The sequence below is a fragment of the Panthera onca genome, chromosome C1 (assembly GCF_046562875.1).
Source record: "Panthera onca isolate mPanOnc1 chromosome C1, mPanOnc1 haplotype 2, whole genome shotgun sequence".
Lineage (NCBI taxonomy): Eukaryota > Metazoa > Chordata > Mammalia > Carnivora > Felidae > Panthera > Panthera onca.
This window is the reverse complement of record NC_138346.1, coordinates 178,725,988-178,962,797: the sequence shown is the minus strand read 5'-3', so window position 1 is coordinate 178,962,797 and position 236,810 is coordinate 178,725,988. Positions and strand designations below refer to the sequence as shown.

The 236,810-nt window shown below is 43.5% G+C and overlaps 3 protein-coding genes, 2 long non-coding RNA genes and 2 pseudogenes across 13 annotated transcripts; 3 read left to right on the top strand and 4 right to left on the bottom strand.

The window, feature by feature from the left end:
• The first annotated feature begins 2,292 nt into the window (after positions 1-2,292).
• Positions 2,293-128,285, top strand: SCP2 (sterol carrier protein 2). Its single transcript, XM_060626276.3, has 15 exons — positions 2,293-2,423; positions 9,931-9,988; positions 10,612-10,683; positions 17,034-17,098; positions 30,782-30,908; positions 42,579-42,642; positions 47,816-47,902; positions 49,531-49,681; positions 51,292-51,439; positions 61,315-61,422; positions 89,826-89,979; positions 107,058-107,151; positions 112,409-112,538; positions 123,986-124,065; positions 127,264-128,285. Exons 1-15 carry the CDS (start codon positions 2,355-2,357, stop codon positions 127,357-127,359), a joined length of 1,503 nt encoding a protein of 500 aa, XP_060482259.1. The 5' UTR covers positions 2,293-2,354; the 3' UTR covers positions 127,360-128,285.
• Positions 37,333-38,650, bottom strand: LOC132673565 (heterogeneous nuclear ribonucleoprotein A1-like; annotated as a pseudogene).
• On the bottom strand, positions 94,444-94,593 carry LOC132673911 (U2 spliceosomal RNA; annotated as a pseudogene).
• On the bottom strand, positions 122,697-143,694 carry LOC132673567 (uncharacterized). The gene is made up of 3 exons (XR_009608104.3): positions 139,541-143,694; positions 137,525-137,617; positions 122,697-122,993 (listed from the first exon to the last, which is right to left on the bottom strand). It is a non-coding gene; the product is annotated as an uncharacterized LOC132673567 (long non-coding RNA).
• Positions 138,428-163,875, top strand: PODN (podocan). 4 transcript variants are annotated; one of them, XM_060626270.3, is made up of 11 exons: positions 138,428-138,737; positions 145,708-146,049; positions 147,159-147,252; positions 148,835-148,899; positions 150,478-150,587; positions 151,713-151,869; positions 152,170-152,285; positions 152,827-153,484; positions 156,704-156,852; positions 157,988-158,198; positions 162,325-163,875. In XM_060626270.3, exons 1-10 carry the CDS (start codon positions 138,648-138,650, stop codon positions 158,169-158,171), a joined length of 1,965 nt encoding a protein of 654 aa, XP_060482253.1. In that variant the 5' UTR covers positions 138,428-138,647; the 3' UTR covers positions 158,172-158,198; positions 162,325-163,875. The 4 variants fall into 4 exon arrangements, with proteins under 4 accessions (XP_060482253.1, XP_060482252.1, XP_060482254.1 ...); XM_060626269.3 differs by lacking the exon at positions 162,325-163,875 and adding an exon at positions 160,564-161,583 and having other exon boundaries at positions 138,430-138,737; XM_060626271.3 differs by lacking the exon at positions 162,325-163,875 and adding an exon at positions 160,564-161,583 and having other exon boundaries at positions 138,605-138,737; positions 145,736-146,049.
• A 5-nt stretch (positions 163,876-163,880) lies between these two features.
• SLC1A7 (solute carrier family 1 member 7) lies at positions 163,881-208,267 on the bottom strand. Of its 6 annotated transcripts, XM_060626273.3 has the most exons (12): positions 207,857-208,255; positions 203,037-203,141; positions 202,206-202,285; positions 183,546-183,761; positions 175,780-175,822; positions 173,337-173,559; positions 169,590-169,689; positions 168,649-168,882; positions 166,496-166,690; positions 165,554-165,688; positions 165,006-165,108; positions 163,881-164,441 (listed from the first exon to the last, which is right to left on the bottom strand). In XM_060626273.3, the coding sequence occupies exons 1-12, from the start codon at positions 208,031-208,033 to the stop codon at positions 164,223-164,225; spliced, it is 1,830 nt and encodes a 609-aa protein (XP_060482256.1). In that variant the 5' UTR covers positions 208,034-208,255; the 3' UTR covers positions 163,881-164,222. The 6 variants fall into 6 exon arrangements, with proteins under 6 accessions (XP_060482256.1, XP_060482257.1, XP_078308025.1 ...); XM_060626274.2 differs by lacking the exon at positions 203,037-203,141 and having other exon boundaries at positions 163,883-164,441; positions 207,857-208,249; XM_078451899.1 differs by lacking the exon at positions 165,006-165,108 and having other exon boundaries at positions 164,311-164,441; positions 207,857-208,262.
• On the top strand, positions 173,569-179,665 carry LOC144617251 (uncharacterized). The gene is made up of 2 exons (XR_013557603.2): positions 173,569-174,137; positions 177,913-179,665. It is a non-coding gene; the product is annotated as an uncharacterized LOC144617251 (long non-coding RNA).
• Positions 208,268-236,810: the final 28,543 nt, after the last annotated feature.

The window sequence follows — 236,810 nt, the reverse complement described above, 5'->3', positions numbered from 1 at the left end:
CAAAAATGTGCTCTCATCTCCTTCCTGGGTCTAATGGGAAACCCTAAGTTCCTCTGTGTGACCTAAAAGATTAATTGGGGTTTGTATTAGTCCTAGTCATTTTTGATCCCTTGCCTTTGCTTCCAATGAGTTAATTCAGGTTATGGATCATCTGGCCATCCCTCTGTGTCCCTTTTCTATATATTAGTGGACACAACTCCAACTCCTTCATTCCTTAAAGAATAGTAGACACAAGAATGCATGAGAAAGAAAGGTTGGGGATCAACTGTGGGACCCCACTTCTCATACTTAATGAGGTTAATGCTAACTGTTGTGGACTGAATTATGTCCCCCTAAATTCGTATGCTGAAGTCCTATTCCCTAGTACACCAAAATATGATTGTATTTGCAGATAGGGTCTTCAAAAAAGTAATTAAGTTCAAAATGAGGTCATTAGGCTAGACATTAATCCAATATGACTGATGTCCTTATAAGAAGAGGAAATTTGGACACAGATAGGTATAGAGGACAGACCTGTGAAGACAAAGGGAGAAGATGGCCATCTGTAAGCCAAGGAGAGAGACCTCAGACAAAATCAACCTACTGACACCTTTATCTCAGCCTTTCAGCTTCCAGAACTGTGGAGAAATAAATTTCTGTTGTTTAAGCCATCCAACCCGTGGTCCTTTGTTATAGCAGCACTTGCAAACTAATATACCAATAAAAGAATTCCTTTTGTTAAGAGGTAATCTGGTGCCTGGTTTTTAAAATAACAAAGTGCCCCCTTCCTCTACATTATTATTATTCCTAGGTCTCCAAGAAAGATCAGCAAAGCAGCAATGGGCATAGGACAAAGTGGTAATAACAGTATGGCCATAGGTGTCACAGACTTTGAGTCTGGAATTCTCTCTTGTCCAGCAAGGGAGCAGACGCAGAATTGAATATGAGAGAGGTTAATGTCCAGGAGGAGACAGGAGTCCTGAGTAAGGGTCCTTGCTGTGTATTTATTAGGATCATCTTCACAAAACACCTTATGAGAATGTGTTGGTTTGTGAAGATTTCAAATCCACTTATGACTTACGTGCAGTTGTTCTGATCTGAGGGTGAACTTGGGAGGCCATGTGAAGATGATAGCAGAATTGTGCTGCTGAGTGCTTATAGACAGGAACATATGGAGGAGCAACTATGATATAATGGACATTTAAACTTTAAATACCAATAATTTATGAGGACTTATTGAGAATGTCCTATTTGGGCAAGGCTATTCTTTGCTGATCAAAACAGATCTCTGAAGGTCTTGAGACACTTGCTCATGTGGGGTGGCCACCCTACCCTTGGTCCTGAGTGGTATTCAAGGCACAGTGGTCTCAGGAAGACAAAGACTTCTGTTCTGCCTTGGCAAGCCTACTCTTCCTAGGTAGTGGTCAACTCGGTGCCAGCTAGCTGTGTGCCCCAGCAGTAAGGAACCTAAGCTGGCAGCTGATTCCCAGCTTAGTTGGAAGGACTGATTTACAGAGGACCAACTAACTCATAGAAAGTACATCACAACTAAACTTGGACTTTATTTCATCTCCCTTTTGCCTGGAACTATAATGTAGTTAACCTATCTTTGGTTTGGAGTATGTTATTTCTTTATGAGCTTATTAAGAGACGTTAACCGTATGCTACTGGCTTGTGAAATATTACTATTATAAATTAGAATCCCTACAGCAAATCTGTGCTAAATAAACCATCGGCAAAGACAAAGCTCAGTTTCTGAGCATAATTTGCGGGAGCAAAACAAGAGTGAGATTCAGAGATTAACAGGAAAGGTCACATAGCTAGTGAAATGAAATCTGGTTGTTTTAGACATCCAGTAAAACACTCCCCATGGTCTTGTTGGTGTACAGCCTTATGACTTTTTGCACTTGCACTGACTCTTCTGAGTACCAACATTAACAGGATACAGAACAATTAGAACACTCCCAAAACCTTTCCTCAGTCTACGCTTTTCTGAGTCCGGTTTCAGGCCACCCTCTGCTCTCAGCCTCAGGCGCGACTCCTCTTAACATAGAGAACGTAAACCCGAATGGCTGTACTAGGTTATGAAACTTTTTCCTGATGTGTGATGTAGACTGAGACTCCCACCCGCTTGTAAGCCGGGTCCAGAGCTTCGCAGACGAAGAACTGCTGAACGCCCCCGTCCCGGAAAAGAACGCGACCACTGGACGCCTCTGCGCACGCGCAGGCGCCCTACTCTCGCTCCACCTCCCGCCGGCGGAGCGTGCCCCCCGCCCCCTCACCGCCTCCGGCCCCGCCCCTAGCTCTTGGGTGAGCGCCCGCGTCGGCTGCCTCAGGCCTTGCTCTGTCGGCCTCCGCCGCGCACAGTCTGAGCCATGTTCCTTACGGCCGTAAAGCCTCGGCCCCGGCACCGGGTGTTCGTGGTGGGGGTTGGGATGACCAAGGTAAACAGAGCCGCGGACCTCTTCGCTCTGTGCCGGAGAGGCCGAGGAGTCGGGGAGCCCCGAGGTGACAGGGGCACGGCGGGAAGGTCAGGGGCCTGGCGCTGGCCGGCGGTTTGTCCTTCCTACCGGGAGGGTGCCCCGGGCACCCCACTGGTCCGTTCCGGCTTCTTGGCATGAGAGTGGCGACTCGGATGGGTTGAGGTGTAGGGTTGTCTCTGAGGTATGGCGCTGTCTGGGGGTGGTTCCTGTGGCCATTTCTTTCCCCTTCCGCCTTTTCCGTTCTCCCTGGATCAGGTTTTGTGACGGACACCCCAACATAACCGAAAACCCACACCTCCTTTGATTCTGAGTGGAATCCCAAGGTATGTGGCTCTTTGACGAGGCAAGATCCTCCTTACACTGGAAAGGGAAGCAGGTACGGAAAGGGGAATGTCCCCAGCTCTCCACACCCAGGAGTACTCCCTGTAGGATTCCTTTACAGGCACAGTTAGAAGTGTGGATGAGGAGAAACAGTGATGTGCAGTGTCTTGGCACAAGGGGCAGGTTTCCTGGATCCTCCGACCCCCTTTCTGTCCCTGTAGTCTGTCCCTGCAGTGGTACTCTGCTTGGTTCTCAGGAATCCAGAGGCTCCAGGCCTCATTTCTTGACGCCCTCCCCGCTCCTAAGTGCGAGTAATGCCAAACTGCTTATTACTTTCACCCGCACTCTGTTCTATGCTTCTCTTGCTTTCCTTCTCTTGTTCTTACTCCTTGTGCTTGGTTGACTTTGGGCTTTTATTTTATTTTTTTTAAATTTTTTTTAACGTTTATTTTTGGGACAGAGAGAGACACAGCATGAACGGGGGAGGGGCAGAGAGAGAGAGAGGGAGACACAGAATCGGAAGCAAGCTCCAGGCTCTGAGCCATCAGCCCAGAGCCCGACGTGGGGCTCGAACTCGCGGACCGCGAGATCGTGACCTGAGCTGAAGTCGGACGCTTAACCGACTGAGCCACCCAGGCGCCCCGACTTTGGGCTTTTAAAAGACTGGTTCAGATCTTAGCTTCTCCAAGAAGCTTCTGATCCTCCCGACTTTCCCGCAGAGTCCCGTACTTACCTTTGCTTCGGTGCGGCTGAACTTGTGGCAAGTACAGGTTGTGCCACTTCGTTTTCACCTGTATTTCAGAGACCTGTGTTAGTGCCTATTTTCATTAGCTGAAATTCGAAGAGGATTTTCGCTTTTAGAAAAGGCAAAAAGTGAAAGTAGCATTCAGCATTTTTTTTTTTTTTTTTTTTTTTTCAGGGAGTTGTTAGGCATTGAGCACCTGAAGCATCAGCCAGAGTGGGACTGCCAGGCTTCTTTCCTGGAATTACTCTCAGCATGAAGCCAGCATAGTTTTGTTTGTTGGTTTGTTTGTTTAATTTTTAAAAATGTTTATTTTTGAGAGAGACGGAGTGTGAGCAGGGGAGGGGCAGAGAGAGAGGGAGACACAGAATCCAAAGCAGGCTCCGGGCTGTCAGCACGAGTCCTGACATGGGGCTTGAACTCAGGGACTATGAGATCATGATCTGAGCTGAAGTCGGACGCTTAATGGACTGAGCCATCTAGGCACCCCTGTGTGATGGTTCTTAATTTGAATAGCTGAGTTCCCCATACAACTTGAAGTTCTCATAATGAGATTTTATTATCAGTATAGGAAATAAGTTAGAATTTCTATGGTGGATGTCAACAGATTTTAATACAACTAAATCACAACCACCACCTGGCGGATAGCAGCCCAAGTCCCTTTGCTTATGCTGCTTACCTTCTGATATGCCCTTTTTTCATAGATTTACCTTCTACCTATTTCAAGAAGTGGTCTGACTTCATCTGTTTGGACTGCTGTAACAGCAATACTGTAGCATGGGTGGCTTAAGCAACAAATACTCATTTCTCACAGTTCTGGAGGCCGGGAAGTCCAAGATCAAGGCACTGGCAGATTCAGTATCTTGTGCGGTCTTGCTTTCTGGTTCATAGACAGCTATCTTCTTGCTGTGTCCTCACATGGCAGAAGGGGTGAGGGAGCTCTCTGGGGTCTCTTTTATAAGCGTATTAATCCCATTTGTAAGGGCTCCATCCTCATGACCTCCTAAAGGCCCCTCCTCCAAATTCAACCATATTGGGGATTAGATTTCAATATATGACTTTTGGGAGGATACAGACATTCAGTCTATAGCAAAGTACCCAAGTACTATATTTTCTCCTATTTCTTCAACTCGCTCTAAGTTATTCTGGTCACTTTTTTTTTTTTTTTTTTTAAATTCTGGTGTCCTTATAGTTAGGACCAAATAATAAGCACTTGATTTTCCTAATACTTTAATGTATGATAATTTCATGACTTACAGAAGAAATACATTTTACATTCTCCCCCCCCCCCCCCCCCCCCAGCCCAACACACAACTGAAACAAGTTTGCTAAAGCAACACTTATCTGGGCAGCTCTAGGTCAAATGTTCTAGGTTCTTAAACAGATACATTGAGAGGGAAAGAAAGTGGAGGAGGACCTGTAGATTAAAAGAGAATTAAAAGACCCATGGAATTTTGATAAAAGGCAAGACTAAACTGTAGTGTCTACAGATACATACTTGGATGATAAAGTAATGAAATATTACAAAGAAGTGATTGCTGTAAGAGAATGATAGTAAGAGGAGATTGAGATTGGGATGGAGTGCTTAGAGGAGTTTCTGGAGTAAAAATGGAAGCAAAGTTCAATTTATCGGTCTGGGTGGTGGTGTGAAAGATAAGGAAAGGCAGACACTAGGTAAAGCATCAGGACATATTTCAGTCAGTAACATATGACTGTGAAAGGGAAAGTCCAGTGTGAAGTGCACTCAGTTTTGATGTATACAGAGGTGACTGGGTGTTTTAAAGGGAAATGAGGGAATAGGGAGGGTGTTAAGTTGGGGCCCAGTAGTGTAGTGCTAGGGAAATGAAAACTTACAAAAAGGAGGAAGGGGGGGTCTTGGTCCATGTGAAATCCACTTGGGTTTGCTAACTGGTGCTCATCCAAACTTGGGCTCCCACTCTCCCACAGAGACTTGGAGACAGGGGTCCTATCTTCTTGTGTTTGTGGGAACAAACAGTAACTTCTTTTTGGTAGCCTTGAGGCACTTTAAGTAGGGCTAGAGTCATCCTAGGGATGTGGACTTGAGCTGTTAGAAACTGTGCTAATGTTTGGTTTTTATAAGCCAAGGTGGCAGCTTAGAGAAGAGGGCTCAGAGGAGCCTGGCTAGAGTTTGGTGAATCTTTGTCAGTGGTTGCAAGAGTGTTTGCCTTAGAGTAATTCATGTTTTGTGTGTGGTATTCTGTATCTCTGCTATTTACAATTAATCTTTAAAAAGGCTAAAACTTTTATTTATTATCATTTATTTATTGAACATTTATTTATTTGAAAGAGAATGAGAGAGGGAATGAGCAGGGGAGGGGCAGAGAGAGACACACACACAGAATCCAAAGCTGGCTCTAGGCTCTGAGCTGTCAGCAGAGAGCCCGACATGGGCCTCGAACTCACAAACCGCGAGATCATGACCCAAGCAGAAGTCGGATGCTCAACTGACTGAGCCACCCAGGCGCCACTTTTTTATTATTAAAAAAAAAGTTTATTTATTTGTTTTTAAATAATCTCTACGCCTAGCCTGTGGCTCAAACTCACAACTTCGAGATTCAGAGTCACATGCTCTATTGACTGAGCCAACCAGGTGCCCCCAAAAGGTTAAAACTTTTAAAAATAACTCTAGAAAAAAAATTGTACCATAGGAAATGTAATTATAGCACACAACTTGGCCCAGTAATAAAAAATATTTACTTAATGAAGTAAACAATGAGTACTGATTTAATAAAAAATTATTCAATTGTATAAGTGGGATGGAGTAAGTGTAAATGTATATGTGAGGGGGCCTAAAGAGACCTAATCCTCACTGGCCCTTTTTGGAGATTGTGATATAATTTCTGAAATTGATAAAGAAATGATAGTATAAGAACATTTAGAAATATGGCAGTTTATAAAAAAAAAAAAAGAAATGTCTAAAAGAATTATAAGTGGATGTTTTGGGAACAAGTAAGACTAGTGTGTGGAGAGTAGTGAAACTGAATTGCCGTTTTTATTAATGCCTTATGGTGCTTTTTGTTTGTTTTGCATTTCTTTGATGAAACAAATAAAAACTAAAAAAAATAGAACTTTACCAGCACCTCAGAATCTCCTTTGTGCTCTTTTTCAGTCACCGACTCCTCACCTGCAAGGATTGCCATCATCCTGACTTTAGACCTTTAATGCTATAGATTAGTCCTGGCTTTTTTATTCAGCATTATATTTGTGAGATTCATCCATAATTTTATGTGTATAGATTTTTCATTCTACTTGATGTCATGTAGTCCACTGTGTGAACATACCACAGTTGATCCAGTCTGCTGTTAATGGACATTAGGTAGTTTCCACCTAACTATGCTTTTTATTTTGAAGAAGTAGTGTTGTATGTGTTTATTTGCTTGGCTAGTCATTTAAAAATTAACTTGATTTCAGTAAGCACTGGGAAAGTGCAGTTGTTTCACTACATGGGTTATAATTTAATCATGAATTGGTATAACCAGTTAGAACCTAGCATACTGTTCTCTGTATATGAGTGCTCTCTGTAAATGATCTGATTGTGGATAGTGAATTGAAGAATAAGTAGGGGTGGAATAGGCAATTTTTAGGTACTGAATTAGGGAATTATGAAGGATTCCCTAATGCAGGAATTATGAAGAAATTGGATGAGACAGAATGGGAAGAAATGTTTAATGTTTTCTTTTGGTTCAAGTTCAACAGATGTATTTCAGCACTGTGCCATGAAATGTGGCATTTAAGTCAAGTCTCTATATAATACTTAAGACTGGTTTTGTGACTCACTGGGAGGTTGAAAAGTAAATTTGGTAGGTTGCTTCTAGCATTAAAAACTTGAAATCGAATAGAAAATATTTTATCAGTATAACAAGGATAAGTATTTCATGAAAATTTAGCTTCAATTATGTATGTATATGTGTCTACTGGGTTTGTTGTAATATGTATTTTTTGTGGCTTGCAGTCAAAATGTTTTGAAAGCCAGTTTTTTGTTAGCACCTCCACTGACCAGCAAACCACTCCACTTTATTTAGTTGGCCACCTAGTTTGGTAGATTTTCTTCTTTTATGTTTCTTAAATCTGTCTACTTTTTTCATCTTTTCTGCTGTTATCTTAATCAACTCTTACTTGGACTGTTTCAGGATCATTTGTCCTCACTGCCTCCTGCCTATTCCCTTCATTCATTTCTCCACATTACATCTATAATAATCTAAAATGCAGCTCTTCTCACCCCAGTCTCTCTCTTTTTTAAAAGATAAGGCTTTATTTTTCAAAGCAGTTTTAGGTTTACAGCAAAATTGAGCAGAAAGTATAGGGCTCCCATATGTTCCCTGCCCCCACACGTGCACAGCCTCACTCGCTATCAGTAATCTGCACCAGAATGGGGCATTTGTTATAATCAGTAAACCTAAACCGACACATCATTGTCACTCAGAGTCTATAGCTTACATTAGGGTTCCGTTGTGGTGTTGTATATTCTAGGTTTGCACAAATGTATAATGACATGTATCCATTGTAATATCATACAGAATATGGGGTGCCTGGGTGGCTCAGTTGGTTAAACATCTGACTTTGGCTCAGGTCATGATCTCATGGTCTGTGGGTTCGAGCCCTGTGTCTATGCTGTCAGCACAGAGCCTGGAGTCTGCTTCAGATTCTGTGTCTCCCTCTTTTTCTGCCCCTCCCTCGCTGTTACTCTCTCTCTCTCAAAAACTAAACAAACATTAAAAAAAAAATCATACAGAATAGTTTTATTGCCTTGAAAATCCTCTGTGCTCTGCCTGTTCATCCCTCTTTTCCCTCAACCTCTGACAACCACTAATCTCTACTATCTCCATAGTTTTGCCTTTTCCAGGATGTCATATAGTTGGAATCATACAGTCTGTAGGCTTTGCAGATTGACTTCTTCACTTAGTAACATGCATTTAAAATTCCTCCATGTCTTTTCTTTGTTTTTTTAAAGTTTATTCATTTATTTTGAGAGAGAGAGAGAAAGAGAGAAAATGTATGCATGAGAGAGCACAAATGGGAGGGGAAGAGAGAGTGGGGAGAGAAAATCCCAAGCAGGCTCTGAACTATCAGGGCAGAGTCCAACAAGGAATTCTTCTCTGTGCCATGAACCGTGAGATCATGACCTGAGCCAAAGCCAGTATTTAGATGCTAACTGACTGAACCACCCAGGCACCACCCTCTGTGTCTTTTCATGACTTGATAGTCCATATCTTTTTAGTACTGAGTAGTGTTCCATGTGCCACAGTTTATGTATCTATTCACCTACTAAAGACATTTTGGTTACTTAACAAGTCTTGGCAGTTATTTAAAATTGCTATAAATGTGCCTGTGTGGGCTTTTGTTGTGGACATAAGCTTTCAACTCATTTGCATAAATACCAAGGATTGCTGGATTAATGTTAAGAGAAGGTTTAGTTTTATAAGAGACCACCAAGCTGTCTTCCAAAGTGGACATACCATTTTGCATTCCCACAAGCAATGAGACTTCCTATTGCTCTACATCCTTGTCAGCATTTGGTATTGTCAGTGTTTGGATTTTGGCCATTCTAATAGGTGTGTAGCAGTATCTCGTTGTTTTTTTTCCAGTTTCTTAAAAAAAAAAATCCATTGTCTTCAGGATAAAGCTCAGATGTCAAAGGAATGCATATAACGTTCCCTGAGTTGGCTCCAGAGCCAGACTGTCTGAAGTTTCAGCTTCATTGCTTATTAGCTATGTGACCTTGGGCAAATTACTTAATCTCTCTATATACCCTAGTTTTCTTACTGTAAAGTGATGATAATAATAGTGACTACCTCTTAGGATTATTGTGAAGATTAAATGAGTTAATATATGTGAAGTGCTTAGCATAATGCATAACACAGTAAGTGCCCAATTAATGTTAGTGGTTACCATCATTTGGACCTAAGTTACTCTTCTGTACCTGTCACTTGCTGTAACTTATCTTGCACTTCAACTGCTGCAATATAAACTTGTTTATAGTACCTGGATTGAGCCAAATTCTCTCACTTCTAGACCTTTGCCCTAGAAGTTTTGTTTTCTTTGACTTGGCAAACTCCATCCTAAAAGACTTAATTTAAATGTCAGTTCCTCTGGGAAGCCTTTCTAATCCTCCCTCTGAACCTATGTAGTTTTCCCTCCCAAATTATTCTGTACTTATGGACACTGTAGTATAATTTTCTGTTTTCTGTTGGACTAGAAACTCCCCGAGTGCAAGGACTGTATATTATTTATTGTCAGAGTCCAGGAACATGATAGGTGCTCAGTATGTTAGGTGCTCAGTGTGTTTTTGTGTAAGCTAATAGATGAATGAATTTCTGCAGTGCTCTGTTGTGAGAAAAATCTAACTATATTTGCTTCTGTTATTATCTCCTTCTATATTTCTAGTTCCTAAAGCCTGGACTTGAGAATTCAAGAGACTATCCTGACTTGGCAAAAGAAGCAGGTAAAATAGAAAATTTAGGTATTTGAACATTGATGTTACTGTGTAGTCTATCTTGATTGTGGAACAACCTTGCAACCGTAAAAAGAATCCTGGGTCAAGGAGAAGAACCTATACAGATAATTGCTTACTGATTCCTTAGGAAGGACAAAGGGCAAAGAGCTTGGGCTAATTTTTAGCTAGATAGCCAGGGCAAACAGTGGCCTTTGATTTTATGTACTATCCAACTGTTTAGTGTGACAGCAAAGGGCTCTGTGGGAGTCCCCCCTGCCCCCCAATAATGATATTCTTTCCAATTTTGCCCTTTAGAGGTACAGTGGAGCCACAGAGATGAGTAAGACAAGGACCTTGCCACTAAGGGGGTTTAAGATTTTGGGGTTTAATATATTTATAGTTAGTATATAAGTATCATAAAGGAGGTATGAAAAAGTGATGTAGTAGCTTAGAGGAAGAAATGGTTATTTCTCAATGGAGAGGTCTGAGAGGATTTGATGAAGGTTTGTCATTTGAATTGAACATAGACTATTTGGAGGTAGATCTACTCTGGGAAAACTCTAAACTTAATTTTTACTCACCTAAAGCAAATACTCAAAGCACTATTTGATTAAACATTTTTGTTTTTATAGGCCAGAAGGCTTTATCTGATGCACAGATCCCTTATTCAGTAGTGGAACAGGCATGTGTTGGCTACGTTTATGGTATGTGCTAAACTATACATTCTAAAAGTGTTTCACCTAATATAGCAGCGACTTCATAAACAGTGCAGAGGCATTTGTAAATTTTAACCCTCAAAAATCAGAATTCAGAGTCTTATTCCTATCATTCCTAGATTTCCCTTATGTGTTAGCCTAGTTTAATATATGTCTTTGCCATTGTTTATTGCCAAAACAGGAGATAAATTAAAAAAAAATTGTTTATCTTTAAAAAACAAAAAATTGCCCATAGTTCTACCATATAAAGATACTGTTCAGAAGATAAATTTTGTTCTTTGTTATTTTAAAATTTGTAAACATTTACTTTTTTGTATCCAATAAAATTTTTTATTAAACTTTTTTCTTTTCTTTTTATTTTTTTAATTTACATCCAAATTAGTTAGCATATAGTGCAACAATGATTTCAGGAGTAGATTTCTTAATGCCCCTTACCCATTTAGCCCATCCCCCCTCCCACACCCCCTTCAGTAACCCTCTGTTTGTTCTCCATATTTATGAGTCTCTTATGCTTTTGTTCCCCCTCCCTGTTTTTATATTATTTTTGCTTCCCTTCCTTTATGTTCATCTGTTTTGTCTCTTAAAGTCCTCATATGAATGAAGTCATATGGTATTTGTCTTTCTCTGACTGACTAATTTCACTTAGCATAATACCTTCTATTTCTATCCACGTAGTTGCAAATGGCAAGATTTCATTCTTTTTGATTGCCAAGTAATACTCCATTGTGTATATATACCACATCTTCTTTATCCATTCCTCCATCGATGGACGTTTGGGCTCTTTCCATACTTTGGCTATGGTTGATAGTGCTGCTATAAACATTGGGGTGCATGTGTCCCTTTGAAACAGCATACCTACATCCCTTGGATAAATACCTAGTAGTGCAATTGCTGGGTCGTAGAGTAGTGCTCTTTTTAAATTTTTGAGGAACCTCCATACTGTGTTCCAGAGTGGCTGCGCCAGCTTGCATTCCCATATCAAACTTTTTCTAACTAGGAAAAGAATATACACTAATTATAACAAAAAAAGGAAACAGAAAAAGACAAGAAAAAATAAATCACCTGTAATCCCATTGTCCAGTTCAGAAATTATCACCATTAATTTTTGGTGTTATCTTTCAGTGAATATGAATGCATGTGAGTATGCATGCATATACAACTTTCTCTTTAAGAAAATTAGGTCCTGGGGCACCTGGCTGGCTTAGTCAGAAGTATGTGCAACTCTTGATCTCTGGATCGTGAGTTTGAGTCCAATATTAGGTGTAGAGGTTATTTAAATAAATAAAACTTAAAAAAGAAAAAAAATAATGAGGTCCTAGTATACATACTTTTTGGTAACCTACTTTTCTCATTTTAGTATTGCCTGTATTCTCCATTAAGTCTTCCTTTATGTTGTCATTAACATTAAAAAAAAATTTTTTTTTTTTTACATTTATTTATTTTTGAGAGACAGAGTGAGACAAAGTGAGGGTGGGGGAGGGGCAGAGAGAGAGGGAGACATAGAATCTGAAACAGGCTCCAGGATCTGAGCTGTCAGCACAGAGCCCGACACGGGGCTCAAACTCACAGACCGCGAGATCATGACCTGAGCCGAAGTCAGACACTCAACCCACTGGGCCACCCAGGTGCCCCAGCATTTTTTCAATTAAGTTTTTTTTTTTTTTTTTCTGGACTTGATGAAGTATTTACATGGTACAAAAATACCAAAGGTGGATGGTTATATAGTGGAAAATCTCACCCTTATTCCTGTCTCCCTGTCTCATGGTTACCTTCACTTAGACATCCAGTTTCACTAATTTCTGGTGTATCTTTTCAGAAGTGATTTGTACATATACAAGTATGTGTGAGTGTGTAAGTTCCCCTTTCCCCTTTTGTTACATACATGGTAGCATAATATACACACTATTTTGTATCTTAAATTTTTTTTCTTTTTTACTTAGTAGTTCTTGGCTACTGTTCCAAATTGTATCATAAAGAGCTTCCTTGGTCTATTTTTTATGATAGCATAAAATTCCATTGAATAGATATATCATAATTTATTGAATCCATTGTCTTTCAATGGACATTTAGAATGTACCCAGTCTTTTTACAGCCTTTTTAATGATTGTATGATTTTCTAGTCTTTGGGATTTACTACAGTTTATTTAGTAGTAGTAATGATAGCCTGTTCTTGGACATTTTCTTTCTTTATTCATTCATTCATTCATGGGACATTTTAAATTTTTTCTGATTTCTAGTTATCATAAAAGGCTTTGGGGTGCCTGGGTGGCTCAGTCGGTTAAGTATTTGACTTCAGCTCAGGTCATGATCTCGCAGTTCAGGGGTTTGAGCCCCACATTGGGCTCTGTGCTGACAGCTCAGAGCCTGAAGCCTGCTTGGAGCCTGAAGCCTGCTTCCCAAACTTGTGTCTCCCTCTCTCTCTCTGCCCCTCCCCCGCTCACGCTCTGTCTCTCTCAGTCTCTCAATAATAAATGAACGTTAAAAAAAGTTTTTGAAAAAAGGCTATAGTAAGCATAACTGTAGGTGAGTCTGTGTGCATATCTGTGGTTATTTTTTTGAGATTTCAAGATACCAAGAGAATCCTCAAAGGGAAATTTACTAGATCAGAGAGATACACAGTGTATTTATTGAAAAGGAGGTCCTGAACTTTGCTGTTTTCCCTGAAGACTTCTGAAGAGTCTGTACCTTCAGATGTTCCCATTACATTGCTCTAGCATGTCTGCCTTGGTGGCTGTGTTACTTGGCAAAGGGAGTCAAATGTGTATTCAGCTTGGATCACTATTTTTTTGTAATGACCTGCCTCGTAGGATCTTTTAAACTTTTTGAAGTTGTGGAACCTTTATATGAAGAGAAAAATCATAGCCTTTTAAAATTTTATTTTATTTTTTATTTCTATTTTTAAATTACTATTATTTTTTAATGTTTGTTTATTTTGAGAGAGAAAGATAGAGAACAAGCAGGGAAGGGGCAGAGAGAGGGAGACACAGAATCCCAAGCAGGCTACGCACTGTCAGCGCAGAGCCCGATGCCGGGCTTGAACTCACAAACTGAGATCATGACCCGAACTGAAATTAAGAGTCAGATGCTTAACCATCTGAGCCACCCAGGCTCCCTGAGAAAGTCATAGCCTTTTAATCAGATGGTATAGTTTTAAAGATTTGTAAAGAAGTATAAATGAAACATTGCTTCCTTTATCATGTAGCACTAGCCAGACTGAATTGTTCGCTATTACTTGGTCATTTCTCTACTTTCCTATTGTAACATGTAGAGAAAGTACATATCATACTGTGTTTTGAGGATTTTTCATATTTGGAGTGTAAATGATGCTTAATGCAAACCTTTTTCTGAGTAAGATGTTGGTTTATTTATTGTTCTGCCTGTGTTGTATGCTAGGCAAAGGCATAATACTGGAAAAAAAAAAAAAACCATACTGTGGTATTATGTTGCATTGCAGCTTCATAAATTCCCATGTTGTAGATATTATAGTTTTTGTTTCTTTTTCTGTACAGGTGAGTCTACCTGTGGGCAGAGGTCTATCTATCACAGTTTGGGACTGACTGGAATTCCTATAATTAACGTCAACAATAACTGTGCTACTGGTTCTACTGCTTTGTTTATGGCCCGGCAGCTGATACAGGGTGGTGAGGATTGTTTATTTGTCTACTGTACTTAAATAGACATGGGGCAATATCTATTGCCCTTTCATCATTTCTTTCTATGACCATCAGAGGGATTGATTGATTGATTGATTGATTTTTAAAGTTTGTTTATTTATTTTGAGAGAGAGAAAGCACAAGTAAGGGAGGGGCAGAGAGAGGGAAAGAGAGAGAGAATCCCAAACAGGCTCTGGGCCATCAGCACAGAGCCAGAGGTGGGGCTTAAACCCACAAACCATGAGATCATGATCTGAGCCAAAATCAAGAGTCATATGCTTAACGAGTTGAGCCACCCACGTGCCCCAGAGGGATTGCTTTTATAATGTGTATCTTTTTTTTTAATTATTTTTTTAAGTTTATTTATTTATTTTGAGAAAGAGAGAGAGTGTGCTTGTGCACATGCATGCCAGGGGTGGGGCAGAAAGAGAGAGAATCTCAAGTAGGCTCTGCGCTGTCAGCATGGAGCCCAACTCAGGGCACGATCTTGTGAACTGTGAGGTCATGACCTGAGCTGAAATCAAGGGTTGGATGCTTAACCAACTGAGCCACCCAGGCACCCCTATAATGTAGATCTTTTTAAAAAATAACAGCTGTAAGGGCATCTGGGTGGCTCAGTCGGTTGAGTGTCCAACGTTGTCTCAGGTCATGATTTCACGGTTTGTGAGTCTGAGCCTCTCATTGGGCTCGCTGCTATCAGCGCAGAGCCCACTTTGGATCCTCTGTCCCCCTCTGTCTCTGCCCCTCCCCTGCTCACGCTCTCTCTCTCAAAAATAAAAATAAAAATAAAAATAAAACATTAAAAAAATAAAAAATAATAATTTTATTGAGATCTAATTTATGTACCATAAGTTCACCTTTTGAAACTATACAATTAAGTGTGTTTTAGTATAATCACAGATTTCATGTAACCATCACCACTATCTAGCGTTTTAGAACATTTTTATCACCCCAAAAAGAAACCCTGAACCTATCAGCAGTCACTCTTCATTATCCCCTCTCCTAAACACCTGGTAACTACTAAGCTACTTTCTGTCTCTGGATTTACCTATTCTGAACATTAAATGAATGGAAGCATATAATACATAGCCTTTTGTGCCTTCTTTCATTTAGCATAATGTTTTCACAGTTCATCTGTGTTGTGGCATATATCCCTACTTCATTATATTTCATGACCAAATAATGTTCCATTGTATGGATAGACCACATTTTGTTTATCCAATTATCAATTAATGGCCATTGGATTGTTTCTATTTTTTGCCTATTATGAATAATGCTTCTATAAATATTTATGTACATTTTTTAGTGGCCATGTGTTTTTAGTTCTCTTGAGTATATATCATATTCTATATTTCCACATATTCCAATGTATTTTATTAGGCCCTCTATTCTGTTCTGTTGGTTGATTGTTGATTATTGCTCTACTACTCCACTATTGTTTTTGTTTGTTTGTTTTGTTTTATATTTTTTTATTTTGAGTTTATTTATTTATTTTGAGAGAGTGAGAGAGCAAGAGCAGGGGAGGGGCAGAAAGAGAGGGAGAGAGAGAGAATCCCAAGGACTAACAGTGTTAGTGCAGAGCCCAGTGTGGGGCTTGAACCCATGAATGTGAGATCATGACCTGAGCTGAAGTCAAGAGTTAGATGCTTAACCAGCTGAGCCACCCAGGCACACCCCTGTTTGGTTTTGTTTTTTAGAGAGAAACAGAGAGAGTGCTCGAGTGGGAGAGAGGGGCAGAGGGAGAGAGTCTTAAGCAGGCTCCGCACTCAGGGCACTCAATGCAGAGCCTTACCTGGGGCTTGATTGCACAACCCTGGGATCATGACCTGAGCCCAAATCAAGAGTTGGATGCCCCACCAACTGAGCCACCCGAGTGCCCGTCCACTGTTATTTTAATTGTTGGAGCTTTAATGTCTTATTGTTTGATAATGCTTGAGTCCTCTGTGCCCCTCACTTTGTTAGGTTTCTTCTTTTTTTTTTTTTTAAAGAAAAATTTTTGTAATTCTTATTTTGCTGTTCATTTGAACTTTAACATCATTTTTAAGGCATCCCCTCCCTCCAAAAATAATTCTGTTAAGATTTTAATCAGGATCCTTTAAAAAATTTTTAAATTTTATTTGTTTTAAAATTCAAAATTAGTTGTTTATGGGCGCCTGGGTGGCTCAGTTGGTTAAGTGTACGACTTTGGCTCAGGTCATGATCTGGCAGTTCGTGAGTTCAAGTGCTGCATAAGGCTCTGTGGTGACAGCTCAGAGCCTGGAGCCTGCTTTGGATTCTGTGTCTCCCTCTCTGCCATGCCCCCATTCATGCAGCGCTCTCTCTCTCTCTCTGTCTCGTGTGCGTGCACACGCTCTCTCTGTCTCAAAAAATGAATAAACATTAAAAAATAATTAATAAAAACCCAAAATTGGTTGTTTATATTTGTTTTCACTGAACCATATTTCCATATTAATAAAAAGTTTTATTAGCATACAAATTATTTAGAATAAAAGGAAGAATTAAATACGTAATTTTTCCTCTTATCTGGAATCATATAAGAATTTACTCTAATTTTTCACTTATTAAACATTTCGTCAGATTATAGCATCTTTTTCAATTTTATATAAATTACTTAAAGTATTTAATGGTATTTGGTTAGGTGTCTTGAAATTTAATTTTTCCTAATGATTACATTTTTCTTTCAAGGTATGGCAGATTGTGTCTTGGCTCTTGGGTTTGAGAAGATGGAGAAGGGACCCCTTTTATCAAATGTGAGTCTTACTGTTACTCTGGAGTTGTTAATAGTACTGTGAGAAAACTTTGCTCATCTGACTACTATAAATAGAACCTGTTAATAAGCAACAGAAAGCATAATTTGGCATAGTTATTAAATGAGCTGATATATTCACAATCTGAAATGTGACATTGTATATGTATGCATAAATTCTGGTATTTTAGAACAGTAAAGAATCGGAGATAATTTGGCTCAACCTCTTTACTTTGTCAGTGATAAACCTGATGTTCAGAAATGTCAAATGATTGAATTTGAGGTGACTTACCTATTTAATTTGAAAGTCATTAATTCAAAAACTTAACAAATTGAAGAGGATTAATAAAGTGTGGGATTTCTGATTCTGGAAATGGGAAGCCAAATTATTTAAACCAGTTCTAGAGATGACAGTTAAAGTATTGGAATATAAAGAAAAAATCCTAAAGGCAAGGAAATGCTAAAGAGAGAGGAATTGCAGATGAATGCCAGAGAGTTTGAAGTATTTGAAGCACTTTCGCCTTGAATGCCTTTGATCAGGAAGCTGTGAGCTTTAATTTTTATGGTCCCCTGGAATGAAGAGGCAAGTAGTCCTCCCAAGATCAGAAGTTTAATACTCACTCTGCACATTAAACTGGGGCCCTGCGGGGATAAACCCTTTGGGTAAGGGCAAATCTAAAGAAAAACTGTCTTTTTTTCCTGTGAGAGTTGTCTTGGTACCGAGCGGAATAGGGGAGAAAAAAGAGAAGGAAAAAAACAAAAACAAAACACCAGAAAAACCTTTCACTGAAAAATCTTTCTTTGATATTCCTCATATGAGATTGCTACCAAAATTCTCATTATAGGACAGTTAGAGAAACCTCAAACCTTGAATTCAGTCTAAATTGGTTCCAGAATGGTAATTACCTAGGTACTTAACAGACACAAGTGTGAATTTTCTTTTGGAGGAAAGCATCTTCTTTTGGAGGCTTTGAGAACTCTTCAAATAATTATCTAAGACATGCAGTAATAACCAGGCATTAAAGAAACAGGGCACCATAATTGGAAATATTGTAAGAATATTGGAAACTGCAAAAAGGGACATGATAGGCATGAAAAAAAAGTAGAGTTTATAGAAAAGAAAAATAAAATGATTAAAAGTAAGAAATCAGAAGATAGGTTTGATAGCAGATTACACATGACTAAAAAGAGAATTAGTGAAACTGGACTAGGTTAGAAATAATTATTTAGTATACACTCTAAAGAGAAAAAAGATAAAAAGAGTTTAGATGATAGTGTGATAAGATATAATTATGTTTAATTGGAATTAATGGAGAAGAAGTGGTGAGAGAAGATAAGGCTTGGGCATTTTGTTTATCTTCTCCAAAAACCAGTGTTTAGTTTTGTAATACCCCGATTTCGAATCCGAGAGACCACCAAGGAGCCGATACCGATGCAAACGCACGAGGGTTGATTTGCAAGCTCGAGCTTGGGACCAAGTATACCTGACACAGCGGAGCAGGGACTTGGACCCCTAGGTTAAGAGGCGTAGCAGTTTTATAGGGGCCAATGGCCAATGAGATTGTAACACACAGAAAGTTGCATAGTGATGTTAGTCCACACGCAGGTGGCCAATTGAATTACAATTTACCCTATAGTAAACTGTTTGAACTAGCCTATCACTCTGGTCAGAATTGGCACGCAAGTTTGGCGGGCAAAAGGCGGGGTTTACATTCTTTGGCGGTTAGGGGTTCCATATTCCTATATGAGCTGGTTTCCAGTAAGGGTGTGCTCTGCGGCTTGACTAGGGTGGGGGAGTGTCTTAAGCAATAAGTAGGTCATGTGGGGGTTATACATGAGATGGTGGGTGTAGCATAAAATGGAGTTAGTCTTGCTCTGCTTGTCCAGGGATAGGGGAGTTTTGTTAAATTCCTTGGGTCCCACAGTTACATCGATGTTTTCTATTTGATATTTTGTCTCATTTATTTCCACTCTGATCTTTGTTATGTTCTTCTTCTACTAACTTTGGGCTTAGTTCTTCTTTTTATTGTTCTTTGAGGTGTAAAGTTAGGGTTTTGTCATGTGGGTTTTTTTTTTTTTGTTTTTGTTTTTGGTTGTTTTGGAGATCTTTCTCATTTCTCTGTATAGGAGTTTATTACTATGAACTTCCCCCTCTTAGAACTGCTTTTGCTGCATCCCATAAGTTTTGGTTGTTTTATTTCCATTTTAATTCATCTTAAAAAAGATATTTTTTAATTTCTTTGTCCCATTGGTTGTTCAGTAGCATGTTGTTTAATCTCCACATATTTGTGCATTTTCTAGTTTTCTTCTAGTTTCATGCCATTATGGTTGGAAAAGATGCTTGATGATTTCAGTCTTGTTAAATTTATTAAGGGCCTACCACACGATTTATTCTGGAAAATGTTCCATGTACACCACAGAAGAATGTGTATTCTTTTGCTTTTGGATGGAATGTTCTGTATATGTCAGTTACGTCCATCTGGTCCAATGTTTCCTTATTGATTTTCTGTCTGACTAATCTATCTATTGATGAAAGTAGGGTATTAAAGTTCTATGTACAATTATTGAATGCTGTCTATCCCTCCCTTTAGGTCTGTTGACATTTGGTTTATATATTTAGGTGCTACTGTGTTGGGTGCATGAAAAATTACAAATGTTATGTCATCTTGTTAGATTGACCCCTTTATCATTAGATAGATGGTTTTGAGGTTTTAAACCTGACTTAAAATAATAAGACCAGACATAATTATACTTTAATAAGTATATCAACATGTGAATGTAGAGGAGAGCCAAAATGATTAAGCATTTTTCTTTAGATTGAATATTTGAATCTTATGTGTAATTAATAGAAGTGGATTTTAGTTTAATGGCCTTCTTTGTCTCTTATTATAGCCTTTGTCTTAAAGTTTATTTTATCTGATATAAGTATAGTGACCTCAGCTTTCTTTTAGTTTTCATTTGAATAAAATATCTTTTCCATCCCTTTACTTTTTTAAAAAATATTTATTTATTTTGAGAGAGAATGAGTGAGCGTGTTCAAACATGCATATGTGACTGGGGGAGAGGCTGAGAAAGAGGGAGAGAGAGACTCCTAAGCAGGCTTCGGGATGTCAGCATGGAGTCCAATGTGGGGCCTGATCTCAGGAACCATGAGATCAAAATCAAATGTCAGATGCTTAAGTGACTGAGCCCACCCAGGTGCCTCATGTATATAATTTAAGAAGCAATTACCCTTGAAAAAAAATATATATATTAGAAATTGCCAGTGCCTGGATGGCTTGTGCTGTTAGCACAGAGCCTGCTTGGGATTCTCTCCTCTCTCTGCCTCTTTTAACCCCCTTCAAAATAAATAAACTTAAAAAAAACAAACAAACAAAAACTAGAGTCATTGCTTTATTATTATTTTTTTTTAGTTTTATTTAAGTAGTTTCTACACCCAACATCTAACTCATGACCTTGAGATCAAGAGTTGCATTCTCTGCCGACTGTACCAGCCAGGCGCCCCTAAAACTAGAATCATTGTTAGAAAATGAGTTGAAGATAACTTTTAGCCTATTCATCTAAGACTTATGAGGTCAATCTGATTCAATTCTTTCTGTTCAAACATTAAAGGACCTCTACCTCAAATTAAGTTAAATATATGTGACAGTATCTCTTAGTAACCACAGGCATTGAAATCAACAAGAGCTATTTCCCATTTTCATTAGAGAACATTTTAAGAAAGTAGGAGATGTTAGGTTGGGTCTTAAAGACAATAAGAGATAATAATTATATGAAATTTGTATATAATAAATATGGATAATTATAATGATATAATAAAGATAATTAAAGATAGGGAAGCATGAGATCTTTCTGGGTATGGGAGAAAACATCATGAGCTAAGTCATGGATGGTGGAATAAACATAATATAATATGTTCAGAGGCACTTGGCTGGCTTAGTCGGTAGAGCATGTGACTCTACAAGCCCAACATTGGCATGGAGCCTACAAAAAAAAGTAATTAATATAATATGTTTAGGGGATAGTTTGAAAAACTGGATTGGAGGGTGGCAACTGGAGAAGAGTATGAAATAAGATTAGGTGATGCCTAATGAGAGTACCTGATATTTATGACACATGAAAAATTGACTTTTTTTCTTAAGTAGTGAATGATAAGTATCTTGGTAACTTGTATTTGAAAATTACTAAAAACCACATCTAGATCTGGAGTTTTCTTTATGGGAAAGTTTTTAACCTTTTAAGTTTAGTAATTCAGTTTCTTTTTTTTTTTTTTAATTTTGTTTTTACATTTATTTATTTTTGAGAAACAGTGTGAGACAAAGCGTAAGCGGGGGAGGGGCAGAGAAGGAGACACAGAATCCGCAGCAAGCTCCAGGCTCTGAGCAAGTGGTCAGCACAGAGCCTGATGCGGGGCTCAAACCCACGAACTGTGAGATCATGACCTGAGCTGAAGTTGGATGCTCAACCAACTGAGCCACCCAGGCACCCCAGTAATTCAGTTTCTTTAGTAAATATATTACTATTTATGTCATTATTTTTTTTTTTTTTGAGTGAGCTTTGATAATGCCTTTTAAGGAATTTGTCCATTTCATCTACATTGTTGAATTTATTGACAAAAAGTTGATCATGTTATTCCCATAGTATCTCTTTAAAGTAAGATCTTTATTTATTTATTTTTTTAAATGTTTATTTATTTTTGAGAGAGAGAGAGATTGAGAGAGCTGGGGAAGGGCAGAAAGAGAGGGAGACACAGAATCCACAGCAAGCTCCAGGCTCTGAGTTGTCAGCATAGAGCCTGATGTGGGGCTCAAACCCATGAACCGCAGATCATGACCTGAGATGAAGCCATACGCTTAACCAACTGAGCCACCCAGGCATCTAAAATAGGATTTTTATTTATTTATTTATTTTTAAATGTTTATTTATTTTTTTGAGACAGAGAGAGGCAGAGCATGAATGGGGGAGGGTCACAGAGAGAGGGAGACACAGAATCCAAAGCAGGCTCCAGGCTCTGAACTGTTAGCACAGAGCCCGACGTGGGGCTTGAACTCATGGACCATGAGATCCTGACCTGAGCTGAAGTTGGACGCTTAACCGACTGAGCCACCCAGGTGCCCCTAAAATAGGATTTTTAGACGTGTCCTTGTTCTTCCTCTGATGTTGTTAGTCTTTGTCTTCTCTCTTTTTCCCATGATGAATAAAATAAAAGGTGTTTACCAATTTTATTGATCTTGTCAGAGTGCCAGCTTTTATTTTCATTGGTTTTTCTCTATTTTTTCTGTTTTCTGTTCCATTCTGTTAATTTCTATTTATTTCATTCTGCTCACTTTCTAGTTACATCTGCTATGATCCTTAATATTTCCTTTTTTTTACATTGGGTTTAACTTGCTCTTTATTTTTATAGTCTATAAAGTTGGAGGCTTAGGTCATTGCTTTTAAATCTGGCCTTTTTTCAAATGTAGGTATTTGATACTATACATTCTTTTAAAACACTGCTTAAGCAGCATACCGTAAATTAAAAAATTTTTTCTTAATGTTTATTTTTGAGAGAGAGAGAGAGTGGGAAAAAGGTAGAGAGAGAGGGAGACACAGAATCTGAAGCAGGCTCCAGGCTCCAAGCTGTCAGCACAGAGCCCAATGCAGGACTTGAACTCATGAAACACAAGATCATCACTTGAGCTGAAGTCGGATGCTTAACCGACTGAGCCACCCAGGAGCCCCCATACCATAAGTTTTTTTATATCATGCTTTTATTTTCATTTATTTCAAATTATTTTTAAATTTCAAAAAAAAAAAAGGGGGGGGGGGTAAACCAGGAAACACTCTTAACTGTAGAGAACAAACTGATGGTTACCAGAGGGGAGGCGGGTGGGGAGGGGGGATGTTATGATGAGCATAACAAATGTTGTATGTAAGTGATGAATCACTAAATTCTGCAGCTGTAACTAATATTACACTGTATGTTAACTAACTGGAATCTAAATAAAAACTTGAAAAAAAATTTTCCATTGTGATTTCTTCTCTCACCCATGTGTTAGAAGCATGTTGTTTAATTTTTAAATATTTAGGCATTTTTCAGATATCTTTCTGTTCTCTGTTTCTATTAAAAATTTTTTTTTAATGTTTATTAACTTTTGAAGGAGGGTGAGAGCACAAGCAGGGGAGGGGAAGAGAGAGATGGAGACTGAGGATCAGAAGCAGGTTTTACGCTGAGAGCAGGAGCCTGATGCGGGGCTGGAACCATGATCCAACCGTGAGATCATGACCTGAGCCAAAATTTGATGCTTAACCATCCAGCCACCCAGGCACCAGGCCACCCACACACCCCTATTTGTTTCTATTTTAAATCTCTGTGGTCAGAGAATATACTTTGTATGATATGAATACTTTTTAATTACTGAGACTTACTTTTTGGCTCGGGATATGGTCTATTTTGATAAATAGTCTGTGCACTTTCATATGTATTCTGATGTTATTGGGTGGAGTGTTCTGTAAATGCTAAGTCATATTGGTTGTTAATATTGATCAAATCTTCATATCCTTACTGATTTTCCTGTCTACTTGTTCTATCAGTTATTCAGAGGGGAAGTATTGAGATCTTCTGCTAAATCTGTGGATTTGTCTATTCCTTTCAGTTCTATCAGTTTTTGTTTCATGTATTCAAGCTCTGATATTAGGTATACTAACATTTAGGATTGTTAGGTACTTGATAATTGACCCCTTCATCATTGTGAGATAATCCTCTTTATTGTAGTGTTCCTTGATCTTAGATCTATTTTGTCTGATATAAACATAGGCATTTCAGCTTTCTGTTGATTAGAATTAGAATAGTATATCTTTTCCCATCCTTTTTCCTATTTCTGTCTTTGTTTGAATTAGGCTTTTTAAAATTGAGGTGTAATTGAGATGCACAATTTTATTACTTTCAGGTGTACAACATAATGGTCCGATATTTGCATATATTGTGAAATGATCACCACAATAAGTCTGGTTAGCGTTTGTCACCAAACTTAGTTACAAGACTTTTTTCTTATGATGAGAACTTTTAAGGACTTTTAAGATTTACAGTCTTAGCAACTTTTGAATATGCAGTAAAGTCTTATTGACTATAGTCACCATGATGTACATTATATCTCCATGACTTTTTAATAGATTTTATTTTTAAGTAAGCCCTACACCCAGCATGGGGTCTGAACTGACAACCCTGAGATCAAGAGTTGTATGCTCTACTGACTGAGCCAGCCAGGTTCCCCGCCACTGCCTCGGCCATGACTTTTTAATTTTATAACTGGAAGTTTGTACCTTTTGCCTACCCTCTGACAACTACCAATCTGTTCTCTGTATCTGTGAGCCGGTTGTTGTTGTTTTTTGAGAATCCACATGTAAGTGAGATCATATGGTATTTGTCATTCTCTGACTTATTGCACTTAGTTTTTCATAATGCATCAAGGTCCATCCATGTTGTCATAGATGGCAAGATTTCATTCTTCTTCTTCCTCCTCCTCCTCCTCCTCTTCCTCTTTCTCCTCCTCTTTCTCCTTTTCCTTCTCCTTCAAGTAATCTCTATACCCAACTTGGGGCTCAAAATCACAAGCCTGAGATCAAGAGTTTTATGCTCCACCAACTGAGCTAGCCAGGTACCCCATGATTTCATTCTTTTTTATGGATGAATAATATTCTATTATATGTATGTGCATGTATGTATATGTGTGTGTGTGTGTGTGTGTGTGTGTGTGTGTGTGTGTGTATATATATATATATATATATATATATATGTATGTATATACGTGTGTGTGTATCTATATGTCTATATAGCCCTCATTGTCTTTATGCATTCATCTGTTGATGGGCACTTAGCACTTAGGTTGTTTCCATATCTTGGCTGTTGTAAATAATGCTGCAGTAAGCATGGGGGTGCATATATTTTTTGGAGTTAGTGTTTTTGTTTTCTTTTGATAAATACCCAGAAGTGGAACTGCTGAATCATATGGTATTTCTCTTTTTAATTTTTTGAGGAGCTGCTATACTGTTTTTCATAGTGGCTGAAATTTACATTTGCACCTGTAGTGCACAAAGGTTCCCTTTTTCTCCACATCCTTGCCAATACTTATTATTTCTTGTCTTTTTGATAATTGCCATTTTAACAGGTATGAGGTGATATATCAGTGTGGTTTTTGAATTAGATTTTTGTAGGCAACATATAGTTGGGTCTTGCTTTTTAACAATTTATCAGTCTCTTCTTTTTAACTGGGCTTTTTGTATCCTTTTTATTTAATGTGGCTATTGATATATAGGGTTTAAATTAATAGCTGAAACTAATACCTACTGGCTTCTACCAGCTTGCGAGACTCTTGCGTGATTGTGCACAACTCTTCTCATCTTTGCTTTCAGTGATTTAAATTGGCTGTAGTGGAAGTATTTACATCACAAAAATTGGCAAATACATCAGTTATGCCTCCCCGACCCTCATGAGCCTGTTAGTAAATGTTTACTTGGACAACATTAGTTTAAAAATTTTTTAATGTTTATTTATTTTTGAGAGAGAGTACAAGCAGAGGAGATGCAGAAACAGAGAGGCACAGACAGAATCCGAAGCAGGCTCCAGGTTCTGAGCTGTCAGCACAGGGCCCAACGTGGGGCTCAAACTCATGAACTGTGAGATCACGACCTGAGCCAAAGTCAGGCACTTACCTGACTAAGCCACCCAGAAGCCCCAAGGACAGCACTAGTTTAAATCTACTATCTTACTATCTTGCTATTTGTTTTTTTTTTTTTTTTTTTTTTTTGTTCAATGTCTTCTTTTTCCCTTTTTCTCTTTGTTTTCTGCTAATTGAGTTTTTTTTTGTGTGTAATTTCACTTTAGTTTTTTTTTAGTTGGATTTTTTTTTTATTCTATAAAACTCTTGGAATACACTTTTTTAATTTATTTTTTAAATTTACATACAAGTTAGTTAGCTATAGTGCAACAATGATTTCAGGAGTAGATTCCTTAATGCCCCTTACCCATTTAGCCCATCCCCCACTCCCACAACCCCTCCAGCAACCCTCTGTTTGTTCTCCATATTTAAGAGTCTCTTATGTTTTTGTCCCCCTCCTTGTTTTTATATTGTTTTTGTGTCCCTTCCCGTATGTTCATATGTTGTGTCTAAAAGTCCTCATATGAGTGAAGTCATATGATATTTGTCTGTCTCTGACTGACTCATTTCGCTTAGCATAATACCCTCTAGTTCCATCTACGTGGTTGCAAATGGCAAGATTTCTTTCTTTTTGATTGCTGAGTAATACTCCATTGTGTGTGTGTGTGTGTGTGTGTGTGTGTGTGTGTGTGTTTGTGTATGTATATACCACATCTTCTGTATCCATTCATCCATCGATGGACATTTGGGCTCTTTCCATACTTTGGCTGTTGTTGATAGTGCTGCTATAAACATCGGGGTTCATGTGTCCCTTTGAAACAGCATACCTGTATCTCTTGGATAAATACCTAGTAGTGCAATTGCTGGGTCATAGGGTAGTTCTATTTTTAATTTTTTGAGGAACCTTCATACTGTGTTCCAGAGTGGCCGTACCAGTTTGCTTTCCCACCAGTAGTGCAAAAGAGATCCTCTTTCTCTGTATCCTCGTCAACATCTGTTGTTGCCTGAGTTGTTAATTTTTGTCATTCTGACAGGCGTGGGGTGGTATCTCATTGTGGTTTTGATTTGTATTTCCCTGGTGATGAGTGATGTTGAGCATTTTTTAATGTGTCAGTTGGCCATCCGGATGTCTTCTTTGGAAAAGTGTCTATTCATGTCTTTTGCCCATTTCTTCACTGGATTACTTTTTGGGTTTTTTGGGTGTGGAGTTTGATAAGTTCTTTATAGATTTTGGATACTAACCCTTTATCTGATATGTCATTTGCAAATATCTTTTCCCATTCTGTTGGTTGCCTTTGAGTTTTGTTGATTGTTTCCTTCGCTGTGCAGAAGCTTTTTATCCTGATGAGGCCCCAATAGTTCATTTTTGCTTTTGTTTCCCTTGCCTCCGGAGATGTGTTGAGTAAGAAGTTGTTGCAGCCAATATCATAGAGGTTTTTGCCTGCTTTCTCCTCGAGGATTTTGATGGCTTCCTGTCTTACATTTAGGTCTTTCATCCATTTTGAGTTTATTTTTGTGTATGGTGTAAGAAAGTGGTCCAGGTTCATTTTTCTGCATGTTGCTATCCATTTCAGAGCATGTGCACATATGTGTTCTCTGTCTCTTTTTGTCTCCAGTTCTCTTCTCTGTGAATTCTAGATGGCTTGGTCTCTTTGAGTTCTGAACTCTGTTTCTTCAACTTAGGAAGATTGCTGGACTTCATGTTACTCCTCCCTGTTCTTTCCAAGTAGCAATCTGGGGAAAATCATAATGCTCATCTTATTTGTTTTCCTTCTCTTAGCGATCTCTATGCTGTGCTTTATACTTGTACATTGAAAATTGTTGCTTTATATATTTTGTCCAAGCTTTTAGATGGTTAAGCTAGAAGGATAAATATGTTTTCTGTAATCCATCTTGTCTAGAAGCAGAAGTTATATATCATTGTTTTAATTAGCACCCCTTTTTTACTTAGCAGTGAACATTTTCTCTTTAAAAAAATTTTTTTTTAATTTTATTTTTTATTTTTAAAAATTTACATCCAAATTATTTAGCACATAGTGCAACCAATAATTTCAGGAGTAGATTCCTTAGTGCCCCTTACCCATTTAGCCCATCCCCCCTCCCACAACCCCTCCAGCAACCCTCTCTTTGTTCTCCATATTTAAGAGTCTCTTATGTTTTTAAAAAAAAAAAATTTTTTTTAATGTTTATTTTTGAGACAGAGAGAGACAGAGCATGAATGGGGGAGGGGCAGAGAGAGAGGGAGACACAGAATCGGAAGCAGGCTCCAGGCTCTGAGCCATCAGCCCAGAGCCTGACGCGGGGCTCGAACTCACGAACCGTGAGATCGTGACCTGAGCTGAAGTTGGACGCTCAACCGACTGAGCCACCCAGGCGCCCCAAGAGTCTCTTATGTTTTATCTCCCTCCCTGTTTTTATATTATTTTGCTTCCCTTCCCTTATATTCATCTGTTCTGTGTCTTAAAGTCCTCATATGAGTGAAGTCATATGATACTTGTCTTTCTCTGACTAATTTCACTTAGCATAATACCCTCCAGTTCCATCCCCGTAGTTGCAAATGGCAAGATTTCCTTCTTTTTGATAGCCGAGTAATACTCCACTGTATATGTGTATACCACATTTTCTTTATCCATTCATCCATCGATGGACATTTGGGCTCTTTCCATACTTTGGCTGTTGTTGATAGTGCTGCTATAAACATTGGGGTGCATGTGCCCCTTTGAAACAGCACACCTGTATTCCTTGCATAAATGCCTAGTAGTGCAATTGCTGAGTCGTAGGGTAGTTCTATTTTTAATTTTTTGAGGAACTTTCATACTGTTTTCCAGAGAGGCTGCACCAGCTTGCATTCCCAAAAAACTTTTTTTTCTTAATGTTTATTTTTGAGAGGGAGAGAGAGAGAGGGTGCAGGGGAGGAGCAGAGAGGGAGAAAGAGAATCCAAAGTGGACTCTGTGCTGACAGCAGAGAACCTGATGTGGGGCTTGAACTCATGAACCATGAGATCATGACCTGAGCTGAAGTCAGATGCTTAACTGACTGAGCCATCCAGGGACCCCTTCTCTTTGTTTTTAAAAATTTCTTTAGAACTCTTATTTTTAAGATTTCTGTGTTCAGAGATTCACAAGACCCATTTCTATCAAAATATCATTTGGATTGTCAAGTGTTTATCATATCTAACTAAATAATTTTCTTTCTTTAGGCCTATATTTTTTCTTTTTTTTCTCAATGTTTATTTTTGAAAGAGAGCGAGACAGAGCATGAGCAGGGAGGGGCAGAGAGAGAGGGAGAGGGAGACACAGACTCCGAAGCAGGCTTCAGGCTCTGAGATGTCAGCATGGAGCCTGATGTGGGGCTCAAACTCACAGACCGCGAGATCATGACCTGAGCCGAAGTCAGATGCTTAACCCACTGAGCCACCCAGGCACCCCTATATTTTCTTTTTTTTTTTTTTTTTTTTTTTTTTTTTCAACGTTTTTTTATTTATTTTTGGGACAGAGAGAGACAGAGCATGAACGGGGGAGGGGCAGAGAGAGGGAGACACAGAATCGGAAACAGGCTCCAGGCTCCGAGCCATCAGCCCAGATGCCTGACGCGGGGCTCGAACTCACAGACCGCGAGATCGTGACCTGGCTGAAGTCGGACGCTTAACCGACTGCGCCACCCAGGCGCCCCACCCCTATATTTTCTTAATCAAAGAGAAGGGCTTAACAGTATTCCCTCTGGAACTCCTTGTGGACCAAAAAATAATCCTCATTTATTCATTCAACAATTATAGAATGTTTGCTGTGTGGCAGGCCATATGCTAGTCATTGGGTGTATGTGCAAAGGTGTATGAAAAAAGATTCCTGCCTTCAGGGAGTTCATGAACCGTGAGATCGTGACCTGAGCGTCTAGCAGGGAAACTGAGAAGAAAATCTTTCCCTTTGTGAAATATTTGTGGTAGTAACTATGTTCTTATACTGTAGAACTAGGAAACAAAAGTGATTACACTCTCTGAGGTGATTACACTCTTTATCTTAGTCCTAATTCACTTCTTTTCTCAAAAACCCAAGCATGCTTCTGCCGTAAGATCTTTTTGGTTGCTGTTCTCTCTGCCTAGAATGCTCCTTTCCCAAGGTTACCCAAATAACTTAGTCCTTACTGCTTCACATTCTTGCTCAAATACTGTTTTGTCAATGAGACCTTCCTTGTCTATTGTGTATAAAATAGCACTTCCGGGGCGCCTGGGTGGCGCAGTCGGTTAAGCGTCCGACTTCAGCCAGGTCGCGATCTCGCGGTCCGTGAGTTCGAGCCCCGCGTCGGGCTCTGGGCTGATGGCTCGGAGCCTGTTTCCGATTCTGTGTCTCCCTCTCTCTCTGACCCTCCCCCGTTCATGCTCTGTCTCTCTCTGTCCCAAAAATAAATTAAAAAATAAAATAAAATAAAATAAAATAGCACTTCCTAGGGGTGCCTTGTGGCTCAGATGGTTGAGTGTCTGGCTTCGGCTCAGGTGACAATCTCACTGTTTGTGAGTTTGAGCCCCGCATTGGGGTCTATGCTGACAGCTCAGAGCCTGGAGCCTGCTTCGGATTCTGTGTCTCCCTCTCTCTCTGCTCCTCCCCTGCTCACCCCGCTCACACTCTGTCTCTCTCAAAAATAAATAAAACAAACAAAAAATTAAAGTAACACTTCCTATGTTCAGTTTTATCCCCTTACTTGAATTTGTTCTTCTTTATAGCATTATTATTTATATTTTAGTTTAGTTTTATCTTCATCACCTTTTGTCCCCTCCCTGCCTCAGTTGTAAATGCCAGATGAGCAGAGCATACTACCTTGAGTAGTATGGGTGCATATTGGATTCTTTATAAATACTTCATGAAAAAATTAACACCTCACTTGATTATTTTTCCTTTCCATGTTTCCCTGCAAAGTATTTCCTGACTGACTTTATTCACATTGCTTATTTTTGGTTTACTATGGCTTAAAATAAGCAGATGTCTTAATTAACACTGTAATAGTTGAAAGAGACACTTAGCATGTCAAGTACTTATTTCTTTCTCCCCTCTCTTAGACTTCACAAAGGACCAATCCAATTGATAAGCATCTTGAGGTCCTGATAAAAAAATATGGATTGTGTGCCAAACCAGTTGCTCCTCAGATGTTTGGGTTTGCTGGAAAAGAGCACATGGAAAAGTATGGTATGTTAAAAATATTTTAAGGCCTATTGATAGTTATATGCATGTGAAGAGAAACAATAGGAATTTATTTAGGAACTGTGGAAAATATCAGGATCTATAAAATATAAAGTGGTTTTTGAATTAAATTGAATAATTCATGTAGGATTTAATTGTAGAGAAGGTATTTATGTATAGGATATCATATGGGAGGTACCTAGAATGTTCCATACCAAGAAATTGAAATAGGAAAAGTAACATAAATCTTGTCCCCTATAATCATGAATTATAAATTGAGGTGTATCCATTCTGAATATGACGAGACTTAAAGCTTGCTCTTGGTAATAGGTTTATATAGCCAAATTTTATTCTTAGTGCTTGAATTCATCAAGAGTCCATCATTGGTCATTTGTAATGTTTTATGAGGTTTAAATTTCATAGTTGATTTGCATTTTGTAGGTAAACATCCTAATTTTTTGACTGATAATCAGTGATTGGCTTGCCTTAACCAGTTAGTTAAAGCATGGGATAGTACAGATAGGATTTTTTTTTTTTAATTTTTTAACGTTTTATTTTTTATTTTTGAGACAGAGAGAGACAGAGCATGAATGGGGGAGGGGCAGAGAGAGAGGGAGACACAGAATCTGAAGCAGGCTCCAGGCTCTGAGCCATCAGCCCAGAGCCCTACACGGGGCTCGAACTCACAGACTGCGAGATCGTGACCTGAGCTGAAGTCGGACACTTAACCGACTGAGCCACCCAGGCGCCCCTAGGATTTTTTTTTTTTTTAATTGTATGACCCTGAACCGGTGCCTTGCTATGTACTATGAGATAAGAAAGTAAGTAATCCTACATGAAGTTCAGCTTTCTTATTCTTTGCAGGAAAAATATCCCAGGTTGTTTGATAGCCAAAATCAAATAATTAGAAAGGAAAAAAATTTTCAAGGAAGAATGGTGGGAAGAACATTGCCAGTTTTTGGCCATGAGAAGTTTGTTTGTTTGTTTGTTTGTTTGTTTATTTATTTATTTATTTTTATTAAAAAAATTTTTTTTAATGTTGACTCATTTCTGAGACACAGACAGAGCATGAGCAGGGGAGGGGTAGAGAGAAAGAGAGACACAGAATCCAAAGCAGGCTCCAGGCTCTGAGCTGTCAGCACAGAGCCCAACATGGGGCTCGAACTCACAAACTCCAAGATCATGACCTGAGCCGAAGGCAGACGCTCAACCTAGTGAGCCACCCAGGCACCCTGAGAATTTTCTTTCTTAATGCTATTTCCTGCATTTTAAAACTCAGTCTGTTCCATTCTGGCTTCCCTCCTTTCGCAAGGCTACTATTGAGCACCATGTTGCCATATCTAGTAAATATTTTTTAATCCTAATTTAAAGACCTTAACACCATTAATCCCTTTTGACTACTTCCTTCTTGAAACATACTCTTCTCTAGGCTTTTGTGACACCCCATTCTCCTGGTTTTCCTTACCTCTTTGGCTATTCCTTATCTATTTCTTTTTCAATTAAATAATTCATTTAAAATATTATTTGGGCTGTCATTATATTCTAGGCACTGCTCTAGGCATTGGATACATCGGTATATCAGTTTGCTATTGCTTTGTAATAAACCATGCCAAAACTCAGTGATTTTAAACAATGATTATTTTTTACAAGTTAGTAGATTGACTAGGAATCCGTTCATCTAAGCTGAACTCAGCTTTTCTTGTTTGGGTTAATCATATGACTGTAGGATGACTGGAGGCTCTGTTCTACTCTTGTTTGACTGGGTCATATATCTTTCTTCCTCCTGGGACCAGAGAGCCAGCCCTGGCATGTCCTTTTCATGGTGACAGCAGGAGGACAAGAGAGTAATCTGCAGCATGTAAAGCCTTGTGAGACTTCAGCTGTTGACCAAAGCAAGTTATATTGCAAACTTGGAATCAAGGGATAGGGAAATACATTCCACTTCTTTTGTTGTAGGAAACTGCAAAGTCAGACCTCAAAGGACATTTAAGAGGGAAAAAGAATTAAGTATATTAGTGTATTCATTCATAAGCTATAAATAAACAGATGAAATATGAAGTCTTTGCTTAAATTTCTAGTATGGGAGAGATATTAACACATGAAAAAAATGAAGATAATTTCAGGTAATTATTAGTCTTGTGAAGAAAAAAAACAAGGGTGGGATGAGGAAGGCAAACTTAGGGCAGTCAGTGATGGCTTCTATACTTACATAACCAGGTGGCATCTTGGATATCTGCTTGTATATTTAATAGACATCTCAATTTAACATGTTCAAATGCAAACTCTTCTCTTCTCCCATAATTTTAAACTTGTTCCTCCTCTAGTTTTCCTCATCTCAGTAAGTGGCACTTCCATTTATTCAGATGTTCAAGGCAGAAACATGAGTCATCTTTGACACTTCTCCCTTCTTATTCTTCTTATTCCAGTCCCTCCAGTCCCATTATGTCCTATCATTTCTACCTGCAGACTCTAAAACAAAGACTCCAGACTCCTTCCAGTTCCTTTTATTACCACAGCTCTTAACCCTAGACCAGAGTTTTTCAAACTGTGGGTTGTGACCTGCTAGGAAATGATGGGATCAGCTTAGCGGGTTGAACCCAGCATTTTTTAAAAATCAAAAATTTGTCATTGATGGGTATTATAACTCAATACAGAGAAGTACACAAAACATAAATATACAGGTGGTGCATGGGTGGCTCAGTTGCTTAAGCAACTTGATTTTGGCTCAGGTCCTAATCTCACAGTTGTGAAATCAGACCCCAAGTTGGGCTCTGTGTTGAGTGTGCAGCCTGCTTGGGATTCTCTCTTTTTCCTCTCTCTGTCCCTCCCCTGCTCATTCTCTCCCCCCACTCTCAAAAATAAATAAATAAACTTAAAATTCAGTTGGTTGAATGTCTGACTCTTGATTTTGGCTCAGGTCTTGATCCTAGGGTTGTGGAATCAAGTCCTTCAGACTCTGTGATCCTGCTTGAGATTCTCTCTCTCCCTCTCCCTCTCCCTCTCCCCCTCCCTCTCCCCCTCCCCTGTCTGCACACACACATACTCTCTCTCTCAAAATAAATAAACATTTAAAAAAAGATAAAGATAAGTTTTCTTCTACCTTGGGTCCCTTCTGAAACAGCTGAGGGACAACATTCTTAAGCTTCTTGATTCTTTGAGAGGATTTGTGAGGCACAACCTTTTTTTCTTTAGAGGGCTTTTTGTCTGTTTGAACTATATTCTGAGGCGTCACTTTTGATATTTCTGAGATCATAGCAAAAGATTTGTCATAGCTTGGGCTTCATCCTTGTACCATTTTTTATAAGCAGTGCCCTGGATTTGATCTTTGCTCAAAGACTGTTACTTAATTTTAGCATCTTTTCCCTCTTTGAGAGGCTTGAACTTTCAATGTCATCAGGTCCTGAATTCTTTTTAACAGCCCTTTCTTCAGTATAGCAGTATAGATTTTTACTATAAATAGCAAGAAGAAATCATGTGGCACCTTCAATATTTTGTTATTATCTGATTTTCACATAACTGCAGATAATAGTGTTACTATAGTGTCAGCAAGCATTGCAGCAAGGATCTCCTTTCCTCTGTTCCTCAGTAAGGTTTTTATCATTTTGTAAACCCTCACCAACAGCATCCTCACAGGATCTGGAGGCTTCTACTAATAGTTTCTTTAAGGCACTTTATTTAGGCTTTCACTAGCAGTTTCCTTAAAACCCACTTCCTTGTTTCAAAGCCATTCATGTATTTTACATTTTTGTTTAGTGTAACCTCAGTTCCAGTATATTAGTCTGCTTGGGTGCCGTAACAAAATACCGTAGATTGGGTGGCTCAAACAACAAAAATTAATTTCTCACAGTTCTGGAGGCTGGGAAGTCCGAGATCAAGGTACAAGATAGATTTTATTCTGAGGCCTCTTGGTTTGTAGGTGGCTGCCCTTCCATGTGTACTCACCTGACCTCTTCTTTTGTGCAGGTGCAAAGAGAGAGAATGAGAATGAGAATGAGAGAGAGAGAGAGAGAATGAGACAGAGAGAGAAGGAAACATCTTTCTCTTCTTCTTGAGTATTGTTTTTCTTTTTTCTTTTTCTTTTTTACATTTATTTATTTTTGAGAGACAGAGAGACAGAGCACAAGTGGGGATGGGCAGAGAGAGAAAGAGACAGAATCCGAAGCAGGCTTCAGGCTCTGAGCTGTCAGCACAGAGCCTGACGCGGGGCTCAAACTCACAAACCATGAGATCGTGACCTGAGCCGAAGTTGGACGCTCAACCAACTGAGCCACCCAGGAGCCCCTTAAGAGTATTGTAAGGGCACTAATCTGTCATGGGGACCTCACTCTCATGACCTCACTACCCCAATTACCTCCCAGTAGTCCTGTTTCCAAATACTATCACATTGGGGTTTAGGGCTTCAACATATGATTTTTGTCAGGGACACAGTCTGTAGCATTTAGGTACTAAAATATGTATTCATTATTTGTTATTGTAAAACAATGAGACTCTGTATTTTAAAAAATAATTTCTTGTTGTTTTCATTCCCATTGTCCTGGCCTTCTTTCATTGTCTTCAGTAAACCAAACTGTTTTCTGCCTCAGAGTCTCATATTCCCTTTGGCTACAGTGCTATTTACTCCATTCTTTCAAGATTGGCTGTCCTCATCCATTAGGTCTTAAAAAAATCCTGTCTCATATCTCCAACACTTTCCAAAGGTATCTCCACTTGGATGTCTATAATAGGCATTTCAACTTTAATAGGTCTAAAACTGAAGTCCTAATTCTTTCTCTGAACTCCCCCCTTTTCCTCTGTTCCTCCTGAAGATTTCCCCTTTCAATACATGCTAACTCCATCTTTCTAGGACATTTGGCCAAAAACCATGGGGCTGTTCTTGAGTCTGCTTGAACTTGACAGTATGAGTATATTGGCAAACCTTTTCACTCATTTCTCAGTAAACATCTCTCACCCTTTCTACCACTTCTACTGTAGTGCAGGTCACCCTAATTTCTCATCTGGATTATAGGAGTCCTGTTTTGGTTTTGGTTTTTTGCCTCTTCTTGTGTATCTCTGCAGTCAGTTCTTTACATTATAGCCAGAGCAGTGTTGTTGTGTTGTTGTTGTTGTTTTTGTGGTTTGTTTGTTTTTTGTTTTTTAATTCAAGAATCGCCATTCAAATCAGTATTTAATTTTATTGACGTGTATGAGACCAAGTGTCCCTTGCTGTCACATGAGTATAGCAAACAGGTATAGTTAAGAAACAACTTTATTTTGAGCAGGGCGAGTGACAACACGGCACTTAACAGCTGTATCCTATATCAGCTATATCAGCACTTAACAGTCTAAACCCTGCTTCAGTGCAGTGTGTTTAAAATATAAGCCAGATGAGTTCACTCCTCTGCTCAAACTCTCCATATGTTCTCATCATACTCAGATTGAAGCTTAGACGTCTTATTGTGGCCTACAAACTTCTGCACCATCTGATCCCCCACCCTCATTAGTGTTCTGACCTCATCTGTTACCATTTTTTCTTTCACCACTCTACTCCAGCCACATTATCCTTTCTGTTTTTGAAAACAGTGAACACATTCCTGCTTGAGGCAGGGCCTTGCTGTTTCCACTTCTGGAATGCTTTACCCTAAGATATCATTGGTGCTAGCTCCTTTATTTCCATCAGGTCTTTGCTTAAAAGTTGTCATCTGCTTCTTTGATCACCCTCTTTCCTGGAACTCCCTATCCTCTGTGTCTCCTCTTGAATTATTTTATATAACACTTATAAAACCTGGCATATATATTTTTTCTTACTGATTGTCTCCTCCAACTAGCATCTAAGTTCCATAAGGCCATCACTTTTGTTTTATTCCCTGTTCATTTCTTGTTACCTAGAACAGTGCCTGGCACAAAGCAGGTATTCTATAATTAATTATTCTCCAAAGAAAGACTGTCCTTGGCCATTCAAATTGAAGCAGGTCCCTCCTATTATTCTCATTCATAGATAGCCCCCAATTGCTTTCCTTCATAGCATCTAGCACTATTTATATTCATATATATATAAACGTGTGTGTGTTTGTGTGTGTGTAGTTTTACTTGTTTAATTTTTGTCTTCCTCATTATTTTGTAAACTCCATGAAAGCAGGATCCGTGTCTGTTTTGTTTACTTTCAATATATCCAGCCTAGCACAGTGCTTGGCATGTAATCTAGATAGAAGAACGTTGTTGTTTTTTTCCCCTTTCTCTTCTACAGTCCCTACCATATGTAAATAATAAATATTTGTGTGTTTTTTCTTTTAAAGGACATGTTTATTCAGTGTCATGATTAAAAAACCCTTTGTTGGAATGCTTTACACTTTCCACAGAACAGAAACTAAAATAATCTGTTGTACAGGTCACAAATACAGTCCTCGAGTTTTTTGACCATACACATGAGTATTGTCTAAAACATGTCTTCTTTGTAGCAGCTAAGTCCTGCCACCACTATGCGTGGCTGAGTTCACAAATCTATTGTAACCTGTAGGTTCCCTGTCACTTCTCTGGCTCTCCTCTCCTGCTAAGCTTTGTTTCCTTGCAGTAATTAAAACCTTCTGCCACTGCCATAGCTACTGCTGCTGCTGGAACCGCCATAGCCACCTTGGTTTTGTGGTTTGGCAAAGTGGCCTCCACCACCATATGGGCCAGAGCTTCTGGCTCCAAAATTTCCTCCTTTCATGGGTCCAAAATTTGAAGATTGCTTGTTGTAATTGCCAAAATCATTATAGCTTCCACCACCTCCAGAGTTGCTTCCATCGTTACCAAATCTATTATAGCCATACCCACTGACACCATATCTACCACCACCTTGACTGCCACCGAAGCCACCTCACCCACTGAAGTTTCCTCCGCAGCCAAGTTTGTCATTCCCATCAAAACCACCTCTATGACCACCACTGAAGTTTCCAGAACCACTTCGACCTCTTTGGCTGGAGGAAGCACTAGCCATCTCTTGCTTAGATAAAGCTTTCCTTACTTTACAGTTGTGCCCTTTCACAGTATGGTATTTTTGAATGACAGTCTCTCTTTTTTTTTTTTTTTTTAATTTTTAACGTTTATTTATTTTTTAGACAGAGAGAGACAGAGCATGAACGGGGGAGGGTCACAGAGAGAAGGAGACACAGAATCTGAAACAGGCTCCAGGCTCTGCGCTGTCAGCACAGAGCCTGACGCGGGGCTGGAACTCACAGACCGCGATATCATGACCTGAGCCAAAGTCAGACGCCTAACCGACTGAGCCACCCAAGCGCCCCTGAATGACAGTCTTGTCTACAGAGTCATGACAGTCAAATGTTACAAAAGAAAAGCCTCTCTTTTTGCCATTGCCTCGGTCAGTCGTGATTTCAATCCCTCCAATTTTCTCATACTATTCAATCTCTTAGATGATGTTCTTCAGTATTTTCTTTAATGCCATTGACAAAAATCTTTTTCACAGTTAAGTGGGCACCAGGTCTTTGAGAATTGTCTCTCGACACAGCCCTCTTTGGTTCTACAACTCTTCCATTCACTTTGTGTGGCCTTGCATTCATGGCTGCATCCACCTTTTCCACAGTGGCATAGGTGACAAACCCAAAGCCTCTGGAGCACTTGGTGTTTGGATCTCTCGTTACCACACAGTCTGTAAGCATTCCACATTGCTCAGAATGGCTCCTCAGACTCTCATTGGTTATTTCAAAGCTCAGACCTCCGATGAAAAGCTTCCGCAGCTGTTCAGGCTCTTTGGGAGACTCTGACTTAGACATGATGGCAGTGCGAGGGGAGACTTTAATGATGCTTACTCAGCAGCATCTGTGTGCAGAAAGGACTCAATAAATACTTGTTGAATGAGTAAATGAATGAATGAATGAATGACTTTCCATACTTATATTATCTTATTCAATTCTCACAACAATCCATTACGGCAGATGTTATTATCCCATTAAGTAAGATGCTGGCTGATGGCCTCAGGATCTTTTATATATATAAAAGATATGTAATATAAAATTTTTTATAATTATATATATATAGTATAATATATATAATTTTGTTGTGTTCATAAAGCATCCATCAGTTGTTTTCTTGAGGTTTTTTTTTTTTCTTTCAGGAATGGGTATTGAATTTTGTTAAAGGCTTTTTCTAGCCTCTGTTAATTGCACTTAGGTCTATTGTTAGAATATTTTATTACTGGATTCCTGGTATTGAACCAACTTTGCGTATCTCGAATGAATGCCAGTTGGTTGTGAGGTATTGACTTTTTTTTAATGTGGGGTTAGATTCTGTCACTATTTTATTTTATATAGTACTTTCAAATCAACATTTGTAAGTGATTTTATGTTAATTTCATACTTGCTTTATAAAAAGAAATAGGAAGCCTCTCCTTACTTTTAATGCTTTGATACACTTTATGGAGCATGGAGATTACCTAATCTTTGTAGGTTTGATAGAATTCCCTGTGAACTCATCTTGGCCTGTTTTTTTTTTGTTTTGTTTTTTGTTTTTTTTTCCTTTTTGGTAGTTGCTTGGTTTCCTTATGTTTAAATATTCTATCTTCACTGAGGTTATTTTGGGTAGTTTATGTATCTCTAGGAAATTATTCATTTCATTTAGATTTCCAAATCTTTGTATTGAAGTCTGAAAAGTAGTCTTTTGCAATTTTACAATTTTTTCTATTTCAATGATATTTCCCTCTTGTTATTTTTTATGTTTGTATATTCATGCTTTGCCCTTTTTTTTAAAAATGTTTATTTATTTTTGAGAGACAGAGTGTGAGCAGGGGAGGGGCAGAGAGAAAGAGAGAGACACAGAATCCGAAGCAGGCTCCAGGCTCTGAGCTACCAGCACAGAGCCCAATGTGGGGCTCGAGCTCACAAACCACGAGATCATGACCTGAGCTGAAGTCAGATGCTTAACTAACTGAGCCATCCAGGCACCCCGTTGCTTTCTCCTTTTTAAAATTAAATTAGGTAGTTGTCTATTTTGTTAATTTTTTTTTTAATTTGAGAGAGAGAGAGAGAGATTGAGAGAGCCTGCATATGAGCAGGGGAGAGGGGCATAGGGAGAGAGAGAGAGATTCTTAGCAGGCTCTATGCTCATGGCGCCCAATATAGGGCTCCATCCTGCAACCCTGGAATCATGACCTGCGCTGAAATCAAGAGTCAGACGTTCAACTTACTGAGCCACCCAGGTGCCCTTATTTTGTTAAATTTTTCAAAATAACAGGATCTTGATTGATTATGTCTACTCTTTTTATTTTTTCCGCAATTAATTTCTGCTTTTATCTTCTTTGTGCTTTCTTTTGGTTTACTTTGGTTGTTGTTTTTCTAGTTTTTGAGTTGGGAATTTAATTCATTTTCTTTTTTTAATGACAGCTTTATTGAGATATAATTCACATACCATAAAATTCACCCTTTTAAAGTATACAATTCAGTGATTTTTAATATATTCAGAGTTTTGCAACTATTACCACTTTCTAGTTTCAGAACATTTTCATCACTCCAGTCCCACCGAACATTTTCATGACTCTAGTCCCACCAATGGTCACTCCTTCCATTTTTTGGGTGATTCCAGTTGTTACAGTGGTCTTTGCCATGTTGAACTCAAATCTCTCTCCCTATAGTTTCCATCCATGGTCTTGTTTCTGTCTTCTGAGGCTCACAGGAGGTGAACCTCTTTCTATAGCTCTTCAAATATCTGAAACCTGCCAGACCTTGTGCTTAACTTCCTTTTAACTGTTTCTCACTTAACTGTGTAACTGTTCTCATTTGACTTGTTTCATAATTCATCATCACAAGTCTAATTGCGGATACTGGGATCACATGTAAGCATTTATGGTAGTTGCGTCACACTATTAAATCATATTGAACTTGTAGTCAAACAGAACCTCAGGGCATTTCTCATAGTTGCTGCTCCTTTTCCCAGATTGTTTTGGGGATCCAGGAATAGAATTGGTCATTTAATTTGAATATATTCTGATCCATCCCATTAATAAGCTTTGTTGAATCTATTTGGATTCAATATTATAGCAGTCCTTCCCACATTCAGGCTTGGTGAACATGCCTTTAATTTTCTAATCCAATTTTTGGTAGACATATTAGCCAGAGCATGGCTGAGGTTAGAGGTTAGCACTAGAGACTTTTCTGCAGGTTAACCTATATTAGCCAATGTTGGTGGTTTCCCAATATGTGTTCTGTGGGACAGTAACCTGATAAGATTCTCTATTTCATGGGTCAGATAAGTTGGGAGATGCTTCAGATTCTTTAACCCCCTTTTGGACAGTCATGATACACATATAATAATAGTAAAGGCTCTGAATGTCTTGCCATAAAGAAACCTGTTTCACTTTGTTTAACCCAGTATTATCTAAACCTATTTGACAGAATCCTCATTTTTTAAAGTAACATCATTGTGCTCCCCCCAAACAAAAACCAAAACCCACAGTATAGTATTTCCTTACCTTGTCCCAAAAGATGTCCTAAAAAATTTAATTGTCTTGCTGATAATCAGATACTATGTTTCATTTGATCTACCAGTCAAACCAATGAAAACAGGTATTAATCTTCTATGGCTTGTTCCTACTGAACCCATATTGGCTGCCACCTGATTATCACTCTTCTTTGTATGAGATCACTAGTGTGGATTCTGCCTTCTTCCTTTTTTATTAGAATTGAGACAAGATTTGCTCAATTATATGTATGTCATTTCTGCTCTGAAGATCATCCTCCTGACAGAGATGATAGAGATGAAACAGAAATGGGGGCTCTTCATTTTCCTGTGCCATCATCTATTAACATAACATTATCAGATGCTGTCAGTGTTCCTTTTCCTTCCTTGGCCTTTCTGGCTCTCAAGCAGGATTCAAAACCTATCTTATGCTGCTTTGTCTTTTTTAAAGTAGTAAAAATTTTTTGCGTATTTAACTTCCTTAATACTTGCTTTCGTTTTTCTGACACTAATCTTTAAATTTTCTGTTAAAGAATTTAAAAACATACATATTTCTTGTTAGGCTATAACTTTTCTTTTTTTTAAAACTTTAAAACATATTTATTTATTTATTTTTGAGTGAGAGAGAGCATGAGCGGGGAAGGAACAGAGAGAGGGAGACAGAGAATCCCAAGCAGGCTCCGAACTGTCAGCACAGAGCCTGATGTGGGGCTCAAGCTCACAAACTATGAGATCAAAACCAAGAGTCATATGCTTAACCAACTGAGCCACCCAGGTACCCCTAGGTTATAACTTTTCTAAAGACTCTTCTGCCTATTCATAAGGAAGGAGAAGGATCAGGTCCTGGAGGGTGTGGGTTGTAAAATTCACTTAGCCCAGGGGCATTGGGATACTTTGGCAAACTCCTTAAAAAATTGCTGGCAGTGCTTTCCTGCCCTATATCCACTGTGAATCCCAGGCTGTATATTCTGGTTTTTGAAACTGGACTCTTATTTATACTAGATAGAATTAGCCAGTTTGAACTATTTTCATATTCAGTGCTTTTCATATTCATATTCATGTGCTTATTAGTGGATTCAATTCATTAAATATACACAAGTTTAATTAAATATTTATGTGAGGGATCAGTTGTTGACATGATCAATATTGACAATCTGTGCAAGGGAAAATGCAGAAATATTTGGCAGGACACTGTGTACCATTGCAACATTTAATAAGCAATATGAAAGCACTTACTTGTTTTCTCTACAGGAACAAAGGTTGAACATTTTGCAAAAATTGGATGGAAAAATCATAAACATTCAGTTAATAACCCGTAAGTATTTCAGAAATATGAAATTGTAAAAATCTGAGTTATCCTGCTATGTAATATACAACTTTATACTTAAAAAGTAAAGGGGAAGACCTCAAAGATATTAACTAGAATGTTTTATTATTTTTCTTATAAAAGGCCTGTACCCAGGTAAACTTTTAACTACAGTTTTAGCTTTGGGTTTGTTTATATTTAGAATGTCATTTATTTAAGCTTAAGAAAGAATGTGAATGATTGCTGATAAAGTTTTAGTGAATTTTCATTGCTTATATGATATAATAGAAACTCCTTCATATGAGATAATAAGCTTGTTATAATTTGGCCCACTCTACCTTGCCAGTCTTATTTCCTACTACTTTCTGGTTATTTACAGTCTCTAGCTTCACCAGATCACTTGTTTTTTCCCAAGTGTAGTATACAGTACTCACTTCTGTGTTTTTACTTAGGCTGTTAACTCTCCCTGGAATATCCTTTTGTCTTTCTTTTGTTTGGTGAATATCTATTTACCCATCAAGCCCCAACCCAAATGTCATTCCTTCTCTAAACACCTTCTTAAAGCTTCCTGGGCATAATTTTTTTTTTCTCATGAGTTTCATTGCACTGTCTGTATACCTCTATTATAACACATCACCCTATCCCACTTAGTTATTTATAAGTCTTTTCTTTGATCATGATGGTCCTTGAGCAGAGATTCTGTCTTATCTTGTATCGTCAGCATCTAGCAGGGTACTGGAACATAGTATATGTTCAATAAAACTTTGCTGTTACTGAATAGTAGAGTTGGTATATGTGCTGCCGAAGCAAGCACCTGTATAGTAGAGTTTGAATAAGTAGTCTTAAGCCCATGAAGATGATCTAGAGCAAATTCTTTGTCCTTAGAACTTGGAGAACCATGCAAATATCCTTTTTATTTCCTAAGTAGTAAGGAACTATACCAATACATTGAGGAATTGACAACACTGCAGTTTCTTGGCTTTGAGGCTTCAAGGAGTAGCTCTTAACTTTCTCTAGAGAATCAAAGTCTTTCTCTTACTTAACACCCTGCCTAACCAGGCATCAATTATCCACTCATTATGGCATTCTTCTAAAGGGAATTCATTCACTCAACAAATATGTATTCAGCGGCCTACTGTGTGCAACACACCTTTAGCTGCTAGTGATACAGCAGTGAACAAGATAGATAAGTTCCTTGTCCCCAGTGGCCTTCCATTTCATATTGTAAGTTCTCAATTATGTTGAATAGGCAAATGTTATTTCTGGATGTCAGTTTCATCATGTAAAACTCTTTGAAACAGCCAAGAATAGCCTTCTAGGTTTTGCTCAGAAATTTCAGATGCCAACTTCTTGCACTAGGTTTTCCTTGGCTAGGAAAGAAAGAGAATCCTGTGTTTGCTCACTAGTTGTTATAGATACCCGCTTACATATTTCTAAGAAGGTTGAATTATAAAACTCTTCTCAAGTGTTTCCTCACAAATTATAAGAATACTTAAAGGCAGTGAGAATCTGTGATAAGTAGTGTCGAATTAGGGATAGTTCATGCCACTTGAGCCCTCAGACCTGTGTCTATAACTTACTCCTAGTTGTCTCTACTTAGATGCTTCATAAGTGCCTCAGAGTCAACATGGCCATACAGAATTGATCATTTTTTCTCAACCCTATTTTTACTTTAGTATTCTTCATGAATGACATCAATATATACCTAATAATAGAAAACCAGAAGTCATTCTTAACTCTGCTTTCTTCCTCAGTGTCCCATATGAATTGCAGATGAGTTGAGGATGAACGGAATGCTGCGTCCTTACTGTCTCTTGAACTCATCCCTTCTTTCTGTCTTTAACTTCCAATTCCCTACTCTAGGCCCTTAGCATTTCTTGCCTTAATTATTGCTCTCATCTCTTAGTTTAGTTGCTTTTGATAATGCCCTTTACCATCCCTTTTGTGTACCATAGCCTTCTTGTTTAAATACAAGTCTGATTGTTACACTCCAGCTTAATATCCTTTAATAGTTCCTCAATGTTTTTAGTGTAAAATGTAAATACCATACACTGGCCTTTCATGAGCTGATCTTTGTTTATTTCTCTTGCTCCATCTTTGTCACCTTGTGACTACATTTCCTCCCAAACTTCATGCCCTAGCTTCAGTGAGCTACTTTAACTCAAGAGGCTTTGTGTATCCTGATTCTTTTGCCAGTATAATTCTCTGTCTCCTCCTTCCTCTTATTTGCTAACCCCAGAGGGAAAGCTCCCTCTGGTATCTGGGTCTGATGCTCATCCTGTGTGCTTTCGTGGCACTCTGTATAACGTTTCTGTCGTGGTATTTATCATATTGTATTTGTTTGCCAGAGATTCATACTGAGTTCCTTGAGGGTAAGGACTATGCCCATGTCCCACATGCCTACCACAGGATCTGGCACAAATTAGGTGTTTTATGGAAGTTGGTGATGATCAAAGTTAACTTTAGAAGAAAAGGTACAGATACTAGTATGCAGATCTAAGTTACATGGGCTTTATTTCTAAACATTTGAATTGCTGTTCATTTCCATACCAGTTGAAGTTTGCTTATAGACTTTTGTTTTAATTCCTGGGGTCTGCATCAACTCGGGTGGTTAGTGCCAGAATTGATTGCAGTATACCCAGTTGGTGCCAGATCAGTTGGGGGTTAAAATGTAATACCACCACCACCACCACCACCACCTAGAGAATTATTAAATACTAGTTCCTTAAGAGCAAAACTGGTAGGGTCTCCAGGCCACCTGTACTTCTGACCAACTGACTATAAATACAGGGGTTTCCATGACCTCTCAGGTTTGATAATTCATTAGAGTTCCTCACAGAATTCAGGAAAGTGCTATACTTATGATTACAGTATTATTATAAAGTATACAGCTCAGGAACAGCCAAATAAAGAGGCACATAAGGCAAAGTCTGAGAGGGTTCCTAAAGCAGAGCTTCTGTACCTTCTCCCCATGGAGTCAGGACACATTACCCTCCTAGTATATGAAGGTACTCACCACCAGGAAGCTTCAGCAAGCTTCAGTGTCCAGAGTGTTTACTGGGGCTTTATGCAGATGTACTTGATTAAATCATTGACACAAGATTGAACTCAATCTCCTGCCCCTCCCTTCTCCTTAGGGGTCAAACTGGCTCAAAAGTCCTAACCCCTATATTCACACAGTTGGTGTTTCTGGTGACCAGCCCCCTCTCCCCATACAGTTAACAGGGAGCCCACTGTAAGTCACCATATTAGCATAACAAAGACACTCCTGTCACTCAGGAAATTGCACAGGTTTTAGAAGCTCCATGCTAGGAAGCCAGGATGAAGATTAAACACATTTTTATTTTACAACATATTGTATTTTGGAGTTCAGATTTTTAAAAAATTCAGTTCAAACAACTTACTTATTAAAGGTTGAAACTTCAAGCTGTATTACAAAGCTGTAGTCATCAACACAGTATGGTACTGGCACAAGAACAGACACATAGATCAGTGGAACAGAATAGAGAACCCAGAAATGGACCCACAAACTTATGGCCAACTATCTTTGACAAAGCAGGAAAGAATACCCAATGGAAAAAAGACAGTATCTTCAGCAAATGGTGTTGGGAAAAGTGGACAGCGACATGCAGAATGAACCTGGACCACTTTCTTATACCATACACAAAAATAAACTCAAAATGGATGAAAGACCTAAACGTAAGACAGGAAGTCATCAAAATCTTAGAGGGGAAAATAGGTAACAACCTCTTTGACCTCAGCCACAGCAACTTCTTACTTGACATGTCTCCAGAGGCAAGAGAAATAAAAGCAAAAATGAACTATTGGGACCTCATCAGGATAAAAAGCTTCTGCACAGCGAAGGAAACAATCAACAAAACTCAAAGGCAACCAACAGAATGGGAAAAGATATTTGCAAATGACATATCAGATAAAGGGTTAGTATCCAAAATCTATAAAGAACTTATCAAACTCCACACCGAAAAAACAAATAATCCAGAAAAGGAATGGGCAAAAGACATGAATAGACACTTTTCCAAAGAAGACGTCCAGATGGCTAAGAGACACATGCAAACATGCTCAACATCACTCATCATCAGGGAAATACAAATCAAAACCACAATGAGATACCACCTCACACCTGTCAGAATGACAAAAATTAACAACTCAGGCAACAACAGATGTTGACGAAGATGCAGAGAAAGAGGATCTCTTTTGCACTGCTGGTGGGAAAGCAAACTGGTGCGGCCACTCTGGAACACAGTATGAAGGTTCCTCAAAAAATTAAAAATAGAACTACCCTATGACCCAGCAATTGCACTAAGTATTTATCCGAAGGAAAGACGAGTGCTGGTCCAAAGGGGCACATGCACCCCAATGTGTATAGCAGCACTATCAACAATAGCCAAAGTATGGAAAGAGCCCAAATGTCCATCAATGGATGAATGGATAAAGATGTGGTATATATATACAATGGATTTGGCGATCAAAAAGAATGAAATCTTGCCATTTGTAACAATGTGGATGGAACTAGAGTGTATTATGCTAAGCGAAATAAGTCAGTCAGAGAAAGACAAATATCCTATGATTTCACTCATGTGTGGAATTTAAGATACAAAACAGATGAACATAAGGGAAGGGAAGCAAAAATGTTATAAAAACAGAGAAGGGAGACAAGCCATAAGAGACTCTTAAATACAGAGAACAAACTGAGGGTTGCTGGCAGGGGGTTGGGTCGGGGGAAGGGCTAAAGGGGTGAGGGGCATTAAGGAGGACACTTGTTGGGATGAGCACTGGGTGTTACATGTAAATGATGAATCATTAAATTCTATTCCTGAATGTATTATTACACTATATGTTAACTAACTTGGATTTAAGTTAAAAATAAATAAAAATTAAAATATAAAAGAAAATCTTATATTAATAGAACAGTCAAAATATATTAAATGAAGATGCCTATAGTATTAGCAGTTTTAGTGTAGCGCTTATTATATTACTCATAATAACCATAATAAAAAGTTAATATTTATTGAAAAAAAAAGGTTGAAACTCTTCATAAAAGCCTATCTTTTGTTTGTAAAAATAATATTTACATATTATTCTTTGACTTCTGGATCAGAACATTTTCAACAAAAATTAAAACTGCTACTTCGTATTCTGTAACTACTTATTTTGTATTTAGGAATTCCCAGTTCCAAAAGGAATACAGTTTAGACGAAGTGATGAAATCTCGAGAAATTTTTGATTATTTGACTGTCTTACAATGTTGGTAAGAAAACCACATTTTAATATTTAATAGAAGTAACTGCTCCATCTGGGTATATCTGTAACTGTATCTGCTTGCATAGAGCTCCTACTAATGGAGTCCTCACTCTGGCGTGCCCTTACTTCCTATTCCTTTTTTTTTTTTTTTTTTTTTTTTTTGAGAGCGAGAGAGAGAGAGAGAGTGAGAACGTGCACATGTAGGAGCAGAGGGAGAGAGAAAGAGAGAATCTTTTTTTTTTTTTTTAAATTTTTTTTTTCAGCGTTTTTTATTTATTTTTGGGACAGAGAGAGACAGAGCATGAACGGGGGAGGGGCAGAGAGAGAGGGAGACACAGAATCGGAAACAGGCTCCAGGCTCTGAGCCATCAGCCCAGAGCCTGACGCGGGGCTCGAACTCACGGACTGCGAGATCGTGACCTGGCTGAAGTCGGACGCTTAACCGACTGCGCCACCCAGGCGCCCCGAGAAAGAGAGAATCTTAAGCAGGTTCCACGTTCAGCACTGAGCCTGAGCTCAGCATAGAGCCTGAAGTGGGGCTTGAAGTGGGGCTCAGTCCCACGATCGTGAGATCATGACTTGAGCTGAAATCAAGAGTCAGATGCTTAACTGACTGAGCCACCCAGGGGCCCCTTTACTTCCTATTCCTATCTGGAAACAGACTGTCTTTTCTCTTGGAAAATTATGTACTTCATTTCCTTCATTCTTGAGCTCTACCTACTTTTTAAAAATTGTATTTTATTCATTTAAATGTGGCTTAGGAGGCCAGTAGAGTCCAGAGTTTCTCCCTTGAGCATTTTGTTTTCTCTACTGTATGCTTCTATCTTAGGAAATGTTTCTCAGTTATAGTAGCTAAGAGTAAACATAAAATAGGAAAAATGAAAACAAGAAAAAAATAGCTCTAATAATAATAATAGTTGCATCTTGAAAATTGCTTGACAATATCTGTTTCCCAGAAGGTTGAATTGGTACTGTATAGCTCCTGCTTATCACCTGGAAGACCCTGGTAGTATGCAATTGAACAAATGGGGTCAGCTTTTATCTGTTGCAATATGAAGGTCTGCCCATTTATAAAGTCCAGCTGAACTCAGAGAAGTCTTCTTGTGTTTGCCACTTTCCTTCACAGCTTTGCTATAAGGAAAAAATCTATTTTGAGGAGATCTCTTAACTAAACCCCACCTTCTGGTTTGGACTTTCTGGTATTTCCTATTCTCTCCTTTCCAAGTTTCAAAAGGATTCCAAGACTGATTATTTGGAGATAACAATGTTAGAGCTAGTTAGGCCCATGGTAGATTTTTATTGTACTATAATAGGAAAAACCTTGTTGACTCCTCAGAAGTCACCAGAAGATGCCTTATGCATCTGCAAAGGTAAATTCAGGATTCTTTGCATTAAGAATGTTTTGGGAGAGACCCTTACAGACCAAGCAGTGGCTGATAGTGTTTAAATTCTTGATAGAGATTCAGTTCTCAGGTGGGAAGCATGTATAATTTTTAACTGTAGATTTCACAAAGAAGACAGTGCAATGACCAGCAAGCATAATCAGCTTTTCTTTCCACATAGAAAGAACTGTTGGTCTGAAATCCTAAGGTAGAGGTGCACTGGGTGTAAATGATTATTTTTACCTCCTCTTAGTCCCACTTCAGATGGTGCTGCAGCGGCAGTTTTGGCTAGTGAAACATTTGTCCAGAAATATGGCCTAGAATCCAAAGCTGTGGAAATTGTGGCACAAGAGATGGTAACTGATTTTCCAAGCTCATTTGAAGAAAAAAGCATTATTAAAATGGTATGTCTGAGATTCTATTTTATTTATCAATCGAGGGCTTTCTGTTTTAAAATTTCAAGGTGACCTCGTGTTGTCATTAGCTCTGGAAGTTATTTACTTGAAAAAAATCAGTCCAGAATATTTAATATTATAATCCATCCTTAAGAATCTGTTAAGGGAAAATAACTGATGAGAACATATGCTTCTTGTGATAGAGCCATAAATGCACTTTTAATTAACTAGATATACTATTTTGGTGGGGTTGTTTTTTTTTTTTTTTTTTTGAGTTGACTGGATATGCCCAGAACTCCTTTCTTACAGAGTTAAGGGGAAGACAAGGATATTTTCAGGGAACTTTCTTGACCTTAGCACTTTAAAAATCTTGATTAAAGATTGAGTAAATGTGGAAGAAGTTAAAAAATGACAATTCAGACCTAGAGTTAGTTGAATATTTGAAGATATACACATACATATTTAAAAATGTACCCGTGCACGTATACACAAATGTATAACAATGATAAGGTAATTAGAGTTTACAAAATGATTTTACAGCAATGCTTTGAATTTGAAAATGTCTCAATAACTTGCCCAAGATCACGAAGCTGGGATGTGGTTGAGGTGGAACTTCTCAGGTTTTCTGTGTAATACATTTACACCACAATTTTATGACTTGGAGAGTTTGCTTGTTATTGTCTGAGACCAAAGGGGTGTTAAGAGCATGGGTTTGGAAAAATGTTATCCTATATGATTTTTTAGAAGAAGATTGTTTGTTTTCACATAGAAATTCCTTATATTTTTAGTGTATCTGAATCATAATGATCTATTGCTCAATCTCTTCAAACTATTTACCACAACAACACATTGTGGTTTGACTGAGTTTTTATAACTGTGCAAGATATGGCCTAAGGAATTTTAAGTCCTTTTTATATATTTATTTAAAATTCTGTTTGTTTGTTTTTTTCGGGCACCTGGGTGGCACAGCATCCAACTTTGGCTCAGGTCATGATCTCACAGTTCATGAGTTTGAGTCCTGCGTCAGGCTCTGTGCTGACAGCTTAGAGCCTGGAGCCTGCTTTGGATTCTGTGTCTCCCTTTCTCTCTGCCCCTCCCCTGCTTGCACTCTGTTTCTCTTTCTCTCAAACATAAATAAACGTTTTTTTAAATTCTGTTTTTTTTCTTATATTTTTTTAAGTTTATTTATTTATTTTGAGAGAGAGAGTGAGAGAGAGCAGGGGAGGGGCAGAGAGGGAGAGACAGAATCCCAAACAGGCTCCATGCTCTTGGTGAGGAGCCCTGATGTGGGGCTCGAACTCACAAATCATGAGATCATGTCCTGAGCCAAGATCAAGAGTTGGATGCTTAACTGACTGAGCCACCCAGGTGCCCCTAAAATTCTGTTTTTTATACTATACAATTTAATATGTACATTCTCCATCCTGAATATTCTTTTATTTAGACTTTCTATGTAATAGAGAATCATTCTAAGATTTGATTATTAATCTCAACTGAGATTTTAATTTGTATAGTCAATTTTCAACTGTAAAGGTTATACATGTTAATCTCTCAGAAATCTTATATAAAAGTCCCAGTTTTGATGCCCTTAACTTACTTATATGTGGTTTTGGTTTTAGGTTGGCTTTGATATGAGCAAAGAAGCTGCTAGAAAGTGCTATGAGAAATCTGGCCTGAGACCAAGTGATATTGATGTCATAGAACTTCATGATTGCTTTTCTGTCAATGAACTCCTTACTTATGAAGCACTGGGACTCTGTCCAGAAGGTAATATCTTTGGTGAGATGCAGATTAACTTAGTAAAGTCACTGAGGACATTTCAGTTTTGCCATTAAAAAAAGGAATTCACTAATTGCCTTTCCTTTCATGTTGACTCTGCCATACTGTGCAAAGTAAATGTAAGCTATCCCAATACTGGACTTTTTAGAGCATGTAGTCTTGGATATTACCACCACTGAGGTAATAGGTTATACAAATAATTTGTATTATGTGTATCAGAGGAACTTAGAATGAACTGTTAAGTAAAAAAAAAAAAAAAAAAAAAAAAAAAGGATAAACATTACATACGTACTTCCAAATATTTCATATTGTATTTTTTTTTTTTCCCAGAGAGGGAGCATGAGCTGGGGGAGAGGGGTAGAGGGAGAGAGAGAGAGTATCTTAAGCAGGCAACACGGTCAGTGTAGAGCTGGACATGGGGCTGGAGCCCATTACCCTGGGATCATAACCTCAGCCGAAATCAAGAGTTGGGCACCTCAACTGACTGACCCACCCAGGTGCCCCTTGGTTTTTTTTTTTTAAGTTTATTTATTTATTTTGAGCGAGAGCGTGCCCATGCATGAGAGCTGGGAAGGGGCAGAGAGGGAGGGAGAGAGAGAATCGCAAGCAGGCTCTATGCTAATGTGGAGACCAGTGCAGGGCTTGATCCCACGAACTCTGAGATTCTGACTCGAGCCGAGATCAAGAGTTGGATGCTTAACTGACTAAGCCACCCACGTGCCCCCATATTGTGTTTGAATAAAGACTTGCAGAAAGGAAAATGCGAAAACTAGTTGGTGAGATCTGGAGGATTTTTTTTCTTTTCTTTTATAAAAAGGTTGTATTATTTTTCATTACCATAAGCAGTGTATGAGAGTTTGAGTTGCTTCACATCCTCACCAATATTGATATGGTCAGTTTTAAATGTTTTAGCCACTGAAAAGAGTATGTGATGTCCTGCAGCATTCAGATAAGAAAAAGAAATAAACGGCATCCAGATTGGTAAGGAAGAAGTAAAACTGTCACTATTTGCAAATGACATGATGCTATATATAGAAGACTCTAAAGACTCCACTAAAAAAACTATTAGAACTAATAAGTAAACTCAAGAAAGTTGCATGATAGAAAATGAGCATACAGAGATCTCTTGCATTTCTATACACTAATAATGAAGTAGCAGAAAGAGAAATTAGGGAAACAATTCCATTTACAATTATACCAAAAAGAATAAAGCACCTAGGAATAAATTTAACCAAGGAGGTGAAAGTGTTTTATACTCTGAAAATTATAAGACATAGAGGAAAGAAACTGAAGATGACACAAACAAATAAAGAGATATACCATGCTTATGGATTGGAAGAATGAATATTGTGAAAATATCCATAAGAATATTCCCAGAGGAATCTATAGATTCAATGTAATCCCTATTAAGATACCAATAGTATCTTTCATAGAACTAGAACAGATACTTCATTTTTTTTAATGTTTATTTTTATTTTTGAGAGAGAGAGAGAGAGCACAAGGTGGGAAGGGACAGAGAAAGAGGGACAGAGGGTCCAAAGCAGGCTTCTTGCTGACAGTGTCAAGCCCAATGTGGGGCCTGAACTCACGAACCTCGAGATCATGACCTGAGCTGAAGTCAGACGCTCAACCAACTGAGCCACCAAGGTGTACCTAGAACAGATCATTCTAAAATTTGTATAGAACTATAAAGGGCCTCAAATAGCCAAAGCAATCTTGAGAAAGAAGAATAATAGCTGGAGGTATCCCAATCTCTGATTTCAAGATATACTACAAAACTGTAGTAATCAAAATGGCATGACACTGGCATAAAAATAGGCACATAGATCACTGGAAGAGGAGAGCCCAGAAATAAACCCACTTCTTGTATGGTCAATTAATCTACAACTAAGGAGGCAAGAATATACAATGGGAAAAGACAGTCTCTTCAGTAAATAGTGCTAGGAAAACTGGACAGCTACATTAGACCACTTTCTTACACCATACACAAAAATAAACTCAAAATGGATTAAAGACCTAAAGTTCAGACCTGAAACCATAAAACTTTTAAAAGAAAACATAGGTGGTAATCTCTTGGACACATTAACCTTAGCAACATTTTATTTTTTTTTATAAATTTTTTTTTTAACGTTTATTTATTTTTGAGACAGAGCATGAACGGGGGAGGGGCAGAGAGAGAGGGAGACATAGAATCTGAAGCAGGCTCCAGGCTCTGAGCCATCAGCCCAGAGCCTGACGCGGGGCTCAAACTCACGGACCACGATCGTGTCCTGAGTTGAAGTCGGACGCTTAACCGCTTAACCGACTGAGCCACCCAGGCGCCCAAACCTTAGCAACATTTTAATGGATATGTCTCCTCAGGCAAGGGAAACAAAAGCCACAATAAACTTTTGGGACTACACCAAAATAAAAAGCTTTTACACAGCAAAGGAAGCTATCAACAAAACAAAAAGGCAACTTCCTGAATGGGAGAAGATATTTGCAAATGATGTATCTGATAATGAGTTAATGTCCAACATATATAAAGAATTTATACAAGTCAACATGAAAAAACCCAAATAATCTGATTAAAAAGTGGGTAGAGGACCTGAATAGGCATTTTTCCAGAGAAGACATACAGATGGCCAACAGACACATGAAAAAGATTGTGAACATCACTCGTCATCAGAGAAATGCATATCAAAGCCGCAATGAGATACCACTTCACATCAGTCACAATACCGAATATCAAAAAGACAAGAAATAAGTGTTGGCAAGGATGTAGAGAAAAGAGAACACTTATGCGCAGTTGATGGGAATATAAATTGTTATAATCACTGTGGAGAACAGTATGGAAGTTCCTCGGAAAATTTAAAAAAATGCACCTGGGTGCTTCAGTTGTTAAGCATCTGACTTCAGCTCAGGTCATGATCTCACAGTTTATGAGTTTGAGTCCCACATTGGGTGAGCTTGAGCCCCGCATTGGGTGAGCACTAGCCATGCTTTGGGTGAACAGGAGCCCTGCTTTGAGTGAGCCCCGCTTCTCTCTCTCTCTCTCTCTCTTTCTTCCCTTTCTCCCTCTCTCTGCCCCTCCTGGGATTCTCTCTCGCGCTCTCTCTCTCTCTGCCTCTTGTTCACTTGTGCCCTCTCTCTCTCTCTCTCTCTCTCAAAAATAAATAAATAAAAAATAGAAACATCATGCAATCCAGTAACCCACTACTAGGTATTTACCCAAAGAAAGCAAAAACACTAATTTGAAAAGATATATGCACCCCTATGTTTATTGCAGCATTATTTACCACAGCCACAATATTGGAGCAACCCAAGTGTCCATCAGTAGATGACTGGATAAAGATGGGGTGTGTGTGTGTGTGTGTGTATGTGTGTGTGTGTGTATATATACACACACACACATATATATATATATACACACACACACACACATATACGTACATATGTATACATGTATACATATATATACATATACACACACACACACATATATATACATATATATATGTATCTATATATACATATATATTTACAATGGAATATTACTTGGCCATAAAAAAGAATGAGATCTTGCCATTTGTGACAACATGGATAGATGTAGAGGGTATTATGCTAAGTAAAATAAGTCAGACAGAGAAAGTCTAGTTTTCTTCTCGTCTTGGTTTTGGCATTAGAGTTACGTTGGCCTCATAAAACAAATTGACCATTCTATATTTTCTGTAACCATTCTATATTTTCTGACAAAGTTTGTGTAACCTAAAGAATTTACCAGTGTAATCAAGTAGTTTTAAGTTTTCTTTTTGGGAAAGTTGTTGATAAAAAAATTTAATAGATATGGGGCTCTTCAGATTTTCTGTGTCTTCCAGTGTCTATCAATTTTTGTAAGTTGTATTTTTAAAGAAATTTACCCATTTCATTTAAGTTGTCAAATTTATTGTCTGAACTTGTGTGAAGTATTCTCATATTATTCTTTTTTTTTTGTTTATTTATTTAGAGAGAGAAAGTGTGAGAGAAAGCAACCATGAGTGGGGAGGGGCAGAGAGAGAGAGAGAGAGAGAGAGAGAGAGAGAGAGAGAATCCCAAGCAGCTCCATGCTGTCAGCACAGAGCCTGACTTGGGGCTCTATCCCACAAACTGTGAGATCATGACCTAAGCTGAACTCAAGAGTCAGATGCTTAATCATTTTAAACATTTAAAAAAATTTTGAACTGAATAATTATGAAATATATCAAATTTTGTAGAAGGTAGCTAAAATACTGCTTAGAGGAAAATGTGCAACTTTAAATACTTACATTTGAAAAGGAGAAAGATCTAAAATAAATGACCTAAGTTTCTCTTGTAAGAAACTTAAAGAAAGCCAAAGTAAACCCAAAGTTAAAGAAAGTTAAAATTGAAGAGCCAAAATCAATGGAATGGAAAAAACAGACAATAAAGGAAATTAACAAAGCCAAAGCTGAATCTTCATAAAGCTCAACAAAACTGACAAACCTCTACCTAGATAGATCAAGAAAAAAGAAGAACACCAATCTCCAATACAAGGAATAAAAAAGAAGTTATCACTATAGATCCTATAGACATTAAAAGAATAATAGGAGAGGGACACCTGGGTGGCTCAGTTGGTTAAGTGTCCAACTCTTGATTTCGGCTCAGGTCATGATCTCGCATTTCGTGAGATTGAGCCCCACATTGGGCTCTGTGCTGACACCATGGAACCTGCTTGGGATTCTCTCTCCCTCTCTCTCTGCCCCTCCCTCCCTCAAAATAAATAAATAAACATTAAAAAAATTTAATATCCAGGTATTTAGAATTTTCCTGGATATATTACTGTTAATTGCTTTCTAATTAATTGTGCTATAGTAAGAGAATACACTTTGATTTTGATCCTTTCAAATTTATGATTTTTATTTTATGGCTCAACATGTGGTATATATTGGTGAATTTATCTATCATTGCACTTGGAAATTATGCAGATTCTGCAGTTATCAGATGTAATGTTCTAAACATATCAATTAAATTGAGATGATTGATAGGATTTTTCAGATCTATGTCTCTAATGATTTATTTGTTTTGCTGTTATCATTTGCTGAGAGGGGTGTTAAGATCTCCTACATAAATTGTGGAATGGTCTCTCTCCCTTCTAGTTCTATCAATTTTTGCTTTATTTTGCAAGCACAAGCACATTTATAGTTGTATATCTTCTGTTTTTTTCATTATGAATATCTTGCTTTATGTCTGGTTATAGTCTTTGTTTAGAAGTCTCTTTTTGTCTGACTAACATAGTTGCTCCAGCCTTTTTATGCGTACTGTTTGCATGATATATATTTTCTATTCATTAGCTTTTAATCTATTTATGTTGTTTATCTGTATAAGGTATATCTCTTGTAGGTAGTAGTGTATCATTTTTTAGCTTTTGTCAATTTCTACCTTTTTACTGGAGTATTTAAATCTGCTCTAATACAGTAACCATTAACTATATGTAATTATTGAATCCTTGAAATGTGGCTGTTCCAAATTGAGATGTGTTGTGTGAAGTACACATTGGATTTTGAAAACTTAATATGAAAAATAGAATGTACAGTATTAATTTTTTTACTGCTTACATGTTAAAATGAAATAGTTTGGATATATTGGGTTAAATAAAATGTATATTAAACAATTATATGTTAGAAAATTTTAAAGTACATATGTGATTTGCATTATATTTCTGTTGGACAGTGTGACTTAGATTATTAAGATCATTAACTTGACCATTTTTATCTCTTACCTGTTGTGCTCTCTGTTTTTTGTTCTGTTCTCCCTCTCCTGCTTTCTTTTGGATTATTTGAATATTTTTATTTTATGTTTTTATTTTTTGGTTTTAAATGTATATTTTTATTTCTTAAAGATAGTTTTTAAAAAAAGTTTATTTATTTATTTTGAGAGAGAGAGAGCACATGGGGAGGGGCAGAGAGAGAGGGAGAGAGTGAATACCAAGTAGGCTCCACACTGTCAGTACAGAGCCTGATGTGGGGCTCAAACTCACAAACTGTGGGACATTGACCTGAGCTGAAATCAAGAGTCAGAGGCTTAACTTCCTGAACCACCCAGGTGATCCTATTTATTTCTGAGAGAGAGAGAGAGAGAGAGAGAGAGAGAGAGAGAGAGAGAGAGAGAATGAATTCATGCGTATAAGTGGGGGAGAGGTAGAGAGGGAGAGAGAGAATCCCAAGCAGGCTCCACACTGTCAGTGCAGAGCTGGATGCAGGGCTTGATCCCATGAATTGTGAGATCATGACCTGAGCCAAAGTCAAGAGTCAGATACTTAACCAACTAAGCCACCCAGGCACCTCTATTTGAATATATTTAGTATGAATTTTATTTTGTGTATTGGACTTTGGCCATATCTCTTTAGTTAGTTTCTTTGTTTTTTAATTTAATTTAATTGTATTGTATTGTATCGTATTGTATTGTATTGTATTGTATTTTCAAGTTAGTTAACATACAGTATAGTCTTGGCTTTAGGAGTAGAACCCAGTGATTCATCTCTTACATATGACACCCAGTGCTCATCCCGAGAAGTGCCTTCCTTAATGCTCATCTGCCACCCATTTAACACCCCCAGTTTTTTTGGTTTTTGTTTTTGTTTTAGTGGTTGCAGGATTTCTTAACCTCAATGTTGTTGATGAATTAGATTATTCTTGGTCTTGGGGGTTGTGTATTGCAGGAAGTTTAGCAGCATTCCTGGTTTCTACCCACTAAATGCCTAATACCTCTAATACATAGAAATAAGGGATCCTCTTCTCTGCCTCTCTCCTCTGTGAACTTTCTCTTTTACTCTCTGACCTGTATGGGTTTCTTTTCCTCATTCCTCTGGTTAGAAAAATGGAGTTTCTGTTAGAGTTTTGGCTACCTATGCTTCCCTGCTGCCAGTAATGCTCAGGATGGTGCTCACCCTTGGAACAAAGCTGTTGAGAGAGCCTAAAAAGAGAAAACTTGGAATTTACCCTTGTATAGTGGCTTCTCCAAGTTTTAACTCTTCATGATTCCCCTGCGTTTGTTGACTTTTCAGAGTCTTCAAGTAGTTGTTTTTTGTATTTTATCTAGTGTTTTATATTGTAAACAGTGGGAGACATAGGCTATAGTGAATATATATGCTATGCTGCCTTAGTAGAACTGGAACATAATCTCAAGGTTTTAAATATATATACATTTTGATATATGATGATGACTTTCAAAATTATATCCCTAGCTTACACCACTTCCCTGATCTCTAGACTTATATGTCCAGCTGCCTATTTTTCAAGAGTTTTTTGGATGTCTCATTAGCATCTCAAATCCAAGTCCAAATTGAGCTTCTGCTGTGACCCAGACTTCCTCCTTCCTCAGTCTTCCCCATTCTCCTTTTGCTCCAGTTCCTCTCATTCTTTCATAGCCCCCTTGGAATCCATCTCTAAGTCCTGGTGGCTATGGACTCTGCCTTCTAAATATATCCAGAATACAACCATATCTTACCACTTTTTATCACTACCAGCCTAGTCCAGACCACCGTTATTTCTCACTTACATTATTGCAGTAGTCTCATAACTGGCACCCCTTCTTCTGCCTTGTCTCCTTATGGTTTATTTTCTATAATGAAGCTTTCATGGTTCTGTTAAAAGCATACAGCAGATCAATATCATTCCTCTGATCGTCTCGTTCAGGAGTAAAAGCCAAATGTGATCGGTCCTTTTTATTCCCCTCTCACATCTTTCTGACTTCTACATCTCCGACTCTTTTACTTTGCTGCAGCTGCATTGGGCTCTTTCCTCAAACACTCCAGACTTACTTCTAGCTCAGGGCCTTTCTTTGTTCCACATATCCATATGATTTGCTCCCTTATTCCCTTAAGGTCTTTGACCAAATGTCAAAGTGGAAGACTTCTCCCATAACTTGGTTTAAAATGTGAACTCCTTACCCTGTCTTTTTGGTCCCAACACTTACTGTACCCCCTTTCCTGCCTTTACCCCACCCCATGGTTCTTATCACCACTCTGTTATATATCTTACTTTCATTACATATTGTCTGTCTCTTCCTTACACCTCTCCTGACAGTGAAGTTAATTCCATTAGAATGGGGATATTTGCTTCATTATTGCTGTATCCCCTAGCTTCCAGTGCAGTTTTGGCACATAATTGCTTTCTATTTATTTTCTTATTGGTGGCCCATAAGAATGGTTGTTATAGTACTTTCATCTCTGGATCACTTTTAGTTGATGGGCTCAAGATATTGCCAGTGGAATCTTCTAATACTTAATAGGTTGTATATATTATAAAAAAGAAAATGCAGTGAATTATTCCATTCTTGGGGTTGGTTTGTATTCAGTCTGCTATTACTTGGTATAGTAACAATATTTAGGAGTTCTAAAAGCAGTAATGGCAGGTAGAATACCTGTTATGACCAGAGCCTTGTATCAGGCTCTATGTCAGAAACACCAAAAAATAAAAGAATACCTCAGTGGATGGTTTTTAATCTACAACCTAGATTTAAAGTGAAATTAGAAGTGTTAGTCATAGGGGTTTCTGGGTGGCTCAGTCAGTGGAGCATGTGACTTTTGATCTCAGGATTGTGAGTTTGAGCCCTACATAGGGTGTAGAAATTACTTAAAAATAAACTCATAAAAAAAAAAAAAGAAGTGTGAGTCATAAAAAATTTTGTGATTAGTGTGTTTCATTTTACCAATAGAGAAACTCTTTGGTTTTTGAAGGCAATAAAATATATTGGTTAAGAACATGGGCTATGAAGCCAGGCTGCCTGATGATTAATCCTAGATTAGTCCCCTGCTGTTGCCTTGGCTAGTTACTTAACATCTATGTGACTGTTGCCTCATCTGTAAAATGGGAATGATAACACATACTTCATAGTGTTGAGGATTAAATTATGTAGATATATAATAATTAGAACAAGGCCTGACACAAAGGGAGTACATAAAAGCTATTAGCCATCTCTGACAGTACCATAACCACCATCTTTCTTTGGAGGTTCCACTTCATTATCAGAAATACCAGCTGGAAGAATATTTTATAGCCTACATGGATTTTTATTTACTCCTTAACCACCTGGAAGAATGACCAGAGAGTTGATAGAAATGTTGAAGCCACCAAGCATGTAATTTTCATTTTCTTTTAAGCTTATGCTTATGGCTCAACAGTATTTTCATCTACTTCATTTCATCCCTTCATTTCATGTCCCATGCTCTCCCCTCGGCTTGCTGGGAATGTTTATAGATCATATAACAGTGCAATTGAAAATAAAAATGAATACATTGGGCACAATTATGGATTTTTAAAGCTGATGCAATTATTTTAGTTATAGTATTGGATCCACTTCCATTCTTCGGGGTCTTTGAATCTCTGTTATATTTGTAGCAATTTTGGAAGCCAGAGAGCTCTTAAGAAATTCTAAATAGGAACTCTGTTTAATGTATGAAATGTTCTTAAAATATAAATCTTTATTACTCAGTATTTATTATGTAGCTTTTAGAAGTGCTTATATCAGGGGGTGCCTAGGTGGCTCAGTTGGTTAAGCATCCAACTTCGGCTCAGGTCATGATCTCACTGTTTGTGGGTTCAAGCCCTGTGTCAGCTCTGTGCTGACAGCTCAGAGCCTGGAGATTGCTTTGGATTCTGTGTCTCCCTCTCTCTCTGCCCCTCCCCCATACTCTCTTTCTCTCTCAAAAATAAATAAACATTAAAAATTTTTTTTAAAAAAGAGTGCTTATATCAGTTTGATATTAGTTTGAACTGTTAAGAAATGTTTACTATAAGAAGATCTTGGCTATACTGAAATTTAAAAAAAAAACGTATCATTTGGACCAATGTTATTTTTAACCTTTGTGAATATTATTTTTCCTTTAGGGCAAGGTGGAAAACTGGTTGATAGGGGAGATAATACTTATGGAGGAAAGTGGGTCATAAATCCTAGTGGTGGATTGATTTCAAAGGGACATCCACTGGGAGCTACAGGTAATACTACACACACATTTCCTAATTTTTTTGTTATCATTTTTTATATAAGTGTGAATTGTTTAGCCATTGATTTGAATGAAGAATTGTATTCTCTGAACCTGGTAGCCAGTGCTTTAAATGATTATTTAGTCATGTTATTTTAAATTTTCCTTTAAGTATAGTGCATTTTAATAATCTTAACTGATGAAAATTTGAATTAGGTGAAACTCTAAATTCAATATACATATATTTTTTAAAATTTTTTTTAATGTTTATTTATTTTGAGAGAGAGAGAGAGCGAGCGTGCAAGCAGGGGAGGGCTCAGAGAGAGAGAATCCTAAGCAGGCTCCACACTGTCAGTGCAGAGCCTGATGTGGGGCTCGAACCCATGAACCATGAGATCACAACCCGAGCCCAAGTCAGGCATCTAACTGACTGAGCCACCCAGGTGCCCCAACATACAATATTTTTTAAGTTTGATTATTTTCAAATAGGTGTACAATTTAAATTAAAATGTTCCAAATAGAGATCTTGCTAGACCTGCTGGATGGATAAGAATAAGTTGAAATGAGCACATTATTTGTATGTAGTTGTATATGTGGTTGGTGTTACATGGAAATTTTTTTCTCTGGAGAATTGGACTAGAAGTTATGAAATAAGAATTTTACTTTGACTTTACTGCTGATTGGCCATGTGACTATTTTGATTAGTTATCAATTAGTCAGTTAATCACTTTGAATCTTAGTTTCCTTAATTGTAAAATGAAATTATACCAGAAAAGTTTATAAAATAATTTAGTACTAAAATCTGGGATTTGTTTTTATGAAGATAGCTGAGCTTTGTATTTTTTCATATTGTCTTATATATTAAATATTTTATAAATTATTACAAATTCCAAAATAGGGAAGTTAGAATTAACAGTGTATTCATTATAGCAATTAACTGGTTTATTTTTCTTTACCACTTAAATTTAGTAAGCTTATTATCTAGTGAATAGATACTTGTAAACAGAGAGTAAGAGATAGGTAGACAAATGTGCACACATAGATAGTTGCAATAGAAGGTGCCACCTTGTTATTTATTTTGTCTGGTTTGTTCTTTGGTTCTTTTCTCTTTTTTGTGCTTTTTGTTCATTGGGTGTTTTTTAGTATTTTATTTTCTCTTTTCTGTTGAATTATTTCTTTTTCTTATTTCTTAGTGGTTGCTGTAGAATGTGCAACATACATCTTTTTTTTTTTTTTTTTTAAATTTTTTTTCAACGTTTTTTATTTATTTTTGGGACAGAGAGAGACAGAGCATGAACAGGGGAGGGGCAGAGAGAGAGGGAGACACAGAATCGGAAACAGGCTCCAGGCTCCGAGCCATCAGCCCAGAGCCCGACGCGGGGATCGAACTCACGGACCGCGAGATCGCGACCTGGCTGAAGTCGGACGCTTAACCGACTGCGCCACCCAGGCGCCCCTGCAACATACATCTTTAATTTAACCACAGTCTACCTTCAAATAATGTTATGCCATTTTACATATAATGTAAGGGACTTTTACAACAGCATATTTCCAAGCACTTCCAAAATATTTGTAAACCCCACAGTATACTATTGTTATTATTGCTCTGAACAATCCACTATATTTCGAAGTAATCTGAAAATGAGGGGAATGAGAGTGATATTACTGGGAGTGACAGAATAACAATATCTGACAAATACTCTCCTTTATAAAAGTACTAAGAACACTTGCAAAAATTATCAAGACTGGGGCGCTTGGGTGGCTCAGTTGGTTAAGCCTCCAACTCTATCTCAGCTCAGGTCTTGATCTCAAGGTTGTGAGTTCAAGCCCCACATCGGGCTCCGCACTGGGTGTGAAGCCTACTTAAAAAAAAAATTGTCAAGATCAAGTTTTTACAGAACTCTGGAAATTAACCAAAGGGTTGCAACAATCTGGGGGAACATTTTTAAAAACAGTCTGCTGAATCTCCATAAGAACACTAAGCTTTAATGGCATTTTGACTTGCTCTAATACCACTCCCCTTTGCCCCAGCTCCATGGTAGTCTTGAAAGCAGTAGCCTGCAATCATGGTAGAAACCAGCAGCCTGGCCAGCACTGGAGGAGTCAAAATTGAATTGGAGTTCTTTCAAAGCCCCATTCTTAGAGAATTGTCATTATTTGACCTGTCTGACAGTTCCCTGGTAAACCATTCTTAAAATGCTTGTCTTTAAGTAACCTGACACAGAACTTGCAGAGTATTTTCTCCAGAATCACTTGTTAAGAATAATTAACAACAATTGGCTTAACAACATAGCTGCCTGAGGTGCTGATAATTGGGACAAAAGACCCAACCAAAAACCTTAAAAGAAAAAACCAGGGAATGAGATGTCTATTAAGGGTCTTTGAAAAGATCTGACATGTCCCTAAGAATCTAGAACACCCAGTATATACATGAAGATTGTATGTATGTTCAAGGCTTTCTTCATGCTCAGAAAAGACCTAACAAGATCTTAAGCTCTTACCTCTGGCTAACCTTGGGGCTCTGCGCAATTGGGAAGTAGAGGCTAAGGTGAAGTTGTAAACTGCCTGGCTGAGTGCCCCAATACACACACACACACACACACACACACACACGCAGCTTCAGCAAAAACTGGGAGACTTATTAGTTCCAGACACTTAAGAAAATCTCTGTCCAGCCATTAGCTAACCACTAAGGTAACCAAGAAGAAAATATAATGATCAATTGTGACAAAGAATATAGACTTTACAGAATCAGTTTGGAAAAGTCAACAACAACAAACTCTGAGAAAGGGGAAGAATCTGATTTCTAGAGGTGCCATATTTTATTATATAAAATAGCCAGTTTTTAACAAAAAAATGTGAGACATGCAAAGAAACAAGAAAGTATGGCCCATACATAGGGGAAAAACAGTCAATAGAAACAGAGGTAGGCCAAGCTTTGAATTTACTAGACAAAGACAATCATCTACTTAAGTGTGTTCAAAGAATTAAAGGAAGCTATATCTAAAGAACTAAAGGAGGGGGGTGGGAGGGAGGGCAGGGTGGGTGATGGGTATTGAGGAGGGCACCTTTTGGGATGAGCACTGGGTGTTGTATGGAAACCAATTTGACAGTAAATTTCATATATTAAAAAATAAAAAAAAAAAAAAAAAAGAACTAAAGGAAAGTGTCACAACCAAATAGAAAATATCAATTACTAGGTAGAAATTATAGAAAAGAACCAAATATATTCTGGCATTGACAAGTATAGTAACTGGAATGAAAAATTCACTAGAGGGTCTCAATACAAAATATGAGCAGGCAGAAGAAAAAATCAGTAAAAGTTTTAGGTAAGTCAATTGAAATTATCCAGGCTGATGAACAGAAAAAAAAAAAAAAAGGAAGAAGAAGGAGAAAAATGAACAGAGCCTCAGAGACCTGTGGGACCCCAGCAACACTAACAGCATAAACGTAGTGACCTCAGAAGGAGAGGAGAAAAAGGGGCAGAGAGAATATTTGAAGAAATAATGGCTGATAACTCCCCAAACTTGAGGAAAAAACATTTATATGCATATTGAAGAAGTTCAACAAACTTCAAGTAGGAATATCTCAAAGAGATTTACACTTAGACACATCATAGTCAAACTGTTGGAAGTAAAAGTATATTGAAAACATCAAGGGAGAAGATTCATCATGTACAAGCATTCCTCAGTAAGGCTTAACAGCTGATTTTGTTTCAGAAACTATTGAAGCAGTGTGATGAAAGAAAGTGCTAAGGAACAATTCTGTATTCAGTGAAACTACCCTTTAAAAATGAAGGAGGGGGCACTGGGTGGCTCAGTCAGTTGAGCAACGGACTCTTAATTTCAGTTTAGGTCATAATCTCATGGTTCATGGAATCGAGCCCCATGCCAGGCTCTGTGCTGACAGCATGGAGCCTGCTTGGAATTCTCTCTCTCTGTCTCTCTCTGCCCCTCCCCGACTAGCACATGCACATGTGTGTGCATGTGGGTACGTACTCTGTCTCTATAAATATTAAAAATAAATAAATAAAAATGAAGGAGAAATGAAGACATTCCCAGATAAACAAAAATTGAGAGAATTTATCATTAGACCTCTCCTATAAGAAATCCTTTATAAAGAGATAGTGAAATGAAAGAACACTATATATAGCAATCCAGGCCTTCCTAAAGAAGGAAGAAAGGTCTCAGATACACAACCTAACCTTACACCTTAAAGAGCTGGGAAAAGATGAGCAAATAAAACCCAAAACCAGCAGAAGACAGGAAATAATAAAGATTAGAGCAGAAATTAATGCTATTGAAGCCAAAACAAACAAACAAACAAAACAAACAAACAAACAAACAAACAAAAACCCAGTAGAACAGATCAATGAAACCAGAAGCTGGTTCTTTGAAAGAATTAACAAAATTGATAAACCCCTAGCCAGTTTGATCAAAAAGAAAAAGGAAAGGACCCAAATAAATAAAATCAAGAATGAAACAGGAGAAATCACAACCAACACAGCAGAAATAAAAACAATAATAAGAAAATACTATGAGCAATTATACACCAGTAAAATGGGCAATCTGGAAGAAATGGACAAATTCCTAGAAACATATACACTACCAAAACTGAAACAGGAAGAAATAGAAAGTTTGAACACACCCATAACCAGTAAAGAAATTGGATTAGTAATCAAAAATCTCCCAAAAAACAAGAGCCCAGGGCCAGATGGCTTTCCCCGGGGAATTCTACCAAAGATTTAAGGAAGAGTTAACACCTATTCTCTTGAAGCTGTTCCAAAAAATAAAAATGGAAGGAAAACTTCGAAACTCTTTCTATGAAGCCAGCATTACCTTGATTCCAAAACCAGACAAAGACCTCACTAAAAAGGAGAACTATAGACCAATTTCCCTGATGAACATGGATGCAAAAATCCTCAAGATATTAGCCAACTGGATCCAACAATACATTAAAAAAATTATTCACCACGACCAAGTGGGATTTATACCTGGGATGCAGGACTGGTTCAATATTCGCAAAACAATCAATGTGATTCATCACATCAATAAAAGAAAGGACAAGAATCATGTGATCCTCTCAATAGATGCAGAGAAAGCATTTGACAAAATACAGCATCCTTTCTTGATAAAAACCCTCGAGAAAGTAGGGATAGAAGGATCATACCTTGAGATCATAAAAGCCATATATGAAAGATCCAACACTAATATCATCCTCAATGGGGAAAACTGAGAGCTTTCCCCCTAAGGTCAGGAACAAGACAGGGGTGTCTACTCTCGCCACTGTTATTCAACAAAGTATTAGAAGTCTTAGCCTCAGCCATCAGACAACACAAAGATATAAAGGCATCCAAATTGGCCAGGAGGATGTCAAACGTTCACTCTTTGCAGATGACATGATACGCAAATGGAAAACCCAAAAGATTCCACCAAAAAACTGCTAGAACTGATTCATGCATTCAGCAAAATTTCAGGATATAAAATCAATGCACAGAAATTGGTTGCATTCCTATACACCAACAATGAAGCAACAGAAAGAGAAATCAAGGAATCGATCCCATTTACAATTGCACCAAAAACCATAAAATGCCTAGGAATAAATCTAACCAAAGAGGTGAAATATCTATACACTGAAAACTATAGAAAGTTTATGAAAGAAATTGAAGAAGAAACAAATAGAAAACAAATGGAAAAATGTTCCATGCTCCTAGGTAGGAAGAACAAATATTATTAAAATGTCAATACTACCCAAAGCAATCTACATAGTCAATGTAATCCCTATCAAAATAACACCAGCATTCTTCACAGAGCTAGAGCAAACAATTCTAAAATTTGTATGGAACCAGAAAAGACCCTGAATAATCAAAGCAATCTTGAAATAGAAGACCAAAGCAGGAGGCATCACAGTCCTGGATTTCAAGCTGCATTATAAAGCTGTAATCATCAAGACAGTTTGGTACTGGCACAAAAACAGACACTCAGATCGATGGAACAGAATAGAGAACCGAGAAACGTACCCACAAACATATGGCCAACTATCTTTGACAAAGCAGGAAAGAATATCCAATGGAATAAAGACAGTCTCTTCAGCAAGTGGTGCTGGGAAAACTGGAAAGTGACATGCAGAAAAATGAACCTGGACCACTTTCTTACACCATACACAAAAATAAACTCAAAATGGATGAAAAACCTCAATGTAAGACAGGAAGCCATCAAAATCCTTGAGGAGAAAGCAGGCAAAACCTCTTTGATCTTGGCCCTAGCAATTTCTTACTCAACATATCTCTGGAGGCAAGGGAAACAAAAGCAAAAATGAACTATTGGACCTCATAAAAATAAAAAGCTTCTGCACAGCAAAGGAAACAATCAGCAAAACTAAAAGGCAGCTGACAGAATGGGAGAAGATGTTTGCAAATGACATATCAGATAAAGGGTTAGTATCCAAAATCTATAAAGAACTTATCAAACTCCACACCCAAAAAATCCAAAAAATAATCCAGTGAAGAAATGGGCAAAAGACATGAATAGACACTTTTCCAAAGAAGACATCCAGATGCCAACCGAGACATGAAAAAATGTTCAACTTCACTTATCATCAGGAAAATACAAATCAAAACCACAATGAGATACCACCTCACACATGTCAGAATGGTTAACGTTAACAACTCAGGCAACAACAGATGTTGGTGAGGATGTGGAGAGAGAGGATCTCTTTTGCACTGCTGGTAGGAATGCAAACTGGTCCCATACTCTGGGACACAGTATGGAGGTTCCTCAAAAAATTAAAAATAGAGGGGCGCCTGGGTGGCTCCGCTGGCTATGCAACTGACTTCAGCTCAGGTCATGGTCTTGCGGTTCATATGTTCGAGCCCTGCGTCAGGCTTTGTGCTGACAGCTTAGAGCCTGGAACCTGCTTCAGATTCTGTGCCTCACTCTCTCTGCCCCTCCCCCACTCACACTCTGTCTCTCTCTCCTTCAAAAATAAATAACACTAAAAAATTAAAAAAAATTAAAAGTAGAACTACCCTACAACCCAGCAGTTGAACTACTAAGTATTTATCCAAAGGATATAGGTATGCTGTTTCGAAGGGACACATGCACCCCAATGTTTATAGCAGCACTATCAACAATAGCCAAAGTATGGAAAGAGCCCAAATGTCCATCAATGGATGAATGGATATAGAAGATGTGGTATATCTATACAATAGAGTATTACTCGGCAATCAAAAAGAATGAAATCTTGCCATTTGCAACTATGTGGATAGGAACTAGAGGGTATTATGTGAAGCGAAATTAGTCAGAGAAAGATAAGTATCATATGACTTCACTCATATGAGGACTTTAAGACACAGAACAGATGAACATAAGGGAAGGGAAGCAAAAATAATATAAAAACAGGGAGGGGGACAAAACATAAGAGACTCTTAAATATGGAGAGCAAACAGAGGGTCACTAGAGGGGTTGTAGGAGGGGGGATGGGCTAAATGGGTAAGGGGCATTAAGGAATCTACTCCTGAAATCACTGTCGCCCTATATGCTAACTAACTTGGACATAAATTTAAAAAAAAAAAAATAACAGCAGGAATAAACCCATAGCAAAATGAGAAAAAAAAAAAAAAGAAAAGAAAACACTAGACAGTGGAATAAAGAGCATATGAAGAAATACAGAGCATTAGTAGTAGCATTAGTAGTAGGTGTATTTGTAAATATAAAGACAATAGCAGTACATTATTTTGGCATGTTTCTCCCCTCCTGTCCAGCTGCATGAAGCAATAATCTGAGTTGATAGACATACAATGCATAAAAATGTTATTTGTATGACAGTGACAACACAAAGGAGGGTGGAGGTAACATAGCTGACCATTTTTGTATACTATTGAAGTTAAGTTGGAGGGGCACCTGGGTGGGTTAGCCAGTTAAGCGTCTGACTTGGGCTCAGGTCATGATCTCACAGTTCGTGAGTTTGAGCCCTGTGTCTGGCTCTGGGCTTACAGCTCAGAGCCTGGAACCTGCTTTGGATTCTGTGTCTCCCTCTCTCTCTGACTCTCCTACATTCATTCTCTATCTCTCTCTCTCAAAAAAAATAAACATTAAAAAAAAAAAGAAATTATGTTGGTATTAATTCAAACTAGGTTGGTATAAATTAAGATGTTAATTGTAATTCCTAGAGTAACCACTAAAAAATAGCTTTCAAACATAGGAAAGAGCACCGCCTGGGTGGCTTAGTTGGTTAAGTGTCCAACTTCAGCTTAGGTTATGATTTCATCCTTCGTGGGTTCAAGCCCTGCATTGGACTCTGTACTGACAGCTCAGAGCCTGCAGCCTGCTTTGGATTCTGTGTCTCCCTCTCTCTCTGCCCCTCCCCTGCTTTGCTCTCTTTCTCTCAAAAATAAATAAATGTTAAGAAAAAACATATAGGAAAGATAGTGAAAAAATATATAGTAAAATGACAAAGAATGAAAATGGTATACTAGAAAATACATATTTAATACACAAGAAGGAAATAAGGGAGAAATAGAGGGATTAAAAAAGACAAAATTTTAAGAGAATGAGAAAATAAGCCAGACTGAGAGAAAATATTTGCAAAAGACATATCTGCTAAAGGACTATTATCTAAAGGAAACAAAGAATTCTTATAAAGTAAATAATAAGAAAATGAACAATATGATTAAAAATTGGGCAAAAGACCCAAACAGACACTTCACCAAAGAAGATATAGAGTGTCAAATAAGCATGTGGAAAGATCTTTAACATCATATGTCATTAGAGAATTGCAAATTAAAACCATAGGATACCATTACATACCTATTAGAATGTCCCGGATCCAAAATGGTGACAACACCAAATGCTGGCAAGTTTTTACAAAATGAAATATTCCCTACACTTATCATGAGCACTGAGTAATGTGTAGAATTGTTGAATCGCTATATAACACTGCATGTTAACTATAATGGAGTAAAATTAAAAACTTAATAAAAAAAATGAAACATCCTCCACCATACAATTCAGGAGTTGTGCTCATTGACATTCACCCAGATGAGTTGAAAACTTATGTCCACATAAAAATCTGCACATGGATGTTTATAGCAGCTTTATTTAAATTGCCAAAACTTAGAAGCAACCAAAATGTCCTTCAGAAGGTGAATGAATGCATAAATGATGGTGCATCCAGACAATATAATATTAGTCATTGCTAACAAAATATTAGCTATCAAGTATTGAAAAGACATGGAGGAACCTTATGTGCATATTACTTAGGTGAAAGAAGCTGATCTGAAAAGGCTACATACTCATATGATTCCAAATGTATAACATATGGAAGTAGTAGAAGGATCATGTGTTAGAGGAGAGGGAAGGAAGAAGGTATACAGCATAGAGGAAAAGGGCATGAGACTGTTCTGTGTGATACTACAGTGGCAGCTACACGTGATTATACATTTGTCAAATGTATACAACACCAGAAGCCAGGTGGTGAGCTTAGCTTTCAGGTCAATGGAACTATTGTTGTGTTTAAGACTGCTAAACTAGCAGAACCCAAAGTTTCAGGAATGACAAAATTTTCCTAGTAGATTATTAAGGTTAACAGTGAGAGGAGCTACTCCCTTTTCCATCTTTTGATCCTTTTTGTAGTGACTATAGAGAAATAGCACCATTAATTCAAAATATGTTCCACATTTTGGAGGGTGTGACTCCAGCACTACAAAGTGCTGCTGGTACCATTATAGAGTCTTCAAAAGGCTTTTACATTATACTATCAGATCAACTGCTTCAGGGTGATAGACTACATTGTAAGCCCAATGAATGCTGTGAATAGGTGTTCATCCCTGTATTCATTTATTGAGGCTATTAAATGAGCTTCTTAACCAGAGAAAATACTATTTGGAATACCACGTTGGCAAATCCAGCACAAAGATCAAGAATAAAACCCTAGGAGATATAAAAATTAAAGGTATAGGTGGAGAGGAAGATACATTTAAGAATAATAAGAATATATAGTCAGTTATTCAAGGGAGGAATGTTTCAAAAGTTAAGTCATCAGGCCAGAAAAGTTAAATTGATAGAGTGAAAAGTGTCCTTTGGATTTCACTATTATCAAGCCATTGGAAGTACTGGAACAATTTTATTGAAATGTTTTGCTAGAAACACATGGGAATGCAGAAATAAATAGAAGTGGGAAAGTAGCAACAATAGTGCAGATTAACTTTTAGGAGCAGTGGCTGTGAATGGAAAGGTTGATGTACCTCAATTGCAGGGGTGTGTTCTGTATGACTGAAGTCTTGTATTTCACCTTAGCCTCTTCATTCTTTTTAGTATACAGCTTTGTTGCTCCTAGTTTTTGTTGTTGTTTTTAATATGTAAAATGGGAATAAATAAACAACCTATATCTACCTTACAGAGTTGTTCTGTGGATTAAATTAGGAAATATGTATATGTGAAGTATATAGCACAGTTCCCAAAATGGGGTAGAAAAACAATAACTGCTAGTATTCTCCTCCTACAATTTCTGTAAAAGGATGCCATATTGGATCTAGGTAACTGTTTGTAGCTGGTAATAAAGTCATTGTTTGTATCACAACATGGAAAATGTATAACTATTTGAGGAGAACAACATTCTTTAATTTGTAGAGAAAGTAATTTTTCTTCTAGTATGACAGCCTCAAGGCATTAATTTCTCTATATAATTATTTTACCCAGTACTACACAGACATTTTTAAACTACTTTTCTGCCTTTAGTAAATAGACTAAACTCTTTCCTTTATCCCTCCAAAGAGGTAGGTCATACGTCAATGTTGACTTTTTGCTAATGGGACATAAAGAAGTCTGAGTGATAATAAATATTTCTGTGGTATGGTCATTGAAGCCCCATAGAGTTGTAGTTTGCACTTCTGGGAAAGATGGTGAAGTAGAAAGACCCTAAGTTCACTTTGTCCCATGGATACAAGTAGATAACACCTACCTTGGTGTAAATAACCCAGAAAATGACTTGAATGACAGAACACCCTCTCCACAGTTAAACATAGAGAAGAGGCCACATTGAAGAGCATAGGAAGTCGGCAGATGTGTTTGGAAGCTAAAGAGATGTGCAGGACTGTCTACAGGAGGGAGGGACACTGCAGGTGCAGAGAGGAGAGAGAAACAGACCTTTGTACCAGGCACCTCAGGCATGGGACTCCTGCATGGTGAAGACAAATCCCCATAACATTTGGTTGTGAAAACCAGAGGGGTCAAAAATTTCAAGTTCTTACAATTATCAGGGCTGGAATTTTAAAAATCAGTGGGCTCCGCTCTGGGATAACTGGGTTGGTCATGGCAAACTGAGTCCTTGCCCTTATAGAAATAGCACAACATACATACCTGTGGAGATACAGCATAGAAACAGTGGTCTGAAAAAAACCTGGGGTATATAGGAGGGAGATTTGTATACTCATCTCAGAACATGTGCTAGAAGGGCAGGGATCTTTGGGAGACTTCTCCAAGAACAAAAGAGCTAGCAGGTGCCATTTCCCTCTCCTACCCCCAGCCTAGACACATGGACATATATGGGAAACAGCACAGTGCCAACACTTTCCACCTAGCTTGCTAACAGGATGTCCAGCCTCCACAGGTCCACCCCCTGCAACCTGGCTGGCATCTGCAGGAGTTTTACCGGGCAGTTGCAGGTCCCCTCCTGCAGTGGACCAGCACAGACTTTGCTGCCACTGCATGCCCTGCCCCCACATTCTCCTGTGGACCAGCCTCTTCCCGTATACCTTTGGCTGGAGTCAACACAAAGCAGTGCCACAAGCCTGGCAGTGTGCAAGCATCCCCAAGAGGGGTTGGCACCACTCCAAAGTGACTCTTGCCCTGGAGAGAAGGGAAGATACCCACATATACCAATCCAGCTGTAGTTGCAGCAGTGGGCTGGGGGCATATACCTGGTCTCACTATAGTCCCTGCTCACCAATGAAAGCTTCTCAGGGGACAGCACAGGAAAAGTGCCAATGCTCTGCTGTTTGGTGTTACTGCATCTCTAGCAAATGCCTGATCTGACTTACTCAAGCCCAAGGCAGCCCCAAACTGGCCCACTAACAACACAGGGACCAAACACTGTCTGCAACAGGCAAAGAGAGCCATTGCAGAGGATGGGACTGAAGGCAAAAGCAGCTCAGGCACCATAGTAGGATGCAAGCAACACACATAAAAGGCACCCCTGAAGTGCCAGGTTCAGGTGAACAGGGGACATTGCATTGCAGGGCACTACAGGACCTCTTCTTCATAAGGCTACTACTTTCAAGAGCAGGAGACATAGTTGACTTTCCTAACACATAGACACTCACAGAGGGGTAGACAAAATAAGGAGACAAAAGAATATGTCCCAAATGAAAGAACAAGATAAAAGCATAGTAAGAGAGCTAAATAAAACAGAGATAAATAAGTGGTATGCCTGATAGAGAATTAAAGTAATGGTCATAAAAATACTCACTGGACTTGGGAAAAGAGTGAAGGGCTTCAGTGAGACCCTCAACAGAGATGGAAAACAAAACAAAAAAAAAGAACCAATCAGAGATGAATAACTCAATAACTGAAATTAAAAATACACTAGATGGAATCAACAGTAGACTAAAGGAGGCAGAAGAATGGATTAGCAACCTGGAGTACAGAGTAATGGAAAGCAATCAAGCTGAACAGGAGAGAGAAAAAATAATAATACTAAATGAAAATAGGGAACTCAGTGACTCCATCAAGCATAATAACATTTGCCTCTTAGGGATCCCAGATGGAGAAGAAAATGGGGCAGAAAATGTATTTGAAGAAATAATAGCTGAAAACTTAACAGCTGGGGAAGGAAACGGAAATCCAGACCCAGGAAGCACAGAGAGTCCCCAACAAAATCAACCCAAGGAGGTCCACATCAAGACATGTAGTAATTAAAACACAAAAAGTAGTGATACAGAAAGAGATAATTTTAAAAGCATCAAGAAAAAAGAAAACCAGGGGCGCCTGGGTGGCTCAGTTGGTTGAGCGTCCGACTTCAACTCAGGTCACGATCTCGTGGTCCGTGAGTTCGAGCCCTGCGTCGGGCTCTGGGCTGATGGCTCAAAGCCTGGAGCCTGCTTCGAATTCTGTGTCTCCCTCTCTCTCTGCCCCTCCCCTGTTCATGCTCTGTCTCTCTCTGTCTCAAAAATAAATAAAAACGTTTAAAAAAAAAAAGAAAAAAGAAAAAAGAAAACCATTACATACAGGGGAAATCCCATAAGGCTGTTAGCTGATTTTTTAGCTGAAACTTTGCAGGCCAGAAGGAAATGGCATGATATATTCAGAGTGCTTAAAAAAAAAGAAAACCTGCAACCAAGAATATTCTATCTAGCAAGGCTGTCTTTCAGAATAGGAGAGATAAAGTGTTTTTCAGACAAACACAAGTTAAAGGAGTTGATGACCACTAAACCAGACCTATAAGAAATGTTAAAGGGGACTCTTTGAGTAGAAAGGAAAGACCATAAGTAGGAGTAAGAAAAGTAGGAAGCACAAAAGCAGTAAAAATAAGTATACCTATAAAAATAAGTCAAGAGATTCACAGAATAAAGGATGTAAATTATGACACCCTATACCTAAAATATGGGGTTGGGGAGGAGAGTAAATAATAGGTTCACACTTAAGTGACTATCGACTGAACATGCACTGCTGTATGCATAAAATGTTACATATAAACCTAATAGTAACCACAAATCAAAAACCAGTAATACATAATGCAAAAAATAAAGAGAAAAGAATCCAAGTATATCACTAAAGCCAGCAAACCGTGAGAGAAGAGAGCAAGAGAAGAAAGGAACAGAGAAGAACTACAAAAACAAACATAAAACAAGTAACAAAATGACAATAAGTATATACCTATAAATAATTACTTTAAGGGACGCCTGGGTGGCTCGGTCGGTTAAGCGTCCGACTTCGGCTCAGGTCATGATCTCACGGTCTGTGAGTTTGAGCCCCGCGTCGGGCTCTGTGCTGACAGCTCAGAGCCTGGAGCCTGTTTCAGATTCTGTGTCTCCCTCTCTCTCTGCTCCTCCCCTGTTCATGCTCTGTCTCAAAAATAAATAAACGTTAAAAAAAAAAATTAAAAAAAAATAATTACTTTAAATGTAAACAGACTAAACACTCCAATGAAAAGACATAAGGTGATGGAATGGATAAGAAAGCGAGACCATCTACATGCTGCCTACAAGAAACTGAAACGCTAACTTGAAAAGATAAATGCATCCCTATGTAAATTGCAGCTTTTTTTACAGTAGCTAAATTATGGAAGCAGCCCAAGTGTCCATCAATAGATGAATGGATAAAGATGTACTATATATAATGGAATATTACTCAGACATAAAAAAAAAAAATGAAATCTTGCCGTTTGCAACAGCATGGATGGATCTGTAGGGCATACTGCTAAGTGAAATAAGTCAGAGAAAGACAAATACCATATAATTTCACTCATGTTGAATTTAAGAAAAGAAAATGAACAAAGAAAAAGACCAAAAGGAGACTCTAACTATAGAGAACAAACAGATGGTTACCAAAGGGTAGGTGGGGTGGGGGGTGGGGGATAAAATAGGTGAAGGGGATTAAGAGTAATCTTTTTTTTTTTAAGTTTATTTTGAGAGAGAGGAGAGAGGGAGACAATGAGCAGGGGAGGGGCAGAGAGAGAGAGAGGGAGAGAGAGAATCTGAAGCAGGCTCTGCACTGATAGTGGGGCTCACAAATTGTGAGATCATGACCTGAGTCAAAATCAAGAGTCAGACGCTTAACTGATTGAGCCACCCAGGTGTGGCAAGAGTAAAATAATATTGATGAGCATTGAGTAATGTATAGAATTGTTGAATCATTATATTGTATACTTCTAACTAATACAACACTATGTGTTAACTATACTGGAACTAAATTTTTAAAAAGACAAAAAGTAGCAGTTTGCAATAGAGACAGTGATTTAAATTCTCCTTTTAGACAGCTTCCTCACTCTCATATAAAAAAAACTCCTTTTTCTTTTTTCTTTTTTTTGAAACTTTTTTCATCCCAGAGATGAATGTGGCATTTCAGGTTAATTGTGTGGTTTTTAAAAAAAAAAAAAAATGTTTATTTATTTATTTTTTGGGTGGGGGAAGAGCAGAGACAGAGGGAGATAGAGAATCCCAAGCAGGCTCCACCTTGTCAGCATAGAGCCCAATGTGGGGCTTGAACCCATGAACTGCGAGATCATGACCTGGGCTGAAATCAAGAGTCAGAATTTAACCAACTGAGTTACCCAGGTGCCCCTCAGGCTAACTGTTTTTATTGACACATAACTTTTTTCTCCTCTGAAGGAACATATTTTCATTGTAATTAATTTGTTTGCCATTATAATTAATTTGTTCTGCTATTCACTGAAACACTCAGAAATCAAATGCTTTGTAGTAACAATATGATTTTTCACTCCATATTATATCTTAAAATTGAGGTATAATTATCATATAATAAAATACACAGTTCTCACAAAAACACAATTGTTTATAGCAGCATTATTTATAATAGCCAAAAAGGTGAAAATAACCTCGATGTTGATCATCATTTGATGAATGAATAAACAAAATGTGTTATATTCATGCAATAGAATATACTTATGCCACAAATTAAGTATTGGCAGATGCTACAACATAGATGGACCTTGACTTCCCTCAAACGTCTTCCCCATTCTCCAAACTCTTCCCCCTCAATCAGGCTAAGACTGATCCAGATTTTTCCTGTATCAGTAGTTCATTCTTTTTTATTGCTAAATTGTAGTCCATATACCAGTTTGTTTATCCATTCTCCTGTTGATGGATGTTTGAGTTTTTTCCTGCTTGAGGGCATTATAAATAAGGATGCTATGAACATTTTTGTACAAGTCTATTTGTGGACACACCTTTTGCATTTCTCTTGGGTTAATAACCCAGAGTAAAATTGTTCAGTCAGAGGGCAGATGTATGTTTAACTTTATAAGAAGCTGCCAAATAGTTCTCTAAAGCGTTGTCATGGTTTGTAATATTATAATGGGATGACAAAGTTTAACATTTAGCATGTCTTTCTCTTTCTTCTTACCCTTAGTTCTATTTTTCAGAGTCAACCTCTTTTACAGTTTTTTTGATATTCTCCCTCAAATTGTTATGCTTATACAAGTGCATATTTAAATGTGTGTTTATACAGTCTTTCTTTTTTTGTTATTGAAGTATACTTGACACATTATGTTACATTAATTTCAGGAGTACTGCATAGTGGTTGGACAAGTCTACACATTATGCTATGCTCACCACAAGTATACGTACCATCTGTCACCCTATAATGCTATTACAATACCATTGACTATATTCCCTATGCTGTATCTTTTATCCCCATGACTTACTCATTTCATAACTGGAAGCCTGTCTTCCACTCCCCTTGACCCATTTAGCCCATCTCCCTACCCCCTTCCTCTGGCACCATCAATTTGTTCTCAGTATTTATGGATCCATCTCTGCTTTTTGTTTATTCATTCATCTGTTTTGTTTTTCAGATTCCATACATAAGTAGAATCATACGGTATTTGTCTTTCTCTGACTTATTTCACTTAGCATAGTACCTTCTAGGTCCATCCATGTTATTGCAAGTGGCAAGATCTCATCCTGTTTTATGCCTGGGTAATATTCCACTGTGTGTATGTGTGTGTGTGTGTGTGTGTGTGTGTGTGTGTGTGTGTGTGTGTGTATCTATCTATCTATCTATCTACATACCACATCTTCTTTATCCATTCATCTATAGGTGGACATGTGTATTGTTTCCATATCTTGGCTGTATGCAGCCTTTCTCTTTTTTTTAATGTTTATTTATGTATTTTTAGAGAGAGAGAGAGAGTGCATGCACATGAGTGGGGGAGGGACAGAGAGCAAGGGGACAGAGAATCCCATGGGCTCCATCCCATGAACCATGACCTGAGCCAAAATCAAGAATTGGGTGCTTAACCGACTGAGCCACCCAGGCACCCCACAGCTTTTCTTTATGTGTGTATTATATATGTATATTTACTACATTGCAGACAGCTTTATTTACTTACATCTTAAAATCTTTTTATATTATCATTTATAGATATTCTTTATTCTTTTTAATGCCTGCACAGTATTCTCATTATAAGAAATTTACCTAGCATACCTACTAGACATATGTGATGTCAATTTTGCTACTATAAACAATGCTGCAATAAGCATCTTTGTGTCTTTGTACACTTTTGTATGTATACTCAGGATAAATCCAAAACAATGGCCTCACTATGTCAAAGGATAGTATATCATTAAAAATTGGTAGACATTGCCAAATTTTTTTCAAAAAAGATTATACCAATGTATAGTCCCAACAGCAGAATGTGAGAGTACTTCTTTTTTTATAATCTTGTGTGCAACACTGGATTTTAAAATATTAAATGTAAACAATGTTGTCAATCTTGACAGGTCATCTACTTCTTTCCCCTAGCACTAAAAAGCTAACCTAAAATACCTCAGGAAGATAGAATTTACTCAATTTTTAAATACATCAAAGAGTGTTATACCTTCTACAATATCCTTTGAAAACCCTCTCCAATATTTTAGTCTACACTGTTGGTAAAATTTTCCTGTTATCATCAGTCATTAGGAATAATGTTAGTGGTGGGGTAGCATTTTTGGGGAAAAACTTACAGATCTTGATAACTTGATTGGTAGCCTGAATAGGGATGAGTAATTATTGAAGTGTAAATGTTCACCTGCTACATATTGAGAATTTGGATATACTTAAGTAAATACAGAGCTATTAGCTATAGCCCAAGAAAGAATTCAGACTCCTGGAAAATATATCAGGATGATAGCTCTGAGCAGTTTAACGTTTATTTATTTTTGACACAGAGAGAGACAGAGCATGAACCGGGGAGGGTCAGAGAGAGGGAGACACAGAATTGAAACAGGCTCCAGGCTCTGAGCTGTCAGCACAGAGCCCGACGTGGGGCTCGAACTCACAGACCGCGAGATCATGACCTGAGCCGAAGTCGGCCGCTTAACCAACTGAGCCACCCAGGCGCCCCTGAGCAGTTTAAATATTTTTGCCCTGGTTACTTGGATAACAAATTGCAATAGGATTCTAAGTGAATCAGAAAATCGTCAAGTGCTTCCAAAACATACTGACTTATGATGGAGTGGGGAAGATGGAAGGTTCTCTTCTACAAATAGTATTAGTTTAGTTGTAAGATATTGTTACTTTGGTGGAAACTCAGTATTGGAGAATTAGTTTTAAAATTAAAGCTTCATAATATAGTTTCCAATTTTAACTTGTCCAGATCTGCGTAAAAAAAAAAACTCTAGTTGCCATAACAGGACCTGTAATAGAAAAAAAAAAAAGATTTAAGCATTTGAAGTGAGTATTTTATTTACTGTCAGTTTAAAATCATGAATTCCTTTCAGAATTTTCAATTAGAAAAATCACATTAAAACTTAGATTTTTAAATTATTAGTGTCTAAATAATAGTATCATATTTCATTTATTTATTTATTTATTTTTACATTTTTACATTTTTATTTATTTTTGAGAGACAGAGAAAGACAAAGCACAAGCGGGAGAGGGGCAGAGAGAGAGGGAGACACAGAATCTGAAGCAGGGTCCAGGCTCTGTCAGCACAGAACCCGATGTGGGGTTTGAATCCACAAGCCATGAGTTCATGACCTGAACAGAAGTCAGCCGCTTAACCAACTGAGCCACCCAGGCGCCCCTCATATTTTATTTTAGTTTTTAATGTGCTTTCACATATATTGCATTAACCCTTACTGAACGCTATTTAAAATTAATAAGTGGGGTGCCTGGGTGGCTCAGTTGGTTAAGCATTTGACTCTTGATTTCAGCTCAGGTCATGATCTCATGGTTTGTGAGTTCGAGCCCTGTGTTGGCTATCAGCACAAAGCCTACTTGGGATTCTCTCTTTACCTTTCTCTCTGTCCCTCCCCCACTTTCTCTCTCTCTCTCTCTTTTTCTCAAAATAAATAAACTTTAAAAATAGATAAAATGAATAAGTAAAATTTCATTTTAGCTTATTAGCTATTTCCAATTTTTGAACATGCATATTAATGTCTGTGATCTCCTGAAAGAGCATGAAAGTGATTTGAGATAGAGTTCCTTACAAGGGATTGTTGTTTTGAAGCTGGAGGTTGGTTATTTAGTTTGGCCTTTTGTGCCAAACTAAATTAAGCCTAGCATTTAGTGCCTTTCCATTGTGGCTTCAACCTGGTTTTAGGTCCTGATCTTCAGTCCATGAAAGTTCAACAAATGCTTATTGTGTGCCGACTTTATCATTAGGTGCTGTAATTAATTGACTCTCAAACATCGTGTCTATGTGAGGTACTGATATAAAATCTCCTATAGCTTTTAAAAATGTATATACTCTTGCCTTCCCTTGGAAATTCTCTCTCCTAGGTCTAGTTGAGCCCAACAACTTACATATTTTTAAGATCTGCTAAGAGCTTCTCCTGCACAGCTGGGTTTGGGATCTAGGGCTAGGATATACAAGAAAATATTGCCCTCCTGAAGTATACAAGTGGCAGATAATGTGATAATGCAAATAGTTACTATGCAAACTTATAGATCTTACAGATGTTGATGACTTGATTGGAAGCCTGAATAGGGATGATGAATTATTGAAATGTAAATATTCACCTGCTACAGAAACTCAGGCAAAGAATAAACCAGAACTATGAGAAGAAAAAGGGAAAGAGAAATGGCAAGGTGAAGATTTATTACTTCCCTACCACAGGCGAGGGTCTGTGCTAGCATTTATATCTAGCTGGGTTTTGGATGTGGAGATGCAGAAATGGGAAGAAATGTCTAAATTAGCCTGAACTGTTTGCTTTTCCAAGACGTCTTTAATTCCTTCTCACCTGTGCAAGCTCTGTCTTTGATGTTTTCTGAATAACAACAGCAGCAAACATTTACGCAGCGCTAAGTGCTGGGCACTGTTCTAAGTATTCCTCATTTAATTCTCATGTCCGTTTTATATTTTATCAAAGTGGAAAATAACAGCACAGAGTAACTTGCCCAAAGTCACTAAACTAGTGGTAAAGCTAGGATTCAAACTCAGGCAATGTATTTCTAGAGTCTAAGCTCTTAACCATTACCTTCACTACAATGCTTTTTCCTCAGGAGAAATGCCCATCTTCAAGTTCCATTTCAAGTGTTAGCTACCTTATGAAACTTTCCCTAATTTCTTCATCCTTTCCATAGATTGGATTAATCTTTCCCTTTTCTGAACTCATGACACTTTCTCAGTGCTTCTTTTTTGACATTTATACTTATATAATAATATGGTAATTATTTATGGCTTTTAAAGAAAAATCTCTCCCTTTGACTAAGAGCCTATAAAGGCAGAATCCATATTTCATTTGTCTCTGTACCCCAAACAGTGCTCAGTACAAGAGTTTGCACATGTAAAGGGGATGGTTGAATTAATTGTTCTTTTAATATCTGAAAGGTGATATGGGGCAGAAGGGATAAACTTGTCTCCTTTGGGAACAAATAGGAAGAATTCATGGGAAGCTTGACTTTGGGCTGATATAGGAAATTACAGTCTAGGCTATGTACAAAAAATACAAGTTACCAACGTGATGGGAATGTCATGGGGGGATTGCTCATTTGTTAGGGCCTTAGATGTGATGAGCTCTTAGAGCCTTTCTTTCTTTTTTCTTTTTTTTTTTTTTAACATTTATTCACTTTTGAGAGACAGAGTGCAGGCGGGGGGAGGGGGGTTGCAGAGAGAGAGAGAGAGAGAGAGAGAGACAGGATCTAAAGCTCTGAGCTGTTAGCACAGAGCCTGATGCAGGGCTCGAATCCACAAACTGTGAGATCATGACCTGAGTCGAAGTCGAATGCTTAACCGACTGAGCCACCCCTCTTAGATCCTTTCTAATCCTAAGATGCTCGGATCCCCAAATGTAATATAGTTATTTCTCCTCCTGAATTTGCGTTGTTCTGGATGTTTTTAATGGTACACATACTATTCTATCATGTGATTTTTCTTTACATGTTTTAATACCTTTATAGGTATTATAAACATAGGCTCTAAAGATTTAGGTGAAAATGAAATGAAAGTAAATGGAATTTGAGCCAGGGGACCTAGCATACTCAAACTATGGCTTGCCTCTTTTACTCTGTAAGAGGTCAATAAAAGAAATACATCCTAGGACATTGACTGGAAAGAGCTAAATCTAATACTCTAAAAAGTCAGTAAGTCAATAAAGCCTAAATAGCTTTTCACCAGAGCATCTATTTTACCTCTCTTCATATCCTATAGGCCACCTGTCCTCATTCCCATTGCCTAGAATTTTGACTTTTGCCACTGAGGTGTGAGGAGAGGTAAGTTTAGTTGTTGGACTATAATGAATACTCTCCAGTGCCAGGAGAAATGGAACCCAAGTGAGAGCATTTTCTCTTGATACCTATTGGCAGGTAGAGATAGGTAGGAGGAGCAGGCCCTGGCTTTTATTGTTCTTGCTAAGTAAAAAGAAGAGAGAAGGAAGATCAGGCCTACATATCTTATATTTTATTTTATTATTTTGACAGCTTTATTGAGGTAAAATCAACATATAATCAACTGAACATATTAAAATGTGTAATTTAATAAGTTCTGTGAAACCATTACCACAGTCAAGATAGTGAATATATCCATCAACCAAAAGTTTCTTCATATATACGTGTGTGTAATCCCTCCTTCTCATTACTCCTCACCCCTCATCCCAAAGCAGCCATTGATCTGCTTTCTGTCACTGTAGATTAATTTGCATTTTCTGTAGTTTTATATAATGGAACCCTATAGTATGCACTCTCTTTTTGTCTGAGATGTATCCATATTTTTGCATGTGTCAGTAGTTCATTCCATTTTATTGCTGAGTAGTATTTCATTGTATGGATATATCACAATTTATTGTTGATGGGTATTTGGGTTGTTTATAGTTTTTGGCTACTACAAATAAAGCTGCTGTGAACTGTGAACATTCATGTATAAATCTTTCTATGAACATTTGGTTTCTCTTGAGTAAATACCTAGGAATGGAATGACTGGATCATATACTAGGTGCGTGTTTAACTTTTTTGTAAAAGTTTTTATTTAAATTCCAGTTAGTTGCCATACATGTAATATTAGTTTCGGGTGTATTTAGTGACTCAACACTTCAGTATAACGCCGGGTGCTCATCACAACAAGTGCCCTCCTTAATCCCCATCACCTAATTAAACCATCCTTCTACCCCCCTCCCCTCTGGTAACCATCAGTTTTTTCTCTATAGTTAAGAATCTGTGTCTTGGTTTACCTCTCTCTTTTTTTCCCCTATGAGCAATTGTTTTGTTTCTTAAGTTCTACATGAGTGAAATCTTATGGTATTTGTCTTTCTCTGACTGACTTATTTCACTTAAGCATTATACTCTCTAGTTCCATCCATGTTGTTACAAATGGCAAGCTTTCATTCTTTTTTTATGGCTGAATAATATTGCATTGTATATATACCACATCTTCTTTATCCATTCATCATTGGATGGACATTTGGGCTCTTTCCATAATTTGGCATTTAGGAAATGGTCAAACTGACTTCCAAAGTGGTCATACCATTTTATATTCCCATAGCAGTGTAGGAGAGTTCTAGTTCTTCCACATGTTCATCAGCACTTTGTATGGTCAATCTTTACATTTAGTCATTCTAACCAATGTGTAGTGGCATCTCCTTGTGGTTTTAATTTACATTTTCCTGATGGCTCATGATGTTGAGCATTTTTAAAGTGCTTATTTGCCATTTGTATACCTTCTTTAGTGACTTTATATTTAAAGTGCATTAGCCTGATTTAGTTGAGTCTTGCTTTTTTTCTTCTGACAATCTCTGCCTTTAATTGGGGTGTTTCGACTATTTATGTTTTATGTGATTATTAATATGGTTAGGTTTGAGTCTGTCTTGTTATTTGTGTTCTCTTTGTCCCTGCTAATCTTTATTTTCTCTTACCTTTTTTTCCAGCCTTCTTTTGGATTACTTTTTATGACTCTATTTCATTTTTATCTTATCATAGTCTATTATACTACTTAACATATAGTAAAAAAAACAAAAACAAAAACCTTACAATAGTATATTTTCATTTCTCCTGTTCAGGGCATATAATACTGTTGTGAAATTTTTTACATATATTATAAACCCCATAGGAAATTATTTTTGTTTAAACAATCAATTATCTTTTAAAGAGATTTAAACAGGATGTAAATTAAAAATAAATAAATAAGGAGATTTAAACAATTAAAAAGAAAACCTTATCCATTTACTCATGTAGTTACCACTTCGAGTATTCTTCATTCCCTCACGTAGATCCTTTTTTTCTATCTGCTACCATTTTCCTTCTGCTAAAGGACTTTAACATTTATACAGCATCAGTGTTGAGTATGGTAATGAAATATTTCAGCTTTGTGTGTCTAAAAATTTCTTTATATTACTTTTTTTGAACTATATTTTATATTATATTCTAGATTGATTACTTTTAAAGGGAAAAACTGCTCTTACATAAATACACATTTTTCAGTGCATGCTGAGTCCATTAAAGCTTTTTGCTCTTTGAAGCTCAGCAAAACTTTTCTTTCTCAGCCAGGCTCCAATAATAGAAAACCATGCTTTTTCATGTTGTTTATGCTAAGGCCTTTAGATGTCTAATGTGAACTGAAGCTGAATTATGACTTCTTTGTACTTGACTGTCTTAATGGTATAAGGAATAATGATGGGTTCAAGGAAGCAGGAGAAAGAAAAGAACTCGGGTAGTATCTCAAGATGTTTTTCCCTGTAGTTTTTCCACTCTGAGGTTTTCCATTGCACTTAGTACTTATCTTTATTAGCTGTTTATTGGAGTGATTGGTACATGTTTGAATGGTTTATTTTCAGTAGCAACCAGACTATAGGTAGTAGAGTCCTAGGCTAATGCTTTTGTAACTGCTGTGCCTTCTTGGCAAATGGATTTCTGAGACCAACATTTTTTGTTTTTAGTCTTTTTTTTTTTAAATGTCTGTTTATTTTTGAGAGAGAGAGAGAGAGAGAGAGAGCGAGAGAGCGCGCAAGCCAGGGAGGGGTAGAGTGAGAGACACACACACAGAATCCAAAGCAGGCCCCAGACTCCAAGCTGTGAGCACAGAGTCCGACGCAGGGCTTGAACTCACCAACCATAAGATCATGACCTGAGCCAAAGTCAGATGCTTAATTGACTGAGCCACCCAGGTGCCCCTCTGAGGCCAACTTTTGACTTCTACCCTTTATAGATCCAGATTCTAGAAATGTAAGAAACGCCAGTTTGTTCTGAAAGTAGACAACTGGAAAGCTCAAATAATCAGTATGCTCTCTTACTAACACTCGTCTTTTATTGAAAGCAATTAAATGGCAAGACCTTTTTCTCTTTCTCCAGCTCTCTCCCTCTTTTTGCCTACCTCCTTAGTCCCCACCCCCACGGTAGCATTAATGTAATGCTACTCCCAGTGTAGACTGTATTGTAAATGCCTGCATCTTTATATCTCAAGAATATCTGCTTCCTGAGGGAAAAGACTGTGCCTATCTTGTTTTTGCTGGGTCTTCTGAGCCTTAAGCAGTGTCTGGCACATAATGGGCCATAAAGTATTTGTTGGATGAATGGGTAGATCAGTAATGATGAAGGAGCATGGGGCAAGCTGAGGGCACACCACAGGCTAATAGCACCTCCTGCCCCAGGTGGGATATGTGTGATATTCTTCATGCACTGCTGGCTGCCCAAGAACGGGGGAAAGGAAAGAAAGCAAATGGTTGACTGATAGAGATCACAGTCATGAAGGATAGGAGTCTCCTTGAGTTTACGATAACTTATTAAACTATAAGAAAAAGGCAAATTTATTTATAGCCTAATCTCCAGAAACTTTAGACTCTGTTTCCTGGAGCCCTAATATTGCCCTCATCAAGATGTGGGGGTTTAAGTTCTTGCCATGGTGATGTTGGAAGCAAAGGCAAATGAAAAATTAAATTCCCTTACTGACACTGACTGTCAGCCCACTGACAAGTCCTTGAAACAAGCAGAGTGACCTTTCTCTAGGAGCTCAGCTGCCTCGGTGATGACACTTTGCTAGGAGCAAAAGGGAATCTTGGCTTAACATTATCCTGACCCCCCAGAATCCTGTGAATCTCCTTAAACACATAAAAATTCCTTTGCAAACCTCTTTTATCTTTAACCCCCAAGGATATGTTGGCAATTATACTCCAAGCATATGGCCTCTGGTACACATCTGAAGGGTCTCAGGACTGAGGTTTTACTAAACAGTAACAAATGGTTTTCCTAACACCAGCTAGCCCCTCAAGGTCCTGGAAACCTTGCTTCCAAAATTCCTTGGAGACGTACGCTGTCCCTGACCTGCCCAACCTGAAAGTATATAATCGTCACTCTTCACAACTCCAGTGCAGCTTTTTTCTGCCCACGGGTCCTGTCCCCATGCTTTGATAAAATCACCTTTTTGCACCAAAGACGTCTTCAAGAATTCTTTTTTGGCCATCGGCTCCAAACCCCACCATCACTCCAAAACCCCATCAAATATTGGTTCCTTGCATTTTTTATGAATATTACCTATCATAATAGTAATTTTCCTGAATTGTTAGACATTTCATTAAACAGTTAAAATAGAAACATAGTGCTTTATCATATAGATACTTCATAATTTATATAACTATTCCTCAGTTCTTTCACTTCTAGATTATTTAGTTTTTCACTGTTACAGTGTGATAGAGATTGCTTTGTGTGTAAAACTTTACCTGTGCTTATTTCCATAGAACGGTTTTCAAGGCATTTTCAAGGCTCTTAATTTTGTATATTACTTTCCAAAAAGGTTGTACTGATTTGAACTTTCACCAGTACTGTATGGAGGTGGCTGTCTTGCTAGTCTCCCCAGCATATGGATTATGCTTTAAACATCCTTACCAAAAACAAAACAAAACAAACAAAAAAACATCCTTACCAATTTCGTTAAAAATGGCATTTTTCTATTTAATCAGGTGAGGTTGAGTATTTTCTCTAATATTGTGAACTATGTATATTTATTATTTTGTGAAGAAGACTAGCTGTATTTTCCTGCCCATGTGTATATAAGACTAGTGTGAATATTTTTTGCCTTTTTCATATTCATTAAATGGTTGAGCTTTCTATATGGCAGGTTTCTAGTAAAATTAAGTGCCCCAAAGTTTCACTTTGATCTTCTTCATTAATATTCAGAATGTTCGTAGTTCAAAAATTCATTAATAGGTTGTGGAGTTACCTATTTTAAAACAGTGCTTAAGATAGATATTCTGTAAATATATACACACTGCTTGGATATAAGAAGTAGGAGTTATATTTCTCCTACTTAGGGTTTGTTAAATAACAAAAATTCAACTGAGTAAATTTTAAAGACCTGATAGGCTTTATTAAATGATTCATGAATTGGGCAGCATCCCATCTAGCAAGTAGAGGGTTGCTCTGAAGAGTTGTACAAAATGGAAGGTTTTTATAGGAGACTGGAGCAAAAAAGTTATTAGCAAAAGAAAAGGATTGTTCCAGGCAAGACTGCTTTCCCTTAAGAAGAAAAGCGAAGGGTCTTATCATGCAGCTTTACCTCATCTTTGGGGGGGTGCGGAGGGCCCAGGTGGCAGACTCGGTGGCACTGATCAAAAAATTCCTGACTGGTTAAGGCTGCATTTCTGGGGGAGGTCGAAACTACAGTTAGATTAGGACTTAAGCAGGGTTTGGGAACTCAGTCTAAATGACACTGTTTGGGGCTTATGGTTTTTTTTTCTTTTTTAATTTATTTTTTAAATTTCCTTCCTTCCTTCCTTCCTTCCTTCCTTCCTTCCTTCCTTCCTCCCTCCCTTCCTCCCCTCCTCCCTCCCTTCCTCCCCTCCTCCCCTCCTCCCCTCCTCCATTCCTCCCTTCCTCCCTCCTTTCCCTCCTTCCTTCCTTCCTCCCTCCCTTCCTCCCCTCCTCCATTCCTCCCTTCCTCCCTCCTTTCCCTCCTTCCTTCCTTCCTACCTCCCTCCCTCCCCTCCTCCCTTCCTCCCTTCCTCCCTCCCTTCCTTCCTTCCTTCCTTGCTTCCTTCCTTCCTTCCTCCCTCCCTTCCCTCCTTCCTTCCTTCCTTCCCTCCCTTCCTCCCCTCCTCCATTCCTCCCTTCCTCCCTCCTTTCCCTCCTTCCTTCCTTCCTCCCTCCCTCCCTCCCCCCTCCCTCCCTCCCTCCCTTCCTTCCTTCCTTCCTTCCTTCCTTCCTTCCTTCCTTCCTTCCATGCTTATTTATTTTTGAGAGAGAGGGAGCCAGAGGATCCTAAGTGGGCTCCGCACTGTCTGCAGTGAGCCCAGTGTGGGGCCCAAACTCACAAAACTCTGAGATGATGACCTGAGCCGAAGTTGGACACTCAACTGACTGAGCCACCCAGATGCCCCTGTGGTTTTCTTTTTTAACCGCTTTATGTAGGAAATTGTCACAGGTACTGAGGAATCAGTAGTTGTGATTGGTGATGTAGGTGGATGAACAGACGTTATAGTTGGACCTATATAACTCTGCCTCTGGGATGGTGAAGCCAGTCTATCCTGTGAGAACATTTCTTAACTCAGGGATCCTTGAATTGCTGGTTGTTAGAAAGACAAACAAATATAAATCAGGAGACAGGGATTCTAAAGTTGACTCTGGAATTAGCCTGCTTTGTGACCATTCACAAATTATTTAATCTTACAGTTCCTCAGTCTGACATCATTAAATTCCTTCCAGTTCTAAAAACCTTTGATTTTATTATACAGGGGACAAAATGCTATTCTTATGAAAATCTATTCTTGTTGAGAACTGTTTGGGGGAAATCATAGGAAAATTCCCCATACTAGCTAAATTTTTTAGGGAAAGTGAACTCCCAAATTTAGATTTTTTTTTCTTTTGATACATTAAAAATGGTAAAATTAAATTATTTTTATGCCATTTTACCTGGCTTAGAGAACTGTATATTCAGTGTTTTCTTTTCCAACATTGCCAAAAAATGACAGGTTAGAGTTCATGGAATTTCTTAAGCCTGGGTATTGTCTAAATACAGAGATTAGTGGGGTTGTGGGAGGGGGAATGGGCTAAATGGAAAAGGAGATTAAGGAATCTACTCCTGAAATCATTGTTGCACCATGTGCTAACTAATGTGGATGTAAATTATAAAAAATAAATAAATTATATAAAGTAAAAATAAGTAAGTAAGGAGATTACTTAGGAAGGGGGAAAACTAGCTGCAGAAACCCTCTTGCCCTTTAAGAGAAGTTATTTATGCATGCATTTTCTTGACTTTAAAAGTGGGCTTGAGAAAGCTGGTTGGGGCAGCTTTCTAACGCAATGGAATCTGATTGCTCTGTGTTCGATTTGTTAGGTCTGGCTCAGTGCGCTGAACTCTGCTGGCAGCTGAGAGGGGAAGCCGGAAAAAGGCAAGTTCCTGGTGCAAAGGTTGCTCTGCAGCATAATTTAGGCATTGGAGGAGCTGTGGTTGTCACGCTGTACAAGATGGGTTTTCCTGAAGCTGCCAGGTAGGTGGCATTCTGGGTTTTGCCTGTTAATGAATCCTGATTTTTCATAGCTGATGACGTTGTATATGTAAAAAGTCCAAATTTTATTGCTTTAGTACTCAATAAGTATATCATAACATTGCTTTGATAGCTTGGCTTTAAAACCTTAAAACTGGCAATTAGCTTTTAAACTTAAACAGCCTTAGGAAAATTTTGTTAAAAAATTTTGTTCAAAAGAGGGGGCAGCATAGTCAAAAGAGAGTGCTGAACTAAAAATACTTGTCTTAGCCCAGCTAACCTGAGTGATTTTAATTTAGGCAAGTCACTTTTTTCGTCTCCTTTTTCAGAGTTTGCTTTCTCTGTCTGTACATAGCCTCCCAGGCTTCTGAGGTTGTTTGGAGAAAGTTATCAAATACGCTGATTGGATCTCTGCACATGTATGTTTCAGAATCCAGCCAAGCCCTCACTGCTGCTAGAATTCCTTTTATTTGTCTCTTGCTGATTTTCTTCCTGTCCTTATCAAATTCCTCTGCTCCTCAAATCTCCAAGTGCTTTCTGTTCCAAGCCTTTCAGGATCCCTCAACTTCCTTGCTCTTGTCTCAGAGAAGTGTTCATTCTTCTTCCCATAGGCAAAAAGGCCCTCTTCCTTTCCAAGGCCAGGCTCTCCTCTTTGAATGCTTTTGTTACCAACCACTTTCTGTAACTTTGTTCTAATATTAAGTATACCTTCTCCCTTTAGAGTCTTTTCATCTTTGCCTTTCTATTGACTCCTGTCTGTTAGCAAACATGTTCAGCTCTGACAGATGATAAACAATTTATTTTTCTTATTGCCTTATTTTCTTTCATAATGAGACACTTTTGTTTATCTATGCTGAAATATTTGTCTTGGTTTTTGACTTCACCCCTGAGGTCAGGTAAAGCCAAGAGCAATCTGATTATGAAATATTGTTTTTATTTTGTTCTTATTCTCTTTAACCCTGATGTAGCTGTCAACACTAATTGGCTCCCATTTTTCTCCTGAAATTATTTATTTTTTCTTTCTTTTTTTAATTAAAAAAATTTTTTTTAATGTCTATTTGTTTTTGAGAGAGAGAGAGACAGAGCACGAACAGGGGAGGGGGCGGGGGGCAGAGAGAGACGGAGCTCAGAATCTGGAACAGGCTCCAGGCTCTGAGCTGTCAGCACAAAGCCTGATGCTGGGCTCAGACCCATGAACTGTGAGATCATGACCTGAGCCGAAGTCAGATGCTTAACCAATTGAGCCACCCAGGCACCCCTAATTTTTTTTAATGTTTATTTATTTTGGAGAAAGAGCCAGAGTGTGAGCAGGGGAGGAGCAAAGAGAGAGGGAGACACAGGATCCCAAGCAGGCTCCGGGCTCTGAGCTGTCAGCACAGAGCCCGACATGGGGCTCAAACTCATGAGCCATGAGATCATGACCTGAGCTGAAGTTGGGACACTTAACTGACTGAGCCACCCAGGTGCCCCATCTTTCTTTCTTTTTTTTAATGTTTATTTTTTTAAAATTTTTATTTATATATTTAAAAAATTTTTTTAATGTTTATTTATATTTGAGAGAGAGAGATAGTGCGTGAGCAGGGGAGGGGCAGAGAGAGAGAGAGACAGAATCTGAAGCAGGCTCCAGGCTTTGAGCTGTCAGCACAGAGCCTGACATGGGGCTTGAACCTGCAAGCCATGAGATCATGATCTGAGCCGAAGTCAGACGCTCAACTGATTGAGCCACCCAGGCGCCCCTTTTTAATGTTTATTTTTGAGAGAGAGAGAGAGACAGAGCACAAGCAGGGGAGGGGCAAAGAGAGAGGGAGCTACAGAATCCAAAGTAGGCTCCAGGCTCTGAGCTGTCAGCACGGATGCAGGGCTTGAACTCACAAACTGCAAGATCATGACCTGAGCCAAAGTCAGACACTTAACCGGCTGAGCCACCCGGGCATCCCTATTTATTTTTTTTTTTTTCACACTTTTGGTTCCACAAAGGATATGTGACACACTTCTTTTCAGAATCGATTATATTCTTCTGTTTTACAAGCTCTTGAGTCTCTTCTATCTGTCCTTTCACTTTTCTTTCTCTGTCTGGAATATCATTTCTGTTGTGAAAATTCCATTGTTTTTAAGGCCCATCTTGAGTACCGTCTCCCTTTAAATATCCACAGCACTTTGCACCTCCTGCACCCTTATCTAGTTTTGGTTTAGTTGTAGTATATCCACATTTTTATTCCCCTCATATGAAATCTTTGAGGCCTAAGACTGTGACATCACTCCACTCCTCTAAGAATCTCTGTCATAGAGAGTGAATGTTTCTTGAATTGAATCACATAAAAAGGTGTTAAGATGTTGAATTTTTTAGTTTCCTCCTAAATGTGATCATTAGTCTGTATTGTCTTCTGGAATTCCATCCAGTTCATATGTGGAGTTGAAAACTCTCAGTAAAATCCAAACTTTAAAGTTACTTTATAGCTACTTGAGTCAGCATATTAGTGTAACTCTCTAATTTGCTCGGATTAGAAGGTTATGAATTTGGGGAAATAAATTCTATTTTAAACATGGAATTCTCATAGTTCTTTTAATTTCAGGAGACTAAGTAATTGGGAGATTGAATTGTTCAAAATAATTACAGTGATATTTCTGGGAAAGCAGAAGTATGAAAAAATCCAGCTGGTATACAGGTTTCCCTTGCTATCCAAAAGTAAAGCATTCCTATGAAACTTTTTTTAAGCCAAAATGGTATAAAGCAAAGAAGCAATTACCATTACTTTATATGGAAAAATTCTTGAGTATTCCCAGACCCCCCAAATAACCTCTTTTATGCTTTTCTGATACCTTAGGACACATCTTACTAACGGATGCACAAAATAAATTGAGATAAAGCACAGGTGTTCACAGATACAGTTCAAAGCTGTGGTTCCCTGCTGAGTGTAGTTCTTGGGGAAAGAGCTTGGGGACAGTGCCACTCTCCACACATGCACTGCCTCTGTGATGGCTTGCTGCAAAACAAACATTGAACTCTGTCGTCTCTTTTTGCTTCTTCTTTGGTAAAAGCCAAAATCCTCTTTGGATTTCTTTTGGTTAGCCAAAACAGGCACTAATGTAGGTCTTTTGTAGAAGCAAAATGGCATAACATGGAACGTTTGAAAAGCAGCTATACCTGTACTAATGACTAATAAGAATTAATGACTAATAACAGAGAAGGACAGATATCATATATTTTCACTCATATGTGGAACTTGAGAAACTTAACAGAGACCATAGGGGAAGGGAAGGGGAAAAAGTAGTTATAAACAGAAAGGAAGGGAGGCAAACCACAAGAGGCTCTTAAATATAGAGAACAAACTGAGGGTGAATGGAGGCTGGGGGAGAGGGGAAAATGGGAGATGGGCATTGAGGAGGGCACTTGTTGGGATGAGCACTGGGTGTTGTATGTAAGCCAATTTGACAATAAATTATATTCATAAAAAAAAAGAATGACTAATAAGAAAATATTGAAGGTAGTACTGATAGTTTTAGTGTTCCAACATAACTCACGACAAAGGCCAAAGTTGGGAAAACGATTCTAAATCTGATGGCACAAATACATAGTTTTAAAGCGAGGTTGTGGTTTCACTTTAAATGAAGTCATTTTAAGGCACTATTTTAGGATTCCTGGACCCAGTTCCAACATGGGGAGTGGGAACTCCCAGTCCCCATCCCCAAACACCAAACAATTCTTGGACACCAGTAGGTCTGAATTCAACTCCTCTGACACCATCTACCCAGAGATAGCATCACATTCCACAGCTTCAGTGTTAGGTACCACACTGACCCACACCCACCACTTCAGATGCCAGTCACAAACCTCAGACTGGCTACAGTTTGGAGGTTTCAATGACTTCCTCCTTAGGTTTGATTAATTTGCTAGATTAGTAGCAAATTGCTAGGCTCACAGAACTCAGAAAAACACTTACTTATATTTACCAGTGTATTAAAGGATATGATAAAGGATACAAATCAACAATAAGATAAAGAGATAAATAGGGCAAGGTCCCAAACAAAGGAGCTTGGGGCCTGGTTGATTTGGTGGTATGAGGAAGGGTTCTGGTTTCCTAAGTGTGGAAGTTCTCTGAAAAGGACCAAAAGCTGTCCTCTTGGGTTTTATGGAGGCTTTAGTACATAGTCATAGTTGACCAAGTCAACAGCCATGGGCCAGCCTCCAACTCCTCTCCCCTCCCATATGGTAGTGGTGTGTGGTGGGGTCCAAAGTCACCTTCATTAATAATAAGACACTCAGTTTACCTTTATGACTTTGAAGCATTTTCAGGAACTGTGGATGAAGACCAAATCTATCTGAGAAATATATTTTAGTCATCTGATGACCAAATAATATTTCTTATAAATCATTATATTGCAGATACCCATTGTACATGATCTGATTTACTTAGTTTCTAATTTAGATAACTTTGATGGAGCAATTGCTACATAGTTAGGCCCCCAGAATGGTCCTCTGTGTATGTGGGGAAGGCAGACATAGGTTTTTCAAAATGCTGTAGAAGCCCAGAGGAAGAAATTATTATGAAGAAGGTAAATTTAAACTGATAAGAGCAGATACTACACTTGATTTTAGCCAAAAGGTCGAGAAGTGATGAAGAAGGTAAATTTAAACCAGATGACTAGGATTGCCCAGCAGAAGGGTAGAGAAAGGATATTCCAGGCAGGTACGTAGATGGGTACAGAGAGTTGAGATACAAGGTTTGATGAGTAGCTGTACTGTGTGGGTGCAGAGTAGATTATTTTGTGTGTGCCTTGGTAGATGGGCAGAGTCAATAGTGTGTAGGTAACAGAAGATACATTTGTAACTAGACTGGGTATGGTTTTGAAACCTTCAAATGCTCCCTTCAGGAGTTTGGAATTTAGCCCACAGAATTAGTTTTAACAGAAGATCATGTGATTATATTGTGCCTTAAGCAGATCAGTCTGGCATTAGTTTGAGTTGATAGGTGGAGAGACCAGAGGTCAGGAATCCTCTCAGGAGGCAGTTGCAGCAGGGTGGATAAGAAATGGTCAGTGCTGGGGCACCTGGGTGGTTCAGCCGGTTAAGTGTCTGCCTCTTGATTTCGGCTCAGGTCATGATCTCACAGTTTGTGAGACTGAGCCCCGCACTGGGCTTAGTACGGAGAGGGGAGTCTGCTTGGGATTCCTCTCTCTCTCCCTCCCTCCCTCTCTCTCTGTCTCAAAATAAATAGACATTTAAAAAAAATGTTCAGTGCTGCAGTAGGAACTGAGAAAATGAGAAGTCATATTTAAGGGCGGTGACCAATTGCATTTAATTTATAGTTAAACTTTTCTGTCTTTTAAGTTAGATCAATTTTGAACAGTATTTTTCTTTTCTGCTATTACATTCTGGTTTTGAGCTGTATCTTGCATAAATTGAGGTCTGCTGTCAGTCTGTTCAGGTTGCTATAACAAAATTTGTCCTTGGCCCCCAAAATTCATGTCTTTATCATGTCATCAACTCAAAAGTCTTAAGTCCACAGTGTCATTTAAATATCTAAATCACATATGGATGCGACTCACGGTGTGTTTCATCCTAAGGCAAATTCTTCTCCAGCTGTGAACCTGGGAGATCAAACATGATATGTGCTTCCAAAGTAGAATTCCGGGACTGGAACAAGATAGACACTCCCATTCTGAAAGGGAGAAATAGGAAAGAGAGAGTCCTGAGCAAATCCAAACTCCAACAGGGAAAACATCATTATACCTTAAGGTTTGAAAATAATCCTTGTCTCCATGTTCTGCCCTCTAGGTACTTTGAGATGAAGGTCCTGCCTTCTAAACACACTGGGGTGGGGTGTGGGCCCCCAGGGCTCTAGGCAGCCCTGCTCCTATGGGTTTGCTGGACACAGCTCATTTTGTGGCTCTGATTGTCTAGAATTGCACATGGGTGACTTTGCTGGTCTGGGGTCATGGACATGGCTTCACCCCCAAGGTTCCATTGGGTGTTGCCCTTGTGGGGACTCTCATTGGTGGCCTCACTCCCATGGTGGTTCTCTGCCTGGACCCTGAGGATCTTGGAGGCATCCCTAGAAATTTAGGAGGAGGCAGTCATGACCCTACAGCTTTGCTGGGTGCAGCATATGCTTCACCAGAGCCTGTCAGAGCCCAGCCTAGGGTGGCAGAGGAATGGGATGTTAGAATGAGGGGGAGCAGAGCCCATGAAGTGAGATGGCACTGGGCATTGGTGACTCTTCCTTTCTTAAATTGTTCTGCCCCTAAGGTCCTTGCACTCTGGGTTTGTGAAGGGAGGGGTAGCTCTGATGATCTCCTTGCCTTTGGAGTCATTCTTCCATTGCCTTGGACAATAGGTCTTGGTTTGTGTGAGATAACAGAAAACATAAATATTTGGACTTTGACCCTGTTTCCTGACACAGGGCTCCTGAAACCCTTGTAAATTCTCAAGTTCACCAGAAGCATCTTTTGTTTAGTGAGGTGACTCTGGGTGGGCTCCTACACGACCCTGGTATGGGGACTGGTCACCAGAAACACCAAACCTTGATTAGAAGCTTGAAACTTTCAGTCCCACTCCCCATCTTCCAGAGAGGAGCTGGAAATGCAATTAATGATCATGCCTACTATTAAGAACAAAAGTTCAACTGAGTTTATTAAGTGATTCATGAATCAGGCAGCATCCCATTAGCAAGTAGAGGGAAGCTCCTTAATTTAGACCAGTTTTGAATATGAGTATTGACTTTGTATTATAACACTCTATTCATTTTATGTAAGTTGAGAGCTTTTGCAATACAGATGGAGGATAGATTTGCATTCTATACTCTGTTAAATAAAACCTATGTATGTATGTATGGGAAAAGCATGAGCTGGGAAGGGCAGAGAAAAAGGGAAAGAGAGAATCCCAAGCAGGCTCTGTACTGTTGGCACAAAGCCCCTTGCAGGGGCTTGATCTCACCAACCATGAGACCATGACCTGAGCCACGATCAAGAGACGCTTAACCAACTAAGCCACTCAGGTGCCCCAATGAAACCTATTTTTAAAACCCAACTTTGTTTTTTGTTTTTTCTTTTTTTAATTAAGGTATAATGTACATATAGTAAAAGTCACCTTTTTAATGCATAGTTCTGGAAGTTTTGTCCAACATATACATTCATGTAACTACCACTATAATCATGATACAGAACAGTTCTGTCACTTCCCAAAATTCCTTGTTCACCTTTGTAGTCAACCCTTTCCCCTCCCCTCCAGCTCCTGGCAACCACTGATCTGTTTTGTGCCCCTGCAGTTTTCCCTTTCCAGAATATCATGTGAAAAGAACCAAAAAGGCTTTGAGTCTGGCTTCTTTCATTGGTCATAATTCATTTGAGATTCATCCATGTTATTGCACGTACTGGTAACTCGTTCCTTATCGATGAGTGGCAGGCATTACATTATATGGATGTACCACAGATTGTTTATCCATTCCTTGGTTGAGGCTTTTTTATTTTATTTTATTTTATTTTATTTTATTTTAATTTAATTTAATTTTTTATAATTTGACATAAAGACTTTTTTTTTCAATATAATTTATTGTCAAGTTGGCTAACATAGTGTATACAGTGTGCTCTTGGTTTGGGGGGTAGAATCCTGTGATTCATTGCTTATATACAACACCCAGTGCTCATCCCCAACAAGTGCCCTTCTCAATGCTCGTTACCCATTTTCCCCTCTCCCCTGCCCCCGCCCCCATCAACCCTCAGTTTGTTTTCTGTATTTAAGAGTTTCTTATGGTTTACCTCTTTCCCTCTCTGTAACTATTTTTTTCCCCTTCCCTCCCCCATGGTCTCTGTTAAGTTTCTCAAGTTCCACATACGAGTGAAAACATATGATATCTATCTTTCTCTGACTGACTTATTTCACTTAGCATAATACCCTCCAGTTCCATCCATGTTGTTGCAAATGGCAGGATTTTATTCTTTCTTATTGCCAAGTAGTATTCCATTGTATATATAAACCACATCTTCTTTATCCATTCATCAGCTAATGGACATTTAGGCTCTTTTCATAATTTGGCTGTTGTTGAAAGTGCTGCTATAAACATTGGGGTACATGTGCCCCTATGAATCAGCACTCATGTATCCTTTGGATAAATCCCTAGTAGTGCGATTGCTGGGTTGTAGGGTAGTTCTATTTTTAATTTTTTGAGGAATCTCTACACTGTTTTCCAGAGTGGCTGCACCAGTTTGCATTCCCACCAGCAGTGCAAGAGGGTTCCCATTTCTCCATATCCTCACCAGCATCTGTTGTTTCCTGAGTTGTTAATTTTAGCCACTCTTACCAGTGTGAGGTGGTATCTCATTGTAGTTTTGATTTGTATTTCCCTGATGATGAGTGATGTTGGGCATCTTTTCATGTGTCGCTTGGCCATCTGGGTGTCTTCTCTGGAAAAGTGTCTATTCATGTCTTCTGCCCATTTCTTCACTGGATTATTTGTTTTTCGGGTGTTGAGTTTGTTAAGTTCTTTATAGATTTTGGATACTAACCTTTTATCCGATATTTCATTTGCAAATATCTTCTCCCATTCTGTTCGTTGCCTTTTAGTTTTGTTGATTGTTTCCTTTGCTGTGCAGAAGCTTTTTATCTTGATGAGGCCCCAATAGTTCATTTTTGCCTTCAATTCCCTTGCCTTTGGAGATGTGTCAAGTAAGAAATTGCTGTGGCTGAGGTCAGAGATGTTTTTTCCTGCTTTCTCCTCAAGGGTTTTGATGGTTTCCTGTCTCACATTCAGGTCCTTCATCAATTTTGAGTTTATTTTTGTGAATGGTGTAAGAAAGTGGTCTAGTTTCATTCTTCTGCATGTTGCTGTCCAGTTCTCCCAGCACCATTTGTTAAAGAGACTGTCTTTTTTCCATTGGATACTCTTTCCTGCTTTGTCAGGGATTAGTTGGCCGTACATTTTTGGGTCCAATTTTGGGTTTTTTATTCTGTTCCATTGGCCTATGTATCTGTTTTTGTGCCAATACCATACTGTCTTGATGATTACAGCTTTGTAGTAGAGGCTAAAGTCTGGGATTGTGATGCCTCCTGCTTTGGTTTTCTTTTTCAACATAACTTTGGCTATTTGGTGTCTTTTGTGGTTCCATACAAATTTTAGGATTGTTTGTTCTAGCTTTGAGAAGAATGCCTGTACAATTTTGATTGGGATTGCATTGAATGTGTAGATTGCTTTGGGTAGTATTGACATTTTAACAATATTTATTCTTCCAATCCCTGAGCATGGAATGTTTTTCCATTTCTTTATATCTTCTTCAGTTTCTTTCATAACCTTTCTATAGTTTTCAGCACACAGATCTTTTACATCTTGGGTTAGGTTTCTTCCTAGGTATTTTATGGTTCTTGGTGCAATTGTGAATGAGATCAATTTCTTGATTTCTCTTTCTGTTGCTTCATTATTGGTGTATAGAAATGCAACCAATTTCTGTACATTGATTTTGTATCCTGCAACTTTGCTGAATTCATGTATCAGTTCTAGCAGCTTTTTGGTGGAATCTTTTGGGTTTTCCATGTAGAGTATCATGTCATCTGTGAAAAGTGAAAGTTTGACTTCTTCTTTGCCAATTTGAATGCCTTTTATTTCATTTTGTTGTCTGACTGCTGAGGCTAGGACTTCCAACACTATGTTAAACAACAGTGGTGAGAATGGACATCCCTGTCGTGTTCCTGATCTCAGGGGGAAATCTCTCAGTTTTTCCCCATTGAGGATGGTATTAGCCATGGGCTTTTCATATATGGCTTTTATGATGTTAAGCTATATTCCTTTTATCCCGACTTTCTTGAGGGTTTTTATTGAGAAAGTATGCTATATTTTGTCAAATGCTTTTTCTGCATCTATTGACAGGATCATATGATTCTTATCCTTTTTTTTATTGATGTGATGTATCACATTGATTGATTTGCAAATATTGAACCAGCCCTGCAGCCCAGGAATGAATCCCACTTGATCATGGTGAATAATTCTTTTAATATGCTGTTGAATTCAATTTGCTAGTATCTTGTTGAGAATGTTTGCATCCATGTTCATTAGGGATATTGGCCTGTAATTCTCCTTTTTTGTGGGGTCTCTGTCTGTTTGGGGAATCAAGGCTTCATAGAATGAGTCTAGAAGCTTTCCTTCCATCTCTGTTTTTTGAAACAGCTTAAGAAGGATAGGTATTAACTCTGCTTTAAATGTCTGGTAAAATTCCCCTGGGAAGCCATCTGGCCCAGGACTCTTTATTTGTTGGGAGATTTTTTTGTTCAATTTCTTTGCTGGTTATGGGTCTGTTCAAATTTTCTATTTCTTCCTGTTTGAGTTTTGGTAGTCTGTGGGTGTCTAGGAATTTGTCCATTTCTTCCAGGTTGTCAGTTTGTTGGCATATAATTTTTCATAGTATTCTCTGATAATTGTTTGTATTTCTGTGGTGTTGGTTGTGATCGCTCCTCTTTCATTCATGATTTTATCTTATTGGGTCCTCTCTCTTTTCTTTTTAAGAAGTCTGGCTAGTGGTTTATTAATTTTGTTTATTTTTTCAAAAAACCAGCTCTTAGTTTCATTAATCTGTTCTACTGTGTGTGTGTGTGTGTGTGTGTGTGTGTGTGTGTGTGTGTGTGTTTGATTCTATATTGTTTATTTCTGCTGTAATCTTTATTATTTCTCTTCTGCTCCTGGCCTTGGGATTTCTTTGCTGTTCTGCTTCTAGTTCCTTCTAGTGCGCTATTATTAGATTTTGTATTTGGGATTTTTCTTGTTTCTTGAGATAGGCCTGGATTGCAATGTATTTTCCTCTTAGGACTGCCCTTGCTGCATTTCAAAGGATTTGGACTGTTGTGTTTTCATTTTCATTTGCTTTCATCTATTTTTTGATTTCTTCTTTAATTGCCTGGTTGACCCATTCATTCTTTAGCAGGATGTTCTTTAATCTCCATCCATTTGGAGGCTTTTTCTTGTGGTTGATTTCAAGCTTCATAGTGTTGTGATCTGAAAATATGCATGGTATGATCTCGGTTCTTTTATGTTTATTGAGGGTTGTTTTGTGACCCAGAATATGATCTGTCTTGGAGAATGTTCCATGTGCACTCAAGAAGAATGTGTATTCTGCTGCTTTTGGATGAAAAGTTCTGAATATATCTGTTGAGTCCATTTGGTCCAGTGTATCATTCAGGGCCATTGTTTCTTTATTGATTTTTTGCCTAGATGATCTGTCCATTGTTGTAAGTGGAGTATTCAGGTCACCTGCAATTACCGTATTCTTATCAGTAAGATTGCTTATGTTTATGATTAATTGATTTATATATTTGGGTGCCTCCAAATTGGGTGCATAAACATTTATAATTGTTAGCTCTTCTTGATGGATAGACCCCATAATTATGATGATATGATGCCCTTTTTCATGGTTGAGGCATATTTAGATTGCTCCAGTTTTGTTGTTGTTGTTTTGTTTATGGAAAATTATCTAAATTAGCTTGAAGTTTAACTCAACATGTGAAAACCCTAAGTGATATAAGAATTTAAAAGTTAGAAGTAAAGGTGTATCCATGTAATGATTACAGCTGTATATATGCTTGTAAACTAGAAGGACCAGAAGAAGCAATATGGAAAATTGAGTATAGGAAACTAGTTTGAGTGATAGGATTATAGGTGATTAGCTTTTTCATTTTCTAAATTTTTATTTTAACTAGAACCCTTTATTTTGACATAATTGAAAACATACAGGGAAGAATTATAAGAATAGTACAAGGAACTCCTATATACCTTGTACTCAATTTTACTATTTGTGCTTACATTTTGCCCCATTTTTTTTTTTTTAATATTTTATTTATTTTTGAGAGACAGAGAGAGAGCACAAGCGGGGAAGGGACAGAGAGAGATGGAGACAGAATCTTAAGCAGGGTCCAGGCTCTGAGATATCAGCCCACAGCCTGACGCGGGGCTCGAACCCATGAATCGTGAGATCATAACCTGAGCCGAAGTCAGCTGCTTAACTGACTGAGCCACCCAGGCGCCCCTGCCCCATTTACTTTATCTCTTTTTCTCTACATACATTTATATATGTGCATATTTTTTTCTGAAGTAGTTGGAGGTTGGAGACCTTATGCCCCTTTATCCCTAAATAATTTTTTTAATAAATTTTTAAAGTTTTTATTTATGTATTTTGAGAGACAGAGCAAGTGAGGGAGGGGCAGAGAGAGAGGAAAAGAGAGAATCCCAAGCAGGCTCCGCACTATGAGCGTGAAGCCCAATATGGGGCTCAAACTCACGAGCCATAAGATCATGACCTGAGCCCAAACCAAGAGTTGGACGCTTAACCGACTGGGCCACCCAGGCGCCCCATACTTTATCCCTAAATAATTTAATGTATGTTTCTAAAAACAAGGACATTCTCTTAATCACAGTATAGTTTTCAAAATCAGGAAATTTAATATAGATAACATACTAATAATACCTAATCCAACAAACATATTCAAAATTTGACAATTGTTCCAATAATATCTTTATAAAATATACCATAAACTTCATTTTTTTCTCCTTGTCTAGATTCTAACCTAGGATCCTGAATGCATTTAGTTGTCATGTCTCTTTAGCTTTCTTTAATCTGAAACAACTCCTTAGCCTTTCTTTGTAATTCTTGGTATTGACTTTTTTGAAGACTACAAGTACATTCCTTAGGAGTAGAATGTTTCTCAATTTGCGTTTGTCTGATGTTTCTTCATAATTAGATTCAGATTGTACATTTTTTTGCAAAAAATACCACTGAAGTGATGATATCCTTCTTAGCACATCATATCTGGAGGCAAGATAAAGAAGTTTCCCCTGCTATCTGAAAATAGAGCATTCCTATGAAACCTTTCAAAAGTTGAAATGGTGCAGAGTGAAGAAGCAATTACCATGTTGTAGCAGCTAAAATCCTCTTTGGGTTTTTTGTTTTGTTTTGTTTTGTTTTTGGTCAGCAAAAACAGAGATTAATGTTGGTCTTTCATAAAAGCAAAGTGACGTAAAGGGAACCGTTGGATAGCAGAGGGTACTTGTATCTGTGGCCTGTGGGAGCTTGTAGTCTGGACTCTGCTCCATGAAGTATCAAGATACTTTGTACACTGAAAAGTACTACTTATCAGTGTATCAGTTAGTATTTTATCATATACAATTAGGAAGTGACAAGCTTAGAAAAGGGCATAGTGATGATTAAAAGTTGCAAAGTTAGACAAATGAAATGGGCTTGTGGAGGACTAGTTGTGGCCACTTTATTTGAGGTCATTCATTCAGACTTTTGACTGGAAGATAGTGTACCATAGATAATTCTGCTCTAAATGGAACAGGAGAACATAAGAATTTAGGTAAGGGAGAGAATTCAATGTAATTTCACTTCCATTCAGTCACTGTTTACCAATTGTATGCTGGGAACAGGAGACACAATTTTTTATTTTATTTTTTAAGTGTGGTATCTGCTCTGGAGAAGCTGTCATTTAGTAGGGTTTTACAGAAGAGGAGTTTCCTGGCCTGGATCTTGAAGGATAAAATGGAATTTGCTAAGACAGAGGTATTCTAGATACAGGAAGTAGCACTGACAAAGGCATGGAAGTGTGGGGTAGCATGCCATGCTCTAAGTACTTACTGTATGTATCTCAGCATGGCAGGGGTGCGGGTTCCATTCCTCATTAGTGATATTAGTATGATTCCTCTAGTAGGCTTGCTTTTCGGCTTCTTAGACTTCGCATACCTACTTGTTCACTCTTATTCTCAACTGATTGCTTTGCCTTATACATTGTTGAAAAAATAGAAGCCATTAGACCAGACTCCTTCATCTTCCATTCCAAGACCTAATCTAGAATTACACCCATCTGATTCTCTTTCTTCCATTGAGTCACCTCTTCTTCTTATCATAGGCCCCTGGATCTCATCCTCTCTCACCTTCTCAGATCTTTTGTTCTTCTAGCTCCTTTTCCCTGGTTCACTACCATCAGCAGGCAAAAATGCTCTGATATGTTAATCTTAAAAAAGAAAAACAAAAAGCACATTTTCCTTGATACCGTAATCCCCTCCAGAGACCACTCTTTTTCACTGTTCCTCTAAAAGTAATATCTCGGGGCGCCTGGGTGGCGCAGTCGGTTAAGCGTCCGACTTCAGCCAGGTCACGATCTCGCGGTCCGTGAGTTTGAGCCCCGCGTCAGGCTCTGGGCTGATGGCTCGGAGCCTGGAGCCTGTTTCCAATTCTGTGTCTCCCTCTCTCTCTGCCCCTCCCCCGTTCATGCTCTGTCTCTCTCTGTCCCAAAAATAAATTAAAAACGTTGAAAAAAAAAATTTTTAAGTAATATCTCAAAAGAAGCACACTGTCTATATTTCTCTCTCCTATTCACTCTTTAATTCACTATAATCTGACTTCTGCCTTCCACTACTTCTTCAGATTAGTTTTGTCAAGTCACCTTTACTCTCCATGGTGCCAAATCCAGTGGGTATTTGACCTTTGGCAGCATTTGACATGGTTTACTCCTCCCTCCCCAATTCTTTCTCCTTTCTCAGCTTCTGCAACACCTCTTGTATCATTGGCTGCTGCTTCCTCTTCTCTAAATAATGGAGTTCCATAGGATGTTGTCCTGGCCTTTCTTCTTTGTCTATAATTCCCTCAAGGGAAGCTTATCAGTTCCCATGGATTTAAATACTTTGATTATGTTGATAGTTATTCCCATTTTATATCCAGCCTCAACCTCTCCTCTGAGCTCCAGATTCTCATATCCAACTGCCTTTTTGTCTCACAGACATCTCCTACTTCATGTGTCTAAAATGCAACTTCGAGGGGCGCCTGGGTGGCGCAGTCGGTTGAGCGTCCGACTTCAGCCAGGTCACGATCTCGCGGTCCGTGAGTTCGAGCCCCGCGTCAGGCTCTGGGCTGATGGCTCGGAGCCTGGAGCCTGTTTCCGATTCTGTGTCTCCCTCTCTCTCTGCCCCTCCCCCGTTCATGCTCTGTCTCTCTCTGTCCCAAAAATAAATAAAAAACGTTGAAAAAAAATTTAAAAAAAAAAAATAAAATGCAACTTCGATCCCCTCTACTTCCACTGCTTTCTTCCTTTTATCCGTATGTGGCACCGCTGCCCCCTCAGTTATTCAGGAACACCTGAATATTCGTGTCCTTTCCCCCCACCCTTAGATCCTCCTCATTACTCTTTGGTAGCAAAGCCAATGGATTCTGTCTCTAAAATGTATTTGAATGCACTTCCTTCTCTCCATTTCCACTGGCAGACTGCCTTCACTGGGGTTCAGACCACCATCACTTCTCACCGTTAGTGTAGAGCCTGTCGTGGGCCTCGAACTCACCAAACTGAGATCATGACCTGAGCTGAAACTAAGAGTCAGACATTTAACCATCTGCGCCACCCAGGTGCTCCATCTTCCTCATGATTTTATTTTTTTTTAATTTTTAAAAATATTCATTTTTGAGAGAGACAGAGTGTAAGCAGGGGAGAGGCAGAGCGAGAGGGCGACACAGAATCCAAAGCAGAATCGAGGCTCTGAGCTGTCATGTCGCTACAGAGCCTGACATGGGGCTTGAACTCACAAGCTGTGAGATCATGACCTGAGCCGAAGTTGGACGGTTAACCGAATAAACCACCCAGGTGCTCCATCTTATGATTTTCTTAATGTCACCTTCTTTTCTGTAGCTCACTTTATTGTAAGAATACAGTACATAATACATATAACATACAAAATATGTGTTAACTGACCTTTTATGTTATAGGTAGGGCTTCTGATCAACAATAGGCTCTTAGTAGTTGTTAAGTTTTTAGGGAATCAAAAGCTCTGGAGAATTTTCAACTGCACAGGGGTCAGCACCCCTAATTCCCACATTGTTCAAGGGTCAACTGTAGGTTGCTTGGTGATAGTTCTTACAACAGTGTGCAGAATGAATTGGGGAGGGGGGAGGCGAGAACAGAGGTGGGGAAAATGGTTAGGAGGCTGCTTGAATAGTCCAGTTTATCTTTACATGGCTAGCTCATTTACAAAATTTACAACCTAATTTAAATATCACCCCCTCAGAGAGGCCTATCTGACCAGACTATCTAAAATAGAACACCCAACACACACATATATTATTTATCTATATCTTCTTGACCTGCTTTATTTTCTTCATAGTAACTATATTTCACATTTTTTTGCTTGTTCATTATCTCTCTCCCCAACTAGCTTCATGAGGGTAGGTTTCTTTGGTTTATGTATTTTTTTTAATTTTATTTTTTATTTTTTAAAATTTACACCCAAATTAGTTAGCATATAGTGAAACAATGATTTCAGGAGTAGATTCCTTAGTGCCCCTTACCCATTTAGCCCATCCCCCCTCCCACAGCCCCTCCAGTAACCCTCAGTTTGTTTTCCATATTTATGAGTCTCTTCTGTTTTGTCCCCCTCCCTGTTTTTATATTATTTTTGTTTCCCTTCCCTTATGTTCATCTGTTTTGTCTCTTAAAGTCCTCATGTGAGTGAAGTCATATGATTTTTGTCTTTCTCTGACTGACTAATTTCACTTAGCCTAATACCCTCCAGTTCCATCCACGCAGTTGCAAATGGAAAGATTTCATTCTTTTTGATTACCGGAGTAATACCCCATTGTATATATTTACCACATCTTCTTTATCCATTCATCCATTGATGGACATTTGGGCTCTTTCCGTACTTTGGCTATTGATGATAGTGCTGCTATAAACATGGGGGGCATGTGTCCCTTCAAAACAGCACACCTGTATCCCTTGGATAAATGCCTAGTAGTGCAATTTCTGGGTCATAGGGTAGTTCTATTTTTAGTTTTTTGAGGAACCTCTATACTGTTTTCCAGAGTGGCTGCACCAGCTTGCATTCCCAGTTTGGTCTATGTATTTTTAAGGGCAGTGCCTACCACCTAGTGAACACTAAATATTTGTAGAAAAATGGGAAGAAAAGCTTAATTATTTTATGGGTTTAATTATGGTTTTCTTTGGTAAGAGCCACAACATCTCTGTTCTTAGGACTTTTGAAAATTACTATTGTTAACTATTGAAAAACCTAATATCTGCATGACTCCATGGGTTGAAATTGATTTCTTTTCTCCAATTCTTTTAGAACTCATCAAATTGAGGCTGCTCCAACTAGCTCTGCGTTTGATGGATTTAAGGCAAATCATGTCTTTAAGGAGATTGAGAAGAAACTTGAAGAGGTAAGTAAGATTTGTATAAAATACTACCAGGAGGACCTTGAGCCTAGAGCCTTGAGCCAGTTGTTGCCATGAAAGGGTACAAGTTGAAAATTTATATGATACTGTCAAGTATTGAGTGTATTTTAGACTTTTTTTCTTTTTTTTGTTTCGTTTTATTTATTTTGAGAGAGAGAGACAGAGCACAAGCGGGAGAGAGGGGCAGAAAGGGGGGAGACAGAGAGAGAGAGAGAGAGAGAGAATATCTCAAGCAGGCTCCATGCTCACTGCAGAGCCTAATGTGGAGCTTGATCCCAGGATGCTGGGATCATGACCTGAGCCAAAATCAAGACTTGAAGCTTAACCACCTGAGCCACCCAGGCACCCCTTGCATGTATTTTAGATTCCTGAGTGTCTATTATAGTTTCTTCTTAATTCTGGTAAGACTGTATTTCAGAGATGTGTAAATCTCCAAACTTGAATAATATAAAGAACCTATGGTAAAATTCTGTTAAAATCTGAACTGTAGAGGAAAGGCTAATAATATCCTTGTCACTCTCCTCAGTTTTCTTTTTTGGGGAGATAATAATTTTGGACAAAGTTCGTATGTAAAGAGATTCTAATTTATTTTGGTGTGATTTCTTTCTGAACTAAAAAGAAGAAGAGAGAGAATCCCTAGCAGGCTCTGTGCTGGCAGCACAGAGTCTGACATGGGGCTTGATCACATCAATTGTGAGATCATGATCTGAGCAAGATCAAGAGTCAGATGCTTAACTGACTGAGCCATCCAGGTGCCTCAGAAAGAATAATAAAGTGTATCTTTAAATGTGCCTAATAACAAAACTCTTTTTAAAAATAAATCTTTTGTGCTTGAGCTTTTTCAAAGTAGGTTTTTCTTGTAAAAATAATGCTAATTTAAAAGAAATTCACACTATATATAGAAAAGAAAAATTAAAAATCCCCTGCATTTCCAGGGGTGCCTGGGTGGCTCAGTCAGTAAAGTGTCCGACTTTGGCTCAGGTCATGATCTCATGGTTTGTGAGTTCGAGCCCTGCATTGGGCTCTGTGCTCATAGCTCAGAGCCTGGAGCCTGCTTCTGATTCTGTGTCTCCCTCTCTCTCTGTCCCTCCCCCAGCCAATTCTCTGTCTCTCTCAAAAATACACACATTAAAAAAAAAAAAAAAAAAATCCCCTGCAATTCCATTACTTCGAGTTCACTAAAATGTTAACAGTGATTGACATTGTTTCAGACATCTCTCTATGTTATACAGTGCTACATAACTAGGAACATACAATATGTGTTGGGTTTTTAAAATTATACTCTGTATACAAATCTATTTTTATGTACAATAATTAGTTCTTAATAGATACTAATCACACTAAGGCAATTTAACTAACTTTTTTCAAAAAGAGCTATTCTTTCTCTCTCTCTCTCTCTCTTTTTTCTTTGAGAGCTATTCTCTTTAGATGGAATTACATATTTACTTCATTGTTTCAAAACTAAAGGCATCTTGGGATATCATTACTGATATTAAGTTTCAGACCAATAAGGCACAGTTATAGCCACAGCCACACAGTTCTAATTAAACATCTATTAAGGTGACCAAAGTGGGTTGAAATAAAAGGATTCAGGAAAGTTAAACTGTGTATTTCATTCATGTTACAGTGTGAAAGGCATACATTGTGCATTTCTCCTCCTTATTGTAGCACAAAGAACTTATTAACATCTAAAGTGATTGATTGAACTGTGGGTGGGAAAAGAGTCAGTGTGACTGGTGTTTTGACAAAGGTCCCTGTATTTCTAAGATTTTCATGATCAACAACCTTCCAGAGGTAGACAGAGAGCAAGGTTTGCCGGTTCTGAGCAGGCAGGCACCAGCCCAGGAGCCACAGACCTGTCTTGCCACCATCTTGTGGGGATATACCTGCATGGGGTGGCGGGGGGTGGGGGGAAATACCTGTTTTATAACCCGCTTTTTTCTCTTAACAGTGTGTTCCATGCCCATACATATAAATCCTTACCATTAGTTTTAATGGCCACCTAGTGCACTTTTGAATTTATGTATCATCTATTTAACTAGTCTCTTATGATGAACATTGGTTGTATTTAAATTTTGCAAGTAAAATAGTGAGTGGTATAGTAAATTTCCCTTTTTAACTCATCTTTAAATACATAATGCTGGGTGCCTGGGTGGCTCAGTCAGTTAAGAGACCAACTTCGGCTCAGGTCATGATCTCATGGTTTGTGAGTTCAAGCCCTGCTCGGGCTCTCTGCTGTCAGTGTAGAACCTGCTTCAGATACTGTGTCTCCCTCTCTCTCTGCCCCTCCCCTGCTCTGTGTCCTTCTCTCTCAAAAATAAACATTTTTTTAAGTTAAAAAAATAAGTACTTGACACCATGATCACTTTAGCATAAATAATTAAAGGGGGAAATTATTGGTTTGGGTATCTATTTTGCATTTGGTATATATTGCCAACCTATCCACTGACCAAAAAGAGGGCACTAATTTACAAACAACAGCTTGTGGGTGTGACTGTTTTTTCTTCACACCTTCTCTAGTGCTATGTTGGCTGGTTTATAAAAACCAATCTAATAGGAAAAAATATCTTATTGTTTTTTTTTTTTAAAGCAATTTCTTCCCCCAACATAGGGCTCGAACTACACGACCCTGAGATTAAGAGTTGCATGCTCTACTGATTGAGCCAGCTCTGAGGCCCCCCTCTCATTACTGTTTAATTTCTTTCATTCTGTATGTCCACTAAACTGAAGTTGGACTCTATAAGGGTTCAACTTGAATTTTTTTTTCTTGCCACCAATATTTGCCTGCAGAGCAATCCATCAGATAATTGCTTCTACCAAGTTACCCCATTTTTTCCAACTTTATTCTGTCAAAAAAATCAAATAAAAATAATTAGAGAGTATCTGGTATGGCTATATGTCCATCACTGAATACTTCATTATTGAGATGAACAAACCAGTGCTGTTTTTCCATTTTTATTCCATCTTCTTTTAACTTTGCAAATGTATTCCTCCTGCTCCCATTTTAATCCTTTTCTCCTCCCTCCATAACCTCACTTGCATGGACTTTGTCCCCTTGTTTCCTTCCCACGATTGTAAGTTTCCTAAATGTTTGTAAGGACTAGAAAGAGTGAAAGTCTTGAAATCTTTTGTCAATTCATGCATTTTCTGCATTAGCAAAGGAAGTCTGGCAAGAGATTTTATTTCCACTTTTGTCGTTGTTAGCAATACCCCGTTGCCCTTCTTTGAATTCTGTCTTAACTTTTTGTTCCAGTTAAGTTTGAGACAGGCCCTACTCCTTGACCTTTTGCCTACTCAGAAAGAAGTACTTTTCTTCACTCAAGGACACACTTAGAACTTTCTTAGTATTAATGATCTTTAGTTTCACAAAATGTGTATTTTCTCCCTTTTAACTCTCTCCTTGTCCATTTCCTTACTCTCTCACGTCCTCTTCAGTGAAAAATGTTATTTTATCAGAGCATCAGTTGATTCTTAAAAGTAACAACAAGTGCAAAATCAATCTACATCTGTTTTAAGGAGGCAGGTGGAATTTCTCTCCAAGTATGTTAGGTAGAATTCCTAAATGTTTGCTGGGGTTTTCCTGCTCTGACTTGTTGGTGTCTGTCATAGCTCTATTCCTGAGGCATTATGCAAGCAGATGGCATGGATGCACCTGGAAATAGTCATTCATGAGCTGTTGGCCCCAAGGGAAACCTGGCTCTTGGGTGGCCCACTATATCAGGATTATTAACTCCCTCTTCTAGATTGTTTTCACAGAAACTTGAGAGATAAAAGATCTCAAGGAATGTGGAGAAGACTTGAACTTGCTTTTAAAAAATTCCTTTATGGAGACAGAAACTGCTTTCATAGGCTAAAGTTGGAAATATTGATGTAACCTACTTTGTAATACAGTATGGTCAAACGACAAGAGCCTTGAATTTAGAATTAAACCAATCGTGCAATTTACTAGCCATATGTCCCTGCCTCTCAGGGAGCAGCGTTTAGTGGGAAGATAAACATGGAAAAATTTTCCCAGGGGAAAAAAAATAACTGCTTTAAGTAGAACCATGGATGCATTGGGCAAAGGGCTATCAAAGTGTCCAGCAGAGACAGAAACGCCTTCCCAGAAGAATTAGCAAGTGAGCAGGGACTTGATGAGGTTCGTGTGAGAATGTGACTAGGAGGAGGTGAGTGAGCTGGGAGGGGACATGAGCAAAGGCATGGAGGCACATGTGGTTATGGAATTCAGGATGATCAGTATTGTTAGAACATGAAGACTGAGGAGAATGAGAAAGTAGCTGAAGCTAAGAACAGATAAACATCCCTCAGATTTTGAAGAGTTTTGAGTGATACGTAAAGACAGACTTCATCCTATAGGGTATGGGGAGCCACATTTAAGAAATTCCACTTGGACGTGTTAGATGGCTTATGTTAATGTTAGATGAATTATATTAGGTGGATTACTCAGCAGCCAGATAGAGCATAGTCTGACGTGTTCTTAACCTTTATGAATCTCAGTTGTTTTTTTCTTTTCAATGAGCTGATATTAATACCTGTCCAACTACTTACAGGGGTTTATGGAGATTAAGGAAATAATGTATATGAAAGCACTTGAAAACTTTATAGCCCTGAAAGGATTATTATTGTCGTTAATAATTTCTCCTAAATGTAACTTAAAATAACTTAAAATAACTTTCCAGCTTCATTCCCCCAAGATCCAAAAGTAATTGGTGGTTGACATATTACTTGTATAATTCTCTATACTAACCCAGAAAATAAGATGACCCCTCCACCCAAAAAGACTTTGCTTTCAGAACCAGTTATGTTTAAGTTCTAAGTGTGGAAAACCAGAAACACATGTAAAGGAATTTATCTGCAAAAAAAAAAAGAGAGAGAGACTGGGGTGTGTGTGTGGGGGGGGGGGGGGTCCAGTATTTAGGCAGGCCAGAATGAATCTTTCCGAAACTATGACATAGGAAAGCTGCTTCAGTAGAACATGCTACTGTGCCCACCCCCATCCTCCCTTTCCTTCCACCAGTTGTATCCAGAAAGCCATTGTCAACAAAGGATTTGGCAGATGAGGGAGTTGTTGCCTGTTGCCTTTCAGATTTTTCTGGGTAAAAGATCCTAAGGGAGCTTGGGGATTGCGGCAGGCCTGGCTGTTCACATCATGTATCTATTTAAACATTTAATTTGGGGAAAAAGCCAGAGAAACGAACTTCATATAACTCCCAAAGTTTGTTTGTTTGTTTTTTCTTTACAGGAAGGGGAACAGTTTGTGAAGAAAATTGGTGGTATTTTTGCCTTCAAGGTGAAGGATGGCCCTGGGGGTAAAGAAGCCACCTGGGTGGTGGATGTGAAGAATGGCAAAGGATCAGTGCTTCCTAACTCAGGTCAGTGAAGTAATGACTTCATTTACAGGAGCACTGACAAGTTCACAAGGGAAAATAGGGGTCTGCTTTGGTGTTTCCTAAAAGGGGTGGCTGTAGAGGTATAGGACCTTGTTAAAGAACCAGTGAATCCTTGAGAACAGGAATATGTCACAGCTGCCTCCTCCCAAAGATTGGGAGGCTCCATCACGGAGTTGACAATCTTAGGCTTTAGAATTAGACAAACTAGTGTTGGGATCCTGGCCTTACCACTCACAGATTGTGGTTTTGGACAAATTATTTAACTTTTCTGAGCCTTGGTTTTCTGATCTCTAAATGGGAATAATAAATGGTACTTATTTCATAAGGTTGATGCAAAGATTAAGAGAATTATCTTTTAATTATCCTATAAAGCACATGTGGTAGTGTGTGGTTACATGGCCTTGAAAGTTCTGTCTATACCCAATCACTACCTCCACTTCCTCTCATCCCAGTCTTTCTTGAACCCACTCCAGTCAGCTTGTATCCTCATCGCTATTCCAAAGCTGCTCTTGTCAAGGTCACCAGTGACCACCATATTGCTAAATTGAGTGGTTCTCAGTCTTCATGATACTACACTTCTAGGCTTTCCTCTTATCCACTGCCTGTTCCTTCCTGGCCTCTCTTCCTGTTTTCTCACCTCCAAATTTCTAAACATTAGAGTGCTCCAAGGCTCAGTTCTGTCTCCATTCACTCCCTGGGGATCTCTAGTCTCATTCTTTTAAAACCATCCCTACACTGATAACTCCCAGATATCTTCACCATGGACTCATCCACTGAACTCCAAGGTGTATATCTAACTGACAAGTTTACTTGGATACTTGGTAGGTATCTCAAAGCTAACATGTATAAAACTGAACTTCTGACACCTGGGTGGCTCAGTTGGTTAAGCATCCAGCCTCAGCTCAGGTCATGATCTCACAGTCTATAAGATTGAGCCCCGCACGGGGCTCTGTGCTGACAGCTCAGAACCTGGAGCCTGCTTCGGATTCTGTGTCTCCCTCTCTTTCTGCCCCTCCCCCTCTCATGCTGTCTCTCTCTCTCTCCGAAATAAACATTTAAAAAATGAAAAAAAAAAAAAAAAAAAGCTGAACTCCTGATTTCCTCCTACTCACCTTTAATTATGTATTCCTCTCACCATCAACCCATCTCCATAAAAATTGCTTCTCTGTCCTAGCAGTTCTTCGGTTCAAAAACCTTGGAGTCATCATTGGCTCCTCTTTTTCTCACATTCCACAGTCTGATCCATCAGCAAATTCTTGGTCTAAGCTTCCATCATTGTTTTGCTTGGTCTCCCTGTTTCTAACCTTGCTCCCTACAGGTTCTTCTCCATATACCAGCTGGAGTGATCATTTTATTTATTATTTTTATTGCTATTGTTATTATTACTATTTTAAATATTTATTTTTGAGAGAGACAGAGCATGAGCAGGGGAGGAACAGAGAGAGAGGGAGAGAGAAAATCTCAAGCAGGCCCTGTGCTATCAGCTATCTGGTAGCTGAGAGCGCAGAGCCTGACTCAGGGCTCATTCTCACAAACGTTGAAATCAAGAGTTGGATGCTTAAATGACTGAGCCACCCAGGCACCCTGGAGTGATCCTTTAAAAACTTGAGTTAGATTGTGACCCTCCTCTGCTCAAAACCATCCAAAGGCTTTCAGCTCACTCAGTAGAAGCCAGAGTTCTTACACTGGCACCACATGATCTAGCCTCCGTTTTCTCTGTTCTACTACACTTTCCCTCACTTTGCTCCAGTCATACAGGAAGGATACTCGTTGCCATTGTTGACATGCGGGTGTTCCCAGTTCAGGGGCTTTCTACTCTGTTCCCTCTGCCTGGACTCATCTTCCCTTAGATATCCTCATGGCTTGTTCCCTCATTTTCTTTGGATCTTTGCCCAGATGTCTCTCAGTGAGCCCCTTCCCTAACCATACTTCATACCTGTTACCATTTCCTCTTGCCCTTTCCTGTCTGTCTTTCTTTCTCTTTCTTTCTTTCTTTCTTTCTTTCTTTCTTTCTTTCTTTCTTTCTTTCCTTCTTTCTCCCTTCCTTTCTTTCTTTCTTTCTTTCTTTCTTTCTTTCTTTCTTTCTTTCTTTTTTTCTTTATGAAATTTATTGTCAACTTGGTTTCCATACAACACCCAGTGCTCATCCCAACAGGTGCCCTCCTCAGTGCCCATCATCCACTTTCCCCTTCCTCCCACCCCCCATCAACCCTCAGTTTATTCTCAGTTTTTAAGAATCTCTTATGGTTTGCCTCCCTCCCTCTCTTCCCCCCCCCTTCCCTTCCCGCATGGTCTTCTGTTAAGTTTTTCAGGATCCACACAAGAGTGAAAACATATGGTATCTGTCTTTCTCTGTATGACTTATTTCACTTAGCATAACACTCTCCAGTTCCTTATTTTTATTTATAGCACTTACTGCCATCTGATATACCATATAATATTTTACTTATTTGCTTATTGTCCATCTCTCCCACTTGAATTATAAGCTGCATGAAGATAGAGCTTTTTGACTGTTAGGTTCACTGCTGCATCCTCATTGCCTACAAGAATATCTGATATATGGTTGGTCTTTGATAAATAAATACAGTAAAACCTTGGATGGCAAGTAACTTGATCTGTGACTGTTCTGTAAGATGAGCAAACATTTCTAGTAAATTTTAACTTGATAAAGCAATGTCTTGCAATACAAGTAGTATGTGAGGCCAAACATCACATGATTACAACTAAGCCAGTGATTCTTGAAATTCTCTTTGATATACAAGTGCTTTGGATTAAAAGCATGTTTCTGGAATGAATTATGTTCACAAACCAAGGTAGTTTTAATTTAATTAAAAAATGAACAGCAGAATGAATGATGTAATTTAAAAATGAACAGCAGAATGAATGATGCATAGTATGTATTCAGCAGGTTACATTTTGTATGTTGTATTGTATGTTACACGCCTCCTGTTGGAAAGAGCCTGGTGTACTTAAGAAATCTGATGGATGGAGACTACCTTTCTGGAGAGCTTCAAATACCATGCTATGAACTTTGAAAGTGACTTGATATATAGTCAATCCAATTAAAGCTTTTTAAGTAAGAAAGTAAAAGTTGGGGCTGTGCTTTAGAGGATGAAGCTGGTGCATTAGATCTGACAAACTGCAAAGGGAGAAATCAGAGGTAGAGAGAGCAATTGGGAGGATGGATGTTGCTATCATCTGAGCAAAAAGAAGAGCCTCAGTGTTGACAGTGAGAAAAAAAAAATGTTATGTTGTAGTTGCCAGGGATATTTGGGGTGAAATTGATGGGACCTGGAAGCTGTGTAGGAGAAGGAAGTCTATCAAAGATGGGAGAGTTTCCTTACTAGTACCTTATTGAGGAAGGTCCTGGAGGAGTAGATGACATCAAGAGCACAGGAGGAAGGAAGGTTAGCTTTAGCAAGCAGCAAGGAGGGATGGATACTTCCTTCTCTGAGAGGGTAAATATTCAGGGGAATTTTGAGGTAGAAAGGAGGTTAGCAGAGCTTTTGGAATAAAGTTTAGAACTTGAAGACAGGAGAAAATGTTAAGAGTAGCACTGTTGAATAAGGAATCAACTAGAGATTCATGATGGAAGAACTGAGGCAGTAGTAAGAGCATCTTGTGCAGGCAGCATGGTGGCATTGTGGAAAGTTTTTGAATTATATATAGTCCCTTTTTTTCCTCAAAATGAGTAGGCAGAAAAATAATGATGTGTTTGGATTCTATGAGCTGCCACTCTTATGTTGTATAGGAAGAAAAACTAAATGCTTCATCTAGATGTAAGCTGACAGAAATAAAAAGAACTTTTGGAAAATAGCTATTTCAGGATTATATTTTGATATGCCCAGGCAGGTGATAAGGTGATATTTAAAAAATTTCTCCTGTATTTTGTTATCATTGTTTGTCATGAAAGATAATATGCTTATGGAAAGCTATTGCATAATTTCAAAAAACCTTACTCCCTGTGTACTCTGGCAGTGAACTCTCCCCATATTAGGTGCCCCATCCCAGACCTGAAGGGATTTCACCCTGGGGCAAGGTAATTTCTGCTGAAACTGACACTTGTTGGCAGCTAGGAGTAGCGTTGAAATATGGACTTACCCAGTAAAAGCCACCACTGGAAATTGCCAGCTCCTATTACATCAGCCAACAAGTGCCCATTTGTTAGAGATCAGCTATGTTAAAGCATTAATAACCTGTCCTAGTTTGAACTAGCATCTTAAAGAGAATTGCTAGGTTTTTTTGGCATGTACAGTGTTGAGAGTTTTACTTACTGTTGACAAAGTAAGATTTCCTTAAACGTATTTCATTTGCTTATATTCTAAGAGTTTGAGAGTGATTATACAGATGACTATATTAAGGACCTTTAGATTTTATGCATTTTCCATAATCTTTTCCTGCCTAGGTGCCTTTGTCTATGAATTCTGCCCCTCCCTTCTCTCCTTTGAAACAACTCACATAGCATATCTCTAGGAAGCCAACTTTGATTAATCTAACTTGACCATTATCTTTCATTCCTTTATTCTGCCCTCTCAGCATCTACTTGAGTCCTCAACCCTGCCCCTTTGTGGGGCACACGATATAGCAGGCCTCAGAGTCTCACATCCCCAAGGTACAGTAGAAAGAGCATTGCCTTTGGAGACACCCAAACTGGGTTCAGACCACAGCTCTGTCACTTACTGGATGTGTACCTTCCCTGAGTCCAGTTGTCTCATCTAGAAAATGGTGAGAATAATTTCTATCCATGGAGCTGTTGTGGGGATTTAATGACATAAATCATTAAAGTGCTTTAGCATAGTAAGTGCTCAGTTGCTTCCTCCCCAACATATATTAAATAATAGTTTTGCTTGAACACATTGGACTCATCTAAGACTGCAGAAGGGCTTAGGGAACTGTGAAAGTATCTAGATTCATCAGATACTGACGAACTGGTGAATGCCCAATTAAAACTGAGCCATTGAATGTTTGAATCCTTCCTGTAACAATAGGAAGCCATAGCGCTTAGCGGTTGGGAGTGTGGGCTTTAGCAGCAGCAGGAATCTGCTTTCAGATCTAGCTCAGCCTCTTATTTAGTTGTGTGATCATGGGCAAGTTTTTTTTTTTTTTTGACTTCTCTGATCCTTATAGGGTTGTTATAAAGATCAAATGAGTCCATGTATGTGAAGTGCTCAGTATAGTGAAAGCTCAGTAAATGCTGATGTTACAGCAGCAGCGGGCTTCACTTTATAAACTTACTTTTCAATGACTAAGAGTCCTTTCTTGGAATATTAGGATCAAATCCAATTATAAATCAAGTCCAACAATCTCGATTTGCTAACTTTCTTTCTCCCTGTTCTTTGGTGATATAAATCTACATGGGAACTAGATTTTCTAGACTGTAAGTAAGTCCCTTCATTTTCAAAGCTTCACACCTTTTTTTTTCCAGTAATAAGAAGATTTAGTCAGAAGCAAAGATGGAATAGCCATTGAATATCAATCTTTTTAGGGGCTATCCCTAAGTTCTAACACATATAATAAAAATTTTTAACTTTCAATCTTGTTTTAACTATTTAATAATAGTTAAATATTTATAATAATAGTTAACTATTTAATGGGCATGCTGTATTTTAATAATTTACCACTATCTTAGTCCATTTGGGCTGCTGTAACAAAATACCACAGAGTGAGTAGCTTATAAATGACAGAAATTTCCTTTTCACAGTCTGGAACCTGAAGTCCAAGGTCAACGTGTCAGCCTTGGTCAAGGCCCTCTTGCTGCTTTATAGATGGTGCTTTCTTGCTGTGGGTTCACATAGTAGAAGGGGCTGGGGGCCTCCTTGGAGAATCTTTAAAATAAATTTTTAAGTATTTTATTTTGAGAGAGAGATTGAGAGCATGTGCATGAGCGGGGGGGAAAGGCAGAGAGAGGGGGAGAGAGAGAATCCCAAGCAGGCTCTGCACTGTTAGCCCTTGGAGACTTTTATAAGGCATTAATCCCATTCATTAGGGTCCACCTCCTGACCTCCCCACCTGCTAATATCATCACATAGGGCATTAGAAGTTCAACATGGGAGTTTTGCGGGAACATTCAGACCATAGCATCCTCTAATCTCTTATTAAGGCACAGATTATCTTATTAGCTATTGGGCCATGATTTGACAATCTTTTGAACTCTACATAATCTACTTATTATTCAGCAAGTATTTATTGATTACCCTTTATGTGTCAAGCACTCTTCAAGAACCTGGGGATATAGCAGTGAACAAAACTGACAAGGGCTCTGTCCCTTGAAGTGTTTATTCTAGTGGACAAATACAGACAGAAAACACCTAAACAAATAAATAAGGTAGTTTCAGATAAGTACCACAAAGAAAAATAAAACAGAATAATAAGCTAGAAAATGACTTGGTTTCAGGGAGAGGCCAACTTTGAGGAGGAGCCAGCCATTAGAGGATTATTGTTATATTAATTGTCTAAAACACTGAGTGCTGGCAAATATTTTTCTGGGTGAATTTTTTCTTTTGTACTTGAAAATTCTTATTTGTCCAAGGTAGACATGGTTGATTTAGCAATGAGATATTAGAGTCTTTGTTATACAGTCTTTTTATTCATTGTACTTTGATATTAAAATTAATATTTTTAAAACTTTCTATTATAAGTAATATGCACGTAGTGTAAACAAAAATTAGAAGACTCAGAGAAACAAAATGGAAAAATTACTTTCCTGGAATCCCACCATCTATGTCAGGGGTTGACAAATGATGTGGGCCAAATCCAGCCCACCACCTGTTTTTTGTTTGTTTTGTGTAAAATTTGTATTGAGGTCTTGTAATAAAAAGCATACATCTGAAGGGTATAGCCTGATAAATGTTTACTGATGAATATGTATCTCCCAGATCAAGCTGCAGAATGTTGCTAGCATTCTGGAAGTCTCTCTCATGCCCCCTGTCATCACTGTCCTCTCCCACAAGAAACCACTATTCCAAATTCTATCACCATAGATTGATTGTATTTATTTTGGAAATTTATTTACATGGACTCATACAATATTTGTCTTTTAGGTCTGGCTTCTTTTGCTCAGCATCGTAAGATTTTTTAATTTGTTATATGTAGCAGTAGTTTGTTTTTACTGTGTGAATGCCCCAGAATTTATTCATTCCATGGTTGATAAATCTTTTCAATGTTTCCATTCTGGGGTCTTATGAATAAAGCTGTTATGAACATTTTCATATGGGTCTTGTAGTGAATGTATGTACTCATTTCCACTTGGCATATAACCAGTAGAAATACTAGGTCATAAGGTACACTATAGCCCGTTTGCGCGCGTGTGTGTATGCTATTTTACATTACCTTCCACATTACATGAGAGTTTTATTTGCTCCACATTTTTGACAGTACTGGTTACTGTCATTGAGCTATAATTTAATATAATAAAATCTACCCTTTTGAGAGGTATCATTCTATCAATTTAGGCAAATGCATATATTTGTGTAACCATCACCAAAAGTCAAGTGATAGAATATTTCCATCACCCCAAAAAGTGTTCTTATGTCCCTTTGTAGTCAATCCCCTTCTCCCACCCTCAGGCCTTGGCAACCACTACTCTGATTTCTGTCCCTTTTCCAGAACGTCATAAATGGAATCATATACTATGTAGTTTTTTGTTTTGTTTTAAGGTTTTGTTTGTTTGTTTGTTTGTTTGTTTGTTTGTTTGTTTTTAGAGAGAGAGCAGGAGTAGGGGACAGGGGCAGAGCACAGGGCCCGTTGCAGGGCTTGATCCCATGACCCTAGAATCATGACCTGAGCTGAAATCAAGAATTGGATGCTCAACCAACTGAGCCACCCAGGCGCCCCTTCAGATTTCATTTTGAAGTAATCTCTACACCCAAAGTGGGACTTGAACTTACAACCTTGAGATCAAGAGTTACACACTCTACTGACTGAGCCAGCCAGGTGCCCCAGTATATAGTTTTTTAAGCCTGCTTCTTTCACCAAGATTCATTCATGTTGCATGTAACATCAGTAGTTTCCTCCTTATTTTTCTCCCTAAAGGTCAAATAATTACTGTTTTATATTGGAACAGTACATTTCATATCAACCAAAAGACAAAAATGCAGTTTAACTTAAACACAGAAAATAATGGCTTCTCTGAAATGCCTTATTTCTAAATCAGACAAATAAACAAATTCTGTTCCCTTCCCTCCCCCAATGCAAGCCCACAGACTTTGCCCAAAGTCTTGTGTTTTCCATGCCATATGGCATCCAGCATCTTGGACTTGGGAGGCGCTTGAACATAGCAATGAAAACACTTGAGAGGCCTAGCAAATGGCGTTCAAAAGGGACCTCAAAGTGCAGATACATCTTTTCAAATGTGTTACAGACTGAGCAGCTCTTCAAACACTATCCCTGTGCTTAAATTCAAGAAGCAGGCTTTAAAAATGCAACAGTGGGGGCTCCTAGGTGGCTCAGTTTGTTACGCGTTGGACTCTTGATCTCATCTCAGGTCTTGATTTCAACCCAGGTCTTAATCTGGGGGTTGTGAGTTCAAGCCCCGCATTGGGCTCTGTGCTGGGCACGAAGCTTACTTTAAAAAAAAAAACGCAGGGGCACCTGGGTGGCTCAGTCAGTTAAGTGTCTGACTTCAGCTCAGGTCATGATCTCTCAGTCTGTAAATTTGAGCCCTGTGTCAGGCTCTGTGCTGATAGCTCAGAGTCTAGAGCCTGCTTCGGATCCTGTGTCTCCCTCTCTCTCTGCCCCACTCCTGCTCATGCTCTGTCTCTCTTCATCTTTCAAAATTGAATAAATGTTAAAAAAAAATTTTTTTTAAATGCAAAAGGCATATAAGTTGTATTCCAGTTCACATCTTCAGCTGATCATTGGAAAAGATTACAACAATAAAAAAATCTTTTGTGTCACCTGCCCCTCCCTGCACCCAAAGCTGGAAATGAAGGATAAAACAGAACAAAACAACAATGAGAATTACAGATGGCTTTAGAATCATTTAGGAATCCACTACCTCTGATTAAAACATTTTAGAAAATTGTTTTTAATGTTTATTTTTGAGAGAGAGAGATAGAGTGTGGGCAGGGGAGGTGCAGAGAGAGAGAGGGAAACTCAGAATCTGAAGCAGGCTCCAGGCTTTGAGCCTTTAGCACAGAACCTGACATGGGGCGTGAACCTACGAACTGCAAGACCTGGGCCTGAGTTGGATGCTTAACCCACTAAGCCACCCAGGTGCCCCGTTGATTAAAAATTTTTTAATGCATTAGGGAATCATTAAAATGAAAAAACACAGGCGTAATTTTGCTTTGACTGCTCTTCATGTATAAAATGAGCTTCCGTGTAGAGTGCATTTGAACTTCAAGTTGTGTGGAAGGTGGGTGATGTGAAAGGTGGAGTTGCTGGAGGCATTGCAAGGCTTTGGGAGAGAGGGGTTGTTTCTTTTTGTTGAATAGTTTATCCATTCACTAGTTGATGCACATTTGGGTTTTTTTCCCCCAGTTTTGGCCATTTGAATAAAGCCACTAGGCACATTCACATAAAGTTTTTTGTGTGGACATACGTTTTCATTTCTTTTGGGTAAACACCTAAAAGTGGGGTTCTGAGTCATATGGCAATGTATGTTTAGCCTTCTGAGAAACTTCCAGACTGGCTTTTAAAGTGGCTGTTCCATTTTACTGTCCCTCCAGCATTGTATTGACCTTTTACTTGCTCCTCATCGTAATCAGCATTAGATATTGTCTTTTTTTTTCCTTTTTGGCCATTCATTCTAGTAGGTATGTAGTAGTATCTCACCCATGCTTTTATTCACGTTTCCCTGATGACTAATGAAGTTGAACATAGTTTCATGTGCTTTTTTGGCCATTTGGAGATCTTTTGTACAGTGTCTGTTTATTATTTGCTTGTTTTGGTATTGGATTATCTAACTTTTCTAATTGAATAAGAGGAATTTTTTATATATCCTGGATACAAGTTTTTTGGTCAGATCTGTGAATTGCAAATATCTTCTCCTTCTCTGTCTACTACCTGTTTTGGAAATAGTTTTATTGGCACACAGCCACACCTCTTTTGTTTAGGTATTATCAATGGAAGCTTTTGTGCTACAGAGGCAGAGTTGCGATAGAGACCTACTGGCTTTAGGCAGAGTCTAAAATACTTAGTGTCTGATCTTTTACAGAAAAAGTTTGATAACCCCTGATATAGATAACTGTACTCATTTTTTATTACTATATCTCAAATTACCACAAACTTAGTGGCTTAAAACAACACACACATTTATTACCTCATAGTTTCCATGGGTGAGTTGGCTGAGGACAGCTTAGTTGGGTCCTCTGCATAGGATCTTATAGGCTGCAGTAAAGGTGTTGGCCAGGGCTGGGTTCTCATCTGGAGGCTTGACTGCAGAAGGGTCCATGTCCAGGTTTACTCAGGTTGCTGGCAGAATTCATTTCCTTGCAGCTATGGAGAATGAGAACTTTAGTTTTTTACTGGTCATGGGCCAGAGTCTGCCCTCAGCTCCTAAAGCACAGCACCCTGCCACATGGCCCTTTGCTTATGCACTTCACAGCATAGCAGCTAGCTTATTTGAGGCCTGCAGGAGAGAGTGAGTCTGCTAGCAGGACAATCTTACATAACATAACAAAACCACAGGAATGACATCCCATCTCCCTTGCCACATACTGTTGGCTAGAAGCAAGTCACAGGTCATGCCTACACTCAAAGGCATACAGAGGCATGAACACCAAGAGGCAGGCATCACAGGGGACTCCTTAGAGTCGGGTGCCACAATAACTATTATTAATATATTGGTATCTAAGTTTATAGATGTTTTTTCCTATACATATATAATTGAATGTCAGGGTTTTTTTTTTTTTTTTTTTAAGTTTATATATGTATTTTGAGAGAGCGAGTGAGTGGGGACGGGCAGAGAGAGGGAGAGACAGAATTCCAAACAGGCTTTGTGCTGTCAACGCAGAGCCTGACTTGGGGCTTGAACCCAGGAACCATGATGTGAGATCATGACCTGAGCTGAGATCAAGAGTCGGACGCCTAACTGACTGAGCCACCCAGGCGCCCTGAATATCTGTTTTGAAGCAAAAACCAGACCATGCTCATAGTTTGTTTTGCAACTGGCTTGTATAACAGTATCATGAACAATATAACAATAGCATTTTTTCAGGTCAATAAATGTAGATCCATATCATCTAATGACTGTATCGTATCCCATTATATGAATATGATAATCAGTTCCTTCTTGTAAAATATTGAGTTTGCTTGTAATTTATGCCACCTTTTACCAGGCTGCCACAGAAGAGTACATGAGTACTCTTGCCCACACTACTCCAGTACTGGATGTGATCTGTTGCTGTCAGTGGGTTTTGACTAAAATGTACACATGAAACTGAATACTCTCCCTTTTTCTCCTCTCTCTTCCTACATACCTGTTTTAGATAAGAAGGCTGACTGCACAATCACGATGGCTGACTCCGACTTACTGGCTTTAATGACTGGTAAAATGAATCCTCAGTCGGTAAGTATGATGGGGCTTATTTCCTCCTAGTAGATGGGTCTTTTAGCCCATTCCATTTCATCTCCCACCTCAGCCTCATACCATAAAGTGCAAAGTGGTCAAACCCACAAAACTCAGTGTTCCCTAAAATGTTCACTTAACAAATGACAAACATTTGTGGAGCAGGCTATGTGCCAGGCACTGTCTTGTGTGCTGGAAATACCCAGATGAATAAGAAAGAGTTCCCATGCACAGGGCATCCACAATTTGGTATGAGACAGACCTGCAAAAGAGTTAAGTATATCCAAGTATCCATGGTGCCATGGCCAGCTTGTGGACAGGGGAACGTGGGGGGATGGCACAGCCATGTCTTCCTGGACCAGCACAGAAAGCCTCACAGCAGAGGAAGCGACACTTGAACTGAATCTTAAGAGTGACCAAAAGTCAACCGTGCATAGATGGGAGAGTAGGTGCAATCCAGGGGGAAGGAGCAATGTGAACAAAGGCATGACCTCGTACATTCTGCATCTTTCTTTGCCCCATGCTCTTTTGGTCTGAACTACCTTCCCTGACAAACTCCTTTCCTTTCAAAATTAGCCCAGATGTTATCCCCTAAGACCTCCTTACAAGTTGTTGGGGAACCATAGCCAGTCGCTCTTCCTGGCCATCTACTGGAAGCAAGCTTAGCACTTGTCACATTATATTAGTTATGATGTGCCTATTTCTTCTCCACTAGATCGTGAGTGTCTCAAAGGAACAAACCATGCCTTATTCATCTTCATGTCTCCAGAACTTAGCGTGATGCCTGACATTTTTAGGTTATCACTAAACAATTGCTGGATTAAACTGTATTTGTCTAAAATGTATTTATGCCTTGTGTAGATTTTCCTGGTTCCCAAATCATCAAGGGTCTTTTTATACTCTTTAGTCACACAGTGTTGAACAGACTTGATACACTAAGCTTTCATTAGACAGAGATAACAAAAAGAAACTGATGCTTCTTTCCATTGTATGTTTTTTTTGTTGTTGCCTCAGCCAGCTTTGTTTCAGGTCTTATTCCTGCAGCCCCCTGGAAATTCAAAAGATTGGATAAAACAACTGAGTCTGACTCACACTAGTATTCCTTTTTAAAATGTTTTCTCTAAGCAACTAAGCCTGTTTCAGTTGATGCTTTGACAAGCGAGAGACTCGCATTTGTGACGTTTCAGCTGATTACACACCATTGGTACTGACATCTCCTCCCATGGAGCCTGCTCCAAAAATCTGGACAAAATAGAGACCACCGGTATAGGAGCTGGCTGTCCTTGTCCTTCCCACCCACTGCTCCTCGTTCCACTGTGCACTCCGTGCACCTCCTCGGCAGGGTGATCAGACTTCACATGTCAGCTGCCTCCATTCTCAGTTTATCTGTTTACCATCCATTCAGGGAAGCAAAGTATCCTTCAGCCTTTTTTTTTTTTTTTTTTTTTTTGAATTTTTGAACACCTGTTAGCACTCAAAGGAATTAAAGATTAAAATGGCAGGTATTTCTATTAATATGCTAATGGCCTTCCGTTATGCTTAGAGGATTTGATTGGAAACCATTAAATGCACTGGAAATTATAATTTCAGTGTTTGGCTACAGTTGAAACAAAGCAGTGTGCTCTCCAGTGTAAAGCACACATGAAGAACACCTAGGGGCCAGATTAAAGCGATCCATATGCTTGGACTCCCTATAAAGGGTGAAAATTCGTGTTTTCTCTATAATACTCAGTAAATAAAAAGTCATTTTCTCTTTTAATTTAAAAAAAGGAAAGATGGTGAGTTTCTCTGTTAGGTACTACTGGTCCATATTTTTAAGGACATATGTTAAATATATTGTGTTCTGAGACACTTGACCTTTAAGTCATCAGACAGAAGGCTGTGTGCCATATAGAAAGGAAATATTTAGTTTGTCCAGACAGAGGAGGAGAAAAAAAAAAAAAAAGGAATTAGTCACCCTTACCAGAAGGTGTAGAAAAAGCAGAGCTCTGTGCATTCTCATGGATAAGGCAGAAGAGCTCCTAACTTCTTAAGGTACTTGCTTAGAAAGCTAAGACTACCAGAAACTTTTTTCATCTAATCTAGCCTTTCCTTATTTTGACAGTTTTGTTAAAAGAGATCATAGCAGGAAAATCATGCTATGTTCCCAATTTTGCTATTATTTCTCTTAAGTTTTCCTGGGATTTTATTACATGATAAATTTAGCAAACATCAAGTGATCTAATCCCAGGCAGTTGTTAAATGGAACAAATTGTGGCTCTGCACTTCCGGGTTGGTTTGATTCTTCTTCTTGAGCCAGACTAACACCAGCACCTCCGTCTCAGCAGGCTGCCTGGCCTACCTCTGTAGGGGTAAATCCTTTATCATGTAGACCAAAAAAAATTGGTGACATTTCATCCACATTGTATCGAATCTCACAAGTATCTAAGTGATACTTAGTGTTATACATGTGTTTTTTCTCCCAGCAAACTACTGAAAATTTTAGTTCATATTCTTTTTTTTTTTAAGATTTTAGTTTAAAATAATCTCTATACCCAGTGTGGGGCTTGAATTTATAACCCAGAGATGAAGAGTCACATACTCCACCAACTGAGCCAGCCAGGCACCCTCATTTCATATTCTTGATCCATGTGTGATATTTTAAAACAAAATCCATCTAGTATGAATCCACTTTGCTTACTATTTGGAAAAGGTACCTTCTGTGAGGAAGGCAGATAAAGGTAGACTCAATTTCTAAGAGAAGACATTTGGGAAAGATGGGCCATGTGACTGCTGTGTGTAGAGCATGCCTTTTACAGAGCCTTCCTTTTGAGGAATCTAGATTTTTTTTTTTTTAAGTTCATTTTTATTTATTTTGAGAGATAGAGAGCTAGTGGGAGGGGGCAGAGAGAGAGAGGGAGACAGAATCCCAAGCAGGCTCAACCTGTGAGTGCAGAGCCCTCTGTGGGGCTCAAACCTGTGAACCACGAGATCATGACCTAAGCCAAAATCAAGAGTCGGAGGCTTAACTGACTGAGCCCTCCAGGTGCCTCAAGGAATCTAGTTCTAAATCTATTACAGAAAGCCAAGTTTCATATTTTGAATAAAGTTTAAGAGACCTGGACAAATAAATGATCTCAGGGCTGGATCGTCTAGAAATATCAGCAATCTCAAAACAAAAAACACCAAGTAATAAATTTTCTTTCTTTTTACTCACAGGCATTCTTTCAAGGCAAATTGAAAATCACGGGCAACATGGGTCTGGCTATGAAGTTACAAAATCTTCAGCTTCAGCCAGGCAAAGCTAAGCTGTGAAGAAGTCCCTTTGCCTATCTTTGAAAATTAAGATGAGATATATAGATACATATCCATATATTTCATTGTCAGAACTTAGATGGAAACCACACATTGGCAAATAATGTGTTTTTAAATGGGTGTGACCAATCCTGTTTTTCCTGAACTCTGGGTGAATAGAGCCTGCTGGTGTACTGCTGCTTTTGCTGAATTGCATACAACTGTGCATTACAAAGTTAATATGGTAATTATGGTTTGGGGTAAAATTGAGTTTCAGAATAAAATTAGGAACAGCGAGATCCAAAAACTATGTAAACAAAAGCTCTCATTTTGCTTATAAAGTATATTTAAAGAGCATTCTGCTGAAAATTGACTTTAAGTTTTCCTTGGGAGAACTAGGGAAGAAACCGAATACCAGTAGCTGGTAATTAGTGTTGTACAGTTAATGTCCTTAACCTATTTTGCATTAATAGTTTTTAATTCTGTACTAGGATGTTTTAAAAAACTTAAATTTTGCATTTCATGCTATCAAAGTGGTATTTTCTTCCCAAATCAAAATAAATCTGATCAGAGCTGGGGGCAAAAAATCTATAGGTGAACACAGGCCTATTTTTAAAATAAAAATATTTTTAAGATGAGTTTCCTTCTTGAAAAATCAGTGTATTAATCATAAAATGCTGTTGTTAAAAATAATTGAACAAATAAAGTTCGCTTTGAGATGCACAGTTTTCAAAGTATAATCTCATTTAATTAAATTTGTAAAGCTCTCAGTCCTTTGTTATAATTTTCCTTTTTCATATAAGTTTAGTTTAACTAATTAGCCACATTTAATTTATCTTTCTTCCTGATTTTTCTAATGCTAATGTTATTTCTTATAACTCAGTAAGATACAGGGTAAAATGCTTTTGGAAGAATGTTTGATAGAAAATTAAAATAACTCTTCCTGATCTCCTTTGTTTTTATTGTGTATGTTCTTTTTGTTCAGCGCAAGTCTTATTGATAGAGAGTAAGAGAAACATTGGGGGATTGACAGTCTGGTTATCTAGGTATGCTCTGCTCGTTACTTTGATGTGATCACTAGGTCTTGATAGAGGAGGCAGTGTGTTGTAGTGGGAAGAGCACTGGACTAGGAGCCAGGAGTCTTGTTTCTCCTAGGCAAATAAATAGCAGCCTGCTGGGCCTGTTAGAAAACTTTTCAAAGAGGGGATTAAGTAGGGGGTCTCTAAGGTCCTTTCTGCTCTGATAATCCTGGCCACAGAGCCCAGCAGAAGTGTTCTAGGGGTTGTATACAGGCCCCACCTTTCTTTTGTTAACAAGTCTCTTCACCAAAAGGTGGTCAAAAGTAAAAAGCCAGGTTTATTGGCTAGATGTTTGGGTCCTGTGCTAATCAAATCAGGATTATGGGTCAGATCCCCTTTGACCATTCAGCTCTGCATGCATGTGCTGTGACCAACAGAAAAGCATCTGGTGATGGGGGAAAGACAGTATATTAAACCAACATAAATTGGTCTCAAGTTCCATAAAATGAATTCAGAACAGAATTCAGACCTACTTCCTAATCATAGTAGCTTCTTACCCTGAGAAGAAAAAGACTTCCAAGAAAAAAAGTTCCAACAGAATACCTGTTGTTTATCTGTAGTTTGGATTTGCTTTATCATTCTGCTGTTACTTGTGCCAGATAACAAAAGATGCCTGAAATAGGCTTTAGGATGAACCTTAAAACAAACAAACAAACAAACAAACACCAAAAAACAAATCACACCAAACACAAAAGAAAACTAGCTCTTGGAGCAGAAATATTTTCATATGTATGCAATTTATATGTATAATAGATAATGATGAAATATTATTAGTAGCAGTTTAATTTCTAGGGAAGGAAGCATCGTGGTTTGGAGGAAAGGTTAACAGGTCTGGGTTAAAACTGCTGCTGTTAGTGGTTTTGCTATTTGAGCAGGTTGAGTCTCAGTTGCCTGATCTATAAAGTGAAGATACTAATATTTGCCTCCTAAGATTATTGAGACTCTAGAGAGAGAACATATGTAAAGCACCTAAATTAGTGTTAGGTACATCAGTCACTTAGTAAACGTGAGTTCGCTTACTGTTCCCACAACTACTGCCTCCGCTTGCCTCTGTGATAGGTGATATGGAGTCTCTATTATTTTCTTATGTCCCACTTTTGGAATCTTTTTTTGTTTGTTCATTAACAAATATTTACTGAGTGTCTACCAAACATAGGGTAATATATTGAAGGTGCAATGCTGGGCACTGGAGGTAGTGGTGAGCTTTTCCCATCACGGTGCTTACAGTCTAGAGGGAGAGACAGTTTACCAAAGAGATGGATGACTGCTATAGACAGTGATGTGCCATGCAGGAAATGGTCAGGGTGCTGTGATGAAGAATCACAGTGAGGGGCCTTCATTGAGACAGTGGTTACAGGAGACATCTCTGAGCAGGTGATATTTAAACTGAGATATAAAGGTGCAAAGAACAGTGCCTGGAAGGGTGGGAAGGGGGCCAATGTGAGTGGAATATAGTGAGCTGGAAGGATAGGTCCAAGATGAGGTTGGACAGGTAGATACATAGGAACCAATTGTATTGGAATTTGTTCATTATGGTAAGGCACTTAGAATCTTTTGAAGATGTGGCTTTCCATCCATTTATTTCTCACTCCTGCTGCCTATCCACTTTGCCATTATACCCTAAGTCTAGGACCCAGGTTAATGCAGCAGCTGTTATCTGGAGCATTGTGATCGTCAAGGCAGAGGAAGAGAAAAAGGCAAAATACACTTTGGCTCTTAAAGTTTCCACCCCAAAGTGATACATATCACTTTTGCTCCCATTTATTTGTCCAAAGAAAGTCACATGCTCCACCTAATTTCAGAATCTTACCAGGTACCTGGAGAGAATGGAGTTAGAATATTTATGAAAGACAGAACGGCTGTATGCAAGGGAATGAAAGAACTTAAACTGTCACTGTAGTTGTTGTGTGGAGAATGTACCCCTTTACTGGGGGGAGAGGGCCAAAGAGTGGGTATCTGGGTGCAAGAAGATGGTGTCCTGGACTAGGGTGTTGGTGGCAGATGTGGATGTGGATGTGGAAAAGTAGGTGGAGGGAGAGCTGACAGAATTTGATGACTGGACGTAGGGGCAAGAATGACTTCCAGGTGAATGGTGGGTCATGACTGGTATGACCAGGAGACAAAGGGATTTTAGGGACAGTCACTGAAATAATAAGCTCCACTTTTGAACTTCCTAACTTTGAGATGCCTGAGAGATTTGCAAGTGAAGATATCAGAGAGGCAGTTGGATTTACAAAACTGGAGCTTAGAGATGAGGTCAGCTTAGAGATATACATTTGGAGGTCATGGGCATCTGGGTGGTATTTAAAGCTATAGGAATGGCTGATATCACCTGGGGAGGAAAGGAGGGCATGGGGTAAACCTTGAGGAACTTCAGCTTTAGAGTTCAGGTGGAGGAGGAGGATCTATCTGGCAAAGGGGATGAAGAAGAGGGGCTTACAGAGAGGTTAAGAGAAGTTTCTCTAGAAGAGAGTATATGTAGTCAAAGGGTGGGAATGGTCATCTATGCTTTGCTCTGTAAGGTCAAGTAAGATGATGTCTGAAAGTGTGTTTTGGATTAAATTTGGCAATATGGAAGTCACTGGTGATCATTTACAAAATTAGTTTCAGTGGAGTAGTAGGGCTAAAAGCTAGATTGGAATTGGTTTCATAAAGAGCTATGAATAATAACAGAAAAGTTCCATTTGGTAGTGATATGCTCAGTTTCCAAGTGATTAATACAGAGCAAGCACATTAGCTAATACTTTTAGCTCTAAGTTAGGTCATCTTGCATAGCACACATTTTGCAACAACAACATCTTGCTGTTCTCTGTGCCCACCCTCACCATTTTCTCCCTGCCTCCACCCCAATCCACTTGGCAAATTCCTTTTCATGCCTTAGCTTTCAGGAAGCTGTTTGCCCCAAGTTGAGTTAATCATTCCTTTGTAGTAATTTGTTTCTGTTTCCCTGAACAGAGACTGCATCTCATGCATCCATTTTGATCCCCCCAGCACAGAGTCTTGGCTTGCTGTCATTAAGTAAATGAATGAGATAAGTTGAATAACAATTTGAAAACAATTCACAGGGGGTTTCTGAGTATAGGAAGCTTGTCACAGAAATGCATTCTCTATTACAGTGACCTTCTGTTGCCCTGATGATGAAAGAGAACATTAAAAATTCTCCTTTAGCCTGACTTAACCTGCTCTTTTTTGAGAATATTTGCAGCTTCTTAGAATAGTCTTTCAATTTAAGATTGAAGCAGCTCGAGTACTAAGAAAAGTCAGTTTGTGGTTTTATTACGTTTTTAAAAACAAATTGGCCTAGTAGGTTCTGTGTGCATGAAAATCATTAACCCTGTTGCTGTATTTATCCAGATGAATTCAGACTCTCAGATTTCTACAATCCTTGTTGAATATGTAGAACAACAACAATGGAGAGCACAAGTAGGAAGATGAATGTGGAGGTCGGGGTAGTGTGGAGGAGTCACTGAAGTGTGATCATAAGAACTTGGATCAGGTCCTGTCTGCCTCTGGGAAGCTAAGTTAGGGTAAGGCACTTAAATCTCACCAGTCTTTGCTTTCTTCCTCTGTAAAAGGGGGACACTGTTAATTCTTTTTTAATAGTCTCATTGGACTGTAAACATCTTGGGGGTAGAAACTCTCGGTTATTCATCTCTGTGTCTCTTGTATTAATACAGTGTCTACTGGAGTAAGCATCAATAAAGTTTCTCAAGTATTAGGCAATGATCATTAAAGTTCTTTTTAATATTTATTTATTTATTTTTGAGAGAGAGAGAGAGAGAGAGAGAGAGAGCGAGCATGAGCAGGGAAGAGGCAGAGAGAGAGGGAGACACAGAATCTGAAACAGGCTCCAGGCTCTGAGCTGCCAACACAGAGCCTGATGTGGGGCTCGAATTCACAAACTGTGAGATTATGACCTGAGCCGAAGTCAGATGCTTAAGCAACTGAGCCACCCAGGCGCCCCATTAAAGTTCTTTTTAAGTTGTAAAATCCTTTTGAAAGGTTCAATCACATATAAATATAAACCCCTTCTGTTTTCCCTATATATGTCACCTTAGAAGAAAGAAGTAATGAAATTAAATCCTGTAATTAATACCTTTATCTTCTGAAACTTTAGAAAATAATACCTTAGAGCAGCCTGGTATAGGAAACTATGGGCCCATCAGATGTGGGTTTTGGTCCTAGCTCTGACACTTAAACAACTTTGGGACCTTGAGCTAATAATAAGTAAGGACTCTGAGCTTACTTCTCCTTTTGGAAAAGGAATAATAATGTCCACCTTGCTGGCTGTAAGGATTAGCAATTATAGCTGTAAAATGTCAAGCCACATAGTAGGTACTCAATAGATGGTGCCTAATGTTATATGAGACATTTTTTAACAGGAAGGAATTTATTCATTGGACATTTTATGACAGTTTTTTTGAGTTCAGATATTATGCTAGCCTCAGGATTGGGGACAGTTTCTTTATTTTTTTGGACTGTCCACATCCTTACATTTTCTTCTTCAAGAATCACTAAAATTTAATAATCTCTATAACTTAGTGAATGGATATAGAATATTTAGTTTGACTTTCAGAAGGTCTGCATTTTCAGCCAAAGATTACAGTTCTAGCTACCCCATGGCATAGTTGCTTTCTGAACACAAAGAATTTGCTGGATGTTGTTGACCAGAAAAAAATGGTAATCATCCAGATTGTAAATTACTGGGTAAATTACTCTGTGGGACTGGTTTTGTTTAGAGACCACACTGATGTGAATTAGGAATTGGGGGTATAGTACTAAACAGCTAATAAGAGCCCTGAAAGAATTACGTGCTATCAGGAACCACAGCCACGTCTAGCCAAATTTTAAGAGTTTTTCTCAATAGAGAGTTACAAAATCTACTGGAAGGGTCCAGTATTAATATCTATCTGGAGACTACTGCAAACAAACAGCTCTTTAGTTCTTGGTAAGAACAGAGAATATTGGGCCAGATTTCTGGCCCTTAAAAATGTGTCTGATTCTATTTGGCAGGGAGTTTAATCTGGTATGTAATTTTAGCCAGACTTCTTGGAGAAATATTTTTTTAATGTATCATATCCAAAATGTATTGCAAAACGTGATTCCACTTAATCTTTTCTATTAATACTCATTTAAATATTAGCTAAATATTCACAGTGCTGTTTTCAGCAGCATGTAGTGTTTGACCTTTTAGTTACTGAATTTGTGGCCATAAACTTTTATGTAAAATTGGGGGAAATTCATTGTAATCTGCTACTTATTTAAATTGCAGGCAGAGAAGCAGTAGGTGCTACAGTTTTCTAATTAACTACCAAACAGTGGCACGTTTCCTTTTTCTTTATAGATTATTGTGTAATTCACCTTTTAGAATACAGCACTTTTATCGTGTGTACAACACTCTGTTCAAGATCAGACACCTCATTTGAACAGAAATATATGGAAAAGAAGTTCAGATGTGAAGATGCAACAGTATTAGGGAAAGATTGACCTAGGTGGGCAGAAAGAGCCTTCAGCTTGGCAAAGTGATACCCAAGGGCAGGGTGTGATGACAGTTCACAGATATTTGAGAGATGGAAACACCAACGAGAGGGAGGAATTATTTTGCTTAGTTATTAGAACTAATGGGTAGAACTATAAAAGGGGAATTTCAGACTAAAAACCAGTAGAACTTCTTGACAATAAAAACTGGTCAAGAGTGGACTAAAAGCTCCAACACAGAGACGTTCCTAAACCAGGCTGGCAAAACAGGGCATCTGTGAAAGGTGTACTTTAACAGTGGCTAGAAGAGCATTTGAGTGGGAGAAAATATTTCATTGGCAGCCACTCTTTTGAGGATTTCTCTTTTTGCCATTTATCAAAATCTTGTTTCTATGTGTCAGAAAGAAGATTTGATCTTTTTTTAATATATATATACTTGTTTATAACTTGACTTGTTCTGTGACTTACTAGCTATCTTTGGAAGAAACAGAAATGAGTATTCAAAGCTCTTCAGTTTTCATAGTGTGAAAGCTCCCTGAGAGGTTTCTGTTGTTGTTGTTTGTTTTAGTCTTTTCTTAAGTCCATTTTTACTTAGCTTAAGACAGTAGAGCCTTAAAGCCACAGAATGGCAACTGCCATGGAGGAGACCACTCTCACTGAAGTTGGAACCTGAGTGTGAATTCTACCTAGAGTACTCATTATCTGGTCACCTGAGCAAGTTACTTATCCTCCCTGAGTATTGGTTTCTTAAAATAAGGGGGCAATAATACCATCATGCTTGTTGAAGATTCAGTGAAGTGACATCTGGGAAAATGCTATAGTACCCTGTACAGGTTTTGGTTATTAATGTTTGTATTACTTTTCTATTGCTGCTATAACAAATTACCATAAATGTAGCAGCTTACCTCCACATGAATATATTATCTCACAGTTCTGTAACTCGGGAAATCTGGGGGGGTGTGGCTGGTTTCCCTGCTCTGGGTCTCATGAGGCTGAAGTCAAGGTGTTGGCTGCCCTGGGCTCTTATCTGGAAGCTCTGGGGGAGAATTTGCTTCCATGATCACTCAGGATGTTGGCAGAATTCAGTTCCATGCTGCTGTGGAACTGCATATCCCCATATCCTTGCTGGCAGCCTAGGGCTCTCAGTTTTTTTAATTTTTTTTTTTTTTTTTTTTTTTTAGTGTTTATTTATTTTTGAGACAGAGAGAGAGACCGAGCATGAGTGGGGGAGGGGCAGAGATAGAGGGAGACACAGAATCAGAAGCAGGCTTCAGGCTCTGAGCTGTCAGCACAGAGCCCAATGCGGGGCTCAAACTCACAAACCATGAGGTCATGACCTGAGCTGAAGTTGGACACTCAACCGACTGAGCCACCCTAGGGTTCTCAGTTTTTAGAGGCTGCCTACATTTCCTCTATCTTTAAAGCTGGTTGAGTCTTCATGTTTCACATCTCTCCGATCTCCCCTTCTGCTGTATCTCTCCTACCTCCAGCCAGAGAATGTTCTATGTTTTCAAAAACTCATGTGATTAGGTTAGGCCCACTGGATAATCCAAGATAATCTCCCTATTTCAAAATCCATAACCTGAATTACATTTGCAAAGTCCCTTTTGCTTCATAGTGTAACATTCACAGGCTCTAGGGATTAGGGTATGGGTATTTTTGGGGGTTCACTCTGCCTACTACAGTAATGGTATTTGGGGCTGGAAAGGGACTTTACAGAAGATGAGATGAGGTTCTTGCCCTGGATGGTTTACAATCCAGTGGGGGAAAGAGATGAAAAACATACAGCAAAAAAAGTCCAATAATAAAAAGGGTTTGTATGGGATGTTCCAGGAGCCCAGAAGACCTTTTCTGTATCTGACTTGACCTGTAGTTCTTCCATAATACCCTGCTTGTTCTTTGATGCTGTGTCTTTTATCAAAAGCCTTCAGATGAAAGGATTATGTGTCCATATACACAAAATAACACGATGTGATTTGATTTCTAAATGTCCAGAAAATCAAGCTGCTGCCATATCTCCATATTTGGGACTCTGCTACTTAATAAGGAAAGGTCTGGAGCCCTCAGCTCAAAGTAAGAGGCATTTTCTTCATCTCTGATGATGAAGTATTGACAACACCTTATCTTCCCTTATCTTGTTCCTTATCTCCCCTTTTTCCTCATCAACCCCCCATGAGAACCCTCTTGTCTTTCACTCCTAGCTCTCTCTAGTCACATGTATGTCTTTACTCCCCTCTTTTGAGTTTTCTTGTTTCTCATTGTTTTGAATTAGAAGGCACTTAGCCTGGATAATGCAGAGATTTCTGTTTAATTCTTGCCACTTGACATTTCTATTTTAATCATGTTTTATAGATGTTTGGTGACAGTTTTGTAACAATAACAGCTGCCATTTATTGAGCACTTACCATGTGCTGGGTGCCATGCAGAGTTCTGTACTTCCATTTTTTTCATTTGCTTCTATTTTCTCATTTAATTTAGACAATCTGTGAGGGTGTAGGTACTATTTTTATCTCCATTTGAACCCAGTTGGGGTTTGAATCCAAATCTAAGTCCAAAGCTTGTACTTGACAGCATGCACTACAGTAACATTAAACAGGAGCAGAAAATGAGGCTTGAAGGAGCCAAAGAAACAAGTGGATTCGGAATCCTCAACTCTTTATAGCTATTCCGAAAGTTAGAGAATTTCTTTCTTTCTTTCTTTTTTAATTTTTAAAAAATGTTTATTTTTGAGAGTGACAGAGAGACAGAGTGTAAGTGGGAGAGGGGCAGAGAGAGAGGGAGACACAGAATCCAAAGTAGGCCCCAGGCTCCGAAATGTCAGCACAGAGCCTGACGCGGGTCTCAAACCCACGAACTGTGAGATCATGACCTGAGCCAAAGTCGAACCCTTAACCTACTGAGCCACAGGTGCCCATAGAAGATTTCTTTCTAGAGCACCAGGGTCACCTCCATTTTCCACCAGAGATATTCAAAGTGATTGCTAAAAATTCTATTTCAGACAGGTGATGTTAGTGTGTGTCTACGGCTCCAGAGAGCTACAGAGTATGTGTGAGCACTGGTTTGGCGTTCCATAGAAGAGCCTGTTTCTCTGGGCAGTAGGAGAGATGTCGTGTGCCCTGTGGCTGGCCCCAGCAGTTACCGGTAACAGAAAATACCTTCCCCAGAAGGTTGGGATGATTAAGATATTTAAGGATTTAACACAGTGCCTGGCACTTAGTAGGTACTCGGTATGTGCTGGTTCTCATTGTCCTTCTAGAAGATTTTCTTTAGTTCCTGGGTATTCAAGCTAGTAGAATCTTATTCTTCTAGCTCCACTTGAATCTATGCTCAATGTTAAGACAAGAGATGCATCTCTGAGTTGGCTCCTATCCAATCCTGTGAATCATAGCAGCTTTCAAGTTTGAGCTCAGAGAAAACTAAAATCTGAGGTCAAAGAAGGCAAAATATTTCCTTTTCCTCTTGTAAGTTTTTGAGTTATTGATGTAATGGAAACAGCTCTGGGTTCAAATGCAGGCTCTGCATTTGCTTTCTCAAGTTACTTGCCTGTTTACATCATGGAAAGAACCTAGGCTGTGGGGAAGGGTGAAGCTGGCCATTTTACTCAGTTAAGCGCTTCTCAACGGCCTTACCTGGGAATGGCACCAGTAGCAGCTCTTCTCCTGTAGGATTGTCAAGCTCAGAGTGTAATGTATGTGGTCCAATCAGGTCGCAGTAGTAGAAGCCTGTGAAAGATCCTTTACATGAGTCATTCATTCATTCGGGGCATTGGCAATTAGGTTGAGCAAGTGGTCCCAAGTTTGAATTATTTATCCTTCTTCCCTGTCCAGTAGGAGGGCAGCCAGGTAAGGTAGTTGTGGATGCTCTGCCCACAGGCTAGAACAGGTATGGGGAGAGCTTGTATGGGGAGTGGAGATGTCAAGTACCACCTAAACCTAGCCCCACCACATTCTACGGCCAAAGCCCCTGGCGCCAAACAGTGTTGCTTCAGCTGCTAGTAGTTAATGCTCCTTTACTTGGAAACGTTTTCAGCTCCTGGGAGCAATATGGTGCCGCCAGGGCTCACTCCTCACCCGCCTTGTCTCCCTGCGACTGGGGTCCGCATGCACCCTACTCTCAGCCCAATTTACCGTCCTTCAAGGCTCACCAGGGTCAACGTGGGTGTGGGGGCGGGGGAGACGGGGAGGGCGGAGAACTTTTCCCGGAAGGGGCCCAGCAGGGTCTTGGCTGGCAGCCCTGTTAGCCACGGCCCAGGACCCCAGGGTGGGAGAGTGAACGGAAAGGTACTCGTGCCTGGAGCGGTTGCAAAATCCTCAGTCATGAGGAAGAAACTGGGCTCAGAGGCACTTGGGTGAAGGGGCCCTTTCCCCAGCCCTCCTTTCAGGTGCTGGGGCCTAAAGGGGGTCCAGTTCCACTGCGGAAGGCGGGAACTAGGAAGCGTTGCGGGCTAGACACCCCGCCTTCCCAGGCTCTGGGTGGAGGGGGGTGGCCTGGTACGGCGGCCCCGCCGCGGCGGAGAGGGGGAGAGGGGTCGCTGCGGGGGCTCTGCCTCCCGGGAAGTGGGGCCGGGCCAAGCCCACGAGCGGAGGGGGCAGGCCCTCTCCCCTTCCCCGCGCCTGCGGGGACCCTACGCCTGTGTCCGGAGGAGGCCGGCGTCCAGCAGATGCACGCGGTGTGGAGGGGGGAGCGGGGGAGAGGCGGGGAGGAGAAAACCCACAACAAAACTTGCGTCGCCGAGCTCACGGCTCGACTTGAATGGAAGGAGCCCGCGCCCGCGGAGCGCAGCGGCGAATCGGGACAGCGCGTACGGCCGGCAGGGCGCGGCGCGGCGCGGGGGCGCAGCAGGTACCCGGCGCGGGTGGGCCAAGGGGTCCGGGCAGAGCCTGGGCGGTGGACTCGGACTTCCCGCCTGGTCCGGATGGTCCCCGCAGCTCCCCCCGGGCGGGGCCGCGGCATCCAGTCCCCTAGGTGGGAGCCCTGCACCGGGGCTCCTCGGTGCGCGGCCGAGAGTTCTACCTTGGGAGTGCGACCCCTCCGCGATCGCGACCCGGGCAGGGGCCTTGTCTTCTCTCTGGCCACAGGCTGGTCCCAGCCCTCGCGCGCCCCCCCCCCCCCCCCCCCCCCCGTTGCGCACATCTGGAAAGAATCTGAGGGCGGATGGGAGGGGAGTGGGGTGGAAGGACGCTGGCTGGTGACCGGGAATGTGGGGGCAGGTGGAACTGGGGAGGGGCGTAGACCCCTGTACTTAGAGCCCAGGAGCGCGTCTTACTATATCAGCTCACCCCAGTTAGTTCGCCCTTCGCCCTCGTCACAGACAGAGAAACTGAGGCCTAGAGAGGGGCAGAGATATGTTTCCAGGAAGGGCGGACAGGTGAGGCGGAGCCCGCGCGACAGCCCCTCGGACCCGCTCGGGGCTTGGCTCCCCAGCCCAGCGCCGCGCACTCGCCAAGCCAGAGCTCTCAGCTGGCACCTGGTGTCCGTCTGTCTACGCGGCTGCCTGCCCGCTGGGACAGCTGGACTGAGCGGGGGTCGGGGGGGGCGGGGCGTGGAGCGCGAGGAGAGAGAGGTCGGCGCCCTCCAGCGAAAGCGGCGGAAGTGCCAGGTTGTAGGTCTTGGAACCGCCAGGCTGGGGAGGGGGGTTAGAATACCTGATGCGCCGTCAGGTGGAAGAGGAGGTGGCGGCGGCCGCGAGCTCTTGGCATCAGCCTGGTCTGGGGGGTGGGAGTCGGCAACCGCCGCGACTTAGGGACAGGAGCAGACGCGACAGAAGAATGAGAGCGGCGCTGACCGTCCCGGGTCCCCAAGGCATAGAGAGATGCGCGCCTGGCGCTCGGAGTGCATCATGGACCTGTTGAGGCCCCCGCAACCTGAGTAGCTGCTCTTGGACTTGGGCAGCCGGGGGAAGGTGAAGCAGTGGTTTAGCAGCTCCAAGAGGCACCACTGCTATGAACCAGGAGAGCCTTCGGGTGGTCAAGTCCCCTTTTAAGCACCCAGTCTATTCTAGTCTAGAGTGCAAGTTAAGAAATGTTAGATTCAGGAAGCCTTGGTGGCTCAGTCGGTTAAGCGTCTGGCTTCAGCTCAGGTCATGATCTCTGGGTTTGTGAGTTTAAGCCCCGCTTGGGGCTCTGTGCTGACAGCTCAGAGCCTGGAGCCTGCTTGGGATTCTGTGTCTCCCTCTCTCTCTCTGCCTGTCCTCCTTCTCTTTCTCTCTCTCTCTTGCTCTCTCTCCCTCTCAAAGATAAATAAACATTTAAAAAAAATTTTAAAAAGAGAAATGTTAGATTCAAATGGCTGTTTTCACAAAATCTTGTGGGAAAATACTTTGTGCTTTGTATCTGAATCTTAGGTAAGGGGTGACTAATGGTGGCGCCTTTAGGCCTAGTAGAGTCATACTAAGACCTCTGACCATGACCTGCCTGGTGCCCTTGATGGCTCCCTATCACCAGCACCTTAGCATAGTGGCTGATGCCTTTGGAGACTTGGACCTCTGGTCACATCCTCAATCCCCTGCCCCATCCAGTTTACCCTTCTTTATTATTTTTTTAAAAATGTTTATTTAATTTTAAAGAGAGAGAGACAGAGCATGAGCAGGGGAGGGGCAGAGAGAGAGGGACACAGAATCCAAAGCAGGCTCCAGGCTCTGAGCTGTCCCCACGGAGCCCTACATGGGGCTGGAACTCACGAACTGCAAGATCATGACCTGATCCGAAGTTGGCCGCTTAACCAACTGAGCCACCCAGGCACCCCTGTTTTCCTTTCTTTAAAGGCACCTCCCTCTTCTTCCATCCCCACACTGTACCTTTGCTCATGTCCTTCCCTCTGTCTGGAGTGCTTTTCCTCCCTTTGTCCATCTGGAGAACTCCTACTCAGTCTTCAAGAACAGTTCAAGGCTCTGGGAAGGAGTCAGAAGACACAAACTCTAGTCCTGGCCTTAACTTGAACATACTAATCTGTGAACTGAGGGGGTCAGACTAGATAATTTTGCAAATCTTTTCCAACTCTGCCTTTCACAAATTCATTTCTTCATTCCGCAAACATTTCCTGAACACTCACTCCATGCCTGGGGAGTCAGGAAAGGCTCAGCTGAATCTTGCAGGATTCAGTGGGCCAGCGGTGCTGTGGGAGCACCAAAGAACTTCCTCACCCAAAGGGGAGCGACAGCTTCCCAGAGCAGGGGCGTTTGAGTAGGAGTTTGATGGGGATGGGCAGCTATGGGAGCCCCTTTGTGCTTGAGTTTCCTATCTGCAGAGTAGGAAGATTATGTCTTAGTTTTGGGATTTCTATTAGAGGCAATAAGATGCAGCTATCTTGGGCTTAGCACCAAGTGGGGGATTAGTGAATTTTTACTGTATTTGAGTGGAGGAAGAAGGTGCCGCTAGGGGCTGAGGATCTGTGGCCTGATTTGGGTCTCCCTTCCCCTTCCTTCTTCTAGTTTTGCCTTAATCTCCACGTAAGCGCTTCTGGGCCTTAAGGTTTAGTTCCCTAGGGGAGGTAGGTGCGGTGAGAGGCAGCTGGTCCCAGGAACTTCCTCAGTAACAGGGACCCCATGTGTATTGCACTAGTCCGATGCCAGCAACAGGTGGACATGTCATTTCATTTAATTCTCACGAGGAGCGCCCATCTCCATTGCCTCATCTCACGAGGAGCGCCCATCACGAGGCTCAGGTGGTGAAGTGGCCTTGTCCAGACTCACATGGCCAACAGGAGTGGAGCCCATGCCCTTCTGTTGCTAAGGCGCTCCCTGATAGAGAGCTCACTGCAGGCCGAGCTGCCCCTCTAGCTGGCCATTTGCTGTCCCAGTGGTGTAAATTGTGCCTCACCAGGGCCTCCTCACTCAGGACACGAAGAGGCCAGGGGCCGCTCTCTCCTTTGTTCTTCCCTCACACAGCTCCAATGTGGCTGAGCACACAGAAGGGGCTTTAGGGGCTTATCTGGCTCAACATTCTTAGAAGAACAACAACAACAAATCGAGACTCAGATGGGCCAGGATGTGGCCAAGGCCACACAGAAAACCAGGTGGTGGAGCTGGGGCTGCCCAGGATCCCAAGTTGCAGAGGATGAGGTGGGACTCTCTAGGCCCTGTCTGTTCTTCCTCCCTCTCCTGTCCATCCAACTCATCCTCTCCATCCCAACACGTCTCTCTGCCCAGACCAGGCTTGTTAGCCCTTGCCTGTACCGTTGCACAACCTCAGAGAGCTCCTCACCGGTCCATCCATAAACCTGCCCATGCCACTCTCCTGCTCTTCAACGGCTCCTCATCTTTCCTAAGATCCTAAGATGAGGATCCCTCTCCCTAACTAGACTTTCAAGTCCCTTCTTGGCCTGGACTGCCCACCTGCATCACTCCCTGTCCCCAACACCCACCAGACGCTCTAGCCAGCTTGGTGGAGTTCACCACATGGGCTCTTTTGCACCTGGGCCTTTGTACATGCTGACCTCCTTGCTTATATCACTCTCTCCCTTTTGCCTGATGTTCACCCTTTATGGCTAAATAAGGCATCACTTCTTCTGGGAAGCCTTGTTGGCCCCAGGCAAGGTTAGGTCTCCTCGGGGCCCCTATGGACTCTGGTTTCCCTCCATCACACCTCTGATGACACTGGGATTATAATACTCAGTTTACACCTATGTCTATTACATCCATGCCAGCACTGCCTGATAGAAATATAACGTGAGCCATAAATGCAAGCTGCGTACGTAATATGAAATTTTCTAGAAGCCAGGTTAAAAAAATAAAATGTGACAGGTAAAATTAATCTTAGTAGCTTATTTTATTTAGTTTATCCAACATACATGATTAATATAAAAATAAATGAGATGTTGTGTGAGATACCCTAAATATTAGTGATATTCTACATCCTCTTTTGTACTAGTCTGTGGAATCCGTATATACTACGGATTACACTTATAGCACCTCTCAATTCATTCTAGCCACATTTCAAGTGCTCAGTAGCCACATATAGCCACTACTTTGGATGGTGCTGGTGTGAGCTTCTTAAGGGCGGGAGCCCAACCCGAGTGCTCTGTCTGGGTCTTTAGTGCTCAGCTGTGCTTGGCCCAGTGAAGGGGCCACGTAGCATTGTGGTTAAGGCCCTGGGCTGGGAGCTCAGCTTCACCATTTAACAGCTGTGTTACATTGGCCGATCCCATTGGGCCTCAGCTCCCTCATCTATAAAGTGATGGTGATAACATTTTCAATATGGTTCATACTGTTAATATAAACAGATACAGTTTTATAGGTCTTCACGGATACACACCGAAGGGGAGGGAGGAAAAATCGCTGGTCCGGTGAGTGCACAGGATATGTGGGGAGGAACCTTCTCCCTGGCTTCCTGCCCTGGTTGATTTGGGGACTGTGCCCACACTCCCCCCTCCCAGAGCCCTGGTCCGCAGTGGGGTCACACACTGGTCTAATGCTGGTGGCTCCGGGGACTGAAGGCTTTTGAGCTAGTGGGGGGTGGGGGGGGGGTGGAGGGGAGGAGTTACAATGTGCATGGGGATGATGGTCTGTAGACTGGCTGAAGATTCATTGCCCGTTTGGTCAGGGGATGGGGAAGCAGGGGTGTGGTAGGGTGGGCATAGGGCCAGGCTGCGGCAAGTGATCCTTACTGCTGCCAACCGACCCCTGGGGCCCAGGAGCTGTGTGTGTGCTAGTAGGCTCCCTGGTTTTCTGCCGGGCCAGCAGCTGGGGTCTGAGTCTGCTTAGACCTCGTAGACCTATATGGAGTCAGACAAGCCTGGCTGCTGCCCCTCTTCTCTCTCCTCACACATCTCTCTCTCTGTCTCTCTCTGTCTCTCTCTGTCTCTCTCTCTCTCTCTCTCTCTCTGGCTTACCAGGGCTCACCCAGTCTGGGGTGGAGGGAGGGGCAGTAGTTATTGAATTGGGCTCTGCTGCCCCCTCTAGACTGAGAGCAGGGAACTTTGCCACCTCACTTGTGTCCCCTGTGCCAACACAGGGCTGAGGGCAGACAAGACCTCACCTTGGAGAGCTGGCTGAGCCAATGAGTGAGGCAAAGCAGTGTCTGAAATACTGCAATGGCCACAGGGCAGCAGGAATTCGTAGGAGGCTGGAGTCTGCAAATCTGCGGGGAGGTGGGCCTGGGACTGGACTGAAAAGCACAAGCAGGATCTGGACAAGAGAAGAGGAAGACGCAGGGGGTTGTGGGGTGGGCAGTGCCCATGGATCAGATATTAGTGGTAGGAAGAGCTAACATTTATTGAGCATTTAGGGTATACAGTATGTGCATCTCACTGACTCTCATGGTGTCTCCACGAGGGTGGGCAGGTGAGGAAGCTGAGGTTTGGTGGGTGACAAAACTTGCTCAGGTTCATACAACTGAGAGCCAGAGCCGACCGCAGCCCTGGCTAGTTGGCTCCGGTGCCTGCCTTCCTAACCGGACATTGGCAGCGGTGGCCAGCTCCCAATTTACCCAGGCCCAGCATCTTCTAGCCGTGTGGGGTGTGGTCCCCGATCTAGTGCCTTGGAGAGAGCCTCAGACTGGGGCAGGGGTCCCCTGGGGCTGAGCGCCTGCCATGTACCTGCATTTGTAATTGCTGCAGCAGTGACAGCAGCACCGCATCACCCAGGAGGTACCAGGTGCTTCACATCTGTCACCTTGCTGACTGCTCCCGGATGCTGTGGGTTTAGATGTATTATCTGCCTTGTAAGGTGAGGAAATAGGCCTAGGGGGGGTCAGAGCCACTAAGTGGTGGAGAGGGATTCAAACTGGGGTCTGTGGGACTCTAGAGTCAGCGTACCTGAGCTATGGCCTGTCACATCATCCCAGAGATGTTTGCTAAGTGCCTTTCTGTAAAGAGAACTCCAGAGACCAGCCCAGAGGCCAGCTAGGTCCATGGGCTGCTAAAGATGGAAGCCTGCATCTTCCTCATGGCCTGAGGCCATCCCCAATGCCCCACCCCTGCTGCTCTAGGGGGCTATGCAGTGCTCAGGAGTGGTCCCTTGCAGGTGACAGCAGGCTCTGGTGAGGCCAGCTGAGAGTGCAAACATCAGGAAGGGACTTGGAAGGCCCCGGGGATGGCAGCAGCACCATTCACTGATGCCTGCCCTACGCCCGGCTCCACCCAGACACTGAGGGTGGCTCACAGCCCTACATGGGAGAAAGACACCTTCACGTATTCACAGCCCAACCCAACTCATACCCTGGGGGAACAGTGATGGAGAGCCCTGGGGCAGCTCAGAGTCTTCCCAGGGGACACGTCACTGGTGTTGGTTCTTAGAGAAGTTGCTAACTGCACAAGAGAGGGAGAGGGCATTCCAGGCAGAAGGAACAGCATGTGCAAAGGCCTGGAGAGAGGAATTTCTAGATAGACCTGTATGACTGGGGTGCGGGTGCTGGAAGAGAGACAGGGTCAAGCCCTGAACATCCTAGAACAGCAAGCCGAAGAGCTGGGATGTGCCCCGCTGCTGCTGGCCCACCATGGCCTGTGGCTCTGGACGAGATACAGGGCCTGTCAGCCCCGCCTGTGCCAGGGCAGCAAGAGCTCCACAAAGTCCTGGCCAACGCCTGCAAGTCACAGTTCCTCCCGGGCCACAGATTCCCCTTCTGTGAAGTGGGTGTCCGGTGCTCAGGGCCAGGACTGGTAAGGGCTGCTGGAAGTTTTGCAGACTTGCCTAAGGACAGGGCTTCACCTCCTCCCTCCAGAGGGTAGCCCTGATGAGGGGGAGGTGGGTAGGGAAGGGAGGGTGGCAGCAGATCGGATGTGTGCCCAGGATCCCTGGGTAGGCTCTGTCTTGTGCCTAGGAGGGCCTTAGTATGACTTCCATAGGCCCTAGCCCTGTGCCTGCTGTCCCTAACAGGTGAAGTCTGACTCACCCCCTCCTGCAGGCACCATGGCCCGGAGCAGGGCACTGCTGTTCCTGTTGCTGTTGCCATCGCAGCTGCAGCTGGGACCAGTGAGCACGGTGAGGTCTCCGGGGTTTGGCCGAGGTGGTGCCCACAGCCTGAGCCCTGAAGAGAACGAATTCATGGAGGAGCCAGTATTGGTCCTGAGCCCCGAGGAGCCAGGGCCTGGCCCTGCCACCATCAACTGCCCCCGAGACTGTGCCTGCTCCCAAGAAGGTGTTGTGGACTGTGGTGGCATTGACCTGCGTGAGTTCCCGGGGGACCTGCCTGAGCACACCAACCATCTGTCTCTGCAGGTGAAGCCGCCATTGCAACAGCGGTCACCAGGGGCTGCCCTCTACACTCGCGGCTCCTGTCCCAGAACCCCCAGTTCCTGTGGCTCCCTGTGGGAAAAAAGGACACAGATCTGCCTGGCAGCTGACCCTCTGAATAGACGGGGTGCCCAGACACCATTACAGGCCAGGAGAACAAGAGAAAGTCGACCCTGATAGATGCTCCCCAGCTGAGGTGCAGGCTAGATTTTGAGAAGTGGGACACAGTGTTCCAGATGGGGGACTCTGGGAGTGCCGGTGCACCCAACTTTGCGTGGCCTGGCAGCTCTGGAGGAGAGAGAGGGGCTCTCATACCCACTTCCAGAGATCAAGCCTAGTGAAGGAAAGTGATCTGCCCAATGGTCACTCAAACTGATAGGTCTAGGGTGATGGTGTAGGGAGCCCGTGGCCAGGGTAGCCCATGAGGGAAAGGGACAAGTTAAAGACAACACTTACTGTTGGTTCATTCACTCATTTATTCATAAAAGTCTCCCGGGTGCGTGCTCGATACGTCTGGTGCTGTGTCAGATGCTGGGCGTGTGGGGAGGACTTGAACAGCCTATGGGGGAGGCAGAGATCTAAACAGGTAAAGACAACAGATGGAGACAGAAGGACTAGTGCTGTGGGGCCCATAGCAGTTCCTAGTCTGGCCCCAATCCAATTCAGGAAGGCTTTTGGAGGAAGGTTTTAAAGCATTCCAAAGGGAGTGAGGACCCAGGTTCCTGCCCCCAACCCGAGAAAGGGAGCCAAAAGTAGTTTCTGGCTTGTGGTGGGAAGAATGGCTGAGGATGCCTGTCATCCAGTGGGAACATGAAGGGAGCGGGTCTAGAGGGGAGGCGGCACTCCAAGTTTGAACCACCTGGAGATGCTCCCATCTGGGCTCCTAGAAGGTGGGACCTGCATGCCTGTTGTGGTCACTGCTGTGCCTCCAGCGCTGAGACCCGGGCCTGGCCCAGACCCAGGGCCTGTCTGCATGAGGGTGAATCCCAAGGGAGGTGCCCAGCAGAGGGACTGGCTCCTGGGACTGGGACTGAGGGTGGGGGCAGGCCTCTAGTGAGCCTGCCTCCTCACCACCCCTGGCCCTTACTCCCCAGAACAACCAGTTGGAGAAGATCTACCCCCAGGAGCTCTCCAGATTGCATCGACTGGAAACTCTGAACCTCCAGAACAACCGTCTGACTTCCCGAGGTGAGGGATCACCCAGAGCCCAGGAGAGGGACACGAGGGGGTGGGGACTGGTGCCCATGGGAAGAGCTCCATCCTGCAGATCCTGGGATACGAAAAACAGCAGGGCTGGACTGGCAGCAGGGCCTCACGGCCAGGGGCTCCCTGAGGTTGCCCGAGAGTCACCCCTGTGGGTTTCTGAGAACTGGGAGTTGGGTCAGAGGAAAGGCTGAGATTCCCAGGACCTTTCTCACAGACTCTTTATTTTTATTAATATTTTTTTTAACATTTATTTATTTTTGAATGAGAGAGAGAGAGAGAGAGAGAGAGAGAGAGAGAGAGAGAACGCGCGGAGGAGGGGCAGAAAGAGGGGGAGAGCCTGAAGCAGGCTCCGGGCTCCGAGCTGTCAGCGCAGAGCCTGACACGGGGCTCGAACTCATAAACCGCAAGATCATGACCTGAGCAGAAGTCAGACACTTAAGCGATTGAGCCACCTATGCACCACTCTCATAGACTCATATTCACAGAAGGCCTTCAGAATCAAAGATGCGTAGAACACTCACATTGTAAAAAGTTATTTTTTTCTGATGATGAAAATAATTTATAACAGAAAATTTGGAAATGTAGAAAACAAAATGGAAAAGAAAAAACCCACTTATAATTCTGCCACGTGAAGTTAATCACTACTAACGTTTGGGTATGTTTCTTTCTACTTTACTTATATACTGTAAGATTCACCCAACATAAAAGTACAATTTGACGAGTTTTGGTAAGTTTACATAGTTGTACAACCATCACCACAATTCAATCTAGTCTCTTTTCTTTGTGTTTTTTCATTTATAGCTGAGCTTACAGTTTAGATATTATAACTGTCATAACTGCTCTGCTCCACTTAGCAGTTAGCAAAGCAGCATTTTTCATGTTGCAAAAAACTCTCAGTGGCCATCATTTCACACAGCGGCAGCCGGGTATTCCACAGAGGGACCCTGCATGGTTTATGTAACTGTTCCCTCTCCTTAGATGCTTGGGTGCGTCCCAGCATCTGAGGGTCTGGGAGCCCGGAACTGAGTGTCAGAGGCTGGCCTCAGGACTGGAGAAGGGCCAGTTTGGCTGGGCTCCCAGCAACAGCCGAGTCCTGACACTACAGCTGCCAGCTGGGACAGGGATGGGCCAGATGGTGGCGGGGGTGGGGGGGCACAGGGGCCACAGCTCTGCCCTGCAGAGGTATGAGGAGGGTCTCTGATCCTCTAGGGCTGCACCTGAGGAAAGCACTCCTTCCTGATGGGGAAGGGTGGGGATGGGTCCTCTGCCCCGTGGCCTGACCTTATGAGGACCCATTCCCACGTGGGTGCCCCCGAGCAGGTGAAGAATTGGTCATTTGTGAGTAGACACTGTCTACCTGCTCCTCTGAGCCAGGGCTCCTGGGAGCAAGGGGAAAGAAAACAGGGCTGCTGGACTGGTTGGGAAGGGATCAGAACCTAACATGCCTCAGGGAGGGCCCTCCTGGTCCTGGCAAGTGGGGTGGGCACTGGGGGGGTCGGTGGTGGTGTGCTCCCTTGTAGCATCTCCTTCATCCAGGGCTCTGACCGATGCCTGTCCTTTGAAGGGCTCCCGGAGGAGGCGTTTGAGCATCTGACCAACCTCAACTACCTGTACTTGGCCAATAACAAGGTAAGGGGCCCCCTGGTGTTGGAGGCTGAGCTCAGGTCGCTGGGTCCCCATTGCTGCTTAGACATGGTCCCGGTGAGACCTCACACCTCACTGCAGGGCATCAGAGTGGTCAGATAATGAAAACGGAGGCCAAGGCCTTACAGAAGTGCAGGAAGGTTATAGCCACTTGGAGGGCTTCCTGGAGGAGATGGCATTTGAGCAGGGCCATGAAGGGTAACGGGATTTCAGCCAGGGGGCCTAAGGGGGAGACACTGCCAAAGAGAGCATGAGAAAAGGCACGAAGGCACTCAACTTCAAAATATTTGGTGTGTCCCAGGGCTCTGTCCTGGCCTCTTCTCTCTGAGGTCTCTCGAGGTGACCCATCCCCTCCCCAGGCTTTAGCACCCATCTACATCATGGCCATGTCCAGTGGCAGCCCCCAGCCTTTTCCACTCCTCCCACAGGAGAGTCAAAGATCCACCCGCCTCCTCGACATCTCCCCTAGATGTCTAATGGAACTAGAACTCTGCTTGCCTCCCACAACCCTGAAAGCCCAATTCTCCTGCGGCCTTCTCCCCCGCCCCCCATAAAGGTCATCTCCAACCACCTACAGCGCCGCTCAGCTGAGCCACAAATCCAGGGCGCTTTGCTCACCCATGCCTAATCCCACTGCACACCCTCGGCTCCCCTCCGGCCCCAGTCCACCAGCCTGCACCACGACGGCCCTGCTTCCCTGTTTGCTCCTCCTTCTCCACAGAGAAGCCAGAGTGACCTTTAAAAATCACACCTGCTTCCACCCCTCCAACCCGCCTTCCCCATCTCAAAGTTCCTGAGGCTTTACTTTCCACACAGAATGAAAGCCACACTTCTCCCCATGGCAGATGGCCTGTGTGTGGGCCCGCCTGCCTCTCTCAACTCCTATTCCCACTCACTCCCTCTCCTCCAGCCCCCAAACCTGGCAACCCCCAGGTGGGGCCTATACTTGCTGCCCCTGCTGCCATGGGTGCTCTCCCCTCAGATGGTATTAATGGTGCCTTCATGCCTTAAGTGTCACCTGTTCCCCAAGCACCCAACCCAGTTATTCTGTCTTCAGCCTGTTTTAACTCGCTATCACTATTGGATACTTTTGTGCCTTGTTTATTGTCTTCTCCATTGAGATGTAAGCTTTGGGGGTGGGGGTGGAGGCACTTCTCTGTCTTGTTCCTCAGGACTCGTCCAGCTCCTGGACGCATGCCTGCAGTGTTGCAGACTCAGGGACTACTGTTGAATGAATGAAGGCTAGACACTGGGCAGGGGGAGGGGGTGTCTGGAGAAGTGGGTGCTCACTGTAGCTGGACAGAGGGTCTGTGTCAGGGAGCGATGAGGGGAGAGGCCAAGAGGACAGGCAGGGCAGGGGACAGGCCTAGGGGGCTTTGAATGTTTAGGGCTGTGGGGGGCCACGGAGTTCTGTTTTTGCACACTCAGGGGAGCGGGACAGGCTTCCAGTTTAGAAAGATGGCTCTGGTTGCAAAGAGGAGCCCAGATGAGCAGCAGGCAGTGGGACCCAGAGCTGGCCTCTGCCCGCCATTGGTCTTTCTGCCCCAACTCTTCCCTTTCCAGCTGACCTTGGCACCCCGGTTCCTGCCAAACACCCTGATCAGCGTGGACTTCGCTGCCAACTATCTCACCAAGATTTACGGGCTCACTTTTGGCCAGAAGCCAAACTTGAGGTCAGAGGTCAGAGGTCAGACAGGGGCCCTGGGCTCAGGCTGGGGAAGGGGGAGAAGCTGAGACACTCCCAGCCCCAAGCCAGGCAGAGGACAGGCCCTGGAGGAGGGGCATGCTGGGCAGTGCAGGCATGATGCCCTTGCTCAGGGCTGTGGTGAGGGATGACCATGGGCTGCAGGGGCACAGGATCTGAGGAGTGAAAGCAATCAGTCCAAGAGGCAAGGACAGAGAGTGATGTCTGTGGAACTGTGGGGAGCTGGGTGGAGGGTCTTTCCCTCCTTCCCCAGCCCCTGTGGGAAGGAAGCATCTTCCAGCAGACAGAGCTGCCCCTCCCCAAGAGCTGCTTTGGGAAGAGTAGCACAGGTGTGTGAGCAGGGCAGGGTGGTTGGTGGGGGGGGAAGGTACTGACAATCCCTGGTGCTGCTTCCGTCCCTGAATCTGTCATCTCACTTGATTCTCTCCATGGGGTCACTGTGTATGGTCCCATCCTACAGATGAGAAGGCTGAGGCCCAAGAGAGGCCACACAGCAAGAATGAGTTCTTTTATGTTTAGAATATCTTCTCTTATTTTTTATCTTTGCTCCTTCTAGTATGTTAGTTCCATGAAGGCAGGGTCTTGTTGGTTGTGTCCACTGCTTATATCTTCAGAGTCTAGAACAGTCCTGGCACATAGGGACAATCACTATATATTTGCTGAATGAATGAGAGTTCACCTCCTCTGAGCCAGGCCCTGTAGTGGACACTTGAGACAAAGAGGTAGCGGGGATAGCCCCCATCTGTGGGAAGTCCTGCAGAACTCAGAGCCAGCTGCTTGGGGTTGGCACACAGGATTCCAGGGCTGCAACAGTCAGGCAATGACTGAGAACCTTGAAGCGTGTGGAGGAGCATAGACTAGGGGTCAGGAAATCCTGTTTCTGCCACTGACGTGAGGGGGCAGCCTCTGGTGGGTCCTTGGTCTCCTTGGTTGTTTAGGAGGCACTGGATTAGGTGGGGTCTGAGGTCCTTCAAATGGGAGGAGGGTGCCCTGGGCCCAGGCCCAACCTGAGCAAGGTCTGAAGGCTCATCAGATGAGCTGGTTGGAAGAGGGGTGGGCATGGGTGGGTGAGGACCTGTGCCTCATCCCCCAGGTCCGTGTACCTGCACAACAACAAGCTGGCGGATGCCGGGCTGCCGGACAACATGTTCAATGGCTCCAGCAACGTCGAGATCCTTATTCTGTCCAGCAACTTCCTGCGCCACGTGCCCAAGCACCTGCCACCTGCCCTCTATAAGCTGCACCTCAAGGTGGGAGGGAGAGCATGGGGAGGGGCGGCAAAAGAGCAGGGTCCTGCAGTGGGGGAAGAGCCCAGGCCCACACAGGCACCGTGGTGAGGCTGTGGGGCCTTGGGCATATGCCGGAGGGCACAGTGTCCACTGTGGAGAACCAGGCAGAAGCCTGGGTACCTGGCTGTCAATATCACATGCAGCATGCTCCAGGCCTGTGCCTCCTCGCATGGTTCCCGTAGACTCCCCTCCACATCTCATCCAGGGCTCCGCCCCTGCCCCTCAGCTGTCCCTCATACTCCCCACCATCCCACCCCTCAGAACAACAAGCTGGAGAAGATCCCACCAGGTGCCTTCAGTGAGCTGAGCAATCTGCGTGAACTGTACCTGCAGAACAATTACCTGACTGACGAGGGTCTGGACAATGAAACCTTCTGGTGAGCCCCACCTGGGCCCTCCGTGTGAGCACGGTAACCGGGAAGCTGCTCCCTGGGCCCACCCTACCGGGTCCTCTCACACATGCCTGTCACCTACCTGTCCCCCACCAGGTTCCTGGAGAAGGAACTTTGGGCTTGTGCCTTTGCTGACACGTCTGTCCCCAAGAACAAGTGATATGTCTAGAGAAGGCCTGCCCCACTTCCAGTGAGGCTGGCTTCTTGGTACAAAGTTGAAACTGGAGTATACTTGCTGAAGGCAAATATGTTTTCATTTTTTAGGGCCCAGGGTAGCCACAAAAAGCCTTAAACAATTGGTCTTCAAATTGACTTCTATGTGTCAAAAACCATGCTAGATTCTTCCTTGGCCAACGTGTCACTGAATCAACCAAGGACCGGCTCCAAGAGGACTGAGCTCCCCTAGTGAGCTAGTCACAGAGCTGCGTTGAGTTAGAGGCAGGTCCCTCACCATCTCCCTTGGGAGTAGGGGTGGGACCAAACACCGTGGGCCTCGGCCAACCATCCTAATTCCTTCCTGCCACAGGAAGCTGTCCAGCCTGGAGTACCTCGATCTGTCCAGCAACAACCTGTCGCGGGTCCCGGCAGGGCTGCCGCGCAGCCTCGTGCTCCTGCACCTGGAGAAGAACGCCATCCGGAGCGTGGACGCAGACGTGCTGACGCCCATCCGCAGCCTCGAGTACCTGCTGCTGCACAGCAACCAGCTGCACGCGCGCGGCATCCACCCGCGGGCCTTCCAGGGCCTTAAGCGGCTGCACACGGTGCACCTGTACAACAACGCTCTAGAGCGCGTGCCCAGCGGCCTGCCCCGGCGCGTGCGCACTCTCATGATCCTGCACAACCAGATCACCGGCATTGGCCGCGACGACTTCGCCACCACCTACTTCCTGGAGGAGCTCAACCTCAGCTACAACCGCATCACCAGCCCACAGGTGCACCGAGATGCCTTCCGCAAGCTGCGCCTGCTGCGCTCGCTGGACCTGTCTGGTAACCGGCTGCACACCTTGCCACCCGGGCTGCCACGCAACGTGCATGTGCTGAAGGTCAAACGCAATGAACTGGCAGCCCTGGCGCGTGGAGCGCTGGCCGGCATGGCCCAGCTGCGTGAGCTGTACCTCACCGGCAACCGGCTGCGCAGCCGCGCCCTGGGCCCCCGCTCCTGGGCCGACCTTGCCCACCTCCAGGTAAGGGGGAGGGAAGAGCGGCTGGGTCATGCCCGCGTGAGGTGCTACTGGGATGGCTGCCCCGAGCCCACCCATCTTCTGGGCCCAGGTGAGGGGTGGGTAGGAGGGAATGGCCTTGAGGGGGGTGGGGATGGGGCGGCTGGACCAAGGAAGCGGCTGGCTGGCATGCCAGGATACAGCAGTGAAGGGCTGGTGTGGCCAGGCCGAGCTCAGCACCTGCAGGTACAGGCTTGCAGAGGGCTGTGGGGATAAGAAGTCATGGCTGCAGGGAGGGGGCCCACGGTTCAGGAGGACGGGTGGGGGAGGGGGTGGGCAGGGCCAGTTCAGGTGGCACTGGAGAGTCAGTCTCACCCATCTGAAAGCTCAGGTACAGGTGGCTGGGAAAGGCTGGGCTTGGGGCAGGGGAGGGGGTGAGGCCTGGGAGGCAGGCTGACCTCATCTGGTCTGCAGAGGGCTGGGGGAGCCTGCTTGAGGCGTGCTGGGCTGCTCAGTGGGTGTGCTGCTGTGGCCACAGTTGGAGTCAGGTGGGATATCGGCTGTGAGCGAAACTTCCCACTCAGTGAGGGCTGAAAGGGAACTTGAGAAACCTGGGAGGCAGGGCCTAGGTGCTGCGAGGTCAGGAGCTGCCCCCCACTCTGCTGCCCTACGGGGCCCCCTTCCCAACATGTCCCCTCCCTGTCTTTCAAATGTCACCTCCTTGGGAGGTCTTCCTTCACCACCTATCACCCTCCTCTGCTTTGTTTTTCTTCCTGATCCTCATCCCTCCTGGGCATTAGGTCATCCATCTGTTTGTTTGTTGCCTGCTCTTTTGCTGGAACCCGCGGCAGGCATTTTAGTCTGTCGTGTTCGCAGGACCTCAGTGTGGTAGGCTCACAGTACATGTTTTTCTGGGGAGCTGTCAGGATGAGGATGTCTGAGGGAAACATAGGGGAGAGCCCACAGAATGGGGGGCAGGGAGGTGGGGCCCAGCCCCAAGGGTAGGGCAGGGGTAGTTGGGGGTAGGCAGCTGGCCTTATAGGAGCAGCTGTTAGCCGGGGTCTCTCCTCACCCAGACAGCCCTGCTGGGTGCCAGACACCAGGATCCTATTACCTGTGTCAATCCCTCTTGGTTTTCCTCAGGAGCCCATTCTCAAGGAGCTCGAATCCCATCGTCCTCCCCTCCACACTTGCTCCTCTTGAAGTTTATTTATTTTGAGAGAGAGAGAAAATACGAGCAGAGAGGATCAGAGGGGGGGGGGGGGGGGAGAGAGAGAGAGAGGGAGAGAATCCCAAGCAGTCTCTGCACTGTCAGCACAGAGCCCGATGTGGGGCTCGAACTCATGAAGCATGAGATCATGACCTGAGCCAAAGTCAGACAACCCACTGAGCCACTAGGTACCGCTTTGCTGCATTTTCTAACTCACTGAAGGGGGTGCCCACAGGAAACCTGGAAGCTGCCCTTGACACCCCCTTTTTCACACCACGTGCCCCCAACATCCATTGTTACTAAACTCTGCCAGTTCTACCATCGCACCTCTCAACTCACTTCTCTCCACCCTTGCTTCCCATACCCCGAGCCACCCCCCTTTCTCACCTGCACCCCGGCTCCATAGGAGCTCTTCACTCCCTTATTCTGTATGCAGTCGGTAGATATCTTGAAACACATACACTCACCTTACACTCCTGCTCAGAACCCTTCTGTGGCTCCCCATTGCTCTTAGACCCAGACCAGAATCCTTGCCACAGCTCTCAGGGCTGGCCTGCCTCTGCTCCTGGCTGAGCTCCTTGGTTTCCCAGCCACACTGGGCTTTACTCATACTGGCCTTGCTGCTGGAAGCATAGCACCCTGGGAACACCTCACTCATTCATGCCACAGCCTGTCCCGGGCCTCCACCACGTAAGACACAGCTCTAGAACTGAGAACCTGACAGGGAGTAAGGTAGATGGTGGGTCATTACCATCCTAGAGCCTATAATATGCCTAGGACTTAGTTCAGGTGTCATCTCCTTCAGGAAGCCCCAGTGATGGGCAGGTATGTGAATACAGTCAGGGATGAGGTGTCTGGTGGGGGGATTCTTCCTTACACTGTCAGATCTTTCTATAAGCAGCTGCCCCCACTGCTTCAGAGCCCCTGCCTGTGCTGGCTGCTGTACTCCCCTGACCCAAGCCTGGGTCGAGGCCACTCCCCTGGTCTCCCTCAACACAGCCAATTCCACCAGCTGTCATTGTCAGATTCTGTGTGCATCTCCTCCGCCACCCTGACCTCCAGTGCCAGAGGCAGCTTCTAGTGGATTCCATTTCCCCAGCACCTGCGGGCATGAGGATGTTCGGAATGAATGAGGAAGTGCCAGAGCTGTGTGGAGGGGACACAGTGGGGAGCAGGGAGCCCTGCTGGGTAAAGGAGGTGACCGGGAGGCTCCCTAAAGTGTGAAGCTAGTTTTCCCCCTTGAATCTTGAATCTAGATTCATGGCCCCCAGTTCCTGACCCTGAGCCCCCTCCTGTCAGGGTGAGGAAGGGAGATTAGAGATGATGGAATCCCACCTGTGCCTGCACAGGTGTGTGTCAGAGCAAGTATGTGCAGACAGCCTGAGGGGCAGGCAGTGAGCTGGGCCCACGCACGTCCAGGTCTCCTGCCTGCTGCGCGTTTGTTCTGCTTCCTGGGAAAACCACCCCATTTCCCTGCCCACCTGCTTCCTGGACTCCAGGCATGTGGTGATCCCAGGACTGACCAGTCTAGGTCAGTGGGCCTTGAACCCTTGCTCTTGGCCCCTGCCCACATGGCCTCTGAAGGCCACAAATGAGCAACCCCACCTGAATGGACCCCACCCTCACCTTCATCTGGGACCAGTGTGGGAATATGCAACCACTGGAGGACCCCGGGCCTCTGCCCTTCTGGGATCTTCAGTCTGATAGGGGTGACAGGTGTACTAAGGAGGAAGGACTGTGACACTCAGATATCTTGGCTGTGAGTTCATGTGGGAAGACAGAAGGAGCTGGGTAGGGCATATAACAGTTAGAACAAGGGTTTGGAGTCAGGTGCTTTGGGTTCCAGCTTCATACAGGCTGTGTGGCCTTGGACAGATCTCTTAACCCATGTGAACCTCTGTTTCCCCTCCTGGAAAATGGGGACAGTTAAAGGCCCCACCTCACAGGGTTATCATAAGATTTAGATAGGCCAGGTGGTTGGTGGGATCTTTGCAAGATGTTAAGTGTTTTGACTCCCCTGGTCATCTATATAGCTGCTGGACATCGCTGGGAATCAGCTCACAGAGATCCCTGAGGGGCTCCCTGAGTCACTCGAGTACCTGTACCTGCAGAACAACAAGATTAGCACTGTGCCTGCCAATGCCTTCGACTCCACGCCCAACCTCAAAGGCATCTTTCTCAGGTAGGAGGTCCCCTGGGGCACTGCACATGCTCCTCTGGGTTCAACCCTGGCTCTAGTGGGATAGTTGAGGCATGTGGGAACAGCTCCCAGGTAGAGGTCAGTGTTTGAAGCCTGGCTTCACTGCTGACTGGCTCTGTGACCCTGGGTACATCACAGAACCCCCCCCTGAGCCTCTGTGTCCTCAGCTCTCAAGGGAGGGGACAGTCCTGGCCAAGCCTGGTAAGGTTTATAAGTTTGTAAAAGGTCTTCAGGAACTTTAAAAGCAGTGCATGTGGGCATTATTGATGTTACCGTGGCAGGAAGGGAACCAGGGAGCACGGATGATGGCTGTGCCCACAGCTGGCCAGGCTGTGCCCTGGGCCTCAGACCCAGCAGAGCAGGTGCTCAGGCCCTTGCTGAGCTCTGGGGGTTTAGAATGATTCTAATGGGGGAGCCAACTCCCCCAGGAAATGAGCTTTGGTACAGTAGAGTCAGGGTGGTTCTTCCCAACACCCTACCTAACCATCCCTTCAACTCAGGGAGAAGGGACAGATCTGAGGAGGCAGAATGTGCCCTCCCAGGGGAGTTGTGGCCCAGAAGGCCCCAGGCTGGGTTGGGGTGGAATGTGACCTATGCCTGGGCTTGTGTGGGGGGACGGGGACCAAGGCACAAAGAATTGAGGGGGCCTGATATCAGAGCCCAGCCTCTGCCTCCCTTCAACCCAGGTGTGTCCCTGGCCCAGCTTAACCCTGGCCTTGCCTGTGTGCCACTCCACACCAGGCTTCAAAGTAACCCCAGGCTGGCAGCACCAGAGCCTCAGGCCTTGAGGTTGATCCCAGAGAGAGGTAATCCCAGGCTGAGAGGAGGCACCCGTTTCTGCCACTCCTAAATTTTAGAGCATTTGCAGACGGGGACCTTCCCCTTTTGGGTGAGTGGCCCAGCGTCCACTCCTGCCCCGCCAAGCTGTAGCCACACTGAATAGCTGGGACTTTTTATGACACACCATGCTTCTCAGCAGCCCCCGCACATCTTTTATGCTTCCTGTGCCATCTTCCTGGAGAGCTCGTTCCCTCCCCTTTACCGTCTAGGCTGGGTAAGTGTGGGGACTCTGAGGGTTAGGCCTCTGACACTGACCCCAAATGGGTGGCCTGCACAGGTTTAACAAGCTGGCCGTGGGCTCCGTGGTGGAAAGTGCCTTCCGGAGGCTGAAGCACCTGCAGGTCTTGGACATAGAAGGCAACTTTGAGTTTGGTGACGTTTCCAAGGACCGGGGCCAGTTGGAGGAAGAGGATGAGGAAGACGAGGAGGATGAGGATGAGGAGGATGAGGAAAGGCGATAGTGACGGGGTGAACCGGATTTGACATAGGTAGGTGGTCTGGGGGGGTACACTGACCTCTCCCCACCAGCTTCCTGTCCCTGACCCTGGTATAGGTCCTGGGTGAGAGGCTGGCAAAGCTGTGGGAGGCCAACACAGGCTGGGGAACTCTCCAGGGCGATGAGCGCCCTGATGGGACTGGCACAGGCACTGGGATGGTGGAAGCAGGGCATGGATGTGGGGGCCTGGAGGAGGCTACTGTGGCGATCCGGGCCAGAGGCGATGGGGGTGGGCAGTGAGGTTGCAGACAAGCAGAAGGCCTGAAGGGGTTTGGGGGAGCGACAGGCAGACTCCAGAGGCCAGAGTAGTCCTGCTGGGCCAGGGTGAGGGAGAGGACAGACCCCCAGGCCTAACTTGAATTCCAGGTGGACGATAGTACTAGGGGAGCAGATTTGTTGTGGTGGGAGTGTTGAGTTAGACGGGCCTGGAGTGTGCTCGGGAGCTGCCCAGGGGTGGGCCAGGTATGTGGGTCTGGGGCTGGGGGTTGAGGTCTGGGCTGGAGATGGGGGTCCAGACATTATCAGCCTGGAAATAGTCATGAGGCCACAGGAAGCTCGGGGAGCTCGCTTGAGGAGAGTGACAGGCCGTAGCCAGCTGCAAGGGAGCCTGCAGAAGGGGCTGACACAGAGTGGCTACGGAAGGAGGTGGGACAGAGGCAGATTATGTGCATATGCAACACAAGCACCCTACATGTGCACACAGTGCACCAACCGACATGTACCCGTGCTCACACATGTCCAGACATGCATACGTGTGCATGGATAACACACACTCAGGACACAGAGCGCACACAGACACACATACATGTACTCCATGACACATTCACAGGTGCAGGACGTGTGCATGCTTGCACGCACTCGTGCATGCATGTGTCTACACCCGTGCATCCCCACGGCTCTGGTGGAGAGAGTAGCTGTATCAGTGCTGCTGAGAGGCAGGTGGAGGTGAGCACTATCAAAGGCCTGTCAGATTTATCCACAAGAAGGTTACCCGTGACCTTGTGGGGGAGCAGCCTCAAGGGCAGTGGAGGTGGAGAAAGTAGCTGGCAAGGAGTGGACCCAGGGAGCATAGACGACTCTGTCAAGAAGTTTGGCTGTAAAGGGATGAGATGAGACGGTGGCACGGGGAAGAGGTGTGAAGTTCAGGAGGGACTCTGTTTACTTTGCACCCTTTTCAGAAACAGAGTTGATGGGAGGGGCTGGCCCGGAGGGGGAGTTAAAGATGTAAGAGAGGAGAGCAGGGAGAAGCTAACCCTGTGGACACAGTAAGAGGGTCTGGCTTTGGCAGGAGGCTCAGTCCTTCCACTGTGTCAGGAGGGATGAAGGCTGCAGTCACACACAGGACAGTGGCTTGGTGGCTGAGCATGAAGATGCCTTCAGCCTTCTGTTTTCTCTGTGCAACAGGAGGTGCTCAGCAGACCAGGGTGGGTGTGGAGAAGATGGACCATTGGATCCATCCATGGCTGGGGTTTTGGCCAGGTGTGTGGGACAGAAGGGTAAGGAACAAGGACGTTGAGGGTGTTGACAAGAGAATGGCTGCAGTCGTGGACCCCGGGGGTCAGGCTGGGAAGGGAAGGAGGTGCAGACAGGAGGAGGGTGGGTGGGCAGGGCCTCTGGAGAGGGACGTTGGAGAGTGGGCATAGTGTGGTGAGTAGCCAGGAGGAGAGATGTGGTCAGAAGGGAATATCAGAATGAGCTGAGCTGGGGGTCACAGGGTCAGGCTGTGGCCATGTGACGGGGCCCTTGGGCCACTGTTAGGACACTGAAAGCAGGGGCTTGGGTCAGAGTGGAGACTTGAAGGTGGTGGTGAGGATCCCATGGGTGGATGACAGAGGGAGGTGTGGCTGACAGAAGAGTGTGCGTGGGGCGGTTATCCCACCATGGAGAAGAGGCTCTTGGGAATCCCCTTCCTCTGTTCTCAGAGCCCAGGAGTATGAAGTGGAGATCCTTCTCTCTAGGCATTGTCCTCAGGCAGAGCCAGGGGTCAATGATGGGGGTGAACAGCTGTCCAGTGAGGATGCTATATCCCTCATTGAGGGGGATGGGGAGTCCTGGGATGGGAGAGAATCTGTCCTCTCTGGAGGACATTGGCCTCTGTCGGGTCTGTTGAGTGGGGCCTTGGGAGAGGCCCTGGGGAGTGGCCAGAGGGACCTAGTCAATACCAGGCCTGGTCACATCAGCAAGAACACCTCTCAGTGGGTGGCCGGCTGGTTCTGGGCTCCCAGGGGCAACTCTGCCTCCTGCCTGCAGTCGCCTGGCCCTCCCAGAGTCCCCTCGGGGGGCCCCCAGCTCTAATCCACCTCCCCAAAGCTGGCACTTCTGCCCTGGCCTCCCTGACTCTCCCACGTGTTCTACAGGACACCGGACCGCCAGACCCCTTTCTGCAGCACGTACCTGTGCCCTGTGAGCCCCACTCTGCCATGCTCACAGACACACCCAGTGCCACCCTCACCAGCCACCCTGCACCCCACTGCCACAACACAGGCTGGACACACAGTCTCCCATTCCCCCTTGTTCCTGTAGCACCCCACGGCCAGACACGTGCAGGCAACATGACACAGTCACACACTGCTGGCTGCACGGAGCAAGCCCACCATACAGTTCCCCTCTCCATCCCACGCTCTCCATTGCCATCATGCCCTTGGACTCCTGCAGACTCAGGGAAGGGTCTGACCCTGCCCTGGCACTCACGGGCGCCTGCTCCCTTCACCTTGGACCCGCATGTGCACACGTGTGCGCGCACGTGCACGCGCGCGCGCGCACACACACACACACACACACACACACACACACACGAGTCCCATGAAAACAGCCCTCTATGGCCTATGCCACCGACATATCTTGCCCCAGCCAGAACTGGCCAGAACAGCTTGCCACCTGCTCATCCGTCTGTTCGTCCGTCCACTGGAGAAGACAGAGTTATCTTGGTGCTCTCTGTGGCCAGGTGCCTGCCACCCTCTGGAACTCACAGAAGCTGACTTTTGTTCCTTTTCCTCCCTTTGGGGACAGGAACCTTTGGGACTGCTGCCCTGGCCTGCCTGCCCTGACTCCCAGCTGCCCGGGCAGCCACTCCCTGCCAGGCCCTGGCCGGCCACAGGCATGTCTGTGATGGGAAACCCCATTGAGGCCAGAGGGAAAGTCTCCTGGGGTTGCTGGGGCCTTGGGCAGAAGTCAGGCGGAAGGGCAGTGCCAGGCAAGGAGGAAGGGCCCAGCTGCCCTGATGACATACCTTTTTTATTCTTTGGGCCTGTGGGATGTTCTGGGTGCCTTGGGTTTTTAAATTCTTTTTTAAGAAAAAAAAAATGATAAAAAACAAAACTGATTTTTCTTGTTATAGAAAAACTAATATAAAAGCATTACCCCTTTCTGGCAGCCTATGGCCGTGTCCGTGTGTGCTTCCTGCCAGGTGCCAGGCCAGTGCCTGGCTGGGGTGGGCAGGATACAAGCACCTGAGGGCCTTTCCAGACCAGCAGGAGTCGGCACGAAGTTCAGTTCTTGGGCCCACAAAGTAATCACACAGGCAGAGGTCCAGAGACGCAGGGTTTAGTCACGGGTGAGGAGGCCTGGAGGCACGTGTGACCGTCAGCTTGGTGGGGGTCAGCAGGTCCGGCCAGCACCACCACACGGGGCTTGTGAGCTCACTCCGCGCTTCCAGAGGCTGAGCATCTGAGCTCACCCAGAGGGCCGCCTGTGCACTGAGTGGGCACTACTGATGGGGTTTGTCCCCAGGATGGCTGGGGTGGGAAGGGGACTAGAGGCAGGCCTGAGACCTAGAGCAGGGTCTACTTGGGGGCCCAGGTCTTTGCAGGCCTGCCCCGGGGAAGAAGTGACGGACACGCCTAGTGCTCCCACCACCCCCAACAGTGCCAGAGTTGGAACTGGAAGGCAGCCCCCGGCTCAGAGCACAGGTGGTGAGATGCCCAGGAAGCATGACCTCCCACTACCGGAGGTGTGCAAGCGTGCTCCTGTCAAGCCCAATAAAGACCAGATTCCTGCCTTGTGGTGGGCCAGGCTTCATTGCTAAAAGGGCCTTAGAGATGTGACACAGGGAAGGGACGTTTAAGCCGGTCCACACCACTGTGGGAATGACTGATAGCTTGACCTCTGACCTCTCTTAGGTGATTAGGCCTGAGTGAAGGAAGGATGCTCCCATGGTGGACCCCACAGCCCCCAGCCCTGCAGCGAGACGGGGATCCTAGGATCGGGGCCCTTCTTGGACTCCTCAGATCATGGCCATGCGAGGAGGATAGGAAGGAGTTCAGGAGCAGGGGCTGGGAGGCAAGTGCCCTCCTGGTTCTCTGAGTGACTTTGGGAAGCCCATCCCCTCCCCCAGCTTCACACACACACACTTCATGGACTCCTCTGTGCAAGACTCTGGAGCTAGATGTTCTCCCCAAAGCACATTCAGAACAGGCAGTGTGGCCACGGCTCTTCTGTGTCCCATGGAGCCTCCTGGAGGCACCCTGGGGCTGAGGACAATGAGGGAGAGAGTCTGGAAATGTCCTTGGGCACATCCCCTCCTTAAACAAAACAAAGGCCCCCGATTTACACTTTGCCTCCTGCATATGACAGGTCAGACAGGCCTGTCCTCATTCCAACCTCCAGGGACAGGCTCATTTGCACTCTGGCTGCCCAGGCAGGTCTGTCCATACACTGACAGGCCAGCTAGACCTGTCTACACTCCAGCTACATGGACAAGCCTGTACATTCTGGCCACCTGGGCAGGTCTGTTCAAACGCTGGCTGCCCTGTCAGGCCAGTCTGACAGCCTGTATGAGCCCAATAAAGAAATGCTGGCTGGGGGGCCTGGGTGGCTCAATCAGTTGAGCATCATCAGACTCTTGATTTCGGCTCAGGTTATGATCTCATGGTTTGTGAGTTCGAGCCCTGTGTCGGGCTGATGGCATAGAGCCTGCCTGGGATTCTCTCTCTCTCTCTTTCTGTCTCTCTCTCTCTCTCTCTCTTTCTGCCCCTCCCCTGCTCGCATTTCTTCCCTCCCCCCAATCTCAAAAATAAGTCAACATTAAAAAAAAAAAATGCTGGCCAGGGTATGGTCACCAAGCCCACAAGACTGAAAAACAAAACATCTTTATTTAGTTATCACTGAATTTGCAAACACAGAAAGGAGTAGAAAATCTAACACCACTTCATCACACAGGCTCATGGAGAGTGCTGACCCCAAGGCTCCATGGGCAGCTTGACTAAAGCATCCCAGGCAAGCCTGCCTCCCCAGTCCTGGCTGGCCCACCTGTCCTGTGGGAGACTGGCCCAGATGTTTCCAAGGGCCCCTGCAGCTCTTCTGAGGCCATGCTGTCTCCACACGGGCTGAGCTTTGTGAGAGACGACTGGTGAGACTGATGGGAGACGGGACAAGCTGTGGCACGTGGCAGGCAGCGGGCCTTGGCCTAGGCCTGGGCCGTCCTCAGGGAGGGCTGTTTGTCTGAGGCCACGTGTTATGGGGCAGGGAGGGTGACCGGCCTGGGCAGGGACTCAGCTGGGGCAGAACCAGAACATCGCTGTGTCTTCATAAACTGAAGGCAGTGGTGGCTGCTGAGCTCCTGCAGAGGGGCAGAGACCCTTGGCATCTGGCCCTGCAGGCCCCTGTCCTCCAGGAGAGAGTGGCCAGGGCCTAGAAGACTTAAGTTAGAGTCCTGGCCCTGACATTACCTGCCCTGAGACCTGGGGCAAGTGTTTTCAGCTCATGGGGTCTCAACTCTGTGATCCAGAAAGTGGGACCATATAGCCCCTGCTGCCACCCTCATAGGTTAACACAGTGGAAATGTCATAGCTGGGGCCTTGGCTGTGCCAGGTCATAATTCTCCAGCTGGGGCTCCCACATGCAGTCTTTCCCTTTCTGAGACTCTATTGTCTGGCCTGTGGGGCGAATCCTGGCCTCTCAAGGGTGGGAGGAGTGTGTGAGCCTGGCTCCTGTCGAGTGCTCGGAAAAGTAGTGAGTTGAGATCCTGCCCTTGGCCCCTAGACCTGGAGGCCTCCCCTGGCCCCTGCAGCTCTGCAGGCTACACATTGGTCTCAAGCTCACTGATCTCAATGGTGCAGTGGTCCAGAGAGGTGGCAGCTGGTTCCTCGTCCTGTTCCACCTGGACAGGGATGTGGTGGGGACAGGCAGGGCCCAGGGTCAGCTCTGAGGCCTCCGCCACGCTCTTCACACAGCCATTCTGCTGGGTTGCCACGATCTCCTGGAGGCTCACTGGCTTGGTCTCACGGGGCGGCAGTTTCTGGGGAGGGGAAACAGGCCTTGGTAGCAGCAGGAGGGAGTGAGGTTAGACACCAGGGAAGACTGAAAGAGCAAACCACGTGATTGGTTTTCCTACAGATGTGCTGTGGGACCTTGATATGTCACACACGGCCTCTCTGGGCTCCAGTTCCAGTCTGTCCTGTTTCCTTTTGAGGTTGTCTTAGTGGAGAAGTCCAGTGAGGGAACTGGTGGGTCCCCTGCCTGTCCACCCCAATGGGAGTGGGACAGCCTATTACACATAGTTATTGCCACGAAGCCCTGTGCAGACATACAAATGTTTGCATTGTTGTCGGCAGGATAGAGCGCACCCCCACACTAGGGTACAGGCTCCCTGAGGACAGGGTTTATCTTTCTTTGTTTGCCACTGCTCCTCCCACGATGACGAGTGCTCAACAGCTAGCTGCGAGAGGAATCGGTCACCCCGTGTCCAGATGAGGAGGCAGGGAGGGATTGGCAGAAGGCTGCCCAGCTGGTGCGAAGACCTGCACCCCCAACCCAGCTCCACCCTCCCAACGGCCAGGCTGGGAGGAAGCACTGCTCTCACCTCCACGCCTGTGTCCTGAGCAAAGTCCTTCCGGCAGATGTGGGCCATGATCCCTGCCGCCAGCGCGTCACCCAGCACGTTAATCATGGTGCGGAAACGGTCCCTGGTGAGCCAAGGTGGGCAGTGAGTGGTGGGCACTATTATTGGTAAGAGGAGCTGGCAGCAGGCAGGGCCCAGCCCAGCAGCACCTGCAGCCGGCAGCCAGGTTGGAGCCTGTGGCAAAGTGCCTTTCCGGTCCTCTCAAGCCTACTGCCCCTCCTCAGGCAAGGCCAAAGCAAGTTGGTGCACGGCTGGATTCAGGAGCATGTGGACTGTGCCCATGCTCAAAAGGGCCTGGGCTTGGTCTGATGCTCTGTTCTCACCCCCTTGAAATTCTTTATATTTTTGAACAAGGGTAGGCACGTTTTCATTTTTAAAAACTGGGCCCCGCAAAGGCTGGTGTCAGTGAGCAGGGCACCCCCACTGTGCCAAACCATGGCAGTTCCCCCTGCCCACCCTCAATGCCTGCTGCCTGGGGGATGAGGCAGGTAGGGGGCAAACCCACTCACAGAGCCCAGTCGACAGCGATGATGAGGGTGATGTCGTCAGTGGGAAGTCCCACGGAGGTGAGTACGATGACCATGGTGACGAGCCCAGCCTGGGGGATGCCAGCTGCCCCGATGCTGGCCGCTGTGGCCGTGATGCTGCAGGAGGGGCAGGGAGAGGAAGAGGAGGAGCAGGAGGGGCAGGCCTCGCTGTTGGAGCCCTGGCTCCAAGAAGGAGTCCAGAATGCCAGGGCCTCTGGGGACAGCCATACGGGGCAGGGGTTGTTAGGAATGCCACATCAGGAAATTCTCAGGGTGGGGGGCACGTCCCTGCTCAAGGTCTTGTGACTCCATGGGCCTCCATCTCTGGTCCCAGTGGAACCTCCTGAGGAGTTTGTAGAAGAGCATGTGCCTGGGGCTACTGCCTCTGTCAGGTTCCAAAAAGCTGACCAGAAATTCAGGTCGTCCACCTGCATGGCTCTGCCCAGCCTCCCTCTGGGCCTGGTTCCTGGGGCCAGACTTGTGCCCTCAGGCTGGCACACAAGGCCTTCCCCACGGCCTCTGACCCTCACCCCAGCACCCTTCCTTCACCTCCAGCCACACTAGCAGTCACCCCCCACCTCCCCCCCGTCCCCTCATCCCACCCCTGGTCTCTGCTCACCCTCTGCCTGCCTTTAGCCCCCTCCCTGCCCTGCATGCCCAGACTGCAGGCCCTCCTCTGGACCTTAGTTCCCATCCTGCTCGGAGCTCCCCCTCTGCAGGGTGACACTGGGGAAGGAGCCCTGAGTCATAGAAGCCAGGCCACATCCCAGCACTAACATTCTGTGTGGCTAGGAACAAACCCCTTGCCTCCTCTGCACTTCAGAGACCCCATCAGATCTGAGAGCTCAAGAATCCCGAAGGTCCTTCCGGTGCCCTCCTCTTCCCCGGCCAATCCACCCTGGGTATGGGGTGTCAGGTGTGTACCTGATGGTGATGATCTGGCCGAAGTCCAGCTCATAGTTGTTGACCTGGGCAATGAAGATGGCGGCCACAGCTTCATAGAGTGCTGTCCCATCCATGTTGATGGTGGCGCCCACGGGCAGCACAAAGCGGGCAATCCGCCGGTCAATGTGGTTGTTTTCCAGCAGGCACTTGAAGGTGATGGGCAGTGTGGCTGAGCTGTGGGCAGAGGGGCCAGTGCGTGCCTACCACTGTCTCCCAGGGTACTCCGGGGCTCTGGGCTGCCTGCGTGCCAGGGATGGGAAGCTCGCCCCCACCCCAGGCAGCCCACCCATCACGGGGGAGGACAGGCTGAAGGAGCTTTGAAAATGGTCTCAAATGGCATTCTTGGCAAGTGTGTGATCAGTGGCCCGGCCAGACCCGCCCAAGCCTAGGCCCCGGAGACCCCCCACCAGCCGCACAGGTCAGGAAAGGAGCCACCATCAGCAGAGCACCTACTACGTGCCAGGCATTGTGCTTTACACACGCTCTTATCTGACCCTCACAGCTTCCTGTGAGGGAGGGGTTTTGAGTCCATTTTACAGATGAAGAAACTGAAGCCCGGAGGGGAGGAGGGGCTGACCCAAAGTCATACCACTGTGCCAAGCATAAAGTGGCTAACAGTAGGGCTCTGGGGCCGGCCTTGCTGGATTTAGATTCCAGCCTCCTACTAGCCAAGTGGCTCTGGCGGGTTCCTTAACCTGTGTGTGCCTTAGTTTCCTTATCCCAAACAATACCTAGATTACAGAGCTATTAGGGTGATTCAACAAGAAAGTGCTTAGAGCAGTATCTGGCACATTACAGGCAGTCAGTGGTAGCCACTACTGTCATTGTTACTGCCTCTGTTACTAGAGCTCCTGGTGGCCGTGCTGAGACTAAAACTCAGGTTGGTTTGGCCACAGTGCCCTTCCTTTCCCACAGGCCACTGCCTGGGGAGCCCACGTCTATTTTCCAGAGCCTGCGATGATCTCCCCAGATGTGCTGGGCCCGCGGCTGTGGTTTCTGCCAAGCAGGAGATGGCCAAGGGCTGCTGGCTCCAGCAGGGCTTGGCCTGTGGTATGGGAGCTGGCAGCCATTGGGACTTTGCCTTTCCTTTCCACCTCCTGGCTCTGCCCTGCGTGGAGGTTCCTGGACGAGGCTTCTGGGGCTTTTCCTCACTGGGGCCCTGATCCTCCTAAGTTCTGTGTGAGGCACTTCTGCTGCTAAGGGTGGGGGCCCTCACTCCCATTTGACAGATTGGGAAGCTGAGGCCCAGAGAAGAGAAAGCAGTAAGGGCTGGAAGGAAGAACGAGGCTCTGAAGAGACATGGGCCTGAGCTCAGGCGAGTCCTCCACGTGGAGCTTGGACATATGCTGTGGGGAGAACCACCCTTTCTTCACAGAGTATGTAGAGCACTTTCTCCTCCTTGGTAGACAGATGGGTGGGTTTGCATGCCTCCAACTCTGCTTCTGCACTCAACTGTGGGCCAGGATCCTTGAGAGCAGATGCCACCTCATAGGCTAGCCTTCGTGCCCCTTGTGAGTTATCTCCACTAATTCCCATGCAACCCTTAGAGGCAGAGACCACCCTGATCCCCAAACTGCATATGAGGAAATTGGTGCCCAGGGAGGTTAAGTGACTTGCCCACAGCCACACAGCCAATGGGCGGTGGAACCATGATTCAAATCCCCACTGGTGAGTTACACTGACAAGACTGGGACAGGGCATCCAGCCAGGATGTCCCTGCAGCTGTGGACAGGCCAAGACCCTAAACAACACAGGGTCTGACTCCAACGGAGCACCGTATGGCAGCAAAAGGCAACAGCCATTGCAGATTCATCCCCCATCAGCTGTCCCGACCCCAAGATATGTGGAAGCCACCGCCATGTGGACTGAGTGCACCTTAGGGATGCAGGCAGCTGGGGAGGGGAAGGCCTTAAGAGGCAATAAGGGCTTTCTGCCATTCAGGCCGGTGGGGCCTCAAGCAATACATTTCAAAAATTGGTCTCATTTACCACTGTCCATAGCTACCCCCAAGTTTGTAAAGTGGGCCATACTGAACTTTCCATGGTTCTATGGCTATGGACAAGTGATGGCTGGACAGATGAATGGAGTTCAGCTGCCAGCATCACTCCACCCTGCCCGTCACCCAGGGCTACCTGGAGGAGGTGGCCAGTGCAATGAGCAAGGCCTGGAGGACGCCTCGGATAAAGACAATGGGGTTCTTTTTGGTGATGAAGAAGTAGAGCAGGGGCAGGATGAAGAGGCCATGGACCACCAGTCCACACACCACGGTGACCGCATAGAAACCCAGCTTCTTTCTGACTGCTGTGGGGTCGTCCATCTCCAGGATCTTGCCGGCGATGAGGAACACAATGCCAAAGGGGAAGTACCTGAGGGCAGGCGGCCAGTTCAGTGCCAGGCAGGCGAGGGTCCCGGGCAGTCCTGGCACGGCATCACTGCCCCCTGGCCGCCCGGGGATCCTGTGAGGACTGAATGGGAGTCTGTACCAACGTGCCCAGTACATGTGGCCTCATTAATACCACGACGCTCAACCAGTCCAACCCGCACAACCTCTGGCCTCCCTCCTTGCCTTCCCGTCTAGGTCTCTGAGGAGGCCCCCCGCCCTCAGCAGGCCCTCATTTCAGCCCAGCGGCGCCACAAACTTCATGCGTGAGTCGGGGCGGGCCTCTGCGTTTCCCCATCCAAACTGTACAAGGTCGGACTAGAAGATTCCTAAGGCCTGAGCTCTGAACCAAGGAGTGGCAGCTGGTTCTCACTTCCAGTGTTTCCCTTCTCCAAAAGCTAAGCTGATGAGACTCCATGGGATGGGGAAACTGGGCCAGGAGAGCAAGGCCACGCTTAGCTTGTAACTGTCCTCCAGTGGGCCTGATCGGGCCAGAAATGGCAGGCCCGAGGCTGGAACTAGACCTGGTCAGGGCTGGGCCGGGGGATGCAGGGCAGAATGTGGCCAGGGCTGAGCCTCCAGGGCAGGAAAGCAGTGGAAGGGGCCGTGGTATCCCTCCATCTTCCCAGGGCAGGGCTGAAAGGGGGTGGGGTGAAGGTGGAAGAGGACACTTCTGCCCCCAGCGAAGCTTACCACACAGCCACCGCCACAATCTTCATGACGGACTCATTGAGGCACTGGCAGAAGCTGACTAGAGGGGTCCCATTGTCCCCCATGCGGCCCAGCATGATGCCTGCAGGGGCAGAGACACACAAGCATGTCACAGAGGCCGCACACCGAGGCACAGGCACGCACCACAGTGGCATATGTGCCAGCACACGCTGGCGGCCCAGCAGGGACAGACCTGCGCTCACATGTGGCCCTCGGGCCTAGGCTGAATTCCCAGCAGCCTTGGATCAAGCACAGTGCTTCCCTGCACCCTCTCCTCTCCTTCTCCTGGGCCTCTACTGCTGGACCAGGGCTCTCATCTCATCCTCCTCTCTAATCCATAAAAATGTTCCCTGCCAACCCCCCACGCACTGACTTCCTGAACACTCCCACCATAACCAAGATCCCCCCTGCTTCAGGCCCCGATTGATCTGACCCCTGTCAACACCTCCCACCTCCATCTGGCCCTGCTTTTCACCTCCTCACTATGCTCTGGCATCACTGGCCTCCTTTACGTTTCTAGAATACGTCAAGCTTTTCACTGCCTCAGGGCCCTCGCCCATGTATGTCCTGGTGCCTGAAACCCTGGCCGCCCAGCTCCCCACATGGCCTGGAGGCCCGTCCTCCTCTCCCCTTGGCAAACTCTCCATTTATTCTTCTCTGTATCATGTCTTTCTGATCCCTTTATATCACTTATTACAACTTATAAGTGTTATTTTCCGGTTGTCTGTTATTATTATTTTTTTTTTCCGTCTCCTCCAATAGAAGGTTAGCTCCATAAGGGAAAGAACTGTATCTCCTTAGCTGGCACATTGTAGGTGCTCAACAATAATCACTGAATGAACGAACGAACAAATGAATGAATAATAAAGGCTTTCCCGGAGCCCCTGTCATTCTCTTACTTGGGGAGTGTTCGTGTGTGTACTATTCCCCAGGTGAGCTCTGTGCAGTTGGGCGCCATCAGGCCACTCCTGAAACGGTGACAAGTGACAGCTGTCCCTTCTGGTGACACAAAAATGGAGAGCAAAACACACTCTGTGGCTGCCCTTAGAAAGCTTACCAGCAGTGTGCTTGGAGGGGCTCATCACCTGACTCAGCCAGGGAGAAGCAGGGACTGGATTTGAACCCTGGCTCATGTGACTCCAGAGAGAGGCTCTTTCCTGCCCCAGGAAGCCCTGAACTCACACTATCCACAGAACAGCTACCACATGGCGATGGGACGACATGGGGGCCCTGCTGGTATGGGTGGGAGAGACCCAAGTTGAAGGTGATACAACCTAGCCCTTGCCCATAGGGCCTGTGGAAACCTGGCTGAGCTGAGACCCAGGTCCCCTGCCAGCTCTGTCCCTCCTCCCAGGCTATTCCTGCCCGAACCAGGAGACACATAAGGGCTCAGGCTGGCTGGGCACCTGTGTGCTGGGGACCCAGGGTCTGGTGGCAGGCCTTCTGCAACAGTCCCGGCCAAGGGGGCCTTAGTATCAGCTGCTTCCCAACACCAGGGACGAGATGGGAAAGGAGGTTGTGTCGTGGGGACCCAAGAAAGCCGCATTTGGAGCAGCTGTGCACGTGTGTCTGCTCACACTCAGATGTGGGCACACACAGATGCAGGTACAAATGGAAGTGGACACACACAGGCATAGGCACGTGCTGACTTGGGCACACATACACGAACATATACACACTGACACATAGACAGTTACACACATCCAGGAAACAGTGAGTCAGAGGGTCTCAGGGTTTCTTTTGCTCTGCCAACAGAGGTCCTGTTTATATGTTCCCACCCCTAAGAGAGAGGCAGTGGCTGGGGAGGAGCGGGAATGTCCAGTATTGGGGACTGATTGCCAGATGTGCTGTGAGCGCCTCCAAACACCGTCCTGTCACATGCTCGGGTCCCTGAGGCCCTAGGCCCTCTGCATGCCCGACATTTGGGTCAAGATGATTAGAGCTCCGTTACCCACCATGGTCTGTCCATTCCCAGCCATCTACCCATCTCTCCAGCAGGTTTTCCTGCGTGCCTGCTCTCTCCAGTCAGTGTGGTGGGCTGTGGGGATAAATGGGGAACAAGCCAGGCCCGTCACTGCCTGCATGGAGCTTACGCCTGCTTCTGTGTAGACGCTAAACAGTTACAGAAACAGATAACTGCAATGTGGCCAAACGTTTAAGGAGTAACAAGGAGCACCTGAGCAGTCTGGGGGTGCTAGGAAGACTTTCCCGAGGACGTGATGCTTGCAAAGACCACAGTCCCCCTGCAAAGAGGGGAAGGTGCAGGGGGAGAGGAAGGGGCAGGGGCAGCCAGGCTGGGGGAGTGGGAAGATCTTTGGAGAGGCACCTTCCTGGAACCGAAAGGCAGCATGGCTGGGGGAAGAGAGCAGGACCAGAGAAGCCGGGAGGCAGGCTGGGCCAGATCACACAGAGCTCTGCAGGCCGTGTACAGAGTTCGGGACCCCTTTCCAAGTGCACTGGAGAGCCACTGCAGGACTTTGTGAGCCCGTGAGGAGGACACACCAGGACAGGGACCCTTCGGGAGGCTCTTGCAGAAACCAGGTGAGAGGTGAACTGTGGTGGCCCCGAACTGTGATGCTGGCAGTGAGCAGAGGGAAATGTGGGCTCGGAGAGAAGTTTCGGAAGCAGACCTGACAGATTTGGATGCGGGCCAGGCAGAGGCAGAGGCAGAGGCAGAAAACAGCCCCTAGATTTCCTGCATGAGCAACCAGGAGGACAGTGAGAAGAAAACCTTGTGGACAAGTCAGAGAGGGAGGAGAGGCCCTCGCCAGGACCTTGGCCAGGGCAAAGAGGGAGGTAGATGCCAATTTTAGAATAAGACTCACAATGACCTTTGATAGCCTAGAAGGACAAGACAGGGACTGACCAGCTAGATTGTTCTGGATGGCTTGTCTCCAAGAAGGAAAAGGTGTGTGTGTGTGTGTGTGTGTGTGTGTGTGTGTGTGTCTGTCTGTCTGTATTGGTGATGGTGGTGAGGGCACTGTTGGCAGAGGCATAGCCATAGGTTTTGTGGGATCCGAAGCTTATACTATTTGGGGCTCTCTTTAAGAAAAAGAATATTTTTTTGTTTTGTTTTGTTTTGTTTTGTTTTGTTTTGTTTTGTTGTTAAAAGGTACAGGAAGGCCTTTGCTAGTGAAGCCTCACCAGCTTCGTGGTGATAGCCTATGGTTGGAGGTTTTGGCAAGAAGAGTAGCAAAGGGGAGGGTGTGGTCAAGGAGGCCAACTGTGGGCCCTGAGAAATGACACACACTTGTCTGAGGACAGAGTTGACCAGTGGGGAGCCCCTGTGGTTGGAAATGGAAGGGAGAAATGAGGACTTTAATGAGACAGTGATGGATAATAGATTTTCAGGTTTTTCCTGTTCTTCATTGTAACCTCCCCGCCGCGCCGCCCGCCACCCTGCCCTAGTATCCCCAGACCTCAGTAAAATGGAACAGGCTGCTGGGAGGAAGCCTGAGGCATGGTCTTCTTTAAGGGAGAGGAAACTAGCACCCAGGAGTGGAGAATTCCAAGTGAGGAATGCTAGCTTCGACTGGCGTGGGGGAGGGCTGGAGACTCCCTTTGGTAATGGAATAGGGACTTGAGCCACTCTGGGTAGGAAAGAAAGGAATCACCTGGAAGATGGGAGACTCCAGGTTATTCAGATTAGTGGATGCAGGTTGCAGAGAAGGGTAGATGCAGGAAGGGACTGGCTCCCGGCCACTGCCGGGGAGGGGAGGAAGCACATACCCATGGTGGCAGAGAAGATGACGATGCCCAGCACGTTCATGCCATCGGTGGTGTCAGGCTCTGACTTGTAAACAACCTCGGGTGGCGGGGTCAGGTCCAGGGCAAAGTTCTGAACATGAGAGCCGTTCTCTTCCTGGACCCCGTAGATGAGGATCTGCCGAGGAGGGGCCTCCTCTGATGCCATCTTGGGGGATTTGACAACGGGGGTGGTCTTGGTACGGTACTAGTGGGTGACACCCCAACCAGGAAGGAGTCAGGACCAAATATTGTTATTAATATCATCAACAACAATAATAATATCTTGGAGGCACATTTGTATATAGTCAAGAACTATTTGATGGACGATAATCCTGTGAGGTAGGCAGGAGTATCATCAAGATTTTACCAAAAAGAAAACTGGGATTCCGTCATCCAAGTACGCCCTACCCAGCCATGCTTCTATTAGTCCCTTCCACCCTCTCCTTCCTTCTATGCATCATCACACCCATCTGGGATCCCCTCTAACCATCTCCTCTTCTACCCAGATAATTTTCTATTCACCCATCTATCCCTTCCAAACATCATTTTCCAACCACCTAATAGCCAGCCAGCCCTGCCTGCCACTGATGGAAACTTGGGCCTTCTATTTGAAAAGCTCAGGTTGCCCCAAGCCTTCTGGAGGAGAAGACGTCTCAGCTGCAAAGCCCTGAGCCTCCATGCTGTCTACCTTTCCTCCTCTGCCCCAGGGAATCCTCATTCCTCAGGCACTAGGAGTCCAAACAAGGGAAATTTCTAGCCTCCCAACACCACAGTATCGATAAGGTAAGCCTTCTGGGGCACAGGGTGGTGTGGAGAAACCAGTTAGGAAATATATGGGACCAGAAGTTTCTGTGCTTCAGTTTCTTCATATGTAAAATGGGGGTCACAATACTATCTGGCTCGTTTGAATAAATGAGGCAACACACGTAAAGTGTTTACAGCAGTGCCTGGCGTATCTGGCCTTATGTGGCCATTACTGCTGTTATTACTGCCATCACTACCGTCAGCATTCCAACATTGGACTTTCTGTGTTGGATGCCAGGGATACGAAGATGAACCAGACGTGAATTCTGCTCTGAGAGCTTTGGGGAGGGAGTGACTTACTTTGCTTCAGAGGATCAGACAGCTTCACAAAGAAGGGGATATTTGAGTTGGGTCTTGAAGGATGGGTAGGAGTTTGCCAAAAGAAAAAAGGGCATTCCAGGTAGGTATGAAGCAAAGGAACATTCACTCTTTCTCTCTCACACCTTCAATAATTTCCCGTCACTGTTGGAATAAAACCCAAACTCCCTGGCCTACCATTCGGGGCCCTTCACTATCTGGCTTATTTCGTAGATAAAGACCCAGGAGATTAGGAAAGATACAGAGATTAGCTCAAGATTTCACCACTCCTTATTTTGGAGCCTCCTATCCAACCCTCAACCTCCTCCTTTGTGTCCCCAGTCCCCAGTCCCCAGTGCAGGGACTAGCACAGGCAAGGGGGTCAGGAAATGCTCGCTGGATTGTCAACTAATCAGCCAACATTTTACAAGGGGAAAAGCATTAGAAGTTATTAGAAGGGCAGACAAAAATTTGTGCACAAGGATATTTACCATAATTTCTAAAAATGGAAAAACTTTGAAAACAACCTAAAAGCCTACCAAAAGGGGGCATGGTAATAAACTATAGCCTGGCCTTATCACGGGCTCTTGTCTCACTGCAAATATTGTATTTTAAAGAAATGCTTAATAACCAGGGAAAATGCTCATGATGTAATGGGGGTGGGGAAAAGCAAGACACACACTGTCTATGAACCGTTAACCTAATCTTATTTTTCTAAAACATATTTATGCAGAGAACTAAGACTAAAAGTGTACCAACTACTGTCACTGTTGCTTGGTGCTGGAACAAGAGATGATTTTATTTTCTTCTTTGTATTTTTTAGTATTTTCCTAACATTTTACACTGAACATCGTTACTATTCTTATTACGGGGCAAAAGGATTCTTTTTAAAAAGAAAGAGAAAACAGGCTTAGAAGCCAGACAGACCCGGGTTTTCCTACCAGCGCCATCATTTACTGGTGGTATAACCTTGGGCAGATCTTTTAATCCTTCTGTGCCTCAGTTTCCTCATCCGGGAGAGGCGCTGGCACACTGAGGGCAGGGTTACTGTGAGGACTGACTGAGACAGTGGGTGTGAGCATGGGTGTAAACCTAGAGCACAGTGGCTTCCCCCCACCCTTGTAAGTTCTCTTCGTCAGAAGCTGGAACCCAGGGCAGGGGTGTGGCCATGGGAGGCCGTGAGGATCCAGGTCTCCCCACCTGCCCTCCTCTCCAGCATCCGGCCCCCAGGAGGCAGGGAGACTTGCTGGGGAAACCTGTCCCTTCCCAGCCTGGCCCAGGCTGGTCCTGCCTGCCCTGCTCCATCGCTCTGGGATCCACTTACCTGTTTGAAAGTGGCTTCCACCAGGTTGGCTGGGAACATGTTCCTGGGAAGAGAGTCAGCAGTTGAAGAATTCCACAACCCAGCACAGGAGGGCCTGTGGGTTCATCTGAACACCCCGCTTGGCAGGCAAGGCTCTCCGTGACCTAGCCCCACCTCCCTCTCCAGTCTCATCTCTTCCCCACCCCCCAGTACTCAAAGCTCCAAAGGCAATTGCATCCAGTTCCCTAGAAACACTGCACACTTCTCCAGCAGCCGGCCCTTCGTCTACACTGTTCCTTCTGCCTAGAATGTCCTTCCTGCTTCTCTGGCTACCTCGTACTCCAATTAATCAGAGGCCAAGCCTTCTCTGATTGCCGGCCGACTCTGTGGGCCTTCCCTTGTGGATCACCTGTGTTCCAGCCTGCTGCAGTGTGGCAGCGGCTCAGGGGTCTGCCTCTCCCACAGATTAGGCCTCCTTGAAAACTCAGTTGTTCGTATCTTATCTGTGCTGCACAACACATGACTTGGCACATGAATGAGATCATAATTCTTGTTAACATTGTTTTCATAAAGCTAAAGGAGGAGGGTGCTTGTCCTATCAGATATGAACACCTTCTGTAAAGATATAACTTTAAAGTGCAGTATTGGGGCGCCTGGGTGGCTCAGTCAGTTAAGTGTCTGACCCTAGCTCAGGTCATGATCTCGCGGTCCGTGAGTTCAAGCCCTGCGTCGGGCTCTGTGCTGACCGCTCAGAGCGTGGAGCCTGCTTCGGATTCTGTCTCCTTCTCTCTCTGCCTCTCCCCTGTTCACACTGTCTCTCTCTCTTAAAGTGCAATATTGACACAGCTGTCAACAGAAAAACCAATAAAACAGAACCTATAGCCCAGAAACAGAACCATCTAAATACTTCATTAAAAAAATAATAAAGTGTATTTTTTTTTAAGTAATCTCTACACCCAACATGGGGCTTGAACCCACAACCCCAAGATTAAGAGTCCCACGCTCTTCCAACTGAGCCAGCCAGGTGCCCCTAAGTACTTCATTTTTGATAAAAGTTGCTTCACAGATCAGTGAGGAAAGGAAGGACTTATTATAGAGCACTGTGTGGCCAATCAACTATTAAAAGAAAACAACAACTTAGAATCCCTATTTATACTTTGTGCCAAAATAAATTCCATATGGGTTAAAGAAATAAGAAATTAAAAAAATGAAAACATAAAAAGCTAGAAGAAAATATAGGTTAATATTTTTCAGATCTCAGAATATGGAAGGACCCTCTAAGAAGAAAATGAACAATAGAAACATCAATAGATTTTACTACATAGAAATTAAGAATTAAGTGGGAGGGAGGGGAAAGTGGGGGATGGGCACTGAGGAGGGCACCTGTTGGGATGAGCACTGGGTGTTGTATGGAAACCAATTTGGCAATAAATTTCATATTAAAAAAAAAAAGAAATCCACCACACACACACACACACACACACACACACACACACACAAAAGAATTTCTAGGGGCATCTGGGTGGCTCAGTCAGTTAAGCATCTGGCTCTTGATTTCGGCTCAGGTCATGACCTCATCATTCATGAGACCTTGCCCTGTGTGTGCTCCATGCTGACTGTGGAGCCTGCTTAGGATTCTCTCTCTCCCTCTCCCTCTGCCCCTCCCTCTCTTGTGCACGTGAACACGCATGCACTCTCTCAAAAAATAAATTCATTAATTAAAAAAATTTTTTTAAAGAAAATAAGTTAAGAATTTCCTAAGAGCAACATGGTATCCTGGGTGGGATTCTGGGGCAGAAAAAAAAGACATTCGTGGAAAATCGGTGAAATCCAAACACGGTCTACAATTTAGTTAATAGTGTTGTACTAATTTAATTTCTTAGTTTTGACATCTGTGCCATCATTCCGTACTTTGCTGACTTCAGGGAAAGCTGGGTGAAGGGTATGTTTGTAAGTTTTCTGTAAACTTACAATTATGCCAAAATAAAAGGTTAAATAAATTGAGAATTCTCTGAGACAGATTCACATAGAAATAGAATTATAAAGCAAATGACAAACTAGGGAAACTATGTGACCAAGTGTTATCGTCCTAAATCTGTAAAGAGCTTTTACCAATCTTGTCTTTGTCTCCTTGTTCCTGTCTCTTCTCTCTAGAACATCAGCTTCCTGGAAGGCAGAGGTCTCTCTGTTTAATTCACTGCTGTGTCCCCAGCCACTGGAAGAGTGCCTGGCACATAACAGGCCCTCAGCAAATATTTGCTGCATAAATAATTTGACCACAAAAATATTAATACCTCAACAGAAAAACGATCGAAAGTCATGACCAGACAATTCACTTTGCAAGAGAAGGAACACGAGTAGCCCAAAAAAGCTTTTTAAAAATGCTCAACTTCATCAATAAATTAGACTTCCTTTTCGCCTATCAAGCTGGCAAAGGATTTTTGAATGACAATACTCTGTGCTGAGGAGGTTTGGTGACCCAGACACCCCCACATGTTTCTGGCAGCAACCTTTCTGTAAAGCGACTTGCAATTCCACCTGAGGGTCTGCAAACTATTACACCTTTGTCTTGACAACCCACCTCTAGGAATCTTTCCCAAGTCGGGGATGCTAACAAAGATTTTTGTTCACATGTTTGCATCTCCTTAAATAGGCCATGTGGACTGACCTTACCACCCAGTCTTGTTCTTGGCAAATCTCTTCTTTTTCAAGACCCTGCTCATACATACATGGAATTCTATACGAGGACACGAGTATGCATTGTTCCTTAACCTCACATCCCAGCAGCCACTGTTGGAAAGCAGAAACTATCATTTTTTTCCCACCGTCGTTAAAATATAGGTTCCGTGTAAGCATATGGCAGGAGGAAGAGACCTTAGAAGGAGCTACCAAGGCAGAAACTGGGAAAGAGTGGTCATGACTTTTCCCACTAATTTCAGCTTTGTCACAAGAGAGAGAAGGAGCAGGGGTCAGGGACCAGGATCTCAGAAGCTCAAATGAGGCTTTTTTTTTTTTTTTTTCCAAGTTATGAGCAGATTTCTGCCAACAGAATAGTAGCTGCCTGCAAGGGCTTTTGACATCAAGCAGACCCAAAGCACCAAAGCCAGGGTTAATGCCGGGGGCTTGCCAGACACACAGCTGCCAGAATGCAACGGTCCACTGGGCCTGGGTTCTCATGACCAAAAGGGAGGATGCCTGTGCTGTGCCAATGGTTAATAGTCTGAAAATCTCTCCTGGGCACAACCCCAGGAGGTTCGAGTGACTTACAAGGTAGTTTTCTAATGAAACCTAGAGGGAAGGCTGCTTTAGTCTGAAACTAGGAACTTTCAAAAGTTGTAAGAGACCGAATGGAACTTACACCTCGTATGTACATTTCTTTACAATCTCCTTTAAAATTAGAATAATTTAAAATGTGGGTTGTGGCAGGGTTACCTACCCAGTCTCTATTCTCTCCTTCCTTACCGACAGGTGCCCTGGCATGTTACGGGACCAACAGGGCTTTGCTGTCAAACCTTGTCTCCCAGCCTCTCTTGCCAAAGGGGTGGCCAGTGAGAGGAAGTAGGAGTCTTTGGGTGGTGCTTCCAGAAAACTCTTGAAAAGGAGCCTACTCAGCCAGGACCCTTTGGTCCTTTCCTCCAACTGTCTCCTTCCTGCTGGAACATGGACATACTACCTAGAGCTTCAGCAGCCTTCTTGGACCATGAGACCCACTGATGATAAAAGCCAAGTGATAAACATGGTAGGGGGAGCATGGGATCCTGATGACCATGAGCTGCCCACTGCTGGACTATTGATTTGGGAGAAAATGAAAGCCTTTACCACAGTTAAGCCTCTGCTGCTTCAGGTTTCTCTTAACCAGCAGCCGACAGCAACTCTTGACTAATACATGTGCTCATACTAGTAGTCAGTGAACTTTTCCTGTAGTCTTTAATGAATTGTACTTTTTGATTCCTGAAGAGGAAAATGTACAATATTTTCTTGTGGCTTTGAATACCCATGAGAAGTCTTCCCATTTGCCCCATGAGGCCTGGGCTCCTGGTGGCATAAATTCCGACGTAATGTGCTTGGGAGACATTAGTAGTCACGCCCATCAAGCATACACGGGCCCAGCCTTCCTGCACATCACTTGGGGCAGGGCCACAGTCTGTGGCACTTCTCCTTACTTACTCTTTCTAAGTCCCCACTGCGATGTTCTAAACTTGCCCTTAACCCCATGTCACCAACCCATGCCCCAAGGTGGGGATTGTTCCTTTGCAAGCACAGCCCCTGAGAACTTCATCCAATCCCTGAGAGGGTCACTGGGAGCTGTAAACGGAGCCAAGTCATTAATTCATCTCTCTGGTGTTTTAATAAGATTGGAAAAAAAAGAAGAGGCCCAGCTCTGATTAGTGTTCCTCTTGTTTGGGTTGTTTTCTGTGAATTTGCACTGTGAGGAGACGTCAGTTTTCTGGAGCCCTGGGAAATGAATTCATGTCTTGGTGAGTCGTCTGGGGATGTGGCCTTTGGGTTCCTCTGGAATCCTCTTTGAGAGATGGAAGCATGTCTTGCCAGCCCTGAGTTATGCTGCGTCCTTCTTTCACTGTTCAGGTGGCCCCTCCATCCTTCTGACTTCTCATCTGTCACACCTGTCCCCACTTCCCTGTTCCTTGCCCTGGCCACCGTGTTCTCGGTCAGTTATCAACGCCAGGTAGCCACCTGCTCTGGGCCAGAGCAAGGGTGAGGGGACCCCTGGAAGCCTCCCTCCTGATGTTCTTAATTTCTGCACGGCCTCCCAGAACATCAGAGCTAGGAAGGATCTCCAAGAGTGGCTCTCCAGTTCTTGTCTGTCTGTCCTAAAACGGAGGGCAGCCTGCTGCAAGGACTTGCATTTGCCCCCTCCCCAGCTCTCAGCACCACGTCTCTGCCCAGAGCAGGTGTTTCATAAAGGTGGGGCGGAAGTGACTGCACCCTAAACAGAGCGTCCCCTTGTCTCCAGTCACATCCTGTCCACTCTGCCCTGCTCCAATCCATCCTTCCCAAACTCACCAGCTTCCTGTTTCTAAAGCCAACCCCTCAGCCTGGGTTCAAGGTCTTCAAGGTTGGGTTCTGCACCATCCTCCCAACCCCATCTCCCAGAACCCACCTCCGGAAGCTCGTGCTCATGCCCTGCAGCTTCCTCCCTGGTTTGTAGGCCTCTGTGTTTCAGAACTACTGAGTGAGAAGGGATCTTGAAAACCAATGGGGAAACTGGGGCCTGGAAGGACCACACAGTGACAAGACCTCACATCCCCAAGGTTCTGGTTTCCTGTCCCAGGAAGCATGTGACCTCTCTCTGCAGTCCCACTCTCTGACTAAGAAATGGCTCCAGTGAGGTCCAACCGCTCAGCTTTGCAAAACAACTTGCCTTGGGGTTGAGAGCAACTGGGGGAAAGCCTAAAACCAGAAGGATCAATTTTCACCACGTGAAAAGCAACCAAGAGCAGGAGCCACTCCTGGAACATTTGACTCTGACACGTGTGTCCAATCCAGAGCCCTCAGCCCCTGAGCAGGGGAGGCAGTGGTGGGGAGGGCGGGGACTCCCCGAGCACCAACTCCTTCCATCACAAGGAAAGGCTGTTTCAAATCATAGAATCCAAGAAAGGATGAATCATAGCTGCTAAATCTTAGAAATAGTGGATCTTAGAAATGAAGCTTCTCGAAATTCTTCTTCCCTTGGTTTCTAGGACATCTGTTCTCCTGGTGTGGTTCCCCTCCCGTCCCTCTGCTTGCTCCTGCTCTATCGGCCCTACACAAACCTCTAATGTGGGTCAAGGCTCGCCCTGGGCCTCTGAGCCACCCACTTGGCACTTCCTCCCTGTACCAGTGTGCCTCCTCACGGCTTAGACCCCAGCCCCACTGGCGACCCTGTGTCCTATGTCTGTATTCAGCAAACACTGAGCACCTCCTCTGCGCTGTTCTAGGCTCCAGGATACAGCAGGGAACAGATTTTTGTAAAGATCTAGCCCTCGTGGAACATATTTTATTCCAGTGAGGGAGTCACAAGGAGAAATAGGAAAAGTACACAGACAGGATAATGTCAGGTAGTAATGAAGGCTATGCTGAGAACAGACCATAGGGAAGCAGAGAGAAAGCAGGGTGACGAGGTTGGATACTCTGATGAGAGGTGATAGTGGTCTGGGAGATGGCGACAGTGGCAGAGGAGGACAGAAGGGACAAGGTTTGGAGTTTTGAAGGTAGGGCTGACAGAATTTGCCAACAAACTGGATGCAGGAAATGAGAAAATGAGAGTCGGTGGCCCAGTCTCCCAACCTCCGTCTCCCACTAGGACTCTCCCAAAGACTCAGATCCAGCAGCCAACCATCCGCTGACATCTTCCCCTGGATGTCCACACCCGCTCTGCCATTGTCCTGTGACTCGGTGAGCACACCGCCATCTAGCTGGTTGTTCAGGCCAGAGGCCCCAGTGCCCTCACAATCGGCACCGCCCACCTCCTCCACCCCCTCCTCCCTCCTGCTCCTGCCTCCCTCCTGTCTCCTGCTGGTTTTACTGTCTGAGCAATCCTCAGTCTGCGGTCTCCCCGTGCCCATGGCCACCACCCTGGCCCCATCCCTGCCTGTCTTCCCTTCCTCCTCCTGCCCCCTCCACCTCCACTCTACAGCCAGAGGGAGCCTTCCGGATCATGCCACTTCTGTTTTTCAAGCCCATTTCCTGTGGCCTTTAGGACAAAACACAAGTTTCGGCCTGGGTCACAATATCCTTCACACTGATGTCCACTCCCCTTTCCCCTGGTGCCCCAGCCACGCTGAGTAGGTGACGATTTTTCCCTGCACTTTCCCTCTCTGCTCAGGACCTTTGCACAGCTGTTTCCTTAAGCCGTCATGGGCTCCTGGCTCCCCTGCCTTCCCTCTCATCCCACCCTTTACCTGGGGCACCTTTGCCGCCTCTGAGTCTGCTCTCTGCACTCACCCGCAGCCTGTGCTTCCCTCACCACAGCCCCCACCCCCATGTTGTCCCTGTCTGTTTGTGGGCCTTTCCCTCCTCCGGGGCTAGGGCCAGGCTTGAGTGCCCGGTCCAGGGTGGCCACTGGCAAGAGAGTGAATGAGTGATGGAGAGGAGAGGGGTGGCCCATATGGAGTCTTGGGAAAGGGGGGGCGATCAGATGTGGATGCATCTCTGGGTTTACAGAGCTTTCCTGGGAGGAGGGCTCGGTCCCTGGAACAGACGGTGAGCAGCATCCGCGTGGCTCAGGCAGGGGCACCATGGGGCAAATATCACTGCCCTTGGAGTTAGGCCCACATTGAATCCTGGCTCCATGACCTGCCTGCTGGATGACCCTGGAAAAGTCACGTCCTCTCTTTGAGCCTCACTCCCTCATCTGTGAGAAGAGGACCAATAAGAAAAAGGCGGGGGGGGGGGGGGACGTGGCCGCTGGGGAGGCTGGGTGCACACAAGCAAGCTCGGTCAGTCAGCAAACACCTGCTAATGCCTGCTCCGTGCCAGGGTGCCCGCTGGGACTGGGATCCCAGGTAGCTGACCCCTGTTCTGCCCTTGAGGTGCTCCCAGTCTCATGGAGGCAGACAGCGCAGTGTGACCCCAGTGGGTGGCATAGGGGCTGAGGGAACAGAGACACTGTTTGTGTGGCCTCTGTGGTGGCTTCTCGTTACCACAGTCCTCAAGAGCAGACCTTGAGCACCCCTCTCCCCATGCCCTAGCCTGCCTCTGGTAGACATGTGGGGCCAGGCTTGTGGAGCCGGTGACTCCAGCCCAGGCATGGCGTCCCCAAGTAGGGTATCGGTGACAAGAATTACCGGATAAGGTCCAGCAGGGCGTCGGCCGAGCTCATGATGGGCTTCCCGCTCTGCTCTGTCGTCTCCTTCTGGGCCGCGCCCCCTGGGTGGATGATAGAGACCATGATGATGCCCACGATGACTGCCACGAAGGTGGTCCACAAGTAGTATGCCACGGTGAGGATGCCCAGGCGGCTGGAGGTCTTGGCATCCAGGGAGGCGAGGCCAGACATCAAGCTGCGAGAGCAACGTGGGTCAGGGTCTGAGGGCTGGTGGGGGGGACGGGCACTCAGGTGTACCCACTCACACCCCCTCCTGGCTCTGCCCAGCACCCTCAGAGTGCTGGAGGGATCATGCAACCATGGGGGACCCCCTAGCCATCCAGTCCTATGGCCCCTCCATCCTGGTTTTCTGCTCTGCTCTCTGGCCCACACCTAGAGTCACCAGCCACAGACTTTCACACCTCCAGGCCCTTGCCAGCATGTTTCCTTTGGCCGGTGTCCTATCACCAGATTCCTCCACTTCCTGAAGTGCTACTCACCGGATAAGACCAAGCTCAATGTCACGTCTCTGGCGAAATCTTCTTGGACTCCCTGCCTCTCCCCCAGAATTAGGAGCTCATGGCCTCTGTCATGACCCTGGTTGTCACTGTCTACCTGTCTCTCTCATCAGGCTGAGGACATGAGAGAAGAGGGGCAGGTCTGACTTCTCTCTGGGTCCCCAGTGCCTGCACAGAGTGAGCTCTGGGCACAGGTGGTTGCTGCAGCCTTGCTGAATGAACTCACGAATGAGAGTGAGTTAGAGCCCTGGGCTGAGTCCCCACCCTGGCTCTGCCAACCGGCTGTGTGACATCTTTGGGCCTCAGGATCCCATCTCTAAAATGGGGCCATGGTTTCTCCGAGATGTGCCACCCTGTGGCCATCCGGGTTACCCGCTGGGCCCAGATTCCCCTTCGTCACTGTGGGAGGCTGTGTTGAGGGCCCTTGTGGGTCTCCCCTCGGCTCCTCCCCACCCCTGCCTGCCTGGCCCTGGGCTCTCTGCCTGCCATCCAGGGCAGTTGGCGGGGTGGGGCAGAGAGATTAGTTAAGGAGATGCTTGTGCTTTGCTTTGCTGCCAAAAGGATTTTTCCCCAAAGCCCTTTCATTCTTTCAGATAAAGGACGTATTTGTCTGGTTTCAATCATGTAAACAAGAGTGGATAATCCCTCCCCATCCCACTCCTCTTATCTTTAGACTACTGGCAGGCAGCATCCAGGGTCAAGTTGAACCTCTCCCCACCTCAGGCTGTAGCTGCTGCCTTGAGTGCCCAGCTTTTCCCCGCTCTCTGTAGCAAAGGCTCACTCTTCTGTTAAGATACAGTTGAAGGCTCCTCCAGGAAGCTTTCCCTGATGACCAGCTGGAGCAAAGGCTCCTTCTCTGGGCTCCCCCAGGCCCTGTGCTGGCCTCTGCCCCAGCCCCCACCTCACTGAGTTGCTGACTGTTTACTGAAAGTGCCTCCAGCACTGGGCCCGGGTCTGACTCAATGTGGGGTCCACAGAGCCAGGCACGGGGCCCGGCCGCAGTGAGCTTGGTAGCAGCTTGCTGAATGAAGGAGGGAATAAATAATGAATTAATGAATGAATGTTTACAATCTCTGTTCATCCCTTGTCAACCAGTATGCCGTATGTTAGTGATGGGCTTAGGGTGGGTCTCGGACATAAATCCTGAAGGGCTCGTAACGGGATTGTGCGGGCAAGGGACACGGGAGGTTGTTCTGCAATTATTATCCATGGGAGCCATTATCCCTAGACTGGAGCCAGCACATAGGCGCAGGGCCAAGCAGTCCTTTGACCACAACGGGAATCCCCCCAGCCAAGTCCACAGGGAAGCCGTGGCCCTGAGGGGGAGACCTGCCTGAGGTCACACAGAACACTAGCGGCCAGCTGGACCAGAACTCGGGCCCCAGCTCCAGACCTGTCCTCTTTCCTTCACGTATTTATTCAAACCTTTAGCACATGCCCACTCTGTGCCATGCCCTGTGTTCACAGAAAGAAATCAGAATCGCTCCCCAACCTCAAGTTGCTCCTGGTATCGGGGGCAGGGTAGGGTCAGGAAGGAGACAGGCGGGGACACAGGCACAAGTGGACTCAAGGAACCAGGAGACAGGGTGGCTGTATTAGTAGCATAAGCAAGGGGACAAGGACGTACTGTCTTTATTCAGAGGAGGGAGGGATCATTTCTAGCTAGGAGAGTCAGGAAGGGCTTCCTGGAGGAGGGAACATCTGAGTTGGTTCTTGTGAGGAAGAGGAAGATTTGAAGATGGGGCTGATATCACAGGCAGTGAGACAGCAGAAGCCAACAGGGAGGCTGCCACGGGTGGGCACACTGGGCTGTTTAGTGTGGTCAGAGCTCAGGTCGCATTAGAGGAATGGTGATATGGGGGACACACAGATAAGGCTGTGCTCAGGAGTGGGGGTGGCCTTGAGTGCCAGGTCAAGGGGGACAGGAGGGAGAAGTGGGGTCCAGTACAGCTCATCCAGCAGAATTTCCTGGCTGCAGGACACTAAAGTGGTATTTGTAAGAGCAAACAGCTGGGACTAACCCAAGAAATCATCAGTGCAGAATTAGATTAAAAGTTACAGCATATCCATGCAATGGAGTTCTAAGCAGCCATTAGAGGTGACGGTGGCAATGGAAAGATGTTCCTACTTGATGTTAAGTGGAGGGGCGCCTGCAGGGCGCAGAGCCTCCTGTGACCGAGATCCCGTTCCAGAATGTACAGTCCAGATACGGACATCCTTGAAGGATTGTGCAGGACAGGGGCGTACATGACAATCGGATTTCAGGAAGGAGCAAAGGGCCCCTGAGAAGGCCACCCTCAGGAAGAAGAGGTCTAACTCAGGGGTGGTGCCAACTCGGGGACAGACCAGGATGTAGGAAGGGAGGGGGTGTGGGTTCTACATAGAGCAAGAGGGGACCTGATGCAGGCGCTCTGGAAAGGAGAGGGCTGATGGATAAAATGGAAAGGATTCCGACACCTGGGACCCCAGTCAGTTCCCCTCCGGAACCTCTAAACTGGGAAGGGTTCTTCTCCTGGCTGGAGAGAGAGGTGAGCCATGGAGAGGGGAGCTCGCGGGGAGGAAACTGCTGGCAGCAGCCGACAGAACAGCCAGGCTGGTGGGGGCAGCGCAGGGTGACCGCAGGTTAGCGGAGGGCAAGAAGGTCGGGAGGTTAAGTGTGAGGAAAGCCCCGGACTCCGCGTGTGGCAATGGCCACTGCAGGGACTCACGGTAACGAGAAAGGAGGTTCAAGCTGTTAAAGTGACTTTTCCATAAACAAACAAACAAATGATAAATAATAAATAAGGTGACCTTTCTGAGAACCTACAGGCTGGGGTATGGAGGCTTTGTGAGGACTCACATGGATATGCACAGAAGAAAACTCTAGAGAGTTTAATAGTAGCTATCTTTGGGTGGTGGGATTATGGGTGATTTTCATTTTGTTTTACTGTTTATTCACATCCTCTATTCTTTCCAGAATGAGCACGGCTTGCTTGTGTGAGGGAAAACACAATCCCTTGAGTAGCCGGCAGCCACAGAAACCATAAATTGTCTGGAGCTTAACTGTCTGCAAACACTGGAACATCCACCTCACTTGATCCTTAAAAAATATTCTAACTCAGCGTTGCCCTATAGAATCGCAATGTAGGCCACAATTTTAAAATTTTAAATTTCCTAGTAGTCACATTTTTATTTTTTAATTTTTTAAATGGTTTGTTTGTTTGTTTTTGAGAGAGAGAGAGAGCGCAAGCAGGGGAAGGGCAGAGAGAGAGGGAGACACAGAATGTGAAGCAGGCTCCAGGCTCCGAGCTGTCAGCACAGAGCCCGATGCGGGGCTTGAACTCACGAACTGTGAGATCATGACCTGAGCCAAGGTCAGATGCTTAAGTGATTGAGCCACCCAGGCACCCCAAAAATTTTTTAAACTGAAAAAAAAGGTGAAATTCATTTTTTGTGAAATTGATTTTAATAATTTAGCTTTATTTAACCCAGTATATCCAAAATATTACCATTTCAATGTGTAATCAATATAACAATTTCTACACTGCTTCAGGTTTAAAATTTTTAAAGTAATTTTTTAAAAAGTTAAGTTCCTCAGTTGTAGTAGCTGCATTTCAGGGGTTCAATAACTACTTATGACAAGTGGCTACCTTATTGGACTGCACAGTTTGAGTTACAGAGAAGGGAAATAAAACTCAGGGAGGTGGAGATATTTGGCCAAGCCACCCAGCTGGTAAGCTGTAGAGTCAGGCGTGGAACAGGGGTTTCTGATTCAGAACGCTGTGGGGCTTCCTCCACTCTCATTGCCTCTCCACGGGACAGACTTGGTTTAACTCCTGGGGAAGAAAAGTGTCTTCTAGTTTTGGCTGACCATGATTTTAATGTGATACAGTCCATATAATGCATCTGTAGTTCAACTCTCAGTGTTGACGACTTGTCCCATGGTAGATTTGTGGTGGTGAGATTCCCATCTTTGGAAGTATCCAAGTGGACCTTGGATGGCCACCTGTTTGAATGCTAGATCGAGGCTTCTAGACTGAGTGGGAGGTTCCTCACGAGGCTCCAATGTCCTTTTTGGCTCTGTAATTTACAGGGAGGGGAGAATAGGTAACCTTACCTTACCTACTCCCAGCCTGGCTGGGTACTCCGTGGAGCATGATCCCTGCAGGCCCTGGGGAAGAGCCTCACGGAGCTGAGAGGTCTGGGATTCCCTCTCGAGCCATCTGGCCACCACCCAGAGCCCAGGGATTGTGGATCAAGAGATTACACTGATTGGGAAGCAGGCTGGGCTCAAGGGCCCAGCCTGTTTCAATCTGGTAACTGCTTCACTTGCAGGGGTGGGGGAAGGGAGGAAGCAGCTGCCAGGCTCCTTACTGAGGAAGCAAAAGGCTGTTTACTGACCCTCATTTGGTTGTAACGCCAACTGCTAAGGTAGGTATCGTGACCCCTCTTGCCACCAGGAGGCACCCACTGCTGCCCGTGCCCCGCACTGTGGACAGTGGACAGACTACCTGGACTGCTGGGGGGGGGGAGGGCCTCCCCGTTTGAAGTCCTTGGTGGCTCCCCACTGCCCTCAGAACTGTGCACACTCCTTCATGCCTTGGGTCCAGTGTGGCCTCAGTCTCGTGCTCCTCACCTGTGCGCTCTGGCCACCCTGGCCTCCTGCTGCTCCCTGAACCACCTTTGCATGGTTATTCCTTCAACCTGGAACTCTCTATGCCCCCTTTTCCACCCCACACACATTTCCCCAACCTGATACATTTCCACCTGCCTTTCCACAGTCAGCCTAGATGTCACTTCCTCTATCTGGGAAGACATCCTTGAGGGGTCACCTCACCCTCTGCGCCAGGGAACCCCGTGCTTCCCAGTTTGTTACGGGGCACTTTGCTGGTATGCTCACCTCTGACTCTCCAGGGCCCAACCAACAATCCAGCATACGACAGGCTGGCAGGGAATGAGTGCTAGAGAAGCAGTGAGGAACCCAGTCCCCTTGCCCCTGCCCCTCCCGCATTCCTTTCCTGTCCCCTCCTACTGCTACTCTCATCTTTCCAGTCTCCACTCGGGCACCACCTCTCTGAAGGGCCCCTTGAGCCCACCTGGGTAGGCTAGGCAGCTCCTGTAGGTTCCCACATTTATCCCTCAATAGCCGGGAGCCCTTGTCAAGTTCCTGAGCCTCTGGGTGCCTCAATTTCCACTGGAGGATAAAATGGAGGTAAATGATGGTTCGTTGTGAGGGTAAATCTAGGTTTAGAACAGTGCCTGGTACATAATAAATATTCAATACACTGCAATTATTAGCATTTGCTCTGCAATGTCATTGTCTCTTAAGTGACGGCCTGCCCCAGCAGACTGTGAGCTCCTCCAGGGAAGGTTTGAATCTGGCTCGGTTCCAGGTCCTCGAAGCCCAGGACCTGGCTTAGCCTGGGTGCAGCTTTGCTGATGTGTGTGATGTCAAACCAGGGTGCAATTCTAGACGAGACTGTTAAAAGGACGCCTTAGGTCTGATGACCATAAGCATCCATTGTGGGTTCCCAGCTTTGGTCCTCTTGCCAGGTTTAGGGGATGCCTCTGGCACTGTGTGTCTGTGTGATGTCAAGGCAGTTGGCACCAGAACTTTTGGGAACAGATGGGAGCTTTTGGGAGTGACTCTCTGAGGCAGTGCCCTCTCCCGAGTGAAGAGAATCTGAGAGGGTCCCTTGAGGTGTGCTTCAGGGCTGTTCCCTCTGCCTCTCCTTCCTGGTCATTTTTATCAATGGCTTGGCCAAGGCCACTGACAGCATGTGGATCAGATTTGTAGACGACAGCTAATGTGTTGGATGAGGGAGTTGGGACTAAGCAGACCCCAGCAGGCTGGGACCATGGGCCAAGTCTGACATGATGAAACTGAGGACGGACGCGTGTTGGGCCAGACCTGGTTTCCACAGCTGGGAGAGCACAAACTCTGGGCGGGATTTGGGGGTGGGGGTTGTGGGGGGTGCTGAGCCACAGCAGCAGCAAGCGGGGAGGGGACTTTGGGGTGTGTTTGCTGCTAGCTTGCTGAGACAGCTGGGGAACGGGGCTGCCGAAGGGCTGGTGGGCCTCTGGCTGTGGGGCCAGAAGCCTGGGCAGCTTGTCGAGAAGGTCATGGACTTGCCCTGACATGGAGACCCACTGGGAAAAGGGCAGGGGAGGGAGGTGTGTGTTACAGCTGGGGTAGGTGGCATTGACAGAGATGCAGGCCTGGGGAAGCAGCTGAGGGGGCAGGGGCTGTGGGGGGGAATGCTGGGACTGGGGGGGGGGGGAGAGCTATAGGGAAGGAGATTTCAGCTCAGCACTAGGAATAACTTTCTGCCCTGGAATGGACCACCTTGAGAAGTAGTGAACTCCCAGTCACTGGAGGTGTGCAAGCAACTTGCTAAGGCCACCCAATAAGTAGACAAAAACCCTGGTCCACTAGTATGACAACATCCATAGTCACAACAACCTGGCACTAGGATGTCAGAGACAGGAAGCCCCATGGCCAAGTCCTTGGGCTCTGGCCTCAGCTGACCCAGTCATGGAGGCTCCCCCAAACAGGCCCCAGGGTGCAGCTGCAGGGAGTCTATCAGAAAGGCAGCTGGAAGGAGGCATCTGGGGGTCCATGACAATCCCTTCAGCCCTTCCAAGCATCATGCCTTGCTGTTCCCCCCCCCCCCCCCGAGCAGATGACAGGCCCAGCAGCTAACAGCAAGTGCCACGTTAGCGCCACGTTACTCTTCCCAGATGGCTCTGCCACACCCTCACCCTCAAGCCAACTCCTTCTACGACCTGAGGCAGGGTGCCCAGACTCCCACTTGGCTAAAGATGGGATCATCTGGACCTGGTACCCCCTACCAAGGGCACAAATTTCTCTACTGCCTCTGCCTGCACATTTCCAAGGACAGAGAACCCACTACCTTCTGTCAGCTCCTCCATATGGGCTAGCTATGCTTATTAGAAAGTCCTTCCTGGTGCCAGAATGAAATCCACCTCCAGGGAAGAGAATTCCCCATTCTGGGCCCAGCTCTGTCCTCTGGAGCTACACACACCAAAGTTCTTTGGTTCCATTTTAGATGCTGTGAGCTTGGAGTGCAGAAGTGGGGTGGGAAAAGGACGAGGGACCGGAGGGGGGCAGGCACAGAGCCAGGCATGGGTCTGTGTCTAGTGGGACACTGCTGTCTTGTCATCCCCAACTGCCCTCTGAAGGTCCCTCCTTCCCAGGCCCCTGGGCACCAGGACAATGCTTAACTGGGGCTTGCAAATAACATGCTCACAGATAATGTGCAAGTAACAAGCTTCAACTGAATCAAAAGTAAAATCTGGAGGAGCTAAAGCTGCAGCCCTCAGAGCTCACAGTCTGACCATTGACCATTCTCAACCACTTGAGGAAGGCTGTATTCCCAAGTGTAATAAGGGTCAAGTCCAGTTCCTGATTCCATGAGAGCTGAACTTCTACCCCTTTCTTTCCACTAGGCAAAGAATATCAGGTGTGAGGGAGCCAGAGTGCTCCCGTGGAGGATGACTACTCTGCTCTACCATTAGGAACAACTTCCTTGGGATGCCTGGTTATGACCGGTGCCACCGTGCCATGGTAAGGAGCCCCACTCCAGAGGAAGGAAAAACCACCCCACACCGCAGAGTAAGGGAAGATAGGTCTCCTGCCTCCTCTCCCTCTACCAGGGGGGCTCCTGGTGTCTACCCACCAAGGACTCAGGCTGGGCAGCCCAAATGAAGCTTTCTCCACGTCAAATGAGACCCTCCCAGTGCGATGGTTCTCCACAAAGAAGGATAGTAGGAGTTTTTCAAAACCTCCCGCACATCCCCAGACTCTAATGTGTTCCCAGCCTGCCCCATGTTGAAAACTTTCTCCGGGTGTTCTGGTTCCCAGAAATGAATGAGGTGAGTTTCTGGTCCTCAAGGAACTCCATCCAGTTGGTGGAAAGACCTTCATCTGGACAACACAGAACCCTGCGTCATGGCTATGATTGGCAGGGGCCAGACGCAGGATTTGGCCTAGCCTGGGAACCCAGGCTTCCCAGAGGAGGTGGCTGCTGAATGGATCCTTGCAGGATGAGTAGGAATTCTTTACCATGAGGGGGAAAGACAAGAGAGTCTGCGATGGGTGATAAAATTGGGGAGGTTTTTGGAGTCACCGGACTGATGGTCTAACCCCACCCGCAGCCCACAGCTGGGCTATGTTCCCCTTCTTGATGAGTAAGGCGGTCAGCTGACTGGGCAAGAGGGCCAAGGACAGAATCCCAGAGCTCCCATCTGAGAGGTCAGCTGAGCTCTGCTAAGAAAAGTTGCCCCACGGCTTGAGGGGAGGAGCCAGGACACAGGCTGCCCGTTCCTCCAGCCTCCCTCCCACTTGCTATGTGCTGGGGAGCCCGGACAGCTGCCCCCTGAACACCGGCTTCCAAACCAGACTTCAACAGCCACTCGGCCCAGGACCATCTCCAATAAGTTAGAACGTGGGTGTTTGGGAGTTTTCTGCCAAGCTAGAGTTCCTCAGGAAGGGGGAGAAGGGAGTGTTAGGTTTCTTTGGCCAAACATGATTTCCTGATTCTAAGAAAAATCAGTTTCAAATTTTTACAAGAAATGGAAAGGAAAACAATAAATACAAAGGAATGCACATGCACACACATACATGCACACCATATGCACATGTAAAGACACACACCACGCAGTCACACACAAACCCACACACGCACTTGGATTTCTTTGCTGTGATGTGAAGCCTACAAAACATTCTGCCATGTTCGGCATCAGTGAATCACAAACACATGGATTCAGTTTCCCTTGAATGATGCCTGGTTTAAGAAATTGAAGGATGAGGGGAGAGGAGGGTTTGGCAAAGAGCAAATAGAGAATTGGAGGCCCTCGCTGGATCCAGATGCTGGGCTGACCCACCCCTGCTTTCTGGTGTCGCCTGTCTGGGGATGTGTGAAAACAAGGCTCAGTTGACTCCCCAAGCTTAGAAGCAAATGGTGGGGCCTTGATGGGCCACCAAAAAACAAAAATAAGAAAGAACCTGCTGGGAACTGTTTTGTAAATTTGCAGGTGGCATCGTGCCTATTCTATGGCCGAGGCCAAGAGTGTGGTAAATAATAGAACTCGAGGTAAGTCTGGAGTCGTGGGACAGAGTGATGCCCCAAAAGGATATCCAGCAGCATCCTAAGTGTCAAGTGAAAGGAAAAGGGCTTCACAAACTCTGTTCCAGCCCAAGTGCAAGATGAAAACAAGATTATGGAGATGAGGGTACAGCATGGACAATTCTTATGACATCACATTGAGTGAAAAAGAAAAAAGAAGAAGCACCTAGATTTCTTTTTGCAGAAAGTAACAGTAAGGTATCCTCCAAGAATGTAAAGGAACAGAAAATTGCCAGTACTCTTTGAGATAAACTGTATATTAAAAGGAAAAGGGATCGGAGTAGTGACAGGTGCTATCACTGAGAGGAAACAGGAAAGGAAGGCCCCCAAGGCTCCAAAGGCTTGACTTTTCTAGTGGAAGAGGCGTAATTCACATGGGATCAATCAGCAGTGGGGCACAGAGAAGAGCGCTGAGAGCTGCAAAGCCCTCAGGACCTACCCAAGCACCACCCATGGGAGGGGAGCCCTCATTCAAGGGCTTTGACAATGCTGTGGCAGGTCCTAACCATCAGACTACTGCTAGGCCAATGTGACGGGAGGCGGGATTTTCTAAATTTTGTCTGAGGCTTCTTCTATAGTCTCCTTGCAGCCGACTTAATTTTTGGAAAACATTTTCAAATGGCAAATATAAGGTGAGAAGGCACACTTAGTCCAGGGGAAAGGAGAGACTTTGTGGGTTGACGGACACATCTTAAGACCTTGAGACTTTAAGAGCTGCATGCAGAGTTATGAAAGGGTGCATCAGTTTGCATGAGAGGCCCAGGAGCCTTCTGAGAGAAAAGAGACTAAGATCCCAACCCCTGCTCCCTGTGATTTGAAGTTAGGGTCAGGGTATACCAGGGTGCCTATGACCACGATCTGCTGGCACTAAAAGTCCCCAGGGCTAATGCAACAGTGGGGAAAAAGGGACCAGAGCTCAGGGCATGGCTGCCTTGAGGAACAACGACTGGGCACTTCAGTGGGTCTAGGAGCCAGAGCAGGAATATGCACCTGCAGTGTGCCGACTTGAACCAGACCATGCAGGACCTGTGTTCAACAGCGACACCATGCGGTAGGAACCAGAGCAGCAGGGCTAGAGGTAAGATCCAATGTTCTGTTCCATCTACTTGGCTGGAAGCTCACCGAAGGAAATAAGCTGACTTTGGCCAATAGTACAGCCTCAAGAGGAAGACACTAGGCTTCCCGCTGTACAGAGGAGTAGGACTATATTCAGCCTATTCAGTTCTGAAGTCAGTACATAAAGCAAAAACCAAGTATAATTAAATTTGCCTTGAAGGTCCCTTAAGTTGCCCATGAAGTTGAGGAGGCATAGTTTTATATAAGTTCACTCAAGGCAGTTTTCTTCCCGACTTGAAATGGGTTTGCTGTTTCTTTAGGTGAACACCAGCTGAAGCAGTCTGCGTACTCAGAAGCCATGATGTAAAGGGGAAAAAAACAAACCCAATCTCCTCTTCATGCCCTAGAATCACAATTGCTGCAGGGAGAGGCTCACACTTTGAGAGGCACATGGGGACCAAGACTGGCTTAGTGCAAAGCACACCCACCTCAAGAGCACAGCTCTTTGAATGGGAGCAGCCTCCTCCTCCTTTAAATTATTTTTCTCTGTTTCCCACAGCGTATGTAACTGATTTTGTTTAAGTTAAATGCACATATGATGGGACTCCACCAGGTGGGACCCAGAAAATAACTAAAGTGGCAAACCTGAAGTCACACTGGTTTTACAATTAAAAACTCAAATTGTCCTGCGGGCAAACATGTAACCAGTGGGTTCCCCAAGTGGTGAGGCTACAGGGAGAAACGCTCTGGCCAGACTGTGCGCACCTGTGCTCCTTAGCAGTTATATGTATAACCAGTCGTATGTATAACTTTGTGAATGAATAAGTTGGCATTTGGTTTATTTGGTTGCCTCCTGTCAGCATCAGAGGACTGGCCCAGCCAGCTCAGGGGCTCAGATGAGGGTGAGCTTCTGAAGCAGTCAGCCAAGGACTACACCCTACACCCTGGGCTTCATGATTCACTACTAAGAATAAGAGCAAACATTTATAGGGAAAAAAGATAACAGTGGCAGAATTAAGACTGAAGGGTAATGGGGGATTTTTTCCCTCAATTATCTAAAGTGTCTAGAAGTATAGAATTTTATTTATTTATTTTTAATTTTAGACACACAGAGAGGGAGCACAAGCAGGGGAGAGGGGAGGAGGGAGAGAGAGAGAGACAGTGAGAATATTAAGCAGGCTCCATGCTCAGTATGGAGCCTGATGTGGGGCTCGATCCCACGACCTGGAATCATGACCTGAGCCCAAATCAAGAGTCAGATGCTCAACCAACTGAGCCACCTAGGTGCCCCTATAGAATGTTTTAAATACAAAAAAATATTTAAAGGCAACTCCTAACCATCCTCCAAGCGTCAGTTCAAATGTTGGTCATGAAACTTCCCTGAATTCTGCCTTAGCTGCCCTTCCACTGCTCTTAACCCATTTAATATTCATTTATTAGGTACCTGCTCTATAGTAGGCCCTGGGATGTTCCTGTAAAAGAGATAGAGAAATTTATTTTCTTTTCAAAAAATTTTTTAACACTTACTTATTTTTGAGAGACCGATCACAAGCAAGGGAGGGGCAGAGAGAGAGGGAGACACAGAATCTGAAGCAGGCTCTAGGTTTGAGCTGTCAGCACAGAGCCTGATGTGGGGCTCGACCCCATGAACCATGAGATCATGACCTGAGCTGAAGTTGGATGCTCAATTGACTGCACCACTCAGGTCCCCCGAGAAACTTATTTTCTTCAGAATTATTTTTATAGTAAGAGAGTTGTCCTTGTTTAGAAGAAATTCCTCGATAAGCTACTTGGACCAAGAGCTGAGCAGCACCCCACCCCGCCCCAGTCCAAGAGCAGGGCATGCGTGGAAATGACTTGTAAAAGACAAGGAGGACAGGATTTCTGGCTGGTCTTGGAATAGGGGTAGAGAGAAGGGAGGTGGGGAGAGAGAAAGAAAGAAGTGGATACACCCTAAATTGACCCTCCAATGATCCACACCCTTGTATACTCTCCCTCCCTAAGTGTAGGTGGGATCTGGAACTCGCTTCTAACTAATAGAATATGGCAAAGGTGATGGGATGTCACTCCTGTGATTATGCTATAAAGGACTGTCTCAGAAGACTGGAGAGTGAGGGATCCTCCTTCTTGCCTTGATGAAGCAAAAAATTATGTTGGGAATTGCCTTTGGCGAGAGCCAGCAGGCAGAGAACCACAGGTAGCCTCTAGGACTCAAAGGTGGCCTCCAGCTGATAGCCATTAAGGAGGGGGGCCCTCAGACAAACAGCCACAAGGAAATGACTTCTGCCACCAACTCAAATGAGCTTGGAAATAGATTCTTCCCCAGCCAAGACTTCAGAGGAGAACACAGCTCAGCTTACACTTTGCAGCCTCATGAGACCCCGAGCAGAGGATCCAACTAAGCTATGCCTGGGATTCTGAGCCACAGAAAGTGGTAGATAATAAATGGGGGTTGTGTTAATTGGCTAAGTTTGTGGTAATTTGTTCCATAGTAATAGATAACGAATGTACAGAGAGAGAGAGAGAGAACCACGAGATGGCTGAAGGGCTTACACTTCTCAGTGTAATCCTTACCTGTGATCTTGCTCCCAACTGTCAATGAAAATTGCTAAATTTATGTACTGTTTGAAGCAGGGATATGTGTGTGCATGGGAGACTGACGAAGGCTGTCCCCTGACTAGTTGCAGGAATGCGAGGGCAGAGCAGAGCCAGAGGTAGTGAGCACTAGGGTTCATGGAGGTTGAGGAGACTTCGACACCCATCACACGGGGAATGGCTCTGGGCACAGGTGACATGTGTGTGCCGTGTGGACGTGCATGGCACCTCGTCCACGTGCCTGGGAAGGCTGCCATGAACACAGGTGTGCAGGACTCAGACCTACATGCAGGTCTGTATCAGTGTTCCCAGGTGTGCCTGAGTCCAGAGAGACTTTCCAGAGAAAGTGACATGTAAGCTGCAGGTGCTAAGTGAAAGCGCGAAGGAAGAACAGGTCACCCAAAGGGGTTGCCTGCTGAGAGCAAAACGGGTGCAAAACAGGTTCATGAAACATCTCATCTGGGCCTTGGAGAAGCCTTAATAAGTTAGAGAAAACATGCTACATTCATAATAGATCAGGAGATATGCTGGGTGCTCCAAGTACATGATCTTATTTCATTCTGAGAATAACCCTGTGAGAGAGGTGGGTGTTGTCCCCATTTTACAGGGATGGTCACTAAGGCTCAGATGCTGGGACTTGATCAGGGTCACACGTCCAGTAAGTGCTCTTCCCCTGGAGTCTCCTGCAGATTCTCAGCCACACCTACCAGTACTGTTTGCTCACCTCCCTCATTGCAAATTAGGAAGCCACAACTGGCCAAGGGGAGGTTGCACTCAGCTGGACTATGGCATGCCTGTCTGAGGAGGGGGCTCAGGCCAGGTGCTGGTTTGGAGTGGATTCTAGAGACAAGATGTCCAAGAGCTGGAAGATGCTAGGCTGTGGGAAGACTGACTGAGCTGGGCTCCAACCCAGGCTGGCTCGAGTTGGGCCTCCTTTCTCTAAAACAAAGTGTTTCTGTGACTGTCCCCTTTCCAGATGGTGAGACTCCTGAAGGCAGGCATAGGATCTTATCATCCTTTGTGTCAACTGCCCACCATTACCACCCATATTTCTTTATACCTCATCATCCCCCTTTGCTCGTCTATTCATTTTCTGTCTCCTGCAAAAATCTGTTACACTGACCACCACCATTGACAAGGGGGACAATGAACCCGACCCCCTCCCAGTATCTCACATAAAAACACAGTGATGCACATGGTCCTTCTCCATGGAGGGGTCACAGCAACTGGTGACCTTGGCAGAGGGAATTTCTGGCCTAGGAGTGGCTCATCCAGATAGGAATGCTGTTTCACTACTGTACAAAAACGGGGTCTGTACCCCATCATGTGGTGTGCCAGCTGTGACTGTGAATTCATTGAACTAACAATACTGAGTATACCCAGGGTTATGAGCAGCACCTGCGGTGGAGACCGGTCATCATCAATCGTTATTAATAAATAAAGAGCTGGGGGAACTGCACACGGCACCTTGAGCTAGGTCTTGCACGCAGAGTGAGGCTTTAATTGGGAAGAGAAGAGGGCATTCGTGGAAGGAGGAACAACGGGAGCAAAGGTATGGAGGCAGAAAAGCATGCGGCCCACTTAGGGGCTCCTGACATAACCAGCCTGATCCCAGGGATGTGGCATAGGAACGGGGTGGCAGGTTCTGCTGATACAGAGGTGGCCTGGCACCCAGAATTGCAGGTTATCGGACCTGGGAGCAAATGTGCCTTAATGTGTATCCTCCCACTGCCCTGGAGCGGTTACTCTGCAGAAAATCCCTGACCTCTGAACTGTCGAGGCAGCTCTGGCGATTTTGCTCTGCCCTGAGTGGTCACATGGGAGTGGCTGCTCCTGGAGGACAGGGATCACAGCCTTGAAGTGTCCAGGAGCAAGCGCTCGGGGAACTGTGGACGACCGATGGATGGATGGATCACAGTTGAAGCTAAAGGAAGGTGAGTTCAAGGACAGAGGGTTTGGGGCTTAGAAATGTGTCATTTTTTCCCCCTTAAGAAGGTTCAATTCTCCCTTAGTAGGAGAATATGAAAGCACTTCCATTTTTCAGTGACACAGTTGCTCTGCATGAGCCCAAACTGTATAATAAACAAAGGAAATGTGTGAACACACACTGGCTTTTCTCAAGTTAATACCGCATTCCATTCCCAGCCCAGAGAAAGCACTTCTGTCTAGTGAGAGACAGGACTTGGAGAGCTGGACAGGCCCTTAGTCGCTAGGTAAGCTGGGTAAACCAAGGCCCAGAGTGAAGGTGCCTTACCTAAGATCATGTGATAATTTGTGGTAGCAGCATGTCTAGGTCCCAGGTCTCTGACTGACTCCAGGCCTTTTTAAAAGTCAAATGACTTGCCCAAGATCACACAGCCAGAAAACAACAGCGCCAGGGTGGGAGCCCAGGTCTGTGGGACTCCAAGTCCATGCAAACCCTCTGTCTTTGAGGTATTTCTGTTCTGAGTACGTGGTGACACCTGGGCAGTAAAGGACGGTCATGGCAAAGGACCATAGAGCCACCTAACAGGATTCCTGCGCCTTATATCATAATAAATCCAGGGAAAAAGGAGAAAAGAGAAGAGTCTTCTGCTTCTTCCATTGACACACTTACCTAGCTGTCATGTAACCATCTGTTTTCTCCCTCACAGCCTGTGAGCTCTGCCAGGACTGACCCTCATTGATCTCTATATGTGCAGCACCCAGGACAGGGTCAAGTGCCCAGAGAGCACAATGCCTGATTGTTGAATTCCTTCACTGATTCACTTGACAAGTATTAAGGAGTACCTACTATGTGCCAGGCACTTGGCTAGGTCCAGAGTGGAACCTCAGCAGACTACTGTCTCTGCCTTTACAGACTTTATGGTCCTGTGGGAGATCAAGAAACAAGCAAACAAGTGAATACATACAGGAAAACAGTGGATGGTAGGGCTGTGCCGGGAAAGGAATAGGGTGTGGTGAGGCAGAGTGAAGGTGGTGGTGAGGGGGACGGGTGGGGCAGGCCTTTCTAAGGCAGTGACGGTGACATGGAGATCTAAAGAAGAGGAAGAGGAGGGGGAAATGGGTGATGGGCCTTGAGGAGGGCACTTGTTGGGATGAGCACTGGGTGCTGTATGTAAACGTTGAATCATGGGAATCTACCCCCAAAACCAAGAGCACACTGTATACACTGTATGTTAGCCAACTTGACAATAAGTTATATTAAAAAAAAAAAAAGATCAAGAGGAAGAGATATGAAGTGTTGGAGGCAGAAGGAACAGCATGTGTGGAGACCCTGAGGTGGGGGAGGTTTCGGTCTGGTCTAAAAGGCCAGTGGGACTGGAGTGAGTGGGGCCTGGCATGAGGTGGGTTGCAGGCAGGGAAGGATCAGGCAGGGCCTCTGAGATCAGGGTAAGGGCGGGAGAGTTTGTTCTAAATGCCATGGAATGTCATGTTCATTCGGGTTAATGAATGGCATGGCCCAGATGGCTTTTCAGGAGGTAACTCTGACCACTGGGTGGAGTATGGGTAGGAGGGGAACAAGGACCAAAGCCAGGAGGCCAGTGAGGTTACTGTGGAGTCTGGACCCGTGTGGTGGGGGTGAAGCTGGGTTGGCACTGGGAGGCAGAACCAGACGCAGTCACTGGCAGACGGGCTGGTGGTGGGGATGGGACGGGAATAAGCAAGGAGGTTTGAATAGCTGGGTGGACGGAGCTGCCGTGTAATGACAAGCAGAAAACAGGAGAAGGAACTGGTTTGTGGGGTAAAATCTCAGGCTGGTGACACTAAATTTGAGACACCTGTTGAATATCCAGGAGCGATGTCAAATAGGTAGTTCAAGTGTGGTGCTCAGATGAGAGGTCTGGGGGGGAAATCTGTACTTGGAGTGTTGGGCTTCTGGGTCATACCTCAAAGCCATGAGAATGGACGAGAGAAGTCTCGAAAGCGACGACATTCAGAGAGGAGTAGAGGAAGAGAAGCTGGGATAAAGGGGCAGAGAGCAGGCAACCACAGAGGCAGGGAGGAGGGGAGCACCAAGAGGAGGATTTCAAGAGGGAAAGGGGGGGATCAGCTGCTCTATCAAGTGTAGCAACTGCTGTGGAGAGAGAGGTCACACAGAGCAGGAACTGAGAGTGTCCTTTGGATTTAGCAACATGGAAGCTACTGGTGACCTTGACAGATTCACTGACCCAGTGAATGACTCAAAAGATGCATAGAGAGGAGATGACAAGCAGAGTGGGTTGGGGAATCAGGGAAAGCTTCTGGAGGGAGGGAAGCTGTGTTTCAGCAGAGTCTTGGATGGGATGGAGGCTGAGTCCTGAGAGACCTAAGTGCTGCCTGCAGGAAGTCGAACTGTACTTGACAAAGCACCCCTGCGGGGAGTAGAGAGTGCCTCCCAGCACTAGAGGGAAAGGGGAGAGGAGTTGGCTCATGTCTCAGGGCTCAGCAGCAGGGAGGCTGCGAAGCGATGACCCTGCCCTAAGGGACAGACCCCACTACCCCCCTCCAACACACACATACAGGTCTCAGAGATGTGTGCACCTCCCTCCCTGCAGAGAAGTCCTGGGAGGTGAGGATTCCAAACCCACAGCCTCAGAGCAATGAAGGGCTCTTAGCACCTGGAGCAGCCAGCTTGTTATAGGTGAGGAAATCTGAGACGCAGAGAGGGGCAAGGGCTTGCTCAAGGGCACACAGCATGCCATTGGTAGAGACAGGTGATCTCCAGTGATTTCCAGTGGTCCTCCCCCAGTGAGTAAAGTCTGAATTCTTAAGCCTGGCATACAAGGTCTTTCATGCTGGGACAAGAACCTCCCCCCAACTTCAGCTCCCACCACCGTTCCTCACACTCTGTGACCCAGTCCTTCGAACATCTAGCACATGCAAGTATATAGTCTCATACAGTCCTTGCAACAACCCTTTGGAGTAGGTGCTATTATTCTCATTGTATAGGTGAGGGAACTGAAGCTCAGAGGAGTCTGGGAACCGTCCAAGGTTGCAGAGCTGAGCCAGCATATTATCTCATGAGTGTCTCCAAAGTTGTCTTTTCCCCACACCCTGCTGCATTCACCATAAAGAGCCCCTCTGCTGGGAAGCAATCCCTGAACTTCCTGGCCCTAAGCTACCTGGGAGCCAGGTCACGTCCTATGACACCAAGTCACTTTTTTAAGTCACTAAAAAGTCCATTGAATGGGACTGAAATAACTGGTGCCACTGAACCACCCGGGCTTCAGCAGCCCGTGCCACACCCGAGTGCCCATAAAGACCCCCAATCAGTTTTCAGGCCAGCCACCCACAGCAGGAGCAGGGCACCTACTGAATCTGTACAGAATCTTCTCCCCTCCCAGCCCTGGCCTCCCAGCCAAACACCTGCCCCTCCCTCACCTGGAGACCACCAGTGGCAGGATCAGCATCTTCAACATCCTCATCAGGAGCTCTCCAGGAAACTGGAAGTAACTAATTTCCTGAAAATGCAGGAAGAGCTGGGGTTATAGCAGGCAGTACCGACCTCACAGCTGCTCCATTCTTTACAACGTTCAAAGCCCTGATTCACCCACCCTCTCTTGTCCAGCACGTGGACAGCAGAGTCCACAGAGGAAGCACTGGCTTTGGAGCCAAGCAGACTTGGGTTCTAATCTTGACCCCCTGTAACTAGCTGTGTGGCCTTAAGCTAGTTACTCGATCTCTCTGAGTTTTTCTCAACTGTAACAAGGGTAACAACTACTTCATAGGATCATTTGGAGGCTTAAATGAGAGGAGGTACATAAAGCACCTGGCAGAGTGCCTGGATGAGAGTAAGTGTTCAGTAATCACAGTAAATGACAGCTCTCCTCCACCTCTGCACCATTCATCTGCCCATTCATGGTATAATTCATGTAGCAGATGGTAAGTGGCAAGAGGACAGGGCCATATACTGTTCACACGTTCATTCAGCCCATATGGCCAAGCATCGTGCTGGGTACCCCAGAATGAATTAGGCACAGTTCCTGCAACGGAATTCTCAGTCTAGTTTATGGGGAGACTGACTCATCCACAGAGCATGACATTCTTGAGTCAGTTTCTTCTTCTGCATTGGGCCCATTCTCTGGTGCCTCCCCACCCCCAACCCATCCTGGCATCATCATGGGTTCTTGCCAGCCTCCTGGCAAAGGAGAGAGAATCGGGTTGGTGGGACACCATCCAGTATAAAGAGACCCTACCGAGCAGAGTTCTTACATTGGCTTCCTCACAGGCCGCTGGGTCTAGCCTACCCTTGGGGCCTTGGATTAGGTCTCCTCGCCCGTCAGCTGTCTCCAGAGTCACATGTCCAGAACCTGACAGCTGAAGTAGAAGGGGTCACTAAGCCCAGCTGAATTTCATATGAATTTCGTATGAACAACAAATAATTTTTTTAAATGTTTATTTATTTTTGAGAGAAAGAGAGTGAGTGAGAGAGTGTGCTACTGGGGGAGGGGCAGAGAGAGGGATACAGAAGATCCAAAGTGGGCTCTGAGCTGTCAGCACAGAACCTGATTCCAGGCTGGAACTCACAAACTGTGAGATCATGACCTGAGCCAAAGTCGGACCCTTAACCACTGAGCCACCCAGGCGCCCCAACAACAAATAATTTTTGTTGTTCACTTGAAATTCAAATTTAACTGAGTGTGCTGTTTTTAAGTTTCTAAATTCAATTTAATTGTTTTGCTATTTCTAGCAAACCATGCTTGAGGCCACCTTCCTGAGGGTAAGGTTGTGGGTGAGGCCGGTACAGGGACTTTCAAGCACCATCCAAGTTAAATTTTTGTACTTGGAACCATTTTTTTTTAAAAACATAACACTTGGTTAATAGTCTGATACTTTGAAAAGCCCCAACTCATAGAATTTTGGTGCTGAGAAAGGGGTTTTAAAGATCTAGTTGAGCTGAGCCAAGAGAGGGAGGGGACTTAGCAGTGACTGTGCAGGACCAGAAATCAAGTCTCCTTGTCCCGTTCTACTGTGGTTTCCAATGAGCCAGAAAGTCTTTAAAAAATAAGGGTGAATGGGAGAGAAACTTCTGAGCCCCATGAGCATGAACAAAAATGCTTTATTGTACCCTTATGTCCGATAGTAGTCTGGCCAAATATAAAATTCTTAGTTTGAAAGAATTTCCCTCCCCCTTGTCTTCTAGATTCTAGAGTTGCTTATGATGTTTGGAACCATTCTTCCTATCCCTTAGCTGAGACTTGTTCTATTCCCTCAGATCCATGGAAGGAATATCTGTCAATTTCCAGTTTTCTGTAATTTTCATGAGGTGATGTCCCACAGGACGAGATTTTCTGATTTTCTTCTTTTTTTTTTTTTTAAAATTCATAGTGGTGTGCATATTTTTTGCTTCTGAGAAAATGTCTTATATTCTCTGTGAAATTTTTCTCTCCATATGTTCTGCTAGCTCTAAAACTCTTATTAGGGAGTTGGATGTTGGACACCTCTGACTTCCTTATATGTTCTTTTATTTTCATCTCTTCTTGTTTTACGTTCTGGGAGATCCCTGCAACTTTATGCTAGCTACTGACATTTTTATCTTGGCTCATAGATCTTGAATTTCAAAACGTTTTTTGTGTTTTTAGATTGTTCTTTCTTTTTGCATCTTGTTCTGTTTTACAGTCACGATATCTTCTCTCACATGTCCAAAAAACTTAAGAAAAGATTTAAATGTTTTTTTCTATTTCCTGCATTGTCTCTGCTTCATAGAGACCCTCTTTTCTGTTTGTTTGGTCTCTTTCTGTTAGATGCTTTGACCTTGGCTTCTGCTCATATGTAAGTGTGAGGCACTAAACTTCTGTGTGCATGAGTGAAGCTTGTCAAGTGATGGCTCCTCAAAGGAAGGTAACAGATGACAGTCTGACTTTTGTACTGGGGATAGGATGGGATGGGGAGGAATCCCCTTGAGAGCAGAATTTGGAGATGTTTTCTCTGAGGCTTCAGTTAGAAGCCTCTTCCTAACTCCAACTAGGGGATGAGGGTGTGTCTAAGCCCAGGTGACAGCAATCTTTGGGGATCCCGCTAATTGGTGGGACGCATGTGCCTCATCACCTCCCCCCCCCCCCCCCCAACACACACAGGTGGGCCTGATATCCCTAAATCAAGCTTCTCTGGCTCTTTGGGACAGGCAGGACAGTAGAGATGGGTGGAAAGGAGTCTCCCCATTACATGAACTGGAGGGGACTTAGGGACCTAACTGCTCTGGTTAACAAAATTCCAGCCAATGCCCCTGATTTCACCTCCATACTTCACGTGGCCTCCTGCAGCTCTGTGCACTTTCAAGTGCAGAACCTTTCTAGAGTCCTCTAAGCCAAAGTGATGTGGCATCTACTTCTACAGACACAGGTTTTAGCTTTCTGTGCTCCTACTAAGTGCGATCATTCAACTCTATCCACTTCCCTTCTTGCCTAATTTATGGTACTCGCTCGACTTCTTTTCTCCACTATCTCCTTTCATATTCTCCTGGGAGTTTATTTCTTTAAACAATTCCATTACTGTAATTTTAGTGGGATTCCAGGAAGGAAAGGAAGATGGATGCAATTGTAAATTCACCGTGGTTTCACCAGAACTCTCAAAATAATCTGTATTTTTTTAATGAGATACTATTTCCAAAGAGAAAATCTGTGATTTTCTAAGTTCTTTTCACAAGTAGGACATTCTTCCATTGTGCAAATTGTTTATGACTTTTGACTGTTGCATAAGCTTACAAAATAAGGGTTTAGTTTCTGAGTCACTGGCAGAGATCACAGAAACAACTCCTGGATTTCAAAGTAAGATGCTGGGAAAGCCAATTCCTGCCAAATAATTGTTCTAAGACTTCACATCCTTTCTTCAATTTATCTGGCAGGTTAATCCAGACCGGAACACATTTGCATTTCCAAGCAGATGGGGCAGGCCGCTTTGGCAAAGGAGGCCCCGGAGGAGCTTGGCTTTTAATGAGAAGCATTCCAATTTGTTTTCACAAAATAATCTTCCTGCAGGAAATATATTTTTTGTTGCTCAGGGAAATTAAAGAAAGTAGATTGCAGATTGTTTGTGCCGTTGCCAGTTTAATTCGGCAAAGAGTCAAGGGTTGTCTCTGTGACAAGCGCTGAACTAGACTCACATTTTGGCTCGTGAAAGCCCATGTGATATTCATCAAGTTAAATTCTGATGGGAGGGATAGACACCTGCACAAAGGGCTCCGAAGCAAGACAGCTGGCAGCTGGTGACAGCAGAAGGCTGAGCGTGGCATGAGTGTGGGAGCAGAGTATTAGTTCAGAGTGAGGCAGGTCTGGAAGAACTTTTATAATATATGGAATATGAGATGGTTCCTGGACATAGGTCGGACTTGGACAGGTAGATAAGGGAGAGGGGAGTGAAGGACCAGCCACTCAGCACCGCTGTAATTCATTCATTCTTCCACATGCTGTATGAATCCTTGTTTATTCTCAAAACAATCCTGGTGGACATACAGTGCCCCCCACTCCTGATGAGGAAAACAAAGCCCAGAAAGGAGACAGCATTTTGCCTAGGGCCTCACAGCCATTTACTAGTAGAGTCAGAGTCCAGGGGTCTGGGAGCCACCACTGCTCCCAGAGTCCATGCTTCTCCCTAAATAGCCGAGAGTGGCTTAACAGTGTTACTGCTGTAATAGGGGCTCAGTTCTCAGGGACGGGGTGTTTCCCTTTTCATGGGGGACCAAATCTGATGCCTTGAGCCCCAGGTGTATTGACACCTGGTATCCATGAGCTGCAGGAAGAGGAAATTTATGAAATAGGGGATCTTCCAAGAGCCCATCAGCAAAGACTCCTTGCACAAACGCGAGACGAGCTACTTTAAGCCCTTTTTCGGCCAGGCCTCATCCTTAGCCTTGTCTTCGGCCTGCCTAGCCCAGTTATAGCAAAAATCCTGCCAAGGCAGTTTAGGGAGAATGCCCCCTCTTTACCTTCAGCAAGAATCCTGCTAAGTTGATTTAGCAGGAATCCCTTCACCCTCCATGTTTCCTCTTAGCAATTTTCTATCTGTTGGCCCCTTACCATGCTCATTGGCTCTAAATCCTCAGCTTTGTTGTGTTCGGACTTAAGCCTGATCTCTCTCTCCTATTCCCATGGTCCTGAATAGTCCTGAATAAAGTCTCCCTTACTGTTACAACAAGTGTCAGAATAATCTTTTCTTTAATGCCGTATGAGTGTCCTTCCCTGTCCCGTGGGAGATGGGTGCCGAGAGGGAAAGGGGCCCTTGCTCAGGCCATCACACAGGCCGGAAACCTGGGGGCCTGCCCTGATTTCCTGCCCTGCATCCAATCTGCCACCACATCCTGAGGGCTCCTCTTTTGGAAACAGGTCTCACAAGTGCCCTGTTCATCATGCTGTAGGTCTCACCCCTGCAGCCACCCTCTCATTTGGTCCCCTGCCTGTATCACTGCCTCAGCTTGCACTCAGCACCAGAATGATCTCTCCAAGCTGAGATCTGACCATTTCACTCTCCTGCCCCAAACTACTCATAGTTGTCCCAGGCCTGTGCTTGGTGATGGGATCCAGAGGCCCGATGGCCCCTGAGCTCCAGCCCCTGCCTCATAGTGTACGTTCCAGCTGCCATGAACAGCCTGCTCCATACATGCCCAAATCTTTCATGGCCCTGCATCTCACTCCTGCTGTTACTTCTGCCTGGCGTACCCTTCCTGGCTCTCTGTTCATCTGAGCTGCTGTAAGAGGTGTTCTCTGATGCCTGCCTTGCATTCTTACACGTCCTCATTCTTCCTGTTCCCATGCCTCTTGGCCCTGTGGTTCTTCTAAGGAGATGTCCTTGCCTCTCACTCACCCGGTGATGCCACTTGTAACCACTTCCTGCACCATTTTATTGGACCTCACTCCAGTCCTGCAGTGTTTTATCACACCTGTGCTACAGATGAGAAAACTGGGACCCAGAGAGGCAGAGTGCCTCACCCACTGTCATGTCACCAGGGAGTCGGGGCGTGGGACTGTGATTCCCAGATCCCTCAGGCCCACACACCCCTCCTCGATGGGGACCCGGTGAAGCTCTGGGTGGCTGACCTGTGGTGATAGGCGACGGGTCCTCAGGAAGAAGCCGAGAAGGCAGCCCACGGTGACAGATAGCACAGACAGGATGAGCAGTCCGTTCCGCTTGCACACATCCCTCCCTCGTGCCAGGACGGCGCCTGGCACCATGGTGAGCCCAGTCTGCTGGCACAAGGCACAGCACCATTCCATGCACGTGAGGCCAGCCGGGGGCTCGGCGTCCCAGCCAGGGGCACTGGCTGCTCAGCAGGCAGGTGGTCAGGGTTGCTAAGCACCAGTCGCCAGCCCCACGGCCATGGCCTGTGTGTCTGCCCCAGAGGGAAGCCACAATCCTATTACCGGCTGCGTCATTAGGAGCCAGGAACAGATCAGGGCCTGGGAAATTAGAGCAGGCCACGTGGTCTGGGGGTTTGGACCTCAAAGCCAAGTGCACCTCTTAAACAAGGGAGGGGCCCAGAGACTTGCAGGAGGAACAGAGGGACACTTGCTCGGTTGGTTTGATTTTTACCCCCACTTCATTCCAGAAAGAACTGAAGGCAAAGCAAGAGGATACTAGCAATCACTAACATTAAGCATTTATCACATAGCAGGTGCTATTCTAGAAGCACGTTACTTGCATTAGCGCATTTAATCTTAATACCGATTCTGAGATGTAAGTACTGATACGTATCATTTTACGGATGAGGAAACTGAGGCAAAGGACACGTGTTGTGCGCCGGCCTGTTCTAGTTGCTTGACTTATGTGAATCATACGGAATCACCCAACAACCCTAAGACTCCAACCTTCATTTTACTGAAATGGAGACCCCAGGAGTGAGAGTCCCTTGGTCATTTTCACAGAGGCAGCAGTAGCAGAGTGGAATTCAGGCCTATGTTGGTTTGATTTCCACCACACGAATAGACAGATGGCTTCAAAAGTGCTCAGCAGTATTATGGGGGCTACAGGATTTGAACCCAGTGGATCTGGGTTCAGACTTGGGGCCGGCCATTCTCTGTGATGTGTATCCCTCAGGTTGCTTTAAGCCTGAAGCTGGGAACCCTGTCAGCTCTCATAGCCTATCATTTTTTAAAATGACACAGCCCAAGGGACCTATTCAATTCCCAGCTCTGCTGTTTACTAGCTGTGTGGCCCCAGGCAAGCCATATAAGCTCAGGGTGCCTCAGTTTCCCCATTTGAAAAACAAACATATTAATAGCATCATTAGCGCTGGTGTGACTTCCCATCCAGAGATTATTTGTGAAAGCAGGGGTGAACTGCACTGTGCCGAGCAGGGCAAAGTGCTGTTAGGATCATCGTCCACATTTAGCCATTTTTGTGAGCAAAGTTTTCTTTTTGCTCTTTTTTTGTGGCCTGGCCTGCCCTTTAAAGCTACAGAGAATTAACTCTAGTCTGTCTCACCAGGAGTCTGTAATCTCATTAGGGGCAGTCAGGCGGCAGCAGGGAGAGCATGCGTGTGCACAAGGGGTCCTCCCCTGACGAAGGGGGGAAGGAGGAAGATGGAGAGGAGAGGGCAAGGAATGGCAGGTAGGGCTGGGGGGTCCAGGCAGAGGGGGCTGTGGTGCAGGCCCTGAAGCTGTGCACAGAGCTCCCGACTGGGAGGGGGACCCCTGGATGTTGGTCCCAACTTAACCAGCTCTGTGACCTTGCCTTTTTTGGGCCTCAGTCTTGCCCTCCTTAGAATGAGAGAAATGGCAGGGGGGTTGGGGTGAGGGCTGTTAGGGGTGTGGTGCCTGTTTGGTTCAGTCGGTGGAGCATGTGACTCTTGATCTCGGGAGTTGTGAATTTGAGCCCCACTTTGGGCACAGAGCCTACTTAAAAAAAAAAAATTAAAAGTCTCAAAAAAAAAAAAAAAAAGGAGAGAAACATCTTCTGAAGGGCCTCTCTTTGCCAATAGCTTCGGGCGGTGAGAGTGAGGTGGCTACCAGTCTGAGAGGTGTTTTTTCTCCAACTGTGATTCTTAAAACCAGGAATTTCCCGATAAACCTTCAACTCCAATGAATGTCTCATTTTCCAATTAACCAGACGGTACAGTTACTGTTGAAAAGAGAAAATATTTGGAGTAGAGATTTGGATTTGTGTTTCAGTCAGTGTCCTGGCCTGGCCTGTAGCCAAGCCACTGATGTAGGTGAATCTTGATCTCAGGGTTCGTGAGATCGAGCCCTGCACGGGAGCCTGCTCAGGATTCTCTCTCTCTCTCTCAAATTAAATAAATAGACTTAAAAAAAATAAAAAATAAAGCGTGCTGAAGCGCTCTCCACTTCAGCTCTAAGACTGATTCCCTTGGAGCCCTCACAACTGCTCCTGCCTCCTGTCCCTCCATTCTGACAGTACCACGACCTGCCTCCCAGACTCTAGGCCTTTCTTTCCATTCTTCCCACTGTCTTCAATAGGTGAAATTATAATTCATTCAAGCAAATGTTTTTATAGCAACGTCTCATGCCACCTCTCTTAGGTACTGGGGACACAGCAATGAGTTGACACAGTATTTACCTTCAGGAAGCTTGTAAGAAAATTTAGGGAACTCTAAGAAAGAACTAATTCACACTAAAGTGTAAGTGACTAATAATGAGCTTACTAAGGATATTTGCAAATCAAATCCAGAGTCCAGGATGAGAACGCTTTATTTATTTTTTATTTTTTTTAAGTTTATCTATTTATTTTGAGAGAGAGAGAGAGAGAGAGAGAGAGAGAGAGAATCCCAAGCAGGCTCCCTCCCATGCAGAGCTCGATCTCATGAACCCTGAGATCATGACCTAAGCTGAAATCAAGAGTCTGGGAGCTTAACTGAGCCACCCAGGTGCCCCAAGAATGCTTTAATAGCTCCCTGTTGCCCACAGAATCAATTGCCTTACAATGTTACTAGATATGCAAATGTTTTCCATAATTAAAAACAAGTTGGGAAATGCTGGATGGAACAAAGTTAAGTTCTTTAGGACAGCTCAAAGCCAGACTGTTCAAGTTCAAACTTTAGGTCTATTTACTAACTGTGTGATCCTGGGCAAACTTCTTGACTTCTCTACAAAATAGGAATGATACATACAATAGTGCCTAGTTCATAGAGTTGTGATGTGGGTCAAATATGGTGATGCATGCTAAGTGCTCAGAGCATCACCTGCTGCCTTGTAGACACTCACAGGCAGTTAGTATTAGTTATACTATTAAGTTTTACAATACTAATATATGTTGGAGGAAGTCACTGAGTAGGGATGCAGAATCTTAGCCCTCTTCTGCAGCAGAGAAGTCCATGGGTCTGGTGTTTGGGGAACACAACTTCAGAACATCCCAGTCTCCCGGATGAAGTCCTTGCTTCTTACGGAAGGGTTTGAGGGCCCCAGGGGCTTGCATTGGCTCACCTCTTCAGGACACCCCCTCCTCCTGCTCGAGAGACCTGGAGCTTCTATAACACCAGCCACTTCAAGTCCCTTAGCCCTGCATTTCTCTTAGGCCTCTACCCCTGTGCTCATGCTATTTCCTCTGCCTGGAATGTTCTTTCCTCTGACTCCAAAGACGCAGGTCCAATGCCCCATCTTCCTTGAAGCCTTCCCTAATTATCCCAGATACAACATTCCTTCTTTCCTCCTATTCAGGCCCTTCTGCTGTCACCACCTGAGCATGAACCCTGGTTCCCTTTTAAGTGGCTCAGACAAGGAAATCAATATCTATGAGAATGGAGTGAAGTCTCTGTTACCATGTGACTTGAAAACACCTTGAGGGTTCACCTTCAAAGTTGAAGGCTTAGACTGGGGGCTCAAGGGGCACCCCAAGGAGCAAGGAGTTGCCCTCCAGAGCAGCTGAAACTGATGGGCAGCGAGAAGCCTGAGAGATGCTTCCTAGGAGACTTGAGCTGCACAGATTAAGATGCTCTGGGCAGGGAAGATAAAGAATGTTGTGAAAAACGAGCCCAATCCAGTTGAGTGGAAGTGTAATGCAACGTAAAGAAAAATGCAGCCCATGTGAGCCGTACTCAAGTACAGCTGCTCTGCTCCGCAGAAGGGAGTTTGCAGGCAAGCCGTTGCCACTGTAACAACTCTGCGTCGGGCGTGGTGGCAGGCACCAAGGTGGATTTATTTGTTAGTGAGTGATGATTCTCCAGTGCCAGCAGAGGGGTCAGTTCAGCCCGGGGTGGTGGGGGTGAGAAGGCTTCCTGGAGGAAGGGTCATTTAGCCAGAGGCCTGAGTAAACCACGAGTTAACCCAAGGAAGGGGGTGCTGGTCAACAGGGAGACAAGAGGAGAGCCTGTTCTGAAAGAGGAGCCCCAGCGGGAGGTGCAAGAGCTGGCTCTGGAACCTGCAGGGGAGCAGTGTGCTGGGGTGGCCAGTGGGCCTGGGGCCTCACCCCTTCCTCCATGTATCGAAATGAGTTTGGGTTGAGCTGTCTGAGCTCCTAGCTGGGTTATGGTGATGACAGCTCTGGGCTTGTTGGCTGCTTTTCAGAGACATACCAGAGGTGCCTTAATCTCCTCCCTGAGAAGCCTTCCCAGCCTAGTCTAGGCTGGGTCCTTCCGGGAAGGTTTTCTGTGGACAACTTGCCCATCTTGGTGTGGATTCCTGTGAGCGTTAGTCACTGAGAGGCTGTCCTGACCTCTGCTGAGGCTGGTCCTTTCCCATGTTTGCCTCAGACAGTGGGGTAAAGTGACTCTTATGTTGCTGTCCTTCTTCCCTTTACAGCCACTCCTTTCTAGACTGTTCATCTATAGAAATTGGGCCTGAGCACCCATGAAACCACTTAGCTGCTGTTTGTTGAGCACCTACTATGTGCCAGGTTCTATCAAAGAGCCATGAACCAGAGGGAACCAGTGAGCAACTCAGTCCCGCTACAAACACTCGCTGAATCAGTCAGGTATTGGGGTTACAGGGTAAGGGCACAAATTCTGGATCTGCGTGATCACACTATATACATTCAAATTAATGAAAATTAGATGGTTTAAAATTCAGTTCTTTGGTTGTAGTAGCCACATTTCAAGGACTCAATAGCCACGTGTGGCTAGTGACCACCATATTGAGCAGTTACAGAACATTTGCATTATCACAGAAAATTCTTTTGAACTTTCTGGAGTCACAATGAGCCAGATTCAAATCTCAGGTCATTCCCTTGGAAGCTATGTGACTTTGCCCGAATTTGTAAACCTCTCCAATACCTATACATTGCATTATACTTCCATTCATTTGAATATAATAGCTGGAGCAAAGTGTAAAGTTAAAACCCTCAGCAAGTTCAAATTCCAATTCCAAATTAATTAGGACTCTGGTTAGAAAATAACAGGAAACTGGGACACCTGGGTGGCTCAGTCGGTTAAGCGTCTGACTTCGGCTCAGGTCGTGATCTCACGGTCCAAGAATTTGAGCCCTGTGTCGGGCTCTGTGCTGACAGCTCAGAGCCTGGAGCCTCTTTCGGATTCTGTGTCTCCCTCTCTCTCTGCCCCTCCCCCGCTCATGCTCTGTCTCTCTCTGTCTCAAAAATAAATAAACGTTAAAAAAATTTTTTAAAGAAAATAACAGGAAATTAAATCAAACTGGCTTAGGTAAAAAGGAAATTTATACGCAGGCTGATGACATGGTTTGTGAAGCCCAGTGCAAAGGGAACATGTGGAGATTTTTGTTCAAAAAGCAGGAAAAAAGTGCATTAAATGTACTAAAATATGAAGCATTTTCTTTCTTCCACAGTCTCTCTCTCAACTTATTATGGTGGATTTTTTTTGGCTTGTTTTTTATTTTTTGTTTTTTTGTTTTTGTTTGTTTGTTTGTTGTGTTTGCTATTTAATGTCATTCTGAAATAATAAAAATTAAAAATTTAAATTATTAACATGAATTTTCCTGTTCACCTTTATATTTGCAGCTCCACTCTTAAATGCAAATAGAGGAGCATTTATCTTGTATGCAGAGTCACCAAAAGGACACAATTTTTATTTAGAAGCCCATACATGTATATATATTTTGTTCTTAACCGGAGCAGTGGAAACACCATACAAAATGAATTCAACTGTCTTTGTCTCTTGACACATAAACATTCTACCAGTCAGTACATTCTTTACCCTTGGCTTATGGGTGGGGAAGGACTGAAAAGCAAAGGAACTATATGGGTATCCCTTTCTCTTCTATATCATTTTCAGTATCAGTGGTTGGCCAGAACAGGAAAATTACACCAGTAAGAAAGGATATGGTAAGGTTCCTTGACCGTTTGCCTTTCTTATAACACCACTGTCTCCTTTCTGTGTTCAAAGCAAGTTCTGGTTTGAGGAAAGCATGGGTTTTCATGGCTGACAGCACCCCTGCTTACTCTGCTATAGACATAACATGCTTTCCTTGGACTTGCTTTGAGTCTTGCTGAACGTCTGTGTGTGGCCAGCTTACCAGAATTCTGAGCTCATGGGACACCACATACACTAACACAAGCAGAGGGGCAAGAAACTGGGCGGGTTCATTTATACTGCACACATCTTCTCTGCTCACATCATGCTCCACTGGCCTGTCCAACTTTGCTTATAAAACACAAATTCAAAGATAAATTATTAAGAATTCAGAGATGGTGACAGCAGAGCATTAAACCAAGCACAGGACCCTTCAGATGCCCATGGAACTGATCCCATTTATAAGACTGGATGGTGAGGTCTTCACAGAACTCAAGGGCAAGAGCAGAGTTGGGCTGCAAAGACCATATGAACTCGGTTCTCAATTGTTGACAGAATTCTCTCTCTCCTTTCTGCATGACTGATCCATTCATTCATTCCTCATCAGCATGTTTATTAAGAGGTGGTATAAAATAGTGATTAAGAGCACAGCCTCTGGAACTAGATGACTTGTGTTTGAATCCTGGCTCCCAGACCAACTATCTGTGTGACTTTAGACAAGATACCCTGTGTCTCAGTTTTCTCAAGGAATATGGGGATAATAACGTCCTATCTTCTAGGATTGTTATGTGAATTAAATGAATTACATGGGAGAAGCACTTAGGACACTTGTCTGATCATAAGCACTATATACATGGTCCTTTTATTATCACTACTATTACATGCCACACATATTCAAGGGGTAAAGCAACAAACAGAAATAGACAACAATCTCTGCTCTCATTGAGCCTACATTTTGGTGATGATATTTGTGCTAGATTGTTCTTTCTGTAATGGAGAGATGGAGCATTTCTGCTACTGTGCTGATCCTCGTGGAGGAAACATGGCTACCAGCAGCTCTGTTTCACTCCAAATCCAAAACTCCCAGGGAAGATTCTGATTGGCTCAGTCTGGACCAATCACCTGTGGCCAATAGGGGCAGGGGGTAGGGTCACATTGTTTAAAATCGCCATTTCTATGGTAACCCTGTAGCTGTGTGTGGGAGCAGTTAGAGAAGTGGATATACTGTGCAGACACAGCAAAATATCTAGTACATCATGCTAGTCACTCACCTCTTGGCATATCATGCTTAACCTTGGGTTTCTTTTCTTTCTTGTATAAAATGCTCAACTTCTCCTGTAAGGCTGCTCCAGAGCTTGGGACCAGCTGCCCAAGGTTCACCATTGCTCTGCCTTCTCTGATGTCTACCCTTCCCCTGCATGACCCATCTTGCTTCACAGCAGGCATAGAAGAGACTGCAGACCACAGTTGGTCCAGGTGATTTCTCACTGCTTTCCAGCCCACTCCTTCTCACTTGTTTGGGCCCATACAGCCAGCAAAATCAGGGATTGAGGGTTCAAAACCCAGGCTTAAAGCCCACAGGGAGCCCCAGAGATATTCTGCTCCACTCTCTGATGCTCAGAGAAGGAAAGAAGACTAGGCAGGGCTACTTGGAAATCAGGTGCCAAGTCAGGAACAGAACTGGAGTCTCCCCCTTTCTACTCAGTTCTCCGTAAACCCAGAAACACTTCTCAAAGAATCCTGTCATTTTTCAGCCTTTATGGTGCAGAATTGCCTCCACCTAGGAGGCTGCATGGCAGTAACTGAGTAGAGCCTCTTGGGGAGCAACAGCCTCCACTACCAGCACTTCCTGTACAGCCTGATCAGGCTCTTGCTCTCTGCTGCCTCTGGCGGCCAGATGATCATGTCCTTTGGGAAGGTGCTGAGGTTAGCAGTTGCTGAATGGGAGAGGCAGGATGGGGGACACAGGATAGCTGTCTGCAGAGCCATAGTGGCCGGTGACTGGGGAAAGGATGATCTTGGGCAGATGGGACCACAGATGTTAGGGAATCAGATTAAGGAATTGAACAAGAAATGGAGTGAGCTTTGGTTTCTCAAAAAAGTCAAAATAAAAGCGAGCAATGCACGGAGGCTCTGAGCAGAGGATGCATGTTCTGACACTGAGGAATGCTCTCAGTAAGTCACTTGACCTCCTTGAGCTTTTGCTTTTTCAACTCAAAGATGACTCCTTCCTTCAAGAGGCTATAAAGTGCTGCAGAACAGGCAAACACCATGGTGAAAGCAAGGGCTTTGGTGTTAGACAGACTGGGATTTAATTCCTAGCCCCACCATTAACTACCTGTGCAACTTTTAGGCATGTTGCCTCACTGCTCTGAATCTCTACTTCCTTGTCCATGAAATGAGAATATTAATTATACCTAACTCATAGGGTTTGGGGGAAGTTTAGAATCTTACATGAAAAATAATTCATGAGCTTGGTATGTAGTAACTGCTCAATAAATGGTTGCAAGATATAGAGACCTCAATTAGGAAAACTCAAGCAGAAAGAACAACTTATTCAAAAGCTTTTCTACCTTCCCTCCTTCCTGTCACATCACTGTTTCTAAGGCCTAACTCCTCAGCATTTTGGAATCTGACAACCATAAATGTTTAAAGATGCAATGGTCTCCCTCTAGAAGTAGTAAACTCCTTGTTCCCAGAGAAAAACAAACAAAAGCTAGATGACATCTTGGGGGCACATAGCAGAAGGGCTTCAAGCAACTGATGGGATCAGGGTGAGGGGAGGAAGGCACTGGGCTATAGGCCCTCAACGATCTTTTCCAGACCCTCTCTCCCATAGTGGGCAGTGACCACTGAAAAGTCTCATGTGGGGAATGCTAAGAAAAATCCTGCTGAGAACTGGTCCCCAGGAAAGCCCATGATTAACAGATCCCTCCACACCATCAGGAATGTTTGTGTTCAGATGATTTCCCCTTCTCAGAGCTGAGGGTGGGGGCTGATCCTACAAGAAAACATGGTGCAGATAGCTGGCCCAGAACCCTTCAGTCAGAGCCTGGCTAAAGAGGGATCTGCAGTAATCATGGAGAATCTTCAGACCAGAGATGGGCCTTTGCAAGGGCAGGAGTGAGGAGCTCAGGAGAACAGCCCATTAACCTTCCCTCCCAGACCTCACCCACCTAGACCAGTCTCCAGAGCTGGGCACAACCACAGACCAGTCATCTGATTAAGTGATCCTCTAGGAGCGAGGGGATGAAGCACAACCCCTTGGGGGGCATGGCAGAGTGTCTGAGGAAGTTTTGCTTTAAAAAGCATGGTCAAGGGAAGCCTGGGTGACTTAGTCAGTTAAGCTTCGGACTCTTTGATTTCAGCTCAGGTCATGAACTCACAGTTGGTGGGTTTGAGCCATGTGGGACTCTACACTGATAGCGGGGAGGCTGCTTAGGATTCTCTGTCTCCCTTTCTCTCTGTCCCTCCCCTGAGTGTGCTCTCTCTCTCTGTCTCTCTCTCTCTCAAAATAAATGAAAAAAAAAAAAAACATAGTCAATATCCTAATTTTATTTTTGGAAAATAAACACAAATCCTCTCTTTTTTTTACTACCTGAACAACAGAGTTCAACAAAATGTTCTTGACTAGTGAGGCTGTTTCTACCTAACCCCACCAGCCATGAAAATTCCCAAGGTTGGGGGAGAGGAGAATATTCCCCTGTAAGGTTCACATCATTATCTCTGGGAAATGTGAAATTTTTCTGTTCCTCTGAAGAAGGTATGTGTTTAAAATGGTCAAGTACTCTGATCTAGACTAAGTAATATTTTATAGAGGGAGGAAGAGATGCCAGCAAAGGAAAGGGACTTACCTAAGGTTAAAAGTAAACTGGCTCTTGGGGCATCTGGGTGGCTCAGTTGGTTAAACATCTGACTCTTGATTTCAGCTCAGGTCATGATCTCACAGTTCGTGAGTTCGAGTCCCACGTCAGGCTCCATGCTGACAACATGGAGGCTGCTTGGGATTCTCTCTCTCCCTCTCTCTGCCCCTCCCCTGCTTACCCATATGCTATCTCTCTCAAAATAAATAAACAAACATAAAAAAAAGTAAACTGGCTCTGACTTGTAATTAAATCTCGTTTTATCTCATTGTTAAGTCCAGAGCTTGTTAATGCCTTGATTGGTTGATTGATGGTGAATGTGGCACTTGAGGATGACAATATGGGCAACAGTGCTAAGAACTATTAGTCATTAGCTTAATGATCAAGAGGTCAAGATCAGGGATTGACTCCTGCTGGGGTGAGTAAGGCTGGCTTGACTCTCTGACCACTGATAGCATCCAAACTCTTAGGAGGGTTCTGAGTCAGGGCAATTTTGCTCTAGCAAAGGGATGTTGTGTTTCCCTTAGCCCCAAGCTATAATCAATAAAATCTAAGGATGCCACAATTAAAAACAGAGGTCTTGTGGTGCCTGGGTGACTCAGTCGATCAAGCATCTGACTTCGGCCCATCTTGCAGTTTGTGAGTTGGAGCCCCGTGTTGTCATGCTCTCAAGATTCAATGCCGTCGAGTATAGCTGTAATTTATTTTTTAATTTGCTATAAAGCATTCTTGTTATGAATGGAGTATTATTTATTTATCAAGCCTTGTTGATGGACATTTATGTTTTTTCCAGTTTTTGATTACTATGAACAATGTCACGATCAACATTCTTGAATGTTTATATGCACATGTGCAAGACTCTCTCTAGGTTACATACATAGCAATGGAATTATTAGGTCATAGGTTAGGCAGGTGTTCAACTTTACTGGGTAATACCACCTGTTTTCCAAATGACTTTTACCAATTGATGCATTCATCCACAATGTGTGAAAGTTCCCATTGCTATACATGATCTCCAACATTTGGTATTGATTAATTTTTAACTATTGCTAATCTGGTAGGTGTGAAATAGTATTACATTAGGGTGTATATTTGCATTTCCCTGATTACTGAAATTAAATATATTTTAATGCGTTTGTGAGCCATCTGTGTTTCCTCTTCAGTGAAATTTCTGCTCATTTCTTTTGCCCATTTTTAATTGGGTTGTTTGTCTTTTCACATGTTCTTCATACAATCTGAATATTTATTAACCCATCATTTATATCTGTTTCCTGTTTATGGCTTATCTATATCTTTAGGTATAATTTTTAACATAATCTAATATATCAACCTTTTTCTTTATGATTTGTCTTTTAAAAATCTTCCCTATCCTAATAAATTTACTTTTCAATGTAAATTTCTAAGAGTTATGTATTTTTACTTTTCTCATATATATCTGACCAACCTGGTTAAAGGCTAATGTAAGAGTCAAAAATTATGTTTCCCTTAGGGTAGCAAATTATCCCATTACTGCATATTGAAAAATCTATCCTTTCACCTTGAATTAAAATGCCTTCTCTGTAATAAAAAATCAAGTTCTTTATATATTTGAGTCTGTGATACCTTTGTCAATACCACTCTGTCTTAACTACTGTAAGTTTATAATAATTCTTGATTATTTGCCAAGCAAGTCTCTTTGTCTTTTTCTTCCTCTTCAGGAATGTATAGGTCTTCAAAAAAGTCATGAAAAATTTAGACAAAAACTTGTCAAGTTCCAGAAAAAGAAATTCTGATTTTTATTATAATTGCATGGAAATTATTGATCAATTTGATAAACTTGGCATCTTCATGATACTGAATCTTCCAATTCATGAGCCTTTGCATTTATTTAGATATTGTTTCAATTGTCTTTATCATTTTTCTCCATAAGTGTTGAATATCTGTTTTTTAGATCTAGTCCTATAAATTTTATAGTTTTTGATACTATTGTAAATAGTTTCCTGTTTTATTGCGTTTTCTGTTTATGGTGGATAGAAATAAATTTATTTTAAACCTGGATTTTGTATCCTGTTGACTTACTAAATTCTCTTATACTTTAAGATGTTCTGTGTACACAGGCATATTATGAGCAAATAATGATAGCTTTGCTTCTTCCATTCAGTCCTTATACATTTTGTATCTATTTTATTTTATTTTATTTTATTTTATTTTTATTTTTTTATTTTTTGTCTACTGCCATGGTTAAGACCTCTAGTACAAAGCTGAATGAAAACTCATGATTTGCAGGCATCCGTGTCTTGTTCCTGATCTTAAAGAGAAATATTTTCAACATTTTGGTGTTAAGTATTATTGTTATAGGTCCTCTTCATCAGATTAAGGGAGTTCTCTTTTATTCTTAGTTTGCTAAAAGGGTTTCTGGTTTTTGGATTTTTTACATGCATGTTTCTTAACTTCCCAGCATAAGGTTTTCCTATTTATCTTTTGTTATTTTTTTGAAAAACTTTACTTAGGTATAATTTACATACTGCATGATTCACCCCTTTAAACATACAATTCAATGGTTTTTAGTAAATGTACTAAGTTGTGCAATCATCAGCACAATCCAATTTTAGAACATTTCCATCATCCCCAAAACACCCGTCATGCCATCTTTCATCAATCCTCATTCCCATACCCAGCCCCAGGCAGATACTAATGTGCTTCCTGTCTCCATAGATTTGCCTTTTCTACGCATTTTATATAAGTGGAATCATACAGTAGGTGGTCTTTTTTTCATTTGACTTCTTTCATTTAGGGTAATATTTTTGAAGTTCATCCATGTTTGGAGCATGTTATGTAGTAGTTCATTCATATCAGTAGATCATTCCTCTCAGTGGTGAGTAGTATTATTTGTATGGACAGCATACATTTTGTTTTTCGAATTAATGTTGCTATGAGCAATATCTATAGCAACATAGACTCTCATGTACAAGTCTCCCTGTGGACACATGTTTTCATTTATCTTTAATAGACATCTACAAGTCAAATGACTAGGTTGTTAAAAATAAATTTATGTTTAACTTTCAAGAAACTGCTAAACTATTTTCTAACGTGGATGTACCATTTTTAATCCCTGCCAGCAATGTATGAGGGTTCCAGTTTCTTCACATCCACTCTCACAGCTATTATTGTCTTTTTTTTTAAGTTTACTTGTTTTGAGAGAGAGAGAGAGAGAGAGAGAGAGAGAGAGAGAGAGAGAGAATGCTAAGCAGGCTCCATGCTATCAGTGCAGAGCCTGATGTGGGGCTTAAAATCACAAACCATGAGATCGTGACCTGAGCCAAAAATCAAGAGTCTGATGCTTAACCAACTCTTAACAACCCAGGTGCTCCTGTCTTTTTGATTATAGTCAACCTGGTGGTTTTGAAATGGCATCTCCTTATGGTTTTCATTTGCATTTGCCTAATGGCTAATGATGTTGACCACCTTTTTAACATGCTTATTAGCTATTTATATATCTTCTTTGGTGAAATGTCTATTCAAATCCTTTGCCTATTTGAAAAATCGGGTTGTCTTCTTCTTGAACTCAGTTAAGTTCTGTATATTCTGGATCTAAGACCTTTATCAGAATAATGAATTGCAAATATTTTCTCCCAAGCTGTGGCTTATCTTTTTATCTTTTTAATAGTGTCTTTTAAAGTATAAACATTTATTTTATTAAGTTTGATTTATCAATTCCTCCTTTTATGAATCTTCTTTTAGTGTTACATCCAAGAACTCTTTGCCTAATCCAAGGTCAGGAAGATTTTTCTCCTATGTTTTCTTCTAAAAGCTTTATAGTTTTAGCCTTAAATCTTGTCTGCTCCATTTTGAATTGATTTTTGTGTGTGATGTGGTGAAGGGTCTAAACTCATCTTTTTGAATGTAGATATCCAATTGTTCCAGCACCATTTGTTGAAAAGCTTATTATTGATTTTTAATAACTCTTGTGAACAGAGAATAAAGAGTTATGACAGTAAGCCTTTGAGGTTTGTAGAGATGTGCTTTATGACCTGTTTGATTTTCATGTTCACATTTTCATGTATTTGGGAAGGATGCCTATCCTGCAGATGGTGGTGCCGTGTTATATGTACATCTACGAAATCAAACTTGACAATCCGTTAGTTCAAATCTTCTATATCTGTACTTCTTTTTTGTGTCTGTTTGAGCTATCAGTTACTGATTGAGGCATGTTAAAATCTACTGATGTGATACCAGGTTTGTCTTTTTCTTCTTGTCCTTTCAATTTATAATTTATAAGGAGTGCCTGGCTGGCTCAGTTGGTTGAGTGTCCAACTCTTGATTTTGGCTCAAGTCATGATCCCAGGGTGGTGGGATTGAGCCCTGCATCAGACTCTGCACTGGGTATGGAGCCTGCTTAGTATTCTCTCTCTCTCTCTCTCTCTGTCTCTCTCCCTCCCTCCCTCTCTCCCTCTGCCCCTCTTCTCTGCTCACACACGCTCTCTCTCTAAAATAAAATGAAAAAAATTGTAATTTATAGATCTTAAGGCTGTATTATTAACTTTCATTAACTTGTAATCTGATCATTTTGTCATTAGGTGATGACCCTTTTTATCTCTGGCAATATTTGTTTGCTTTAAATTCTATTTTGTCTGATATTGGTATCTTTCAGGGAGAAAGTCCAGGGACTGTACACTTGGACGCTTTGACTGGTGAGATAATAAATACTGCCTAAAACATAGTTAGCTTCTCTGCACAACACCTTTCCTCCCTCCCTCCCTCCCAGCCAGGCTCACATCCTTCTACTAATCTAGGGGCATCTTCATTGAAAAGGCAGCATCTTTCCCTTGGGATGCCAGAGAACACTAACAATTTTAAAAGGTCATTCAAGTCATTTGTTGTTTGGTATAAGGAAGCCAAACATGACAGAGAGAGAAGGTTCTGTCTTTTGAAGCCAGACAGAACTAGAAAACTTCAGTATGCCAATAGAGGTAGGCATATGTCCTAAAGGAAGGTGAAACATTTTAGATTCTAGATTCCTTGTGTATGGCACAATATCTCCACATATGTAGAACATAAAGCACAGAAACTGATGGCCCAGCCAGCTTTTCCTGCAATCCAACCTGGACTCAACAGAAAGGCATGGGCCGTCATATTTAACAGACTCTGAGGCAGTCGGACAGGTCAGGCAAATGGGAGTGAGGCTTTCTCCCTACCCAGACGTCATCCCTCACATACCTAAGGAAAGAGCACCTCCTTCTCCTCACTGGTGGAGGCTGAATAACTTTCTTGGGCTTGAGAGGAGACATCTGTACTCTGAGAGAAATAAAATTTCCTAATGTGGATGAAGGCCTTGGTCTCAACCAAAACACCAGTAGAAAACCCACTTATTCAGCACTTATTCTGTGATGTGTACTTGGCATACATGATTTCCTCCAGTCTATACAGCACCCCTGTGAGGAAGATATTATTATCATTATTTCACAAATGAGAACACTTAAACCTGTATAAATCAACCTTCCAATGGGTAGTCAGCTAGTAAGCTGACCCTAGTCAGCAAACCCTAGTCAGCCAGGGTTTCGATCCCAGCACTTCTTACCTTCCTGTTTGAAGGAGAAACCAGAGCACCTGGCTTCTGCAGAGAAGAGTTTTCTTTTTTTTTTTTTTATTTTTATTTAAAAAAATTTTTTTTTTTAATGTTTATTCATTTTTGAGACAGAGAGAGACAGAGCATGAATGGGGGAGGGGCAGAGAGAGAGGGAGACACAGAATCGGAAGCAGGCTCCAGGCTCTGAGCCATCAGCCCAGAGCCTGACACGGGGCTCGAACTCACGAACCGCGAGATCGTGACCTGAGGTGAAGTCGACCTGAGGTGAAGTCGACCTGAGGTGAAGTCGACCTGAGGTGAAGTCGGACGCTCAGCCGACTGAGCCACCCAGGCGCCCCAAGAGAAGAGTTTTCAATCGACAAAGAACAGCCAGGAGGGCAGACTGGGGAGGGGATGGAGGTGTGGCCACCTTCCCTCCTACTTCCTTCTGAGCCAGGTGCTTGGTACAGGTACAAGGGACATCAAAGTGGCACAGTGGGCTGGGAGTGATGGGAAGATAGATGTAAATCCTGCTCCACCACCCTACCCCCTATCAGCTGGATGACACTGGGCGAGTCACTTAACTTCTCAGGAGCCCAGTTTCCTCATCAGTAGGATAAGGGTTACAGTTAATACAATAACAGTAGGATTAATAACAGTTCCTGGTTCAGAGGGTGCTTATGAGCATTAGACAGCACTGTGCACGAAAGCACTGTGTTCTATGTTTCCTTAGATGCTGTATTTGTCTATTGGGCATCCATTCATCACAGGGCCGACTACATTAACTACAGTTTCTTGTATTCTTGATGCTCCAGCATTTGGGGGCTTTACAGATGCAGGAAGACACCGCTTGTCCCAGAGCTAGCTAATTCCTAAAGACGATGTCAACCTACCCATAAGCTTGCCTTTTATAAGCAAACCAGTGAGTCCTGAGTCTATTCTCCATTACCCACCTCCTTATCTAACCCTCACACACCAAGCCCTAAATCATCCTGGGGCTGGGTCCCAGGCAACTAGAGACCACCCTTATAGCCCAGAGCCTGCTAGAATTATTCAAACTGCTTACCCTGCCTGCCTTTCCTGAAGAAATCCCAATATAAAGGCTCTGGCCTAGACTTTTCCCTCACTCCTGTCTCCCGACCAACACTGGTTCTTTCCCAGTGGCCCTGCCCTGCGCCATGCAGTGGCCCCCTCTCTGGGATCTGTGAACATAATGAACATCTTTCTTTCAAGCTGTGTTCTCATTTCCTCCTGCTGTGGCTACATGGACTTTACTGGACCATATACAGCATGCACATTCTTAGAACAGGTTGGCGGTTTCGGGCCTGTGGCAAATTTTCAATAATTGTTAGCTGTTACTGATACTCTTACTGTTATTATTCTAAGCCAGGTCTCTCTCTATTAATTCTGCCACCATAGACCTTTCTGAGCTTTAGTTCCCTCAGGCTACCAGTGTGAATTCATGATACCCCAACCTCCGTGGGATGGTTTTGAAGATCCAGTATGTAAAAAGTAAATATTAGTTTATTTTCTCTTTTCTTCCTCTTTCTCCTTCTAGAGGCTTGAGAGAGAGAGAAAGGGGTTATCTTTTTTTTTTTCTTAAGGTTTATTTATTTATTTTTGAGACAGAGAGAGAGAGCACAAGTAAGTGAGGGGCAGAGAGAGAGGGAGAGAGAATCCCAAGCAGGCCCTGCACTGTCAGCACAGAGCCCAGAGCAGGGCTCGAAACCTGCAGGATCATGACCAAGAAACCAAGAGTCAGATGCTTAACTGCCTGAGCCACTAGGCATCCCCAAAGAAGGGTTATCTTGATCTCCCAGAGGGTTTTGTGGTCACAGCAGGGCTCTGAGCTATAGAGGCTGGGCTGGATGGCCCGGGGCATGAGGAACTCTGCACTCCAAGACTGGTTCTCGGGCTCTGGCCAATCATCTGCTTCTCATCTGCAGGAACTGGTCCCTCCCAGGCCCAACAGTGCAGGGGGGTTGTGACCCAGAAGTGACAAGGGCCCCGCTTTTCAAGGCCCAGGCTTTGGAGAATAGGTACATAGAAGGACCCCAGACCATGAGAACAGCATGGGCACAGGTGTGGGCACTTACAGATCAGATGCACTTAGGCCACCTTCTCCATAACCAATCAATTAGTAATTTGTTCTAGAAGTATTTAGTGAACACTGTGGGGGACCTGGTTGGTCTCTGCCTTTACAGAACTTACCACTGAGTTGTAGACATAACAAGTACCAAACCACTTATATGGAACCTGGGGATGGGCTGCATTCCAGAGTTTCAGTGGTAAATCAGTGCTTAGTTCTTACAATAATTTGTTCTTTGGGGGAGTAAAAAAGTTATACCCACACTCTATGTTGTATTCCTGGCCCCATCCATGGAAAAATATTTAATCCATTGGATATATATAGTGGCAAATATTTGTAATGAAATATTGTAGGAAAAAACATATAGCTCAAAAAAAAATAAACCACTTTGTTCTTGACACATAGTAGATAGTACATAAATGTTTATATACAAATATGGTAGATGAAAGTCTAACTTTTTTGGGTCTCATTTTTCTTCATCAGGATTTGGTCACTTGCTTCTGACAGGCCCCAATGAGTTTTGTAATTGATTTTGGATGAGTTACAAAAGTCGGATTTTCAGAAACTAAATGTTAGGTTTAATTTTTAAAATTAGAAATGAAAGTAAAACAAACAAGCAATAAAATCTCCATAAAGTCAAAAGGTAAGTGACAAACTGAGAAAAACTATTTGCAGTTCATATCAGAAAGGATGAATTCCGCCCCCCCCCGACCAGTACATACAAAGCTTCTAGAAATGGAGGAGAAAAAGACCATTAATCTAATAGAAAAAGATGGGCAAGAGGTAAGAATAGGTAGTTCACAGATGATCCTTAAACATATGTAAAGATGGTCAACTTCATTCAAAGTAGGAGAAATACAGATTAAAACTATACCAGGCTACAATGTTTTACCTGACAGATTGGCAATAGTCAGACACATTTTGTTGGAAATTTGTGGTGACACAAAACATCCTCATCCACTGCAGATGAGACAGCAAAAACCTCTGAGCAGCAAACACCACCTATGAAATTTCCAAGTTCATCTACCCTCTCATGTTACATCTTACCTCTAGGGATGCATCCTCTGTCTGGCACCAATGTGAAATGGCACGTGCACAGGGTTATTTGACTGCAGCATAGCAAACAGTAATAGCAAAAGATAGAAATAATGTACTGTCGTCAGGTGGGAGCTGGTTAGATATTCTATGGTGCATCCACACAATGGAGTGGTGAGGATGTATAAGAACATAAAGAACTTTGCACTTGAATGGAACGATTTCTGGCATATATTAAGTAACAAAATTAAGATGCAGAATGGTCATTGTGTAAGAAGGGGGAAAACAAAAATGAGTATTTGTGTTATGAGTATTTACAACAGAGGCGCTGGAAGGATACATGAGAAATCGAGAGAAATGTTTAGTAATTAGACTAGAGCAGCAGTTCTTAAACGTCTCAACCAGCATCACCTGGAAGGCTTGTTAAACACAGAGTACTGGCTCCCACTCGCCACGCTTCTGAATCAGTAGGTCTGGGAAGGAGCCCAGAACTCCTTCTAGCAAGTTCCCAGGTTGCCAATCACAAGTTCGGAATTTGAGACCCACTGGGCCAGAAAATGGGATAGACAGAGGCTGGAGCAAGGCTCTTCCAGGTATATCTTCTAAAATCATTGCAAATTTTTAAAAGATGTGAATGTATTACTTAGTCAAAGTCTTTATTTTAAGATGTGGTCAATAAAATAACCTCTCTATCACTTTCTATCCTTTTAACCTGTTTTACTTTTCTAACAATGATTATTATACCTAAATTGATGTTATGTTGTTTACTTGCTTTTCTCTCTCCCCTCACTAGACTAGGGTAAGGGTGTTGCTTTTTCATTGCTCACTCTATTTCCAACACTAACATTATGTCTGGCACAGAGCAGGCTCTCAAGAAATAGTTGTTGGGTAAATGAAGTAAGTATCTGCTCAGTTCTCTTAGGGTATGCTAGGTCCAGCTCCAGATGCCTCACTGAGAGGATACCCTAATGCCCAAGACCCTCTTTTAGGTGAGGACCAATTCAGGCGTTGAATGTTGGAACCCAGTTAACTTTAACAGTCTCCATGTAGGTTTCCCCCTTGACGTTTTAGTTCCACAGCGAAGCCAGGGGACCCATGGGCTCAGGTGACACCGTGCTGCAATCTTGCCACACTGTAAAAGCGCGAAAAGAGGTTGGGTTTGGAAGTCACAGACACATGGCATCCAATGTCACCAGCCACTCACCAGGTCTGTGACCTTAGGCATCTCTAGCCCTCAGTTTCCCCAACTGTAGATTCTTATGCCTATCTCTTGGGATGGCTGGGAGAATCAAATGCTATAATGCGCACGACCCTGGCACCCAGTTAACGTTAATTATTTCTTGGCTTTTCAGCTGGTTTATTGCATCAGCTGTTTTCATAGTTCTGCCCCCTATCTTGGTTTATTAAGTAAGAGTTGTAAAAGTTTATAAGTCAGATTGGCAGCCTGCACCCTTGTTTTGATTGGCTCTCAAAGTGTTTAACAAAGATCTGACTTAATTGCCAACACTTAGTAACTAGAGATCCTACATAAAAATCTGGATTTGTGGCTTCATTGGAAACATCTGCATGACCGCAATCGCTGGCGCTCGGCGTTGGCTTCTTTTCTGCTCACAGTTCCCGTGACTCTTCACCTCCTTCCACCTCACCACCCCGTGTCGCCCTGAATAGCCAGCCACTACAGGCTTCGGGTCCCTGCTTTAAACCCCCCAGTTTATAAAGTGGTTCCACTTCTCTCACTTGAACTTCACCCTTGAGGCAGATGTTACCATTCACCCCTGCGCTCTGACCTCCCGGAGGTTGTTAATATTAGCAGCAACAGTAAATAGCTAGCATTTGTTGCGTATTCAACACATGCCACGCATTATTCTAAGCACTTTACATGTCTTAATTAATTTAATCCTCACAACAATTTTTTGAGATATTTTCATTATCCCTATTTTACAGATAAGAAATTGAGGCAGAGAGAGGTCAAGTGACTTTTCCAAGGTCACACAGCTAGAAGGCTCAAAATGAACCTTTCTATTCCTCTTCTGTGTCCTCATCTGCATTGTAAGGCAGTGCAGTCTTTCCTTGTTTTCTTTCTTTCATTCATTCTTTCTTTCTTCTTTCTTTTCAAATAGGCAAACCTATGCATGCAGCTTCTGGTAAGATTTTGTAAGGGTTTTTTGGTGGGGGGAGGGAAGATGGAGTTACATTTTGTAATATTTGTGCCCTGCTGTACCTCCATCACCCAGAACAATGCCTGGCATGTAGCAGAAGTATATGAAATATCGAAAGAATACAGCAATAGAGGCATTCATCATCCATTATCAGCTTTCAGTACCCCTGAGGTCTGTTAATTGGTTAGTTAATTGGCATAGAGATGATGATCTACTATATGGGCATATGATGGGTTCTCTGCTCTTGAGTAGCTCGAGTTCAGGTGAAAAACATTGACAAATAAAATTCAAATACAGGATATACACAGACATGTCACTGGCCAAGAAAGTTACATTTCCCCATCACAATAATTGATTTTCAATAAAGGCTAAAAATGGAGTCAAGTCAGTTTCAAATGCTAATTATCTCATTGAGTTTGTATTTTCAGTGGTGAAACTGGATGCCTGAAACAGGAAGACCTGGAGTCTGGAAAAGTTGTGTGATGAAAACCCAAGACAAAATGCAATTTGATAGAATGTCCTGCTACAATATTCTCCTGTTGCTAGGGTAGGCTCACTGGGATCCAGCAGAGACAGTGAAGTTCAATGTGTTTGATCAGACTGATTTCTACCAGTGTTTCCCCTATGAGGGCTTCTGGAGAGTCCAGGCAAGGACTGTAGACTTCCAGCCTTTTGTTTTCATTTTTTCTGGTATTGCTATGCCCTGGACTTGGCTCTCTAAAAAGCTAGTCACCTAGCATTGTCCGTGTCCCTTTCTCCCTCCTTCCCTCTCTCAACCTTTATCTCCCTTTGCTTCCCTCCTGTCTCGCGTCCCAACCTCTTTCCATCTGTTCATCCTTTTCCCTCCCTCCCTTCTTTCCTTCCTTCCGTCTTTTCATTATCCATTATTTCACTTTCTCCCACAATAAGCCTACGAAGTAGTCTGGTCAGGGATTATCACTGCAATTTAATGAGGAACTTAAATCGCAGAGGAGTGAAGTCATTCTTTTAGGATTATCCCCACCCTCCCCCCATGGATCTGACTCTCAGGTTGTGTGCCTTCCACCACACCACAGCTTTATTTCCCTGTGAGAACACAGCCTCCATCAGAACCTTTCTGCTCTAACCATGACATAATTAAATAAAGATACAAGATGGAAAAAAAAAAAACAACCACCTAGACTTAGGATCCTTCTCCCTTTTTTAGGACAATAGAAATTTGGCATCATTTTCCAAATGGGGTGGAAACTCAGCTGCACACCTCGCTGCAAGACTGGGTATTCTCCATCAAGAAACCAGCTTCATCTCAGGTAAGAGATGAGTTCTGTTCAGCTCAGCTAACCCAAGCTTTTATCCTGGCTGGGCACTGGGCTGCGCACCGATGAGACCTGACACTGCTTCAAGGAACTCACGATCTGTGTGACATAAGCTACGTAGAGGGGTCTTGGGAGACTAAAAAGGATCTCCAAACACAGGTGCTCCAAACCCCTTCTTGGAGGAGGTATCAGCTGAGTTTAGTCTTGTTGACGAACAGATGTTGTCTTCTGGTGAAAGTGAGGAAGGGAGAGACAACTTATCATATGAGCAAAAGGATAGAAAAAGGCTGAATAATATCCCATTGCATGTTTATGCCACATTTTGCTTATCCATTCATCTATCCACGGACACTTGGGTTGTTTCCATCTCTTGGCTGTTGTGAGTAATACTGCTATGAACATGGGTGTGCGGGTATCTGTTTGAGTTTCTGCTTTCAATTCTTTTGAGTATATATGTAGAAGTGAAATTGCTGGATCACATACATATTGCTGTTTTCTTTTTTCCATTTCTTTTTATAAAAATTTCCCTTGTAATCATTTTTAAGTATACAGTGAGTGGTATGAAGTACATTCATCTTCTTGTGCAAATATCACTACCATTCCTCTCCAGAACTCTTTTCATCTTGCAAAAACTGAAACATTTTACCCATTAAACAGTGACTCCCCGTCCCCCTCCTCCAGCCCCCAGCAGCCACCATGCTGCTTTCTGTCTATGAATCTGACTACTCTAGGAACCTCAGGCGAGTGGCACCATACAGTATTTGTCTTTCTGTGACTGGTTCATTTCACTTAGTGTAATGTCATCAAGGTTCACCCATGTTGTAGCATATGGCAGAATTTCCTTCTTTCCTTGAATATCCACTGTAAGTATATACCACATTTTGCTTATCCATTCATCTGCCAGTAGACAGTTGGGTTGCTTCTATGTTGTAACTATTGTAGATACTGCTTCTTAATATATTATGAACATCTTTTCCTATGAATAACAAAATTTTCCCTTTTTTAAAACAAAAGGCTTTTTTTTAGTGCCTTATCACTGTCCCGCAATTTAGTTGACTAGTCCCTGATAGTTGGAAATTTGGTTTATTTCTTAATGTTTTGCTATTATATATAGTGCTGGAAGAAATACTCATGAATAGCATCTTCGCATGCCTGACTGATTATTACCTTCAGATAAAAGAGTGTGCGCTGTGTTCAGGCCTTCTGTACATACTGCTGGGCCCTTGTTACCACCAGCCTCCTTCCCTCCTATGCCCAGGCAGTAGCCTAAGCCTGAGCAGGCTGCTGCACAGGCCCCACCCCTCAAGGCCAGAGAACACCATGATGTCCAGGCATCCCTGCACCTCCTAGGGGTGAGCACCAAAGGGCTCCAGTAATAGAAGCTGATAAGGCCTCACGCCTGCTTACCTGTCATGGGGTTCTTGGGTGGGGCTTTCCCCATGAGGTCAAGTGTGTGTCATGTGGCAAATGGTCTTTGCCAGAGAAAATTTGGCTAAACAGAAATATTCTCAAACTAGCTGAAACTAAAGGGGGTGATTTGTGAGAAGGGAAATGGAGAGCACTTAAAGGGCCTGAAGATAAGGCCACTTGGGCTTCACAAGGGTCTAGAACCAAGAACTGAAAAGTCAGGAGTTCAGATTCCTTCTCTATCCCTCTAGAGTGATCTCCTCTCTCATACCTTCTTCTCTTGTTGCATCCCCTCAGTCTTCTCTCTCTCTCTCTCTCTCTCTCTCTCTCTCTCTCTCTCTGTACAGATCAAGTATCTGTCTTCCAACATGCCATGGTGGACCACTTGTCCCACACCCAGCAGTAGCTGACCTCTCGGTTTCAGCACCATCATGAGGAAGAGCGGTTTCTGGGTCCCAATCCCAAATTCCTGGGAGAAGGTGTCTCTACCTAGAAGAGGTATCTATCTGGGGAAAGAGGACAGTGTAGCTGAGCCCACACTCCTCATGTAGAAGTCACGGCTGAAGGACATAACAGAAAGATTTGGAAAGGTCTGCATCCAAAGGGATCCCACACCTGCCCGGCAACTCTTTCTTGCACTTCCAGATTTCAGGTTTCAATGGGATCATTCTCTGTCGAGAAACCTTTGAACAGTACAATCATTCTGCAGGAAGGAGACCATGTACTCAGAAGACTAACTCAAGGGAGAGCATGAGGGTGTCTAGGGAGGAAAGGGCAGAGTTAAGGGAGCCAACCAGGGATGGTGAAGCACTCTGGGACCAGAACCAGGAGAACCAGTCCCACCCACACATGGGCCTGAAGGCGGAGAGGCAGGAAGCTGTCATCGCTGAAACCAGAGAGGACTGAAGTCAGCAGCGGTAGGTCAGAGGGGGAGGGACACAGCCACTGTCCAAACTGCAGACAGAGCAAGAAATAACTGGCCACTCTCTCCTCCCACCCAATCTGAAGCCAGAGGACAAGGCACTTGGGTGATGATGGGTTTATAGGGTTCAGCCTCCCAGATCACAAAGCAGGGCAGAGAAGGATGCAGAGAGGACGCAGCTGGGGTGGCACAATAGAAAATACCCAGTCCAGGAGGTTACGACATACTTTTTTAGAACATGATAGGTGTTTAACTCTCAACTTTGTCCTCTCACTCCTGGGAATGTAGTTTGAAGATGATGCAACTTAAAATTTTTATTTGTACTAACTTTGGGAAGCAGTATGGCTTAATGACAAAGTGTGGGTTTGGGAGGCAAAAAGGTCAAACTGCAGACCAGACTCTCCTATTTCTTAGCTTTGTGGGATTTGGGGGCATGTGGATTGACCTCTCAAAGCCCCATTTTCTTCATCAGTAATACCTGTCTCCCCATGAAAGAAGTTTTCTTTTCCTTCCCTTCTTCTTTTCTTTCTTTCTTTCTTTCTTTCTTTCTTTCTTTCTTTCTTTCTTTCTTTTTCTCTTTCTGCTTCAAATAATTCTTTATTGAGAGGCTTAACTACAACCTTATAAAGTGAAGTGTGTGAGCATGAGGCATCATGGACACACCACAAATGGTTCTTATTTCTATGATTTTTTTCACTATAACATTATCTGTAACAAAAAGTTTAAAAAGTGTGAAAATAGCCTAGCTACCTAACAATAGCGATTAAATAATCAAAGCTTGCCATCCCACTCTAAGAACCACAACCATGACTGTCATGGTGAAGACAATGAAACCACAGGGGACAATAGCTCCATTGTAGAAATGACTGAAAGGGAAGCGTGGCAAATACTAGGTTTACAATACTTAAAAGTATAACAAACACAAGAGAACATGAAGAAATAGAAATAACCAAAATGGTGAGAATCATGGGTATTTTGTCTGTTTCTTTTGAAAAAAAAATATGTTAGGTGATTTTAACAGTATTTATATAAACACAGTATCAAAAATCACACAATTATTTGACCTGAACAAAAGTAACTCCTTCCTAAGGCTGACTGAACTCATTTCCTGTGGCTGTCGTAATAAATGGCCACAAAACACGGTGGCTTAAAACAACAGAAATCTAGCTTATAGTTCTGGAGGCTAGAAGTTCTAAATCAGGATGTCAGCAGGGCCATGCTCCCTCCAGAGGCTCTGTGGGAGAATCCATTCCATGCCTCCCTCCCAGCTTCTGGTGACTGCTGACAATCCTTGGCGCTCTTTGGTCTGTGGCCATGTCCCTCCAATATCTGCCTCCATCTTCACATTGGTTTCTCCTCTGTGTCTGTGTGGTCTCCCTCTGACTCACTCTTACAAGGACACTTGGCATTGGATATAGGGCCTGTCTAGGTAATTGAGAATGATCCTATCTTAAGATAACATAATTATATCTGCAACGACCCTTTTACCAAATAAGGTCACAGTCACAGCTTCCAGGGATTAGGATGTAGACAAACCTTTTTGGGGGGGGAGGAGGGGAGAGAGTACCATTCAACCCATTTAAGAGGATTCAGAAACTGGAGGAAGGAATATTCAGAAACTTGGAGGAAGAAAGCCAGCTGAAACATCAGAACAGATGGTGGGTATTGGAGGAAGCGTCATGGAGGAAACACAAGACAACTTTTCACACAGAAATAACAAATAGAAATATTTGTTGGGTGAACAGAATGAATAGAAAGGAATTGAGGGTGAGCCATAACAGAAGTCTGATATTCTGGACTTGTCTCCCAGCCTCAGTAATAGAACCATGGACTCCAGTGTCTGCTGTCTGTCCATCGTTGTGCTCAACTCCACTCCTCACTTCTTAACCCAGTGTTGCCTCTGGCTTGTGTCCTGTTTGATGAACATCTCAAATAGTCTGAAAATGAAAATGAAAATCGGGGATGTGTGTGTACTGAGAGACTGAATATATAAACAGACAATGGCCAGACCATAATGACAATGGAAGTCTGACCTACAACCCCAGCAGCAAAAAGCTTGGTAAGGAAAACCACAAACCTCTACAGTAACCAGCCCAGAACAGTCAAGCTTGGTCAATGACAGTCATCTTTCCTATTCTTTGCCCCTACTTCCAACTCAGGTTAGCCAGAGAAAGCCAAAGACATCCCCAAGCCAATCACATGCAGATGCCCTGCTTCCCTTCAATAGCCTCCAGGTGGAGCACGTTTGAAGGTCTCCTTTTTATTTTACCATAAAACTTTCCTGCTCGGTGCCTGCCTTTGAATCTCTACCAAATGCAAATGATGGGGGCTGACTCCTTAGGTACAGTAAGCTCTAAAATGATAGCCTCTGTTCTCATTTGGGTCTTTGTTTATTTCCATTGGGGAATCTCTCCATTCTGCTCAATTGAGTGCACTTAGGTTCCTACCCCTTGGTTATGAGCATTGCCTAGAATGTTTAACCACTAAACCAGTACAGTGCTTGGCACATAGTGGACGCTAATAAATTATTAAGTTAATGAATAGCCCTCTAAGTTAAGGTGAACTGCATTGCTGCAACTCCACGTTCTTAGATTACGTTTAAGAGAGTAAACTTATTTTACTTCATTTTAGGGAGATTCCAATGAACTCTCAGTTATTCTGAATTCTTTGAAAATGGAAATTTTTAGTTAATAGAACTTTCTGGTTGACTCAGTCAGAGAGTCTAAATGCCCTTAAATATGCTCCTCATTGAAAAGACCTTAATCCTTCTTAAAGATGCAGATGTCATGTTATCATTTCATAAATGGTGCTGTGATAGTCTCAAGTGCCACACAGAATGGGCAGAAGTTGGATGGTGCTGGCTGTGGGGCTACACCCACATTGGGGGCTATTGTTGAACTAACTCCCCAACTGGAGTTTGTTTTTTTATTATTTATTGCCAATGGAATGGAATGCAAACTGCTTTCATTCTCATTCCTTGATTCTCTTGGTTATTTAGATTCTGGGTAAATAGGCTGTCAGGCTGTTACTGAGGACTAAGGTCGGAGGCAGCAGAGGTGAGAAAGGCAGAGGACCTGTAGGGAGGGGCCTCAGAAAAGGCTTCTGAGAGGCTGTTGTGCCCACGAGATGCTGGGGCCACAGGACCCTCCACTTCTATTAACTATGCAAGGTGGTAGGCACCATTTCCAAAGCATAGAGAAGACAATTTCTCTGAAAACAGCAAAAAGTTTTCTGACCCTTTTTAAAAAATATTCAAAACATTCTTTTCAAGCTCTGTTTAGCTCTGTTTATAGCTGTGTTTAGAATGCAGGGCCTTTGGTTGGTCACTATATATTCTGAGTCTTGAATACAATTCTGACTTTCACATCAGCAGGAATTCTGACATGAGAATTTATTTACCATAAAATCCAGAGAATGTTCTTGTCTCCATCTCTCCTTACTTTCCCTCCCCTTCTCCCTCTTCCCATTGTCCCACATGTGTACTAAAATTCTCTTCATTTCCCTGGCACGCTTCTACCTGTTCTTGTCAGTCTTTGCACATGCTATTCCCACCGCCTGGCACACCCTCTTCTTTCAGTCCACCCCATGAACCAAACAATTCTTTAAGACTAAACAGAAAAGAGGGGGTTCTGGGAAGATGCAGCAGTAAGAAGCATGAGGAATCTGTCTCCCCACTGAGACAACAATTGCACTGGAAGAATCTGTCTGATGTAACTATTTTGGAACTCTGGCTCTGTTCAAGGCTTGCAGATTCCAGGGGAAGACTTGGACAGTAAATTGTAGTGCATTTTAATCAATTTTAGCTCTTAGCACAGTAGCAGCTGCCCACCCCAACCAACCCCCGCCCCCCCATCCCCAGCCACATGGCAGGCAGCTGTGCCTGTGTTTCTGGAGGAGACTGCACACAACTTGCAAGAGCCAAGGCATGCAAAAAGTGTCCTGTCCCCCAAATATCTGTTCTCTGACACTGACTGCTGCTTCTTATCACAGAAGGTGCAAAGAGGTGGCTGCCATTGCTGTTACACTTCCCCCCACTGTTGCAAGTCCCTCCCCCTCCAGCTGAAGTGATTTGCTGGGAATTTTATGCATTGCTGCCCACCCCTGTTCATTTTTCTCTTCTTTCCCTTTTGGGAGACAGACATTAATGACCGGCTTGTTCAAAAACAACTGAAAAAAACAACTTTCAAGGGAAATTAGACAATGCATACACAGACCCAGAAAAGACCTGAGAAGGTGTGAAGTTTATGCCTCTAGCTGAACCTCACCACAAAGGCAGCCTACAACAATCAAAACAACAAAAACAGTAAATAAAAACAATAACAAAACCCAGCACACCCTGGGGAAGGAGGAGAATCTGATTTCCAGAGTTACCAGATTATTAGATTCAATTGTCCAGTTTTCAGCAACAACAACAACAAAATCGTAAGAAATACAAAGAAACAGGAAGGTATGGCCCTCAAAGGGAAAAAATAAATCAACAGAAGTGAGCCTGAAAAAGACCTAACGGCAAGTATGCTGGACAAAGA

Coding starts and splice junctions, on each gene's coding strand:
- SLC1A7 (XM_060626273.3), bottom strand. CDS start 208,033: ATGGAATGGTGCTGTGCCTTGTGCCAGCAGACTGGGCTCACCATGGTG. Junction 168,883..169,589: donor ATTGTGGCGGTGGCTGTGTG/GTAAGCTTCGCT, acceptor GCCTGCCCTCAG/GTACTTCCCCTTTGGCATTG. Junction 165,689..166,495: donor GGCCAGATCATCACCATCAG/GTACACACCTGA, acceptor CCCCTCCTGCAG/CATCACGGCCACAGCGGCCA.
- SCP2 (XM_060626276.3), top strand. CDS start 2,355: ATGTTCCTTACGGCCGTAAAGCCTCGGCCCCGGCACCGGGTGTTCGTG. Junction 9,989..10,611: donor TGACTTGGCAAAAGAAGCAG/GTAAAATAGAAA, acceptor TTGTTTTTATAG/GCCAGAAGGCTTTATCTGAT. Junction 124,066..127,263: donor GTAAAATGAATCCTCAGTCG/GTAAGTATGATG, acceptor TTTTACTCACAG/GCATTCTTTCAAGGCAAATT.
- PODN (XM_060626270.3), top strand. CDS start 138,648: ATGGAAGGAGCCCGCGCCCGCGGAGCGCAGCGGCGAATCGGGACAGCG. Junction 147,253..148,834: donor CAACCGTCTGACTTCCCGAG/GTGAGGGATCAC, acceptor TGTCCTTTGAAG/GGCTCCCGGAGGAGGCGTTT. Junction 151,870..152,169: donor TCTATAAGCTGCACCTCAAG/GTGGGAGGGAGA, acceptor CCCACCCCTCAG/AACAACAAGCTGGAGAAGAT.